This window comes from Ipomoea nil, unplaced genomic scaffold (genome assembly GCF_001879475.1).
Source record: "Ipomoea nil cultivar Tokyo-kokei standard unplaced genomic scaffold, Asagao_1.1 scaffold3069, whole genome shotgun sequence".
In the NCBI taxonomy this organism is placed as follows: Eukaryota; Viridiplantae; Streptophyta; class Magnoliopsida; order Solanales; family Convolvulaceae; genus Ipomoea; species Ipomoea nil.
This window is the reverse complement of record NW_017619497.1, coordinates 2,264,171-2,527,500: the sequence shown is the minus strand read 5'-3', so window position 1 is coordinate 2,527,500 and position 263,330 is coordinate 2,264,171. Positions and strand designations below refer to the sequence as shown.

General features: G+C 33.4%; 10 protein-coding genes and 1 long non-coding RNA gene across 15 annotated transcripts; all 11 read left to right on the top strand.

Annotated features, from left to right (window-relative positions):
• The first annotated feature begins 37,498 nt into the window (after nucleotides 1-37,498).
• Nucleotides 37,499-45,972, top strand: LOC109165337 (sister chromatid cohesion protein PDS5 homolog B-A-like). The gene is made up of 10 exons (XM_019314056.1): nucleotides 37,499-38,113; nucleotides 38,442-38,645; nucleotides 38,796-38,974; nucleotides 39,092-39,218; nucleotides 39,301-39,468; nucleotides 40,361-40,777; nucleotides 44,345-44,430; nucleotides 45,043-45,094; nucleotides 45,723-45,806; nucleotides 45,908-45,972. The coding sequence occupies exons 1-10, from the start codon at nucleotides 37,985-37,987 to the stop codon at nucleotides 45,923-45,925; spliced, it is 1,464 nt and encodes a 487-aa protein (XP_019169601.1). The 5' UTR covers nucleotides 37,499-37,984; the 3' UTR covers nucleotides 45,926-45,972.
• Nucleotides 45,973-46,965: 993 nt separating this feature from the next.
• LOC109165344 (sister chromatid cohesion protein pds5-like) lies at nucleotides 46,966-49,316 on the top strand. The gene is made up of 6 exons (XM_019314062.1): nucleotides 46,966-47,272; nucleotides 47,627-47,830; nucleotides 47,980-48,158; nucleotides 48,316-48,442; nucleotides 48,523-48,690; nucleotides 49,237-49,316. Exons 1-5 carry the CDS (start codon nucleotides 47,153-47,155, stop codon nucleotides 48,682-48,684), a joined length of 792 nt encoding a protein of 263 aa, XP_019169607.1. The 5' UTR covers nucleotides 46,966-47,152; the 3' UTR covers nucleotides 48,685-48,690; nucleotides 49,237-49,316.
• Nucleotides 49,317-59,011: 9,695 nt separating this feature from the next.
• Nucleotides 59,012-145,329, top strand: LOC109164750. Its single transcript, XM_019313299.1, has 9 exons — nucleotides 59,012-59,314; nucleotides 59,574-59,752; nucleotides 59,897-59,996; nucleotides 60,080-60,247; nucleotides 61,142-61,558; nucleotides 65,930-66,015; nucleotides 66,555-66,606; nucleotides 144,831-144,914; nucleotides 145,092-145,329. The coding sequence occupies exons 1-9, from the start codon at nucleotides 59,012-59,014 to the stop codon at nucleotides 145,107-145,109; spliced, it is 1,407 nt and encodes a 468-aa protein (XP_019168844.1). The 3' UTR covers nucleotides 145,110-145,329.
• Nucleotides 82,961-84,365, top strand: LOC109165345. Its single transcript, XM_019314064.1, has 2 exons — nucleotides 82,961-83,585; nucleotides 83,914-84,365. Exons 1-2 carry the CDS (start codon nucleotides 83,457-83,459, stop codon nucleotides 84,301-84,303), a joined length of 519 nt encoding a protein of 172 aa, XP_019169609.1. The 5' UTR covers nucleotides 82,961-83,456; the 3' UTR covers nucleotides 84,304-84,365.
• LOC109165347 lies at nucleotides 86,149-91,455 on the top strand. Its single transcript, XR_002051536.1, has 4 exons — nucleotides 86,149-86,251; nucleotides 89,833-89,918; nucleotides 91,126-91,209; nucleotides 91,387-91,455. It is a non-coding gene; the product is annotated as an uncharacterized LOC109165347 (long non-coding RNA).
• On the top strand, nucleotides 103,301-111,957 carry LOC109165339 (sister chromatid cohesion protein PDS5 homolog B-A-like). Its single transcript, XM_019314058.1, has 8 exons — nucleotides 103,301-103,587; nucleotides 103,923-104,122; nucleotides 104,277-104,455; nucleotides 104,573-104,699; nucleotides 104,782-104,949; nucleotides 106,394-106,810; nucleotides 111,485-111,536; nucleotides 111,857-111,957. Exons 2-7 carry the CDS (start codon nucleotides 103,967-103,969, stop codon nucleotides 111,491-111,493), a joined length of 1,056 nt encoding a protein of 351 aa, XP_019169603.1. The 5' UTR covers nucleotides 103,301-103,587; nucleotides 103,923-103,966; the 3' UTR covers nucleotides 111,494-111,536; nucleotides 111,857-111,957.
• LOC109165346 (sister chromatid cohesion protein pds5-like) lies at nucleotides 136,653-137,862 on the top strand. The gene is made up of 2 exons (XM_019314065.1): nucleotides 136,653-137,221; nucleotides 137,555-137,862. Exons 1-2 carry the CDS (start codon nucleotides 137,093-137,095, stop codon nucleotides 137,789-137,791), a joined length of 366 nt encoding a protein of 121 aa, XP_019169610.1. The 5' UTR covers nucleotides 136,653-137,092; the 3' UTR covers nucleotides 137,792-137,862.
• Nucleotides 145,330-156,243: 10,914 nt separating the features above from the next.
• LOC109165342 (sister chromatid cohesion protein PDS5-like) lies at nucleotides 156,244-159,333 on the top strand. Its single transcript, XM_019314060.1, has 7 exons — nucleotides 156,244-156,802; nucleotides 157,129-157,332; nucleotides 157,487-157,665; nucleotides 157,783-157,909; nucleotides 157,992-158,159; nucleotides 158,999-159,116; nucleotides 159,199-159,333. Exons 1-7 carry the CDS (start codon nucleotides 156,674-156,676, stop codon nucleotides 159,243-159,245), a joined length of 972 nt encoding a protein of 323 aa, XP_019169605.1. The 5' UTR covers nucleotides 156,244-156,673; the 3' UTR covers nucleotides 159,246-159,333.
• Nucleotides 159,334-190,593: 31,260 nt separating this feature from the next.
• On the top strand, nucleotides 190,594-222,110 carry LOC109165340 (sister chromatid cohesion protein PDS5-like). Its single transcript, XM_019314059.1, has 12 exons — nucleotides 190,594-191,074; nucleotides 208,213-208,416; nucleotides 208,575-208,753; nucleotides 208,871-208,997; nucleotides 209,080-209,178; nucleotides 214,169-214,237; nucleotides 215,127-215,244; nucleotides 215,327-215,543; nucleotides 220,272-220,357; nucleotides 220,903-220,954; nucleotides 221,583-221,739; nucleotides 221,848-222,110. Exons 1-8 carry the CDS (start codon nucleotides 190,946-190,948, stop codon nucleotides 215,371-215,373), a joined length of 972 nt encoding a protein of 323 aa, XP_019169604.1. The 5' UTR covers nucleotides 190,594-190,945; the 3' UTR covers nucleotides 215,374-215,543; nucleotides 220,272-220,357; nucleotides 220,903-220,954; nucleotides 221,583-221,739; nucleotides 221,848-222,110.
• LOC109165343 (DNA mismatch repair protein MSH6-like) lies at nucleotides 193,234-199,542 on the top strand. The gene is made up of 5 exons (XM_019314061.1): nucleotides 193,234-193,921; nucleotides 197,579-197,664; nucleotides 198,420-198,471; nucleotides 199,100-199,182; nucleotides 199,360-199,542. The coding sequence occupies exons 1-5, from the start codon at nucleotides 193,322-193,324 to the stop codon at nucleotides 199,367-199,369; spliced, it is 831 nt and encodes a 276-aa protein (XP_019169606.1). The 5' UTR covers nucleotides 193,234-193,321; the 3' UTR covers nucleotides 199,370-199,542.
• A 16,535-nt stretch (nucleotides 222,111-238,645) lies between the features above and the next one.
• LOC109165338 lies at nucleotides 238,646-248,394 on the top strand. 5 transcript variants are annotated; one of them, XR_002051532.1, is made up of 10 exons: nucleotides 238,646-239,220; nucleotides 239,647-239,850; nucleotides 239,994-240,172; nucleotides 240,331-240,457; nucleotides 240,540-240,707; nucleotides 241,598-242,044; nucleotides 246,335-246,420; nucleotides 247,357-247,408; nucleotides 248,044-248,127; nucleotides 248,303-248,394. XR_002051532.1 is itself a non-coding variant. In XM_019314057.1 (9 exons), exons 1-9 carry the CDS (start codon nucleotides 239,092-239,094, stop codon nucleotides 248,068-248,070), a joined length of 1,419 nt encoding a protein of 472 aa, XP_019169602.1. In that variant the 5' UTR covers nucleotides 238,646-239,091; the 3' UTR covers nucleotides 248,071-248,288. The 5 variants fall into 5 exon arrangements, 1 of the variants encoding a protein (XP_019169602.1); XR_002051533.1 differs by having other exon boundaries at nucleotides 248,044-248,201; nucleotides 248,303-248,375; XR_002051534.1 differs by lacking the exon at nucleotides 247,357-247,408.
• The last annotated feature ends 14,936 nt before the right edge of the window (nucleotides 248,395-263,330 follow it).

The following is a 263,330-nucleotide window of genomic DNA, read 5'->3' as shown; positions in this document are numbered from 1 at the left end:
GATAAATTCGCCAAAATTATAATAAATTCGTTATTTTAACATTTTAACTTTAATCAAAATACCAAAATATATTATATAATAACACAATAATTTGCTCCAAACTGCTAAAAACTAATACAACACATACATTTTGGGTTAATCTTCCATAGCCCCAATTATGTTTATAAGAGTCTCATTGCTCCTCTTATATAGAGGAGCTCTCTCTTTTCAAACATTGTAAATGTGGGATCAAAATGATCCCACATCATTTACAAAGGGAGCCGGTGGCTCGCCTTTGTCTTTTTTTTTTTTTTTTTTTTTTTTTTTGGTTAATTTTAATTTTATTTTGTATATAGTTTTTTTTGGATTATTATTATTATTATTGTTGTTGTTGTTGTTGTAATTTGATTATTTGGCAAATTCGTCAAAATTTTAACAAATTCGTCTGTTTAACATTTTATATTTAATCAAAACACCAAAAATATTATTTAATAACTTAGCAATTTGTTCCAAACTGCTAAAAACTAAAACAACTCATATACATTTTGGGTTAATCTTTATCAAACCCCCCTAATAAATTAAAAAAAAAAATTTTAAAAAAAAAAAACTAAAATAAGAAGCCATTAAGATAAGGTTTCTTAAATAAGAGCCTTTTGATACGTAGGGCTTCAATAAGTTGAGAAAGTTTACATGTTACAGGGTCAATCAAATAGTTATGTTTTGGAACCGTGTCCACCTTGCAAGGTGGACACAGTTCTATGTTTATAATTACTAAACTATATGTTCATTATTATAAAACTATATATTCATAATTTTTGAACTTCATATTCATAAGTACGTATTTAACTCTATATTTATAATTACAGAACTCTATGTTCATAGTTACTGAACTATATGTTCATAATTATAAAGATATATATGCATAATTTTTAACTTCATATTCACAATTATTGAATCTCTATATTCATAATTACATAACTATATGTTCATAATTATGTTCACAACACTATGTTCATAATTATAGAACTATATGTTCATAATTTTTGAACTATATATTAATAATTATGAACAATTTTTGAAATGTGTCTACATTGCAAGGTGGACACATATCCACAACATAATTTGTCAGGTTAATAGTACTAAAATAAAAAAAAAAAAAAAAAAAAATCTTTGGACTTCTCAATACTTGCCCATATTGATGGGCAAGCAATTTATGTTTGTAAATGCCCCTCTTATATAGAGGATTTTAAGAGCTCATCTTTCCAAACGTTTTCAATGTGGAATCAAAATGATCCCACATCATTTACAAAGGGGAGCCACCTTTGTCTTCTTCCTATTTTTTTTTTTAATTTTAAATTTATTTTGTATATAGTTTTGTTTGGATTATTACATTTGTTGTTGTTGTTATTATTATTATTGTTATGTTATTGTTATTGTTATTGTTATTATTTTAATTTTAATTTTATTTTATTATTATTACATTATTAGATAGGATTTTTATTATACTTGAACAATAATATTATCAATTATATTATTATATTAAAGAATATAATACCATACATAATGTTAACAATTATGCAATATTACCAATTAATAGATTTTATTTAATTTCTATTTGACATTTACTTACCAAATAAGCTTTACTACAAAAGTTTGGGCGGGAAAATGAAATAGGATGATTTTGTTTTTATATAATAATAATAATAATAATAATAATAATAATAATAATAACAATATAATATATATATATATATATATATATATATATATATATATATATATATATATATATATAGATTAATTATTACCCTAATACTTAATTTATAATTCTGATTTTAAAATTCTTATTATTATTATTGACATTAACATTTGATTAGTTTTATAAAAAAAATGTAAATTCTAAATTTTGTATGAATAAATTTAAACTCTAATCCGACGCATTTTCTTATATGATTGTATAATTCATTGTATATACACATAATATTTATTAATATGTATATAGAAAAGTTCTATAATATAATTTCATTAACTATAATTTATATTGATATATTTATAATTAAAAATTACATTTAAAAATTTAAAAAATTGCATTTAAATTTTGCATGATTATTATAGTGCATAAGTGTATGTATGATTAGAAATATTCATGTTTTGTTAATTTAATAATTTCATTTCTTTAATTATATTTCATATTTTATTAATTGTAATTTAATGAAATTGTCACAAATATTTCTAGGGAATAAATCTTATATTTCTCAATTTCTTTAATTATATTAATTATAATTACCAAATATTATGGCCATTACCATAATAATTTCATTAATTATATTACTTATATTAATTATAATATTTGTAATAATCTCTTCCAAAATTTAAATACATTACCATAATAATCACACAAAATAATGAAAGAAAAATTATCAGAATAATTACCTTTAATAAAAATAAGGTAATTATATTAAAAATTAATTATATATTAAGGTAAGTATAATTTATTTCATGCCAATAATATTATACATTAAGTATAAAAATATATATGTATATAAATTACCATAATAATTACACCAAAAAAGGTAACAATATATAATTATTAGGTAATAATATTAATAATTAATTATTAAGGTAAGTATAATTTATTAAAGAGGGGATATAATTTAAAAAGTAAATTATTTATTAGATTACCTAATATAATTATTTTACTAATTGATTCCATGCTACTATGTATAATTCATATATTTGAAATCTTTTTAAATCGAAATATCTATTAATTTCCTTAATAATTAAAATAATTGTTAGTCAATCAATATTCAATAGTACTAAAAGTATTATTTGAATTTTTATACATAAGATATAATATTATTAAATCGAAATAATTAAAAATAATGTGTCCATATTACAAAAGATTTATAATTGTAATTTTTATTGCATAATAGAATTTGGCAATTATTAAACATTGTTTATGGTAATTATTGTATGACATTTAATACTAAAATTATTAGGTAGAATTCTTATAATTAAGTATAATATTCTTAAGGTACAATATTGCTTATATATGGTTTACCCATATTAACCATCACTATATTAAATTAATATATAATTCTTTTAATATAATATATTATTAAATCTAAACATATGATTAATATTTATTCAATATTATTACGGAAGTATTACAATTATAAATTTTACTCCGTATTAAATTTTAAATGGCTTAGCATATCGAAGCAAACATGGTAACTCAATAACATTATTTTACATTAGTAAAGTGATTTTATATCAAGGAATGTCAGATGAAGAATAAAATCAAAATAATACTCTATTGAAAAAAAGCCACAGTACTTAATCATTTTTTTCCTTAAAAAAAAAAAAAATTAAATGGCAAGAAAAACGTCTTGAAGGGAGAGACAAACTACTCTCTTATTACAAAAAATGTACACTTTAAAATGGAGAAATTGAATTGAAACAAACTCCAACGCTTTGATATATTGACAACTAAAAAATGCTTTTAATTTCATTTTGGTTTTTATTGTATTCTTAGTATGCTTCCCTCTGTAAGTCTATACCTATTTACATATACACATAATTAGTTCCTCGATCACAAAACTTTATCATCTTGATGAGCAAGGAACTCTATTGCTTCCCGATCAATCTTTCTAGATCCGTATCTTCTTCACAAAAATAGACAAACAAACAAAAAAAATATCAACATTTTTTCTTATGAACCACTTTTGTTGTTTAAAAACCATAAAATACAAAAAAAAAAAAAAAAAAAAAAAACAAAACAAAACCCAAAAAGAAGAAAAAATAAAAGAAACTAAGATGATGAAAACCTCACCAATGCAAATCACGTATCAACCTCAACTGTGGAAGATCACAGGATGATTAGAAGTCTATTGCTTCCCGATCAATCTTTCTAGATCCGTATCTTCTCAACAAAAATAGACCCAAAAAAAAAAGAATATATCAACATGTTTTCTTACGAACCACTTTTGTTGTTTAAAAATCAGAAAATACAAAAAAAAACAAAAACAAAAAACAAAAAAAAAAAAACAAAAAAACAAAAAAACAAAAAACAAAAAACAAAACAAAACCCAAAAAGAAGAAAAAATAAAAGAAACTAAGATAATGAAAACCTCACCCGTGCAAATCACATATCAACCTCAACTGTGGAAGATCACAGGATGATTAGCAAAAATTAATGAAATAATTAACCTTAGTTGGGGTTGTGTATGGTCATATAAGGTGTATTTATACACAATGGATGAGATCAAAAGGGTTTAGTATTGAAATTATAATATGGTAAGAGATCTCAAGAAAGGTAAAATCTTTAATATTATTGAAATGCCATATTTGTCTAAATATTTGATATTACAAAAATGCCACTAAGTTTTGGGGGGAAAACTGCTAGGAGGATTTTACTTTTATATATATATATATAGATATATAGATATAGATATATAGATAGATATAGATAGATATAGATATAGATATAGATATAGATATAGATATAGATTTTACCTTTCACATTTTCAAACTTTGAATTTAAACATAATTAATGTAGGAATAAATTTTTATATAGTAGCAAATCATGTCAAAATCATTTTCAAAAGTTAGATGATGTAGAAAAATATTTTTGATTTTTTTGGCAAGTAAAGTAGGCTAGCACTTTCCGTCATCAACTCGCTTTTATAGTACTAACTAGTTTTTTTACGCGCTTTGCGCGAATGAGATAATGTCAAATGATTATTTTTAAATAAGTATTTCAAATATATCAATGCAATATTATATAGGAGATGTTTATGCATAGGTAAATAAATGTTGAATTTGTTTATTTAAATCGGTAAATTGTATATAAATTCAAGATAATATGTGAGAGATTGATTATAATTGTCACTAAAATAAATGTTTGCAACTTTGTAATAACGCTAGTCTAAATATTTAGTTTTAAAGTGATAGTCTAAATAAATACTACTTTTGGTTTAAATTTCTATAATTCTTCTTAATTCTCTGTCATTGTTTTCATCTTCAGTACATGTCTTCTCTTTTTTATTTTTTTTATTGGTAGTGTGTCATGTGCAATTAGGTTATTGGTGATAGCATAGAGGGATTCATCATGCAATGAGATTATGGTGTAGGAAGCTTTAGATTTGTATTTCTGTGTAAATGACTGAGATTTTAGTTGTAATATGAATTTTTTATCTTACAAACACCTATTGATATTTAGTAATGGTAGTTTTTCCCCTACATGTTTCATGTGTTGTGAGATGTGTGTCGTAGGTTATCATGTGAAAGTAATAAAGTATTGAACAAAATATCAATATTTATTATATTTGTATAAAATACTTAGTAAATAATCAAAAGAAGATTAATTAAAAAAAAACTTAACCTAAATTTGTGTTTTTAAAAAAAAAAAAATCAAGAAAATCAAATGATTTTTAAAGTTCCGGATTTAAAATCTTTGATGCTCAACTTTGAATGCTATGTATTTAGTCGGGCTAATTATTTGACCAAAGTTTATGTTAAATGTTATAGGAATAAGGGTCAAATAGGCCACTGAACTGCACACCAAAGTGCAATTAGGCCATCGAACTCAAAAACAATGCAATTGAGTCCCTGAACAACACAAAATCATGCAATTAGGTCTAAAATGACATGTTGACCTAAAATTGTGCTGACGTGGCAGTTACAAATTTTAAATATAATTTTAAATAAAATAATTAATTAAAATATTTTTAAAAAACTAAAAACTAAAAACTAAAACTGCCGGAGACGAATCGTATTCGTCTCCGGCAGATCTAGTTTATTTTATTTTTTTTTTTAATTTTTAATTTTAATTTAATTAATTTATTTATTTAAAATTATTTTTAAAATTGGTAACCGGCATTTCAGGCAAACAGATCATTTTGGACCTAATTGCATGATTTTATGTTGTTTAGGGACCCAATTGCATTGTTTTTGAGTTCAATGGCCTAATTGCACTTTGGTGTGTAGTTCAGTGGCCTATTTGACCCTTATTCCAATTTTATATTATATATTTTTAATACATTTTAACATATTCATAATATATGTTTAACAATTATGCCAATTCTAATTGGGTTGGGGTTCAAACCTAAGACCTTTATTATATAAATTAATGAGTATGTTAAGAATAATAAATAGTTAACGGAATATTCCGTTACTAAAGTTTATACTAATGAAATTTAGGGTTATTTAAGGGAAGAAAATAATATAATAGATGGTAAATAAGGAAAATTATTAAAATAAAAATAATATGAACTATTCATTTTAAGAAACAACTACTACCGACATTTTTTTGTTCCAATTAAGGGCCTAACATTATTGACTCTTATTAGATTTGTAGATGTAGATGTAGATTAACAAGGTATAAAATTAACAAGGGGAGGGAAGAAAACATTTTCCACCTTTTATACATATACATATGTATATATAGCTAGTATTTTTTATTTTTTGAAAACCATATGGCTAGTATTTTTTTCTTAGAATAACACCAATCTCATATCTACTCTAACATAAGCTAAACTAGTTCTAAAATTAAGTAGGAAATGAAAAGAAATTAAAATGGAGGAAGGGTCAAGAGTTCAACCCAAAACTAGGTAAAATATAATACTTAGGGGATGTTTGGTAAATAGTTGTTAGCTGATTGACCGATTGAGTTTGTGGATTTAATTATTTGATAGCATTAACTGATTGTAGAAAGATACTTGGTAAATTAGTTGTTAGCTGATAACTGATTACATGCAAAATGACATTCTTAAAAAGTTGATCGAAAAAGTTGCTTTGAGCAATTTTTTTTTTTTTTTTAATTTTAGCATTTTGAATCAATCAACTATTACAAAAAGTTAATTAATTAAACACTTATATTTTAACTGTTTAATCAAGTTAAACAACTAATAATGGTCAAATAAACTAAAATTGAGTGATAAGCTATTTATGTTACCAAACATAGCCTTAAAAACAAGTTAAGGGTGTAGACACGGTCAAACCTGTGGCCGAAAAAAATAGCTGGCACAAAATGCCCTGAGTCGTAGGAACATTTTACGAATCACATTTTAATTATGACACATTTTATATTTTATTTTAAAAAATTAATTCACACACAATTTTAAATTTATAAAAGAAAAATACATATATCCCCTCTCAATTTTTACCTCCAAACTTTTCCTGGTTTCATTTATTGGGTGAATGAATTGATAAATTCACCACACCCCCGAGATTTCATCTCATTTTGATTTTGATTCTTCTTTTATGTTATTTTAATTTGACTTATTTTATTTTATTTTATGTTATTTTAATTTAAATGATTTTATGTTATTTTAATTTGACTTATTTTTTATATTGGGTTGACACCGTAGACAAGGGTCCCTCTTAAGCAATCGTTATGCTGTGCATCCGTATGCACCATGCACGGTGCATACGGATGTCAAAACGACGTCGTTTTATTAAAAAACGTGTCTCCCCTTTAAAAAAAATTCAGGTTCGATTCCCCTTTAAACGACGTCGTTTTATTAAGCTGATACAATCTAACTGCCAAAATGGCCAAAGCGACGTCGCTGGACCTTTCTGTTTCAACCGCTTCTGAAACTTGTCAAACGCTGCGTTTTGGTCCCTTATAACTGCCTTCTCTAACCGTCCTTTCTTACGACGACGTTTTGCCCCAACTTTTGTCACTTGATCTCTGGGCCGTTACAAGAGAGACCGGTTTCAGTGATTCCGTCAAGGGGATGGCTTTGCTGTTAGTAAGGTACGGAGGTCGGTTCTATCGGTTAAGATGGCAAGCAAATCTGAAATTTTTTTTTGTCTCAATTAAAAATCGATGATCAAATTTGAAAAATTGCAATAATCGGAGGATCATTGATGGGATTTGATAAAGAAAATTTTGTAAAGAAAATATACAAAGGATGTTTACAAAATATTTTGTTTATTATTTTCAAAAAATATAAAATATCAGAGAAATTAAGAACGCGCCAACAAGGTCATCTCCAACGCCCTTCTCCTCAAAAGACAAAAATACAAAACCGCTCTAAATAGCTTTGGCGACAATAGGCAGTAGATTCTTAAGAGCGCGACTTAAAAGCGCATATGGAATTCGTTTGGTTTGGAATGGAATTAATCACACAAAGAGCAGAAGAATCCAGACAGGATTACAAACTCAGCATTGTACAACCGCGCATAAATCCGCATATAAACCGATCGTTCTCTGTCAACTCCAATTCAGCATTTCTCTATCCGGATTTACATTTGCTGTATTTTGGGTGTCTAGGGGTCCTCTTTCCGAGTGAAGTACAATTTGGTTTCTCTAGTTCTAGGGGCTTTCAGTCTTGAACTCTTGATTCAGGGGAGGGCTCTGTTCGCTGAGAATGATGGCTTCTGCTTCTGCTGCTGCACCTCTTCCTTCACAAAAGGAGCTTGAGGAAATGCTCATTCAGTCTGGAATTCAGCTCTCTACACCTCCTTCATTCACTGCCGAGCTTCTCAGCCTCCTTGAAGTAAAATTCTTCTCTTTTCTTTTGCATATAAAGGTTCAATTATGTTTGGATTGGTTTTCATTGATGGGATTTCTTCACCAGGCAAATGATTATAAAATTTTAGGGTCTCTTTTCCTTTTTTTTTTTTTGGCTGAAAGGATCAATTCTTATGTTGTTATTCTGTCTACGTTTTATTTAGAAATGTTTATGCTTTCATCTCTAGTTTATTCATATCTGATTTTAGGAACTGACATGTTTGAATTACACAAACACACAAAACTACAGTCCTCATAGGTATCTCATATATATATATCTGATGTCCCTTCCTTGAGCATGGGCCATAAATTTATTTTGATGAAATTATCAAATTGCCTGGACATTATTTGTTTACTAGTGTTGTTTTAACTCTTCTGTTGTGTTGCATTTTCTTTTAGAAAGTTGAATCAGAACTGAAGAGCATAGGGAAAGACCCTCCAGTGTCGACGTTAAATGCACTTGAACCAATTAAAAAAGCACTGATTGAAAAGAAGCTTATGAGACATTCTGATAAAATCATTGAGGTTTCTGTTGCATCTTGTATCTGTGAAATTATGAGAATATCTGCACCCGGTCTACCCTATGATAATACAGAAATGGAGGTATTTAATACTTTATTTGTTCAAAACTTAGGCCAGGTTGCAAACAATTTCAGTATTTATTTATTATTTCTTTCTACCTGAGCATTCTAACATATACTGTATCATATATGTGCATCTATGTTTAAAAAGTATCATCTTTTGATTCTCAGGTCGTTTTCCATCAGATTATAGCATCGCTTGAAAAGTTATATTACATTGATAGCAACTACTATAGTAAGGCTCTGAGAGTTCTTGAAGCCGTTGCTAAGTACAGGTTGTGTGTGATGCTATTGGATTTTGACTATGTGTTAGCTGTTAACGTTTTCCAACTGTTTCTCAAAATCATCAGGTATTTTCTAGTTCATATCATATAGCGTATAATTTTGATATTTTCACCAAATCAGTTTCCTTGGAAGCTTACACACTATAGTATAATGTTCTGCTACATTGTACATTTGTACTCTTTAATGAGTCTATAGAATTGACCCTTCACTTTTTATCAAGCTTCAACCATACCAATGCTGTATTAAGATACATGGTAGATATCATGTCTCAACTCATAGAAGAAAGAGATGAAGTCTCACTAGATTTTCAAGTGTCCATTCTTGATAGCCTCAGAAAGGAAACTCTGGTAATAATCACTATGCAAATATTGATGCTATCTCCAAACATTGCTTTCAATTATTTGATTAACTAGGTATGTTTTTATCTAGGCTACTGCACCTTGTTCAGCGCTATTGGGAAAAGAAGTCTTGGAAAAGTGTGCTACCAGACTGAAGCCTTGTCTTTTAGAATTAATGACAGATATGAACATGAATTTGGATGATTATTGCAAAGTACTTGGCTCAATATTGCATGAAGTTCCTGAGGGATAAAACACGGTATCTATGATAAAACTTGCTGACTTCCTCCTGTGGCATTTCCTTTGAAGATGTTTATAGATTAAGATAATTTGGGCGTATTCAGCATGCATATGCTCGACTATGGATAGAATGAGCAGTTGGAAGTTTTAGAAGTTAGGTGAAGGGAGTAGACATTAAGAAAGACATACTATTGCAAGAAGTTATGACTGATGTAGCATCAACTTCAGTTTGCAATTGGTTTGCATCTCTTTATTGAATTCTATTAAAACTTAAAATTTGCAGTGAAAATTTGAGCTAGCATATCTTTTTTTTTTTTTTTCTTTTCTTTTAATGAATTCCGTCTAAGTTTCCTTCTACAGTTCTACCTCTTTCTTTTCTATCTCTAATTTTTACTGTATTAGTGGTATAGGATATCTTACTGGTAAATCCTGTCCTCAATTAATGTACCCCAAGAAAATAAAAAATTAGAAACTTAGTATCATATTCTCCTTCTTGCAACCAGTGCATCCCTAGACATATGTTGAACTAGGGGTATCTCAGCAGTAAATCCTATCCACCATAAGTGTACCCAAAAAAACTGCATAAAAGGTTGATTTTGAGGGATTGAAAAGCCTAGTGGGTGTGACTAAGCAGAAGCAAAATATGTGAGAAAACAAAGAAAGAGAGAATATATGATTATGTTAATAATAATAGATTGTCTCTTTGTTTTTCTTGAACTATAGGAACATTGGGTTAAACCACTCCTAGTTTGGAAATGAGAATTGCTTAATGCTTCATTTCTCTAATATATCTTTTGGAAGACTTTACTATATTCATCCTACCAAAATCTGTATATAGAGAATGCGGCTTTTAAACCTTTCTTTTTACACTTCTGCTCAATATATTGCCTGAAATCCTTTTATATGAAGTCTTTACAGAGGCAATCATGTTGGTGATAGGTGATAGGGAGAATGTTTGATGCATTTCATAGGAGATAAGTAAAGCCTTTCATCTAAATCCAACTTCCTTTATGACTTTGGAAGAACTTGGCATTTATCAAGTGAAACTTTTCACTGAAAATATAATTTTTTTTTTCCACAAGTCATGTTTATGAAATGCAATTTTCTTAACATTACATTTTTTTTTTTTGAGGAAATTAACATTACATTTCTAAGATGTGACTTCTTGTAATTTTCTTATCAACTACAAATGTTATATAATATTATTATTTTGCTACTGAGAATTGCATAATACAAAATTAGTCTTCATTAAAACTTGCTTATTTTTGACATTTTGTATAAAGTAAATAAAATATTTATAATTTATGAACTTCCCAGTATAGCCATTTCATGGATATTTTGCATCTAAGTATGGCATCTTACCCTATTTGTTTTATATGTCATTACTGTCTTTTGGACAAAATAACCAAATGTATACACTTATTGATTTTATTCATATTAAGGATTCTGAAAAACTTCATACTATTAAAGATTACAGAAAAGAGTTGATAGGGGCTAAAGTCAGAGTTTGGTGGCCCCCGGATAAAATTAAAGGCAAGTACTTAAGATGGGTAAATGTAATGACTGCCTTAGTACTCATTGAAATAGAAAGCTTATCACTTGTCCCATTGATTACAACATTTGACAATTTCCATTAGTTATCACATTTACATTATTTTAATCCTATCGTAAATATACAAATTGTTGCATTTAGTTTGTAAACATGTAGCTTATGCACTTATGATTTATTCTTCTAATGTGTTTTTAATTTTTTGCTTTTAAAGTCTAAGGGGGTGTATTTTTTTTTTTTTTTTGTTATTATTATAAGGAAGTGGATACCCTATATAGGCACTACTTGCCTCAATTGAGGTTCGAACCTTTCACCTCCCACTTACAGGAGCAACCCGATATCAATGGACCACAAGCTACTAGTTCTAAGGGGGTGTATTCAATCATGACTTTTGTAGAGTTTTAAAGACGTTTAAAATGATAGATTTTAATAAACTTTGATTGACTTTTATAAAGTCGTTCAAAACTTTTTAAAACTTTATAAGACTCTATAAAAGTCTATAGAAAAAATATTTATAGACTTTTATCAACTTTTTATTTTTAAAAGTCTACAAAAGTCATTGAAATTCTAAATTGAATGCAACCTTACAAAACTTCAATGATTTTGATTCGAGTCAGCAATGGTCCTCCGACTATTGTGATTTTCCAAAATTGGTCCTTGTCTTTTAATTTGGACAGAATAGACCCTTGACTATCAGATCTGTTCCAGCATTAGTCCTTCTGTCAACCTTCAGTTAGTTAGGCCTTAGTTCAAGGGCTAAAATGGTCATTTCATTAGCTTGATTTCTTCTTTCTCTTTTCATTAGCGTCCATTACCGGCGAATGTGCAGGAAATTAAAGAAGAAGACTGCGAGTGTCAAAATGGAAAACAAAGCAATGCAATATGGCGACAAAATACTACACTCTCAATGATTGTCCTAGTTTACGCCTCCTCTCTCTGCCTTTCATCCACCAAAGCCCACGTCTGTGCCGTTTTCACACAAAGCACCTCTACTCAAATATCTCCTCTCTCGCCGGAAACAATATGGAGACTACTTCACTCTCCAAAACCTGCCAAGAATACCCTGAAATTAGGAATTCCACTGCAAAAGATTTCCAAAAAATAAAAACTGAAAAAGTCCCAAACTGATAATAGAGAAACCCCAGATCTCCAGAAGCAGAGAGAGTGGGGGGGGGGGGGGGGGGGATTTAATCATTTGATTTTTTCAACGATGTCGGAGACAACCTTATCCATGTCGAGAGCCTTCATGAGTGCAAATGGCCTCTTCATATCCAGAAGGCTGATGAACTTCTCCCCATTCTCTCCGCGGATTTAGAAGCATCCCCGCCGGGGTTTTCCGGGTTGACCACCACGTTTACGCCGGCAACGCCTTTCTCCAACCCCTCCTTCACCGTCAAAGCCCGAGTCTTGAACGTGTTGCACTACTCTATCGCGACGGTCTTCCCATCCCCCGATCGGCAATGAACTGAGAACCAGACCGGCGATGGTATAGGGGAAGATGGCAAGTAATTGCCACGCCTGAGCAGAAACTTCGACAGGTTTTGGGACGACAAATAGAACCAGAAGCTCAACAGAAACAGAAATAATAAAAGGAATAATCTTTGCGCCTTGCGGCTCCCGCTTCGGCTTAGTGGCGGTGGAGATGTTATCCCCGGCAAATTATGCCCTGGACCCGTGTCCACATTGAATTGTGGACACGGGCCCAAAACGACGTCGTTTTTAAAAAAAAACGCGTCATTTAGTTATAAAAAAAAAATTCGCGCGTGTTTTGCCGTTAACGGTGTTATTATTTTTTTTTTTTTATTATGAATGTACAGTTATGTCGTTATGAATGTACAGTTATGCCGTTATGAATATACAGTTATGCAATTATGAAATTATGAACATAGAGCTCTAACATTATGAACTTACAATTATGAACATATATAGTAATAAAATTATGACCATGGAGCTTTAAAATTGTGAATATAGAGCTTCAAAGATTATGAATGTACAGTTATGGAGTTATGAATGTACAGTTATAGAGTTATGAATCTACAGTTATGGAGTTATGAATCTACAGTTATGAGATTATGAATCTACAGTATGGAATTATGAATGTACAGTTATTGATCGAATTATGAACAAAGAGCTCTAACATTATGAACTTACAATTATGAACATATAGTGATAAAATTATGAACATAGAGCTCTAAAATTGTGAACATAGAGCTTCGAAAATTATGAATGTACAATTATGGAGTTATGAATGTACAGTTATGGAGTTATGAATGTACAGTTATAGAGTTATGAACGTACAGTTATGGAGTTATGAATGTATAGTTATTAACATATAGTAATAAAATTATGAACATATACTCTTGCAATGAAGCGGTCTGAAATTTAAAAAAAAAAAAAAAAAAAAAAAAAAAAAAAAACGAGATAACAGTGCCTAACGGCACTGTTACCCGTGTCCAGCAAGCATGCTGGACACGGGTCCAACGCATAACGATTGGTTATCCCCGGAGGATGAGAAACACGTGACAAGTGATAATGGGCCTTTCGATTATTATTACAAACTATCGTTAGATTTGAACAAATATTTGACATGAGAGACTAAAAAGGCTATAAAAAAACAACAACAAGGGACTAAAGAGGGTTACCATTATTTAGACTAAGTTGTCCATTATGCAACAATTCACAGATTAAAAAAATACTATTTCCATTACTTATATATATAGTACAAAATAAGGCTTTGTAATATTTAATGAAATTAATTTAGAAAAAGTGTAATGCTCCGAAAGTAGTGGCCGAGTGAAATTAGCATGATTCTGCTACTTTCTGGGTTAAGCTGTTGAGCCTATTATACATATTTTTCTTAGTATGATTTATCTCTCATGCGTGATTTGCCACCTATTACATAAAAATAAATTTACCCAATATATATTCTCGAATAGTAATTACGATTTCCTTCTTACCCAATTTAAAAAAAAAATACAAATAATACTCAAAAGTTAAAGACCTTGTGGTCAAATGGCATAGAGTTACTCTTCTAATGGGAGGTCATGGGTTCAAGTTTCAGTGGAGGTGGTATTTGATTCGTTAGATTATGAATAGATACTACATGTAACAAGACAAAATTTATATTTTATTTTAAAAATTATTTCACACGTTAGATTATGAATAGATACTACAGTATTTTAATATAATGTACAACTTGAAAAGCATAACAGATAGACATAATTCAGTAATATAACTTTCATTGGCTCTTATAAGATAGTTATTATATTATATTTGGGAGACGATAGAAAGATGGACATAATTCAGTAATATAACTTTCATCGGCTCTTATAAGATAGTTATTATATTATATTTGGGAGAAGATAGTTATTATATTATTTCACAAATAATTTAATATGGAGAAAATGCTTTTTATACCTCATAAATTCTTTCATAATATGACTTATAATTGATGGGTAGAGAAAAAAAATAAGTGTGTGAGACCATTTCATTTTGAGACGTGAAAAGTGAAACACTTTATTGGAAGGAGAAAAGTTTGAATGTGAATAACACAACTCTTAATTTTTCTCAGCCTTAATGTTAATGACAATATAAAATCTATGATAAGCAACATTATAGAGATTGGAGAGATAGGGAATTCTATAAATTATCTCGGCTTACCCGTCACTTGTAGTAGGATGAAACACAAAGGAGATTTTGGGATTCCTTAAGAATTAAGTTCTCAGCAGAATCAGTGGCTGGAGTCACAAATTCTTATCAAGAGCCAGAAAAGAAGTTCTTATACAAAGTGTGATACAAGCACTACCTTCTTATGCTGTGAGCATATTTCAAATACCAAAGGAGATTGTGAGAGAGATTGAATGTTCTATGAATGCTTTCTGGTGGGGAGCAAAATATTGCAACCGTAACGATATTCAATGGAAATCTTGGTCACACCTTTGTATTCCCAAAGATTGGGGTGGTATTGGCTTTCGAAAACTGGACATCTTTAACGTCGCACTGTTATGCAAGCCAGCTTGAAGACTCATTCAATTCCCCTCATCCCTTGTTGCAAGAGTCTTCCAAGCAAAATACTACCCAGGCTCCTCATTCTTAGATGTTAGGAGTTGCAGCAACCCATCCTTTGTTTGGAACAATCTCTTAACCACCAAGGAGATCATCAGAAATCATAAATGTTGGAGGATTGGTAATGGTAACTCCATTAATATTTGGAGAGACATATGACTTCGTGATCCCTCAAATTCATAGATCACCACGCCTCCTTTCCCTTTTTGAAAAATGTTGTTGTTTCCTCCCTCATCCAAAACGAGGATCAAAGTTAGGAATTGGACACAATTCATAATATATTTAACCATTGTAACACCACTCTCATCACCAACATTCCCATGCCCATGTTCAAAAGAGATGATAAACTAATTTGGATGAGGGAAGGCTGAGGTCACTCTACACTTAAAAGTTGTTACAAGGCTCTTGGAGCGTTATGCTGTGGACCCGTGTCCACCATGCGTACATTCATAATTTCTATACTGTAAATTCATAATTTCTATACTGTAGATTCATAAAATTTATAATGTAGATTCATAATTTCTATACTGCACATTCATAATTTATGTACTGTAGATTCATAATTTCTATACTGTACATTCATAATTTCTATACTGTAGATTCATAAAATTTATAATGTAGATTCATACAGTACAGAAATTATGAATGTGCATTATAGAAATTATGAATCTACAGTATAGATTTTATAAATCTACAGTATAGAAATTATGAATCTACAGTATAAAAATTATGAATCTACAACGTGTCCACCTTGCACATGGTGGACACGGGTCCATAGCATAATTTGCCAAGTCTCTTGTGGGTGAGAAGAATACTGAAAACAGGAAAGATTGGGCCTCAATATGAAAAAGTAACGTCCCTCCCTAAGTGAAAACTGGCTTATATATGAGAATAAAAATAAATGCAAAAATAAGCACCACCTACTCCATAATTATAATTTTAACATAATGCTAACAACCGAATAAAGACTTAAACACATATAATTTATTATTATTAAATTTGTATTCAAAAATTAATTTTATTACTAGCATAATTTAAAATTATAATATAATATTTGTAAATAGTGTCTTTTACTTATTTTACTATTATTTTTAACTAGTATTGTCCCGTGCGATGCACGGACTAAATATTAAAGGTTTGTTTGTAATGTTAGAATAGGTAAAAATGTTTTTAATGATGGTATTTGAAGTACAGAAGAAGAAAATATGAACCACAATTTAATTGTTTAAAATTACATTTTTATTAAGTATATGACAAAATAATTATGATAATTGTATTTATAATTATAATTATTATAATATGAATCTACAGTATAGAAATTATGAATCTACAACGTGTCCACCTTGCACATGGTGGACACGGGTCCATAGCATAATTTGCCAAGTCTCTTGTGGGTGAGAAGAATACTGAAAACAAGAAAGATTGGGCCTCAATATGAAAAAGTAACGTCCCTCCCTAAGTGAAAACTGGCTTATATATGAGAATAAAAATAAATGCAAAAATAAGCACCACCTACTCCATAATTATAATTTTAACATAATGCTAACAACCGAATTAAGACTTAAACACATATAATTTATTATTATTAAATTTGTATTCGAACATTAATTTTATTACTAGCATAATTTAAAATTATAATATAATATTTGTAAATAGTGTCTTTTACTTATTTTACTATTATTTTTAACTAGTATTGTCCCGTGCGATGCACGGACTAAATATTAAAGGTTTGTTTGTAATGTTAGAATAGGTAAAAATGTTTTTAATGATGGTATTTGAAGTACAGAAGAAGAAAATATGAACCACAATTTAATTGTTTAAAATTACATTTTTATTAAGTATATGACAAAATAATTATGATATTGTATTTATAATTATAATTATTATAATTATTTTGTCATATACTTAATTATAATTATTATAATTATAATTATAATAATTATGATATTGTATTTCTAGTTTAATTTAAATAATTACAAGATTAAATTTTCTCTCCCTGCGACCTAGGGTTTCCTCCGTCTCCCCCTGCGATCTAGGGTTTCCTCTTACGTGCATGAGACGAGAGTGCCATTGAAGTTGCTTGGCCTATCTTCGATGGACGTCCAGGAGATAATAGCACACACTGCAGACATCACGCTAGACGATGAAGAGCAAGGTGTCCGGTTCGAGGATGAAGAGCTCGGCGTCCAAACCCTGCCGGCGTCGAAGCAAACGTGGACCATTGTTGGCCGTTTTTTAACGGATCAAATTCTCAAGACCGAGGTGATGAAGCGTGTTATGGCTTCGGCTTGGAAGCCACTCATGGGTATTGAGATAACGGATGTGCAGCCTAATTTGTTTTTGTTCACCTTCTTTGATGAACCGGACATGAGGCGTGTTATGGATGAGGGTCCTTGGGCGTTTGAGAATGCGACGCTGCTATGCCAAGTCCTGAACGATGGTGAGGATCCGCTACAGGTTAGTCTAAATTCTGTGGACTTATGGGTTCAAGTTCGGACATCCCCCAGGGATACCGCACGGTGAAGGTTTTGGAAAGAATTGGGGACTATGTTGGGGTTTTCTTGCGTTATGATGAACGAAATTTTGAGAGGTAATGGACTTCCTTCTATAGAGTTAGAATCACCCATGATGTCTCAAACCCCTTAAAGCGGCGGATGAAGATGATTCTGAGGGATGGATCGTCGACATGGATTAATTTTAAATATAAACGCCTCCACATGTTTTGCTTTTTTTTGTGGAAGGATGGGTCACACGGATAAATTTTGCTTGCAAGCTCGCATTTCGTTGTTGAGGCCGGAATAGTATCCGTTTGGTGTGTCGATGAGGGCGGGGGGTTCGAGTCCGGCGAAAGTGTTGGGGGGAAAATGGTTACAACTGGGCCAAGAGAGGAGACGTGAGATTGGCTATGGGGGTGAGGGCAGGAGATTGGCAGTGGGAGTTGGGGTTGGAGGGGTTGGGCAGTCTCGGGTGGAGGTTGACAAGGCTACGGATGGGGTGGATTCGGGAATTAGGACTGTGGATGGGATGGGCGGTGAGGGTGTTGGTGGTGAGGGGGAGGGAGTTCGGGTGGATCCGAAAAGACGGAGGACGGATGGCGGGGAGGTGAGTGCTTTGAATGGGAATATGGTTGTTGATTCTGATGCTTTGTTTATGGCGGGACCTGTGGATCAGGTCCACCGGTCCCAATGAGTACCTTAAGTTGGAACTGTCGTGGCTTGGGTAATCCACAGACAGTTCGCGAGATTGAGGACATGGTGTCCTCTAAGAAACCCGACTTTGTATTTCTCATAGAAACCAAAGTTGACCGTGATCATGCGGAGCGTCTTTGGGTTAAACTTGATTTTGATGGGCTTTTTTGTATTGACAGTTCTGGTTTGAGTGGTGGATTGGCTCTGTTGTGGAGTGCGAATAATACAGCGAGATTGATAAGTTATTCCACAAACTATGTGGATGTTGAAGTGACTATACCGGGGTTTGAAAAGTGGAGAATGACCGGCTTTTATGGCTTTTCACAGAGGGGTCAAAGGAGAGACTCTTGGGACCTTATTCGTACTTTAGCTGGCAGATCAGATCTACCGTGGATGATGATTGGAGACTTTAATGACTTACTATTTCAATCTGAGAAGCGAGGTGGAAACCCTCATCCTGTGAGTTTATTGCATGGGTTTGGTGAGACTATAGAGGAGTGTGGCTTAGCGCAGATGCCCATGATGGGATATCCGTTTACTTGGGAAAAAGGAAAAGGCACACCAAATTGGATAGAGGAAAGGTTAGACAAAGTTTTGGCTAGCCAGAGTTGGCATGAGAACGTGCCGGATGCTAGTGTGCAGAATATACTAACCCGAAAGTCCGATCATTCTGCTCTTTTCCTTGGGATTCTGAATCTTCGGGAAAGGACGGGTGGTTTGAGAAGAGGGTTTCATTTTGAGATGGCATGGCTGCACGATGAAGGATGTAGAGGTGTGGTGGAGAAAGCATGGAGTGAAGGCGCAGGAAGGGGGTTGCAGGAGTGTATCTCTCTCTGTGGAAATCGTTTGACGCGTTGGGGAGGATAACGTTTTCATAAGTTTGGTGAACGGATTAGGAACCTACGGAAAGAGCAACTGCGTCTGAGGGGGTGTAATGACCCGGTCTCATTAGCTGAGTTCCAACGTTTAGAGGAGTGCCTGTGTCGTATTGAAGCCTAGGAGGATACATACTAGAGGCAGAGGGCCAAACAGCATTGGCTTAAGAACGCGGATGCTAACACGAAATATTACCACAGGTATGCATCTCATCACAAGAAAAAGAATACTATTTTAAAAGTTATGAATGATAGTGGGGATTGGGTTGAGGGTGAAGCTATGAGGAATGTTATCCACAACTATTATAAGACTATCTTTACCTCCGGCTCTCCAAGTGATAATGGGGAATTCTTTGGAAATATAGCCTCTCGTGTAACACAGGTGCAGAATGAGTCGCTTTTGCGGCCCTTTGATGCTAGTGAGGTTAGGAGTGCGCTATTTTCCATGTTTCCTGACAAAGCACCAGGACCGGATGGAATGAATCCGGGGTTCTACCAGCATTTTTGGGATGTAGTGGGTGGTGATGTATCGGCCCATATTGTGAATTGTCTTAATACTCGCTCGTTTCCTGCTTGCCTGAATGATACGAATATAATATTAATCCCCAAGAAGAAGTCCCCTGAGGTGGTCTCGGATTATAGACCGATAGCGCTGAGTAATGTGGTATACAGGATTATGGCTAAGGTTATAGCTGCCAGAATGAAACCACTTATGGGGGATATTATATCTGACACCCAAAGTGCTTTTATATCTGATAGATTAATAACAGATAATATTTTGATTGCTGCCGAAGTTGGACATTTTTTGAACAGAAAACAATGTGGAATCACAGGATGGGGGGGCTTTGAAACTGGATATGGCGAAAGCCTATGATCGGGTGGAGTGGCCCTTCTTGCGTAGTATGATGCTGGCATTGGGCTTTGATGAAGGGTGGGTGGAATTGATAATGCTATGTGTAACCTCAGTTTCGTATAGTATACAGGTTGGTGGAGCACGAAGTGAGTAGATCACGCCGACTCGTGGATTGAGGCAGAGTGATCCATTGTCACCTTATCTCTTTATTATTTGTGCTGAGGGACTTTCATTGCTGCTACAGCAGGCACAGTTGAGGGGAGATCTACATGGGTGCAGAGTAGCTAGGGGAGCCCCCCCTATATCCCATTTATTTTTTGCAGATGACAGTTTACTCTTTTTTAGAGCAACTGCGCAGGAGGCCAGTGTGGTTAAACAATATTTATCGATGTATGAGGAAATGTCTGGGCAAGCAGTGAATTACTATAAATCAAGCATTTGCTATAGTAAGAACACGCGGGATGAACACAGAGAGGAGATTGCCAGTATCTTGGGAGTGGTTCAGGCTCCGAATTTGGGAAGTATTTAGGACTTCCATCATTTGTGGGCAGGAATAGGAGAGCAGTTTTCTCATATATTGATGACAAGATTAGACAGCGAATTGGGTCATGGAATAAGAAGTTGCTTTCACAGGCAGGTAAGGAGGTCTTATTGAAAAGTGTGACACAATCTATGCCCACCTTTTCTATGAGTGTCTTTTTATTACCTATGAATATTTGCACAGCTATTGAGAGAACTATGAATCGTTACTGGTGGAGATCTAAAGATGACCAGGGCATCCATTGGAAGGCATGGGATAAATTATGTATCACTAAGAAATATGGAGGATTGGGCTTTAATGAGTTGCATGCCTTTAATTTAGCTATGTTGGGGAAACAGGCCTGGCGTTTACTCACCAAACCTGAATCGTTGGTTTCCAGAATATTTAAAGCCAGATACTATCCTAAGGGGTCATTCTTTGATGTTTGTATAGGGAATAACCCAAGTTTCTGCTGGCGTAGTATTATGGCTGCACAGGAATTAATTTGTGGAGGAGTTAGACGCAGGATTGGGGATGGAAAGGCAACTCTTATATGGGATCATCCATGGCTTCAGGATGAAAATAATGCGAAAGTAATAACTGAGAAACCACCATACTTGGCGCAGGCAACTGTTATGGGGTTAATAGATTAGGAAACGGCGACATTGGATCATGATATTTTAACTGATATTTTCATTCCGGGGGATGTGACACGAATATTGAAAATACCTGTGGCACCGGATTATGAGGATATGTGGTATTGGTATGGTGATATAACAGGTGAATACTCGGTTAAAAGTGGTTACAGACAAATAGTGGGGAATTATGTTCAAACGACAGGGATGTTTGATAAATGGCCCAAATTATGGAAGCTCAAAGTACCCCCGAGATGGAAAACATTTTTATGGAGAGCCTTGAATGATATATTACCCACAACAAGGAACCTCATTATAAAGAGAGTGGAGATTAGCCCAACATGTGCTATGTGTGGGATTATGCATGAGGATGTTATGCACTCTTTGGTTAGATGTGATTATACAAGGAACATTTGGGCACAATCTCACCTTCCAATCCCCAATACTATCACATATATTTTCCATGTTTGGTTTAATGAGATATTAAATATTCTAGATGATGATGGAATTATTTTTGCAGTAAGCCTGTTATATTATATATGGCGGGCGAGGAATGGAGCTGTGTGGGATGCATGCTTGCCCAGACCACGAAAGATAATTGCAGTCGGAACCGCAGCGATCCGGGCATGGCAAATTGCACACCCGGACCGCACGCAGCAGCAACCGTCTCGGCATGGATTGGCCACGGCAACCTCCGAGCAGCGCCAAGGAGCGGAACTGCAGCCTGCTGCCGTGACTGCCGCAACACACACGGCCATCTCCCCACGGATAGCTCATGGAACCATACGGAACAAATGTTATTTTGATGCGGCGTATTTCCATGCCACAAATAAGGCCGCTGTTGGGGCAATTCTCCTAGACGAACAGGGTTCGTATATCTCAGCTTTACAGGCACCATTGATAGACTGCTTCTCCCCGCTTATGGCAGAAGCAATTGCATGTAAAGAAGTGTTATCTTGGTTATGGGATCGTGGAGAGAGATCGGTAGACATCCTAACGGATTGCCTGTCACTACAACAATATTTATCACTTGCGAAGGATACACCTCGTTCGTACCTCGGCTATGCCATTGACACCTGCAGAAACCGGATGGTTTCCTTTGATTATGTTTCAGTCAGTTTTGTTCCTAGATCAGATAATTGTTTAGCACATGTTTTAGCCACTTCGGCCTTTAATTATTCAGCAGCTATGTATTCGGACTCTGGTCCGCCAGACTCTATTTCAACGTATTTCCAATAAATGCCGCGCAGGCTCCTTTCAAAAAAAAAATTATGATATTGTATTTACAATATTTAATTTAATAATTGAAAATAATATGATACAAAAAGTTACTATTATTAATCGCAGCTAGCGGTATACATATTTGATCTTAAGTATATCTACTCTAGTATGCTACCCATGCGATGCATGGAATGAATATTGGACAACATTATAATAATATTATTTATTAAAAAATACATAATCTAATATCAACATAGTTGCAATTCATATTCATATATATATATATATATATATATATATATATATATATATATATATATATATATATATATATATATATATATATATATACAGCATATGGTCTTGTGAAAATTAAATGTTGTTAATAACAACATTTAACAATTAATATCGATATTTAATTTTCACAAGATCATATGGCTTTATTATGATTAAGATAATCTAAAAACATATTTAAAATTGAACAAAAAATGTCAATTTTAAAAGAATGGAAGGAACAAATATAAATGTATGAATAATTCAAGAGGAAAAATACTATAACATATTAAGGGAAAAGTGTAATTTTCACTATATTTTATCAGAGACATTCAAGGCCATCTCCAATAGGGATGTCAATCGGGCCAGTCCACTCGGTTTCGGGCAAGCCCTGTCGGGTTGTCGGGCTAATCGGTTTATTAATATTTTATTCTCGGATTCGGTTTGGCCTTAACCCTAAACTTCGGGTTGTCGAGCTAGTTGGGCGGGTTGAACCATCTGAACTAAAATTAGAAACTGAAAGTGAGTACCCATATTTGGAGTAGGGATGACAACGGGGCGGGTCGGGGCGGGCCGGGAAGTATACTCCCCGTCTCCGTCCTCAACGGAAAATTTAAAATAGTGCCTATTTACATTCCCGCGGAGAATTTGGCGAGGACAAAGAATCCCATCCTCATCAATTTTTAGTCAAAATATTAGATTAATGTTGTTTTAAATTTTAAAAAACTAAAAACTTAAGTTTTAATTTAAATTATATATATATATATATATATATATATATATATATATATATATATATATATATATATATTATATATATATATATATATATATTTATTTATTTATTTATTTATTTATTTTTAATTATAATAATTATTCCATGTATGTTAGGTTTCACATCACTTCTATAATAAAGAATAGTTTTCAATAGTTCGAGTTGTCGGGCTAGCCCTTTTAATTTCGGGCTAGCCTTATCGGGCCATCGGGCTAATCGGTTTCGGACTTGTCGGGTTAATGTGTTTTATCGGACTAGCCCGTTCGAGCCATAGCCCTGTCGGTTTCGGTTTTATCGGGTTCGGGCTAAATTGACATCCCTAATCTCCAAGGCCCTTTGCCTCCAAAACAAAAATTCAAAAATCCTATAAAGAGCTTTGGCGACAATTGGTAGTTGATTCTTCAGAGCGCGACTTAGAAGCGCATATGGATTTTGTTTGGTATGGAATGGAATTAATCACGCAAAAAGCAGAAGAATCCAGGCAGGATTACACGGATTCCAAACTCAACATTGTACAACCACACAAAAATGAGCAGGAATCCACACACAAACCGTTAGTTACGTTCTTTATCAACTCCAATTCAACATTTCTTTATCTGCTTTGTCAACTCCAATTGATGGACATGCTCAACCACCTAGGGCTTTTGGATACTTATCTCACCATTAAAGGGGATACGTACCCCGAATTGGTGAAGAAGTTCTATCAACACTTGGTGGCCATCAAGCGAGGTGATAAACTAGAAATCACCACTAAGGTCCGAGGCAAGGAAATCATACTTTCCGAAGGCCGTTTGGCCAAGCTCTTAAGATTGACCACCACGGGTGTGTCAGACTATGACCGTAAAGGGTGGATTGGTACCCAAAATACGGGGTACAAGGATTACCTCGGGTACCTACTCGGAAAGGAGGAAGGTTTCACCTCGGCTACACGGCCAAATAGGAAGTGGCTAACCGCGGAGCAAAAGATATTGGTTATGATTGTAACTGACAGCCTCTTGCCCACAAATAATAAGAGCAAAGATGTGGGGAGCTTAGAGTGCACTTTTGCTTACCTCTTGAAACACAAAATCAAGTTCAACCTACCGGCCCTCATGCTAAAACACATGGAATTTTGCAAGACAAGCAACCGACTTAGCCTACCCTACGAGATGATCCTAAGTTGGATCATGGAGAAAAAAGGGGTGGATCTAAGCCACACTGAGGTCAAGACTGTAAATGGCATGATTTTTAATGCCCAGAACCTCCGACGCAATGATATCTACTACACCGAGGGAGGACAGTATGTCATCCTCGAGGAAATTTGCCTCAAACCCGAGGAGGAGCGTATAGAGTTGGTTGACCGATTGGACATCTCCAACAAAAAGCTTAAACGGGCAATGCAAGATTGTGGGGGACTAGAGGGAAGTGAGGATTAGGAAGGGGATAACGAGCCTAACCCACCGGCACACACACGATCGGGAGGAAACCCAAGGGGACAAAGCGAAGACTCGGTCAATGAGCGTATCCTAGCACAACTCACCCGGCAAAACCAAATCATGGAAGAAGGGTTCTCGTCCTTAATCCACACGACACGCGCATTAGATAAGAGGGTGGCAACAACCGAGGCCACCTTGGGCACTCGCAGAGCATCCAGCTCCGGAGCAAGAAACCAAGGTAGACCCAAACTTTCCTATCACCACGACACCAGAAGTCCAGTCTACCCCAACAAAGACAAAACGTGGGGCCGCGTTCCTAACTAGGAGGCCAAGATATGGATGTCTGGGGGTGAAAGAATGGATTAACACACAGGGCTTCGGGGACGAAGCCCCTTGTAAGGGGGGGAGAGTGTAACACCCCGTGTTACGACCCCTAAAACCAATTAATCATTTAACCAATTATCCAAAGAAAGAAATAAATTACAATAATTAATTAGGAAAAGGCCCACCATAGTCCGTGGGCCCTCACCCCTAAAACCCAACCCCTAGTCCTAAAAGGAATAGAGTTAGCAAGCCTATAGTAATTGGGCCCTAACTAGGACTCTTAGATATATAAATAGGGGACATAGGAGGCACCTAGAACCCACACCACAATAATCTCTCACCACACAAGGAGCTCCAAGAATTCCCCTAGGAGAAATCAAGAAAGAAGAAAGACTTAGAGAAAGATCCTTCATAGCCAAGGAAATTAATTAAGGCTAAGAGGTAACCCATGTCTCAACAAAACCTATTTTCCTTGCTATAATTATCTTCTTTGGCCTCCTCTCGATATTCGTATCTTGATGAATCGTTTATGATATTGATGATAGGTTCTTGATGATTGTGAGATAATTTTATGTGTAATCTTGATGATCTTGATGGTATTGAGAGGTTCTTGATGATTATGTGATATTCTTGATGAATCTTGATGTTTAGATGATTAAAAGATGAACTATGGTTTTATTGATTTGAATATGATTAGAGCCCTAGGATAAAATTGGGAATTTCGTATTGTGTTATTCTTGATATAATTGGGTGGGATTTCGCATGTTCGGGTATTGATTATGTTTAGAAGTCATGATAGGATATGTGCTATGTGATTCTTGCTTTTGATCCGTTAATTGTCTACGTGGTGTCATCAATTGCGTTTAAAAGTGTCTAAGCATGGTTTCGGGTTCCACAACGGATCCCGGGACGTTTATTTTGATAAAGAGTCAGTGGGGGGTAGGTGGGGGTAGGGGGACCCACCACCTACCCGCTGCCCGGAGACCTGACGCCGGCGGGTGGTCCACCACCCCACCGGCTACCCGCTGGAAATTATCCCAACTTGGGTCTCCGGCTTCCCCGACCCCCGTGGTGTCCCAACGGACTCCGTCTATCGTGCCTATGTCTAGTTTGATGTTCGGGTACCATTCGTAGGTCGAATGAGTCTTATATATTGCATGCTAGTTGAATTGGTATCCCATTGGCCTAGGTGTGAGAAGTATGAACGAACCCCTTAGGTGTATTCTTAGTATGTGGATGATCACGCATAGGTTTCGTTATACGATTTCTCCCCCTTCCCAATGTGTCAATGTGGGTTGCATGTGTTTGCTATGTGTTATGTGTGCATGATACCCTAATTTGGTTGTGATCAAATTGGTTATTCCTGAGCTGCGGTTCAGAAGCTGGCTGCGGTTAGATTTACACTCTCGGGTTGCGGTCCACCGTTTGGTTGCGATCAAACGTTTTACATGAGTTGCGGTTCATATTCCTGGCTGCGGTCAGATAACTACTCTTGGGCTGCGGTCCACTGTTTGGTTGCGATCAAACATTATGATGAGCTGCGGTTCATCGATCAGTTGCGATCGATCCCTCCGTGTTGCGATACGGGGCAGGGTGCTGCAGGGCCGTGTCAGAGCTATATGTGCTGACCCTCATGTATGGGCATGCGATTGGTCCTGTGGTGCCATCAAAGTGTGCTATGTGATGAGATATGGATGGTTTGACGTTACGAAGGTTATGAAAACATGACCATAGGATACATGCTAGTAAACCGTATATGCTTGGTTATGACTATTGGCTATGCTTATCTCTATCTGTCGAGTCTGTCTCTCTATGCTTGTGAATTGTATAACTGTTGACTGTGCTTATCTCTATCTGTCGAATATGCCTCTCTATGCTTGTGAATTGTATAACTGTTGCCTGCGCTTATCCCTATCTGTCGAGTCTATTCCTCGTTTTAAAAGATAGAGTCTCTTAGGATATATCTTCATGCTTCGAAATGGATTTTCTTATATCTATATATATGCCTATATGTATTGTATTTCAACGCGTTGGAGTGGGTTTCCAGCATCTCTCGCTGAAAAGATATATTTGGCTTTAAGGCACAGATGATTAGACACTGGAGCGGGCTAGAGATTCGGAGCATAGAGTAGATAGTTTCTCTTTCGGCCTGCGTGCCATGTTTATGTATTAATACTATTTGAGGATTCTAGAAGTAAGCCTGTGCACCTGAGTTCTCTAGCTCAGGTGTGGCATAGCACCCCGTACTCTTGTATTATGTCTTGGGATTTAATGAGAATTCACCTTTATTATATAAGTTTCGAAAGTTAAAAATTTCGGGGTGTTACAATAATATTATGCTACATTGTACATTTGTACTCTTTACTGAGTCTATAGAATTGACCCTTCACTTTTTATCAAGCCTCAAGCATACCAATGTTGTATTAAGATACATGGTGGACATCATGTCTCAGCTCATAGAAGAAAGAGATGAAGTCTCACTAGATTTTCAAGTGTCCAATCTTGATAGCCTCAGAAAGGAAACTCTGGTAATAATCACTATGCAAATATTGATGCTATCTCCAAACATTGTTTTCAATTATTTGATTAACTAGGTATGTTTTTATTAGGATACTGCACCTTGTTCAACGGTATTGGGAAAAGAAGTCTTGGAAAAGTGTGCTACCAGACTGAAGCCTTGTCTTTTAGAATTAATGACAAATATGAACATGAATTTGGATGATTATTGCAAAGTACTTGGCTCAATATTGCATGAAGTTCCTGAGGGATAAAACACGGTATCTATGTGTTTGTGTATTTTTCATAAAACTTGCTGACTTCCTCCTGTGGCGTTTCCTTTGAAGATGTTTATAGATTAAGATAATTTGGGCGTATTCAGCATGCATATGCTCGACCATGGATAGAATGAGCAATTGGAAGTTGTAGAAGTTAGGTGAAGGGAGTAGACATTAAGAAAGACATACTATTGCAAGAAGTTATGACTGATGTAGCATTAATGAGAATGAAATGGAGAAACAGAATCCATATAACTGAACTTAACTAGGTTAGGATTGGTTGAGTTTAGTTGAGTTGATGTTCTCAAGCTTCAAAACGTTGTTATCTATTATCTGCTGTCAGCCGAAGGTTTGGTAGTAAATAGATGCAATAATTTTAAAATCATAGAAGCATTTGTCCATAAAGAAGTCTTTAATACTCTGTCTAGATTTGAGTAGTGTGCATAAGTCATGGGCATCTGCTTGTTTTATGTTGTTACTTGCCATTATACATTGAGATATGATGAATATTCTTCTTTGTCTGTGTGTTTGTGGGAGGGGGTTTCCTTCTAATGGATAACAGTCTAATTTTTAATGAATGATCAGATGGAAAATGCTGGTTATGTACTATCTGTAGTAGGACCATCTACGCTTCAACTTCCTCAGGCACCACATAAACTACACAACCCTTGGAATGAAGATGAAAGATTCAAGGATGGATTCGAACATGAACAACATCAAGATAACACAGTGACACAAACACTCTAGAACAAATGTCAAAAAACCTTCATCAAGAGTAGTAAAGGTGAAATGGAACAGGAACAACAAATGGGTGCATATGAATTATGATCCATAGCAATGAAGATAGCCAAAGCGATAAAGAGAAGCCCATAGCGATGAAAGAACAAAACATGGATGGTTGTTGATGGCAATACTCCCCTAGTCCCCCTTTCTTGAAACTTGAGGGGAGTGTTGGAAATAGTCAGCCATATTTACTCTACTCTAGGAAGTTGTAGCCTTGAGAAGAGGAGTAGTTTTTAGCATTTATTATGCCCTTTCAAAAGCTTTCTTTATGCCTATATATATGGTTGTAATATGGAGAACCAAGAATATGAAACATGAAATAAAATATCATTTCTACCTCTTCCCTTTACTGTTTTAAACAGTGATCATCTCTTATGTCCAATAGAGCAGAATACTTTAAAATGAGGCAAGTACAATTTCTTATGTAGTTTATTGAATATAGTTTTTTTATTTTCAAAATTCAATTTATTGGTATAAAAAACATAAGCTTGGTTAAAATGTTAAATTGACTCTGAGAATTGTAAATGGGGCACAAATGGGATGGAGAGTAATTCTTTTTGGATTATTAATAGAAAGAAAAAAAATTGTCTGAAGCCACACATTTTGGAAATGAGAATTCATTAACGCTTCATTTATCTAATGTATCTTTTGGAAGACTTTACTATATTTGTCCTATCAAAATCCGTATATAGAGAATTCAGCTTTTAACCCTTTCTTTTTACACTTCTGCTCAATTTCCTGAAATCCTTCTATATGAAGTCTTTACGGAGGCAATCACGTTGGTGACAGGTGATAGGGAGAATGTCTGATGCATTTCATAGGAGATAAGAAGTAAAGCTTTTCATCTAAATCCAGCTTCCTTTATGACTTTGGAAGAACTTAGCATTTATCAAGTGAAGAAACTTTTCACTGAAAATATAAATTTTTTACCCACAAGTCATGTTTATGAAATGTATATTTCTTAACATTACAATTCTAAGATGTGACTTCTTGTAATTTTCTTATCAACTACAAATGTTAAATACTCCGTAATATTATTATTTTGCTACTGGAAATTGCATAATACATAATTAGTCTTCATTAAAACTTTGCTTATTTTGACATTTTGTATAAAGTAAATAAAATATTTATAATTCGTGAACTTCCCAGTATAGCCATTTCATGGATATTTTGCATCTAAGTATGGCATTTTACCCTATTTGTTTTATATGTCATTACTGTCTTTTGGACAAAATAACCAAATGTCCAAATGTATACACTTATGGATTTTATTCATATTCAGGATTCTGAAAAGCTTTCATACTATTAAAGATTACAGAAAAGAGTTGGTAGGGGCAAAAGTCAGAGTTTTGGTGGCCCCTGGATAAAAGGCAAGTACTTAAGATGGGTAAATGTAATGACTGTCTTAGTACCCATTGAAATAGAAAGCTTCACTTGTTCCATTAGTACCTATTGAAATGGAAAGCATCACTTATTCCATTGATTACAACATTAGACAATTTCCATCAGTTGTTATCAGCTTGTGTTTTTGAACTTCAAATGCAATTTTATAAATTTGACACTTAAGGTTATAGGTCTCAAAGATGAATCCTTTTGAGATATCACATTTACATTATTTTAATCCTATGGTAAATATACAAATTGTTGCATTTAGTTTGTAAACATGTAGCTTATGCACTTTAAGATGTACTATTTAAGTTGTCTTGTAAATTGTGCAAGCGATTCTTGTTATATTTTCTGTTCTTTTCTCTTTACAGGTTTTATGAGGGAGTGATTTCTTCTTTTGACCCTAACACGAAAAAGCACAAGGTGCATAAGCCCAACGTGCAGATATTTCAATAGTTTATGTGTTGCATAAAATTCCCTCTATTGCCCCATGAATATCTTACTTTCTATCTTCTAAAATAGGATTTTCCAAGATGAAGGGCAAGGGTCATTCCTTAACAATTTGCTTTTCAAGGATACTGATATTTACGCTTACTTTGACCCATTTTGACTACTCTCATGCTCCATTATGTTGGCAATTATAAACCCAGTGTCTAAGGGAGTTTTGGGTCTCAACTCTCAAGCAAATCTAATGTTTTCTTCTTTTCCTTTTTCAACTATTATACTTTGTCCATTTATCCTTATGTTGTCTTGCCCGTGACGGGAGAACATAACATCTTGCATCTGTGAAATTATGAATTTATCTGCACCCGTTCTACCCTATAATAATACAAAAATGGAGGTATTTAATACTTTATTTGTTCAAAACTTAGGCCAGGTTGCAAACAATTTCAGTATTTATTTATTATTTCTTTCTACGTGAGCATTCTAACATATATCATATGTGTGCATCTATGTTGAAAAAGTATTGTCTTTTGGTGCTCAGGTCATTTTCCCTCAGGTTATAGCATCGCTTGAAAAGTTATATTACATTGATAGTAACTGCTATAGTAAGGCTCTGAGAGTTCTTGAAGCCGTTGCGAAGTACAGGTTGTGTGTGATGCTAATGGATTTTGACTACGCGTTAGCTGTTAACGTTTTCCAACTGTTTCTCAAAATCATCAGTTATCTCTCCACAGGAAACCTTTAACTATAATATATATTGCATAATAAGTGTTTGTTCTTATTGTTGTTTCAATGTTAATCATATTAGCTCCTAGTAAGGGTTAAGTATGTCCATAAGCTTTTATGTAATATGGCATATTGTTGTCCAACTATAGTTTTCTTCAAATTTTGGTCCTGTTTGGTAAATAACAGTTTGCTGTTAGCTGATTGGGTTAATTAGAAGATATAACTAGTTGATAACATGAGCTGATTGTAGGGAGGTGTTTAGTAAATTAGCTGTTAGCTAATAGCTATTTGGTATAATTTCTTTTCTCAAAAAGTTAATTGAAAAAACTGTTTTGAGCAACTTTTTGAATTTTAGCATTTTGGAGTTGATTTTTTAACCAAGCCAAACAATTAATAGTGGCCAAATAAGCCAAAATTGGCTGATAGGCCAATATTTTATCAAACATGGCCTTTATAGATCTTTCAAAACACTTATTATTAATTGTAGTTAACTTTTCTGATTCTAGAGTGGTAGTTACCCAGTCGTTCATATTATATACTCCGTAGCATATAATTTTGATGTTTTCACCAAGTTAGTTTCCTTCTTTGGATGTTTACAAACTAATATAATATTTTGCTACATTGTACATTTGTACGCTTTAATGAGTCTAGAATTGACCCTTCATTTTTGGTCAAGCCTCAAGCATACCAATGCTGTATTAAGATACATGATAGTCATCATGTCTCTGCTCATAGAAGAAAGAGATGAGGTCTCAATAGATTTTCAAGTGTCCATTCTTGATAGCCTCACCTGAAAATCTAGTGAGACTTCATCACTTTTTTTTATGAGATGAGACATGATGTCTACAATGTATCTTAATACAACATTTGTATGTTAGGGGCTTGATCAAAAGTAAAGGGTTAATTCTATTGACTCATTAAAGAGTAAAAATGTACACTTGGTAAAAATATCAAAAGATCACCAAAATTATGTGCTATATAAACAAGTATATGAAAACTATATGTTTAGCATACTTGCCTCATGAACAACTAGAAACGTGATACCATTTCATTTTGAGACGTGAAACGTGAAACACTTTATTGGAAGGAGAAAAGTTTGAATGTGAATATACACAACTCTTAATTTTTCTCACCCTTAATGTTAATGACAATCGTCTGAGATCTATGATACGCATCACTATGGAGATTGGAGAGATATGGAATTCTATAAATTATCCCGGCTTACCATCACTTGTAGTAGAATGAAACAAAAAGGATATTTTGGGATTCCTTAAGAATAAAGTTCTCAGCAGAATCAGCAGCTGGAATCACAAATTCTTATCAAGAGCCAGAAAATAAGTTCTTATACAAAGTGTGATACAAGTAGGGGTGGGCACTTCGGTTCTGTTTATCCGAACCGAACTAGTAATAGAAAACTGAATGGTTCGGGATTTTGTAACCCGAATGATTTATTACCAAACCGAACCGAAACCGAATGGTTTGGCAAAAACCGAACCGAACGCTATATAATTTTTTTTAATAAATAATAATAATAATAATAATAATAATAATAATAATAATAATAATAAATTAGTTAATTATTAATAATAATAATAATAATAATAAATTAATAATAATAATAATAATAATAATAATAATAATAATAATAATAAAAAGAAGTAAATCCAAGTTCCTTGATGCTTGCTCCGTCGTTTAGTTCTCATTCTTACTGGTACCGAGCCTTAAATTTTTTATTTGATTTCTTTATAGCTTGTTTTCTACATTGCACTTTTGTTGTTTGTCGCAATTGTTCTTTACCTCACAATTATATCTAACTTGAGTTATATTTACAATATTCAGTATTTTCCTTAGTTTCATGTTTTTCTTTAAATTTAATGTGCTTTACCGTCATTCTAATTTTGATTTCCAGTGCATTATAATTATTTTCTAGTACTGGAATATATTTTGAGTGCACTAGCAATGACAGATTGTGTCCAAAAATTAACTATATAGTAATTGACACTTGTTCTTTTAATATCAACTATACAGATAGATGATTATTCATCATATCAATAAAAATATTCCAACTGAATGTTTTTATTTGATGTTTCATGTTTGTACTCTTTAAACATTAGATTTGAAGTTTGAACTACGTGATTCATGTTTGTAATGTTTGAACTTTGAACTTTGGATTCTAATTTCTAAGTATGTGATGTTTTGGTAATTAGATTGATATTAGTATTTGATGTTAGTATTTACTATTTATTAGTATGTTTAAACTTTGAATTATTATTGTGTTATATAACGTTTATATTTTAGATGTGGATTATGTGAATAGGTATTGTTTGGTAGTATGTTTGGAAAATTATGAAATGTTGAAATTTGATGATCGTAATTCTCGTAAAGTCTTAAACCGAATCGAAGTCCGAACCAAAACCAAACCGATTGAAACCGAACTGAAGCCGAACCGAACTATAATGTTAAACCGAATGGTTCAACTTTTCTAAAACCAAAAAAACCGAAACCGAAACCGAAACAAAAAAAGAAAAAAAAATGAACCAAAGACCAAAGTGCCCAGCCCTAGATACAAGCACTACCTTCCTATGCTATGAGTGTATTTCAAATACCAAAAGAAAATGTGAGAGAGATTGAATGTGCTATGAATGCTTTTTGGTGGGGAGCAAATATTGCAACCGTAACGATATTCAATGGAAATCTTGGTCACACCTTTGTATTCCCAAAGATTGGGGTGGTATTAGCTTTCGGAAATTGGACCTCTTTAACGCTGCACTGTTATGCAAGCAAGCTTGGAGACTCATTCAATTCCCCTTGTCCCTTGTTGCAAGAGTCTTCCAAGCAAAATACTACCCAGGCTCCTCATTCTTAGATGTTAGAAGTAGCAGCAATCCATCCTTTATTTGGAACAATCTCTTAACCACCAAGGAGATCATTAGAAATCATAACTATTGGAGGATGGGTAATGGTAACTGCATTAATATTTGGAGAGACATATGACTTCGTGATCCCTCAAATCCACAGATCACCACCGCCACCTTTCCCTTTCTGGAAAATGTTGTTGTTTCCTCTCTCCTCAACAACCAATTAGATCAAAGTTCGGACATGGACACAATTCAAAATATATATTTAACCATCGTGACGTCACTCTCATCACAAACATTCCCATGTCCATGTTCAAAAGAGATGATAAACTAATTTGGATGAGGGAAGACTGAGGTCACTTTACAGTTAAACGTTGTTACAAGGCTCTTGTGGGTGAGCAGAATATTGATAACAAGAAAGATTGGGTCTCAATACGAAAAAGTATATGAGAATCAAAATAAATGCAAAAACAAGCACCATTTACACATATTATACTCTGTAATTATAATTTTAACATAATGCTAGCAACAGAATTAAGACTTAAACACATATAATTTATTATTACTAAATTTGTATTCAAGTATTGATTTTGTTACTAACATAATTTAAAATTATAATTATAATATTTGTAAATAGTTTTTTTTACTTATTTTACTATTATTTTTAATAATCAAAAAACATATTTAAAATTGAACAAAAAATGTCAATTTTTAAAAAATTGAGAGAACAAATATGAATGTATGAATAATTCAAAAGGAAAAATACTATAACAAGGGGGAAAAGTGTAATTTTTCCTATATTTTATAGAGACATTCAAGGCCATCTCCAAGGCCCTTCGCCTCCAATTAAAGACAAAAATTCAAAAACCCTCTGAAGAGCTTTGGCGACAATTGGCAGTTGATTCTTGAGAGCGCGACTTAGAAGCGCATATGGATTTTGTTTGGTATGGAATGGAATTAATCACGCAAAAAGCAGAAGAATCCAGGCAGGATTACACGGATTCCAAACTCAACATTGTACAACCACGCAAAAATGAGCAGGAATCCACACACAAACCGTTCGTTACGTTCTTTATCAACTCCAATTCAGCATTTCTTTATCCGCTTTGTCAACTCCAATTCAGAATTTCTTTATCGGCTTTGTCAACTCCAATTCAGCATTTCTTTATCCGCTTTGTCAACTCCAATTCAGAATTTCTTTATCCGGATTTACATTTGCTGGTTTGGGTGTCAGAAATCATAACTGTTGGAGGATTGATAATGGTAACTCCATTAATATTTGGAGAGACACATGACTTCGTGATCCCTCAAATCCACAGACCACCAGGCCACCTTTTCCTTTCTGGAAAATGTTGTTGTTTCCTCCCTCCTCAACAAACAAGATCAAAGTTCGGACGTGGACATAATTCGGAATATATTTATCCATCGTGACGCCACTCTCATCACAAACATTCCCATGCCCATGTTCAAAAGAGATGATAAACTAATTTGGATGAGGGAAGGCTGATGTCACTTTATAGTTAAAAGTTGTTACAAGGCTCTTGTGGGTGAGCAGAATATTGATAACAAGAAAGATTGGGTCTCAATATGAAAAAGTAATGTTCCTCCCAAGATGAAAATTGGCTTATATATGAGAATCAAAATAAATGCAAAAACAAGCACCATTTACACATATTATACTATGTAATTATAATTTTAACATAATGCTAGCTACAGAATAAAGACTTAAACACATATAATTTATTATTACTAAATTTGTATTTAAGTATTAATTTTGTTACTAACATAATTTAAAATTATAATTATAATTAACTGTAAATAGTGTTTTTTTACTTATTTTACTATTATTTTTAACTAGTATTTTTACCCGTGCGATGCACGAAATGGAATTGTTGTAATATATTAAGAATATTTAAATCGATATATAATTATTTAAGAGTTAATTTCACCAGAGGTCGCTTATCTTTCATGACAATTCCAAATTTAATCCTAGACTGTAGTTATTAATTATTACAATTTATTCTATGTTATAATTCTTACGTTAATATTCTTACTATTATTATTAACACTTAATTACTTTTAGATAATATTTTTACCACTTATATTATTATTATATTATAATTATTATTAATAGTTTCTTTTCAAGTTTTGTTAGTATATAATGACCGTGAGGCACACAATAATAATATAACCATAATTAAATATTCTTGTATTGTATTCCGTGAGTCACAATAAAAATATAACAATAATTAAATATTCTTCAATTCTATATTCTTTTAGGATTTCTATTACCATCATTAATTATTTCCTAATTTACCATAATTAAATAATTTGACCAATTATAAAGAGAGATTATTAAATAATGCACGGGACAATTTTCTAATTAAAAAATTTAAAAATTCATTAATAAAACATAAGGTTCTCATAGTTTTTTCTTAGAAACTATTTAACAAAGCATTTTTTTTAGAAATTGGTGGTCCACACCGCCTACGGCAGTTTGCGGTGGATAGATCTCGAAAAAATACGCGATTTCAAAAAAACATTTGTCCAAAACGGACAACCGAGTCAAAAGTTATGCCTTGCCGAACTTATGACGCTTCACAACTTTAACCCAGAATTATTGTACGAATGAGAAAGTAGAAATCAATATATTTTAAACGGAAGAAAGATTTTTTAGGAATTGGGCGGGAATTTAAAATTTAAGTATTTTGTTTATATATATATATATATATAGTATAGATAGTATAGATAATCCAAAAACATATTTAAAATTGAACAAAAAATGTCAAATTTTAAAAAAATTGAGAGAACAATTATGATCGTATGAGTAATTCAAGGGGAAAAGTGTAATTTTCACTATATTTTATCATAGACATTCAAGGCCATCTCCAAGGCCCTTCGCCTCCAAAACAAAAACTCAAAAATCCTCTGAAGAGCTTTGGCGACAATTGGCAGTTGATTCTTGAGAGCGCGACTTAGAAGTGCATATGGATTTTGTTTGGTATGGAATGGAATTAATCACGCAAAAAGCAGAAGAATCCAGGCAGGATTACACGGATTCCAAACTCAACATTGTACAACCACGCAAAAATGAGCAGGAATCACACACAAACCGTTCGTTACGTTCTTTATCAACTCCAATTCAGCATTTCTTTATCCGCTTTGTCAACTCCAATTCAGAATTTCTTTATCGGCTTTGTCAACTCCAATTCAGCATTTCTTTATCCGCTTTGTCAACTCCAATTCAGAATTTCTTTATCCGGATTTACATTTGCTGGATTGGGTGTCTGTGGGTCCTCTTTTCGAGTGAAGTACAATTTGGGTTCTTTAGTTCTAGGGTTTTCAGTCTTGATTGAGGGGAGAACTCTGTTTGCTGAGAATGATGGCTTCTCCTGCTGCTGCTGCACCTCTTCCATCACAAAAGGAGCTTGAGGAGATGCTCATTGAGTCTGGAATTGAGCTCTCTACACCTCCTCCATCCACTGGCGAGCTTCTCAGCCTCCTTGAAGTAAAATTCTTTCCCTTTTCTTTTGCATATAAAGGTTCAATTATGCTTGGATTGGTTTTCATTGATGGGATTTGTTCACCAGGCAAATGATTATAAAATTTTAGGGTCTCTTTTCCTGGCTGAAAGGATCAATTCTTATGTTGTTGTTGTTCTGTCTACGTTTTATTTAGAAATGTTTATGCTTTCATCTCTAGTTTATTCATATACGTTTTTAGGAACTGACATGTTGAATTACACACACACATACTCAAAACTATAGTCCTCATCTGGACATTATATGTTTGCTACTGTTGTTTTAACTCTTGTGTTGCATTGCATTTTCTTTTAGAAAGTTGAATCAGAACTGAAGAGCATAGGGCAAGACCCTTCAATGTCGACGAGAAATCTACTTGAGCCAATTAAAAAAGCGTTGATTGAAACGAAACTTCTGAGACATTCTGAAAAAATCATTGAGGTTTCTGTTGCATCTTGTATCTGTGAAATTATGAGAATATCTGCACCCGTTCTACCCTATGATAATACAGAAATGGAGGTATTTAATACTTTTTATATGTTCAAAACTAAGGCCAGGTTGCAAACAATTTTAGTATTTATTTATTTATTATTTCTTTCTACTTGAGCAGTCTAACATATATCATATATGTGCATCTATGTTTAAAAAATATCATCTTTTGGTTCTCAGGTCGTTTTCCATCAGATTATAGCATCCCTTGAAAAGTTATATTTCATTGATAGTAACTACTATAGTAAGGCTCTGAGAGTTCTTGAAGCGGTTGCGAAGTACAGGTTGTGTGTGATGCTATTGGATTTTGACTATGTGTTAGCTGTTAACGTTTTCCAACTGTTTCTCAAAATCATCAGGTATTTTCTAGTTGTTCATATCATATAGCGTTACACACTATAGTATAATATTCTGCTACATTGTACATTTGTACTCTTTAATGAGTCTATAGAATTGACCCTTCACTTTTTATCAAGCTTCAACCATACCAATGCTGTGTTAAGATACATGGTAGACATTATGTCTCAGCTCATAGAAGAAAGAGATGAAGTTTCACTAGATTTTCAAGTTTCCATTCTTGATAGTCTCAGAAAGGAAACTCTGGTAATAATCACTATGCAAATATTGATGCTATCTCGAAACATTGTTTTCAATTTTTTGATTAACTAGGTATGTTTTTATCTAGGCTACCGCACCTTGTTCAACGATATTGGGAAGCGAAGTCTTGGAAAAGTGTGCTGCCAAATTGAAGCCTTGTCTTTTAGAATTAATGACAAATATGAACATGAATTTGGATGATTATTCTAAAGTACTTGGCTCAATATTGCATGAAGTTCCTGAGGGAGAAAACATGGTATCTATGTGTTTGCGTATTTTTCATTAAACTTGTTGTCTTTCTACTGTTGTATTTCTTTGAAGATCAGAAGATATGTTTATAGATTAAGATAATTTGGGTGTGTTCAGCGTATGCTCTTGGATAGAATGAGCAGTTGGAATCTGTAGAAGGCTAGAGGCTAGGTGAAGGGAGTAGACATTAAGAAAGACGTACTATTGCAAGAAGCTGATGTAGGCATGTAGCATTAATGAGAATGAAATGGAGAAACAGAATCCATATAACTGAATTTAACTAGGCTAGGATTGGTTGAGTTGGGTTGAGGTTATGCCCTCAAGCTTCAAAACTTTGTTATCTATTATCTGCTGTCAGCGTAAAGTTTGGTAGTCAAGAGATGCATTAATTTTAGGGAAAATTGCAATTTTGGTCCTTCAGTTATAAAAATGGTACAAACTTAGTCTCTGAGTTATATGCGTGACCATCTTTAACCTCTAAGTTATGCACGAAGTGGCGATTTTAGTCCCTCAGGGACTTTCTACCACCAATCTGTCACTTACTAAAGTGGCTGATTTGGTCCTTCAAGGACTCAAATTGCCACTCTATGCATCACTTAGGGGTTAAAGATGGCCACGCATATAACTCAGGGACTATGTCTGTACCACAAGTATAACTGGAGGACCAAAAATGCAATTTTCCCTTAATTTTAAAATCATAGAACCATTTATCCTTAAAGAAGAAGTCTTTAATACTGTCTAGATTTAAGTCATGGGCATCTGATCTGCTTGTTTTATGCTGTCACTTGCCATTCTACATTGAGATATGATGAATATGATATTCTTCCGTGTTTGTGGGAGGAGGGGGTTTCCTTCTAATGGATAACAATCTAATTTTTCATTTTTTCGTGAATGATCAGGTGGAAAATGCTGGTTCTGTACCACCTGTAGAAGGAACATCTGCTCTTCAACTTCCTCAGGTACCACTACTGGATGCCACTCAAACAATGAATAACAATAACAATAACCTAGAACTTGATGGGTCATTGAGGGCATCTTTTGGGATGAATGAAAGCAAACGCTCTGATGAAGAACCTACTATCAAGAAGGAACAAGAGAAGAAATCTTGGAGTTCATTGGACATTAATGCAACTTCAAATGTGTTAGCTTTGCCAGCTATAACTGGAAAGGAGTCTGTGACTAAGCCTGATGTGTTAGCCCCCAGCAGCACAAAAAGTCCTTGCAAAAGGGGCCAACGAAAGAAGAATCAGACAGATCTCACCGTGCAAAAGAGATATGAAGGGACTAGGTCTGCCCAGAGAAAACTTAAAGAAAAGGTACTACTGTAATGGTGCTTGCAGATTCTCTTGATTTCTGGGTAGAGTAATCTTTGTGATTCTAACTATTCAGTTTGCTAATCATTATATTTCTGCATTGCCTTAACCCATAACTAATTGGTTTGCATCTCTTTATTGAGTTCTATTAAAACTTAAATTTCCATCTGCCTCTTTCTCTTCTATCTCTAATTAGTACCATATTAGTGGTTTAGGATATCTTACTGCTAAATTCTTTCCTCTATTTAATGTATTCCAAGAAAATAAAAAAATTAGGAACTTAGTATCATATTCTCCTTCTTGCAACCAGTGCACCCCTAGACATATGTTGAACTTGGGGTATCTCAACAGTAAATCCTCTCCACCGTAAGTGTACCAAAAAAGAATGCATAAAAGGTAATACTATATTATTGCACTTTCCAACGAGTGTGTTGATTGTGAGGGATTGAAAAGCCTAGTGGGTGGTGACTAAGCGGAAGCAAAATATGTGAGAATACTTGGAATAGAGAGAATATATGATTATGTTAATAATAATAATAGATTGTCTCTCTATGTTTCTTGAACGGTATAGAGTGTATAGAGATTCTATATTTATAGAAACATTGGGTTAAACCACTCCTACCTTGAATAGGAAATCAAGATTACTCCTAATAGGAATAGGACTAAGGCTTCCTATTATTCAACACTCCCCTCAAGCTGGAATATCTTGAAGTTCCACGCTTGAATTAAAACAAACACTCCACCTAACTCAAAATTACAAATGAAGATGAAATGCCGCTAGAGGATAATAGTGTTGAATGTCGTCGGAAGACATATCACTATACACAACCCTTGGAAATGAAGTTGAAAGTGTCAAGGATGGATTTGAACATGAACAAGCTCAAGGTAACAAAGTGACACAAACACTCTTGAGCAAATGTAAAAAAGCCTTCATCAAGAGAAGTAGAGGTGAAATGGAGCAGGAGCAATAAATTGGTACATATGGTCCATAGCAATGAAGATAGCGAAAGCGATAAAGAGAAGCCCCATAGCAATGAAAGAACAAAACATATGGTCCATAGCAATGAACATAGCCAAAGCGATAAAGAGAAGCCCCATAGCAATAAAAGAACAAAACATGCGTGGTTCATGGTAATACTCCCCTACCCCCCCTTTCTTGAAACTTGAGAAATAATAAATGGCCTTTGGACATAAAATATTATAGTGCCGAAATTAAACACCCTCAGGGAACAAATAAGGCACACTGAAAATGAAGAAGCAAATACGGTAATACCAAAATTGAACACCCTCAGGAAAGAAACTTGACAACGGATCCAAAAATCCTTTAAATTTCATAAAAGACCAAAATTTAGCGAAAAAGGGACAATGGAACACCATTGGCGATTCTTAGAACAAGAACCTATGCAAGACAGTTGGAAAAGTTGATTTCACATATCTCACTATGAGAAAGAGTTTTGAAGCAACTAGGCTTTCCAAGGGAAATCGTGGGAGGAGTTCATGCAAGAGTGAGGCATCTCCTAGTTTGACTGTACGTATAAAGAAGGAAAAAGAAATAGCCAATGATGCAGACTTGCAGAGAAGTCATCTGTTCAACGAAATCATCACCATTATATAAGAACAAGAACTAAACACTTGAGGAAGCAAGCTTTAAACAAAGGAATGGTACCATTGTAATGTTTTATATGAAGAGTCATATTTTTTGAGTTTAGGTTTCTTACTTGTATATATACTCTGTTGTACCAACCATTTGTATCTATCAAATCCAAGTATCTTTCTTCACACGGTAACAAACTAGACTCCTTTCACCAACAAACCGTTCTTGTCCCGATGCATCTCTGGCTGTTGTTTGAAAAACTAACACCACAATCTTACTCAGAAGTCAGGACGACGTCACCGTGAAGGGCTATCGCAACAAACTCAACTTTGCCTTAACCCGTATTGAATTGATTGCATTTCATTATGGTCCTATAATTATTGGGGTGTTGTCAATTTTAGTCCACAACTTTCAAAACTAGCAATTTAGTACCCTAACTATTTAAATTTTTATCAATTTTCGTCAGTACGGCCAAATTGCTAGCCAATTATTGCCAATTTTTATCCACATCTCACCTGCCTCTATATTAATTCAAACAATGGTTTACAAATTATCTTTCATTTTAACACTGAATTAAAAGATTTCGGCGACAATTGGCCGACAATTTGACGGGGATGACTAAAATTGATAAAAATTGAAAATTTAGGGTATTAAATTATTAGTTTTGAAAGTTGTGGACTCAAATTGACAACACCCCAATAGTCATATGATCAAAAGTGAAATTTGCTCTTGAACTTTATTATAACTTACAATTTGCAGTGAAAATTTGGGATTTAATTAGTACCATATTAGAGGTTTAGAATTTCTTACTGGTAAACACTGTCCCCCGTGGCCCCATTGATGTACCCAAAAAAATAAAAAATTAAAAACTTAGTATCATGTTATCCTTCTTGCAACCAGTGACTCCTAGACATATGTTGAACTTGAGGTAACTCAACGGTAAATCCTATCCACCACAAGTGTACCCAAAATGGATGCATAAAAGATTATACCATATTATTGCACTTTCCGATGAGTGCAACCCTAGATGTGTGTTGAACTTATTGAAACAATATTAGTTGATTCTCTTTGTCCGCCTTGAGAAGGGTCACATTCTACTTTGTTTAAAAAAAAGTTGTTTTTAATATGATCATTTCTTATGTTCCAATATAGCATAATTCTTTAAAAATTAGGCAAGTACCATTTCTTATGTATTTGATTGAATATATACTTATTAGTTATTACTCCAGAATATAAATTTTTATTTTCAAAATTCAATTTATTAGTATAAAAACATAAGCTTGGTTAAATTGGCTGAGAGAATTGTAAAAGGGGCACAAATGGGATGGTGAGTAATTCATTTTGGATTACTAATAGAAAGAAAAAAAAATGTCCGGAGACACATTTTGGAAATGAGAATTCTTAAAGCTTCATTTCTCTAATGTGTCTTTTGGAAGACTTTACTATATTCATCCTATCAAAATCCGCATTAGAGAATGTGGCTTTTAACCCAATTTTTAAACACTTATGCTCAATTGCCTGAAATCTTTCTATATGAAGTCTTTACGGAGGCAATCATGTTTGTGACACGTGAGGATTAGGGAGAATGTCTGATGCATTTCATAGGAGATAAGAAGTAAAGCTTTTCATCTAAATCCAACTTCCTTTATGACTATGCAAGAACTTGGCATTTATCAAGTGAAACTTTTTCACTGAAAATATATGTTTTTTTTTTTTTCCCCCACAAGTCATATTTATGAAATGCAGTTTTCTTAAGATTACATTTCTAAGATGCGACATCTTTTAAAATTTGCTTATTTTTGACATTTTGTATAAATTAAATAAAATATGTATAATTTATGAACTTCCCAGTATAGCCATTTCATTGATATTTTGCATCTAACTATGACATTTTACCCTATTTGTTTTATATGTCATTACTCTCTTTTGGGCAAAATAACCAAATGGGTACACTTATGGTTTTTATTCATATTTAGGATTCTAAAAAGCTTCATACTATTAAAGATTACGGAAAAGAGTTGGTAGGGGCTAAAGTCAAAGTCTGGTGGCCCCGGGATAGAAGGTAAGTACTTAAGAAGGGCAAATTGAATGACGGTCTTAGTACCCATTGAAATAGAACGCTTCACTTGTTCCATTATTACCTATTGAGATGGAAAGCATCACTTGTTCCATTGATTACAACATTTTACAATTTCCCTCAGTTGTTAACAGCTTGTGTTTTTGAACTTCAAATTCAATTTTATAAATTTGACCCCTAAGGTTATAGGTCTGAAAGATGAATCGTTTTGAGATATTGCATTTACATTATTTGAATCCTATGGTAAATATATACAAATTGTTGCATTTAATTTGTAAACATGTAGCTTATGCACTTTTGATTTATTCTTTTAATATGTATTTTTAAATTTGCTTTTTTAAGTCTAAGAAGCGTTGCCAAGGACCTTGTGGTCCAATGGCACCAAGTTGCTCCCTTATATGGGAGGTTGTGGGTTGGAGCCTCAGTGGAGGCGATGTTGGCTCGAAAAAGTAGCTATGAACACATACTACATTGTAATAGAGTCAGTAACATTCAAAAAAAAAAAAAGTCTAAGAAAAGTCTAAGAAGTGCTATTAAGTTGTCTTGTAAATTATGCAAGCAATTCTTGTCATATTTTCTGTTCTTTTCTCTTTACAGGTTTTATGAGGGGGTGATTTCTTCTTTTAACCCTAAGACGGAAAAACACAAGGTACATAAGCCCAACGAGCAGATATTTCTGTATTTTATGTGTTGCATATAATTGCCCTTTGGATATACTATTTTCTATCTTCAAAAATAGGATTTTCCAAGATAAAGGGCAAATGCTCTTCCCTAACAATTTGCTTTTCTAGGATAGTGATATTTAGGCTGAGTTTGACGCATCTTGACTACTCATGATCCATTATGTTGACAATTATAAACCAATTCCCATTATTCTAATTTCTGCCCAATCCATTTCGAGATATTTCTCCTGTATTTGTTTGTCAATAACGCACTAATCTTTTTACTTAGAGGCCAAATGTTGAACTACACAAAGCCAAGCCCAGGAGAGTAGGTTTTAAGTAGAGGGCATAGCCTTCTTGTACCTAGATTAACAAGAGCTAGGGAAAAGCCCCAAAGGTCTATAATTATAGTTTAAAGCCTTAAAGCACATTAAAAATGTGGTGGAATCATGTCTTTGTTTCCTCTATTTCAAGAGAGCAAGCAGAGCATGCATTGATTCTTCATCACATTCATGGAAAGATTTTAAACATCTGTATCATGATGTATTGGCTTTATCTCGTATCTTCCTTAAATTTTAATGTGCTAAGTTGCTTTCTGTTACTGTACTGTTGTAGGTCATATACACTGATGATGATGTAGAAATCTTGAATCTCAGATGTGAACGCTGGGAATTGCTTGAAGAGGTTCCAGTCAAAGAAGTGAGTTAAATTCCCACATTGTATATTATCTAGTTAAGAAGCTATGATTTTATTGGTTAGCCAACTGCCTCTTTGTAACATAACATGGATGCAATTTACAGGGGCGTGTAACTGACTGACTTTGCTTTCTGATGGAGTAAAGAGGAAGAGGAAGGGAGATGAGGACGGCGTCGTTTTACTTTTTAAAAAAAATCATTTTCAATTACCGTTAGTTACCTAAATATATGTTCGTAATTTTATAATTTCACATTCTGAATGTATAGTTATGAAGTTATGGATGTGTAGTTATGCAATTCTGAATGTATAGTTATGAAGTTATACAATTCTGAATGTATAGTTATGAAGTTAATGGATGTGTAGTTATGCAATTCTGAATGTATAGTTATGAAGTTATGAATGTGTAGTTATACAATTCTGAATGTATATTTATGAAGTTATGGATGTGTAATAAAAAAAAATGATTGGTGGAGTTAAACGGTGTTAATAACGGCAGCGTTACTCCACAATAGTGAAACGACGTCGTTTGCAACCGTGTGCACCATGCACAGCATAACAATTGTTCTTCGGCAAATTATACCATGCACCAAGGTGCATCTTAAAAGTTTATGTGTATTATGTTAAGAGTTTATGTGTATTATGTTAGAAGTTTATGTGTATTTTACTATACAATTATGTACATACTAAACAAGGGTTTGTTAAGGTGCACAATGTATTGTGCATTGTGCGCCCTGGTGCACGATATACCAATTATATTTCTTCTACCAAAGAACCTTTTACATGAAATTGAAGTCATCTTAAATTCATATTGGTGGGATGGGGGAGGTAGAACAAATAGAGGAATCCATTGGGCTAGCTAGAGCAGGTTACTAGAAACTGAAGAGCTTATTAGGAAGCACAGCAAATGGAGATCAAATAAGAATATGAGGAGAGCAAAGATACTGTGAACCCAAAGGTGAGGATTTTTTTCAATGCATGGCTCATCAAGGCCATCTCCACCGCCTTTCTCCTCAAAATACAAAAATACAAAACCGATCTTTGGCAGTTGATTCTTCAGAGCGCGACTTAAAAGCGCATATGGAATTTGTTTGGTATGGAATGGAATTAATAGCAGAAGAATCCAGACAGAATTACAAACTCAGCATTGTACAACCGCGCATAAATCCGCATATAAACTGATCGTTCTCTGTCAACTCCAATTCAGCATTTCTTTATCCGGATTTACATTTGCTGTATTTTGGGTGTCTAGGGGTCCTCTTTTCGAGTGAAGTACAATTAATTTGGGTTCTCTAGTTCTAGGGCTTTCAGTCTTGAACTCTTGATTAAGGGGAGGGCTCTGTTCACTGAGAATGATGGCCTCTGCTGCACCTCTTCCTTCACAAAAGGAGCTTGAGGAAATGCTCATTCAGTCTGGAATTCAGCTCTCTACACCTCCTTCATCCACTGCCGAGCTTCTCAGCCTCCTTGAAGTAAAATTCTTTCCCTTTTCTTTTGCATATAAAGGTTCAATTATGCTTGGATTGGTTTTCATTGATGGGATGTCTTCACCAGTCAAATGATTATAAAATTTTAGGGTCTCTTTTCCTTCTTTTATTTTTGGCTGAAAGGATCAATTCTTATGTTGTTATTCTGTCTACGTTTTATTTAGAAATGTTTATGCTTTCGAGTTTATTCATATGTGATTTTAGGAACTGACATGTTTGAATTACACAAACACACAAAACTATAGTCCTCAATTTATTTTGATAAATTATCAAATTGCCTGGACATTATTTGTTTACTAGTGTTGTTTTAACTCTTCTGTTGTGTTGCATTTCTTTTAGAAAGTTGAATCAGAACTGAAGAGCATAGGGAAAGACTCTCCAGTGTCGACGTTAAATGCACTTGAACCAATTAAAAAAGCACTGATTGAAAGGAAGCTTCTGAGACATTCTGATAAAATCATTGAGGTTTCTGTTGCATCTTGTATCTGTGAAATTATGAGAATATCTGCACCCGTTCTACCCTATGATAATATAGAAATGGAGGTATTTAATACTTTATTTGTTCAAAACTTAGGCCAGGTTGCAAACAATTTCAGTATTTATTTATTATTTCTTTCTACCTGAGCATTCTAACATATACTGTATCATATATGTGCATCTATGTTTAAAAAGTATCATCTTTTGATTCTCAGGTCGTTTTCCATCAGATTATAGCATCGCTTGAAAAGTTATATTACATTGATAGCAACTACTATAGTAAGGCACTGAGAGTTCTTGAAGCCGTTGCTAAGTACAGGTTGTGTGTGATGCTATTGGATTTTGACTATGTGTTAGCTGTTAACGTTTTCCAACTGTTTCTCAAAATCATCAGGTATTTTCTAGTTGTTCATATCATATAGCATATAATTTTGATATTTTCACCAAGTCAGTTTCCTTGGAAGCTTACACACTATAGTATAATATTTTGCTACATTGTACATTTGTACTCTTTATAAGTCTATAGAATTGACCCTTCACTTTTTATCAAGCCACAAGCATAGCAATGCTGTATTAAGATATATGGTAGACATCATGTCTCAGCTCATAGAAGAAAGAGATGAAGTCTCACTAGATTTTCAAGTGTCCATTCTTGATAGCCTCAGAAAGGAAACTCTGGTAATAATCACTATGCAAATATTGATGCTATCTCCAAGCATTGTTTTCAATTATTTGATTAACTAGGTATGTTTTTATAGGCTACTGCACCTTGTTCAACGCTATTGGGAAAAGAAGTCTTGGAAAAGTGTGCTGCCAGACTGAAGCCTTGTCTTTTAGAATTAATGACAAATATGAACATGAATTTGGATGATTATTGCAAAGTACTTGGCTCAATATTGCATGAAGTTCCTGAGGGATAAAACACGGTATCTATGTGTTTGTGTATTTTTCATAAAGCTTGCTGACTTCCTCCTGTGGTGTTTCCTTTGAAGATGTTTATAGATTAAGATAATTTGGGCGTATTCAGCATGCATATGCTCGACCATGGATAGAATGAGCAGTTGGAAGTTGTAGAAGTTAGGTGAAGGGAGTAGACATTAAGAAAGACGTACTATTGCAAGAAGTTATGACTGATGTAGCATTAATGAGAATGAAATGGAAAAATAGAATCCATATAACTGAACTTAACTAGGTTAGGATTGGTTGAGTTTAGTTGAGTTGATGTTCTCAAGCTTCAAAACTTTGTTATCTATTATCTGCAGTCAGCCGAAGGTTTGGTAGTAATAGATGCAATAATTTTAAAATCATAGAAGCATTTGTCCTTAAAGAAGTATACTCTGTCTAGATTTGAGTAGTGTGCATAAGTCGTGGGCATCTGCTTGTTTTATGATGAATATTATTCTTTCTCTGTGTGTTTGTGGGAGGGGGTTTTCTTCTAATGGATAACAGTCTAATTTTTCATGAATGATCAGGTGGAAAATGCTGGTTCTGTACCATCTGTAGAAGGACCATCTGCGCTTCAACTTCCTCAGGTACCACTACTGGATGCCACTCCAACAACAATGACCTGAAACCTGATGGATTGTGATTCTATTTGTTCAGTTTGCTAAGCATTTCAACTTCAGTTTGCATGTCTTTATTGAATTCTATTAAAACTTAAAATTTTGAAAATTTGAGCTAGCATATCTTCTTTCTTTCTTTTTCTTTTTAAAAATAAATTCTGTCCAAGTTTCCTTCTACCTCTTTCTCTTCTATCTCTCTAAGTGAGGGGGCTCCTTGTGCGCAATAAACAAAGGTCTAGCCTCTATATTCAGCTGAGTTACCATGATTTACATCCTTCCAAATGCTCTGTCGGGCCAGGGTGTGCGGGACCATTGGGGTTGGGGATTCAACCTTTTGGAAAGAATAATTACCCTATTAGTGGTATAGGATATCTTACTGGTAAATCCTTTCCTCAATTAATGTACCCCAAGAAAATAAAAAATTAGAAACTTAGTATCATATTCTCCTTCTCGCAACCAGTGCATCCCTAGACATATGTTAAACTTGGGGTATCTCAGCAGTAAATCCTATCCACCATAAGTGTACCCAAAAACACTACATAAGGTTAATACTATATTATTGCACTTTCCAACTAGTGTGTTGATTTTGAGGGATTGAAAAGCCTAGTGGGTGTGACTAAGCAGATGCAAAATATGTGAGAAAACAAAGAAAGAGAGAATATATGATTATGTTAATAATAATAGATTGTCTCTTTGCGTTTCTTGAACTATGGGAACATTGGGTTAAACCACTCCTCCTTGGAATAGGAAATCAAGCCCACTCTTAATAGTAATAGGACTAAGGTTTCCTATTATTCAACATTCCTCTCAAACTGGAACATCTAGAAGTTCAATGCTTGAATTAAAACAAACATTCCACCAAACTCAAAATTACAAATGAAGATTAAATTCGGCTAGAGGATAATAGTGCTATAGTGCTATACACATAAACTATACAACCCTTGGGAATGAAGATGAAAGATTCAAGGATGGATTCGAACATGAACAACATCCAGATAACACAGTGACACAAACACTCTAGAACAAATGTCAAAAAACCTTCATCAAGAGTAGTAAAGGTGAAATGGAACAGGAACAACAAATGGGTGCATATGAATTATGATCCATAGCAATGAAGATAGCCAAAGCGATAAAGAGAAGCCCATAGCGATGAAAGAACAAAACATGGATGGTTGTTGATGCCTTGATGGCAATACTCCCCTAGTCCCCCTTTCTTGAAACTTGAGGGGGAGTGTTGGAAATAGGCAACCATATTTACTCTACTCTAGGAAGTTGTAGCCTTGAGAAGAGGAGTAATTTTTAGCATTTATTATGCCCTTTCAAAAGCTTTCTTTATGCCTATATATATATGGTTGTAATATGGAGAACCAAGAATATGAAACATGAAATAAAATATCATTTCTACCTCTTCCCTTTACTGTTTTAAACAGTGATAATCTCTTATGTCCAATAGAGCAGAATACTTTAAAATGAGGCAAGTACAATTTCTTATGTAGTTAATTGAATATAGTTTTTTATTTTCAAAATTCAATTTATTGGTATAAAAAACATAAGCTTGGTTAAAATGTTAAATTGACTCTGAGAATTGTAAATGGGGCACAAATGGGATGGAGAGTAATTCTTTTTAGATTATTAATAGAAAGAAAAAAAAAATGTCTGAAGCCACACATTTTGGAAATGAGAATTCATTAACACTTCATTTCTCTAATGTATCTTTAGGAAGACTTTACTATATTTGTCCTACCAAAATCCGTATATAGAGAATTCAGCTTTTAACCCTTTCCTTTTACACTTCTGCTCAATTTCCTGAAATCCCTCTATATGAAGTCTTTACGGAGGCAATCACGTTGGTGACAGGTGATAGGGAGAATGTCTGATGCATTTCAAAGGAGATAAGAAGTAAAGCTTTTCATCTAAATCCAGTTTTCTTTATGACTTTGGAAGAACTTGGCATTTATAAAGTGAAACTTTTCACTGAAAATATAAATTTTTTTTCCACAAGTCATGTTTATGAAATGCGGGTTTCTTACATTTCTAAGATGTGACTTCTTGTAATTTTCTTATCAACTACAAATGTTAAATACTCCGTAATATTATTATTTTGCTACTGAAAATTGCATAATACATAATTAGTCTTCATTAAAACTTTGCTTATTTTTGACATTTTGTATAAAGTAAATAAAATATTTATAATTTGTGAACTTCTCAGTATAGCCATTTCAGGGATATTTTCCATCTAAGTATGGCATTTTACCCTATTTGTTTTATATGTCATTACTGTCTTTTGGACAAAATAACCAAATGTATACACTTATGGATTTTATTCATATTCAGGATTCTGAAAAGCTTCATACTATTAAAGATTACAGAAAAGAGTTGGTAAGGGCTAAAGTCAGAGTTTTGGTGGCCCCTGGATAAAAGGCAAGTACTTAAGATGGGTAAATGTAATGACTGTCTTAGTACCCATTGAAATAGAAAGCTTCACTTGTTTCATTAGTACCTATTGAAATGGAAAGCATCACTTGTTCCATTGATTACAACATTTGACAATTTCCATCCGTTGTTATCAGCTTTGTTTTTGAACTTCAAATGCAATTTTATAAATTTGACACTTAAGGTTATAGGTCTCAAAGATGAATCCTTTTGAGATATCACATTTATATTATTTTAATCCTATGGTAAATATACAAATTGTTGCATTCACTTTTGGTCATGCCTCAAGCATATCAATACTGTATTAAGATACATGGTAGACATCATGTCTCAGCTCATCAATAAATATATAAATTATGGCATATTGTTGTCCAACTATAGTTTTCTTCAAATTTTGGTCCTGTTTGGTAAATAACAGTTTGCTGTTAGCTGATTGGGTTAATTAGAGGATATAACTAGTTGATAACATCAGCTGATTGTAGGGAGGTGTTTAGTAAATTAGCTATTAGCTAATAGCTATTTGGTATAATTTCTTTTCTCAAAAAGTTAATTGAAAAAACTGTTTTGAGCAACTTTTTGAATTTTAGCATTTTGGAGTTAATTTTTTAACCAAGCCAAACAATTAATAGTGGCCAAATAAGCCAAAATTGGCTGATAGGCAAATATTTTATCAAACATGGCCTTTATAGATCTTTCAAAACACTTATTATTAATTATAGTTAACTTTTCTGAATCTAGAGTGGTAGTTACCCAGTCGTTCATATTATATACTCCGTAGCATATAATTTTGATGTTTTCACCAAGTTAGTTTCCTTCTATGGATGTTTACAAACTAATATAATATTTTGCTACATTGTACATTTGTACGCTTTAATGAGTCTAGAATTGACCCTTCATTTTTGGTCAAGCCTCAAGCATACCAATGCTGTACTAAGATACATGATAGTCATCATGTCTCAGCTCATAGAAGAAAGAGATGAGGTCTCAATAGATTTTCAAGTGTCCATTCTTGATAGCCTCACCTGAAAATCTAGTGAGACTTCATCACTTTTTTTTATGAGATGAGACATGATGTCTACAATGTATCTTAATACAACATTTGTATGTTTGGGGCTTGATCAAAAGTAAAGGGTTAATTCTATTGACTCATTAAAGAGTAAAAATGTACACTTGGTAAAAATATCAAAAGATCACCAAAATTATGTGCTATATAAACAAGTATATGAAAACTATATGTTTAGAATACTTGCCTCATGAACAACTAGAAAAAATTGTGTAGCAACCACTCTAGATTACATCAGAAAATTTAACTACAAGTAATAAATGTTTTGAATGATCAGTATAAAATTAAATATGAAGAAAACCATAATTGGACAACAATGTGCCATATTACATAAAAACTTATGTGCATATATAACCCTTACCAAGAGCTAATATGGCCAACATTGAAACAACAATAAAAACAAACACTTATTATGCAATATACATATACATACATACATACATACATACATATATATATATATATATATATATATATATATATATATATATATATATATATATATATATATACATATTATTATTATTATTATATTTAAAAAATTTTGGGAACATGGAGGGGTATCCCCACTCCTGTCTCCGTCTCCCACAGGAAATTGAAAACATTCTCAATCCACACTTCCGTTCAAAAAAATTTTCAATCGCCGTCCTCGTGGGGGCAAGGATTGGGATCCCCATTGAGGACGGCAGAATTGAAATCCCTAATCTGGAGAGCTCTTAGGAACATCTTGTGTACTACTGTTAATCTAAGGAGGCGAAGGGTAGAGATTCCATCAGAATGTCCTTTATGTTGAGTAGGGGAGGAAGACACAATGCATGCTTAGCTTTGTGTGAATGTTCATATGCTTAGCGTGTTTGTGCGGTTCCTTCCTTAGCTGTGCCAATTGTTTCTGGGGAAGCTTTTTCACAGTGGTTCAGAAACATTAGCGATGAAGGAGGTGCTAGGATGATCAATGTTCGAGTTGAAACGGATTTCTTGATTTTTTTTTTTCTAATCTAGTAGACTCTAAAGAGGACCGAATGTACATTGGTTCCATTGCCTATGATTGTCATAGTCTTATTAGTAACATAGTTGGTTGTAATGTTCGTTTTATTCATACGAGTGTCAACCATGTTGCTCACACTCTTGCTAAGGTCGGGGGTGCCTGGTTGACTCACTCAGGTTGGAAGGTTGTTTCACCTAATTTCGTTCTTTTTTTTTCCTCCCAATTTGCAAAAATAAATTTATAGGTATATATAAATTCACTACTATTAGTTTCATTTTTATGTACCTACTGTATTATTTTTACATACACACAATATTATTTTTATGTATCTAGGTCTGCCATGCAAGGTGAATATTAGTCCACGATATAATTTGAATTAATTTGGTCTAATTCACTTTTTCGTGGACTAGTCTAAACGGATTAAGACTCAATTCAATTAGTTTTTAATATTACGTTATAGCGAAAATGATTATTTTTGTCTCTTTTTTTTTTTTTTTTTTTTTGAAGGTCAACCTGGAGGTTGTATTTATAGAAGTGGTAAAATAGAGTCTGGAGGGACATTGTCCCAGTACATAGCAGTATCAAACGTGAAAGCTGTAGAAGCTAGAGTATGAGCTAATGAATTCTGTAATCTAGGAATGTAAATAATTGAGCAATACGAAAAAGTAGATATATGAGCTCTGCAGTTGTCGATAGCATAGCCCAGGTATGACCGTGGTGTTATTATTTTTGTCTCTTAATTGTAATATAATGGACAACTCAGTTCCATAATTATATTTGTAGTGCCATTTAATTATTGAATTGTCTATTTGGAGGCCCTTGTACACCAATCGTTATGCTATGGACGCGTGTCCAGCATGCATTGTGGACACGATAACGGTGCTGTTAGTGGCATCGTTATCTTCCACTATTTTAAAAAAAAAAAAAAATTCAGACCGCTTTGTTATAGGAGTATATGTTTATAATTTTATTACTATATGTTCATAATTGTAAGTTCATAATATCAGAGCTCTGTGTTCATAATACAATAACTATACATTCATAATTACATAACTATACATTCATAATTCTGTAACTATACATTCATAATTCAATAATTATAAATTCATATTTTGAAGCGCTATGTTCACAATTTTAGAGCTCTATTTTCATAATTTTATCACTATATGTTTCATAATTGTAAGTCCATAATGTGAGAGCTCTGTGTTCATAATTCCATAACTTACATTCATAATTCCAGTACATTCATAATTCCATAACTGTATATTCATAATTCTATAACTGTACATTCATAATTTCATAACTGTACATTCATAATGCCACAAACGAATAACGCCGTTAACGGCGAGACAAAATCAATTTTTTATTTTAACTGGAATGCTGCATATTACCTTAAAACGACGTCTTTTTGAACTCGTGTCCACAATGCATTGTGAACACGAGTCCACAACATAATTTGCGCTTGTACACATGATTGAGCTTTTTTTTTTCTTTTTTTTTTTTTTTTTTGGTAAATTTACCAATTAGACTTGCTACAAATTTCCTCAACACAATTTCTTTTCTTTTTTTTTTTTTCAATTTCATGTTTTAACATGTCATTCTTATTCTCCTTTTTATCAAGAATCTTCACTAACGCTTGGATTATCTTCAGAACACACTCATAAACATTTATATCAATCCACCTAAACATCCCACAATACTCTTTCATTAACAAATACAAAATTTGGAGAAATTTGTATTAACCACTTCTCAAAAATTTGAATAATGCAAAATATAAGGTAACAGAAGTACTCACATTAGATAAAATAAACACTTGCTTTTTGTGAAAATGCTCGAAAACATTTACCTAAAATGACATAATTTTAAGACATCCTAATTGAACTTCGAACATATACTTGTAACTTTCCTGAAAGATGAATGTTCGAATTTTCAGAATAAAAATTACCTCAATAATGGTAGATAAAGGAATACAATATATGACTTTGTAATATTTAATGAAATTAATTTAGAAAAAATATAATGCTCCGAAAGTAGTGCCCGAGTGGAATTTGTTGGTTAATGAACTACATCTAACATGCGAATGACCCAATATATATTCTCGAATAGTAATAACTTGTTGGATTATGAACGAATACTACATGTAACATGCAAATACCTCCATTAAGGCTTGAACCTATCACCTCCCACATAAGGGAACAACAAGGTACCATTGAACAAGGCCCTTGGTTAACAAGGTACTTTTACTCAAAGTATAACTACAACTTTTAATTATGACAAAATTTATATTTTATTTTAAAAATAATGTACAACTTGAAAAGCATAAAAAAATGGATATAATTGAGTAATATAACTTTCATTGGCTCTTATAAGATAGTTATTATATTTGGGAGAAGATAATTATTATATTATTTCACAAATAATTTAATATGGAGAAAATGCTTTTTATATCTCATAAATTCTTTCATAATATGACTTATAATTGATGGGTAGAGAAAAAAAATAAGTGTGTGAGACCATTTCATTTTGAGACGTGAAACATGAAACACTTTATTGGAAGGAGAAAAGTTTGAATGTGAATAACACAACTCTTAATTTTCCCCAGCCTTAATGTTAATGACAATATGAGATCTATGATAAGCAACATTATAGAGATTGGAGAGATAGGGAATTCTATAAATTATCTTGGCTTACCCATCACTTGTAGTAGGATGAAACAAAAAGCAGATTTTGGGATTCTTTAAGAATAAAGTTCCCAGCCGAATCAGCGGCTGGAGTCACAAATTCTTATCAAGAGCCAGAAAAGAAGTTCTTATACAAAGTGTGATACAAGCACTACCTTCCTATGCTATGAGCATATTTCAAATACCAAAGGAGTTTGTGAGAGAGATTGAATGTGCTATGAATGCTTTCTGGTGGGGAGCAAACTATTGCAACCGTAACGATATTCAATGGAAATCTTGGTCACACCTTTGTATTCCCAAAGATTGGGGTGGTATTGGCTTTCAGAAACTGGACCTCTTTAACGTCGCACTGTTATGCAAGCAAGCTTGAAGACTCATTCAATTCCCCTCATCCTTTGTTGCAAGAGTCTTCCAAGCAAAATACTACCCAGGCTCCTCATTCTTAGATGTTAGGAGTTGCAGCAACCCATCCTTTGTTTGGAACAATCTCTTAACCATCAAGGAAATCATCAGAAATCATAAATGTTGGAGGATTCGTAATGGTAACTCCATTAATATTTGGAGAGACATATAACTTCGTGATCCCTCAAATCCACAGATCACCACGCCTCCTTTCCCTTTTTGGAAAATGTTGTTATTTCCTCCCTCCTCAAAAACCAGGATCAAAGTTGGGACTTGGACACAATTCATAATTTATTTAACCATTGTGACGCCACTCTCATCACCAACATTCCCATGCCCATGCTCAAAAGAGATGATAAACTAATTTGGATGAGGGAAGGCTGAGGTCACTTTACACTTAAAAGTTGTTACAAGGCTCTTGGAGCGTTATGCTGTGGACCCGTGTCCATCATGTATACATTCATAATTTCTATACTGTAAATTCATAATTTCTATACTGTAGATTCATAAAATTTATAATGTAGATTCCTAATTTCTATACTGCACATTCATAATTTATGTACTGTAGATTCATAATTCCTATACTGTACATTCATAATTTCTATACTGTAGATTCATAAAATTTATAATGTAGATTCATACAGTACAGAAATTATGAATGTGTAGTATAGAAATTATGAATCTACAGTATAAATTTTATAAATCTATAGTATAGAAATTATGAATCTACAATATAGAAATTATGAATCTACAACGTGTCCACCTTGCACATGGTGGACACGGGTCCATAGCATAATTTGTCAAGACTCTTGTGGGTGAGAAGAATACTGATAACAAGAAAGATTGGGTCTCAATATGAAAAAGTAATGTCCCTCCCTAAGTGAAAACTAGGGATGGCAATTTCAATCCAACCCGTGGATATCCACCCGAATTCACCCCGCATGGATCGGGTTTTTTTTGGGTGATGGTGGGTGGTGGATCGGGGGTGGGTTTCGAAAAAGCAAACCTGCGGTGGGTCGGGTTGGATTCGGGTTCTATGTACAAGACCCGCTTAGAACCCCACCCGACCCACCATGCATGTCCGTTACGGGAGGGGCTATATGTGCACCATTTTGATAATTGAGGGGCAATATTTACACCACTTATAATTCAGGGGTGACATTGATAATTGGCATATTATAGAGGGGCATTTTTTACATTTTTCCCTATATATATATATAAAATAGTAAAATAAGTACTAGTATGTAGCTATTTATAAAAGTTTATATAACTATGTGTATCTTTTTACTATTTTTTATATCAAAACTACTAAGTTTATTTTTAAAAATTAACAATTTAGTTATTATATTTAAATATTTCCACTATTTATGTTTTAGTATCACTAATAGATTTTATTTTTTTAATTATGTGTAAATAATTTAAATATTATTTTTTGAAAAAACATAATAAGATGATAAGTGGTGGGTGCCCGTAGTGGGCACCCGCACCCGGTGGGGGTGGGGGTGGGTTCTGAAAAAGTCCACGCGATGCGGGTTGGATGTGGGGGTGGGTGAAGAAAATATAAGGTGGGTCGGGTGATGGATGTAGCCCTCTCCGACCCACACCCGACCCATTGCCATCCCTACTGAAAACTGGCTTATATATGAGAATAAAAATAAATGCAAAAATAAGCACCATTTACACATATTATACTCCATAATTATAATTTTAACATAATGCTAACAACCGAATTAAGACTTAAACACATATAATTTATTATTACTAAATTTGTATTCAAGTATTAATTTTGTTACTAGCATAATTTAAAATTATAATTATAATATTTGTAAATAGTGTCTTTTACTTATTTTACTATTATTTTTAATAATCTAAAAACATATTTAAAATTGAACAAAAAATGTCAATTTTAGAAGAATTGAAGGAACAAATATAAATGTATGAATAATTCAAGAGGAAAAATACTATAACATATTAAGGGGAAAAATGTAATTTTCACTATATTTTATCAGAGACATTCAAGGCCATCTCCAAGGCCCTTCGCCTCCAAAACAAAAATTCAAAAACAGAGAGCTTTGGCGACAATTGGCAGTTGATTCTTGAGAGCGCGACTTAGAAGCGCATATGGATTTTGTTTGGTATGGAATGGAATTAATCACGCAAAAAGCAGAAGAATCCAGGCAGGATTACACGGATTCCAAACTCAACATTGTACAACCACGCAAAAATGAGCAGGAATCCACACACAAACCGTTCGTTACGTTCTTTATCAACTCCAATTCAGCATTTCTTTATCCGCTTTGTCAACTCCAATTCAGAATTTCTTTATCGGCTTTGTCAACTCCAATTCAGCATTTCTTTATCCGCTTTGTCAACTCCAATTCAGAATTTCTTTACCCGGATTTACATTTGCTGGATTGGGTGTCTGTGGGTCCTCTTTTCGAGTGAAGTACAATTTGGGTTCTTTAGTTCTAGGGTTTTCAGTCTTGATTGAAGGGGAGAACTCTGTTTGCTGAGAATGATGGCTTCTCCTGCTGCTGCTGCACCTCTTCCATCACAAAAGGAGCTTGAGGAGATGCTCATTGAGTCTGGAATTTATTTATTTATTATTTCTTTCTACTTGAGCAGTCTAACATATATCATATATGTGCATCTATGTTTAAAAATATCATCTTTTGGTTCTCAGGTCGTTTTCCATCGGATTATAGCATCCCTTGAAAAGTTATATTTCATTGATAGTAACTACTATAGTAAGGCTCTGAGAGTTCTTGAAGCGGTTGCGAAGTACAGGTTGTGTGTGGTGCTATTGGATTTTGACTATGTGTTAGCTGTTAATGTTTTCCAACTGTTTCTCAAAATCATCAGGTATTTTCTAGTTGTCCATATCATATAGCGTTACACACTATAGTATAATATTCTGCTACATTGTACATTTGTACTCTTTAATGAGTCTATAGAATTGACCCTTCACTTTTTATCAAGCTTCAACCATACCAATGCTGTGTTAAGATACATGGTAGACATTATGTCTCAGCTCATAGAAGAAAGAGATGAAGTCTCACTAGATTTTCAAGTTTCCATTCTTGATAGCCTCAGAAAGGAAACTCTGGTAATAATCACTATGCAAATATTGATGCTATCTCAAAACATTGTTTTCAATTTTTTGATTAACTTGGTATGTTTTTTATCTAGGCTACCGCACCTTGTTCAACGATATTGGGAAGCGAAGTCTTGGAAAAGTGTGCTGCCAAATTGAAGCCTTGTCTTTTAGAATTAATGACAAATATGAACATGAATTTGGATGATTATTCTAAAGTACTTGGCTCAATATTGCATGAAGTTCCTGAGGGAGAAAACATGGTATCTATGTGTTTGCGTATTTTTCATTAAACTTGTTGTCTTTCTACTGTTGTATTTCCTTTGAAGATCAGAAGATATGTTTATAGATTAAGATAATTTGGGTGTGTTCAGCGTATGCTCTTGGATAGAATGAGCAGTTGGAATCTGTAGAAGGCTAGAGGCTAGGTGAAGGGAGTAGACATTAAGAAAGACGTACTATTGCAAGAAGCTGATGTAGGCATGTAGCATTAATGAGAATGAAATGGAGAAACAGAATCCATATAACTGAATTTAACTAGGCTAGGATTGGTTGAGTTGGGTTGAGGTTATGCCCTCAAGCTTCAAAACTTTGTTATCTATTATCTGCTGTCAGCGTAAGGTTTGGTAGTCAAGAGATGCATTAATTTTAGGGAAAATTGCAATTTTGGTCCTTCAGTTATAAAAATGGTACAAACTTAGTCTCTGAGTTATATGCGTGACCATCTTTAACCTCTAAGTTATGCACGAAGTGGCGATTTTAGTCCCTCAGGGACTTTCTACCACCAATTTGTTACTTACTAAAGTGGCTGATTTGGTCCTTCAAGGACTCAAATTGCCACTCTATGCATCACTTAGGGGTTAAAGATGGCCACGCATATAACTCAGGGACTATGTCTGTACCACAAGTATAACTGGAGGACCAAAAATGCAATTTTCCCTTAATTTTAAAATCATAGAACCATTTATCCTTAAAGAAGAAGTCTTTAATACTGTCTAGATTTAAGTCATGGGAATCTGATCTGCTTGTTTTATGCTGTCACTTGCCATTCTACATTGAGATATGATGAATATGATATTCTTCCGTGTTTGTGGGAGGAGGGGGTTTCCTTCTAATGGATAACAATCTAATTTTTCATTTTTTTCGTGAATGATCAGGTGGAAAATGCTGGTTCTGTACCACCTGTAGAAGGAACATCTGCTCTTCAACTTCCTCAGGTACCACTACTGGATGCCACTCAAACAATGAATAACAATAACAATAACCTAGAACTTGATGGGTCATTGAAGGCATCTTTTGGGATGAACGAAAGCAAACGCTCTGATGAAGAACCTACTATCAAGAAGGAACAAGAGAAGAAATCTTGGAGTTCATTGGACATTAATGCAACTTCAATTGTGTTAGCTTTGCCAGCTGTAACTGGAAAGGAGTCTGCGACTAAGCCTGATGTGTTAGCCCCCAGCAGCACAAAAAGTCCTTGCAAAAGGGGCCAACGAAAGAAGAATCAGACAGATCTCACCGTGCAAAAGAGATATGAAGGGACTAGGTCTGCCCAGAGAAAACTTAAAGAAAAGGTACTACTGTAATGGTGCTTGCAGATTCTCTAGATTTCTGGTTAGAGTAATCTTTGTGATTCTATCTATTCAGTTTGCTAATCATTATATTTCTGCATTGCCTTAACCCATAACTAATTGGTTTGCATCTCTTTATTGAGTTCTATTAAAACATAAATTTCCATTTGCCACTTTCTCTTCTATCTCTAATTAGTACCATATTAGTGGTTTAGGATATCTTACTGCTAAATTCTGTCCTCTATTAGGCTCCGTTTGGAAAGCAGGAAAATAACTTCTAGAAAATGAGTCATTTTCCAGAAAATATTTTCTTTTCCGGTGTTTGGCTACACAACAGAAAATTGTCTTTATGTGTTTGGTTCATTTTCCAGAGAATTAGCATGAAAACATACAATAGATGTGACTTGATATATAAACCCAAAAAAAAATATTAATTTTTTTTTAATAACATTGATCTGGTTTCCTTGTCGGAAACCAGACCAGAGAATGGTTTGATTTCCGGCAAGGAAACCAATTGCCGGAAACCAGATTGGTCAAGGAAACCAATCTGGTTTCCGGGTATCTGGTTTTCCAAGTCGGAAACCAAACTTGTTTCCGACTAGGAAACCCAGATTTTGGATTTCCATGTCGGAAACCAATGGTTTCCAACTTGGAAAACCATATTCTGGATTTCCAAGTCTGAAACCAAATTGGTTTCAGACTTGGAAATCCAAAATCTGGGTTTCCAAGTCGGAAACCAGTTTGGTTTCCGACTTGGAAATCCAGAACTAGATGATTCCATGTCGGAAAATAGTTTCCGATGTTGAGAAGTGATGTGGTGTCGAGAAGCGAAGCGAAGAAGCGGAGAAGAAGCCTGAAGCGGAAAATGACTTCCCCTAAAAAAAAAAGGGGGAAGTCCTTTTCCATAAAAATGACTCTATTTTCCATTGACCCAACTTCATTTTCCATTGACTTTAGTGTTTTCCTACTTACCAAACACTAGACATATGTTGAACTTGGGGTATCATATTCCTTTGACTTTAGTGTTTTCCTACACCCTTAATGTATTCCAAGAAAATTAAAAAAATTAGGAACTTAGTATCATATTCTCCTTCTTGCAACCAGTGCACCCCTAGACATATGTTGAACTTGGGGTATCTCAACAGTAAATCCTTTCCACCGTAAGTGTACCAAAAAAGAATGCATAAAAGGTAATACTATATTATTGCACTTTCCAACGAGTGTGTTGATTGTGAGGGATTGAAAAGCCTAGTGGGTGGTGACTAAGCGGAAGCAAAATATGTGAGAATACTTGGAATAGAGAGAATATATGATTATGTTAATAATAATAGATTGTCTCTCTATGTTTCTTAAACGGTATATAGTGTATAGAGATTCTATATTTATAGAAACATTGGGTTAAACCACTCCTACCTTGAATAGGAAATCAAGATTACTCCTAATAGGAATAGGACTAAGGCTTCCTATTATTCAACACTCCCCTCAAGCTGGAATATCTAGAAGTTCCACGCTTGAATTAAAACAAACACTCCACCTAACTCAAAATTACAAATGAAGATTAAATGCCGCTAGAGGATAATAGTGTTGAATGTCGTCGGAAGACATGGCACTATACACAACCCTTGGAAATGAAGTTGAAAGCATCAAGGATGGATTTGAACATGAACAAGCTCAAGGTAACAAAGTGACACAAACACTCTTGAGCAAATGTAAAAAAGCCTTCATCAAGAGCAGTAGAGGTGAAATGGAGCAGGAGCAATAAATGGGTACATATGGTCCATAGCAATGAAGATAGCCAAAGCGATAAAGAGAAGCCCCATAGCAATGAAAGAACAAAACATGCGTGGTTCATGGTAATACTCCCCTAGCCCTCCTTTCTTGAAATTTGAGAAATAATAAATGGCCTTTGGACATAAAATATTATAGTGCCGATTGCCGAAATTCAACACCCTCAGGGAACAAATAAGGCACACTGAAAATGAAGAAGCAAATACGGTAATACCAAAATTGAACTCCCTCAGGAAAGAAACTTGACAACGGATCCAAAAATCCTTTAAATTTCATAAAAGACCAAAATTTATCGAAAAAAGGGACAATGGAACACCATTGGCGATTCTTAGAACAAGAACCTATGCAAGACAGTTGGAAAAGTTGATTTCACATATCTCACTATGAGAAAGAGATTTGAAGCATCTAGGCCTTCCAAGGGTAATCGTTGGAGGAGTTCATGCAAGAGTGAGGCATCTCATCCTAGTTTGACTGTACGTATAAAGACGATGGAAAAAGAAATAGCCAATGATGCAGACTTGCAGAGAAGTCATCTCTTCAACGAAATCAGCACCAAAATATAAGCACAAGAACTAAACACTTGAGGAAGCAAGCTTTAAACAAAGGAATGGTACCATTGTAATGTTTTATATGAAGAGTCATATTTTTAAAGTTTAGGTTTCTTACTTGTATATATACTCTGTTGTACCAACCATTTGAATCTATCAAATCCAAGTATCTTTCTTCACATGGTAACAAACTAGGCTCCTTTCACCAACAAAATTCCCTTTTTTTTTTCCTTCTTACCAAATCAATATTGTTTTCCTCTTGCACGATAACTGCTCTTGTCCCGATGCATCTCTGGCTGTTGTTTGAAAAACTAACACCACAATCTTACTCAGAAGTCAGGACGACGTCACCGTGAAGGGCTATCGCAAAAAACTCAACTTTGCCTTATCCCGTATTGAATTGATTGCATTTCATTATGATCCTATGATTATTGGGGTGTTGTCAATTTCAGTCCACAACTTTCAAAACTAGCAATTTAGTACCGTAACTATTTAATTTTTTATCAATTTTAGTCAGTACGGCCAAATTGCTAGCCAATTATCGCCAATTTTTATCCACATCTCACCTGCCTCTATATTAATTCAAATAATGCTTTACAAATTATCTTTCATTTTAACACTGAATTAAATGATTTCGGCGACAATTTGACGGGGCTGACTAAAATTGTTGAAAAGTTAGGGTATTAAATTGTTAGTTTTGAAAGTTGTGGTCTCAAATTGACAACACCCCAATAGTCATATGACCAAAAGTGAAATTTACACTTGAACTTTATTATAACTTACAATTTGTAGTGAAAAATTGGGATTTAATTAGTACCATATTAGGGGTTTAGAATTTCTTACTGGTAAACACTGTCCCCCATGTACCCAAAAAAATAAAAAATTAAAAACTTAGTATCATGTTATCCTTCTTGCAACCAGTGACTCCTAGACATATGTTGAACTTGAGGTATCTCAACGGTAAATCCTATCCACCACAAGTGTACCCAAAATGGATGCATAAAAGATTATACCATATTATTGCACTTCCCGATGAGTGCAACCCTAGATGTGTGTTGAACTTATTGAAACAATATTAGTTGATTCTCTTTGTCCGCCTTGAGAAGGGTCACATTCTACTTTGTTTCAAAAAAAGTTGTTTTTAATATGATCATTTCTTATGTTCCAATATAGCATAATTCTTTAAAAATTAGGCAAGTACCATTTCTTATGTATTTGATTGAATATATACTTATTAGTTATTACTCCAGAATATAAATTTTTATTTTCAAAATTCAATTTATTAGTATAAAAACATAAGCTTGGTTAAATTGGCTGAGAGAATTGTAAAAGGGGCTCAAATGGGATGGTGAGTAATTCATTTTGGATTACTAATAGAAAGAAAAAAAAATGTCCGGAGACACATTTTGGAAATGAGAATTCTTAAAGCTTCATTTCTCTAATGTGTCTTTTGGAAGACTTTACTATATTCATCCTATCAAAATCCGCATTAGAGAATGTGGCTTTTAACCCAATTTTTAAACACTTCTGCTCAATTGCCTGAAATCTTTCTATATGAAGTCCTTACGGAGGCAATCATGTTTGTGACAGGTGAGGATTAGGGAGAATGTCTGATGCATTTCGTAGGAGATAAGAAGTAAAGCTTTTCATCTAAATCCAACTTCCTCTATGACTATGGAAGAGCTTGGCATTTTTTTTTTTCCACAAGTCATATTTATGAAATGCAGTTTTCTTAAGATTACATTTCTAAGATGCGACATCTTTTAATTTTCTTAGCAACTACAAATGTTATATAGTACTATTATTTTGCTAATGAAAATTGGGTAATACATAATTAGTCTTCATTAAAATTTGCTTATTTTTGACATTTTGTATAAAGTAAATAAAATATGTATAATTTATGAACTTCCCAGTATAGCCATTTCATTGATATTTTGCATCTAACTATGACATTTTACTCTATTTGTTTTATATGTCATTACTCTCTTTTGGGCAAAATAACCAAATGTGTACACTTATGGTTTTTATTCATATTCAGGATTCTAAAAAGCTTCATACTATTAAAGATTATGGAAAAGAGTTGGTAGGGACTAAAGTCAAAGTCTGGTGGCCCCGGGATAGAAGGTAAGTACTTAAGAAGGGCAAATTGAATGACTGTCTTAGTACCCATTGAAATAGAACGCTTCACTTGTTCCATTATTACCTTTTGAGATGGAAAGCATCACTTGTTCCATTGATTACAACATTTGACAATTTCCCTCAGTTGTTAACAGCTTGTGTTTTTTAACTTCAAATTCAATTTTATAAATTTGACACCTAAGGTTATAGGTCTGAAAGATGAATCCTTTTGAGATATCGCATTTACATTATTTGAATCCTATGGTAAATATATACAAATTGTTGCATTTAATTTGTAAACATGTAGCTTATGCACTTTTGATTTATTCTTTTAATATGTATTTTTAAAGTTTTGCTCTTTTAAGTCTAAGAAGCACTGCCATGGACCTTGTGGTCCAATGGAACCAAGTTGCTCCCTTATATGGGAGGTTGTGGGTTTGAACCTCAGTGGAAGCGATATTAGCTCTCTGTGCTTCATTAGGTTGAAAAAGCGCATTGTATTAGAGTCAATTCTTGTCATATTTTCTGTTCTTTTCTCTTTACAGGTTTTATGAGGGGGTGATTTCTTCTTTTAACCCTAAGACGGAAAAGCACAAGGTACATAAGCCCAACGGGCAGATATTTCTGTATTTTATGTGTTGCATATAATTGCCCTTGGGATATACTATTTTCTATCTTCAAAAATAGGATTTTCCAAGATAAAGGGCAAATGCTCTTCCCTAACAATTTGCTTTTCTAGGATAGTGATATTTAGGCTGAGTTTGACGCATCTTCACTACTCATGCTCCATTATGTTGGCAATTATAAACCAACTCCCATTATTCTAATTTCTGCCCAATCCATTTCGAGATATTTCTCCTGTATTTGTTTGTCAATAACACACTAATCTTTTTACTTAGAGGCCAAATGTTGTACTACACAAAGCCAAGCCCAGGAGAGCAGATTTTAAGTAGAGGGCATAGCCTTCTTGTACCTAGATTAACAAGAGCTAGGGAAAAGCCCCAAAGGTCTATAATTATAGTTTAAAGCCTTAAAGCACATTAAAAATGTGGTGGAATCATGTCTTTGTTTCCTCTATTTCAAGAGAGCAATCAGAGCATGCATTGATTCTTCATCACATTCATGGAAAGATTTTAAACATCTGTATCATGATGTATTGGCTTAATCTCGTATCTTCCTTAAATTTTAATGTGCTAAGTTGCTTTCTGTTACTGTACTGTTGTAGGTCATATACACTGATGATGATGTAGAAATCTTGAATCTCAGATGTGAGCGCTGGGAATTGCTTGAAAAGGTTCCAGTCAAAGAAGTGAGTTAAGTTCCTACGTTGTACATTATCTAGTTAGCAAGCTATGATTTGTTGAAGAGGTTCCAGTCATAGAAGTGAGTTAAATTCCCACATTGTATATTATCTAGTTAGCAAGCTATGATTTTATTGGTTAGCCAACTGCCTCTTTGTAACATAACATGGATGCAATTTACAGGGGCGTGTAACTGACTGACTTTGCTTCCTGATGGAGTAAAGAGGAAGAGGAAGGGAGATGAGGACGGCGTCGTTTTACTTTTAAAAAAAAAAAATCATTTTCAATTGTCGTTAGTAACTAACATATGTTCATAATTTTATAATTTCACATTCTGAATGTATAGTTATGAAGTTATGAATGTGTAGTTATGCAATTCTGAATGTATAGTTATGAAGTTATGGATGTGTAGTTATGAAATTCTGAATTTATAGTTATGAAGTTAATGGATGTGTAGTTATGCAATTCTGAATGTATAGTTATGAAGTTATGAATATGTAGTTATGCAATTCTGAATTTATATTTATGAAGTTATGGATGTGTAATAAAAAAAAGGGAAAAGGGTCAAATAGGCCCTCAAACTATTGCTCAAAATTCAATTAGCCCTTCAACTTTTTTAAGAGGCAATTATACCCCTGAACTATGTATTTTGATGCAATGAAGCCCAAATACAGGTAAATGACATGTTATCCCAGGTCATTACAAATCCGGTGACATTCCGACATATTTTCAGGCAAAAAAATGACCGGCGACGTCGCTGGTCACGAAGACCCCTCCCGGAGAAGGCCACCCGCCGGAGAAGGCAACCCAAATCTCGGTTGCCTTCTCCGGTTGAGAAGGCCACCACAGTGGTGGCCTTCTCGCCGGAGAAGGCACCCAGATTTGGGTTGCCGGAGAAGGCCACCACTGTGGTGGCCTTCTCCGGCGCGTGGCCTTCTCCGGGAGGGGTCTCCGTGAACAGCGACCGGTCGGCGGTCACTTTTTTACCTGAAAATATGCCAGAATGTCGCCGGATTTGTAATGACCTGGGATAGCAGGTCATTACCTGTATTTGGGCTTCATTGCATCAAAATACATTGTTTAGGGGTGTAATTGCATCTTTAAAAAGTTGGAGGGCCTAATTGACTTTTGAGCAATAGTTTGAGGGTCTATTTGACCCTTTTCCCTAAAAAAATGATTGGTGGAGTTAAATGGTGTCACTAACGGCACCGTTACTCCACAATAGTGAAACGACGTCGTTTGCAACCGTGTGCACCATGCGTGCACAGCATAACAATTTTTTTGTGAACCCAAAGGTGAGGATTTTTTTTCTGGCAATTGTGCGTGAACTGTCTCCCAACGAAGGATCTCCTCAAGGCAAGGAGAGTCAACTGTGATGTGATGAACTAGCTGCAATTGCAGAATGAACAAACCTATTTCAATGCATGGCTCATCAAGGCCATCTCCAACGCCCTTCTCCTCAAAATACAAAAAACAAAAATACAAATCCGCTCTTTGGCAATTGATTCTTCAGAGCGCGACTTAAAAGCACATATGGAATTTGTTTGGTATGGAATGGAATTAATCACACAAAGAGCATAAGAATCCAGACAGGATTACAAACACAGCATTGTACAACCGCGCATAAATGAGCATATAAATCGATCATTCTCTGTCAACTCCAATTCAGCATTTCTTTATCATCAGGTATTTTCTAATTCATATCATATAGCGTATAATTTTGATATTTTCACCAAGTCAGTTTCCTTGGAAGCATACACACTATAGTATAATGTTCTGCTATATTGTACATTTGTACTCTTTAATGAGTCTATAGAATTGACCCTTAACTTTTTATTAAGCTTCAACCATACCAATGTTGTATTAAGATACATGGTAGACATCATGTCTCAGCTCATAGAAGAAAGAGATGAAGTCTCACTAGATTTTCAAGTGTCCATTCTTGATAGCCTCAGAAAGAGAACTCTGGTAATAATCACTATGCAAATATTGATGCTATCTCCAAACATTGTTTTCAATTATTTGATTAACTAGGTATGTTTTTATCTAGGCTACTGCACCTTGTTCAACGCTATTGGGAAAAGAAGTCTTGGAAAAGTGTGCTGCCAAACTGAAGCCTTGTCTTTTAGAATTAATGACAAATATGAACATGAATTTGGATGATTATTGCAAAGTACTTGGCTCAATATTGCATGAAGTTCCTGAGGGATAAAACACGGTATCTATGTGTTTGTGTATTTTTCAAAACTTGCTGACTTCCTCCTGTGGCGTTTCCTTTGAAGATGTTTATAGATTAAGATAATGTGGGCGTATTCAGCATGCATATGCTTGACCATGGATAGAATGAGCAGTTGGAAGTTGTAGAAGTTAGGTGAAGGGAGTAGACATTAAGAAAGACATACTATTGCAAGAAGTTATGACTGATGTAGCATTAATGAGAATGAAATAGAGAAACAGAATCCATATAACTGAACTTAACTAGGTTAGGATTGGTTGAGTTTAGTTGAGTTGATGTTCTCAAGCTTCAAAACGCTGTTATCTATTATCTGCTGTCAGCTGAAGGTTTGGTAGTAAATAGATGCAATAATTTTAAAATCATAGAAGCATTTGTCCTTAAAGAAGTCTTTAATACTCTGTCTAGATTTGAGCAGTGTGCATAACTCTTGGGCATCTGCTTGTTTTATGTTGTCACTTGCCATTATACATTGAGATATGATGAATATTCTTCTTTGTCTGTGTGTTTGTGGGAGGGGGTTTCCTTCTAATGGATAACAGTCTAATTTTTCATGAATGATCAGGTGGAAAATGCTGGTTCTGTACCATCTGTAGTAGGACCATCTGCGCTTCAACTTCCTCAGGTACCACTACTGGATGCCACTCCAACAACAATAACCTGAAACCTGATGGATTGTGATTCTATTTGTTCAGTTTGCTAAGCATTTCAACTTCAGTTTGCAATTGGTTTGCATGTCTTTATTGAATTCTATTAAAACTTAAAATTTTGAAAATTTGAGTTAGCATATCTTCTTTCTTTCTTTCTTTCTTTTTTTAAAAAAATAAATTCTGTCCAAGTTTCCTTCTATCTCTTTCTCTTCTATCTCTCAAAGTGAGGGGGACTCCTTGTGCACAGTAAGCAAAGGTCTAGCCTCTATGTTCAGCTGAGTTACCATAATTTACATCCTTCCAGATGCTCTGTCGGGCCAGGTTGTGGGGTCTTTGGGGTTGGGGATCAATCTTTTGGGAAGAATAATTACCGTATTAGTGGTATAGGATATCTTACTGGTAAATCCTTTCCTCAATTAATGTACCCCAAGAAAATAAAAAATTAGAAACTTAGTATCATATTCTCCTTCACGCAACCAGTGCATCCCTAGACATATGTTGAACTTGGGGTATCTCAGCAGTAAATCCTATCCACCATAAGTGTACCCAAAAACACTGCATAAAAGGTTAATACTACATTATTGCACTTTCCAACTAGTGTGTTGATTTTGAGGGGGATTGAAAAGCCTAGTGGGTGTGACTAAACAGAAGAAAAATATGTGAGAAAACAAAGAAAGAGAGAATATATGATTATGCTAATAATAATAGATTGTCTCTTTGCGTTTCTTGAACTATGGGAACATTGGGTTAAACTACGCACTCCTATTTGGAATAGGAAATCAAGCCCACTCCTAATAGTAATAGGACTAAGGTTTCCTATTATTCAACACTCCCCTCAAGCTGGAACATCTAGAAGTTCCATGCTTGAATTAAAACAAACACTTCACCTAACTCAAAATTACAGATGAAGATTAAATTCGGCTAGAGGATAATAGTGCTATAGTGCTATACACAAAAACTACACAACCCTTGGAATGAAGATGAAAGATTCAAGGATGGATTCGAACATGAACAACATCAAGATAACACAGTGACACAAACACTCTAAAACAAATGTCAAAAAACCTTCATCAAGAGTAGTAAAGGTGAAATGGAACAGGAACAACAAATGGGTGCATATGAATTATGATCCATAGCAATGAAGATAGCCAAAGCGATAAAAGAGAAGCCCATGAAGATAGCCAAAGCGATAAAAGAGAAGCCCATAGCGATGAAAGAACAAAACATGGATGGTTGTTGATGGCAATACTCCCCTAGTCCCCCTTTCTTGAAACTTGAGGGGAGTGTTGGAAATAGTCAGCCATATTTACTCTACTCTAGGAAGTTGTAGCCTTGAGAAGAGGAGTAGTTTTTAGCATTTATTATGCCCTTTCAAAAGCTTTCTTTATGCCTATATATATGGTTGTAATATGGAGAACCAAGAATATGAAACATGAAATAAAATATCATTTCTACCTCTTCCCTTTACTGTTTTAAACAGTGATCATTTCTTATGTCCAATAGAGCAGAATACTTTAAAATGAGGCAAGTACAATTTCTTATGTAGTTTATTGAATATAGTTTTTTTATTTTCAAAATGTTATAATAATATTATTATTATAATGTTAAACCAATTCAATGAAGGCATATAGGCAATAAGCATTAGTGGGTACGTGTGTGTTAAAGGTGGAAATGTTGCAATACATGCGCAGTACATGGAGTATGGATGAAGGCATGATTGCATTAGTCCTAATGTTTAACTTAAGTAGTTAATTATTATTTAGTATAAATAGATTGTTATTCTTCATTCATTATTCATCAATCAAGTGAAGAAACATTTATTCATTCCTCTCTCTCTTCTCTCAATTATATATATATATATATATATATATATATATATATATATATATATATATATATATATATATATATATATATATATATAATATTTATTTATATATATAATATAGATATATTATATTTAATATATCTAACATTTGGTATCAAAGCCAGTCAATCTTTCAACCCCGAGATATTTTCTGTAGTGAAATATGGCTGCAAATTTCAATATTGTATGGACGGGTCCCAAATTGGACGTGAAACTCGATTACAATTATTGGCAAATTATGATGTCCACACATTTGCAAGCTCAAAATCTTTGGAGCTTTGTTGATCACGGTCTACCCGAAGGAGCTGATGCAGGCACTATACGGCGAGATAAATTGGCCTTGGGTCAGATTCACCAAGGTGTTCATTATTCCATTTTTGGGAAATTAGCTCGTGCTCAAACAGCAAAACAAGCTTGGGACATCTTAAATGTGTCACACAAAGGAGTTGATCAGGCACAGAAGTCTAAGTTGCAGTCGTTGAGAAGGTTGTACGATAATTGTGAGACGACCTCTACAGAAACAGTAGATGCGTATTTCACTCGTCTTATTGATATGGTGAATAAGATGAGGTTATACGGAGATACAATTGAAGATGGTGCAGTGGTTGAGAAAGTTCTTCGAACTATGCCGATGAAGTATGACCATGTGGTGGCTTCGATCACAGAGTCACACAAAACCGAGCTCTTATCAATTGCAGAGCTGAAATGTATGGTAGAAAGTCATATTGACAGGATTGCGTCAAAATCGGAACCACTAGCAGAAGAAGCTTTGAAGAGCCAAGTCACCCTTAATGTGACTGGCACTAATCAAAGAGGTGGAGGATCTGGTAGAAGTCGTGGAAGAAGAAGAGGAGGTTCTAGTGGAAGAGGTCATGGTAACTTCAACCAAGGAGGAGGACGTGGTAACTCCAACCAAGGAAGAGGTGGAGGTAATACCAAAGAATGTAAATTTCCATTTCATTGCTACAATTGTGGCAAGTATGGACACAAGATTGCAGATTGTTGGTATAATGAGGACAATCGTGGAAATCAAGCAAACATTGCTGAAAACACTGTTGAAAAGTCTGGTGAGAGTTCTGAAACTTTACTTTTAGCCAGCAATAATTTTTCTGCAGATAAAAACATATGGTTCTTGGATACTGGGTGTAGTAACCATATGTGTGGGAATAAAGAATTGTTTTCTGAACTGAAGTGACATTTGGCAATAAGTCAAAAGTGCCAATTTTGGGAAAAGGTAAAATCTCTATTCAGTTGAAGGATGGTACTCACAATTTTATATCCGATGTGTTCTATGTTCCTGAACTACACCAAAATTTGTTGAGTATGGGTCAGTTGTCAGAAAAAGGATATAAGATACATATTGCTCAGGGGTGTTGTACCATTGAAGATGCTAAAGGAGTTTTGATTGCAAAGGTAAATATGTCCCAAAATCAACTATTTCCTTTGAAAATTAAGCATACTCTCCTTGCTTGCTTTAATTCTGAAGTTTGTGATGATAATTGGTTATGGCATATGCGATTTGGGCATTTCCATTTCTCTGGATTAAACTATCTTGCGAGAAAGGAACTTGTTTCTGATTTACCTGTTGTGGATGTCTCTGATCGTATCTGTGAGATTTGTGTGATTGGGAAGAAGCATAGAGATCCCTTTCCCGTGGGCAAGGCAAGGAGAGCTACAAAACAGTTGGAGGTTATTCACTCAGACCTATGTTCGTTGGAGGTTCCCTCACATGGAGGTTGTAAGTACTTTATTACTTTCATTGATGATTTCAGTAGGAAAACATGGGTTTACTTTCTGAAGCAAAAGTCTGAAACATGTGATATTTTCAAACAATTTAAGACTTTTATTGAAAAGCAAAGTGGTTATGAAGTTAAAACAGAGAGAAGAGATCTCTATTTTCAGAATATAATATTCTGATACCAATTTATAAAATTCAATTTATTGGTATAAAAAACATAAGCTTGGTTAAAATGTTAAATTGACTCTGAGAATTGTAAATGGGGCACAAATGGGATGGAGAGTAATTCTTTTTGGATTATTAATAGAAAGAAAAAAAAATTGTCTGAAGCCACACATTTTGGAAATGAGAATTCATTAACGCTTCATTTCTCTAATGTATCTTTTGGAAGACTTTACTATATTTGTCCTACCAAAATCCGTATATAGAGAATTCAGCTTTTAACCCTTTCTTTTTACACTTCTGCTCAATTTCCTGAAATCCTTCTATATGAAGTCTTTACGGAGGCAATCACGTTGGTGACAGGTGATAGGGAGAATGTCTGATGCATTTCATAGGAGATAAGAAGTAAAACTTTTCATCTAAATCCAGCTTCCTTTATGACTTTGGAAGAACTTGGCATTTATCAAGTGAAGAAACTTTTCACTGGAAATATAATTTTTTTTTTCCACAAGTCATGTTTATGAAATGCAGGTTTCTTACATTTCTAAGATGTGACTTCTTGTAATTTTCTTATCAACTACAAATGTTAAATACTCCATAATATTATTATTTTGCTACTGAAAATTGCATAATACATAATTAGTCTTCATTAAAACTTTGCTTATTTTTGACATTTTGTATAAAGTAAATAAAATATTTATAATTTGTGAACTTCCCAGTATAGCCATTTCATGGATATTTTGCATCTAAGTATGGCATTTTACCCTATTTGTTTTATATGTCATTACTGTCATTTGGACAAAATAACCAAATGTATACACTTATGGATTTTATTCATATTCAGGATTCGGAAAAGCTTCATACTATTAAAGATTACAGAAAAGAGTTGGTAAGGGCTAAAGTCAGAGTTTTGGTGGCCCCTGGATAAAAGGCAAGTACTTAAGATGGGTAAATGTAATGACTGTCTTAGTACCCATTGAAATAGAAAGCTTCACTTGTTCCATTAGTACCTATTGAAATGGAAAGCATCACTTATTCCATTGATTACAACATTTGACAATTTCCATCAGTTGTTATCAGCTTGTGTTTTTGAACTTCAAATGCAATTTTATAAATTTGACACTTAAGGTTATAGGTCTCAAAGATGAATCCTTTTGAGATATCACATTTACATTATTTTAATCCTATGGTAAATATACAAATTGTTGCATTTAGTTTGTAAACATGTAGCTTATGCACTTTAAGATGTACTATTTAAGTTGTCTTGTAAATTGTGCAAGCGATTCTTGTTATATTTTCTGTTCTTTTCTCTTTACAGGTTTTATGAGGGAGTGATTTCTTCTTTTGACCCTAACACGAAAAAGCACAAGGTGCATAAGCCCAACGTGCAGATATTTCAATAGTTTATGTGTTGCATAAAATTCCCTCTATTGCCCCATGAATATCTTACTTTCTATCTTCTAAAATAGGATTTTCCAAGATGAAGGGCAAGGGTCATTCCTTAACAATTTGCTTTTCAAGGATACTGATATTTACGCTTACTTTGACCCATTTTGACTACTCTCATGCTCCATTATGTTGGCAATTATAAACCCAGTGTCTAAGGGAGTTTTGGGTCTCAACTCTCAAGCAAATCTAATGTTTTCTTCTTTTCCTTTTTCAACTATTATACTTTGTCCATTTATCCTTATGTTGTCTTGCCCGTGACGGGAAAACATAACATCTTGCATCTGTGAAATTATGAATTTATCTGCACCCGTTCTACCCTATAATAATACAAAAATGGAGGTATTTAATACTTTATTTGTTCAAAACTTAGGCCAGGTTGCAAACAATTTCAGTATTTATTTATTATTTCTTTCTACGTGAGCATTCTAACATATATCATATGTGTGCATCTATGTTGAAAAAGTATTGTCTTTTGGTGCTCAGGTCATTTTCCCTCAGGTTATAGCATCGCTTGAAAAGTTATATTACATTGATAGTAACTGCTATAGTAAGGCTCTGAGAGTTCTTGAAGCCGTTGCGAAGTACAGGTTGTGTGTGATGCTATTGGATTTTGACTATGCGTTAGCTGTTAACGTTTTCCAACTGTTTCTCAAAATCATCAGGTATCTCTCCACAGGAAATCTTTAACTATAATATATATATTGCATAATAAGTGTTTGTTCTTATTGTTGTTTCAATGTTGGTCATATTAGCTCCTAGTATGGGTTATGTATGCCCATAAGCTTTTATGTAATATGGCATATTGTTGTCCAACTATAGTTTTCTTCAAATTTTTGTCCTGTTTGGTAAATAACAGTTTGCTGTTAGCTGATTGGGTTAATTAGAGGATATAACTAGTTGATAACATCAGCTGATTGTAGGGAAGTGTTTAGTAAATTAGATGTTAGCTAATAGCTATTTGGTATAATTTCTTTGCTCAAAAAGTTAATTGAAAAAACTGTTTTGAGCAACTTTTTGAATTTTAGCATTTTGGAGTTGATTTTTTAACCAAGCCAAACAATTAATAGTGGCCAAATAAGCCAAAATTGGCTGATAGGCCAATATTTTATCAAACATGGCCTTTATACTGTTCTTTCAAAACACTTATTATTAATTGTAGTTAACTTTTCTGATTCTAGAGTAGTAGTTACCCAGTCGTTCATATTATATACTCCGTAGCATATAATTTTGATGTTTTCACCAAGTTAGTTTCCTTCTTTGGATGCTTACAAACTAATATAATATTCTGCTACATTGTACATTTGTACGCTTTAATGAGTCTAGAATTGACCCTTCATTTTTGGTCAAGCCTCAAGCATACCAATGTTGTATTAAGATACATGGTAGACATCATGTCTCAGCTCATAGAAGAAAGAGATGAGGTCTCAATAGATTTTAAAGTGTCCATTCTTGATAGCCTAACCTGAAAATGTAGTGAGACTTCATCTCTTTCTTTTATGAGCTGACACATGATGTCTACAATGTATCTTAATACAACATTTGTATGTTTGGGGCCTGATCAAAAGTAAATGGTTAATTCTATTGACTCATTAAAGAGTACAAATTTACACTTGGTAAAAATATCAAAAGATCACCAAAATTATGTGCTAATGTGCTATATAAACAAGTATATGAAAACTATATGTTTAGCACACTTGCCTCGTGAACAACTAGAAAAAATTGTATAGCAACCACTCTAGATTACATCAGAAAATTTAACTATAAGTAATAAGTGTTTTGAATGATCAGTATAAAATGTGAAGAAAATCATAATTGGACAACAATGTGCCATATTACATAAAAGCTTATGTGCATATATAACCCTTACCAAGAGCTAATATGGCCAACATTGAAACAACAATAAAAACAAACACTTATTTTGCAATATATATATATATATATATATATATATATATATATATATATATATATATATATATATATATATATATATATATATATATATATATGTATATATATATATAGTAGTATTATTATTATTATATTTAAAAAAATTTGGGAACATGGATGGGTATCCCCACTCTCGTCTCCGTCTCCCACGGGAAATTGAAAACATTCTCAATCCACACTTCCGTTCAAAAATTGTTTCAATCGCCGTCCTCGTGGGGGCAAGGATTGGGATCCCCATTGAGGACGGCAGAATTGAAATCCCTAATCTGGAGAGCTCTTAGGAACATCTTGTGTACTACTGTTAATCTAAGGAGGCGAAGGGTAGAGATTCCATCAGAATGTCCTTTATGTTGAGTAGGGGAGGAAGACACAATGCATGCTTAGCTTTGTGTGAATGTTCATATGCTTAGCGTGTTTGTGCGCTTTCTTCCTTAGCTGTGCCAGTTGTTTCTGGGGAAGCTTTTTCACAGTGGTTCAGAAACATTAGCGATGAAGGAGGTGCTAGGATGATCAATGTTCGAGTTGAAACGGATTTCTTGATTTTTTTTTTCTAATCTAGTAGACTCTAAAGAGGACCGTATGTACATTGGTTCCATTGCCTATGATTGTCATAGTCTTATTAGTAACATAGTTGGTTGTAATGTTCGTTTTATTCATACGAGCGTCAACCATGTTGCTCACACTCTTGCTAAGGTCGGGGGTGCCTGGTTGACTCACTCAGGTTGGAAGGTTGTTTCACCTAATTTCGTTCTTTTTTTTTTTTCTCCCAATTTGCAAAAATACCCAAAATCGTCCTCGACTATAGTGGTTTTTCTCAATTTCGTCCTAAACGACTTTGGTGACCTAATATCGTCCCAGACTTTTGTGTTTCGCTCAATTTCGTCCTCCATTTGTTATTCCGTCAAATTGGTGTTAAATAAAGGGACAATTCAGTAATGTCAATATTGATCTCTCTTTACTTTCAACTTGTGAAGTGCGAAATTTCTCTTTCTTGTACGAATTACACCCAGAATTACTCCCAGACCTGCAAATCAAATTTTATATTCGCAGTTTTAGGAGTAATTCTGTGAGTAATTCGTAAAAAAAAAAAAAAAAAAAAGGATTTCGCAGTTCACATGTCTATGAGTAAAGAGATGCCAATATTAAAATTACTTAATTGTCTATTTATTTAACACCAAATGGACAGAATAACAAATGATGGACTAAATTGAGCAAAAGCTCAAAAGTCTGGGACTAAATTGCGCGAAACACAAAAGTCTGGGACGATATTAGGTCACCAAAGTCGTTTAAAACGAAATTAAGAAAAACCACTATAGTCAATGACGATTTTGGGTATTAACTCAATAAATTTATAGGTATATATAAATTCACTACTATTAGTTTCATTTTTATGTACCTACTGTATTATTTTTACATACACACAATATTATTTTTATGTATCTAGGTCTGCCATGCAAGGTGAATATTAGTCCACGATATAATTTGAATTAATTTGGTCTAATTCACTTTTTCGTGGACTAGTCTAAACGGATTAAGACTCAATTCAATTAGTTTTTAATATTACGTTATAGCGAAAATGATTATTTTAGTCTCTTAATTGTAATATAATGGACAACTCAGTTCCATAATTATATTTGTAGTGCCATTTAATTATTGAATTGTCTATTTGGAGGCCCTTGTACACCAATCGTTATGCTATGGACGCGTGTCCAGCATGCATTGTGGACACGATAACGGTGCTGTTAGTGGCACCGTTATCTTCCACTATTTTTTTTTTAAAAAAAAAAAAATTCAGACCGCTTTGTTATAGGAGTATATGTTTATAATTTTATTACTATATGTTCATAATTGTAAGTTCATAATATCAGAGCTCTGTGTTCATAATTACATAACTGTACATTCATAATTTCGTAACTGTACATTCATAATTCAATAATTGTAAATTCAATAATTGTAAATTCATAATTTTTGAAGCTCTATGTTCATAATTTTATCACTATATGTTCATAATTGTAAGTTCATAATGTCAGAGCTCTGTGTTCATAATTCCATAACTGTACATTCATAATTCCATAACAGTATATTCATAATTCCATAACTGTACATTCATAATTCCATAACTGTACATTCATAATTCCACAAACGAATAACGGCGAGACAAAATCAACTTTTTTTTACTGAAATGCCGCATTTTCTCTTAAAACGATGTTATTTTGGACTCGTGTCCACAATGCATTGTGAACACGAGTCTACAACATAATTTGCGCTTGTACACATGATTGAGCTTCTTTTTTTTTTTTTTTGATAAATTTACCAATTAGACTTGCTACAAATTTCCTCAACACAATTTCCATTTCTTTTATTTATTTTTTTTTTCCAATTTCATGTTTTAACATGTCATTCTCATTCTCCTTTTTATCAAGAATCTTCACTAACGCTCGGATTATCTTCACAACACACATAAACATTTATATCAATCCACCTAAACATCCCACAACACTCTTTCATTAACAAATACAAAATTTGGAGAAATTTGTATTAACCACTTCTCAAAATTTTGAATAATGCAAAATATAAGGTAACAGAAGTACTCACATTAGATAAAATAAACACTTGCTTTTTGTGGAAATGCTTGGAAACATTTACCTAAAATGACATAATTTTAAGACATCCTAATTGATAGTTGCACATCCTTACATCTATACTGAAATTCTTAATACTTTTCAAAAGACATACAATTTGAAACTTGTGACATCTTTTAATCAATTAAACTTCGAACATATACTTGTAACTTTCCTGAAAGATGAATGTTTGAATTTTCAGAATAAAAATTACCTCAATAATGGTAGATAAAGGAATACAATATATGACTTTGTAACATTTATAAGATAGTTATTATATTTTGGAGAAGATAGTTATTATATTATTTCACAAATAATTTAACATGGAGAAAATGCTTTTTATATCTCATAAATTCTTTCATAATATGACTTACAATTGATGGGTAGAGAAAAAAATAAGTGTGTGATACCACTTCATTTTGAGACGTGAAACGTGAAACACTTTATTGGAAGGAGAAAAGTTTGAATGTGAATATACACAACTCTTAATTTTTCCCACCCTTAATGTTAATGACAATCTGAGATCTATGATACGCATCACTATGGAGATTGGAGAGATATGAAATTCTATAAATTATCTCGGCTTACCATCACTTGTAGTAGAATGAAACAAAAAGGATATTTTGGGACTCCTTAAGAATAAAGTTCTCAGCAGAATCAGCAGCTGGAATCACAAATTCTTATCAAGAGCCAGAAAATAAGTTCTTATACAAAGTTTGATACAAGTTGGGGTGGGCACTTCGGTTCGGTTTATCCGAACCGATCCGAATTGAACTAGTAATAGAAAATCGAATGGTTCGGGATTTTGTAACCCGAATGATTTAGTACCAAACCGAACCGAAACCGAATGGTTTGGCAAAAACCGAACCGAACGCTATATAATTTTTTTTAATAAATAATAATAATAATAAATTAATAATGATAATAGTAATAATAACAAATTAATAATAATAATAATAATAATAATAATAATAATAATAAAAGAAGTAAATCCAAGTTCCTTGATGCTTGCTCCGCCGTTCAGTTCTCATTCTTACTGGTATCGAACCTTAAATTTTTTATTTGATTTCTTTATAGCTTGTTTTCTACATTGCACTTTTGTTTTTTGTCGCAATTGTTCTTTACCTCACAATTATATCTAACTTGAGTTATATTTACAATATTCAGTATTTTCCTTAGTTTCATGTTTTTCTATAAATTTAATGTGCTTTACAGTCATTCTAATTTTGATTTCCAGTGCATTATAATTATTTTCTAGTACTGGAATATATTTTGAGTGCACTAGCAATGACAGATTGTGTCCAACAATTAACTATATAGTAATTGACACTTGTTCTTTTAATATCAACTATACAGATAGATGATTATTCATCATATCAATAAAAATATTCCAACTGAATATTTTTATTTGATGTTTCATGTTTGTACTCTTTAAACATTAGATTTGAAGTTTGAACTACGTGATTCATGTTTGTAATGTTTGAACTTTGAACTTTGGATTCTAATTTCTAAGTATGTGATGTTTTGGTAATTAGATTGCTATTAGTATGTGATGTTAGTATTTACTATTTAGTAGTATGTTTAAACTTTGAATTATTATTGTATTATATAACGTTTATATTTTAGATGTGGATTATGTGAATAGGAATTGTTTGGTAGTATGTTTGGAAAATTATGAAATGTTGAAATTTGATGATCGTAATTCTCGTAAAGTCTTAAACCGAACCGAAGTCCGAACCGAAACCAAACCGATTGAAACCGAACTGAAGCCGAACTGAACTATAATGTTAAACTGAATGGTTCAACTTTTCTAAAATCGAAAAACCGAAACCGAAACAAAAAAAAAAAAAAAAAAAAAAAAAACAAACAGAAGACCAAGTGCCTAGCCCTAGATACAAGCACTACCTTCCTATGCTATGAGTGTATTTCAAATACCAAAGGAAAATGTGAGAGAGATTGAATGTGCTATGAATGCTTTGTGGTGGGGAGCAAATATTGCAACCGTAACGATATTCAATGGAAATCTTGGTCACACCTTTGTATTCCCAAAGATTGGGGTGGTATTAGCTTTCGGAAACTGGACCTCTTTAACGCTGCACTGTTATGCAAGCAAGCTTGGAGACTCATTCAATTCCCCTTGTCCCTTGTTGCAAGAGTCTTTCAAGCAAAATACTACCCAGGCTCCTCATTCTTAGATGTTAGAAGTAGCAGCAACCCATCCTTTATTTGGAACAATCTCTTAACCACCAAGGAGATCATCAGAAATCATAACTGTTGGAGGATGGGTAATGGTAATTGCATTAATATTTGGAGAGACATATGACTTCGTGATCCCTCAAATCCACAAATCACCACGCTACCTTTCCCTTTCTGGAAAATGTTGTTGTTTCCCCTCTCCTCAACAACCAATTAGATCAAAGTTCGGACATGGACACAATTCAAAATATATATTTAACCATCGTGACGCCACTCTCATCACAAACATTCCCATGTCCATGTTCAAAAGAGATGATAAACTAATTTGGATGAGGGAAGACTGAGGTCACTTTACAGTTAAACGTTGTTACAAGGCTCTTGTGGGTGAGCAGAATATTGATAACAAGAAAGATTGGGTCTCAATACGAAAAAGTATATGAGAATCAAAATAAATGCAAAAACAAGCACATTATACTCTGTAATTATAATTTTAACATAATGCTAGCAACAGAATTAAGACTTAAACACATATAATTTATTATTACTAAATTTGTATTCAAGTATTAATTTTGTTACTAACATAATTTAAAATTATAATTATAATATTTGTAAATAGTGTGTTTTATTTATTTTACTATTATTTTTAATAATCCAAAAACATATTTAAAATTGAACAAAAATTGAGAGAACAAATATGAATGTATGAATAATTCAAGAGAAAAAATACTATAACAAGGTGGAAAAGTGTAGTTTTTCCTACATTTTATAGAGATATTCCAGGCCATCTCCAAGGCCCTTCTCCTCCAAAGACAAAAATTCAAAAACCCTCTGAAGAGCTTTGGCGACAATTGGCAGTTGATTCTTGAGAGCGCGACTTAGAAGCGCATATGGATTTTGTTTGGTATGGAATGGAATTAATCACGCAAAAAGCAGATGAATCCAGGCAGGATTACACGGATTCCAAACTCAACATTGTACAACCACGCAAAAATGAGCAGGAATCCACACACAAACCGTTCGTTACGTTCTTTATCAACTCCAATTCAGCATTTCTTTATCCGCTTTGTCAACTCCAATTCAGAATTTCTTTATCCGCTTTGTCAACTCCAATTCAGCATTTCTTTATCCGCTTTGTCAACTCCAATTCAGAATTTCTTTATCCGGATTTACATTTGCTGGATTGGGTGTCTGTGGGTCCTCTTTTCGAGTGAAGTACAATTTGGGTTCTTTAGTTCTAGGGTTTTCAGTCTTGATTGAGGGGAGAACTCTGTTTGCTGAGAATGATGGCTTCTCCTGCTGCTGCTGCACCTCTTCCATCACAAAAGGAGCTTGAGGAAATGCTCATTGAGTCTGGAATTGAGCTCTCTACACCTCCTTCATCCACTGGCGAGCTTCTCAGCCTCCTTGAAGTAAAATTCTTTCCCTTTTCTTTTGCATATAAAGGTTCAATTATGCTTGGATTGGTTTTCATTGATGGGATTTCTTCACCAGGCAAATGATTATAAAATTTTAGGGTCTCTTTTCCTGGCTGAAAGGATCAATTCTTATGTTGTTGTTGTTCTGTCTACGTTTTATTTAGAAATGTTTATGCTTTCATCTCTAGTTTATTCATATACGTTTTTAGGAACTGACATGTTGAATTACACACACACATACTCAAAACTATAGTCCTCATCTGGACATTATATGTTTGCTACTGTTGTTTTAACTCTTGTGTTGCATTGCATTTTCTTTTAGAAAGTTGAATCAGAACTGAAGAGCATAGGGCAAGACCCTTCAATGTCGACGAGAAATCTACTTGAGCCAATTAAAAAAGCGTTGATTGAAACGAAACTTCTGAGACATTCTGAAAAAATCATTGATTGTTCTGTTGCATCTTGTATCTGTGAAATTATAAGAATATCTGCACCCGTTCTACCCTATGATAATACAGAAATGGAGGTATTTAATACTTTTTATATGTTCAAAACTAAGGCCAGGTTGCAAACAATTTTAGTATTTATTTATTTATTTATTATTTCTTTCTACTTGAGCAGTCTAACATATATCATATATGTGCATCTATGTTTAAAAAATATCATCTTTTGGTTCTCAGGTCGTTTTCCATCAGATTATAGCATCCCTTGAAAAGTTATATTTCATTGATAGTAACTACTATAGTAAGGCTCTGAGAGTTCTTGAAGCGGTTGCGAAGTACAGGTTGTGTGTGATGCTATTGGATTTTGACTATGTGTTAGCTGTTAACGTTTTCCAACTGTTTCTCAAAATCATCAGGTATTTTCTAGTTGTTCTCATATAGCGTTACACACTATAGTATAATATTCTGCTACATTGTACATTTGTACTCTTTAATGAGTCTATAGAATTGACCCTTCACTTTTTATCAAGCTTCAACCATACCAATGCTGTGTTAAGATACATGGTAGACATCATGTCTCAGCTCATAGAAGAAAGAGATGAAGTCTCACTAGATTTTCAAGTTTCCATTCTTGATAGCCTCAGAAAGGAAACTCTGGTAATAATCACTATGCAAATATTGATGCTATCTCCAAACATTGTTTTCAATTTTTTGATTAACTAGGTATGTTTTTATCTAGGCTACTGCACCTTGTTCATCGATATTGGGAAGTGAAGTCTTGGAAAAGTGTGCTACCAAATTGAAGCCTTGTCTTTTAGAATTAATGACAAATATGAACATGAATTTGGATGATTATTCTAAAGTACTTGGCTCAATATTGCATGAAGTTCCTGAGGGAGAAAACATGGTATCTATGTGTTTGCGTATTTTTCATTAAACTTGTTAACTTTCTACTGTTGTATTTCCTTTGAAGATCAGAAGATGTTTATAGATTAAGATAATTTGGGTGTGTTCAGCGTATGCTCTTGGATAGAATGAGCAGTTGGAATCTGTAGAAGGCTAGAGGCTAGGTAGAAGGGAGTAGACATTAAGAAAGACGTACTATTGCAAGAAGCTGATGTAGGCATGTAGCATTAATGAGAATGAAATGGAGAAACAGAATCCATATAACTGAACTTAACTAGGCTAGGATTTGTTGAGTTGGGTTGAGGTTATGTCCTCAAGCTTCAAAACTTTGTTATCTATTATCTGCTGTCAGCGTAAGGTTTGGTAGTCAAGAGATGCATTAATTTTAGGGAAAATTGCAATTTTGGTCCTTCAGTTATAACAACGGTACAAACTTAGTCCCTGAGTTACATGCGTGACCATCTTTAACCCCTAAGTTATGCACGAAGTGGCGATTTTAGTCCATCAGGGACTTTCTACCACCAATTTGTCACTTACTAAAGTGGCTGACTTGGTCCTTCAAGGACTCAAATTGCCACTCCATGCATCACTTAGGGGTTAAAGATGGTCACGCGTATAACTCAGGGACTATGTCTGTACCACAAGTATAACTGGAGGACCAAAAATGCAATTTTCCCTTAATTTTAAAATCATAGAACCATTTATCCTTAAAGAAGAAGTCTTTATTACTGTCTAGATTTAAGTCATAGGCATCTGATCTGCTTGTTTTATGCTTTCACTTGCCATTCTACATTGTGATATGATGAATATGATATTCTTCCGTGTTTGTGGGAGGGAGGGGGTTTCCTTCTAATGGATAACAATCTAATTTTTCATTTTTTCGTGAATGATCAGGTGGAAAATGCTGGTTCTGTACCACCTGTAAAAGGAACATCTGCTCTTCAACTTCCTCAGGTACCACTACTGGATGCCACTCAAACAATGAATAACAATAACAATAACCTGGAACTCGATGGGTCATTGAAGGCATCTTTTGGGATGAACGAAAGCAAACGCTCTGATGAAGAACCTACTATCAAGAAGGAACAAGAGAAGAAATCTTGGAGCTCATTGGACATTAATGCAACTTCAATTGTGTTAACTTTGCCAGCTGTAACTGGAAAGGAGTCTGTGACTAACCCTATTGTGTTAGCCCCCAGCAACACAAAAAGTCCTTGCAAAAGGGGCCAACCAAAGAAGAATCAGACAGATCTCACCGTGCAAAAGAGATATGAAGGGACTAGGTCTGCCCAGAGAAAACTTAAAGAAAAGGTACTACTGTAATGGTGCTTGCAGATTCTCTAGATTTCTGGTTAGAGTAATCTTTGTGATTCTATCTATTCAGTTTGCTAATCATTATATTTCTGCATTGCCTTAACCCATAACTAATTGGTTTGCATCTCTTTATTGAGTTCTATTAAAACTTAAATTTCCATCAGCCTCTTTCTGTTCTATCTCTAATTAGTACCATATTAGTGGTTTAGGATATCTTACTGCTAAATTCTGTCCTCTAATTAGTACCATATTAGTGGTGTTTGGCTGCACAATGGAAAACTATCTTTATGTATTTGGTTCATTTTCCAGAGAATGAGCAAGAAAACATACAATAGATGTGACTTCATGTATAAACTCAAAAAAAAATATTAATTTTTTAAATAACATTGAACTGGTTTCCTTGCCGGAAACTAGACCAGAGACTGGTTTGATTTCCGGCAAGGAAACCAATCGCCGGAAACCAGATTAGTCAAGGAAACCAATCTGGTTTCCGGTATCTGGTTTTCCAAGTCGGGAACCAAACTGGTTTCCGACTTGGAAACCCAGAATTTGGATTTCCATGTCAGAAACCAATCCAAATTGGTTTCCGACTTGGATATCCAGAACTAGATGATTCCAAGTCGGAAAATAGTTTCCGATGTCGAGAAGCGAAGCGATGAAGAAGCCTGAAGCGGAAAATGACTTCCCCTAAAAAAAAGGGGAAGTCATTTTCCATAAAAATGACTCTATTTTCCATTGACCCAATTTCATTTTCCTTTGACTTTAGTGTTTTCCTACTTACCAAACACTAGAAATCATTTTCCGGGTTTCCAAACACACCCTTAATGTATTCCAAGAAAATAAAAAAATTAGGAACTTAGTATCATATTCTCCTTCTTGCAACCAGTGCACCCCTAGACATATGTTGAACTTGGGGTATCTCAGCATTAAATCCTTTCCACCGTAAGTGTACCAAAAAAGAATGCATAATTGGTAATACTATATTATTGCACTTTCCAATAAGTGTGTTGATTGTGAGGGATTGAAAAGCCTAGTGGGTGGTGACTAAGCGGAAGCAAAATATGTGAGAATACTTGGAATAGAGAGAATATATGATTATGTTAATAATAATAGATTGTCTCTCTATGTTTCTTGAACAGTATAGAGTGTATAGAGATTCTATATTTATAGAAACATTGGGTTAAACCACTCCTACCTTGAATAGGAAATCAAGATTACTCCTAATAGGAATAGGACTAAGGCTTCCTATTATTCAATACTCCCCTCAAGCTGGAATATCTAGAAGTTCCACGCTTGAATTAAAACAAACACTCCACCTAACTCAAAATTACAAATGAATATTAAATGCCGCTAGAGGATAATAGTGTTGAATGTCGTCGGAAGACATGGCACTATACACAACCCTTGGAAATGAAGTTGAAAGCATCAAGGATGGATTTGAACATCAACAAGCTCAAGCTAACAAAGTGACACAAACACTCTTGAACAAATGTAAAAAAGCCTTCATCAAGACTCAAGAGTAGAGGTGAAATGGAGCAGGAGCAATAAATGGGTACATATGGTCCCTAGCAATGAAGATAGCCAAAGCGATAAAGAGAAGCCCCATAGCAATGAAAGAACAAAACATGCGTGGTTCATGGTAATACTCCCCTAGCCACCCTTTCTTGAAACTTGAGAAATAATAAATGGCCTTTGGACATAAAATATTATAGTGCCGATTGCCGAAATTAAACACCCTCAGGGAACAAATAAGGCACACTGAAAATGAAGAAGCAAATACGGTAATACCAAAATTGAACTCCCTTAGGAAAGAAACTTGACAACGGATCCAAAAATCCTTTAAATTTCATAAAAGACCAAAATTTATCGAAAAAAGGGACAATGCAACACCAATGGCGATTCTTAGAACAAGAACCTATGCAAGACAGTTGGAAAAGTTGATTTGACATATCTCACTATGAGAAAGAGATTTGAAGCAACTTGGCCTTCCAAGGGAAATCGTGGGAGGAGTTCATGCAAGAGTGAGGTATCTCCTAGTTTGACTGTACGTATAAAGAAGAAGGAAAAAGAAATAGCCAATGATGCAGACTTGCAGAGAAGTCATCTCTTCAACGAAATCAGCACCAAAATATAAGCACAAGAACTAAACACTTGAGGAAGCAAGCTTTAAACAAAGGAATGGTACCATTGTAATGTTTTATATGAAGAGTCATATTTTTAAAGTTTAGGTTTCTTACTTGTATATATACTCTGTTGTACCAACCATTTGAGTCTATCAAATCCAAGTATCTTTCTTCACATGGTAACAAACTAGGCTCCTTTCACCAACAAAATTCCCCTTTTTTTTCTTCTTACCAAATCAATTTTGTTTTCCTCTTGCACGATAACCGTTCTTGTCCCGATGCATCTCTAGCTGTTGTTTGAAAAACTAACACCACAATCTTACTCAGAAGTCAGGACGACGTCACCGAGAAGGGCTATCGCAAAAAACTCAACTTTGCCTTATCCCGTATTGAATTGATTGCATTTCATTATGATCCTATGATTATTAGGGTGTTGTCAATTTCAGTCCACAACTTTCAAAACTAGCAATTTAGTACCGTAACTATTTAATTTTTATCAATTTTAGTCAGTACGGCCAAATTTCTAGCCAATTATCGCCAATTTTTATCCACATCTCACCTGCCTCTATATTAATTCAAACAATGGTTTACAAATTATCTTTCATTTTAACACTGAATTAAAAGATTTCGGCGACAATTGGCCGACAATTTGACGGGGCTGACTAAAATTGATAAAAAATTGAAAAGTTAGGGTATTAAATTGTTAGTTTTGAAAGTTGTGGACTCAAATTGACAACACCCCAATAGTCATATGACCAAAAGTGAAATTTACTCTTGAACTTTATTATAACTTACAATTTGCAGTGAAAATTTGGGATATAATTAGTACCATGGTAATTACGGTCCCCCATGGCCCCATTAATGTACCCAAAAAAATAAAAAATTAAAAACTTAGTATCATGTTATCCTTCTTGCAACCAATGACTCCTAGACATATGTTGAACTTGAGGTAACTCAACGGTAAGAATTAGGGAGAATGTCTGATGCATTTCATAGGAGATAAGAAGTAAAGCTTTTCATCTAAATCCAACTTCCTTTATGACTATGGAAGAACTTGGCATTTATCAAGTGAACCTTTTTCACTGAAAATATAAGTTTTTTTTTTTTTTTTTTTTTTCCCACAACTCATATTTATGAAATGCAGTTTTCTTAAGATTACATTTCTAAGATGCGACATCTTTTAATTTTCTTAGCAACTACAAATGTTATATAGTACTATTATTTTGCTACTGAAAATTGGGTAATACATAATTAGTCTTCATTAAAATTTGCTTATTTTTGACATTTTGTATAAAGTAAATAAAATGTGTATAATTTATGAACTTCCCAGTATAGCCATTTCATTGATATTTTGCATCTAACTATGACATTTTACCCTATTTGTTTTATATGTCATTACTCTCTTTTGGGCAAAATAACCAAATGTGTACACTTATGGTGTTTATTCATATTCAGGATTCTAAAAAGCTTCATACTATTAAAGATTACGGAAAAGAGTTGGTAGGGGCTAAAGTCAAAGTCTGGTGGCCCCGGGATAGAAGGTAAGTACTTAAGAAGGGCAAATTGAATGACTGTCTTAGTACCCATTGAAATAGAACGCTTCACTTGTTCCATTATTACCTATTGAGATGGAAAGCATCACTTGTTCCATTGATTACAACATTTGACAATTTCCCTCAGTTGTTAACAGCTTGTGCTTTTGAACTTCAAATTCAATTTTATAAATTTGACACCTAAGGTTATAGGTCTGAAAGATGAATCCTTTTGAGATATCGCATTTACATTATTTGAAACCCATGGTAAATATATACAAATTGTTGCATTTAATTTGTAAACATGTAGCTTATGCACTTTTGATTTATTCTTTTAATATGTATTTTTAAAGTTTTGCTTTTTTAAGTCTAAGAAGCGCTGCCAAGGACCTTGTGGTCCAATGGCACCAAGTTGCTCCCTTATATGGGAGGTTGTGGGTTCGAGCCTCAGTGGAGGCGATATTGGCTCTTTGTGTTAGGTTGAAAAAGTAGCTATGAACAGATGCTACATTGTAAAAGAAGTCTAAGAATAGCTATGAACAGATGCTACATTGTAAAAGAAGTCTAAGAAGCGATATTGGCTCTTTGTGTTAGGTTGAAAAAGTAGCTATGAACAGCTACATTGTAAAAGAAGTAGCTATTAAGTTGTCTTGCAAATTATGCAAGCAATTCTTGTAGGATTTTCCAAGATGAAAGGCAAATGCTCTTCCCTAACAATTTGCTTTTCTAGGATAGTGATATTTAGGCTGAGTTTGACGCATCTTCACTACTCATGCTCCATTATGTTGGCAATTATAAACCAACTCCCATTATTCTAATTTCTGCCCAATCCATTTCGAGATATTTCTCCTGTATTTGTTTGTCAATAACGCACTAATCTTTTTACTTAGAGGCCAAAGGTTGAACTACACAAAGCCAAGCCCAGGAGAGCAGGTTTTAAGTAGAGGGCATAGCCTTCTTGTACCTAGATTAACAAGAGCTATGGAAAAGCCCCACAGGTCTATAATTATAGTTTAAAGCCTTAAAGCACATTAAGAATGTGGTGGAATCATGTCTTTGTTTCCTCTATTTCAAGAGAGCAATCAGAGCATGCATTGATTTTTCGTCACATTCATGGAAAGATTTTAAACATCTGTGTCATGATGTATTGGCTTTATCTCGTATCTTCCTTTAATTTTAATGTGCTAAGTTGCTTTCTGTTACTGTACTATTGTAGGTTATATACACTGATGATGATGTAGAAATCTTGAATCTCAGATGTGAGCGCTGGGAATTGCTTGAAGAGGTTCCAGTCAAAGAAGTGAGTTAAATTCCCATGTTGTACATTATCTAGTTAGCAAGCTATGATTTCTTGAAGAGGTTCCAGTCAAAGAAGTGAGTTAAATTCCCACATTGTATATTGTCTAGTTAGCAAGCTATGATTTTATTGGTTAGGTCAACTGCCTCTTTGTAAACATAACATGGATGCAATTTACAGGGGCTTGTAACTGACTGACTTTGCTTTCTGATGGAGTAAAGAGGAAGAGGAAGGGAGATGAGCACAAAATAAAAGGAAAGGACTGAATGCAATACAACAATACTATTTGGCAACTTCAGTTTTGAAAGTGAGACAGAATTTTAGGATGGGATAATGAATATTGAATAGTAAGCATGTCAGATAATTGAATAACTATTGTATCCTTGATGTTATGGTAATTGATAATTGAGTAATTCTAGGTATTCTTTCTAAAAGTTTTCCTCCTAATTTTTCCTCTTGATGTGGCAACATTTAATTGAATTATTTAGTACTTAATTAAATTTGTGTAGAGTGAGTGGTTTGCATCATTGCAGCTGCCCATTAGTATTGTTCGCTCCAAAAGGCCAGAGGATTATGCAAATTTGAAATGCCAACTGAAGTCAACTCACATCATCTTTGGACTTTCCTTCCAAGTGAAAGTCCCCAGATTAAACATGTAGCTTATGCACTTTTGATTTATTCTTTTAATATGTATTTTTAAAGTTTTGCTTTTTTAAGTCTAAGAAGTGATATTAAGTTGTCTTGTAAATTATGCAAGCAATTCTTGTCATATTTTCTATTCACTGTTCTTTTCTCTTTACAGGTTTAATGAGCAAGTGATTTCTTCTTTTGACCCTAACACGAAAAAGCACAAGGTGCATAACCCCAACGTGCAGATATTTCAGTAGTTTATGTGTTGCATAAAATTCCCTCTATTGCCATCTGAATATCCTACTTTCTATCTTCTAAAATAGGATTTTCCAAGATGAAGGGCAAGGGCCATTCCCTAACAATTTGCTTTTCAAGAATACTGATATTTAGGCTGACTTTGACCCATGTTGACTACTCTCATGCTCCATTATGTTGGCAATTATAAACCCAGTATCTAAGGGAGTTTTGGGTTTCAAGCAAACCCAATGTTTTCTTCTTTTCCTTTTCCAACTATTATTCTTTGTCCATTTATCCTTATGTTGTCTTGCCCGTGACGGGAGAACATAACATCTTGTATATGTGAAATTATGAATTTATCTGCACCCGTTCTACCCTAGCTATAATAATACAAGAATGGAAGTATTTAATACTTTATTTGTTCAAAACTCAGTCCAGGTTGCAAACAATTTCAGTATTTATTTATTTATTTATTCTATCTACCTGAGCATTCTAACATATATCATATATGTGCATCTATGTTGAAAAAGTATTGTCTTTTGGTGCTCAGGTCATTTTCCATCATATTATAGCATTGCTTGAAAAGTTATATTACATTGATAGTAACTGCTATAGTAAAGCTCCGAGAGTTATTTAAGCCGTTGCGAAGTGCAGGTTGTGTGTGATGGCGTGATGCTATTGGCTTTTTACTGGGTTAGCTGTTAACGTTTTCCAACTGTTCCTCAAAATCATCAGTTATCTCTCCACAGGAAACCTTTAACTGTAATATATATTGCATAATAATTGTTTGTTCTTATTGTTGTTTCAACGTTGGCCATATTAGCTCTTGGTAAGGGTTATATATGCACATAAGCTTTTACGTAATATGACACATTGTTGTCCAACTATGATTTTAATTTCTTCAGATTTTATACTGATCTTTTAAAACACTTATTATTACTTGTAGTTACCTTTTTTGATGTAATATAGAGCGGTAGCTACACAGTTGTTCGTATTATATACTCCGTAGCATATAATTTTGATATTTTCACCAAGTCAGTTTCCTTCCTTGGATGCTTACACACTAATAGAATATTCTGCTACATTGTACATTCAAATTTCAAAACACTTATTATTACTTGTAGTTAAATTTTCTAATGTAATCTAAAGTGGTTGCTACACAATTTTTTCTAGTTGTTCATGAGGAAGTATGCTAAACATATAGGTTTCATATACTTGTTTATATAGCATATAAATTTGGTGATCTTTTGATATTTTTGCCAAGTGTACATTTTTACTCTTTAATGAGTCAATAGAATTAACCATTTATTTTTTATCAAGCCCCAAACATACAAATGTTGTATTAAGATACATGGTAGACATCATGTCTCAGCTCATTGAAGAAAGAGATGCTATACTATAGTAGTTACTATAAATGTAATATAACTTTTCAAGAGATGCTATAATCTTATAGAAAACGACCTGAGAACCAAAAGATGATATTTTTTAAACATAGATGCACATATATGATATATGTTAGACTGCTCAAGTAGAAAGAAATAATAAATAAATAAATACTAAAATTGTTTGCAACCTGGTCTAGTTTTGAACATATAAAAAGTATTAAATACCTCCATTTATGTATTATCATAGGGTAGAACAGGTGCAGATAAATTCATAATTTCACATATACAAGATGTTATGTTCTCCCGTCACGAGCAAGACTACATAAGGATAATAATAATAATAATATTGCATAATAAGTGTTTGTTTTATTGTTGTTTCAATGCTGGCCATATTAACTCCTGGTAAGGGTTATATATGCACATAAGCTTTTATGTAATATGACACATTATTGTCCAATTATGATTTTCTTCACATTTTATACTAATCATTCAAATTTCAAAACACTTATTATTACTTGTAGTTAAATTTTCTAATGTAATCTAAAGTGGTTGCCACACAATTTTTTCTAGTTGTTCATGAGGCAAGTATGCTAAACATATAGGTTTCATATACTTGTTTATATAGCATATAAATTTGGTGATCTTTTGATATTTTTGCCAAGTGTACATTTTTACTCTTTAATGAGTCAATAGAATTAACCATTTATTTTTTATCAAGCCGCAAACATACAAATGTTGTATTAAGATACATGGTAGACATAATGTCTCAGCTTATAAAAGAAAGAGATGAAGTCTCACTAGATTTTCAGGTGAGGCTATCAAGAATGGACACTTAAAAATCTAGTGTGTCCAACTATGATTTTCTTCAGATTTTATACTAATTTTTCGAAACACTTATTATTATTTGTAGTAAACTTTTCTGATGTAATCTAGAGTGGTAGCTACACAGTTGTTCATATTATATACTCCGTAGCATATAATTTTGCTATTTTCACCGTGTCAGTTTCCTTCCTTGGATGCTTACACACTAATATAAGATTCTGCTACATGGTACATTTGTGCTCTTTAATGAGTCTAGAATTGACCCTTCACTTTTGATTAAGCCTCAAGCATACCAATGCGATATTAAGATACATGGTAGATATCATGTCTTAGCTCACAGAAGAAACAGATGAGGTCTCACTAGATTTTCAAGTGTCCATTCTTGATACCCTCACCTGAAAATCTAGTGAGACTTCATCTCTTTCTTTTATGAGCTGAGACATGATGTTTACCATGTATCTTAATACAACATTTGTATGTTTGGGACTTGATCAAAAGGAAAGGGTTAATTCTATTGACTCATTAAAGAGTAAAAATGTACACTTGGTAAAAATATCAAAAGATCACCAAAATTATATGCTATATAAACAAGTATATGAAACATATATGTTTAGCATACTTGCCTCATTAACAACTAGAAAAAATTGTGTAGCAACCAATCTAGATTACATCAGAAAATTTAATTACAAGTAATAAATGTTTTGAATGATCAGTATAAAATGTGAAGAAAACCGTAGTTGGACAACAATGTGCCATATTACATAAAAGCTTATATGCATATATAACCCTTACCAAGAGCTAATATGGCCAACATTGAAACAAACACTATATATATATATATATATATATATATATATATATATATATATATATATATATATATATATTGGATCCAATGAGACCTATAATTTGATGAGACGGTGAGACGTCATCTGGTTCGTTTATTTTTAGTTTTTAACGGTTTTGATTTATTGTTTTTAGATCTCATGTGTTGAAGATTTGTAAAGGAGCTAGGGGCATTGTGGTCTTTTGTTTTTGTATTTATTTCGGATCCTTAATTTTGGGGCGCGTGTGTATGATGTTGCAGCATTATTTTTGGGATCAAATCAATATTAATTTTTAGAATCCTCACCAGCGACTCTTCACATCGCCTTTGTCGCTTCACTTCCTCTTCTGTCACTTCTCTCCATCCTGCGACTCAAGGTTTCACTCCGATTCCGACGCAAGCTCTGAGTCATCTGTGTTTGGCGAGCGAGATCTTTTCAGGTTTTGTTTTACCGTTCGATTTTCTGAGTGTCCTTTTTTTCTTGGGTTCTATATTGGTTTGTTCTTGTGCTATGGGGGGAGGGTGGTTGTGTCGGAGGTTTTGGGGTGTTTATTTAGGTTTCCGGCGGGTTTTGGGGTTTGGGGTAGTGGCGTATTTTTTTTTGGGTGGTGTTGAGGGGGTTTTGTCGGCTTTGATAGTTTTTAGTGTTTTTTGTTTAGTTTTTGGGGGTTTTCCGGCGAAGGTGGGGTTTCTGGTGATGGGGTTTTGTTTTTGTTTTTTGTTTTTTGGTTTATTTATTTATTTATTTATTTTTGGGTCATTTATCCTAGCTTTGTGAGACTGACTCATCCTATAGCCTGTAGGATTTGAATAATTTTTTGACTTGAAAGGTGAAAGTAAACCTCTTAGGGGTCGTTTGGTTCACGGAATGTCAGATTACCTTAGGGAATGTTAGATTGCTGGGAATATTAGATTACTGGGAATGTTAGATTCCTGTGTTTGGTTAAAATTGATGTATGTAATATAATCATGTTTGGTTTAGGGTTATCTTTTATTCACACACACATATTTTCATATATTTTAATAAATTTTAAAATTAAAATAAATAAATAAATAAAATAACGGTATCATATATAATTACATGATTTTAAAATATTAACTAAAATATTGAACTTGAGAAACAAAATTATTTTATATGCTAACCTAACATAATAAAAATAACAATATATATAATTACAAAAATAATTTTTTTATATATGTGTGTGTGTGTGTGTGTGTAATAAACTAACATAACCAAGGTTATCTTATATAACCTTAGAAATTGAAGGGAATCACATTCCCTTCAAAATCCTACGTGGAGGGAATGTGACATTCCTGGGGAATGTTAGATTCCCTGAGATAACGTGAACCAAACATAGGAATGTGAGCTTTGGAATGTCACATTCCCTTGGTTATGTTATATAACTTGAACCAAACGCCCCCTTAATGGATGAATAACTTTTCAGAGCCAGTATTATGAGGTAAAACAATTTAAGCCTAATAAAATATACTCCCTAGATAATAATTTTAACAATTACGTATTCAATTTCTAAGTTCTCAATTTATGATTTTGGCTCTAAATCTGATTAGAATAGTGTCCAAATTTTGACTGAATATCAATATTTTGGCTTGTCTCATCTGCTACACATTTTTGTTAATCTTTGTTTATTAAGGAATATGCGTGTTAGTAATGAAGCATGTGCGTTTCAACTGCACATTTTTGTTAGTCTTTGTTTATTAAGGGATATGCGTGTTAGTAATGAAGTATGTGCGTTTCAATGCTACAATTCTGCTTCCAGTCTTTGTGTATTAAGCTCTGAGCGAAGAGGTGATGCGTGTGTGCACATTCATGTCTTGGTTGGTGCGTTATAAGTAATAAGCTAGTACGTACTATTGGGATGCTGGGAGGGGGATTCTGGTCTGTGCGTTGGGGGAAAAGTTGGTGCTCACGAGTATAATAATGTTTTTTACTATTTTGTGGTAATTTTTTGTTGATAATAAGCATTAATTTTGGTATGTTTATGTGTCACGACTGTACATTTGATGTCGTCCGAGAATGTTGAAGGTATTTCTTTTTATGAGATATTTGAAATTTTGGTGATATTTTTTTGAATTCTTGAATTCATATATTATATTTTATTTTGTTTTTATAAACTTAATATACCCATCTAATTCGTATCCCATTCATCAAATCCATCTTAGCTTATATTGCTTTACATATGTGTATTTCACATTAAATATTGTGTAGCATATGAGAGTATATATTAGAATGTGCGTTGTTGGTATGAGGTTTGTGCGTAATATTGTATTTTTAGGATCTACATTTACGTGTGTACGGTGGTGTGGGGAAGTGTGTGCGCTTGTTGGACATATTTGGAGTTGGGGTTCATTAATGTTGGTTTTGTTAGAAGTATCTGGATTTTTTTTTTTTTTTTTTTTTTTTGTGTATATAAGGTAGCTTTAATCGTGATTGGCTTGTCATGTTCTCGTTTATTATAATATATATTGTAGAGCATATTGTACTGGCAATTAGTGTGTGCGTTCTTGGGGTGAGGTTTGTGCGTAATATTGTCATTGCTAATTGGTTGGTGCGTTCTAAGTAATAAGCTAGTGCGTAATATTGGGCTGCTGGTTTCCTGATTCTGGTCTGTGCGTGGGGGGGGGGGCGGGGGGGGGGGGAAGTGAGTGCTCAGGAGTATGATAATTTTTTTTTTTTTTACTGTTTTGTGGTATCTTTTGTTGCTAATAGTGCATCAGTTTTGGTATGTCTAGGAGTCACGGCTGTAGAGACGGTAGATGCGGTAGAGGCTGCACATTTGATGTCGTCCGAGGATGTTGAAGCACCCCCTGTTCCGTAACCAGACACGAATTCGGATGAGGAGGATGATGGGCTAGACGCGAATGACTTGAAACTATTTCCGCTTTTGAAGATTCGTGCTTCTCCCAAGCATTTGGTCGCACCGATGAGGCAGTTTAATGCTTGTCAGAAGAGAGCTGTGGTCGAGTTGGGGTTAGGAGAGTTGTTGAATCTTCAAATCCACGAAGGTTTATAGCTTGTGTGTAATCTTGTATTTTTATGAGGGACAATAGGTGCGTTCTAGGCCAATATTTAAGTCCCTAAATTAGTCACAAGCGTAACAAAATTGATGATTACATAATTGTAATTCTTTTTGACTCCTTGAATATATATATTTTATTTTATTGTATTTTTATAAACTTAGTATTCACCTTCTAATTCGTATCCCATTCATCAAATCCACCTTAGCTTATATTGAATTACATTTGTATATTCCACATTACATATTGTGTAGCATATGTGCGTTCTTGGGGTGAAGTGTGTGCGTTTACTGTAATTCCTTGCTTGTTGATGCGTCCTACGTATTATGCTTGTACGTAATGTTGTCCATTGTGCAATTGGCTAACAAACGCACAAACCAATACAGTAGTCCATAAGATGTTATGAATAATATAATATTATCTTCCATAAATAATCACAACCATTACATTAGATCATTGTAATACACAGAATATTTTATTTGTCATCACGCACAGACAACAAATAATACACACACACACACAGGCCGACGTGAATTCATGCACTAACCAAATACCACCCATACCGTCTAATTCATACCAAATGAGCACACTATTTCATTCCACTCACATCCATTATATCAATCATTTTCGGCTTCACAATGAATGTCACACCGCACAGGCCGACGTGAACAAACGCACACACAAAACTACTATGGCCCATGACGCACACTCCGTCGTAAACAAGAAAACAGTCATACCGTCTAATTCATTCAAAATGAACATACAAATTCCTTTCACGCACACCCATTGTAATAATAATTTTCGGCTCCACGATGAATGTCACACTGCATCAAAACCCTCATAATGCACGTCATGTCAACGCTAGCTGAAAAAATGCACCCACCGCCTGTCCCCCAACTACCTACCTGCGTAAACATTCTTCTATTTACTAAAAAACACACACACAAAAACGTCCCAATTGTTTCGTGTTCCCCTTGCATATTAATTTAAATACAGCCACCAACAAAAAATAATGACAACAGTGTAAAATTTTACTACGCACACGCCGTCGGACCTGGATGTACAGACCAACGTACAAAGTTAATTACATACTTAAGTCAGCAACTCTCATACCTGCGCTATTCGCCATCTTCAACCTCTGAAAATTCGTCCCAATCACAAATCAAAAGCTCATGGTTAAACTCCTACAGACATTGTCTAGAATTGACTACAACTTATTTCCATAATATTTGTAATCTTTGATTATGGCAAAGATTCCAATCTAATTCTAACCAAAATTAACACATTAATACAATTACTTTTAAACCCCCTATTTAAAATATGTCCTTATTTACATTATATTTCTCATTCAATCTCATCCATCCATTACAAATTTATAAATGGATGAGATCTCATCTCACCATCTCATTTAATAAGGGGGTCTCATGGGATCTGCACCCTATATATATATATATATATATATATATATATATATATATATATATATATATATATATATATATATATATATATATATATGAGAACATGTGTTTAGGTGATAACACATCATGTGCTTCCATCTAATATTTTTTAATGGTCTAGATTAGATTAAGTGTGTGCGAACGCGCATTAAATGTGTGCAAACGCGATTTAGTGTGTTTGCACACAATTTGAATTAATTTGATCTAATCCACTTTTTCAGACTAGTCTAAACGGATTAAGGCTCTCAATTCAATAGATTATTAATATTACTTTATAGCGAAAATGATTATTTTAGTCTCTTAATTGTAATATAATAGACAACTCAGTTACATAATTATATTTGTAGTGCCATTTAATTATAGAATTGTCCATTTGGAGGCCCTTGTACACATGATTGAGCTTTTTTGTTTTTTTGTAAATTTACCAATTAGACTTACTACAAATTTCCTCAACACAATTTTCTTTTTTTTTTTTCTTTTTTCAATTTCAAGTTTTAACATGTCATTCTCATTCTTTTTTTTTTTTTTTATCAAGAATCTTCAATAACGCTCGGATTATCTTCACAACACACTCAAACATTTATATCAATCCACCTAAACATCCCACAATACTCTTTCATTAACAAATACAAAATTTGGAGAAATTTGTATTAATAACTTCTCAAAAATTTGAATAATGCAAAAGATAGGGTAACAGAGGTACTCACATTAGATAAAATAAACACTTGCTTTTTGTGGAAATGCTCGAAAACATTTACCTAAAGTGACATAATTTTAAGACATCCTAATTGATAGCTGCACATCCTTACATCTATACCGAAATTCTTAATACATTTCAAAAGACATACAATTTGAAACTTGGGACATCTTTTAATCAATTAAACTTCGAACATATACTTGTAACTTTCCTAAAAGATGAATGTTCGAATTTTCAGAATAAAAATTACCCCAATAATGGTAGATAAAGGAATACAATATATGACTATTGGGATAATGATGGAAGAAAAAAATAATATAAAAAATGTACATCATTGTCCTTTTAATGTGTCGATTATTATTACAAACTATCGTTAGGTTTGAACAAATATTTGACATGAGAGACTAAAAATGCTATAAAAAAAAAAAAAAAAAAAAAAAAACAATAAGGGACTAAAGAGGGTTACCATTATAAATAAGGGACTAAGTTGTCCATTATGCAACAATTTACAGATTAAAAAAATACTATTTCCATTACTTATATATATATATATATATATAGTACAAAATAAGGCTTTGTAATATTTAATGAAATTAATTTAGAAAAAATATAATGCTCCAAAAGTTGTGACTGAGTGGAATTAGCATGATTCTGCTACTCTTTGGGTTGAGCTGTTGAGCCTATTATACATACTTTTCTTAGTATGATTTATCTCTCATATGTAATTTGTCACTTATTACATAAAAAATAAATTTACTCAATATATATTCTCGAATAGTAATTACGATTTCCTTCTTACCTAATTTAAAAAACATACAAATAATACTCAAAAGTCAAAGACCTTGTGGTCAAGTGGTATTGACTTGTTGGATTATGAACAAATATTACATGTAACATGCAAATGCCTCCACTAAGACTTGAACCTATCACATTCCACATAGGGGAGCAACATGGTACTATTGAATTACAAGATCCTTGGTTAACAAGGTACTTTTACTCAAAGTATAACTACAACTTTTAATTATGACAAAATTTATATTTTATTTAAAAAATAATGTACAACTTGAAAAGCATAAAAAAAAAATAGACATAATTGAGTAATATAACTTTCATTGGCTCTTATAAGATAATTATTATATTTGGGAGAAGATAGTTATTATATTATCTCACAAATAATTTAATATGGAGAAAATGCTTTTTACATCTCATTAATTCTTTCACAATATGACTTATAATTGATGGGTAGAGAAAAAAAAAATAAGTGTGTGAGACCATTTCATTTTGAGACGTGAAACACTTTATTGGAAGGAGAAAAGTTTGAATGTGAATAACACAACTCTTAATTTTTTCTCAGCTTTATTGTTAATAACAATCTGAGATCTATGATAAGCAGCATTATGGAGATTGGAGAGATAGTGAATTCTATAAATTATCTCGCCTTATCGTCACTTGTAGTAGGATGAAACAAAAAGGAGATTTTGGGATTCCTTAAGAATAAAGTTCTCAGCAAGTATATGTGGTCTAATGGTACCCGGGTTGGACTTCCATTTGGAAGGTTGTGAAAGTATATAAACAGATACTACATTGTAATAGAGCCAATAGCATTCAAAAAAAAGTTCTCAGCAAAATCAGCAGCTGGAATCACAAATTCTTATCAAGACCCAGAAAATAAGTTCGTATACAAAGTGTGATACAAGCACTACCTTCCTATGCTATGAGTGTATTTCAAATACCAAAGGAGATTGTGAGAGAAATTGAATGTGCTATGAATGCTTTTTGGTGGGGAGTAAAATATTGCAACCGTAATGATATTCAATGGAAATCTTGGTCACACCTTAGCTTTGTATTCCCAAAGATTGGAGTGGTATTAGGTTTCGAAAACTGGACCTCTTTAACAGTGCACTGTTATGCAAGCAAGCTTGGAGACTCATTCAATTCCCCCTCGTCCCTTCTTGCAAGAGTATTCCAAGCAAAATACTACCCAGGCTCCTCATTCTTAGATGTTAGAATTAGCAGTAACCCATCCTTTATTTGGAACAATCTCTTAAGCACCAAGGAGATCATTAGAAATCATAACTGTTGGAGGATGGGTAATGGTAACTGCATTAATATTTGGAGAGACATATGACTTCGTGATCCCTCAAATCCACAGATCACCACGCCACCTTTCCCTTTCTGGAAAATGTTGTTGTTTCCTCTCTCCTCAACAACCAATTAGATCAAAGTTCGGACATGGACACAATTCAAAATATATATTTAACCATCGTGACGCCACTCTAATCACAAACATTCCCATGTCCATGTTCAAAAGAGATGATAAACTAATTTGGATGAGAGAAGACTGATGTCACTTTACAGTTAAACGTTGTTACAAGGCTCTTGTGGGTGAGCAGAATATTGATAACAAGAAAGATTGGGTCTCAATACGAAAAAGTATATGAGAATCAAAATAAATGCAAAAACAAGCACCATTTACGCATATTATACTCTGTAATTATAATTTTAACATAATGCTAGCAACAGAATTAAGACTTAAACACATATAATTTATTATTACTAAATTTGTATTCAAGTATTAATTTTGTTACTAACATAATTTAAAATTATAATTATAATATTTGTAAATAGTGTTTTTTACTTATTTTACTATTATTTTTAATAATCCAAAAACATATTTAAAATTGAACAAAAAATGTCAATTTTAAAAAAATTGAGAGAACAAATATGAATGTATGAATAATTCAAGAGGAAAAATACTATAACAAGGTGGAAAAGTGTAATTTTTCCTACATTTTATAGAGACATTCCAGGCCATCTCCAAGGCCCTTCCCCTCCAAAGACAAAAATTCAAAAACCCTCTGAAGAGCTTTGGCGACAATTGGCAGTTGATTCTTGAGAGCGGAAGCGCATATGGATTTTGTTCGGTATGGAATTTCTTTATCGGCTTTGTCAACTCCAATTCAGCATTTCTTTATCCGCTTTGTCAACTCCAACCATTTCTTTATCCGCTTTGTCAACTCCAATTCAGAATTTCTTTATCCGGATTTACATTTGCTGGATTGGGTGTCTGTGGGTCCTCTTTTCGAGTGAAGTACAATTTGGGTTCTTTAGTTCTAGGGTTTTCAGTCTTGATTGAGGGGAGAACTCTGTTTGCTGAGAATGATGGCTTCTCCTGCTGCTGCTGCACCTCTTCCATCACAAAAGGAGCTTGAGGAAATGCTCATTGAGTCTGGAATTGAGCTCTCTACACCTCCTTCATCCACTGGCGAGCTTCTCAGCCTCCTTGAAGTAAAATTCTTTCCCTTTTCTTTTGCATATAAAGGTTCAATTATGCTTGGATTGGTTTTCATTGATGGGATTTCTTCACCAGGCAAATGATTATAAAATTTTAGGGTCTCTTTTCCTGCCTGAAAGGATCAATTCTTATGTTGTTGTTGTTGTTCTGTCTACGTTTTATTTAGAAATGTTTATGCTTTCATCTCTAGTTTATTCATATACGTTTTTAGGAACTGACATGTTGAATTACACACACACACACTCAAAACTACAGTCCTCATCTGGACATTATATGTTTACTACTGTTGTTTTAACTCTTCTCTTGCATTGCATTTTCTTTTCGAAAGCTGAATCAGAACTGAAGAGCATAGGGCAAGACCCTTCAGTGTCGATGAGAAATGTACTTGAGCCAATTAAAAAAGCGCTGATTGAAACAAAACTTCTGAGACATTCTGATAAAATCATTGAGGTTTCTGTTGCATCTTGTATCTGTGAAATTATGAGAATATCTGCACCCGTTCTACCCTATGATAATACAGAAATGGAGGTATTTAATACTTTTTATATGTTCAAAACTTAGGCCGGGTTGCAAACAATTTTAGTATTTATTTATTTATTTATTATTTCTTTCTACTTGAGCAGTCTAACATATATCATATATGTGCATCTATGTTTAAAAAATATCATCTTTTGGTTCTCAGGTCGTTTTCCATCAGATTATAGCATCCCTTGAAAAGTTATATTTCATTGATAGTAACTACTATAGTAAGGCTCTGAGAGTTCTTGAAGCGGTTGCGAAGTACAGGTTGTGTGTGATGCTATTGGATTTTGACTATGTGTTAGCTGTTAACGTTTTCCAACTGTTTCTCAAAATCATCAGGTATTTTCTAGTTGTTCATATCATATAGCGTTACACACTATAGTATAATATTCTCCTATATTGTACATTTGTACTCTTTAATGTGTCTATAGAATTGACCCTTCACTTTTTATCAAGCTTCAACCATACCAATGCTGTGTTAAGATACATGGTAGACATCATGTCTCAGCTCATAGAAGAAAGAGATGAAGTCTCACTAGATTTTCAAGTTTCCATTCTTGATAGCCTCAGAAAGGAAACTCTGGTAATAATCACTATGCAAATATTGATGCTATCTCCAAACATTGTTTTCAATTTTTTGATTAACTAGGTATGTTTTTATCTAGGCTACTGCACCTTGTTCATCGATATTGGGAAGCGAAGTCTTGGAAAAGTGTGCTGCCAAATTGAAGCCTTGTCTTTTAGAATTAATGACAAATATGAACATGAATTTGGATGATTATTCTAAAATACTTGGCTCAATATTGCATGAAGTTCCTGAGGGAGAAAACATGGTATCTATGTGTTTGCGTATTTTTCATTAAACTTGTTGACTTTCTACTGTTGTATTTCCTTTGAAGATCAGAAGATGTTTATAGATTAAGATAATTTGGGTGTGTTCAGCATATGCTTTTGGATAGAATGAGTAGTTGGAATCTGTAGAAGGCTAGAGGCTAGGTGAAGGGAGTGGACATTAAAAATGACGTACTATTGCTAGAAGCTGATGTAGGCATGTAGCATTAATGAGAATGAAATGGAGAAACAGAATCCATATAACTGAAAATTGTAAAAAATGTAAAAAATGTCCCTCTATAATATGCCAATTATCAATGTCACCCCTGAATTATGAGTGGTGTAAATGTTGCCCCTCAATTATCAAAACGGTGCACATATAGCCCTCCCGTAACGGACATGTGGTTCCCCGTTAGTGTACGACACCGTTAAGTCAAAGTAAATATGTAATTTAGTTGTTTTTTCCCTCCTTCAATTCGAAGTACCAGCGATGGACATCGGTGGGGAACCACGGGTCCGTTACGGGAGGGGCTATATGTGCACCATTTTGATAATTGAGGGGCAACATTTACACCACTCATAATTCAGGGGTGACATTGATAATCGGCATATTGTAGAGGGGCATTTTTTACAATTTTTCCTTAAGATAATTTGGGTGTGTTCAGCGTATGCTCTTGGATAGAATGAGCAGTTGGAATCTGTAGAAGGCTAGAGGCTAGGTGAAGGGAGTAGACATTAAGAAAGACGTACTATTGCAAGAAGCTGATGTAGGCATGTAGCATTAATGAGAATGAAATGGAGAAACAGAATCCATATAACTGAACTTAACTAGGCTAGGATTGGTTGAGTTGGGTTGAGGTTATGTCCTCAAGCTTCAAAACTTTGTTATCTATTATCTGCTGTCAGCGTAAGGTTTGGTAGTCAAGAGATGCATTAATTTTAGGGAAAATTGCAATTTTGGTCCTTCAGTTATAACAACAGTACAAACTTAGTCCCTGAGTTACATGCGTGACCATCTTTAACCCCTAAGTTATGCACGAAGTGGCGATTTTAGTCCATCTAGGACTTTCTACCACCAATTTGTCACTTACTAAAGTGGCTGATTTGGTCCTTCAAGGACTCAAATTGCCACTCCATGCATCACTTAGGGGTTAAAGATGGTCACGCATATGACTCAGGGACTAAGTCTGTACCACAAGTATAACTGGAGGACCAAAAATGCAATTTTCCCTTAATTTTAAAATCATAGAACCATTTATCCTTAAAGAAGAAGTCTTTAATACTGTCTAGATTTAAGTCATGGGCATCTGATCTGCTTGTTTTATGCTGTCACTTGCCATTCTACATTGAGATATGATGAATATGATATTCTTCCGTGTTTGTGGGAGGGGGGGTTTCCTTCTTATGGATAACAATCTAATTTTTCATTTTTTCGTGAATGATCAGGTGGAAAATGCTGGTTCTGTACCACCTGTAGAAGGAACATTTGCTCTTCAACTTCCTCAGGTACCACTACTGGATGCCACTCAAACAATGAATAACAATAACAATAACCTGGAACTTGATGGGTCATTGAAGGCATCTTTTGGGATGAACGAAAGCAAACGCTCTGATGAAGAACCTACTATCAAGAAGGAACAAGAGAAGAAATCTTGGAGCTCATTGGACATTAATGCAACTTCAATTGCGTTAACTTTGCCAGCTGTAACTGGAAAGGAGTCTGTGACTAAGCCTGATGTGTTAGCCCCCAGCAGCACAAAAAGTCCTTGCAAAAGGGGCCAACCAAAGAAGAATCAGACAGATCTCACCGTGCAAAAGAGATATGAAGGGACTAGGTCTGCCCAGAGAAAACTTAAAGAAAAGGTACTACTGTAATGGTGCTTGCAGATTCTCTAGATTTCTGGTTAGAGTAATCTTTGTGATTCTATCTATTCAGTTTCCTAATCATTATATTTCTGCATTGCCTTAACCCATAACTAATTGGTTTGCATCTCTTTATTGAGTTCTATTAAAACTTAAATTTCCATCTGCCTCTTTCTGTTCTATCTCTAATTAGTACCATATTAGTGGTTTAGGATGTGACTTCATGTATAAACCCCCAAAAAAAAAATATTAATTTTTTTAATAACATTGAACTGGTTTCCTTGTCGGAAACTAGACCAGAGACTGGTTTGATTTCCGAAAAGGAAACCAATCGCCGGAAACCAGATTAGTCAAGGAAACCAATCTGGTTTCCGGTATCTGGTTTTCCAAGTCGGGAACCAATCTGGTTTCCGACTTGGAAACCCAGATTTTGGATTTCCATGTCAGAAACCAATCCAAATTGGTTTCCGACTTGGAAATCCAGAACTAGATGATTCCAAGTCGGAAAATAGTTTCCGATGTTGAGAAGTGATGCGATGTCGAGAAGCGAAGCGATGAAGAAGCCTGAAGTGGAAAATGACTTCCCCTAAAAAAAGGGGAAGTCATTTTCCATAAAAATGACTCTATTTTCCATTGACCCAATTTCATTTTCCTTTGACTTTAGTGTTTTCCTACTTACCAAACACTAGAAATCATTTTCCGGGTTTCCAAACACACCCTTAACGTATTCCAAGAAAATAAAAAAATTAGGAACTTAGTATCATATTCTCCTTCTTGCAACCAGTGCACCCCTAGACATATGTTGAACTTGCGGTATCTCAGCATTAAATCCTTTCCACCGTAAGTGTACCAAAAAAGAATGCATAATTGGTAATACTATATTATTGCACTTTCCAACGAGTGTGTTGATTGTGAGGGATTGAAAAGCCTAGTGGGTGGTGACTAAGCAGAAGCAAAATATGTGAGAATACTTGTAATAGAGAGAATACATGATTATGTTAATAATAATAGATTGTCTCTCTATGTTTCTTGAACGGTACAGAGTGTATAGAGATTCTATATTTATAGAAACATTGGGTTAAACCACTCCTACCTTGAATAGGAAATCAAGATTACTCCTAATAGGAATAGGACTAAGGCTTCCTATTATTCAACACTCCCCTCAAGCTGGAATATCTAGAAGTTCCACGCTTGAATTAAAACAAACACTCCACCTAAGTCAAAATTACAAATGAAGATTAAATGCCGCTAGAGGATAATAGTGTTGAATGTCGTCGGAAGACATGTCACTATACACAACCCTTGGAAATGAAGTTGAAAGCATCAAGGATGGATTTGAACATGAACAAGCTCAAGCTAACAAAGTGACACAAACACTCTTGAACAAATGTAAAAAAGCCTTCATCAAGACTCAAGAGTAGAGGTGAAATGGAGCAGGGGCAATAAATGGGTACATATGGTCCCTAACAATGAAGATAGCCAAAGCGATAAAGAGAAGCCCCATAGCAATGAAAGAACAAAACATGCGTGGTTCATGGTAATACTCCCCTAGCCACCCTTTCTTGAAACTTGAGAAATAATAAATGGCCTTTGGACATAAAATATTATAGTGCCGATTGCCGAAATTAAACACCCTCAGGGAACAATAAGGCACACTGAAAATGAAGAAGCAAATAAGGTAATACCAAAATTGAACTCCCTTAGGAAAGAAACTTGACAACGGATCCAAAAATCCTTTAAATTTCAAAAAAGACCAAAATTTATCGATAAAAGGGACAATGCAACACCAATGGCGATTCTTAGAATAGGAACCTATGCAAGACAGTTGGAAAAGTTGATTTCACATATCTCACTATGAGAAAGAGATTTGAAGCAACTAGGCCTTCCAAGGGAAATCGTGGGAGGAGTTCATGCAAGAGTGAGGTAACTCCTAGTTTGACTGTACGTATAAAGAAGAAGGAAAAAGAAATAGCCAATGATGCAGACTTGCAGAGAAGTCATCTCTTCAACGAAATCAGCACCAAAATATAAGCACAAGAACTAAACACTTGAGGAAGCAAGCTTTAAACAAAGGAATGGTACCATTGTAATGTTTTATATGAAGAGTCATATTTTTAAAGTTTAGGTTTCTTACTTGTATATATACTCTGTTGTACCAACCATTTAAGTCTATCAAATCCAAGTATCTTTCTTCACATGGTAACAAACTAGGCTCCTTTCACCAACAAAATTCCCTTTTTTTTTCTTCTTACCAAATCAATTTTGTTTTCCTCTTGCACGATAACTGTTCTTGTCCCGATGCATCTTTGGCTGTTGTTTGAAAAACTAACACCACAATCTTACTCAGAAGTCAGGACGACGTCACCGTGAAAGGCTATCGCAAAAAACTCAACTTTGCCTTATCCCGTATTGAATTGATTGCATTTCATTATGATCCTATGATTATTAGGGTGTTGTCAATTTCAGTCCACAACTTTCAAAACTAGCAATTTAGTACCGTAACTATTTAATTTTTATCAATTTTAGTCAGTACGGCCAAATTTCTAGCCAATTATCGCCAATTTTTATCCACATCTCACCTGCCTCTATATTAATTCAAACAATGGTTTACAAATTATCTTTCATTTTAACACTGAATTAAAAGATTTCGGCGACAATTTGACGGGGCTGACTAAAATTGTTGAAAAGTTAGGGTATTAAATTGTTAGTTTTGAAAGTTGTGGTCTCAAATTGACAACACCCCAATAGTCATATGACCAAAAGTGAAATTTACACTTGAACTTTATTATAACTTACAATTTGCAGTGAAAAATTGGGATTTAATTAGTACCATATTAGGGGTTTAGAATTTCTTACTGGTAAACACTGTCCCCCATGTACCCAAAAAAATAAAAAATTAAAAACTTAGTATCATGTTATCCTTCTTGCAACCAGTGACTCCTAGACATATGTTGAACTTGAGGTAACTCAACGGTAAATCCTATCCACCACAAGTGTACCCAAAATGGATGCATAAAAGATTATACCATATTATTGCACTTCCCGATGAGTGCAACCCTAGATGTGTGTTGAACTTATTGAAACAATATTAGTTGATTCTCTTTGTCCGCCTTGAGAAGGGTCACATTCTACTTTGTTTCAAAAAAAGTTGTTTTTAATATGATCATTTCTTATGTTCCAATATAGCATAATTCTTTAAAAATTAGGCAAGTACCATTTCTTATGTATTTGATTGAATATATACTTATTAGTTATTACTCCAGAATATAAATTTTTATTTTCAAAATTCAATTTATTAGTATAAAAACATAAGCTTGGTTAAATTGGCTGAGAGAATTGTAAAAGGGGCTCAAATGGGATGGTGAGTAATTCATTTTGGATTACTCATAGAAAGAAAAAAAAAATGTCCGGAGACACATTTTGGAAATGAGAATTCTTAAAGCTTCATTTCTCTAATGTGTCTTTTGGAAGACTTTACTATATTCATCCTATCAAAATCCGCATTAGAGAATGTGGCTTTTAACCCAATTTTTAAACACTTCTGCTCAATTGCCTGAAATCTTTCTATATGAAGTCCTTACGGAGGCAATCATGTTTGTGACAGGTGAGGATTAGGGAGAATGTCTGATGCATTTCATAGGAGATAAGAAGTAAAGCTTTTCATCTAAATCCAACTTCCTCTATGACTATGGAAGAGCTTGGCATTTTTTTTTTCCACAAGTCATATTTATGAAATGCAGTTTTCTTAAGATTACATTTCTAAGATGCGACATCTTTTAATTTTCTTAGCAACTACAAATGTTATATAGTACTATTATTTTGCTAATGAAAATTGGGTAATACATAATTAGTCTTCATTAAAATTTGCTTATTTTTGACATTTTGTATAAAGTAAATAAAATATGTATAATTTATGAACTTCCCAGTATAGCCATTTCATTGATATTTTGCATCTAACTATGACATTTTACTCTATTTGTTTTATATGTCATTACTCTCTTTTGGGCAAAATAACCAAATGTGTACACTTATGGTTTTTATTCATATTCAGGATTCTAAAAAGCTTCATACTATTAAAGATTATGGAAAAGAGTTGGTAGGGACTAAAATCAAAGTCTGGTGGCCCCGGGATAGAAGGTAAGTACTTAAGAAGGGCAAATTGAATGACTGTCTTAGTACCCATTGAAATAGAACGCTTCACTTGTTCCATTATTACCTTTTGAGATGGAAAGCATCACTTGTTCCATTGATTGCAACATTTGACAATTTCCCTCAGTTGTTAACAGCTTGTGTTTTTTAACTTCAAATTCAATTTTATAAATTTGACACCTAAGGTTATAGGTCTGAAAGATGAATCCTTTTGAGATATCGCATTTACATTATTTGAATCCTATGGTAAATATATACAAATTGTTGCATTTAATTTGTAAACATGTAGCTTATGCACTTTTGATTTATTCTTTTAATATGTATTTTTAAAGTTTTGCTCTTTTAAGTCTAAGAAGCGCTGCCAAGGACCTTGTGGTCCAATGGCACCAAGTTGCTCCCTTATATGGGAGGTTGTGGGTTTGAACCTCAGTGGAAGCGATATTAGCTCTCTGTGCTTCATTAGGTTGAAAAAGCATTGTATTAGAGTCAATTCTTGTCATATTTTCTGTTCTTTTCTCTTTACAGGTTTTATGAGGGGGTGATTTCTTCTTTTAACCCTAAGACAGAAAAGCACAAGGTACATAAGCCCAACGGGCAGATATTTCTGTATTTTATGTGTTGCATATAATTGCCCTTGGGATATACTATTTTCTATCTTCAAAAATAGGATTTTCCAAGATAAAGGGCAAATGCTCTTCCCTAACAATTTGCTTTTCTAGGATAGTGATATTTAGGCTGAGTTTGACGCATCTTCACTACTCATGCTCCATTATGTTGGCAATTATAAACCAACTCCCATTATTCTAATTTCTGCCCAATCCATTTCGAGATAACGTGGATGCAATTTCTAGGTTAGCCAACTGCCTCGTTGTAACATAACGTGGATGCAATTTACAGGGGCGTGTAACTGACTGACTTTGCTTTCTGATTGAGTAAAGAGGAAGAGGAAGGGAGATAAGGACGCCGTCGTTTTACTTTTTTTAAAAAATCATTTTTAATTGCCGTTAGTTACGTAAACATATGTTCATAATTTTATAATTTCACATTCTGAATGTATAGTTATGAAGTTATGGATGTGTAGTTATGCAATTCTGAATGTATAATTATGAAGTTATGGATGTGTAGTTATGCAATTCTGAATGTATAGTTATGAAGTTATGCAATTCTGAATGTATAGTTATGAAGTTAATGGATGTGTAGTTATGCAATTCTGAATGTATAGTTATGAAGTTATGAATTATAGTTATGCAATTTTGAATGTATAGTTATGAAGTTATGGATGTGTAATAAAAAAACTGATTGGTGGAGTTAAACGGTGTCACAAACGGCACTGTTACTCCAAAATAGTGAAACGACGTCGTTTGCAACCGTGTGCGCCATGCATGGTGCACACGGTTGCACAGCATAACAATTGTTCTTCGGCAAATTATATCGTGCACCAAGGTGCACATTAAAAGTTTATGTGTATTATTATATATTATGTTAGATCAGATTATGTGTATTATGTTAGAAGTTTATGTGTATTTTACTATACAAATATGTACATACGAAACATGAGATTTTTAGGGCGCACAATGCATTGTGCGCCCTGGTGCACGATATACCAATTATATTTCTTTTACATGAAATAGTTGTTAGCTGATAGCTGTTAGTTGATTGACCGATTGAGTTTGTGGGTTTGACTATTTGATAGCATTAACTGATTGTAGAAAGATGTTTGGTAAATTAGCTGTTAGTTGATAACTGATTACATGCAAAATGACATTCTTAAAATGTTGATCGAAAAAGTTGATTTGAATAGTTTTTTTTAATTTTAGCATTTTGAATCAATCAACTATTACAAAAAGTTAATTAATCAAACACTTATATTTTGACTGTTTAATCAAGTTAAACAGCTAATAGTGGTCAAATAAACTAAAATTGACTAATAAGCTATTTATGTTACCAAACATAGCCTCAAAACAAGTTAAGGGTGTATACACGACGGTTATAGTCAAACCTGTGGCCGAAAAAAATAGCTGGCACAAAATGCCCTCAGTCGTAGGTACATTTTACGAATCACATTTTAATTATGACGCATTTTATATTTTATTTAAAAAATTAATTCACACACAATTTTAAATTTATAAAAGAAAATACATATATCCCCTCTCAATTTTTACCTCCAAACTTTTCCTGGTTTATTCATTGGGTGAATGAATTGATAAATTCACCACACCCCCGAGATTTCATCTCATTTTGATTTTGATTCTTCTTTTATGTTATTTTAATTTGACTTATTTTTATTTTATGTTATTTTAATTTAAATGATTTTATGTTATTTTAATTTGACTTATTTTTTATATTGGGTTGGCACCGTGGACAAGGGTTAAGGGCAAATTATGCTGTGCATCCGTATGCACCATGCATGGTGCATACGGATGCAAAAACGATGTCGTTTTATTAAAAATGCGTGTCTCCCCTTAAAAAAAAACCAGGTTCGATTCCCAGCAACAACATATGAACTAAAATTTCAGAATCGATGAACTATAATTCCATAATCGATGAACTAAAATTCCAGAATCTAATCTATGAACTAAAAATTCCAAAATGAATGAACTAAAATTCCAGAATCTATGAACTAAAATTTCAGAATCGGTGAACTACAATTCCAGAATCGATGAACTATAATTCCAGAATCAATGAAATAAAATTCCATAATCTATGAACTAAAATTCCAGAATGAATGAACAACATAATGTTGTTGCTGGGAATCGAACCTGAATTTTTTTTTTAAAGGGAAGACGCGCGTTTTTAATAAAACGACGTTGTTTTTGCATCCGTATGCACCATGCATGGTGCATACGGATGCATAGCATAACTACCCAGGGTTAAGCATCAATGGCTGAGTGGTGAAAATTAATACATAAATTTAATTAACAATCGTGATGAGTTAATTCCAGTAATGGTCCTCTGACTATTGCGATTTTTCAAAATTAGTCATCGACTTTTAATTTGGAAAAAAAAAGACACTTGACTTTCATATTTGTTTCAACAATGGTCCTTCCGTCAAATATCAGTTAAAGTGGCGGGTAGTGTAGTCACTTCTTTAATTGCTTTCTTCTTCCTCTTGCAAATACGTATCCAAACCTATAATATATGCCTACCACACCATCAGTACACCCATTCTTCTTCCTCTTGCCTATCCTTGTTGTTTTAACACTCTTCAAATTGTCAGGGTCACTTTCACCAGTACACCCATCAGAAACCCCAGCTTCCATATCTGGCACTATAGATGCAATCCCATCATCATCCTCAAAAAAACAAGACCTCCTTCAGTCCTTCTTGTTGTTCCAATTGCAGAGGAGTCCATATTAATAACTTTTAATTGTATCTCTCTTATTGAGATAGATAGGGGGAGAGAGAGAAATAAGAATGAGCCTGTGGAGGTGTGGAGCTAGAAATGGGGGAGGTTATAAAGAAGGTTTATGATACGATTCCACATCGGCTCCACAAGAGATTGTGGAGTGGTACTTAAGTTGGGGTCAAACCTCCACTCATGAGCTAGCTTTTGTGGCGGAATTAGGGTATTTGCTTTAGTACCGTATCAGGTTGGTAGAGATGTGATGAAGGAAGATTTAGAGAGAGAGAGACCGGTTTCAGGGATTCTGTATGAAGGAAGATTTAGAGAGAGAGAGAGACCGGTTTCAGGGATTCTGTCAAGGAGATGGCTTTGTTGTTAGTAAGGTACGGAGGGAGGGAAGCGAGCCGAGGAGGAGTCGCCGGCGTCTGATGATGTGATACCAGAGTAAGAGGGTGAGTGACCCTGGCAAGAGGAAGAAGAAACCAATTAAGGACTACACTATCCCTCTACTTAAGGCCACGTCCTTGTGACCCTGGCAAGAGGAAGAAGAAACCAATTAAGGACTACACTATCCCTCTACTTAAGGCCACGGCCTTGTGACCCTGGCAAGAGGAAGAAGAAACCAATTAAGGAAATGACTACACTATCCCTCTACTTAAGGCCACGACCTTAACTAATGTTTGTGTGTCAACCCGTTTAACTCGTTAACAAAATGTGTTCGTGTTAAAAATTTGAACATGTTAACATTAACGTGTCGTGTCCGTGTTTAGCCCTATCGTGTTCGTGTCATTATCATGTCAACCCATTAACAAACCCGTATACACGAATTGTCAAGTTACACCATCAGGCTACGCCGCTACGCGACGTCGCTAGACTATATATGGCGGGACCAAGGGACCTGCGGTAGTCGCAGGCTTGTGTGGCGGAACCGAATGGTCCACCACACTGGCCTGTGGCCTTCTTGCGGAGCTAGCCGACGAGTCAGTTGAACCCGCGGGTAGTCCTGTAAGAACAACAATGGATAACAGAGCCTTCTCCTCCTACAAACATAACACAAAAATACATCTTCAAACTCCATTTTCAGACATCGATCCAAGCTCCTCCTCAACAGCATATATCACATAAACAAGACTATAACAAGATTTTAGTACAAAATATATACACAAAAACACCATATGCTAACATTTATAAAACCAAAAGCATGGTATACACACATAGCAGATACTATTGGAATTTTTAGCATAAAATAGCAATTTTGAGTGGCTATTTTGTGGTACAAATATATGTGGGGTCCACTTCTAATTTGGGTCGAGTCAAATTTAATTCGCACTTTTCGTAGTGAGACGAAGAATTTGATATAATGTACACTCAAAATGGATAATAGCTGAATGAGAAATTGATTCTCAAAGTGAACCTATTTGAGAGAAGTCAAAAAATTCGAATTAATGCTAATTTGTTAGCATTCTCACGAATGGAAAATTAAGCATTCGTTTGTTGCTTAATTAAGCACTCTTGGTGCTTTTAAATATGAAAGGTGCTGATGATTTAAAGCACAATTCGTGCTTCTTTGCTAAGCACGGGTTCGTGGGCAAATTATGTTGTGCAATCGTGTGCACCATGCAAAAACGGTGTCGTTTTACTTTTTTTAAAAAATCATTTTTGATTGCCGTTAGTTACGTAAACATATGTTCATAATTTTATAATTTCACATTCTAAATGTATAGTTATGAAGTTATGGATATGTAATTATGCAATTTTGAATGTATAGTTATGAAGTTATGGATGTGTAGTTATGCATGCAATTCTGAATGTATAGTTATAAAGTTATAATTTCACATTCTGAATGTATAGTTATGAAGTTATGGATGTGTAGTTATGCAATTCTAAATGTATAGTTATGAAGTTATGGATCTGTAGTTATGCATTCAATTCTGAATGTATAGTTATGAAGTTATGGATGTGTAGTTATGCAATTCTAAATGTATAGTTATGAAGATATGGATGTGTAGTTATGAAATTCTGAATGTATAGTTATGAAATTATGGATGTATAGTTATGCAATTCTGAATGTATAGTTATGAAGTTATGAATTTGTAGTTATGCAATTATGAATGTATAGTTATGAAGTTATGGATGTATAGTTCAAATTATGCACAACATAATGCCGTTAACGACAATCGAAACTGATTTTTTTTTTTCGTTTAAGTTGGGCGTCAAAACGACGTCGTTTTTGAAACCATGTGCACCAGGCATGGTGCACACGGTTGCACAGCATAACGCTGCTTTAATTCGTGAAGCACGAACTGTTGGTGCTTTGATGCCCCGAATCGATTAGCACGAGTTGGTGCTTATTTAAGCACCGTTTCGTGCTTTTATTCTGGATGTCTCGGTCATTTCCGAATCGTTAACCTTTCGTATGTACGGACTTCTCAGTCACTCAGATATTTTTTAAATGGGTCGTTTTGGTCGGTACAAATTAATTTCGTGATCGTTGATATTATTGCGATAATAAATATGATTGTTTCAAAAGTTATTATCCAATTATTAAATTGAGGGGCCGGCGTCTGATGATGTGATACCAGAGTAAGAGGGTGAGTGACCCTGGCAAGAGGAAGAAGAAACCAATTAAGGACTACACTATCCCTCTACTTAAGGCCACGTCCTTGTGACCCTGTCAAGAGGAAGAAGAAACCAATTAAGGACTACACTATCCCTCTACTTAAGGCCACGGCCTTGTGACCCTGGCAAGAGGAAGAAGAAACCAATTAAGGAAATGACTGCACTATCCCTCTACTTAAGGCCACGACCTTAACTAATGGTTGACAGAAGGACTATTGCTGGAACAAATCAAGTATCATTTTTGTTTATATACAGAAGGACTATTGCAATAGTCGGAGGACCATTGTTGGGATTTATAAAGAAAATTTTGTAAAGAAAATATAGAAAGGATGTTTATGTTATAAATAAAACTTATGGTGGACATTAATATAGTAGCTTTGTAACGTCTGTAACGGATGTAATTATCCTTCATTATTGTATGCCTTTAGTGTATCTTGTATATATATGATTGTACTATGATGGATGATGATGAATTGATCTATCCTCCTTTTCTCCCTCATCTTTCTACTCTTATTCTCGTTCTTACTGTTCTTCACGAGCTAAAGGCCTGCAAAATAACTTGCAATACAACACGTTATCAGCATGCTCAATCCCGGTGAACGGTAACTTTTATGAGTTTTTTATGCCTTATTATTTTTCGGATGCCTCAAAATTATATGTGTTTATGCTTTATGCATTTTTGAATTTATGAAAACTTGATCATATGATTATATATTGTTGATAATATACTTCTACATCCGTAAGTATATATTTACTGTGAATATGTATATCATGAATGAATAAGTTTACTGGGCAAATACATATATTTCGTAGCAATGAACCAAAAATATTGATGTTGATGAATATTTGATGAGGAACCAAAATTTTTTGGCCTATGCTTATATGTGACTTCATATCAAATATGCGTACAATTTTTCTTGCAATATCTAAAATTCTAGTTGCTAGATGTACTAAGTCTGGATTTTTGCATATGATATATATTTTTTTCCGGAAAAATTGTATTGCTTTCAATATATACACTATTTTTTTACATACTGGCATGAAAAATTTGATTGATTAATTATTTTTGGTATGATAATTAGTTTAGTACAATGAGAAATTGTCTAGAATGAGTTTTTTTTCATACCTTTCTTCCCCCTCCATCGCCGTCGCGCCTGTCATCTGAGCCACGTCGGAGGTGTTGCAGCGGCGGCATGGGGCGGCTATTTTTTTTGCGGCGTCTGTCCAGCAGTCCAGCCCCTATTTTTAGAAGTGATCGGAGAGGGACAAAAATAGATCCCGTTTTTTCGGCCGATCGTCCCCCATTTTTTTCTGATCTGTACCATCATCGCATGGTGGGCTGTGAGGATGGCCCTATGGGTGGCCGCGGTAGAGGCGAGCGGCGGCTATTACGAAGATCGTGGCCGCGTTACTGACGACCGGTGGTGGTCTGCGGCAAGGGCGGCGATCAATAATGGCGGTTGGCGGAGGTCTCTTCATTTTATCGAAACCGTTTGCGTAAATACAAGCCCCATAACGCCAGAAGCGTTATTAATTTCGCGTTGTTTACGGATGATTTTTGCTTTTATTCACAAAAAAAAAAAAAAAACGCCAGAAGCGTTAATTCCTACTTAGGATTTGGATTGGACCACCTTTAAAATAAATGGACCATCTTTATATTTGAACCATTCTTACATAAAAATCCTAAGTCCCATATTTTTTTATAAAATATGTTTTTTTTTCTTGGTCCTCATTAAAACTATTTCCGGTAGAAAATAGTTGCTCTTGAAAAAAGAGAATTCACTGAGCTCGCACTCAATGGAAGAAATTTCTTTATTTGGGTGTTTGATGTCGGAATATATCTTGCATCTATAAAACTGCCAAACACCATCAAAGAGGCATCTACGAGTATTGAGGCCCAGAAGGCAATACCGCTCATTTTTCTTCGTCACCACCTTAACCATGACCTCATACAATGAATATTCAATCTCTATTCCATGCCTTCGAGCATGCTTCTGCTTGAACGATTCTTTCATATCTGAATGCAAATATACCATATAGTGGATTGTTCTTAAGCATTATCTTGATACCTATTTTTTTCTCTCAATTATATTGTGGGCTGTTTTTGGAATAATAAAATATTCCTAATAATTCTTGTAGCTTATGCCATATGCTTTTGCATCCCGTCGATGCGCATGCATAGAATTAGAGAGCTTAATTAAAATACATAATATTGTGACACTTTCTAGATGTGACCACCAAATACATTGTATGGTCGGTGCACTTGTTGTCAAGTGTCAAATTTTTGTTGTGTCACAAATTGCTATCTCATGCCTTACAGGGATGTGAATCATCACAAAAGAGCATTTACTGATTTGCTCTTGATGGTAGCAATTGTTTGCTATACGCCATATATTTTAAGATTTATTATAAATCTTACTAGAAGCTTTGCCCGGATGGCAAATCAAAGCCACTGTTTATTATGGGACAATCCCTGAAGGATCGTTTTAATCAACAAGTGGTCATAGTCTGAATTCTAAATATAGTTTTGCCTAGAAGGTAAATCAAGAGCACTATTTTTATTTGTCACCCGTTATCTTGCCCCAACCCTCGATTATAGATATTTGATCTAAAAGGATTTATAGACCCTAAGTCAATCCCTGAAAGATATTTGGTGTATGCGGGTCTTATTGTCAATGGTCGTATTGTACTCCAGTAGTAGTACATGACAAAATTATGCTAAGTGTTTGGTCATTGAGCTATTTTTTTTAATAAGGTCTGGAAGACCCTGAATGTGGATTGATCTTTAAGGTGACTAATGACTCATGAATGAAGTTTGCAACTTCTATTTCTAATGTTATGCTACTCTCCAAAAGTCAATATTGACTCACATCATGTTGGTTTGCCTGAAGCAAACAAGTTGTGATTTTTTTTACACATAGTAATCACTGCCTAAAAAATTCTGACCGGCGCAGTTTGAAAATTAAATTCGTGAAAAATACTTGTTGAACTCCTTTTGGCATGAAATTTTTTTCTGGAGAACCTAGACTCGTGATATTTGATGTCTGTAAAAATATTTTGTTAAAAATATGCTTTGGTTATTCCAGAAAAATTTGTAAAGTTTTGGCAGTGTGCTGCCAATTATTTTTCTGCCTGGAGCAATGTTGTGAAAAATTTCAGAAAAAATACTTTCACACCTTGGATTGACATGAAAATTTTTATGTACGTTCTAGACTTACTGAACTGCATATCTGCCAAATTTTGTGTCAAAATGTGTTACCTTTTTCCCCCAGAAAATTCTGCAATCCAGGTCAAAATTATGAAAATTATATCTTGCTATTTTGTGATGTTTTCATGCTGAGATATGAAACTATGAAATAAAATGAGAGTTTGCTTGGAAAAGTGCTGTTTTTGACGCCCCGAAATAGGAATGAATGGGCCCGGCAGCGAACATGTGTTCATTATTATTCGGCGAACGGTACTTCTCTCATTTTTCTAATTTATGAATTAATAAACAATATCTCTTGTCATGTCATGCCTTGTGTGTACCAAACATGATATTCTTTATTTAATTGATATGCATGACTCAATTGAGTGTTTGGTGTCCAAGACATAAGGGACAATTATATCACATGTTGCATGTGCTTCTCTTTAATTGACAACATTTAGCATATAATCTCTTGATTATGTTCACATAAGAGATTTTGTTATTTATCTTGTTGGCAATTTATGATTTGCTATAGGCCATAGCTATTGAGATTTATCACCCAACTTATAAGTGGGAAAATAGCATGAATTCTCAATATGGTTAGGTTGCACCTGTCGTTGCTAAACCTTAGCTTGCATGTGATAATAGTTAAAGGCTATGACATGTTTACAGTGCTAGTTTCTGCTATAGAAACTTTTTGACATGAGATTTGGGCATATGATATTTAAATTTATAGCCCTCATTATTTTGTATATTTATTTGCCCAGAAGGTAGATTAAGGATTTTAATTCTCTAAGTCATCCTTTTAGGATGAATCTTGACAATGAATTCTTGACCAAAAATGGTCAACCTATCCCATCAATCCCCGAAGGATTGTTTGACGTTACTATGAGTCAAATTCTTTTTATCCAAGTCTAACTCAATGCATATCACAAATCAATCCCTCAAGGATTGCTATACCCCCTTTTTTTTCACCTAGTACGTGGTTTCAGAAGTAACATTTCCCTATCTGTGTTATTTTATTTGCGCAGTCTATTTTATATCACCACCACAAAGTACCTCTAAAAGGGCTATCAAAGAAACAAAAAGCCCATGATAGGGGATCAATACATATAATTGGGTACGTTGACTGCATTCCAAATGAAGATTGTTTCTCGGCATTAGGGGGAGATAATATACTACTCTGTAGCTTTTTGGAATGCCAAGAAATTTCATAAGGATAAAAACATCTTCATTATTTAAATCCATGTACTAGTTAGATTGAACTGGAAGTTCAAAAGATAATCTATTTGCGATTTTAGCAAATAATCTGCCGAATACATCTATTGATCATAATGATCATAAAAGAAGTGACTAGGTCCTATATCCTTGGACCAAACATATCTATCGATACTCCTTGACACCAGAAGTGTAGGAGACCTATCGGCGAAAGAGATATGAATCATAATACTAGATCTAGTAAAGAAATATTGTCACTCTTGAAATAGTTTGAATAATTATGTCCTGCAGACGTTCGTCCAGATGACGAAAAACCCTGGTAAGACTTATAGGTGCACCAAACAAACGTAATACTAGGGATGCGGAACGACCAGATCAAAATATCTTTGGGAAATGTTTAGAATCTGGTTGTTTTAGAAATTGCCATTACTTTTACAAATATGGGAGTTTTACAAAAAAGGTTATAGTTGTCGACAACACAATTGCCATTACAAATTGCTCGTTATATAATCTGGATCCAGAGTTAAGCACCAGAAGTGCCATGACTATTTAATATATAAAGGAGCAATTAAGGCATAGCTCGACTCGCTAAAATGAATAAATTCTCTTTATAACAATACACCATTTGAGTGTTAACCCTGAAGGTTACAAATGGGTGTGTGCATGAAAGAGAAATAAGAATAATGAGGTGATAAAGCGAGTTTGTAGCCTATGGGTTCACGCAGAGACCCTTAATTGATTTTAATCAAATATAATCTCCCACGGTAAATGGCATTAAGTTCCGCTACATAATACAATTGGCAGAATAATAAATTTAGATATGCAGTTAAATTTATCTTGAGAAATCCCTGATGGATTCATAATTCTCATTTTTAAGTATTATTATGTGTCATTATCTACTCTTTAAAGGGTTGCGAATGGAGTTAATATCCTCATTGAAGGAATAATATGTACCATTGTGTGCTCGATAAAGGGTTGATAATGAACTTATTTATTATTTATTATCTCAGTCAAGATTGATGGTGTAAACATCAATGAAAGATATAAAGAGCTTGATGATGTCAGTTCATGTTTAAAGACTGAGACTTTTGAAACAAAAAGCTTGTGAAAGCTATAAGTATTATCTCGACTTGAAGATCGAGTTTTTCTTTACAGTTTTTTTTTATATACACCAGTCAGCCTACATCTAAAAATGCTTTTTCATATGTCTATATGCATATAAGTGTCATGTTTTTATCAAACTAAAGGTTGTCTAATAATCTCTTGAAGTAGATAAGGAACCTTTTTGGACTCGAAGTCCCTTACTTCATTATCATTGGAGCACCATTATAGAACCAGAAGTTCCATAACCGCAACATATTTGCGATAAAATTGCTAGCAAAATCTAGTGCTCCCCCTACAAATGAAGTACTTGAATAATGATTAACATATCCTCCGGTATCTTCGAGATACAAAGACATGACATTTATGTAAGAAACCATGATACGGTTTTAATAGGCTACTCGGGTACTGGCTGTTTTGTTTGATCCCCGCAATGCCAAGTCCAAACTGGTTATACAATGAATTTCCCTAAATGTTCAAAATGAGGACAATAACACTTGTGTTGCACAAATGTTATATTAGCTCTAGAAGAGCCATAAGATTATTGTACACTACTCTAAGTGACAATCCAGAAGATTTGTCCAATCCATCTCTTCAAAATTTGAAATATATGTAGAACTTGAAGATTGTTATCTTCAGGGGGAGACTGGAAGTACATTTACTCGAATCAATCCGGAAGATTGAACATTGAACGTAAAATCCTGAAGATTAAGTCATAAAAGACTAACAATTGCGCACTATTTGCAACACATAAATACATAATTATCATGTACTCTTTTCCTCACTAGTTTTCTCCCATTGGGTTTTCTAGTGTGGTTTTTAACGAGGCATGAGTATGATATAGTAATGACAATGAGGAAAAGTTGCAAAATAATTGCTTAAATGGACAAACCCCAAAATCCTGAAGATTATGCGGTTTGCGCCCTGAAGGCTTATGGTTGTACTCTTTTTCCCTTAACTAAGTTTTTCCCACAGGGTTTTCTTAAGTTAAGGTTTTTAATGAGGCGACCAAATACAATATATGTTTTATATATATCATGTACTCTTTTCTTCAACTAGGTTTTTCCCACGTGGTTTTCCTAGTGAAGTTTTTAATGAGGCATGAATATATTTTCTATTGTACTCTTTTCTTGTCTAGGTTTTTCCCACAGGGTTTTCCTAGAAAGTTTTTAATGAGGCAAGATCATGATCAAATAATGTCCAAGGGGGAGTGTTATAAATAAAACTTATGGTGGACATTAATATAGTAGCTTTGTAACGTCTGTAACGGATGTAATTATCCTTCATTATTGTATGCCTTTAGTGTATCTTGTATATATATGATTGTACTATGATGGATGATGATGAATTGATCTATCCTCCTTTTCTCCCTCATCTTTCTACTCTTATTCTCGTTCTTACTGTTCTTCAGGAGCTAAAGGCCTGCAAAATAACTTGCAATACAACAGTTTACAAAATATTGTGTTTATTATTTTCAAAAAATATAAAATATCAGAGAAATTAAGAACGCGCCAACAAGGTCATCTCCAACGCCCTTCTCCTCAAAAGACAAATACAAAACCGCTCTAAAGAGCTTTGGCGACAATAGGCAGTTGATTCTTAAGAGTGTGACTTAAAAGCGCATATGGAATTTTTTTGGTATGGAATGGAATTAATCACACAAAGAATCCAGACAGGATTACAAACTCAGCATTGTACAACCGCGCATAAATGAGCATATAAACCGATCCTTCTCTGTCAACTCCAATTCAGCATTTCTTTATCCCGATTTACATTTTCTGTATTTTGGGTGTCTAGGGGTCCTCTTTCCGAGTGAAGTACAATTTGGTTTCTCTAGTTCTAGGGCTTTCAGTCTTGAACTCTTGATTGAGGGGAGGGCTCTGTTCGCTGAGAATGATGGCTTCTGCTGCTGCTGCTGCACCTCTTCCTTCAGAAAAGGAGCTTGAGGAAATGCTCATTCAGTTTGGAATTCAGCTCTCTACACCTCCTTCATCCACTGCCGAGCTTCTCAGCCTCCTTGAAGTAATTTTTTTTTTCCATTTTCTTTTGCATACATCAATTATGCTTGGATTGGTTTTCATTGATGGGATTTCTTCGCCAGGCAAATGATTATAAAATTTTAGGGTCTCTTTTCCTTTTTTTTTTTTTTTTTTTTTTTTTTGGCTGAAAGGATCAATTCTTATGCTGTTATTCTGTCTACGTTTTATTTAGAAATGTTTATGCTTTCTAGTTTATTCATATCTGATTTTAGGAACTGACATGTTTGAATTACACAAACACACAAAACTACAGTCCTCAATTTATTTTGATGAAATTATCAAATTGCCTGGACATTATTTGTTTACTAGTGTTGTTTTAACTCTTCTGTTGTGTTGTATTTTCTTTTAGAAAGTTGAATCAGAACTGATGAGCATAGGGCAAGACCCTCCAGTGTCGACGAGAAATGCACTTGAACCAATTAAAAAAACACTGATTGAAAGGAAGCTTCTGAGACATTCTGATAAAATCATTGAGGTTTCTGTTGCATCTTGTATCTGTGAAATTATGAGAATATCTTCACCCGTTCTACCCTATGATAATACAGAAATGGAGGTATTTAATACTTTATTTGTTAAAAACTTAGGCCAGGTTGCAAACAATTTCAGTATTTTTTTTTTATTATTTCTTTCTACCTGAGCATTCTAACATATATCATATACGTGCATCTATGTTTAAAACGTATCATCTTTTGGTTCTCAGGTCATTTTCCATCAGATTATAGTATCGCTTGAAAAGTTATATTACATTGATAGCAACTACTATAGTAAGGCTCTGAGAGTTCTTGAAGCCGTTGCGAAGTACAGGTTGTGTGTGATGCTATTGGATTTTGACTATGTGTTAGCTGTTAACGTTTTCCAACTGTTTCTCAAAATCATCAGGTATTTTCTAGTTGTTCATATCATATAGCGTATAATTTTGATATTTTCACCAAGTCAGTTTCCTTGGAAGCTTACACACTATAGTATAATGTTCTGCTATATTGTACATTTGTACTCTTTAATGAGTCTATAGAATTGACCCTTCACTTTTTATCAAGCTTCAACCATACCAATGTTGTATTAAGATACATGGTAGACATTATTTCTCAGCTCATAGAAGAAAGAGATGAAGTCTCACTAGATTTTCAAGTGTCCATTCTTGATAGCCTCAGAAAGAGAACTTTGGTGATAATCACTATGCAAATATTGATGGTATCTCCAAACATTGTTTTCAATTATTTGATTAACTAGGTATGTTTTTATATAGGCTACTGCACCTTGTTCAACGATATTGGGAAAAGAAGTCTTGGAAAAGTGTGCTGCCAGACTAAAGCCTTGTCTTTTAGAATTAATGACAGATATGAACATGAATTTGGATGATTATTGCAAAGTACTTGGCTCAATATTGCATGAAGTTCCTGAGGGATAAAACACGGTATCTATGTGTTTGTGTATTTTTCATAAAACTTGCTGACTTCCTCTTGTGGCGTTTCCTTTGAAGATGTTTATTGATTAAGATAATTTGGGCGTATTCAGCATGCATATGCTCGTCCATGGATAGACTGAGCAGTTGGAAGTTGTAGAAGTTAGGTGAAGGGAGTAGACATTAAGAAAGACATACTATTGCAAGAAGTTATGACTGATGTAGCATTAATGAGAATGAAATGGAGAAACAGAATCCATATAACTGAACTTAACGGTGATGTTAGCCGAAGGTTTGGTAGTAAATAGATGCAATAATTTTAAAATCATAGAAGCATTTGTCCTTAAAGAAGTCTTTAATACTCTGTCTAGATTTGAGCAGTGTGCATAAGTCATGGGCATCTGCTTGTTTTGTGCTGTCACTTGCCATTATACATTGAGATATGATGAATATTCTTCTTTGTCTGTGTGTTTGTGGGAGGGGGTTTCCTTCTAATGGATAACAGTCTAATTTTTCATGAATGATCAGGTGGAAAATGCTGGTTCTGTACCATCTGTAGTAGGACCATCTGCGCTTCAACTTCCTCAGGTACCACTACTGGATGCCACTCCAACAACAATAACCTGAAACCTGATGGATTGTGATTCTATTTGTTCAGTTTGCTAAGCATTTCAACTTCAGTTTGCAATTGGTTTGCATGTCTTTATTGAATTCTATTAAAACTTAAAATTTTGAAAATTTGAGCTAGCATATCTTCTTTCTTTCATTCTTTTTTTAAAAAAAAATAAATTCAGTCCAAGTTTCCTTCTACCTCTTTCTCTTCTATCTCTCAAAGTGAGGGGGGCTCCTTGTGCGCAGTAAGCAAAGGTCTAGCCTCTATGTTCAGCTGAGTTACCATAATTTACATCCTTCCAGATGCTCTGTCGGGCCAGGTTGTGGGGTCCTTGGGGTTGGGGATCAACCTTTTGTGAAGAATAATTACCCTATTAGTGGTATAGGATATCTTATTGGTAAATCCTTTCCTCAATTAATGTACCCCAAGAAAATAAAAAATTAGAAACTTAGTATCATATTCTCCTTCACGCAACCAGTGCATCCCTTGACATATGTTGAACTTGGGGTATCTCAGCAGTAAATCCTATCCACCATAAGTGTACTCAAAAACACTGCATAAAAGGTTAATACTTCATTATTGCACTTTCCAACTAGTGTGTTGATTTTGAGGGGGATTGAAAAGCCTAGTGGGTGTGACTAAACAGAAGCAAAATATGTGAGAAAACAAAGAAAGAGGGAATATATGATTATGCTAATAATAATAGATTGTCTCTTTGCGTTTCTTGAACTATGGGAACATTGGGTTAAACCACGCACTCCTATTTGGAATAGGAAATCAAGCCCACTCCTAATAGTAATAGGACTAAGGTTTCCTATTATTCAACACTCCCCTCAAGCTGGAACATCTAGAAGTTCCATGCTTGAATTAAGGGTGTGTTTGGAAACTTGGAAAATGAGTTCTGGAAATCATTTTCCAAGTTTTCACTGTTTGGATGTGCCTGGAAAATCAAGTCAACGGAAATCATTTTCTGTTGACTTTGGAAAATAAGCTTGTTTTGGAGGAAAATGACTTCCCCTTTTTTGGGGGGGAAGTTATTTTCCAACTTTTACACCAACATCACACCACCACCAACATCATCAACACCATACCACCACCACCTCACTACCACCATCACCACCACTACTGCCGCTGCCGCCACCATTATACCACCGCCACCACACCACCACCACTACCACCACCAACACCATACCACCGCAACCACTACCACCACCAACACCATCAACACCATACCACCACCACCACCACCATACCACCGCAACCATCGTCGTCGCCACCACCACCACCACCGCAAATATCATTTCAACCTCTTCCCTTTACTGTTTTAAACAGTGATCATCTCTTATGTCCAATAGAGCAGAATACTTTAAAATGAGGCAAGTACAATTTCTTATGTAGTTTATTGAATATAGTTTTTTTATTTTCAAAATTCAATTTATTGGTATAAAAAACATAAGCTTGGTTAAAATGTTAAATTGACTCTGAGAATTGTAAATGGGGCACAAATGGGATGGAGAGTAATTCTTTTTGGATTATTAATAGAAAGAAAAAAAAATTGTCTGAAGCCACACATTTTGGAAATGAGAATTCATTAACGCTTCATTTCTCTAATGTATCTTTTGGAAGACTTTACTATATTTGTCCTACCAAAATCCGTATATAGAGAATTCAGCTTTTAACCCTTTCTTTTTACACTTCTGCTCAATTTCCTGAAATCCTTCTATATGAAGTCTTTACGGAGGCAATCACGTTGGTGACAGGTGATAGGGAGAATGTCTGATGCATTTCATAGGAGATAAGAAGTAAAGCTTTTCATCTAAATCCAGCTTCCTTTATGACTTTGGAAGAACTTGGCATTTATCAAGTGAAGAAACTTTTCACTGAAAATATAAATTTTTTTTCCACAAGTCATGTTTATGAAATGCAGTTTTCTTAACATTACATTTCTAAGATGTGACTTCTTGTAATTTTCTTATCAACTACAAATGTTAAATACTCCGTAATATTATTATTTTGCTACTGAAAATTGCATAATACATAATTAGTCTTCATTAAAACTTTGCTTATTTTTGACATTTTGTATAAAGTAAATAAAATATTTATAATTTGTGAACTTCCCAGTATAGCCATTTCATGGATATTTTGCATCTAAGTATGGCATTTTACCCTATTTGTTTTATATGTCATTACTGTCTTTTGGACAAAATAACCAAATGTATACACTTATGGATTTTATTCATATTCAGGATTCGGAAAAGCTTCATACTATTAAAGATTACAGAAAAGAGTTGGTAGGGGCTAAAGTCAGAGTTTTGGTGGCCCCTAGATAAAAGGCAAGTACTTAAGATGGGTAAATGTAATGACTGTCTTAGTACCCATTGAAATAGAAAGCTTCACTTGTTCCATTAGTACCTATTGAAATGGAAAGCATCACTTATTCCATTGATTACAACATTTGACAATTTCCATCAGTTGTTATCAGCTTGTGTTTTTGAACTTCAAATGCAATTTTATAAATTTGACACTTAAGGTTATAGGTCTCAAAGATGAATCCTTTTGAGATATCACATTTACATTATTTTAATCCTATGGTAAATATACAAATTGTTGCATTTAGTTTGTAAACATGTAGCTTATGCACTTTAAGATGTACTATTTAAGTTGTCTTGTAAATTGTGCAAGCGATTCTTGTTATATTTTCTGTTCTTTTCTCTTTACAGGTTTTATGAGGGAGTGATTTCTTCTTTTGACCCTAACACGAAAAAGCACAAGGTGCATAAGCCCAACATGCAGATATTTCAGTAGTTTATGTGTTGCATAAAATTCCCTCTATTGCCCCATGAATATCTTACTTTCTATCTTCTAAAATAGGATTTTCCAAGATGAAGGGCAAGGGTCATTCCTTAACAATTTGCTTTTCAAGGATACTGATATTTAGGCTGACTTTGACCCATTTTGACTACTCTCATGCTCCATTATGTTGGCAATTATAAACCCAGTGTCTAAGAGAGTTTTGGGTCTCAACTCTCAAGCAAATCTAATGTTTTCTTCTTTTCCTTTTTCAACTATTATACTTTGTCCATTTATCCTTATGTTGTCTTGCCCGTGACAGGAGAACATAACATCTTGCATCTGTGAAATTATGAATTTATCTGCACCTGTTCTACCCTATAATAATACAAAAATGGAGGTATTTAATACTTTATTTGTTCAAAACTTAGGCCAGGTTGCAAACAATTTCAGTATTTATTTATTATTTCTTTCTACGTGAGCATTCTAACATATATCATATGTGTGCATCTATGTTGAAAAAGTATTGTCTTTTGGTGCTCAGGTCATTTTTCCTCAGGTTATAGCATCGCTTGAAAAGTTATATTACATTGATAGTAACTGCTATAGTAAGGCTCTGAGAGTTCTTGAAGCCGTTGCGAAGTACAGGTTGTGTGTGATGCTATTGGATTTTGACTATGCGTTAGCTGTTAACGTTTTCCAACTGTTTTCTCAAAATCATCAGGTATCTCTCCACAGGAAATCTTTAACTATAATATATATTGCATAATAAGTGTTTGTTCTTATTGTTGTTTCAATGTTGTTCATATAGCTCCTAGTAAGGGTTATGTATGCCCATAAGCTTTTATGTAATATGGCATATTGTTGTCCAACTATAGTTTTCTTCAAATTTTGGTCCTGTTTGGTAAATAACAGTTTGCTGTTAGCTGATTGGGTTAATTAGAGGATATAACTAGTTGATAACATCAGTTGATTGTAGGGAAGTGTTTAGTAAATTAGATGTTAGCTAATAGCTATTTGGTATAATTTCTTTTCTCAAAAAGTTAATTGAAAAAACTGTTTTGAGCAACTTTTTGAATTTTAGCATTTTGAAGTTGATTTTTTAACCAAGCCAAACAATTAATAGTGGCCAAATAAGCCAAAATTGGCTGATAGGCCAATATTTTATCAAACATGGCCTTTATACTGTTCTTTCAAAACACTTATTATTAATTATAGTTAACTTTTTTGATTCTAGAGTGGTAGTTACCCAGTCGTTCATATTATATACTCCGTAGCATATAATTTTGATGTTTTCACCAAGTTAGTTTCTTTCTTTGGATGCTTACAAACTAATATAATATTCTGCTACATTGTACATTTGTACGCTTTAATGAGTCTAGAATTGACCCTTCATTTTTGGTCAAGCCTCAAGCATACCAATGTTGTATTAAGATACATGGTAGACATCATGTCTCAGCTCATAGAAGAAAGAGATGAGGTCTCAATAGATTTTCAAGTGTCCATTCTTGATAGTCTCACCTGAAAATCTAGTGAGACTTCATCTCTTTCTTTTATGAGCTGACACATGATGTCTACAATGTATCTTAATACAACATTTGTATGTTTGGGGCCTGATCAAAAGTAAATGGTTAATTCTATTGACTCATTAAAGAGTACAAATTTACACTTGGTAAAAATATCAAAAGATCACAAAAATTATGTGCTATATAAACAAGTATATGAAAACTATATGTTTAGCACACTTGCCTCATGAACAACTAGAAAAAATTGTGTAGCAACCACTCTAGATTATATCAGAAAATTTAACTATAAGTAATAAGTGTTTTGAATGATCAGTATAAAATGTGAAGAAAACCATAATTGGACAACAATGTGCCATATTACATAAAAGCTTATGTGCATATATAACCCTTACCAAGAGCTAATATGGCCAACATTGAAACAACAATAAAAACAAACACTTATTTTGCAATATATATATATATATATATATATATATATATATATATATATATATATATATATATATATATATATATATATAGTATTATTATTATTATATTTTAAAAAATTTGGGAACATGGAGGGGTATCCCCACTCCCGTCTCCGTCTCCCACGGGAAATTGAAAACATTCTCTATCCACACTTCCGTTCAAAAATTGTTTCAATAGCCGTCCTCGTGGGGGCAGGGATTGGGGATCCCCATTGAGGACGGGAGAATTGACATCCCTAATCTGGAGAGCTCTTAGGAACATCTTGTGTACTACTGTTAATCTAAGTAGGCAAAGAGTAGAGATTCCACCAGAATGTCCTTTATGTGGAGAAGGGGAGGAAGACACAATGCATGCTTATTAGCTTTGTGTGAATGTTCATATGCTTAGCGTGTTTGTGCAGTTTCTTCCTTAGCTGTGCCAGCTGTTTCTGGGGAAGCTTTTTCACATTGGTTCAGAAACATTAGCGATGAAGGAGGTGCAAGGATGATTAATGTTCGAGTTGAAACGGATTTCTTGGTTTTTTTTTTCCTAATCTAGTAAACTCTAAAGAGGACCGTATGTACATTGGTTCCATTGCCTATGATTGTCATACTCTTATTAGTAACATAGTTGGTTGTAATGTTCGTTTTATTCATACGAGCGTCAACCATGTTGCCCACACTCTTGCTAAGGTCGGGGGTGCCTGGTTGACTCACTCAGGTTGGAAGGGTGTTTCACCTAATTTCTTCTTCTTCTTTTTTCTCCCAATTTGCAAAAATAAATTTATAGGTATATATAAATTCACTACTATTAGTTTCATTTTTATGTACCTACTGTATTATTTTTACATACACACAATATTATTTTTATGTATCTAGGTCTGCCATGCAAGGTGAATATTAGTCCACGATATAATTTGAATTAATTTGTTCTAATTCACTTTTTCCCGGACTAGTCTAAACGGATTAAGACTTTCAATTCAATTGATTATTAATATTACGTTATAGCGAAAATGACTATTTTAGTCTCTTAATTGTAATATAATGGACAACTTAGTTCCATAATTATATTTGTAGTGTCATTTAATTATTGAATTGTCCATTTGGAGACCCTTGTACACCAATCGTTATGCTATGGACCCGTGTCCAGCATACATTGTGGACACGGCAACGGTGCCGTTAGTGGCACCGTTATCTTCCACCATATTTTTATATATAAAAAAAAAAAGTTCGGATCACTTTGTTATTGGAGTATAAGTTCATAATTTTATTACTATATGTTCATAATTGTAAGTTCATAATATCAGAGCTCTGTGTTCATAATTACATAACTGTACATTCATAATTTCGTAACTGTACATTCATAATTCAATAATTGTAAATTCAATAATTGTAAATTCATAATTTTTGAAGCTCTATGTTCATAATTTTATCACTATATGTTCATAATTGTAAGTTCATAATGTCAGAGCTCTGTGTTCATAATTCCATAACTGTACATTCATAATTCCATAACTGTATATTCATAATTCCATAACTGTACATTCATAATTCCATAATTGTACATTCATAATTCCACAAACGAATAACGGCAAGACAAAATCAACTTTTTTTTTACTGGAATGCCGCATTTTCTCTTAAAACGATGTTATTTTGGACTCGTGTCCACAATGCATTGTGAACACGAGTCCACAACATAATTTGCGCTTGTACACATGATTGAGCTTTTTTTTTTTTTTTTTTTTTTTTTGGTAAATTTACCAATTAGACTTGCTACAAATTTCCTCAACACAATTTCCTCTTCTTTTATTTATTTATTTTATTTTTTTTCCAATTTCATGTTTTAACATGTCATTCTCATTCTCCTTTTTATCAAGAATCTTCACTAACACTCGGATTATCTTCACAACACACTCATAAACATTTATATCAATCCACCTAAACATCCCACAACCACTCTTTCATTAACAAATACAAAATTTGGAGAAATTTGTATTAACCACTTCTCAAAAATTTGAATAATGCAAAATATAAGGTAACAGAAGTACTCACATCAGATAAAATAAACACTTGCTTTTTGTGGAAATGCTTGAAACATTTACCTAAAATGACATAATTTTAAGACATCCTAATTGATAGTTGCACATCCTTACATCTATACTGAAATTCTTAATACTTTTCAAAAGACATACAATTTGAAACTTGTGACATCTTTTAATCAATTAAACTTCGAACATATACTTGTAACTTTCCTAAAAGATGAATATTTGAATTTTCAGAATAAAAATTACCTCAATAATGGTAGATAAAGGAATACAATATATGACTTTGTAATATTTAATGAAATTAATTTAGAAAAAATATAATGCTCCAAAAGTAGTGGATGTATTCTCGAATAGTAATAACTTGTTGAATTATGAACAAATACTACATGTAACATGCAAATGCCTCTACTAAGACTCAAACCTATCACCTCCCCCATAGGGTAACAACATGGTACCATTGAACTACAAGGCCCTCAATTAACAAGGTATTTTTGCTCAAAGTATAACTACAACTTTTAATTATGACAAAATTTATATTTTATTTTAAAAATAATGTACAACTTGAAAAGCATAAAAAAAATAGACATAATTGAGTAATATAACTTTCATTGGCTCTTATAAGATAGTTATTATATTTGGGAGAAGATAGTTATTATATTACTTCACAAATAATTTAATATGGAGAAAATGCTTTTTATATCTCATAAATTCTTTCATAATATGACTTACAATTGATGGGTAGAGAAAAAAAAAAAGTGTGTGATACCATTTCATTTTGAGACGTGAAACGTGAAACACTTTATTGGAAGGAGAAAAGTTTGAATGTGAATATACACAACTCTTAATTTTTCTCACCCTTAATGTTAATGACAATTTGAGATCTATGATACGCATCACTATGGAGATTGGAGAGATATGGAATTCTATAAATTATCTCGGCTTACCATCACTTGTAGTAGAATGAAACAAAAAGGATATTTTGGGATTCCTTAAGAATAAAGTTCTCAGCAGAATCAGCAGCTGGAATCACAAATTCTTATCAAGAGCCAGAAAATAAGTTCTTATACAAAGTTTGATACAAGTAGGGGTGGGCACTTCGGTTCGATTTATCCGAACCGATCCGAACTGAACTAGTAATAGAAAACCGAATGGTTCGGGATTTTGTAACCCGAATGATTTAGTACCAAACCGATGGTTTGGCAAAAACCGAACCGAACGCTATATAATTTTGTTAATAAATAATAATAATAATAATAATAATAATAATAATAATAATAATAATAATAATAATAATAAATTAATAATAATAATAATAAAAGAAGTAAATCCAAGTTCCTTGATGCTTGCTCCGCCGTTCAGTTCTCATTCTTACTAGTATCGAACCTTAAATTTTTTATTTGATTTCTTTATAGCTTGTTTTCTACATTGCACTTTTGTTGTTTGTCACAATTGTTCTTTACATCACAATTATATCTAACTTGAGTTATATTTACAATATTCAGTATTTTCCTTAGTTTCATGTTTTTCTATAATTTTAATGTGCTTTACAGTCATTCTAATTTTGATTTCCAGTGCATTATAATTATTTTCTAGTACTGGAATATATTTTGAGTGCACTAGCAATGACAGATTGTGTCCAAAAATTAACTATATAGTAATTGACACTTGTTCTTTTAATATCAACTATACAGATAGATGATTATTCATCATATCAATAAAAATATTCCAACTGAATATTTTTATTTGATGTTTCATGTTTGTACTCTTTAAACATTAGATTTGAAGTTTGAACTACGTGATTCATGTTTGTAATGTTTGAACTTTGAACTTTGGGTTCTAATTTCTAAGTATGTGATGTTTCGGTAATTAGATTGCTATTAGTATGTGATGTTAGTATTTACTATTTAGTAGTATGTTTAAACTTTGAATTATTATTGTATTATATAACGTTTATATTTTAGATGTGGATTATGTGAATAGGTATTGTTTGGTAGTATGTTTGGAAAATTATGAAATGTTGAAATTTGATGATCGTAATTCTCGTAAAGTCTTAAACCGAACCGAAGTCCGAACCGAATTAAATCCGAACCGAAACCAAACCGATTGAAACCGAACCGAAGCCGAACTGAACTATAATCTTAAACCGAATGGTTCAACTTTTCTAAAACCGAAAAACCGAAACCGAAACAAAAAAAAAAAAAAAAAAAAAAAAAAAAAAAAAAAAACGAACCGAAGACCGAAGTGCCCAGCCCTAGATACAAGCACTACCTTCCTATGCTATGAGTGTATTTCAAATACCAAAGGAAAATGTGAGAGAGATTGAATGTGCTATGAATGCTTTTTGGTGGGGGAGCAAATATTGCAACCGTAACGATATTCAATGGAAATCTTGGTCACACCTTTGTATTCCCAAAGATTGGGGTGGTATTGGGTTTCGAAAACTGGACCTCTTTAACAGTGCACTGTTATGCAAGCAAGCTTGGAGACTCATTCAATTCCCCTTGTCCCTTGTTGCAAGAGTCTTTCAAGCAAAATACTACCCAGGCTCCTCATTCTTAGATGTTAGAAGTAGCATCAACCCATCCTTTATTTGGAACAATCTCTTAACCACCAAGGAGATCATCAGAAATCATAACTGTTGGAGGATGGGTAATGGTAACTGCATTAATATTTGGAGAGACATATGACTTCGTGATCCCTCAAATCCACAGATCACCACGCCACCTTTCCCTTTCTGGAAAATGTTGTTGTTTCCTCTCTCCTCAACAACCAATTAGATCAAAGTTCGGACATGGACACAATTCAAAATATATATTTAACCATCGTGACGCCACTCTCATCACAAACATTCCAATGTCCATGTTCAAAAGAGATGATAAACTAATTTGGATGAGGGAAGACTGAGGTCACTTTACAGTTAAACGTTGTTACAAGGCTCTTGTGGGTGAGCAGAATATTGATAACAAGAAAGATTGGGTCTCAATACGAAAAAGTATATGAGAATCAAAATAAATGCAAAAACAAGCACCATTTACACATATTATACTCTGTAATTATAATTTTAACATAATGCTAGCAACAGAATTAAGACTTAAATACATATAATTTATTATTACTAAATTTGTATTCAAGTATTAATTTTTTTACTAACATAATTTAAAATTAAAATTATAATATTTGTAAATAGTGTTTTTTACTTATTTTACTATTATTTTTAATAATCCAAAAACATATTTAAAATTGAACAAAAAATGTCAATTTTAAAAAAATTGAGAGAACAAATATGAATGTATGAATAATTCAAGAGAAAAAAATACTATAACAACGTAATTTTTCCTATATTTTATAGAGACATTCCAGGCCATCTCCAAGGCCCTTCGCCTCCAAAGACAAAAATTCAAAAACCCTCTGAAGAGCTTTGGCGACAATTGGCAGTTGATTCTTGAGAGCGCGACTTAGAAGCGCATATGGATTTTGTTTGGTATGGAATGGAACTAATCACGCAAAAAGCAGAAGAATCCAGGCAGGATTACAACAACGCAAAAATGAGCAGGAATCCACACACAAACCGTTCGTTACGTTCTTTATCAACTCCAATTCAGAATTTCTTTATCCGCTTTGTCAACTCCAATTCAGCATTTCTTTATCCGCTCTGTCAACTCCAATTCAGAATTTCTTTATCCGGATTTACATTTGCTGGATTGGGTGTCTGTGGGTCCTCTTTTCGAGTGAAGTACAATTTGGGTTCTTTAGTTCTAGGGTTTTCAGTCTTGATTGAGGGGAGAACTCTGTTTGCTGAGAATGATGGCTTCTGCTGCTGCTGCTGCACCTCTTCCATCACAAAAGGAGCTTGAGGAGATGCTCATTGAGTCTGGAATTGAGCTCTCTACACCTCCTTCATCCACTGGCGAGCTTCTCAGCCTCCTTGAAGTAAAATTCTTTCCCTTTTCTTTTGCATATAAAGGTTCAATTATGCTTGGATTGGTTTTCATTGATGGGATTTGTTCACCAGGCAAATGATTATAAAATTTTAGGGTCTCTTTCCCTGGCTGAAAGGATCAATTCTTATGTTGTTGTTGTTGTTGTTGTTCTGTCTACGTTTTATTTAGAAATGTTTATGCTTTCATCTCTAGTTTATTCATATATGTTTTTAGGAACTGACATGTTGAATTACACACACACTCAAAACTACAGTCCTCATCTGGACATTATATGTTTACTACTGTTGTTTTAACTATTCTGTTGCATTGCATTTTCTTTTAGAAAGCTGAATCAGAACTGAAGAGCATAGGGCAAGACCCTTCAGTGTCGATGAGAAATGTACTTGAGCCAATTAAAAAAGCGCTGATTGAAACGAAACTTCTGAGACATTCTGATAAAATCATTGAGGTTTCTGTTGCATCTTGTATCTGTGAAATTATGAGAATATCTGCACCCGTTCTACCCTATGATAATACAGAAATGGAGGTATTTAATACTTTTTATATGTTCAAAACTTAGGCCGGGTTGCAAACAATTTTAGTATTTATTTATTTATTTATTATTTCTTTCTACTTGAGCAGTCTAACATATATCATATATGTGCATCTATGTTTAAAAAATATCATCTTTTGGTTCTCAGGTCGTTTTCCATCAGATTATAGCATCCCTTGAAAAGTTATATTTCATTGATAGTAACTACTATAGTAAGGCTCTGAGAGTTCTTGAAGCGGTTGCGAAGTACAGGTTGTGTGTGATGCTATTGGATTTTGACTATGTGTTAGCTGTTAACGTTTTCCAACTGTTTCTCAAAATCATCAGGTATTTTCTAGTTGTTCATATCATATAGCATTACACACTATAGTATAATATTTTGCTACATTGTACATGTGTACTCTTTAATGAGTCTATAGAATTGACCCTTCACTTTTTATCAAGCGTCGAGCATACCGATTCTGTATTAAGATACATGGTGGACATCATGTCTCAGCTCATAGAAGAAAGAGATGAAGTCTCACTAGATTTTCAAGTGTCCATTCTTGATAGCCTAAGAAAGGAAACTCTGGTAATAATCACTATGCAAATATTGATGCTATCTCCAAACATTGTTTTCAATTATTTGATTAACTAGGTATGTTTTTATCTAGGCTACTGCACCTTGTTCATCGATATTGGGAAGCGAAGTCTTGGAAAAGTGTGCTGCCAAATTGAAGCCTTGTCTTTTAGAATTAATGACAAATATGAACATGAATTTGGATGATTATTCTAAAGTACTTGGCTCAATATTGCATGAAGTTCCTGAGGGAGAAAACATGGTATCTATGTGTTTGCGTATTTTTCATTAAACTTGTTGACTTTCTACTGTTGTATTCCCTTTGAAGATCAGAAGATGTTTATAGATTAAGATAATTTGGGTGTGTTCAGCGTATGCTCTTGGATAGAATGAGCAGTTGGAATCTGTAGAAGGCTAGAAGCTAGGTGAAGGGAGTAGACATTAAGAAAGACGTACTATTGCAAGAAGTTATGACTGATGTAGCATTAATAAGAATGAAATGGAGAAACAGAATCCATATAACTGAACTTAACTAGGCTAGGATTGGTCGAGTTGGGTTGAGGTTATGCTCTCAAGCTTCAAAACTTTGTTATCTATTATCTGCTGTCAGCGTAAGGTTTGGTAGTCAAGAGATGCATTAATTTTAGGAAAAATTGTAATTTTGGTCCTTCAGTTATAGCCACGGTACAAACTTAGTCCCTGTGTTATATGCGTGACCATCTTTAACCCCTAAGTTATGCACGAAGTGGAGATTATAGTCCCTCAGGGACTTTCTACCACCAATTTGTCACTTACTAAAGTGGCTGATTTTGTCCTTCAAGGACTCAAATTGCCACTCCATGCATCACTTAGGGGTTAAAGATGGTCACGCATATAACTCAGGGACTAAGTCTGTACCACAAGTATAACTGGAGAACCAAAAATGCAATTTTCCCTTAATTTTAAAATCATAGAACCATTTATCCTTAAAGAAGAAGTCTTTAATACTGTCTAGATTGAAGCCATGGTCATCTGATCTGCTTGTTTTATGCTGTCACTTGCCATTCTACATTGAGATATGATGAATATGATATTCTTCTGTGTTTGTGGGAGGAGGGCGTTTCCTTCTAATGGATAACAATCTAATTTTTCAGTTTTTCGTGAATGATCAGGTGGAAAATGCTGGTTCTGTACCATATGTAGAAGGAACATCTGCTCTTCAACTTCCTCAGGTATCACTACTGGATGCCACTCCAACAATGAATTACAATAACATTAACCTGGAACCTGATGGGTCATTGAAGGCATTAAACAATCGCAATCAGGCTGAACAACTAAAAGATACTGATGCTGTAACTGGAAAGGAGTCTGTGACTAAGCTTGATGTGTTAGCCCCCAGCAGCACAATAAGTCCTTGCAAAAGGGGCCAACGAAAGAAGAATCAGACAGATCTCACCATGCAAAAGAGATATGAAGGGACTAGGTCTGCCCAGAGAAAACTTAAAGAAAAGGTACTACTGTAATGGCGCTTGCAGATTCTCTAGATTTCTGGTTAGAGTAATCTTTGTGATTCTATCTATTCAGTTTGCTAATCATTGTATTTCTGCATTGCCTTAACCCATAACTAATTGGTTTGCATCTCTTTACTGTTTTCTATTAAAACTTAAATTTCCATCTGCCTCTTTCTCTTCTATCTCTAATTAGTACCATATCAGTGGTTTAGGATATCTTACTGCTAAATTCTGTCCTCTATTATGTATTCCAAGAAAATAAAAAAATTAGGAACTTAGTATCATATTCTCCTTCTTGCAACCAGTGCACCCCTAGACATATGTTAAACTTGGGGTATCTCAACTGTAAATCCTTTCCACCGTAAGTGTACCAAAAAAGAATGCATAAAAGGTAATACTATATTATTGCACTTTCCAACGAGTGTGTTGATTGTGAGGGATTGAAAAGCCTAGTGGGTGGTGACTAAGCGGAAGCAAAAATGTGAGAATACTTGGAATAGAGAGAATATATGAATATGTTAATAATAATAATAGATTGTCTCTCTATGTTTCTTGAACGGTATAGAGTGTATAGAGATTCTATATTTATAGAAACATTGGGTTAAACCACTCTTACCTTGAATAGGAAATCAAGATTACTCCTAATAGGAATAGGACTAAGGCTTCCTATTATTCAACACTCCCCTCAAGCTGGAATATCTAGAAGTTCCACGCTTGAATTAAAACAAACACTCCACCTGACTCAAAATTACAAATGAAGATTAAATGCCGCTAGAGGATTATAGCGTTGAATGTTGTCGGAAGACATAGCACTATACACAACCCTTGGAAATGAAGTTGAAAGTATCAAGGATGGATTTGAACATGAACAAGCTCAAGGTAACAAAGTGACACAAACACTCTTGAACAAATGTATAAAAGCCTTCATCAAGAGAAGTAGAGGTGAAATGGAGCAGGAGCAATAAATTGGTACATATGGTCCATAGCAATGAAGATAGCGAAAGCGATAAAGAGAAGCTCCATAGCAATGGAAGAACAAAACATGCGTGGTTCATGGTAATACTCCCCTAGCCCCCATTTCTTGAAACTTTAGAAATAATAAATGGCCTTTGGACATAAAATATTATAGTGCCGATTGCCGAAATTAAACACCCTCAGGGAACAAATAAGGCACACTGAAAATGAAGAAGCAAATACGGTAATACCAAAATTGAACTCCCTCAGGAAAGAAACTTGACAACGGATCCAAAAATCCTTTAAATTTCATAAAAGACCAAAATTTAGCGAAAAAGGGACAATGGAACACCATTGGCGATTCTTAGAACAAGAACCTATGCAAGACAGTTGGAAAAGTTGATTTCACATATCTCACTATGAGAAAGAGTTTTGAAGCAACTAGGCCATCCAAGGAAAATTTTGGGAGGAGTCATCTCTTCAACGAAATCATCACCAAAATATAAGCACAAGAACTAAACACTTGAGGAAGCAAGCTTTAAACAAAGGAATGGTACCATTGTAATGTTTAGTTCATGCAAGAGTGAGGCATCTCCTAGTTTGACTGTACGTATAAAGAAGAAGGAAAAAGAAATAGCCAATGATGCAGACTTGCAGAGAAGTCATCTCTTCAACAAAATCATCACCAAAATATAAGCACAAGAACTAAACACTTGAGGAAGCAAGCTTTAAACAAAGGAATGGTACCATTGTAATGTTTTATATGAAGAGTCATATTTTTAAAGTTTAGGTTTCTTGTATATATACTCTGTTGTACCAACCGTTTGAATCTATCAAATCCAAGTATCTTTCTTCACATGGTAACAAACTAGGCTCCTTTCACCAACAAACCGTTCTTGTGCCGATGCATCTCTGGCTGTTGTTTGAAAAACTAACGCCACAATCTTACTCAGAAGTCAGGACGACGTCACCGTGAAGGGCTATCGCAACAAACTCAACTTTGCCTTAACCCGTATTGAATTGATTGCATTTCATTATGGTGCTATGATTATTAGGGTGTTGTCAATTTCAGTCCACAACTTTCAAAACTAGCAATTTAGTACCGTAACTATTTAATTTTTATCAATTTTAGTCAGTACGGCCAAATTGCTAGCCAATTATTGCCAATTTTTATCCACATCTCACCTGCCTCTATATTAATTCAAACAATGGTTTACAAATTATCTTTCATTTTAACACTGAATTAAAAGATTTCGGCGACAATTGGCCGACAATTTGACGGGGCTGACTAAAATTGATAAAAATTGAAAAGTTAGGGTATTAAATTGTTAGTTTTGAAAGTTGTGGACTCAAATTGACAACACCCCAATAGTCATATGACCAAAAGTGAAATTTACTCTTGAACTTTATTATAACTTACAATTTGCAGTGAAAAATTGGGATATAATTAGTACCATGGTAAACACTGTCCCCATGGCCCCATTAATGTACCCAAAAAAATAAAAAATTAAAAACTTAGTATCATGTTATCCTTCTTGCAACCAGTGATTCCTAGACATATGTTGAACTTGAGGTAACTCAACGGTAAATCCTATCCACCACAAGTGTACCCAAAATGGATGCATAAAAGATTATACCATATTATTGCACTTTCCGATGAGTGCAACCCTAGATGTGTGTTGACCTTATTGAAACAATATTAGTTGATTCTCTTTGTCCGCCTTGAGAAGGGTCACATTCTACTTTGTTTCAAAAAAAGTTGTTTTTAATATGATCATCTCTTACGTTCCAATATAGCAGAATTCTTTAAAAATTAGGCAAGTACCATTTCTTATGTATTTTATTGAATATATACTTATTAGTTATTACTCCAGAATATAAATTTTTATTTTCAAAATTCAATTTGTTAGTATAAAAACATAAGCTTTGTTAAATTGGCTGAGAGAATTGTAAAAGGGGCACAAATGGGATGGTGAGTAATTCATTTTGGATTATTAATAGAAAGAAAAAAAATGTCCGGAGACACATTTTGGAAATGAGAATTCTTAAAGCTTCATTTCCCTAATGTGTTTTTTGGAAGACTTTACTATATTCATCCTATCAAAATCCGCATTAGAGAATGCAGCTTTTAACCCAATTTTTAAACACTTCTGCTCAATTGCCTGAAACCTTTCTATATGAAGTCTTTACGGAGGCAATCATGTTTGTGACAGGTGAGGATTAGGGAGAATGTGTGATGCATTTCATAGGAGATAAGAAGTAAAGCTTTTCATCTAAATCCAACTTCCTTTATGACTATGGAAGAACTTGGCATTTATCAAGTGAACCTTTTTCACTGAAAATATAAGTTTTTTTTTTTTTTTTTCCCACAAGTCATATTTATGAAATGCAGTTTTCTTAAGATTACATTTCTAAGATGCGACATCTTTTAATTTTCTTAGCAACTACAAATGTTATATAGTACTATTATTTTGCTACTGAAAATTGGGTAATACATAATTAGTCTTCATTAAAATTTGCTTATTTTTGACATTTTGTATAAAGTAAATAAAATATGTATAATTTATGAACTTCCCAGTATAGCCATTTCATTGATATTTTGCATCTAACTATGACATTTTACCCTATTTGTTTTATATGTCATTACTCTCTTTTGGGCAAAATAACCAAATGTGTACACTTATGGTTTTTATTCATATTCAGGATTCTAAAAAGCTTCATACTATTAAAGATTACGGAAAAGAGTTGGTAGGGGCTAAAGTCAAAGTCTGGTGGCCCCGGGATAGAAGGTAAGTACTTAAGAAGGGCAAATTGAATGACTGTCTTAGTACCCATTGAAATAGAACGCTTCACTTGTTCCATTATTACCTATTGAGATGGAAAGCATCACTTGTTCCATTGATTACAACATTTGACAATTTCCCTCAGTTGTTAACAACTTGTGCTTTTGAACTTCAAATTCAATTTTATAAATTTGACACCTAAGGTTATAGGTCTGAAAGATGAATCCTTTTGAGATATCGCATTTACATTATTTGAATCCTATGGTAAATATATACAAATTGTTGCATTTAATTTGTAAACATGTAGCTTATGCACTTTTGATTTATTCTTTTAATATGTATTTTTAAAGTTTTGCTTTTTTAAGTCTAAGAAGCGCTGCCAAGGACCTTGTGGTCCAATGGCACCAAGTTGCTCCCTTATATGGGAGGTTGTGGGTTCAAGCCTCAGTGGAGGCGATATTGGCTCTTTGTGCTTCATTAGGTTGAAAAAGTAGCTATGAACAAAAAAAAAAAAAAAGAAGTCTAAGAAGCGCTATTAAGTTGTCTTGTAAATTATGCAAGCAATTCTTGTCATATTTTCTGTTCTTTTCTCTTTACAGGTTTTATGAGGGGGTGATTTCTTCTTTTAACCCTTAGACGGAAAAGCACAAGGTACATTAGCCCAACGGGCAGATATTTCTGTATTTTATGTGTTGCGTATAATTGCCCTTGGGATATACTATTTTCTATCTTCAAAAATAGGATTTTCCAAGATGAAAGGCAAATGCTCTTCCCTAACAATTTGCTTTTCTAGGATAGTGATATTTAGGCTGAGTTTGACGCATCTTGACTACTCATGCTCCATTATGTTGGCAATTATAAACCAACTCCCATTATTCTAATTTCTGCCCAATCCATTTCAAGATATTTCTCCTGTATTTGTTTGTCAATAACGCACTAATCTTTTTACTTAAGAGGCCAAATGTTGAACTACACAAAGCCAAGCCCAGGAGAGCAGGTTTTAAGTAGAGGGCATAGCCTTCTTGTACCTAGATTAACAAGAGCTAGGGAAAAGCCCCAAAGGTCTATAATTATAGTTTAAAGCCTTAAAGCACATTAAGAATGTGGTGGAATCATGTCTTTGTTTCCTCTATTTCAAGAGAGCAATCAGAGCATGCATTGATTTTTCGTCACATTCATGGAAAGATTTTAAACATCTGTATCATGATGTATTGGCTTTATCTCGTATCTTCCTTTAATTTTAATGTGCTAAGTTGCTTTCTGTTACTGTACTATTGTAGGTCATATACACTGATGATGATGTAGAAATCTTGAATCTCAGATGTGAGCGCTGGGAATTGCTTGAAGAGGTTCCAGTCAAAGAAGTGAGTTAAATTCCCATGTTGTACATTATCTAGTTAGCAAGCTATGATTTCTTGAAGAGGTTCCAGTCAAAGAAGTGAGTTAAATTCCCACATTGTATATTGTCTAGTTAGCAAGCTATGATTTTATTGGTTAGGTCAACTGCCTCTTTGTAAACATAACATGGATGCAATTTACAGGGGCTTGTAACTGACTGACTTTGCTTTCTGATGGAGTAAAGAGGAAGAGGAAGGGAGATGAGCACAAAATAAAAGGAAAGGACTGAATGCAATACAACAATACTATTTGGCAACTTCAGTTTTGAAAGTGAGACAGAATTGCAGGATGGGATAATGAATAGTAAGCATGTCAGATAATTGAATCAACTATTGTATCCTTGATGTTATGGTAATTGATAATTGAGTAATTCTAGGTATTCTTTCTAAAAGTTATCCTCCTAATTTTTCCTCTTGATGTGGCAACATTTAATTGAATTATTTAGTACTTAATTAAATTTGTGTAGAGTGAGTGGTTTGTATCATTGCAGCTGCCCATTAGTATTGTTCGCTCCAAAAGGCCAGAGGATTATGCAAATTTGAAATGCCAACTGAAGTCAACTCACATCATCTTTGGACTTTCCTTCCCAGTGAAAGTCCCCAGATTAAACATGTAGCTTATGCACTTTTGATTTATTCTTTTAATATGTATTTTTAAAGTTTTGCTTTTTTAAGTCTAAGAAGTGATATTAAGTTGTCTTGTAAATTATGCAAGCAATTCTTGTCATATTTTCTGTTCACTGTTCTTTTCTTTACAGGTTTAATGAGCGAGTGATTTCTTCTTTTGACCCTAACACGAAAAAGCATAAGGTGCATAACCCCAACGTGCAGATATTTCAGTAGTTTATGTGTTGCATAAAATTCCCTCTATTGCCCTCTGAATATCCTACTTTCTATCTTCTTAAACAGGATTTTCCAAGATGAAAGGCAAGGGCCATTCCCTAACAATTTGCTTTTCAAGAATACTGATATTTAGGCTGACTTTGACCCATGTTGACTACTCTCATGCTCCATTATGTTGGCAATTATAAACCCAGTATCTAAGGGAGTTTTGGGTTTCAAGCAAACCCAATGTTTTCTTCTTTTCCTTTTCCAACTATTATTCTTTGTCCATTTATCCTTATGTTGTCTTGTCCGTGACGGGAGAACATAACATCTTGTATATTTGAAATTATGAATTTATCTGCACCCGTTCTACCCTATAATAATACAAAAATAGAAGTATTTAATACTTTATTTGTTCAAAACTTAGGCCAGGTTGCAAACAATTTCAGTATTTATTTATTTATTTATTTATTCTATCTACCTGAGCATTCTAACATATATCATATATGTGCATCTATGTTGAAAAAGTATTGTCTTTTGGTGCTCAGGTCATTTTCCATCATATTATAGCATTGCTTGAAAAGTTATATTACATTGATAGTAACTGCTATAGTAAAGCTCCGAGAGTTATTTAAGCCGTTGCGAAGTGCAGGTTGTGTGTGATGGCGTGATGCTATTGGATTTTTACTGGGTTAGCTGTTAACGTTTTCCAACTATTCCTCAAAATCATCAGGTATCTCTCCACGGGAAACCTTTAATTGTAATATATATTGCATAATAATTGTTTGTTCTTATTGTTGTTTCAACGTTGGCCATATTAGCTCTTGGTAAGGGTTATATATGCACATAAGCTTTTACGTAATATGACACATTGTTGTCCAACTATGATTTTCTTCAGATTTTATACTGATCTTTTAAAACACTTTTTATTACTTGTAGTTAACTTTTTTAATGTAATATAGAGCGGTAGCTACACAGTTGTTCGTATTATATACTCCGTAGCATATAATTTTGATATTTTCACCAAGTCAGTTTCATTCCTTGGATACTTACAGACTAATAGAATATTCTGCTACATTGTACATTTGTGCTCATCAGTATAGAATTGGCCCTTCACTTTTGATTAAGCCTCAAACATACTAATGCGGTATTAAGATACATGGTAGACATCATGTCTCAGCTCATTGAAGAAAGAGATGAGGTCTTACTAGATTTTTAAGTGTCCATTCTTGATAGCCTCACCTGAAAATCTAGTGAAGACTTCATCTCTTTCTTTTATGAGCTGAGACATGATGTCTTCCATGTATCTTAATACAACATTTGTATGTTTGGGGCTTGATCAAAAGTAAAGTGTTAATTCTATTGACTCATTAAAGAGTAAAAATGTACACTTGGTAAAAATATCAAAAGATCACCAAAATTATATGCTATATAAACAAGTATATGAAACCTATATGTTTAGCATACTTGCCTCATTAACAACTAGAAAAAATTGTGTAGCAACCACTCTAGATTACATCAGAAAATTTAATTACAAGTAATAAATGTTTTGAATGATCAGTATAAAATGTGAAGAAAACTATAGTTGGACAACAATGTGTCATATTACATAAAAGCTTATGTGCATATATAACGCTTACCAGGAGCTAATATGGCCAACATTGAAACAAACACTATATATATATATATATATATATATATATATATATATATATATATATATATATATATATATATATATATATGAGAACATGTGTTTAGGTGAGAACATATCATGTGCATCCATCTAATATTTTTTAATGGTCTAGATTAGATTAAGTGTGTGTGATGAACAAATCCATCTAATATTTTTTAATGGTCTAGATTAGATTAAGTGTGTGTGATGAACAATTTTAAATAGTCCTCGCAAGTGCACCGAGTCATTGTAGAGATAGTGTGCTTTAGCAAGGATCGATCCCACGGGAAATTGATACAAAGCAATTTAACAGCTTGAAATTAAATTAACTTAACAATTTTAAAGTGTTCAAATAACGATCAAATTAAATACAAAATGATTGAATCACAACTCAAGAAAGTAACAACGGATTGCAATACAAAATTATGGGATAAAGGATAAAACATACGGATTAGTTGATGAAATTAAAGGAAATATGTAGGGGAATAAAGGAGGGAAGAAAGCTAATCACAAAGAGAAAATGAGACTTGCAGCAAGGAATTATAAAGTCTTAATCTTTAACATTCTGGAATGCCTCACAAAAGTAATAAAGCCAAATGAAATTCACGACTGCAACAAGCATAGAATAAAGAATAATAAGATGAGAGGTAGCACTCTGAATTGTAGACTATTGCAATTTTGCCGCTGTTGAGAAACCTGCTATGCCGGAATTAATTGGCTGCGCCTAAAATTCTGCCGACATCGGGATTCTCCATAGCCGCCACCGGAACCTGCGAACGCCTCCGGAATTGCTCCGGGGTGAATTGATATCAAGCCTCCTTCCATTGCCCTCTATTTATATTGCCTCAGACTCAACCTCTGTTCCGCACTTCCGCTACTCATTCGGATCGCCGGAGAAATTGATATGCGAAATATGATTCTGCGCCTTTTATCTCGTAGGAATTTGACTAGCTAACAAAATCTATTAAATAATAATAATAATAATAATAATAATAATAATAATAATAAACTTATTAAATTGGGTTAGGAAATTATTGGACTAACAAATTTATTAACAAAATCAACTTAATAACAAAAACAACTCTAAAAATTAACAATATTTATGAAAACTACTTATAGCAATAATAAATAAAATTAGATATAAAATTAATTAACTTTTGCAAATTAATTATAAAAAGATTATTAAAAACTACAATAAAAATAATGTTTATCAGTGTACGAATGCGCATTAAATGTGTGCAAACGCGATTTAGTGTGTTTGCACACAATTTGAATTAATTTGGTCTAATCCACTTTTTCAAACTAGTCTAAACGGATTAAGGCTCTCAATTCAATAGATTATTAATATTATTTTATAGCGAAAATGATTATTTTAGTCTCAATTAGGGGAGGGAAATTAAAATACTTTAATAATTATATATGGATAAAAGTCATAAAACAAATTAGTTTAAATTTTAAATTAAACAGGTCAAATTCGAGATCAAAATTGAGCTCAAATTCGAGCCTGAAGTCGAGCTCGAGTTCAGGCTCGAATTCGAGCTCGAGCTCGAGCAGCTCGACAATTGCCGAGCTCGAGCTCGAGCATCAGTTCACGAGCTCGAGCAGTGGTATCATTAATGAGCACGAGCATGAGCCTACCCAGGCTCGGGCTCGGCTCGACTCGTTTACACCCCTACTCTTAATTGTAATATAATAGACAACTCAGTTACATAATTATATTTGTAGTGCTATTTAATTATTGAATTGTCCATTTGGAGGCCCTTGTACACATGATTGAGCTTTTTTTTTTTTTTTTTGTAAATTTACCAATTAGACTTACTACAAATTTCCTCAACACAATTTTCTTTTTTTTTTTTTCTTTTTTCAATTTCAAGTTTTAACATGTCAAAAGTCATTGGCAAGTTTGTTAAGCATGATGATCGATTTGTTGGGGCTCCATGGTTAACTTTTTATCATATTCAGGTCTCGATTGCGGTAGACAAGCCATTGAGGAGGGGTATGAAGCTACTTAAAAGAGACAAAACTACATGTTGGGTTTCTTTTAAATATGAATGACTCCACAAATTTTGTTTCTTTTGTGGACTCATGGGGCATGTCCATACTTTTTGCTTGAAGGCCCGGGAAAGTCGAGTGCCGGCGGACAATTTCCCGTATGGAGCTGAGTTGAGGGCGGGGGGTAGTCGGGGTGCTGCAAGAGGGGTGGGCGAGAGTTGGCTTATACCGGTTGGGGGGAGACCGTTGCCGATGCCGGTGTCTGAGCCGGAAGGTGACGAGGGTGTTGGAGGGAAGATGGCGGAATGCCGTAGGGGTGGTAGGGGTTCGGGTAGTGTCACGCCGGGGGGTGGTGTTGTGGTGGCAACCGGGAAGCGCCGCAGGCAGGGGCAACAAGAGTGTGTTGAATCGGAGGATGGGGATGTGGCAATGAACGATGTTTCAAAAAACTTGTGTATGGCGGGAGCTGCTGTTCAGCCCCGCCCGTCCTCATGAGTACGCTGAGTTGGAACTGTCGTGGCTTGGGCAATCCACGAACAGTTCGACAGGTGGTGGACATTGTGTCCCGTAAGAAGCCTGAGTTTGTATTTCTAATGGAGACTATGGTGGTACGGATACATGCAGAAAGGCTCCGTGTCACACTTGGATATGAGGGGTTGTTTTATGTGGATAATGACGGGTTGAGTGGTGGTATGGCTCTGTTTTGGAGGAAGAATAATTCGGCATCATTGTTGAGTTATTCTACGAATCATGTAGATGTGGAGGTAAGGGCTCAGAACGGGAAACAATGGCGAATGACTTGCTTTTATGGACATTCTGATCGTGGTAGGATATGAGAGTCCTGGGATTTGTTACAGAGTTTAAAGGCTAGATCCTTGTTGCCCTGGGTGGTTATAGGGGATCTTAATAATCTCCTGTTCCAGCACGAGAAGAGAGGGGGGAATCCATACCCGAATCATCTCTTACGAGGCTTTGGAGAGACCCTAGATGGTTGTGGTTTAATGCAGTTACCTATGAGGGGCCATCAGTTTACTTGGGAAAAAAGTAAAGGGACGGAGAATTGGATTGAGGAAAGACTCGATAAGGTTTTTGCAACAACTGATTGGTGTGGGCTAAACGACAATGCGGAAGTGGAAAATATTATAGCCCGGCCCTCGGATCACTCGGCTCTCTTCCTTAGTATAGACGCGCCATGCGTACGTGGGGGAAGGGTTGCGAGGGGCTTTAGGTTTGAGATGGCATGGCTTCAGGATGAGGGGTGTAGGGAGGTGGTGGCAGAGGCATGGGGAGGGGGAGGGTTGAGGGGTTGCTGAATTGTCAGCAGCGGTGTGGGGAGAGGCTTATGAAGTGGGGTGGTGAGAGCTTTCATAAGTTTGGGGAGCGTATAGGGCGGTTGAAGAAGAGACAGGGAATTATCAGGAATATGAGGGACCCGGCTGCACTAGCCGAGTTTCACCAGATTGATGTGCTCTTAGCCCAGCTGGAGGCGCAGGAGGATGTGTTCTGGAGACAGAGAGCGAAGCAACATTGGCTTCGTGGTGCGGATGCGAATACGAGATTCTATCACAGGTATGCTTCTGCTCGTAAAAAAAAATACTGTGAATAGAATTTTGAATAATGATGGCATATGGGTGGAGGGGAATGATATGTGCTCGGTTATACTTGACTATTTTCGACAAATTTATACAACTGAAAGTACTGTCTATGATGATGCTTTGTTTGATAATTTTGTGCCGCGAGTAACTGATGCTCAGAATGAATATTTATTGCGTCCATTTGGACCAGAAGATGTGAAAGAGGCAATAGATTCCATGTATCCGGACAAGGCTCCTGGCCCGGATGGGATGAATCCAGGTTTCTATCAGCACTTTTGGGATGTAGTAGGGGGGATGTGTCTGAGTTTATAATTACCTGCTTGAATACAGGCAATCTCCCTGAAGGTGTTAATGATACTAATATTGTTTTAATCCCCAAGAAGAATGTACCGGAAAGGGTGGCTGATATGAGGCTGATTGCTCTCAGTAATGTTATATACAGGGTAATGGCCAAGATGATAACGAATAGAATGAAACCATTTATGGGGGATCTAATATCGGAGTCCCAGAGTGCGTTTATTCCAGGGCGCCTGATCACGGATAATATCCTAGTTGCAGCGGAGGTGGGTCATTATTTGAATAGGAAACAGTCTGGTCTAACAGGATGGAGTGCCCTAAAGCTTGACATGTCGAAGGCGTACGACAGGATAGAATGGTCGTTCTTACAAAGAATGCTGTGTGCTATTGGATTTAATCAACAGTGGGTGAATCTAATTATGCATTGTGTCACAACTGTGAGGTATACGATTATGGTCAATGGAGTCGCTGGTGGACAGATAACACCAACCCGCGAGCTCAGACAAGGGGATCCTCTATCTCCCTATTTGTTTATCATATGTGCAGAGGGTTTTTCCATGCTATTACAGAGAGCACAAATGAATGGAGCAATACATGGTTGTAGGGTGGCGAGAGGTGCACCCCCGTTTCCCATCTATTTTTCGCAGATGATAGCCTGCTGTTTTTCAAAGCTAATATGGAGGAGGCAGGTGTAATCAAACAATGCTTGCGCCAGTATGAAAAGTTGTCTGGTCAGAAATTCAATTATGACAAATCTAATATATGTTTTAGCAGGAATACTCAAGAAGGAATAAGGAGGGAGGTGGCGGCGTGTTTAGGGGTCAACCAGGCGGAGAATTTTGGAAAATATTTGGGTCTCCCATCATTCGTAGGCAGAAATAAGAGAGCTGTTTTTTCCTATGTAGAGGACAAGATCAGACAAAGAATTGGTTCGTGGAGTAAAAAGTTGCTTACTCGGGCTGGTAAGGAAGTACTCTTAAAAAGTGTGGCTCAATCTATGCCAACCTTTTCTATGAGTGTTTTTTTGTTACCTGAGACAGTGTGCACATCTATTGAGAGAACCATGAATAGATATTGGTGGGGGTCAGGGCCGGATAGGAAAATACATTGGAAAAGCTTGGGATAAGTTATGTATCCCCAAGAAGTATGGGGATTGGGATTTAAAGATTTACGAGCTTTTAATTTGGCTATGTTGGGAAAACAGGTATGGCGTTCTCTCATAAATCCCAATACTTTAGCAACAAAAATATACAAGGCCAGGTATTATCTGAATACTTCCTTCGTTGATGCTACTATAGGGAATTGCCCAAGTTTTTGCTGGAGGAGTATAATGGCTGCGCATGGAATGGTTTGTTCAGGGGTGAGAAGGCGAATATGGAATGGTGAAAAAACATTAATATGGGGTCATCCCTGGTTACCAGATAATCCCAGTCCGTTGGTCCAGACAGTAATGCCTCAGGAGTTGCGACACGCCCATGTGGCAGGATTGGTTGACCAGCAAACTAATACCTGGGACCCTCATATTCTGGCTGATTTATTTATTCCTGAGGATGTGGCACGGATTTCTATGATTCCTGTTAGCCCTGACTATGAGGATACATGGTATTGAAAGGGAGAGATGAATGGAATATATTCGGTTAAAAATGCCTATAGACAGATTAAAGGGGATTATGAGCATAACACAGGTGATTTTGATAAATGGGTTACTTTGTGGAAACTAAAGATACCACCCAAATGGAAAACCTTTTTGTGGAGAGCAGTTTGTGATATCCTCCCTACTACTGATAATCTAATATGGAGGAGGGGTTGAGATTGAGCCGAATTGCCCAATGTGTCGTGGGACGCAAGAAAACGCCATGCATGCGTTAATATTGTGTGATTATTCTAGATTAGTATGGGAATTGTCGGGATTGCCTGTTACCAATATATTTTCTGATTCATTGTCAACATGGCTTATGGGGGTTTTTAATGTCTTGACAGAGGAACAGTGTGGTCTAGCTGCAGCTATTCTATACAATATTTGGAGTGCCCGAAATATTGCGGTATGGGAACATGCCCTCCCAGGACCGAGTCACACATGGCGCCGGGCGGTGGCAGCCATGCAGGCCTATCGCCGGTCATGCCCCACGGCGCCCGTACCACTGCCCACCGCGGCAACCGTAGCCGGTCCCAGCAGCGTCCCACGTTGTTACGTCGATGCGGGGTACAGACCACATACTGGGGAGGCGACTTATGGAGCAGTACTCATCTCACACCATGGCGGTTTTATTGCAGCAACAAGTGGAAAGCTCTCCGGGGTTCTCTCGGCTACTATGGCCGAAGCGCTCGCTTGCAAGGAGGCACTATCTTGGCTTTAAAATCGGGATATTACGGAGGTGGACATCTTAACAGATTGCTTGGAATTTCGGAATTATCTTCACTCAGGCCGTGCGGCTAACTACTCCTACCTTGGGATCATTATCGACCAATGTAGGACAGCTATATCGCTATTTGCAAAATGTCACTAGTACAAAATTGCAGATAGACAACCATTGTAAAAGACAATCATTTTTATTAGGAATAGTTGCCTATTACAAAACAAGTCCTATTTTAAGGCAACCATTCTATTAGAAATGGTTGCCTATTATAAATCAATTGTTTTTTAAATAAATACAAAATACAATGGGCAATCATTACAGCTAACAATGGTGGCGGATTATTGATCACTTATTTACAAAATTGCCACCGTGAATTTTTGGGCTAAGATTAGGCAACCATTCTTTCAACAATGGTGGCCTATGGTCAATCTTCTATGTTCAATTTTGTACTAGTGTGTTCTTTAAGTTATGTTTCTAGAAATTTAAATTTACATGCCCATACTTTAGCTTCGTTAGCTTTCGATCAGGAGCAATCTATGTACTGGGACTCTGTCCCTCCTGACTCTATCATTCAGTTCATTCATTAATATACAACATTATAAACCTTCAAAAAAAAAAAGTTTTAACATGTCATTCTTATTCTTTTTTTTTTTTTTTTTTTTTTTAATATCAAGAATCTTCAATAACGCTCGGATTATCTTCACAACACACAAACATTTATATCAATCCACCTAAACATCTCACAATACTCTTTCATTAACAAATACAAAATTTGGAGAAATTTGTATTAATCACTTCTCAAAATTTGAATAATGCAAAAGATAGGGTAACAGAGGTACTCACATTAGATAAAATAAACACTTTCTTTTTGTGGAAATGCTCGGAAACATTTACCTAAAGTGACATAATTTTAAGACATCCTAATTGATAGCTGCACATCCTTACATCTATACCGAAATTCTTAATACATTTCAAAAGACATACAATTTGAAACTTGGGACATCTTTTAATCAATTAAACTTTGAACATATACTTGTAACTTTCCTAAAAGATGAATGTTCGAATTTTCAGAATAAAAATTACCTCAATAATGGTAGATAAAGGAATACAATATATGACTATTGGGATAGTGATGGAAGAAAAAAATAATCTAAAAAATTTACATCATTGTCCTTTTAATGTGTCGATTATTATTACAAACTATCGTTAGGTTTGAACAAATATTTGACATGAGAGACTAAAAATGCTATAAAAAAAACAATAAGGGACTAAAGAGGGTTACCATTATAAATAAGGGACTAAGTTGTCCATTATGCAACAATTTACAGATTAAAAAAATACTATTTCCATTATTTCTTTGTAATATTTAATGAAATTAATTTAGAAAAAATATAATGCTCCGAAAGTTGTGTCTGAGTGGAATTAGCATGATTCTGCTACTCTTTGGCTTGAGCTGTTGAGCCTATTATACATACTTTTCTTAGTATGATTTATCTCTCACGTGTGATTTGTCACTTATTACATAAAAAATAAATTTACTCAATATATATTCTCGAATAGTAATTATGATTTCCTTCTTAATTACCTAATTTAAAAAACATACAAATAATACTCAAAAGTCAAAGACCTTGTGGTCAAGTGGTATTGACTTGTTGGATTATGAACAAATATTACATGTAACATGCAAATGCCTCCACTAAGACTTGAACATATCACATTTCACATAGGGAGAAACATGGTACTATTGAAGGGAGAAACATGGTACTATTGAATTACAAGGTCCTTGGTTAACAAGGTACTTTTACTTAAAGTATAATTACAACTTTTAATTATGACAAAATTTATATTTTATTTAAAAATAATGTACAACTTGAAAAGCATAAAAAAAAATAGACATAATTGAGTAATATAACTTTCATCGGCTCTTATAAGATAGTTATTATATTTGGGAGAAGATAGTTATTATATTATTTCACAAATAATTTAATATGGAGAAAATGCTTTTTACCTCTCATAAATTCTTTCATAATATGACTTATAATTGATGATAGAGAAAAAAATAAGTGTGTGAGACCATTTCGTTATGAGACGTGAAACACTTTATTGGAAGGAGAAAAGTTTGAATGTGAATAACACAACTCTTAATTTTTTCTCAGCTTTATTGTTAATGACAATCTGAGATATATGATAAGCAACATTATGGAGATTGGAGAGATAGTGAATTCTATAAATTATCTCAGCTTATCGTCACTTGTAGTAGGATGAAACAAAAAGGAGATTTTGGGATTCCTTAAGAACAAAGTTCTCATCAAGTATATGTGGTCTAATGGTACCCGGGTTGGACTTCCATTTGGACTATTATTTTTAATAATCCAAAAACATATTTAAAATTGAACAAAAAATGTCAATTTTAAAAAAATTGAGAGAACAAATATGATTGTATGAATAATTCAAGAGGAAAAATACTATAACAAGGTGGAAAAGTGTAATTTTTCCTATATTTTATAGAGACATTCCAGGCCATCTCCAAGGCCCTTCGCCTCCAAAGACAAAAATTCAAAAACCCTCTGAAGAGATTTGGCGACAATTGGCAGTTGATTCTTCAGAGCGCGACTTAGAAGCGCATATGGATTTTGTTTGGTATGGAATGGAATTAATCACGCAAAAAGCAGAAGAATCCAGACAGGATTACACGGATTCCAAACTCAACATTGTACAACCACGCAAAAATGAGCAGGAATCCATACACAAACCGTTCGTTACGTTCTTTATCAACTCCAATTCAGCATTTCTTTATCGGCTTTGTCAACTCCAATTCAGCATTTCTTTATCCGCTTTGTCAACTCCAATTCAGAATTTCTTTATCCGGATTTACATTTGCTGGATTGGGTGTCTGTGGGTCCTCTTTTCGAGTGAAGTACAATTTGGGTTCTTTAGTTCTAGGGTTTTCAGTCTTGATTGAGGGGAGAACTCTGTTTGCTGAGAATGATGGCTTCTCCTGCTGCTGCTGCACCTCTTCCATCACAAAAGGAGCTTGAGGAGATGCTCATTGAGTCTGGAATTGAGCTCTCTACACCTCCTCCATCCACTGGCGAGCTTCTCAGCCTCCTTGAAGTAAAATTCTTTCCCTTTTCTTTTGCATATAAAGGTTCAATTATGCTTGGATTGGTTTTCATTGATGGGATTTGTTCACCAGGCAAATGATTATAAAATTTTAGGGTCTCTTTTCCTGGCTGAAAGGATCAATTCTTATGTTGTTGTTGTTCTGTCTACGTTTTATTTAGAAATGTTTATGCTTTCATCTCTAGTTTATTCATATATGTTTTTAGGAACTGACATGTTGAATTACACACACACACTCAAAACTACAGTCCTCATCTGGACATTATATGTTTACTACTGTTGTTTTAACTCTTCTGTTGCATTGCATTTTCTTTTAGAAAGCTGAATCAGAACTGAAGAGCATAGGGCAAGACCCTTCAGTGTCGATGAGAAATGTACTTGAGCCAATTAAAAAAGCGCTGATTGAAACGAAACTTCTGAGACATTCTGATAAAATCATTGAGGTTTCTGTTGCATCTTGGATCTGTGAAATTATGAGAATATCTGCACCCGTTCTACCCTATGATAATACAGAAATGGAGGTATTTAATACTTTTTATATGTTCAAAACTTAGGCCGGGTTGCAAACAATTTTAGTATTTATTTATTTATTTATTATTTCTTTCTACTTGAGCAGTCTAACATATATCATATATGTGCATCTATGTTTAAAAAATATCATCTTTTGGTTCTCAGGTCGTTTTCCATCAGATTATAGCATCCCTTGAAAAGTTATATTTCATTGATAGTAACTACTATAGTAAGGCTCTGAGAGTTCTTGAAGCGGTTGCGAAGTACAGGTTGTGTGTGATGCTATTGGATTTTGACTATGTGTTAGCTGTTAACGTTTTCCAACTGTTTCTCAAAATCATCAGGTATTTTCTAGTTGTTCATATCATATAGCGTTACACACTATAGTATAATATTCTCCTATATTGTACATTTGTACTCTTTAATGAGTCTATGGAATTGACCCTTCACTTTCTATCAAGCTTCAACCATACCAATGCTGTGTTAAGATACATGGTAGACATCATGTCTCAGCTCATAGAAGAAAGAGATGAAGTCTCACTAGATTTTCAAGTTTCCATTCTTGATAGCCTCAGAAAGGAAACTCTGGTAATAATCACTATGCAAATATTGATGCTATCTCCAAACATTGTTTTCAATTATTTGATTAACTAGGTATGTTTTTATCTAGGCTACTGCACCTTGTTCATCGATATTGGGAAGCGAAGTCTTGGAAAAGTGTGCTGCCAAATTGAAGCCTTGTCTTTTAGAATTAATGACAAATATGAACATGAATTTGGATGATTATTCTAAAGTACTTGGATCAATATTGCATGAAGTTCCTGAGGGAGAAAACATGGTATCTATGTGTTTGCGTATTTTTCATTAAACTTGTTGACTTTCTACTGTTGTATTTCCTTTGAAGATCAGAAGATGTTTATAGATTAAGATAGTTTGGGTGTGTTCAGCGTATGCTCTTGGATAGAATGAGCAGTTGGAATCTGTAGAAGGCTAGAGGCTTGGTGAAGGGTGTAGACATTAAGAAAGACGTACTATTGCAAGAAGCTGATGTAGGCATGTAGCATTAATGACAATGAAATGGAGAAACAGAATCCATATAACTGAACTTAACTGGGCTAGGATTGGTTGAGTTGGTAGTGAAGGTTTGGTAGTGAAGAGATGCATTAATTTTAGGGAAAATTGCAATTTTGGTCCTTCAGTTATAACAACGGTACAAACTTAGTCCCTGAGTTACATGCGTGACCATCTTTAACCCCTAAGTTATGCACGAAGTGGCGATTTTAGTCCCTAAGGGACTTTCTACCACCAATTTGTCACTTACTAAAGTGGCTGATTTGGTCCTTCAAGGACTCAAATTGCCACTCCATGCATCACTTAGGGGTTAAAGATGGTCACGCATCTAACTCAGGGACTAAGTCTGTACCACAAGTATAACTGGAGGACCAAAAATGCAATTTTCCCTTAATTTTAAAATCATAGAACCATTTATCCTTAAAGAAGAAGTCTTTAATACTGTCTAGATTTAAGTCATGGGCATCTGATCTGCTTGTTTTATGCTGTCACTTGCCATTCTACATTGAGATATGATGAATATGATATTCTTCCGTGTTTGTGGGAGGAGGGGGTTTCCTTCTAATGGATAACAATCTAATTTTTCATTTTTTCGTGAATGATCAGGTGGAAAATGCTGGTTCTGTACCACCTGTAGAAGGAACATCTGCTCTTCAACTTCCTCAGGTACCACTACTGGATGCCACTCAAACAATGAATAACAATAACAATAACCTGGAACTTGATGGGTCATTGAAGGCATCTTTTGGGATGAACGAAAGCAAACGCTCTGATGAAGAACCTACTATCAAGAAGGAACAAGAGAAGAAATCTTGGAGCTCATTGGACATTAATGCAACTTCAATTGTGTTAACTTTGCCAGCTGTAACTGGAAAGGAGTCTGTGACTAAGCCTGATGTGTTAGCCCCCAGCAGCACAAAAAGTCCTTGCAAAAGGGGCCAACCAAAGAAGAATCAGACAGATCTCACCGTGCAAAAGAGATATGAAGGGACTAGGTCTGCCCAGAGAAAACTTAAAGAAAAGGTACTACTGTAATGGTGCTTGCAGATTCTCTAGATTTCTGGTTAGAGTAATCTTTGTGATTCTATCTATTCAGTTTGCTAATCATTATATTTCTACATTGCCTTAACCCATAACTAATTGGTTTGCATCTCTTTATTGAGTTCTATTAAAACATAAATTTCCATCTGCCTCTTTCTGTTCTATCTCTAATTAGTACCATATTAGTGGTTTAGGATATCTTACTGCTAAATTCTGTCCTCTAATTAGTACCATATTAGTGGTGTTTGGCTGCACAATGGAAAACTGTCTTTATGTATTTGGTTCATTTTCCAGAGAATGAGCAAGAAAACATACAATAGATGTGACTTCATGTATAAACCCAAAAAAAAAAAAAAATTAATTTTTTTAATAACATTGAACTGGTTTCCTTGCCGGAAACTAGACCAGAGACTGGTTTGATTTCCGGCAAGGAAACCAATCGCCGGAAACCAGATTAGTCAAGGAAACCAATCTGGTTTCCGGTATCTGGTTTTCCAAGTCGGGAACCAAACTGGTTTCCGACTTGGAAACCCAGAATTTGGATTTCCATGTCAGAAACCAATCCAAATTGGTTTCCGACTTGGAAATCCAGAACTAGATGATTCCAATTCGGAAAATAGTTTCCGATGTCGAGAAGTGATGCGATGAAGAAGCCTGAAGCGGAAAATGACTTCCCCTAAAAAAAAGGAGAAGTCATTTTCCATAAAAATGACTCTATTTTCCATTGACCCAATTTCATTTTCCTTTGACTTTAGTGTTTTCCTACTTACCAAACACTAGAAATCATTTTCCGGGTTTCCAAACACACCCTTAATGTATTCCAAGAAAATAAAAAAATTAGGAACTTAGTATCATATTCTCCTTCTTGCAACCAGTGCACCCCTAGACATATGTTGAACTTGGGGTATCTCAGCATTAAATCCTTTCCACCGTAAGTGTACCAAAAAAGAATGCATAATTGGTAATACTATATTATTGCACTTTCTAACGAGTGTGTTGATTGTGAGGGATTGAAAAGCCTAGTGGGTGGTGTCTAAGCGGAAACAAAATATGTGAGAATACTTGGAATAGAGAGAATATATGATTATGTTAATAATAATAGATTGTCTCTCTATGTTTCTTGAACGGTATAGAGTGTATAGAGATTCTATATTTATAGAAACATTGGGTTAAACCACTCCTACCTTGAATAGGAAATCAAGATTACTCCTAATAGGAATAGGACTAAGGCTTCCTATTATTCAACACTCCCCTCAAGCTGGAATATCTAGAAGTTCCACGCTTGAATTAAAACAAACACTCCACCTAACTCAAAATTACAAATGAAGATTAAATGCTGCTAGAGGATAATAGTGTTGAATGTCGTCGGAAGACATGGCACTATACACAACCCTTGGAAATGAAGTTGAAAGCATCAAGGATGGATTTGAACATGAACAAGCTCAAGCTAACAAAGTGACACAAACACTCTTGAACAAATGTAAAAAAGCCTTCATCAAGAGTAGAGGTGAAATGGAGCAGGAGCAATAAATGGGTACATATGGTCCCTAGCAATGAAGATAGCAAAAGCGATAAAGAGACGCCCCATAGCAATGAAAGAACAAAACATGCGTGGTTCATGGTAATACTCCCCTAGCCACCCTTTCTTGAAACTTGAGAAATAATAAATGGCCTTTGGACATAAAATATTATAGTGCCGATTGCCGAAATTAAACACCCTCAGGGAACAAATAAGGCACACTGAAAATGAAGAAGCAAATACGGTAATACCAAAATTGAACTCCCTTAGGAAAGAAACTTGACAACGGATCCAAAAATCCTTTAAATTTCATAAAAGACCAAAATTTAGAGAAAAAGGGACAATGGAACACCATTGGCGATTCTTAGAACAAGAACCTATGCAAGATAGTTGGAAAAGTTGATTTCACATATCTCACTATGAGAAAGAGATTTGAAGCAACTAGGCCTTCCAAGGGAAATCATGGGAGGAGTTCATGCAAGAGTGAGGTATCTCCTAGTTTGACTGTACGTATAAAGAAGAAGGAAAAAGAAATAGCCAATGATGCAGACTTGCAGAGAAGTCATCTCTTCAACGAAATCATCACCAAAATATAAGCACAAGAACTAAACACTTGAGGAAGCAAGCTTTAAACAAAGGAATGGTACCATTGTAATGTTTTATATGAAGAGTCATATTTTTAAAGTTTAGGTTTCTTACTTGTATATATACTCTGTTGTACCAACCATTTGAATCTATCAAATCCAAGTATCTTTCTTCACATGGTAACAAACTAGGCTCCTTTCACCAACAAACCGTTCTTGTCTCGATGCATCTCTGGCTGTTGTTTGAAAAACTAACGCCACAATCTTACTCAGAAGTCAGGACGACGTTACCATGAAGGGCTATCGCAACAAACTCAACTTTGCCTTAACCCGTATTGAATTGATTGCATTTCATTATGGTCCTATGATTATTAGGGTGTTGTCAATTTCAGTCCACAACTTTCAAAACTAGCAATTTAGTACCGTAACTATTTAATTTTTATCAATTTTAGTCAGTACGGCCAAATTGCTAGCCAATTATCGCCAATTTTTATCCACATCTCACCTGCCTCTATATTAATTCAAACAATGGTTTACAAATTATCTTTCATTTTAACACTGAATTAAAAGATTTCGGCGACAATTGGCCGACAATTTGACAGGGCTGACTAAAATTGATAAAAATTGAAAAGTTAGGGTATTAAATTGTTAGTTTTGAAAGTTGTGGACTCAAATTGACAACACCCCAATAGTCATATGACCAAAAGTGAAATTTACTCTTGAACTTTATTATAACTTACAATTTGCAGTGAAAAATTGGGATATAATTAGTACCATGGTAAACACTGTCCCCCATGGCCCCATTAATGTACCCAAAAAAATTAAAAATTAAAAACTTAGTATCATGTTATCCTTCTTGCAACCAGTGACTCCTAGACATATGTTGAACTTGAGGTAACTCAACGGTAAATCCTATCCACCACAAGTGTACCCAAAATGGATGCATAAAAGATTATACCATATTATTGCACTTTCCGATGAGTGCAACCCTAGATGTGTGTTGACCTTATTGAAACAATATTAGTTGATTCTCTTTGTCCGCCTTGAGAAGGGTCACATTCTACTTTGTTTCAAAAAAAGTTTTTTTTAATATGATCATCTCTTATGTTCCAATATAGCATAGTTCTTTAAAAATTAGGCAAGTACCATTTCTTATGTATTTTATTGAATATATACATATTAGTTATTACTCCAGAATATAAATTTTTATTTTCAAAATTCAATTTATTAGTATAAAAACATAAGCTTGGTTAAATTGGCTGATAGAATTGTAAAAGGGGCACAAATGGGATGGTGAGTAATTCATTTTAGATTATTAATAGAAAGAAAAAAAATGTCCGGAGACACATTTTGGAAATGAGAATTCTTAAAGCTTCATTTCCCTAATGTGTCTTTTGGAAGACTTTACTATATTCATCCTATCAAAATCCGCATTAGAGAATGCATCTTTTAACCCCATTTTTAAACACTTCTGCTCAATTGCCTGAAATCTTTCTATATGAAGTCTTTACGGAGGCAATCATGCTTGTGACGGTGAGGATTAGGGAGAATGTCTGATGCATTTCATAGGAGATAAGAAGTAAAGTTTTTCATCTAAATCCAACTTCCTTTATGACTATGGAAGAACTTGGCATTTATCAAGTGAACCTTTTTCACTGAAAATATAAGTTTTTTTTTTTTTTTTTTTTCCCACAAGTCATACTTATGAAATGCAGTTTTCTTAAAATTACATTTCTAAGATGCGACATCTTTTAATTTTCTTAGCAACTACAAATGTTATATAGTACTATTATTTTGCTATTGAAAATTGGGTAATACATAATTAGTCTTCATTAAAATTTGCTTATTTTTGACATTTTGTATAAAGTAAATAAAATATGTATAATTTATGAACTTCCCAGTATAGCCATTTCATTGATATTTTACATCTAACTATGACATTTTACCCTATTTGTTTTATATGTCATTACTCTCTTTTGGGCAAAATAACCAAATGTGTACACTTATGGTTTTTATTCATATTCAGGATTCTAAAAAGCTTCATACTATTAAAGATTACGGAAAAGAGTTGGTAGGGGCTAAAGTCAAAGTCTGGTGGCCCCGGGATAGAAGGTAAGTACTTAAGAAGGGCAAATTGAATGACTGTCTTAGTACCCATTGAAATAGAACGCTTCACTTGTTCCATTATTACCTATTGAGATGGAAAGCATCACTTGTTCCATTGATTACAACATTTGACAATTTCCCTTGGTTGTTAACAGCTTGTGCTTTTGAACTTCAAATTCAATTTTATAAATTTGACACTTAAGGTTATAGGTCTGAAAGATGAATCCTTTTGAGATATCGCATTTACATTATTTGAATCCTATGGTAAATATATACAAATTGTTGCATTTAATTTGTAAACATGTAGCTTATGCACTTTTGATTTATTCTTTTAATATGTATTTTTAAAGTTTTGCTTTTTTAAGTCTAAGAAGCGCTGCCAAGGACCTTGTGGTCCAATGGCACCAAGTTGCTCCCTTATATGGGAGGTTGTGGGTTCGACCTTCAGTGGAGGCGATTAGGTTGAAAAAGTAGCTATGAACAGAATAAAAAAAAAAAGTCTAAGAAGTGCTATTAAGTTGTTTAGTAAATTATGCTTCTCTTTACAGGTTTTATGAGGGGGTGATTTCTTCTTTTAACCCTAAGACGGAAAAGCACAAGGTACATAAGCCCAACGGGCAGATATTTCTGTATTTTATGTATTGCATATAATTGCCCGGGCAGATATTTCTGTATTTTATGTATTGCATATAATTGCCCTTTGGATATACTATTTTCTATCTTCAAAAATAGGATTTTCCAAGATAAAGGGCAAATGCTCTTCCCTAACAATTTGCTTTTCTAGGATAGTGATATTTAGGCTGAGTTTGACTCATCTTGACTACTCATGCTCCATTATGTTGGCAATTATAAACCAACTCCCATTATTCTAATTTCTGCCCAATCCATTTTGAGATATTTCTCCTGTATTTGTTTGTCAATAACGCACTAATCTTTTTACTTAGAGCCCAAATGTTGAACTACACAAAGCCAAGCCCAGGAGAGCAGGTTTTAAGTAGAGGGCATAGCCTTCTTGTACCTAGATTAACAAGAGCTAGGGAAAAGCCCCAAAGGTCTATAATTATAGTTTAAAGCCTTAAAGCACATTAAAAATGTGGTGGAATCATGTCTTTGTTTCCTCTATTTCAAGAGAGCAATCAGAGCATGCATTGATTCTTCATTACATTGATGGAAAGATTTTAAACATCTGTATCATGATGTATTGGCTTTATCTCGTATCTTCCTTTAATTTTAATGTGCTAAGTTGCTTTCTGTTACTGTACTGTTGTAGGTCATATACACTGATGATGATGTAGAAATCTTGAATCTCAGATGTGAGCGCTGGGAATTGCTTGAAGAGGTTCCAGTCAAAGAAGTGAGTTAAATTCCTACGATGTACATTATCTAGTTAGCAAGCTATGATTTGTTGAAGAGGTTCCAGTCAAAGAAGTGTGTTAAATTCCCACATTGTATATTATCTAGTTAGCAAGCTATGATTTTATTGGTTAGCCAACTGCCTCTTTGTAACATAACATGGATGCAATTTACAGGGGCGTGTAACTGGCTGACTTTGCTTTCTGATGGAGTAAAGAGGAAGAGGAAGGGAGATGAGGACGAAGTCATTTTACTTTAAAAAAAAAAATCATTTTCAATTGCCGTTAGTTACGTAAATATATGTTCATAATTTTATAATTTCACATTCTGAATGTATAGTTATGAAGTTATGGATGTGTAGTTATGCAATTCTGAATGTATAGTTATGTAGTTATGGATGTGTAGTTATGCAATTCTGAATGTATAGTTATGAAGTTATGCAATTCTGAACAGTTATGAAGTTAATGGATGTAGTTATGCAATTCTGAATGTATATTTATGAAGTTATGGATGTGTAATAAAAAAAATAATTGGTGGAGTTAAACGGTGTCACTAACGGCACCGTTACTCCACAATAGTGAAACCACGTCGTTTGCAACCGTGTGCACCATGCATGGTGCACACGGTTGCACAGCATAACAATTGTTCTTCAGCAAATTATACCGTGCACCAAGGTGCACCTTAAAAGTTTATGTGTATTATGTTAAAAGTTTATGTGTATTATTATATACTAGTATTTGCGCCCGTGCGATGCACGGAATGGATTTGTAATATATTAAAAATATTTGGATCGATATATAATTATTTAAATTAGAACATCAAATATTATATAATGCAATTGAAGGAATTGTTTGGATCATTTATGTGTTTTTATGTTATCATTGCTTGAATTTGAGCAAATAATTGCTCAAATTAGTAGTTAATGTGTAGATGTACACATGCGGTGTTGTAACTTATGAGATTTTATTTATCATTGTTCAGTATTTTTATAAATTAGGCAAATGTGCTCGCTATATAGCAACTCAGTTATAAGAATGAATTGATATCCTAATTCATTTGCATGAAAAATATATTTTTTGTCTAGATATATAGCAATTTTGCCATTTAAAAAATATAATATCACCGATTATGTTTACACATTATTGAAACCTCTTTGTAGACAATATTGGTGGTTGCAACACAATATTGTCCATTTTCGCCTAGAGATAACACCTTCAGCCCATCAGGATGGGTGACTCGGGTGAAAATATATAATGGTAGAATATCAGTAATTAGTGATCCTTTCATATTTTCAGTCAATTAGTAATATCATATTCATTTTCAGCTAATTATTCTTTTTTTTTTTCAATCAAGTAGTCAATTACAATATTAGATTCAGTGATATTTTTACCTAATTTTCATTCCATTTTTAATTGATGATGTAGAATATTTTTATTGAAATATTTCCGTTCTATTTTTTATTTACCTTTACTATTGTTTAAAATATGCATTTACTATTGACGATGTAGAATATTATTATTGAAATATTTTCGTCGAATTTTTAATTAAAATGCAATGATCTGAGATTTTTTTTTCATTTTAGTCAATTATGGATCATTTTTTATTTGCAGTCAATTATTAATATTCATTTTCTTTTATATTTTTAGTCAATTAGTAATATTAGATTCATTTTTAGGCAATTACTTCTTTTATTTTCAGCCAATTACTATTTTTTTTTTTATTTTCAGTCAATTAGTCAATTATAATATGAGATGTAGTGATATTTTTACCTAAATTTTGAACCATTTTTAATTGATGATGTAGAATATTTTTATTGAAATATTTCCGTTCCATTTTAATTTTCATTCCATTTTTAGTTTACCTTTACTATTGTTTAAAATATGTCTTTTCTAATTTTTTTTTTCATTTTTAATTTTCAGTCGATTAATAATATTCATATATTTTTCCAATTTACATAATTTTTGTTCCATTTTAAATTGATCATGATGTAGAGTATTATTGTGAAATATTTATGTTCCTTTTTTTAATTTACATTTACTATTTACTATTGTTTGGACGGGAAAGCAAGTAAATAGAATTTTGTTTTTAATTATAGTATAGGTATATAGATATAAATTTATTAAATTATCTTATTATAAGTAGCGGAAAATTAGTTACATAAATTAGTGAATTAGTTATAAGTTATATAAATTAAAATTGACAAAATCAGAACTATATTCATGTGCTGCCTCTATAAGAGATGTTAATTATGTTCCCATGGCCTCAATGACTCCAAACTCAGCTGATCATTCATCTCTACCAAGACAATAATCTTCGTATTAATATGAATAATGTCCATTTTTTTCCATTTAGCAGGAAAATTTCTAGAAGTTACTCAGGGTATGCTTTCTATGCTATAACAAATATTTATCATGGCCCTGTTTGGTAAAAAATTGGATTATAGGCCAATTTTGGCTTATTTAACCACTATTAATTATTTATTTAGTTAAAATATCAATATAAATGTTTGGTTAATTAGTTTTTTTGCAACTCCAAAAGGCTAAAATTTAAAAAGCTATCCCAAACAACTTTTTCAATTAGCTTTTTTCATAAAAGAAATTATACCAAACACCTATCAATTAACAGCTAATTTACCAAACACTTTTCTACAATCAGCTAATATTATCAACTTTTATACCCTCCAATTAACACAATCAGCTAACAGCTAACAACCATTTACCAAACAGGTCCATATCTTTTTTTTTAGTGAACTATATTTATCATATCTTAATAGGTTGTGTTCATTTTCCTTTTATTTGTCATCTTGTTGGTCAGTAATTGCATTTATTTTGTGTGAATTTTCGTTTTTGTAAAAGCACAAGTGCTAATGTTGTGGCTATTTGAAGCTTGGAGAGAAATGAGACATCTTTCTAAAGAAATGAATAACTGGAGAAATAGAAAAACTGAAAAAATACCAGGACTATGTGGTCTAATGGTATCCGGGTTGGACTTCCAATTGGAAGATTATGAGTTCAAGCCTCAGTGGAGGCGTTATTGGTTCTTTGTGTTTCAGTAGGTTGAGAAAGTATATGAACAGATACTACAATGTAATAGAGCCAGTAACTCTCAAAAACTGAAAAAATGAAATATTTGTAATAGAAAAACTAAAAAAATAGAAAATTATTTGAAAAGAGGTATAAGTACCTAGATTTTAAATATCATTAAATTATTAGAATAGTAAGTATGAGAAATTTACCTGGGAGTCGTGGAATAAACACTCGAGTGTCTGCTGGTTGACCGTGGAGTGTTGATATTTCTCGGACAAATAACGCATCAAGCGGAGCCATGGAATAAGCACTCGAGTGTCTGTTGGTTGACCGCGGAGTGTTGATATTCTTTGAGAAATTTACCTGGGAGTCGTGGAATAAACACTCGAGTGTCTGCTGGTTGACCGTGGAGTGTTGATATTTCTCGGACAAATAACGCATCAAGCGGAGCCATGGAATAAGCACTCGAGTGTCTGTTGGTTGACCGCGGAGTGTTGATATTCTTTGGACAAACAAAAACGCATCAAGGAAAGTATATGTACTGTAATTTTAATTTGAATTATTAATAATTGATTCTATTTCATTTTTTTAAGCAAAATCATCCTTAAAGATTAATAGTAAAATAAAGCTAACTTATTAATAACCGATTCTATTACATTATTTTAAGCAGAATTTTTCTTAAAGATTAATAATAAAATAAGGCTAAATTATTAATAACCAATTCTATTCTATTTTTTTTTATGCAAAATCTTCCTTAAAAGTTTAATAGTAAATATCTTAATGATTATTTTCATTATACTGCTTATTGATTCTTTTTCATTTTTTCAGAGTATAGAAACATTCACATGGCTAACATTTCCTTCCATTATTTTCCATATTTTCATATTATTATTAATTTTCTTCCCAATTTTATTATTAATTGTTTGGGCATACCACTTCCTTCCATTCTTTTTCATTTTTTCATATTATTATTAACTGTTTAGGTGAGAACTTGTAAAGGATGATTTGTTTTTATTAATTAATATAGAATATAGACATCTATATATATATATATATATATATATATATATATATATATATATATATATATATATATATAAAACTAAAATCCTCCTTCCCAAATTTTCCCCCCAAAACTTAGGAACATTTATGTAATTTTTAATTTTTTAATTTAATTAATTATCAAAATATTTTATATTTTATATATTATTCATTTACCTAAATTAGGTAAATATATTCTTCAAATATAAATTAGGTATCTATATATAATTTTTTGGTAAGCAATTTTTTTTTTAAAAGAAACCTAAAAGAATGATGGCAATTACTCATGTAGGGCAGGCAACATCTACGTATATACTGCATTTCTGTTCAATCATAATAAATACTTGATGTTAAGAATTAGCAGAAAATAAATTAGGAAAAAAAAATTAGCAGCCAAAGTTGGTCTCAAAAGCGCTTTACCAAATGTAATTGGTAATTGGTATTGGTAATTGGTAATAAAATAAAAATCATAATTGTTACCCTTAATCATATCTAAACACCTATATATACATCACATTCTCTTCAATACAAACAGTATCGAGTTACAAAGAACGAAAGGGAATATTCTATAGCAATAGTGTAGAAAACAGGGAGCTTCGAGAATAGGAGGAATAAGACTCATATTCTCCGCGTGAGGTATGGCCGTCGAAGCTTCCATATCCAAAAGAGTTGTTACACTACACTTGCACATTTGGTAAATCTCTGTATCCTTTTTTAATTGTTTTTTTTATAAAGAATAGAAAATCATACCATTGGTGAAATTTAAAATCTATCTACATATATTATATAAACTATGAATATATTGATCATATATATAAGCTAATCCAGGGGGTATATCTGCAGGTTCATTTGCATGAGAGGGGACATCATTGAATGAGTTTGAATTATTAATATTTCTTTTTTCTGATGTGATGGCTCTTCCAGCACCAATAGAAGTAACACAAGGATTTGGAGCCATGGCAATGTGTTGAGGACAGGAGTAGTGCTCTTTGACAAAAGCCTAAAGCAGCAGCATATGAATATGATAGAGATTTAATTATTTTTTATTTGATAAAGATTATTCTCTAACCAAACAATTGGTAATATTTACGATATTGAACCAACCTTCATATTTTTGGTCAAATGAGTACACATGATGGAATATATGTTCATTGCATGGAATCTTAATATTAATTGAGTTGCCAAATCGTATATTGCATAAGAATTATTTTACCATAATATGAATTGTAACCAATTTAATAAATCTAAATATTAAAAAGTAGGTATGGTAATCTTATGTATGTTAATATTATTTCATATGGACGTAATACCATAATATGATTTATAACCAATTTAAGAAATCTATATTGATAACCAATTCAAGTATGTATGTATGGTAATCGTATGCATGGTATTAAAAATAATAATTACATATGGTATTATGTATATTAATATTAGATATGGTATTCTACATAATCAGTTAAAAATGGAATATAATGAAAATTAGGTATACTGAAAAAATAATTGAATATTAATAATTGACTGAAAATGAAAAATGAAAAAAGAACATAAATTAGGTTAGTTGAAAAAGGAAATGAATATTTATAATTGACTAGAAATAAAAAATGATCCATAATTGACTAAAATGGAAAACGAAAATGGTCATATTATTGTATTTTAATTTTGCACAATAATATTACACAATATAATACATACAATCATAATTATGTTATAAATCTTTCACAATTTTAAAAATGGAACGAAAATATTTCAATAATAATATTTTACATAATCAAGTAAACGTAAATTAAAAATGAAAATGAAATATTTAAATAATAATATTCTACATCATCAATAGTAAAGGCATATTTTAAACAATAATAAAGTTAAATTAAAAATGCAACAAAAATTAAAAATGGAACGAAAATATTTCAATAATAATATTCTACATTATCAATTAAAAATGGAACAAAAATTGGGTAAAAATATTACTACATCTGATATTCTAATTGACTAATTAACTAATTGACTGAAAATAAAAAAGAATAATTGACTGAAAATGAAAATGATATTACTAATTAACTGAAAATATAAAATGAAATGAATATTAATAGTTGACTGCAAATAAAAAAAATGATCTATAATTAACTAATATGAAAATAAATAAATGGTTAGATCATTGCATTTTAATTAAAAATTGATAGAAACTAAAATTGGACGGAAATATTTCAATAATAATATTCTACATCATAAATAATAAAGGTATTTTTTTTTTGAATGCTACTGACTCTATTATATTGTAGTATCTGTTTAAATATACATTCTCAACCTAATGAAGCACTGAGAGTCAACAACGCCTCCAATAAGGCTTGATCTCATGACCTCCCACATGGAAGAGGTCACTAATTGTCATCTGAGCACAATGTGCTTATTTCAACCTAATAAAGATATATTTTAAACAATAATAAAGTTAAATTAAAATTGCAACGGAAATATTTCAATAATTATATTATACATAATCAATTAAAACTCCGGGTTGGACTTCCATTTGGAAGATTGTAAGTTCGAGCCTCAGTAGAGGCGTTATTAGCTCTTTGTGTTTCAGTAGGTTGAGAAAGTATATGAACAGATACTACAATGTAATAGAGCTAGTAGCATTCAAAAAAAAAATTAAAACTCGAATGAAAATTAGGTAAAAATATCATTGCATATGATATTTTAATTGACTAATTGATTAAAAATAAAAATGAATAATTAACTGAAAATGAATATGATATTACTAACTAGCTTAAAATATAAAAGAATCCCTAATTGACTAACATTCTACCATTATATATTTTCACCCGAGTCACCCATCATGATGGACTGAAGGTGTTAGCTATAGACGATGATGGACAAGATTGTATTGCTACTACCAATGTCGTCTACAAAGAGGTTTCAATAATGTGTACATACAATCGTTGATATTTTTTTTAATGACAAATTTGCTATATATCTAGACAAAAAAAAAAAAATCTTCCATACAAATGAATTAAGATAGTAATTCATTCCTATAACTGAGTTGCTTGAGAATCAACACATTTGCCTAATTTATAAAAAAATATATATATATTAAACAATGATAAATAAAATCTCTAAAATTACAACACCGCATGCGTACATCTACACATTAGCTATTAATTTGAGCAATCATTTGCTCAAATTTAAGCAATGATAACATCAAAACACATAAATAATCCAAACCATATGTTCAATTGCACTATATAATATTTGATGTTCTAATTTAAATAATTATATATTGATCCAAATATTCTTAATATATTACAACAAATCCATTTTGTGTATCGTACGAGTGAAAATACTATTATTCTAATAATTTTTCTTTCCTTCTTTCGTGTAATTACTATGCTAATGTATTTAAATATTGAAAGAGAATTCTATAAAAAGGATCCTTAATTCACTAAAATTCTATATTCTATATTATTATTTTAAAAAATTCTCATTTCTTACTTTCCCGCCCAAACAAAAAAAAAAATAAAAAAAATAAAATTACCAATTAATAATACTAATAATAATTAGTAAAAAAGTTAGTAGTAAAATAGAAAAAAAAAATCCTTAATTTACAAAAAATATAAAAGAAAACGGAATTCACTAATTAATTAATACTAACAATAATCAGTAAAAAAAAAGATCCTTAATTCACTAAAAAAAAATATATAAACAGAATTTACTGATTATGACTAATAATAATTGGTAAAATAAGAAAATAAAAAATGAGTCTTAATTCAATGAAAATGGAAAAAAGAAACGGAAGGGTATGAAAAAAAGGGTTATAATAAGGATAACAGTATAAAAAATTAAAAAAAAAAACTACCAAAAATTAAAATAATAAAAAAAGTTTCTTAATTCACGAGAAATAGAAAAGGAAACGGAATTCACTGATTAATTAATACTAATAATAATCGTTAAAAATTAGCAATAAAATATGAGAAAAAAAGGATTTTATTAACGGAATTCACTGATTAATACTAATAATAATCAGTAAAATTAAAAATAAAAAAAAAAGATTCTTAATTCATTGAAAATGAAAAAAAAAAAAAGAAATGAAAGATTGTTAAAAAAAATGGGGGGGGGGGGGGGGGGGTCATAATAAGAATAACAGTAAAAAAAAAAAAAAAAATCCTACCAAACAATTTGAAAAAAAAAAGATCCATAATTTACGAACAATAGAAAAGGAAATAAAATTCACTGAATAATTAATATTAATAATAAGTAAAATTAAAAGTTAGCATTAAAATAGAAAAATATAAAAGGATTCTTAATTCACTAAAAATAGAAAAAGAAACTGATTAATACTAATAATAATCAATTAAATAGGGAAAAAAAAAACTTATTTTCTCAACCTAATGAAACACCCAAAGTCAACAACACCTTCACTGAGGCTCAATCTCATGACTTCGCACATGAGAGAGATCACTACATGCCATCCGAGCACAAAAGTGCTTGGCAACAAACATTAGGTTAATTGAAAAAGGAAATGAATATTAATAATTGTTTGAAAATAAAAAAGATTCATAATTGACTAAAATAGAAAAAAATGGTTAGATCATTGCATTTTTATTTTTCACAATAATATTACACAGTATAATAGATCAAATCACAAGTATGTCATAAATCTTCACAATTTTAAACAATAGAATGAAAATATTTCAATAATAATATTCTACACCATCAAGTAAAGGTAAATTAAAAATGAAAAGCAAATACTTCAATAATAATATTCTACATCATCAATAATAAAGACATATTTTAAACAATAGTAAAAGTAAATTAAAAATGTAACAAAAATTTAAAATGAAATGAAAATATTTCAATAATAATATTCTAAATCATCAATTAAAAATGAAACGAAAATTGGGTAAAAATATCATTGCATTTGATATTTTAGTTCGCTAATTGATTAATTGACTAAAAATAAAAAAGAAATAATTGGCTGAAAATGAATATGATATTACTAATGGACTAAAAATATAAAAGGAAATGAATATTAATAATTAACTGCAAATAAAATATTATCCATAATTTACTAATATGAAAAAAAAAATGGTTAGATCATTGCATTTTAATTAAAAATAGAAGGGAAACTAAAATTGAATGCCAATATTTCAATAATAATATTCTACATCATAAATAGTAAATGCATATTTTAAACAATAGTTAAAGTAAATTACAAATGGAACATGAATATTTCAATAATAATATTATACATCATCAATTAAAAATGGAACAAAAATTAGGTAAATATATCACTGCATATGATATTCTAATTGACTAAAAATAAAAAAGAATAATTGGCTGAAAATGAATCTGATATTACTAATTCATTTAAAATATAAAAGGATCGCTAATTGACTAATATTATACCATTATATATTTTCACCGAGTCACCCATCCTGATCGATTGAAGGTGTTAGCCCTAGACGATGATGGACAAGATTGTGTTGCTACTACCAATGCCGTCTACAAAGAGGTTTCAATAATGTGTAAATAAAATCGTTGATATTATGTTTTTTTAAATGACAAAATTTCTATATATATAGACAAAAAATATCCTCCATACAAATGAATTAAGATAGTAATTCATTCATATAACTGAGTTGCTAGAGAACGAACACATTTGTGTAATTTATAAAAAAAATAGTAAATAATGATAAATAAAATCTCCAAAGTTTCAACACTGCATGCATATATCTACACATTAGCTATTAATTTGAGCAATTATTTGCTTAAATTCAAACAATGATAATATAAAAACACATAAATGATCCAACCTGTATATTTAATTGCACTATATAATATTTGATGTTCTAATTTAAATAATTATATATCGTTCTAAATAATCTTAATATATTACAACAAATTTATTCCGTGCATCGCACAGGCGCAAATACTAGTAGATTAATATAGAATATAGATTACCAATTAAAATTAGGTTTTTTTTTATTATATTTGAACAATAATATTACCAATTATATTATTATTATTATTATTATTATTATTATTATTATTATTATTATTATTATTGATCCCATAATTACGAAAAAAAAAATACACTTTCGGCCTATACAGTGAGGAATTATTTTATGGTCTTCATAAATGTCAAAACCGGCAACATGAGAAGAAAATAACTTAACAAATCAAAACTCATAAGTCTGATTAATTCAATAATCAACGCAAAGAACTAAGAAGAAATATAATAATAGTCAATTGGTGTATTAAAGGCGGTTTCGGCAATATCTTGTCATGTATATCACGACAAAAACTTAATCACTCCTCATTCTCCAATCACCCGTGAGTCACACATTATATTGTGTGGCATTTTAAATTCTTGACCAATGACAGTATAGCAAAAAAATGAAGAGAGAGATTAGAGGAGTCAGCATCCCTTTAAACGGGCAGAAGTAGGCACCACTCAAAGCGAGATTCACATGAGGCTGCCTTTCATCAATGATAATGAAACTTCAATAGAAGCAAAAAATGAGTATATAAAATTGGACTTGGAGTAGCCGTAGAGATATTCAGAATAAATTGTAATCTACTCATATGAAATGAATAACTTTTCGTTGAAAAAAATATTAAGTTTGGACAATACAACACAGAAAAACGTATTGTATCTAATCCAATGAAACTACTTGGATCCTCCATCGCTGAAGTAGTGAAAGCCGCGAACTCCTCCATATCGATGAATCTGTCGCCGTCTGTATCAACCTCCAACATTATGCCTCCAACATTATGCGCTTAACATTTATAGAGGATTTAGATTTGTAACTTTATTTGATTGAGAATAGGCTGATTTTATGAAAATATGTATATGGATAATTTTTAATTATTACTATATTTAATTATTTAATTATTTTTTGACTACCACACTAAGGAAATAATGTAATTGAATGTAATTAAATAAGGTTAGATTTTAACTAGAAGGGTGAAAGAGTAATTGTAATATGGTGTTTAATTTTGGTTATAATTAAAATACAATCTTACCATAATATTAGGGATCATATCAATAGTAAGAATTAATTATATTTTGTGTTCAAAGATTCAAACATAGTATCAGTGCTGTAATCTAAATTCTATAGATCTTGAGAATGGCGTCTAAAATCGCAGGTAAGTGCGTCTTTAATTTTAATTTAGGTAAATACTACGTAGGTGTGTGCATTTTTGTGTAACGGCGTGTGCAAATTCGTAGACGATACGTTGTTTTAGAGTAGGGTTTGTGCATTTATGGTGTTAGGCGTGTGTTTTTTGAAAAAAAAATATTTTGGTTCTAAAAAATTTCGTAGGTTCTTGTGTGTGCAATTGTGGTGAACGCGTGTGCAATTTGCTGGCAAGGGGACTCTTCCACATGTTTTTTTTTTTTTTACGATGGTGTGTGCAGTTATGTGGTAAGGTGTTTGCAAATTGTTTATAATGGTATGACCCATAACATTGAAACAGAATGTTATCAGATCACTGGATATGCATACAACAATTTATGTAGAGATCTCTATCTTAGCAGTAAACGAATGTGGTAAACATATGAATTGACATTTGCTAATCATGTTCCTCATATGCCTATGTCGTGATTAGGGTGTGTGCATTTATGGTGATTGGCGTGTTTTTTTTTTTTAAATAAATTTATTTTGGTTCTACAAAATTTCGTATGTTCTTGTATGTGCAATTGTGGCGAACGGCATGTGCAATTTGCTGACAAGGGGACTCTTCCTCATGGTGTTGTTTTATTTTTTTGTTTATTGAGGGTGGTGTGTGCAGTTATGTGGAAAGAAGTTTGCAAATTGTTTGTAATGGTACTTTGTAACATGTAGGCAACGATTTATTTTACAAGTGAGTTGTTCATTTATGGGGAATGGCGTGTCCTCTTTTTTCAATGGAACATTGTATCATATCGACTGACAAGAATATAAAATGGTGGTGTAAGCATGTATGACATATGACGTGTGCATTTTTACGTTGGTGTGTTTTTTTATTTTTTTTAAATTTAGTATGTAGTGGGTTTGCAATTGGTAGGTCTTTGTGTGTGCTATTTGGGGGGTTTTGCGTGTGTAAGTGTTTTTTTTTTTTTTTGGAAGTGGTTGGTGTGTCCAGTTATGTGGTATGGCGTGTGTGTTAGAACAACATTAGGCATGTGCGTTAGAATAGTTGGGCTTGTGCATTACACTGTACCGTCATTTGTAAACAGTAAACAAAAGGAAAAATATTACATTTACTATATATCAACATTTTTGAGTTTACATCGGTGTGGGTGTGTGCGTTTGTCTTACATGGCGTGTGCATATTCCGTTGTATGGCATGTGCTAGTTAATGAGCCGCGGATTTTAGCATGCCGTTGTTATTTTATTTTTTTTATTTGTCTTTAATGAAATAAAAAATTGTTATTTGGTGTGGGCGTGTATTCATGCAGCTGTGGACACACCCAACAACTTCAGCGCATTTTTTAAAACAGATAGAATGTGCATTTGACAGTGCTATAATTGGTGCTATACCGCCTTCTTGTCCAATAGCAATACTATTACAAGAACAACATTGCATAAAACATTAATTCTGAACGTACACAAGATAAACTGTACCAGAAGGCATTAACGACTAAAAGCTATACCGAAGTGATCTTCTCAAACTTCCACAAGAACATTAACAATTGATTTGTGTTTTCCGTTTGAAAAACATGAAAAGCAATAATAAAAAAAAATTCCAGCCACATACAAGGGTTTGTGCGAACTGTGCAAAACCTACATTCTGTTCACTGACTACATTCATTTTTTTAAAAAAAAAATTAACGGAATTCACACTTTGAAATTTATTAATTAAAAAACAGAAATTAAGACCAAAGGGTCACCCTAAATACAAAGTCAGCAACCCAACAGTTCAAAATGAGTTACTCTTAACATTATAGTATTACTTGATCACCAACCCAAAAATGCATAATGAATGCAAAATGAGTTACTGTAACATTATAGTATTACTCCAGAAACATGTCATATCAATAATAGCAAGCCACATAACTTCATACCTCCATAGTCCTTATTTTCAACATCCAAATAAGAATCTAGGAGCACCCACCGAACTCCTTTTAATTCTGGAAAGAAAAAGGAAAAAAATTTAGAGAATCCAAGAACAATAAGATGCAAGAGAGTATGTCCTCAAACAGTACCTTTCAATTTGTAAGAGAGTTCCTCTAACACAAGAGCCCCGAATGCACAATAATGTTATCAAATTATCAACTCAAACACTGAATTCGATTATCAAATTAAGAAGCTACAAACATTCTAAAGCAAGCAAATTAAGATATGCAGGCAAATCAAATGTTAATTAACAAATGCAATTTAGTATGTGAACATGAAAAATACTAAGAGTTTGATATTACTATTTCTTTGAACTCCTTCAGAAGAAGAAAAAACAAACTACCAATCCCGAAACTGAACTTCGCACTACACACCCCCCCCCCCCTCCCCGAAAAACAAAACAAGCTAACCCCCTGTGCCCAACCAAAACAACACCGCACCACACAAACCCGACAACCCCCCTACACCGCCGGTAACCCAATGTGAACAATCCCCGTCCCCGCCACACCGAAAACCCCAACCCCAACAAACCACACCGAAAACCCCAACCCCAACCCCAACAAACCACACCTACCCCGTCGGAAAACCATACCAAAAAACAAGAACCCCCAACCCTAACAAACACACCTAAAATGGCAAAAAACAACACCGCACAAAAAAAAAAAAAAAAAAAAAAAAAAATCACCCCTAAGATTATCTAGCCGAAAAACGCAAATCAAAACCATTAAAAAAAAAGGGAGGAAAAACTTACCTTGCACACCATCAGAAGACGATGGCTTCCGCCTCTATGGCCACCGGAGCGAAGAGTCTGCCATGGAACATTCGAATCGCATGTACACACCGTAGGGAGAGAGAGATCGGCTGCTATGTCTTATGTGGAGTGAAGGAGTAGAAAACTAAATTAATGGAAGGTAGCGTGAAGATACCAAGAATATCTCAGTATTCAATGGAAATTAATTAATAAATAAACAAAATTACTAAACAGTCCCACCACTATTTTTTTCCAGCGGAAATCACTTTAAAAAAACCTCAAATCTGACCCGTTAAAATAAAACAATGGATGATTAAGATCTAACCTCACGATCTCACCTAATTAGTGTGACCTCACTGGATTCAAAATCTATATATATATATATATATATATATATATATATATATATATATATATATATATATATATATATATATATATATATTAAAGTAATTCTAATAATGCTATATTTATTTGTAACTATATATTAATTATATTTAAATACATTACCATAATAATTACACAAAAGAAGGAAAGAAAAATTATGAGAATAATTACCTTTAATAAAAATTAGAAAATTATATTAAAAATAATCTATATATTAAGTTAAGTATAACTTATTTTGTGCCAATAATATTATACATTAAGTATAAAAATATATATGTATATAAATTACAATAATAATTACACCGAAAAATGTGACAATACATAATTATTAGAAAATAATATTAATAATTAATAATTAATTATTAAGGCAATCATTATTGATTTTGTACTAATAATATTTTACATTAAGTATATATATACACCACACAATGAGTAGTAATTAGCCCAAGTGAACATACTCACTTTACTGAACACCACACAATATATTGTTTTCTCAAAATTTCATTATTTCTCCACAAATAAATACTCTCTCCACAAAAATACAATTTTCTCCAGAATGTATAATTTTCTTCAAATACATTTTTCTCAAAAATACAATTTCCTTCAAAATACAATTTTCTCCACATGATTTGTCCAAAATATAATTATAATCCATGATCCAGTAGTAATACAAATTTCACCATACATCACACCAAAAATTTACCAAGCCAGGTTTTCACACAGGGCTCTACGTCAAAGCCCATTCTCGATAGCTCGAGAATCACTACTCACAACATTCCCATTTATCGATAAATGTACATGTGTTCACATGAATAGCATATATCACATATAATATCAATACATATAATATCCATACATACAATACTCCGTGAAAAATGATAGTTTTAATGAACATGAAATCTTGCCATCGAAGTCAAAACTTTATCAACACTTGATAGCATCTTAGTCACCATAAAAGAGATCCTGTTAATCAAACAATTCTAATATAATTACTAACACTAATATTATTATAATTATTCAATAATTTGGAATCATTATCATCTACTAATCACCTCCTGACCATCCAAGAATTACCTCTGCCTCAACATAATCATAATATATATCATCATCGCTTCAACAACACCATTTCGCCATTTCCATCATCAACTCATTATTGTTATAAAATCATCATCATCATCATCAGTAAGCCATTATGATCATGTTAACCAACATATTATATTATTAACCATTATCCTAAGCTTACCATAATCATCTTCAATTTTCAGTCAGCAACCCCATCTCTACGCCATTTCTTTCTTCATTCTTACGCCAAAACCAACAACACCGCCGGCCACCAATCACTACCGGAAAAGCTCGGCCGCGAGAGAGAAGTTCTGGAAGTTATATATATATATATATATATATATATATATATATATATATATATATAGAGGTACGTATAACAATAGAGAGGTGAAAATTGGTGGTGGTGGCTGACTGGGTTTCGTCTGGTATTTATAGCTATAAAGAGAGACGTGAGAGGTGGAGAGACACAAGAGATATAATAGCTAATGATGAGAGTATTGTAAAATTAGGTAATTAGGAATATGGAAATAAATATGAGTGTATGGTATGATTAGAAAAATGTAACAAAACATTAACGGATACCTAAAATAAAAAAATAAAAACGTGTAGAGATATTAGGATTATTGTTACGCGTGTACATACATATATTTGATTTGGAATTGTGTGTACCAAGGCTCAATATAATAAAATGGGTTAGGAAGATATTGTCAAACTTGTAGCTTAAAGAATATAATATAAATTAGGCAAAATAATTTATTTATTTAAGTAGAAAATATTAATTTGTATTTATAGGTAGAAAATACTAATTCAAAAGAAAGAATAATAATTTATTTATTTAAGGTAATAACATTATTATTATTATTATTATTATTATTATTATTATTATTATTATTATTATTATTATAGAAATACCCCTAAGTTTTGGGGGGAAAACTTGGCTAGGAGGATTTTACTTTTATATATATAGATATAGATATAGATATAGATTATGTTAGATCAGATTATGTGTATTATGTTAGAAGTTTATGTGTATTCTACTATACAATTATGTACATACGAAACAGAATAACCTGAAACCAGATGGGTTGTTTGTGTCTTTTTCATAAAACACGGTATCTATGTGTTTGTGTATTTTTCATAAAACTTGCTGACTTCCTCCTGTGGCGTTTCCTTTTAAGATGTTTATAGATTAAGATCATTTGGGCGTGTTCAGCATGCATATGCTCGGCCACGGATAGAATGAGCAGTTGGAAGTTATAGAAGTTAGGTGATGGGAGTAGACATTAAGAAAGACATACTATTGCAAGAAGTTATGACTGATGTAGCATTAATGGGAATTAAATGGAAAAACAGAATCCATATAACTGAACTTAACTAGGTTAGGATTGGTTGAGTTTAGTTGAGTAGATGTTCTCAAAATTTCTTATGTAGTTTATTGAATATAGTTTTTTTATTTGAAAAATTCAATTTATTGGTATAAAAAACATAAGCTTGGTTAAAATGTTAAATTGACTCTGAGAATTGTAAATGGGGCACAAATGGGATGGAGAGTAATTCTTTTTGGATTATTAATAGAAAGAAAAAAAAAATGTCTGAAGCCACACATTTTGGAAATGAGAATTCATTAACGATTCATTTCTCTAATGTATCTTTTGGAAGACTTTACTATATTTGTCCTACCAAAATCCGTATATAGAGAATTCAGCTTTTAACCCTTTCTTTTTACACTTCTGCTCAATTTCCTGATATCCTTCTATATGAAGTCTTTACGGAGGCAATCACGTTGGTGACAGGTGATAATGAGAATGTCTGATGCATTTCATAGGAGATAAGAAGTAAAGCTTTTCATCTAAATCCAGCTTCCTTTATGACTTTGGAAGAACTTGGCATTTATCAAGTGAAGAAACTTTTCACTGAAAATATAAAATTTTTTTCCACAAGTCATGTTTATGAAATGCGGGTTTCTTACATTTCTAAGATGTGACTTCTTGTAATTTTCTTATCAACTACAAATGTTAAATACTCCGTAATATTATTATTTTGCTACTGAAAATTGGGTAATACATAATTAGTCTTCATTAAAACTTTGCTTATTTTTGACATTTTGAATAAAGTAAATAAAATATTTATAATTTGTGAACTTCCCAGTACAGCCATTTCATGGATATTTTGCATCTAAGTATGGCATTTTACCCTATTTGTTTTATTTGCCATTGTTGAGATTAACAAGAACAAGAAACAATAATAATGGCAGAAAGGGTAAAGAAGGCAAGATTTACGTGGTTCGGCAAAGTGCCTACATCCACGGGAGCGAAACAATACACTTATTCATAGTGATGGTGATAGTGGTGACACAACCCTTGGGGATACAACCAATATATTTATAGGCATCTAATCCCTGTACAAAGGGTCTATCCGTTTCACTCCTACTCCTAGTATGAGACAAACACTTATTCCTAATCCATATATGAGACAAACTCAACAATCTCCACCTTGGCGAATATGTTCTTTAGGAGAAAAGATAACTCAACAAATCTCCACCTTAGCAAATATGTCCCTTAGGAGAAAAGACTTATCTCACCATCTCCACCTTCACAATTATGCCCCTTAGGAGAAAAAGACTTATCTCACATATACACATGGGTAGAAACAACCATGTTCATCCCAACTAGCCAGCCATATGCACCACGCAGCATCAAACGTTTTCCAGTGCATGTACACGAACCGCTTTGTCCCAAGCCATTCGTCCCTCAGTCATCGACTTGTTATACCAGCCGCGGCTCATGCTAACTGCCCCGTTCAGCTGACTTCCTGCATCCGGCCCATACCAGGTCCATATCCCCTCCTGGTATCCACGCTGCCCCAACACAACAGCGCCCTGCAAAGTCACACTAAACCCGTGTGCCTTGCCCAATGCTCCACTAACCAGCAATTACCACTGGCCAGCAACACGCACAACGCAGCATCAAACGTTTCCCAGTGCATGTTCACGAACTTCTTCGTCGTCCCGAGAAGTCCTCCCATACCAGCCGTGACTCATGCCAAGCCCGGCCCATACCAGGTCCATGTCTCATGACAAGCCCAACCCATACCAGCCATGACTCATGCCAAGCCCGACCTATACCAGTGCCATACTGGTCCATACCACTATACCAGTGTCATACTGGCCCATACCGATACCAGGTCCACGACCCCTCCTGGTATCCGCGCTGCCCCTAACACTATAGCGCTCCTCACCACTTTCTCATCTAGTATCTAGAAACATCCAACAAGTCCAAACAATATTCGAACTTGTTCCTTGTAATTGCTAGAACATCACCTTCACTATAATAAGAGTCATCAGCATGTACCACATCTGTAGCTTCCTGCTTCTTCAAATCTTTCCAATCAACCTCTTCCAAATTTGCTGGTTTTTCCGCCTTCAAGATTTTCAGAATGCCCCGATATGACAACAAATCCTTTACCCTAGATCGCCATAACCCAAAATTCTCTATACCATCAAACTTTGATACCTCAAATTTTGTACTTGAACTAGCCATCTCAACTATGCTCTGATACTAATTTGTTGAGATTAATAAGAACAAGAAAAATAATAATGGCAGTAAAGGATAAAGAAGACAAGATTTACGTGGTTCGGCAATGTGCCTACATCCACGGGAGTGAAAGTATTCTCTTATTATTTGTGATGGTGATAGTGGTGACACAACCCTTGGGGATACAACCAATATATTTATAGGCATCTAATCCCTGTACAAAGGGTCTATCCGTTTCACTCCTACTCCTAGTATGAGACAAACACTTATTCCTAATCCATATATGAGACAAACTCAACAGCCATTACTGTCTTTTGGACAAAATTTATAACCAATTGTATACACTTATAGATTTTATTCATATTCAGGATTCTGAAAAGCTTCATACTATTAAAGATTACAGAAAAGAATTGGTAGAGGCTAAAGTCAGAGTTTGGTGGCCCTTGAATAAAAGGCAAGTACTTAAGATGGTAAATGTAATGACTGTCTTAGTACCCATTGAAATAGAAAGCTTCACTTGTTCCATTAGTACCTATTGAAATGGAAAGCATCACTTGTTCCATTGATTACAACATTTGACAATTTCCATCAGTTGTTATCAGCTTGTGTTTTTGAACTTCAAATGCAATCTTATAAATTTGACACTTAAGGTTATAGGTCTCAAAGATGAATCCTTTTGAGATATCACATTTACATTATTTTAATCCTATGATAAATATACAAATTGTTGCATTTAGTTTGTAAACATGTAGCTTATGCACTTTAAGATGTACAATTTAAGTTGTCTTGAAAATTGTGCAAGCGATTCTCGTTATATCTTCTGTTCTTTTCTCTTTACAGGTTTTATGAGGGAGTGAATTCTTCTTTTGATCCTAACACGAAAAAGCACAAGGTGCATATGCCCAATGTGCAGATATTTCAGTAGTTTATGGGGTTGCATAAAATTCCCTCTATTGCCCTCTGAATATCCTACTTTCTATCTTCTAAAAAATTGGGAACGGGGCGGGGCAGGGAGGGGTATCCCCACTCCCGTCCCCCACGGGAAATTGAAAACATTCTCAATCCCCACTCACGTTCTTCAATTTTTTTTCCCAATCGCCATCCTCGTGGGGGCAGGGATTGAGGACGGGAGAATTGACATCCCTAATCTGGAGAGCTCTTAGGAACATCATGTGTACTACTATTAATCTAAGGAGTAGAAGGGTACGGTAGAGATTCCACCAGAATGTCCTTTATGTGGAGAAGGGGATGAAGACACCATGCATGCTTAGCTTTGTGTGAATGTTCATATGCTTAGCGTGTTTGGGCGGTTTCTTCCTTAGCTGTGCCAGCTGTTTCTGGGGAAACTTTTTCACAATGGTTCAGAAACATTAGCGATGAAGGAGGTGCTAGGATGATCAATGTTCGAGTTGAAACGGATTTCTTGGTTTTTTATTTTTTTTTTTATTTTTAAATCTAGTAGACTTTAAAGAAGACCGTATATACGTTGGTTCCATTGCCTGTGATTGTCGTAGTCTTATTACTAACATAGTTGGTTGTAATGTTCGTTTTTTTCATATGGGCGTCAACCATGTTGCCCACACTCTTGTTAAGGCGGTGGGTGCTTGTGTGTTTCACCCAGTTTCTTTTTCTTTTCTTTCTTTCTCCCAATTTTCAAAAATAAATCTATAGGTATATATAAATTTACTACTGTTGGTTCCATTTTTATATACTTACTGTATTATTTTCACATACACACAATATTATTTTTATGTACCTATAGTCCTCGATATAATTTTAATTAATTTGGTCTAACCTACTTTCTCTTGGCTGGCCAAGGACTAGTCTAAACAGATTAAGACTCTCAATTCAATTGATTATTAATATTACTTTATAGAAAAAATGATTATTTTAGTCCCTTAATTATGATATAATGGACAACTTAGTTCCATATTATATTTGTAGTGCCATTTAGTTACTGAATTGTCCATTTGGAGGTCCTTTTACACATGATTGAGCTTGCTTCTTCTTCCTTTTTTAAAAATAATAAAATAAAAAATTAACCAATTAGACTTACTACAAATTTTCCTTTCAAAAAAAGAAAAAAAAAAAGACTTACTACAAATTTCCAAAACACAATTTCCTTTTTTTTTTTTTTCTTTTTTCCAATTTCAAGTTTTAACATGTCATTCTCATTCTCCTTTTTATCAAGCATCTTCAATAACGCTCTGATAATCTTCACAACACACTCATAAACATTTATATTAATCCGGAAAATTATGATGTGCATCCGTATGCACCATGCATGGTGCATACGAATGCAAAAACGACGTCGTTTTATTAAAAACGTGTCTCACTTAAAAAAAAAAAAAAATCAGTTTCGATTCCCAGCAACAACATATGAACTAAAATTCCAGAATTGATGAACTAAAATTCCAGAATCGATGAACTAAAATTCCAGAATCTAATCCATGAACTAAAAATTCCAGAATGAATGAACTAAAATTCCAGAATCTATGAACTAAAATTTCAGAATCGATGAACTAAAATTTCAGAATCTATGAACTAAAATTCCAGAATGAATGAATAACATAATGCTGTTGATGGGAATCGAAACTGATTTTTTTTTTAAGTGGAATGCGCGTTTTTAATAAAACGACGTCGTTTTTGCATCCGTATGCACCATCATACGGATGTACATCATAACTATCCACCTAAACATCCCATAATACTCTTTCATTAACAAATACAAAATTTGGATAAATTTGTATTAACCACTTCTCAAAATTTTGAACAATGCAAAAGGTAACTGAAGTACTCACATTAGATAAAATAAACACTTACTTTTTGTGGAATGCTCGGAAACATTTACTTGAAGTGATATAATTTCAAGACATCCTAATTGGTAAGTGCATCCTTACATCTACACCGAAATTCTTAATACCTTTCAAAAGACATACAATTTGAAACTTGGGACATCTTTTAATCAATTAAACTTCAAACATATACCTGTAACTTTCTTGGAAGATGGATGTTTGAATTTTCAGAGTAAAATTACCTCAATAATGGTAGATAATGGAATACAATATATGACTGTTGTGGTAGTGATTGAAGAAAAGAAATATCTAAAAAATGTACATTATTGTCCTTTTAATGTATCGATTATTACAAACTATCGTTAGGTTTGAACAAATATTTGACATGAGAGACTAATTAAAAGGCTCAAAAAAATGAGGGACTAAGTTGTCCATTATGCCACAATTCACGGATTAAAAAAAAAACTATTTCCATTACTTTTATATATATATATATATATATATATATATATATATATATATATATATTACAAAATAAGGCTTTGTAATATTTAATAAAATTAATTTAGAAAAAATATTATGCTCCGAAAGTAGTGGCTGAGTGGAATTAGCATAATTCTCCTACTCTTTGGGTTGAGCTGTGGAGCCTATTATATATACTTTTTTAAGTGTAATTTATCTTTCATATGTGATTTGCCACCTATTACATAAAAATAAATTTATCCAATATATATTATCGAATAGTAATTACGATTTTCTTCTCTCCCAATTTAAAAAACATACAAATAATACTCAAAAGTATAACTCCAACTTTTAATTATGATAAAATTTATATTTTATTTTAAAAATTATTTCACACACAATTTTAAAGTTTGGTAAGTAATGTATTACAATTTACAAATATAATTAATTAGACAATTGATTAATTATACTTACATTATGAAATATTTAATGGTGTAAGGACAATTTGATATGAAAATATTAAAATATAACATTTTAAATATAATGTACAACTTAAAAAGCATAAAAATAAGGTACAAGTGTCAAATAGGTCCATGTACAACTGCGAAGTGCTCAATTCCCACCCTGAACTTAATTAAATGTCAAATAGGTCTATCTACTAGTTAAATTTGTTCAATTACCCTTTTTTACAGGTTATTTGGCCTTTTTTACAGGTAACCAACATGTTGCATATTTAATTATTAAAATAAATAAATAAAATAAAATAATTTAAATTAAAAAAAAAAAAAACAGCCACGGTTCCTCGGGCCCAAGAGGATCGTCGAGGTCCATCAAGACATCATCGGAGTCTGGGGTGGATGTGAGGGCGGACGGCGACTCATAATCCAGTGACTCATAGCACCAATACGTGAGGATTCTGAAAGGGCTGTCGGGGGGATTGGACAGGGTTCGATCGAGATGTTTCTTCACAAAATTTCTACTGGAGATTAAATCGTGCCAGGATTTAGAAACGCATTTGCATCTTCCTAGTGGTTTGGGTGGCAACCTCGAGAGGATCTCTTCAATGGCGTCTTGCGGCAGCTTTCTCATATCCATTATCTATCTATCTTTTGTTGTTCGTTGCTGATATGATGTTATCCATTAAGAAGCTAAGCTTGAGATTTTAATGGCGAATTTGTTGACTTCTTCGCCTGCGCTAGCTTACTCGAGAAGAAGTGATGTTTTCTCATATCCGGACAGCCATGACCTCATATTAGACAACCGTGGCTGTCCGGCTGTCCTCGCCGGACAGCCACGGCTGTCTTTGAAAGGGCAGCCACCGGCTGTCCGGCGAGGACAGCCGGTGGCTGTTATTACTTTTTTTTTTTAATTTTTTTAATTCTTTTATTTTATTTTATATATTTATTTATTTTAATAATTAAACAGGCAACCTGTAAAAAAAAGTCAATTGAACAAATTTAGCTGGTAAATAGACCTATTTGACACTTAATTTAGTTCAGGGTGGGAATTGAGCACTTCGCAGTAGTGGATGAGCCTATTTGACACTTGTGCCTAAAAATAATTAATACTTTCATAATGAAATATTTAGTGGTGTAAGGGAAATTTGGTTGAAAATATTAAAATACATTTTTAATATAATGTACAACTTGAAAAGCATAAAAGAAGTAGACATAATTCATTATTATATTTGGGAGAAGATAGTTATTATTGTATTATTTCACACATAATTTAATATGGAGATATCTCATAAATTCTTTCATAATATGACTTATAATTGATGGGTAGAGAAAAAAAAAATAAGTGTGTGAGACCATTTCATTTTGAGACGTGAAACGTGAAACACTTTATTGGGGAAGAGAAAAGTTTGAATGTTGAATAACATAACTCTTAATTTTTCTAAGCCCTAATGTTAATGACAATTTGAGATCTATGATAAGCAACATTCTAGAGATTGGAGGGATAGGGAATTCTAGAAATTATATCGGCTTACCGTCACTAGTAGGATGAAACACAAAGGAGATTTTAGGGTTCTTTAATAATAACGTTCTTAGCAGAATCAGTAGCTGGAATCACAAATTCTTATAAGTGCCGGAAAAGAAGTTCTTATAAAAAGTGTGATACAAGCACTACCTTCATATGCTATGCGCGTATTTCAAATACCAAAGGAGATTGCGAGAGAAATCGAATGTGCTATGAATGCTTTTTGGTAGGGGTAAAATATGGCAACCGCAAGGATATTCGATGGAAATCTTGAGCACACCTTTGTATTCCCAAAGATTGGGGTGGTATTGGCTTTCAGAAACTCGACCTCTTTAACATCGCACTATTATGCAAGCAAGCTTGGAGACTCATTCAATTCTCCTCGTCCCTTGTTGCAAGAGTCTTCCCAGCAAAATACTACCCAGGCTCCTCATTTTTAGATGTTAGGAGTAACAACAACCCATCATTTATTTGGAACAATCTCTTAACCACTAAGGAAATCATCATAAATCATAGCCAGTGGATGATTGGTAATGGTAACTCCATTAATATTTGGAGAGACATATGGCTTCATGATCCCTCAAATCCACATATCACCACACCACCTTTCCCTTTTTGGAAAATGATGTTATTTCCTCCCCTCTCAACAACCAGGAGCAAAGTTGGGACGTGGACACAATTTAGAATATATGTAACCATCGCGACACCAATCTCATCACCAACATTCCCATGCCCATGTTCAAAAGAGATGATAAACTAATTTGGATGAGGGAAGGCTGAAGTCACTTTGCAGTTAAAAGTTGTTACAACTTATAAGGCTCTACTTTCAAAAAAACTTACAAGGCTCTTGTGGATGAGCAGAATACTGATAACAAGAAAGATTGGGGCTCAATATGAAAAAGTAATGTCCCTTCCAAGGTAAAAACTGGTTTATATATGAGAATAAAAATAAATGCAAAAGCAAGCACCATTTACACATATTATACTCTGTAATTACAATTTTAACATAATACTAACAACAGAATTAAGACTTAAACACATATAATTTATTATTACTAAATTTATATTCAAGTATTAATTTTGTTACTAGCATAATTTAAAATTATAATATAATATTTGTAAATAGTGTCTTTTACTTATTTTACTATTATTTTTAATAATCTAAAAACATATTTAAAATTGAACAAAAAATGTCAATTTTAAAAGAATGGAAGGAACAAATATAAATGTATGAATAATTCAAGAGGAAAAATACTATAACATATTAAGGGGAAAAGTGTAATTTTCACTATATTTGATCAGAGACATTAAGGCCATCTCCAAGGCCCTTCGCCTCCAAAACAAAAATTCAAAAATCCTATGAAGAGCTTTGGCGACAATTGGCAGTTGATTCTTCAGAGCGCGACTTAGAAGCGCATATGGATTTTGTTTGGTATGGAATGGAATTAATCACGCAAAAAGCAGAAGAATCCAGGCCGGATTACACGGATTCCAAACTCAACATTGTACAACCACGCAAAAATGAGCAGGAATCCACACACAAACCGTTCGTTACGTTCTTTATCAACTCCAATTCAGCATTTCTTTATCCGCTTTGTCAACTCCAATTCAGAATTTCTTTATCGGCTTTGTCAACTCCAATTCAGCATTTCTTTATCCGCTTTGTCAACTCCAATTCAGAATTTCTTTATCCGGATTTACATTTGCTGGATTGGGTGTCTGTGGGTCCTCTTTTCGAGTGAAGTACAATTTGGGTTCTTTAGTTCTAGGGTTTTCAGTCTTGATTGAAGGGGAGAACTCTGTTTGCTGAGAATGATGGCTTCTCCTGCTGCTGCTGCACCTCTTCCATCACAAAAGGAGCTTGAGGAGATGCTCATTGAGTCTGGAATTGAGCTCTCTACACCTCCTTCATCCACTGGCGAGCTTCTCAGCCTCCTTGAAGTAAAATTCTTTCCCGTTTCTTTTGCATATAAAGGTTCAATTATGCTTGGATTGGTTTTCATTGATGGGATTTGTTCACCAGGCAAATGATTATAAAATTTTAGGGTCTCTTTTCCTGGCTGAAAGGATCAATTCTTATGTTGTTGTTGTTCTGTCTACGTTTTATTTAGAAATGTTTATGCTTTCATCTCTAGTTTATTCATATACGTTTTTAGGAACTGACATGTTGAATTACACACACACATCCTCAAAACTATAGTCCTCATGAGGACATTATATATTTACTACTGTTGTTTTAACTCTTGTGTTGCATTGCATTTTCTTTTAGAAAGTTGAATCAGAACTGAAGAGCATAGGGCAAGACCCTTCAGTGTCGACGAGAAATGTACTTGAGCCAATTAAAAAAGCGCTGATTGAAACGAAACTTCTGAGACATTCTGGAAAAATCATTGAGGTTTCTGTTGCATCTTGTATCTGTGAAATTATGAGAATATCTGCACCCGTTCTACCCTATGATAATACAGAAATGGAGGTATTTAATACTTTTTATATGTTCAAAACTAAGGCCAGGTTGCAAACAATTTTAGTATTTATTTATTTATTTATTATTTCTTTCTACTTGAGCAGTCTAACATATATCATATATGTGCATCTATGTTTAAAAAATATCATCTTTTGGTTCTCAGGTCGTTTTCCATCAGATTATAGCATCCCTTGAAAAGTTATATTACATTGATAGTAACTACTATAGTAAGGCCCTGAGAGTTCTTGAAGCGGTTGCGAAGTACAGGTTGTGTGTGATGCTATTGGATTTTGACTATGTGTTAGCTGTTAACGTTTTCCAACTGTTTCTCAAAATCATCAGGTATTTTCTAGTTGTTCATATCATATAGCGTATAATTTTGATATTTTCACCAAGTCAGTTTCCTTGGAAGCTTACACACTATAGTATAATATTCTGCTACATTGTACATTTGTACTCTTTAATGAGTCTATAGAATTGACCCTTCACTTTTTATCAAGCGTCGAGCATACCGATTCTGTATTAAGATACATGGTGGACATCATGTCTCAGCTCATAGAAGAAAGAGATGAAGTCTCACTAGATTTTCAAGTGTCCATTCTTGATAGCCTAAGAAAGGAAACTCTGGTAATAATCACTATGCAAATATTGATGCTATCTCCAAACATTGTTTTCAATTATTTGATTAACTAGGTATGTTTTTATCTAGGATACTGCACCTTGTTCAACGGTATTGGGAAAAGAAGTCTTGGAAAAGTGTGCTGCCAGACTGAAGCCTTGTCTTTTTGAATTAATGACAAATATGAACATGAATTTGGATGATTATTGCAAAGTACTTGGCTGAATATTGCATGAAGTTCCTGAGGGAGAAAACATGGTATCTATGTGTTTGCGTATTTTTTATTAAACATGTTGACTTCCTACTGTAGTATTTCCTTTGAAGATCAGAAGATGTTTATAGATTAAGATAATTTGGGTGTGTTCAGCGTATGCTCTTGGATAGAATGAGCAGTTGGAATCTGTAGAAGGCTAGAAGCTAGGTGAAGGGAGTAGACATTAAGAAAGACGTACTATTGCAAGAAGTTATGACTGATGTAGCATTAATAAGAATGAAATGGAGAAACAGAATCCATATAACTGAACTTAACTAGGCTAGGATTGGTCGAGTTGGGTTGAGGTTATGCTCTCAATCTTCAAAACTTTGTTATCTATTATTTGCTGTCAGCGTAAGGTTTGGTAGTCAAGAGATGCATTAATTTTGGGGAAAATTGTAATTTTGGTCCTTCAGTTATAGCCACGGTACAAACTTAGTCCCTGTGTTATATGCGTGACCATCTTTAACCCCTAAGTTATGCACGAAGTGGAGATTATAGTCCCTCAGGGACTTTCTACCACCAATTTGTCACTTACTAAAATGGCTGATTTTGTCCTTCAAGGACTCAAATTGCCACTCTATGCATCACTTAGGGGTTAAAGATGGTCACGCATATAACTCAGGGACTAAGTCTGTACCACAAGTATAACTGGAGAACCAAAAATGCAATTTTCCCTTAATTTTAAAATCATAGAACCATTTATCCTTAAAGAAGAAGTCTTTAATACTGTCTAGATTGAAGCCATGGTCATCTGATCTGCTTGTTTTATGCTGTCACTTGCCATTCTACATTGAGATATGATGAATATGATATTCTTCTGTGTTTGTGGGAGGAGGGGATTTCCTTCTAATGGATAACAATCTAATTTTTCATTTTTTCGTGAATGATCAGGTGGAAAATGCTGGTTCTGTACCATATGTAGAAGGAACATCTGCTCTTCAACTTCCTCAGGTACCACTACTGGATGCCACTCCGACAATGAATAACAATAACATTAACCTGGAACCTGATGGGTCATTGAAGGCATTAAACAATCGCAATCAGGCTGAACAGCTAAAAGATACTGATGCACCGTCTGATCCCATGCATAAAAATACAAAAGAGTTGCAACAACAAATGGATTTGAGTGCACTGTCAGAGAAGATAAGACCTGATAAGGGACATGATTCTTTTGGGATGAACGAAAGCAAACGCTCTGGTGAAGAACCTACTATCAAGAAGGAACAAGAGAATAAATCTTGGAGTTCATTGGACATTAATGCAACTTCAATTGTGTTAGCATTGCCAGCTGTAACTGGAAAGGAGTCTGTGACTAAGCCTGATGTGTTAGCCCCCAGCAGCACAAAAAGTCCTTGCAAAAGGGGCCAACGAAAGAAGAATCAGACAGATCTCACCGTGCAAAAGAGATATGAAGGGACTAGGTCTGCCCAGAGAAAACTTAAAGAAAAGGTACTACTGTAATGGTGCTTGCAGATTCTCTAGATTTCTGGTTAGAGTAATCTTTGTGATTCTATCTATTCAGTTTGCTAATCATTGTATTTCTGCATTGCCTTAACCCATAACTAATTGGTTTGCATCTCTTTACTGTTTTCTATTAAAACTTAAATTTCCATCTGCCTCTTTCTCTTCTATCTCTAATTAGTACCATATTAGTGGTTTAGGATATCTTACTGCTAAATTCTGTCCTCTATTATGTATTCCAAGAAAATAAAAAAAAAATTAGGAACTTAGTATCATATTCTCCTTCTTGCAACCAGTGCACCCCTAGACATATGTTAAACTTGGGGTATCTCAACAGTAAATCCTTTCCACCGTAAGTGTACCAAAAAGAATGCATAAAAGGTAATACTATATTATTGCACTTTCCAACGAGTGTGTTGATTGTGAGGGATTGAAAAGCCTAGTGGGTGGTGACTAAGCGGAAGCAAAAATGTGAGAATACTTGGAATAGAGAGAATATATGATTATGTTAATAATAATAATAAATTGTCTCTCTATGTTTCTTGAACGGTATAGAGTGTATAGAGATTCTATATTTATAGAAACATTGGGTTAAACCACTCCTACCTTGAATAGGAAATCAAGATTACTCCTAATAGGAATAGGACTAAGGCTTCCTATTATTCAACACTCCCCTCAAGCTGGAATATCTAGAAGTTCCACGCTTGAATTAAAACAAACACTCCACCTAACTCAAAATTACAAATGAAGATTAAATGCCGCAAGAGGATAATAGCGTTGAATGTTGTCGGAAGTCATAGCACTATACACAACCCTTGGAAATGAAGTTGAAAGTATCAAGGATGGATTTGAACATGAACAAGCTCAAGGTAACAAAGTGACACAAACACTCTTGAACAAATGTAAAAAAGCCTTCATCAAGAGAAGTAGAGGTGAAATGGAGCAGGAGCAATAAATTGGTACATATGGTCCATAGCAATGAAGATAGCGAAAGCGATAAAGAGAAGCTCCATAGCAATGGAAGAACAAAACATGCGTGGTTCATGGTAATACTCCCTATGCCCCCCTTTCTTGAAACTTTAGAAATAATAAATGGCCTTTGGACATAAAATATTATAGTGCCGATTGCCGAAATTAAACACCCTCAGGGAACAAATAAGGCACACTGAAAATGAAGAAGCAAATACGGTAATACCAAAATTGAACTCCCTCAGGAAAGAAACTTGACAACGGATCCAAAAATCCTTTAAATTTCATAAAAGACCAAAATTTAGCGAAAAATGGACAATGGAACACCATTGGCGATTCTTAGAACAAGAACCTATGCAAGACAGTTGGAAAAGTTGATTTCACATATCTCACTATGAGAAAGAGTTTTGAAGCAACTAGGCCTTCCAAGGAAAATTGTGGGAGGAGTCATCTCTTCAACGAAATCATCACCAAAATATAAGCACAAGAACTAAACACTTGAGGAAGCAAGCTTTAAACAAAGGAATGGTACCATTGTAATGTTTAGTTCATGCAAGAGTGAGGCATCTCCTAGTTTGACTGTACGTATAAAGAAGAAGGAAAAAGAAATAGCCAATGATGCAGACTTGCAGAGAAGTCATCTCTTCAACGAAATCATCACCAAAATATAAGCACAAGAACTAAACACTTGAGGAAGCAAGCTTTAAACAAAGGAATGGTACCATTGTAATGTTTTATATGAAGGGTCATATTTTTAAAGTTTAGGTTTCTTACTTGTATATATACTCTGTTGTACCAACCATTTGAATATATCAAATCCAAGTATCTTTCTTCACATGGTAACAAACTAGGCTCCTTTCACCAACAAACCGTTCTTGTCTCGATGCATCTCTGGCTGTTGTTTGAAAAACTAACGCCACAATCTTACTCAGAAGTCAGGACGACGTTACCGTGAAGGGCTATCGCAACAAACTCAACTTTGCCTTAACCCGTATTGAATTGATTGCATTTCATTATGGTCCTATGATTATTAGGGTGTTGTCAATTTCAGTCCACAACTTTCAAAACTAGCAATTTAGTACCGTAACTATTTAATTTTTATCAATTTTAGTCAGTACGGCCAAATTGCTAGCCAATTATCGCCAATTTTTATCCACATCTCACCTGCCTCTATATTAATTCAAACAATGGTTTACAAATTATCTTTCATTTTAACACTGAATTAAAAGATTTCGGCGACAATTGGCCGACAATTTGACAGGGCTGACTAAAATTGATAAAAATTGAAAAGTTAGGGTATTAAATTGTTAGTTTTGAAAGTTGTGGACTCAAATTAACAACACCCCAATAGTCATATGACCAAAAGTGAAATTTACTCTTGAACTTTATTATAACTTACAATTTGCAGTGAAAAATTGGGATATAATTAGTACCATGGTAAACACTGTCCCCCATGGCCCCATTAATGTACCCAAAAAAATAAAAAATTAAAAACTTAGTATCATGTTATCCTTCTTGCAACCAGTGACTCCTAGACATATGTTGAACTTGAGGTAACTCAACGGTAAATCCTATCCACCACAAGTGTACCCAAAATGGATGCATAAAAGATTATACCATATTATTGCATTTTCCGATGAGTGCAACCCTAGATGTGTGTTGACCTTATTGAACAATATTAGTTGATTCTCTTTGTCCGCCTTGAGAAGGGTCACATTCTACTTTGTTTCAAAAAAAGTTGTTTTTAATATGATCATCTCTTATGTTCCAATATAGCAGAATTCTTTAAAAATTAGGCAAGTACCATTTCTTATGTATTTTATTGAATATATACTTATTAGTTATTACTCCAGAATATAAATTTTTATTTTCAAAATTCAATTTATTAGTATAAAAACATAAGCTTGGTTAAATTGGCTGAGAGAATTGTAAAAGGGGCACAAATGGGATGGTGAGTAATTCATTTTGGATTATTAATAGAAAGAAAAAAAATGTCCGGAGACACATTTTGGAAATGAGAATTCTTAAAGCTTCATTTCCCTAATGTGTCTTTTGGAAGACTTTACTATATTCATCCCATCAAAATCCGCATTAGAGAATGCAGCTTTTAACCCCATTTTTAAACACTTCTGCTCAATTGCCTGAAATCTTTCTATATGAAGTCTTTACGGAGGCAATCATGTTTGTGACAGGTGAGGATTAGGGAGAATGTGTGATGCATTTCATAGGAGATAAGAAGTAAAGCTTTTCATCTAAATCCAACTTCCTTTATGACTATGGAAGAACTTGGCATTTATCAAGTGAACCTTTTTCACTGAAAATATAAGATTTTTTTTTTCCCAAAAGTCATATTTATGAAATGCAGTTTTCTTAAGATTACATTTCTAAGATGCGACATCTTTTAATTTTCTTAGCAACTACAAATGTTATATAGTACTATTATTTTGCTACTGAAAATTGGGTAATACATAATTAGTCTTCATTAAAATTTGCTTATTTTTGACATTTTGTATAAAGTAAATAAAATATGTATAATTTATGAACTTCCCAGTATAGCCATTTCATTGATATTTTGCATCTAACTATGACATTTTACCCTATTTGTTTTATATGCCATTACTCTCTTTTGGGCAAAATAACCAAATGTGTACACTTATGGTTTTTATTCATATTCAGGATTCTAAAAAGCTTCATACTATTAAAGATTACGGAAAAGAGTTGGTAGGGGCTAAAGTCAAAGTCTGGTGGCCCCGAGATAGAAGGTAAGTACTTAAGAAGGGCAAATTGAATGACTGTCTTAGTACCCATTGAAATAGAACGCTTCACTTGTTCCATTATTACCTATTGAGATGGAAAGCATCACTTGTTCCATTGATTACAACATTTGACAATTTCCCTCAGTTGTTAACAGCTTGTGCTTTTGAACTTCAAATTCAATTTTATAAATTTGACACCTAAGGTTATAGGTCTGAAAGATGAATCCTTTTGAGATATCGCATTTACATTATTTGAATCCTATGGTAAATATATACAAATTGTTGCATTTAATTTGTAAACATGTAGCTTATGCACTTTTGATTTATTCTTTTAATATGTATTTTTAAAGTTTTGCTTTTTTAAGTCTAAGAAGCGCTGCCAAGGACCTTGTGGTCCAATGGCACCAAGTTGCTCCCTTATATGGGAGGTTGTGGGTTCGAGCCTTAGTGGAGGCGATATTGGCTCTTTGTGCTTCATTAGGTTGAAAAAGTAGCTAAGAAGCGCTATTAAGTTGTCTTGTAAATTATGCAAGCAATTCTTATCATATTTTCTGTTCTTTTCTCTTTACAGGTTTTATGAGGGGGTGATTTCTTCTTTTAACCCTAAGATGGAAAAACACAAGGTACATAAGCCCAACGGGCAGATATTTCTGTATTATGAGCATTCAAAAAAAAGAAAGAAGTCTAAGAAGCGCTATTAAGTTGTCTGGTAAATTATGCAAGAAATTCTTATCATATTTTCTGTTCTTTTCTCTTTACAGGTTTTATGAGGGGGTGATTTCTTCTTTTAACCCTAAGATGGAAAAGCACAAGGTACATAAGCCCAACGGGCAGATATTTCTGTATTTTATGTGTTGCGTATAATTGCCCTTTGGATATACTATTTTCTATCTTCAAAAATAGGATTTTCCAAGATGAAAGGCAAATGCTCTTCCCTAACAATTTGCTTTTCTAGGATAGTGATATTTAGGCTGAGTTTGACGCATCTTGACTACTCATGCTCCATTATGTTGGCAATTATAAACCAACTCCCATTATTCTAATTTCTGCCCAATCCATTTTGAGATATTTCTCCTGTATTTGTTTGTCAATAACGCACTAATCTTTTTACTTAGAGGCCAAATGTTGAACTACACAAAGCCAAGCCCAGGAGAGCAGGTTTTAAGTAGAGGGCATAGCCTTCTTGTACCTAGATTAACAAGAGCCAGGGAAAAGCCCCACAGGTCTATAATTATAGTTTAAAGCCTTAAAGCACATTAAGAATGTGGTGGAATCATGTCTTTGTTTCCTCTATTTCAAGAGAGCAATCAGAGCATGCATTGATTTTTCGTCACATTCATGGAAAGATTTTAAACATCTGTATCATGATGTATTGGCTTTATCTCGTATCTTCCTTTAATTTTAATGTGCTAAGTTGCTTTCTGTTACTGTACTGTTGTAGGTCATATACACTGATGATGATGTAGAAATCTTGAATCTCAGATGTGAGCGCTGGGAATTGCTTGATAGGTTCCAGTCAAAGAAGTGAGTTAAATTCCCATGTTGTACATTATCTAGTTAGTAAGCTATGATTTCTTGAAGAGGTTCCAGTCAAAGAAGTGAGTTAAATTCCCACATTGTATATTGTCTTGTTAGCAAGCTATGATTTTATTGGTTAGGTCAACTGCCTCTTTGTAAACATAACATGGATGCAATTTACAGGGGCTTGTAACTGACTGACTTTGCTTTCTGATGGAGTAAAGAGGAAGAGGAAGGGAGATGAGCACAAAATAAAAGGAAAGGACTGAATGCAATACAACAATACTATTTGGCAACTTCAGTTTTGAAAGTGAGACAGAATTGCAGGATGGGATAATGAATAGTAAGCATGTCAGATAATTGAATCAACTAATGTATCCTTGATGTTATGGTAATTGATAATTGAGTAATTCTAGGTATTCTTTCTAAAAGTTTTCCTCCTAATTTTTCCTCTTGATGTGGCAACATTTAATTGAATTATTTAGTACTTAATTAAATTTGTGTGGAGTGAGTGGTTTGTTTCATTGCAGCTGCCCATTAGTATTGTTCGCTCCAAAAGGCCAGAGGATTATGCAAATTTGAAATGCCAACTGAAGTCAACTCACATCATCTTTGGACTTTCCTTCCCAGTGAAAGTCCCCAGATTAAACATGTAGCTTATGCACTTTTGATTTATTCTTTTAATATGTATTTTTAAAGTTTTGCTTTTTTAAGTCTAAGAAGTGATATTAAGTTGTCTTGTAAATTATGCAAGCAATTCTTGTCATATTTTCTGTTCACTGTTCTTTTCTCTTTACAGGATTAATGAGCGAGTGATTTCTTCTTTTGACCCTAACACGAAAAAGCACAAGGTGCATAACCCCAACGTGCAGATATTTCAGTAGTTTATGTGTTGCATAAAATTCCCTCTATTGCCCTCTGAATATCCTACTTTCTATCTTCTTAAATAGGATTTTCCAAGATGAAGGGCAAGGGCCATTCCCTAACAATTTGCTTTTCAAGAATACTGATATTTAGGCTGACTTTGACCCATGTTGACTACTCTCATGCTCCATTATGTTGGCAATTATAAACCCAGTATCTAAGGGAGTTTTGGATTTCAAGCAAACCCAATGTTTTCTTCTTTTCCTTTTCCAACTATTATTCTTTGTCCATTTATCCTTATGTTGTCTTGTAACATCTTGTATATGTGAAATTATGAATTTATCTGCACCCGTTCTACCCTATAATAATACAAAAATGGTAGTATTTAATACTTTATTTGTTCTAAACTTAGGCCAGGTTGCAAACAATTTCAGTATTTATTTATTTATTTATTTATTCTATCTACCTGAGCATTCTAACATATATCATATATGTGCATCTATGTTGAAAAAGTATTGTCTTTTGGTGCTCAGGTCATTTTCCATCATATTATAGCATTGCTTGAAAAGTTATATTACATTGATAGTAACTGCTATAGTAAAGCTCCGAGAGTTATTTAAGCCGTTGCGAAGTGCAGGTTGTGTGTGATGGTGTGATGCTATTGGCTTTTTACTGGGTTAGCTGTTAACGTTTTCCAACTGTTCCTCAAAATCATCAGGTATCTCTCCACAGGAAACCTTTAACTGTAATATATATTGCATAATAATTGTTTGTTCTTATTGTTGTTTCAACGTTGGCCATATTAGCTCTTGGTAAGGGTTATATATGCACATAAGCTTTTACGTAATATGACACATTGTTGTCCAACTATGATTTTCTTCAGATTTTATATTGATCTTTTAAAACACTTATTATTACTTGTAGTTAACTTTTTTGATGTAATATAGAGCGGTAGCTACACAGTTGTTCGTATTATATACTCCGTAGCATATAATTTTGATATTTTCACCAAGTCAGTTTCCTTCCTTCGATGCTTACACACTAATAGAATATTCTGCTACATTGTACATTTGTGCTCATGAGTATAGAATTTGTGCTCATGAGTACAATGCGGTATTAAGATACATGGTAGACATCATGTCTCAGCTCATTGAAGAAAGAGATGAGGTCTTACTAGATTTTAAGTGTCCATTCTTGATAGTCTCACCTGAAAATCTAGTGAGACTTCATCTCTTTCTTTTATGAGCTGATGAGCTGAGACATGATGTCTACCATGTATCTTAATACAACATTTGTATGTTTGGGGCTTGATAAAAAGTAAATGGTTAATTCTATTGACTCATTAAAGAGTAAAAATGTACACTTGGCAAAAATATCAAAAGATCACCAAATTTATATGCTATATAAACAAGTATATGAAACCTATATGTTTAGCATACTTGCCTCATGAACAACTAGAAAAAATTGTGTAGCAACCACTTTAGATTACATTAGAAAATTTAACTACAAGTAATAATAAGTGTTTTGAATTTTGAATGATAAGTATAAAATGTGAAGAAAACCATAATTGGACAATAATGTGTCATATTACATAAAAGCTTATGTGCATATATAACCCTTACCAGTAGTTAATATGGCCAGCATTTAAACAACAATAAAACAAACACTTATTATGCAATATTATTATTATTATCCTTATGTTGTCTTGCCCGTGACGGGAGAACATAACATCTTGTATATGTGAAATTATGAATTTATCTGCACCTGTTCTACCCTATGATAATACATAAATAGAGGTATTTAATACTTTTTATATGTTCAAAACTAGACCAGGTTGCAAACAATTTTAGTATTTATTTATTTATTATTTCTTTCTACTTGAGCAGTCTAACATATATCATATATGTGCATCTATGTTTAAAAAATATCATCTTTTGGTTCTCAGGTCGTTTTCCATCAGATTATAGCATCTCTTGAAAAGTTATATTACATTGACAGTAACTATTATAGTAAGGCCCTGAGGGTTCTTGAAGCCGTTGCGAAGTACAGGTTGTGTGTGATGCTATTGGATTTTGACTATGTGCTAGCTGTTAACGTTTTCCAACTGTTTCTCAAAATCATCAGGTATCTCTCCACGGAAACCTACTATAATATATATTGCATAATAAGTGTTTGTTCTTATTGTTGTTTCAATGTTGGCCATATTAGCTCTTAGTAAGGGTAATATATTCACATAAGCTTTTATGTAATATGACACATTGTTGTTCAACTATGATTTTCTTCAGATTTTATACTAATTTTTCGAAACACTTATTATTATTTGTAGTAAACTTTTCTGATGTAATCTAGAGTGGTAGCTACACAGTTGTTCATATTATATACTCCGTAGCATATAATTTTGCTATTTTCACCGTGTCAGTTTCCTTCCTTGGATGCTTACACACTAATATAAGATTCTGCTACATTGTACATTTGTGCTCTTTAATGAGTCTAGAATTGACCCTTCACTTTTGATTAAGCCTCAAGCATACCAATGCGATATTAAGATACATGGTAGATATCATGTCTTAGCTCATAGAAGAAAGAGATGAGGTCTCACTAGATTTTCAAGTGTCCATTCTTGATACCCTCACCTGAAAATCTAGTGAGACTTCATCTCTTTCTTTTATGAGCTGAGACATGATGTTTACCATGTATCTTAATACAACATTTGTATGTTTGGGGCTTGATCAAAAGTAAAGGGTTAATTCTATTGACTCATTAAAGAGTAAAAATGTACACTTGGTAAAAATATCAAAAGATCACCAAAATTATATGCTATATAAACAAGTATATGAAACCTATATGTTTAGCATACTTGCCTCATTAACAACTAGAAAAAATTGTGTAGCAACCACTCTAGATTACATCAGAAAATTTAATTACAAGTAATAAATGTTTTGAATTATCAGTATAAAATGTGAAGAAAAGCATAGTTGGACCACAATGTGCTATATTACATAAAACTTATGTGCATATATAACCCTTACCAGGAGCTAATATGGCCAACATTGAAACAAACACTATATATATATATATATATATATATATATATATATATATATATATATATATATATATATATGAGAACATGTGTTTAGGTGATAACACATCATGTGCATCCATCTAATATTTTTAAATGGTCTAGATTAGATTAAGTGTGTGCGAACGCGCATTAAATGTGTGCAAACGCGATTTAGTGTGTTTGCACACAATTTGAATTAATTTGGTCTAATCCACTTTTTCAGACTAGTCTAAACGGATTAAGGCTCTCAATTCAATAGATTATTAATATTACTTTATAGCGAAAATGATTATTTTAGTCTCTTAATTGTAATATAATAGACAACTCAGTTACATAATTATATTTGTAGTGCCATTTAATTATTGAATTGTCCATTTGGAGGCCCTTATACACATGATTGAGCTTTTTTGTTTTTTGTAAATTTACCAATTAGACTTACTACAAATTTCATCAACACAATTTTCTTTTTTTTTTTTTCTTTTTTCAATTTCAAGTTTTAACATGTCATTCTGATTCTGTTTTTTTTTTTTTTTTTTTTTTTTTTTTTTTTTATCAAGAATCTTCAATAACGCTCGGATTATCTTCATAACACACTCAAACATTTATATCAATCCACCTAAACATCCCACAATACTCTTTCATTAACAAATACAAAATTTGGAGAAATTTGTATTAATCACTTCTCAAAAATTTGAATAATGCAAAAGATAGGGTAACAGAGGTACTCACATTAGATAAAATAAACACTTGCTTTTTGTGGAAATGCTCGAAAACATTTACCTAAAGTGACATAATTTTAAGACATCCTAATTGATAGCTGCACATCCTTACATCTATACCGAAATTCTTAATACATTTCAAAAGACATACAATTTGAAACTTGGGACATCTTTTAATCAATTAAACTTCGAACATATACTTGTAACTTTCCTAAAAGATGAACGTTCGAATTTTTAGAATAAAAATTACCTCAATAATGGTAGATAAAGGAATGCAATATATGACTATTGGGATAGTGATGGAAGAAAAAAATAATCTAAAAAATGTACATCATTGTCCTTTTAATGTGTCGATTATTATTACAAACTATCGTTAGGTTTGAACAAATATTTGACATCAGAGACTAAAAATGCTATATATATATATAAAAAAAAAAAAAAAAAAAAAAAAACAGTAAGGGACTAAAGAGGGTTACCATTATAAATAAGGGACTAAGTTGTCCATTATGCAACAATTTACAGATTAAAAAAATACTATTTCCATTACTTATATATAGTACAAAATAAGGCTTTGTAATATTTAATGAAATTAATTTAGAAAAAATATAATGCTCCGAAAGTTGTGTCTAAGTGGAATTAGCATGATTCTGCTACTCTTTGGGTTGAGCTGTTGAGCCTATTATACATACTTTTTTTAGTATGATTTATCTCTCATGTGTGATTTGTCACTTATTACATAAAAAATAAATTTACTCAATATATATTCTCGAATAGTAATTACGATTTCCTTCTTACCTAATTTAAAAAACATACAAATAATACTCAAAAGTCAAAGACCTTGTGGTCAAGTGGTATTGACTTGTTGGATTATGAACAAATACTACATGTAACATGCAAATGCCTCCACTAAGACTTAAACGTATCACATTCCACATAGGGGAGCAACATGGTACTATTGAATTACAAGGTCCTTGGTTAACAAGGTACTTTTACTTAAAAGTATAACTACAACTTTTAATTATGACAAAATTTATATTTTATTTAAAAAATAATGTACAACTTGAAAAGCATAAAAAAAAATAGACATAATTGAGTAATATAACTTTCATTGGCTCTTATAAGATAGTTATTATTATATTTGGGAGAAGATAGTTATTATATTATTTCACAAATAATTTAATATGGAGAAAATTCTTTTTACGTCTCATAAATTCTTTCATAATATGACTTATAATTGATGGGTAGAGAAAAAAAAATAAGTGTGTGAGACCATTTCATTTTGAGACGTGAAACACTTTATTGGAAGGAGAAAAGTTTGAATGTGAATAACACAACTCTTAATTTTTTCTCAGCTTTATTGTTAATGATGACAATCTGAGATCTATGATAAGCAACATTATGGAGATTGGAGAGATAGTGAATTCTATAAATTATCTCGGCTTATCGTCACTTGTAGTAGGATGAAACAAAAAGGAGATTTTGGGATTCCTTAAGAATAAAGTTCTCAGCAAGTATATGTGGTCTAATGGTACCCGGGTTGGACTTCCATTTGGAAGGTTGTGAAAGTATATGAACAGATATTACATTGTAATAGAGCCACTAGCATTCAAAAAAAAGTTCTCAGCAAAATCAGCAGCTGGAATCACATATTCTTATCAAGACCCAGAAAATAAGTTCTTATACAAAGTGTGATACAAGCACTACCTTCCTATGCTATGAGTATATTTCAAATACCAAAGGAGATTGTGAGAGAAATTGAATGTGCTATGAATGTTTTTTGGTGGGGAGTAAAATATTGCAACCGTAACGATATTCAATGGAAATCTTGGTCACACCTTAGCTTTGTATTCCCAAAGATTGGAGTGGTATTGGGTTTCGAAAACTGGACCCCTTTAACAGTGCACTGTTATGCAAGCAAGCTTGGAGACTCATTCAATTCCCCCTCGTCCCTTCTTGCAAGAGTATTCCAAGCAAAATACTACCTAGGCTCCTCATTCTTAGATGTTAGAATTAGCAGCAACCCATCCTTTATTTGGAACAATCTCTTAACCACCAAGGAGATCATCAGAAATCATAACTGTTGGAGGATGGGTAATGGTAACTGCATTAATATTTGGAGAGACATATGACTTCGTGATCCCTCAAATCCACAGATCACCACGCCACATTTCCCTTTCTGGAAAATGTTGTTGTTTCCTCTCTCCTCAACAACCAATTAGATCAAAGTTCGGACATGGACACAATTCAAAATATATATTTAACCATCGTGACGCCACTCTCATCACAAACATTCCCATGTCCATGTTCAAAAGAGATGATAAACTAATTTGGATGAGAGAAGACTGATGTCACTTTACAGTTAATAACGTTGTTACAAGGCTCTTGTGAGTGAGCAGAATATTGATAACAAGAAAGATTGGGTCTCAATACGAAAAAGTATATGAGAATCAAAATAAATGCAAAAACAAGCACCATTTACACATATTATACTCTGTAATTATAATTTTAACATAGTGCTAGCAACAGAATTAAGACTTAAACACATATAATTTATTATTACTAAATTTGTATTCAAGTATTAATTTTGTTACTTAAATAATTTAAAATTATAATTATAATATTTGTAAATAGTGTTTTTTACTTATTTTACTATTATTTTTAATAAGCCAAAAACATATTTAAAATTGAACAAAAAATGTCAATTTTTAAAAAAATTGAGAGAACAAATATGAATGTATGAATAATTTAAGAGGAAAAATACTATAACAAGGGGGAAAGTGTAATTTTTCCTATATTTTATAGAGACATTCAAGCTATCAATCGTTATGCTGTGCATCCGTATGCACCATGCATGGTGCATACGGATGCCAAAACGACGTCGTTTTATTAAAAAACACCCCTTTAAAGAAAATTCAGGTTCGATTCCCATCAACAACATTATATTGTTCATTCATTCTGAAATTTTAGTTCATAGATTATGGAATTATAGTTCATTGATTATGGAATTATAGTTCATCGATTATGGAATTGTTGTTCATCGATTTTGAAATTTTAGTTTATAGATTATGGAATTTTAGTTCATTCATTATGGAATTTTTAGTTCATAGATTAGATTATAGAATTATAGTTCATCGACTATAGAATTATAGTTCATCGATTATGGAATTTTAGTTCATATGTTGTTGCTGCGAATCGAACCTGATTTTTTTTATACGGGGAGACGCATGGAATTTTAGTTCATATGTTGTTGCTGGGAATCGAACCTGATTTTTTTTTACGGGGAGACGCACGTTTTATTAAAACGACGTCGTTTTTGCATCCGTATACACCTCCTTCATCCACAGCATAATTTGCCACATTCAAGGCCATCTCCAAGGCCCTTCGCCTCCAAAGACAAAAATTCAAAAACCCTCTGAAGAGATTTGGCGACAATTGGCAGTTGATTCTTCAGAGCGTGACTTAGAAGCGCATATGGACTTTGTTTGGTATGGAATGGAATTAATCACGCAAAAAGCAGAAGAATCCAGGCAGGATTACACGGATTCCAAACTCAACATTGTACAACCACGCAAAAATGAGCAGGAATCCACACACAAACCGTTCGTTACGTTCTTTATCAACTCCAATTCAGCATTTCTTTATCCGCTTTGTCAACTCCAATTCAGAATTTCTTTATCGGCTTTGTCAACTCCAATTCAGCATTTCTTTATCCGCTTTGTCAACTCCAATTCAGAATTTCTTTATCCGGATTTACATTTGCTGGATTGGGTGTCTGTGGGTCCTCTTTTCGAGTGAAGTACAATTTGGGTTCTTTAGTTCTAGGGTTTTCAGTCTTGATTGAGGGTAGAACTCTGTTTGCTGAGAATGATGGCTTTTCTAGGGTTTTCAGTCTTGATTGAGGGTAGAACTCTGTTTGCTGAGAATGATGGCTTCTCCTGCTGCTGCTGCACCTCTTCCATCACAAAAGGAGCTTGAGGAGATGCTCATTGAGTCTGGAATTGAGCTCTCTACACCTCCTTCATCCACTGGCGAGCTTCTCAACCTCCTTGAAGTAAAATTCTTTCCCTTTTCTTTTGCATATAAAGGTTCAATTATGCTTGGATTGGTTTTCATTGATGGGATTTGTTCACCAGGCAAATGATTATAAAATTTTAGGGTCTCTTTTCCTGCCTGAAAGGATCAATTCTTATGTTGTTGTTGTTGTTGTTGTTGTTCTGTCTACGTTTTATTTAGAAATGTTTATGCTTTCATCTATAGTTTATTCATATATGTTTTTAGAAACTGACATATTGAATTACACACACACACTCAAAACTACTGTCCTCATCTGGACATTATATGTTTACTACTGTTGTTTTAACTCTTCTGTTGCATTGCATTTTCTTTTAGAAAGCTGAATCAGAACTGAAGAGCATAGGGCAAGACCCTTCAGTGTCGATGAGAAATGTACTTGAGCCAATTAAAAAAGCGCTGATTGAAACGAAACTTCTGAGACATTCTGATAAAATCATTGAGGTTTCTGTTGCATCTTGTATCTGTGAAATTATAAGAATATCTGCACCCGTTCTACCCTATGATAATATAGAAATGGAGGTATTTAATACTTTTTATATGTTCAAAACTTAGGCCGGGTTGCAAACAATTTTAGTATTTATTTATTTATTTATTTATTATTTCTTTCTACTTGAGCAGTCTAACATATATCATATATGTGCATCTATGTTTAAAAAATATCATCTTTTGGTTCTCAGGTCGTTTTCCATCAGATTATAGCATCCCTTGAAAAGTTATATTTCATTGATAGTAACTACTATAGTAAGGCCCTGAGAGTTCTTGAAGCGGTTGCGAAGTACAGGTTGTGTGTGATGCTATTGGATTTTGACTATGTGTTAGCTGTTAACGTTTTCCAACTGTTTCTCAAAATCATCAGGTATTTTCTAGTTGTTCATATCATATAGCGTTACACACTATAGTATAATATTCTCCTATATTGTACATTTGTACTCTTTAATGAGTCTATAGAATTGACCCTTCACTTTTTATCAAGCTTCAACCATACCAATGCTGTGTTAAGATACATGGTAGACATCATGTCTCAGCTCATAGAAGAAAGAGATGAAGTCTCACTAGATTTTCAAGTTTCCATTCTTGATAGCCTCAGAAAGGAAACTCTGGTAATAATCACTATGCAAATATTGATGCTATCTCCAAACATTGTTTTCAATTTTTTGATTAACTAGGTATGTTTTTATCTAGGCTACTGCACCTTGTTCATCGATATTGGGAAGCGAAGTCTTGGAAAAGTGTGCTGCCAAATTGAAGCCTTGTCTTTTAGAATTAATGACAAATATGAACATTGTTGAAGGAGTTTGGAGAATAAAGTATTGTCTTGTTATTTACACTCTGTCTACAAGCAACTACACAGCACCATATATATAGGTAGAAGATGGAATACTAATAGGGCCCTAGGGATACTAACAGACATAGAAACTGAACAGTCATAGGAAATAATAAAAGCATAATAATGAGTCTTAATGAGTCTCAACATCCCCCCTCAAGCTGGAGCATGAATATCAAAAGCTCCAAGCTTGGTACACAAATATTCAACTCTGGGACCTCTTAAAGCTTTGGTGAAGATATCAGCCAACTGATCATTTGTACCCACGAATGAGGTAACGATTTCCCCGGATGTAATCTTTTCGCGAATAAAATGACAATCGACTTCGATGTGTTTTGTTCTCTCATGAAAGACAGGATTGGATGCAATATGCAAGGCTGCTTGATTGTCGCACATTAGTTTAATAGGCCCTTTCATGCAAAGATTTAATTCAGTCAAGAGATGCTTTAACCAGATTAGTTCACATGTTCCCAAGGCTATTGACCGATATTCTGCCTCTGCACTCGATCGAGCCACCACATTTTGCTTCTTACTTTTCCAAGATACTAGATTGCCACCAAGGAAAACGCAGTACCCTGATGTTGACTTTCTATCCCAAGAGCACCCAGCCCAATCTGCATCAGTATAACCAACAATCTCTGTATTTCCACGATCCTTGTATAAAACACCGTTCCCGGGAGACTTCTTGATGTATCGTAGGATCCTAATGACAGCTTCCCAATGGCTATCACACGGAGAAGCCAAAAATTGACTCACAACGCTAACTGCAAAAGAGATGTCAGGGCGAGTGACGGTTAAGTACAACAATTTTCCAACCAATCTTCGATATCTTCCTGGATTTGAAAAGGGCTTCCCTTGTTCCGGTACAAGCTTAATGTTAGGATCCATGGGAGTATCAATAGGTCTGCAATCACTCATACCTGTTTCCTCTAATATGTCTAAAGCATATTTTCGTTGAGATATACAAATCCCTTGCTTTGACTGGGCAACTTCTATCCCTAAGAAGTATTTTAATTTTCCAAGGTCTTTTGTCTCAAAATGTTGGAAAAGATGTTGCTTTAGCTGGAGTATTCCTTCTGCATCATCTCCTGTGATAACAATATCATCGACATAAACAACAAGATAAACGCTCTTACCATGTCGATGCCGGTAGAATACAGAATGATCCACTTTGCTTTGGACTAACCCAAACTCTTGCAGAACTGTACTAAAACGTCCGAACCAGGCACGTGGAGACTGTTTCAATCCATAAAGAGAACGTTTTAATTTGCAAACCAAATCAGTCTCCCCCCCTTGAGCAACAAAACCCGGAGGTTGCTCCATATACACCTCTTCTTTTAGATCCCCATGTAAAAAGGCATTCTTGATGTCAAGTTGGTATAGAGGCCAATGATGGATGGCAGCAATAGACAGAAAGATTCTGATAGAAGAGATCTTGGCTACGGGTGAGAACGTATCAGTGTAATCAACGCCAAACACTTGAGTATACCCCTTGGCTACAAGGCGAGCTTTGAGTCTATCTATCTGTCCATCAGGCCCAACTTTGACATTATAAACCCAACGACAACCAACAACTGTTTTGCCAGGAAGTAATGGAACCAAGTCCCAAGTTCCCGAGGATTGCAAAGCAACCATTTCATCTACCATAGCTTGCTGCCAACCAGGATGGGAAAGTGCTTCCCTAACCGAATTAGGAACAGAAACAGATGATAAACTGGAGATGAAAGCATTGTAAACAGGGGAAAACCGGTGATAAGAGACAAAATTATATATAGGGTAGGGATTGCGAGTAGACCGGTTACCTACCCGACTAGCAATGGGCGGACTGGAGATTGGAGCAGGACCCGAATCCGAGGGAAGGGACCGCTCAGGAGATGAATCAGCAGGTTCAATGTTTGCAGCAGTAGTGGTTGGTGGTAATTTTGACCGACGATGATAGGTGAACTGGAAAGGAGAAACAGTGTGGGTTTGTGATGGATTGGGAGGTAGGACAACAGGAGATATTGGTATTTCTGTCCCTCCTTCAAATGAGGGAACTGGTAGGACATCAGGAAAAGGATCCACCACCCTTATAGAGTCAGATGAAAAGAACGGAGTGTACTCAAAGAAGGTAACATTTGGTGATACATAGAATCGCTGTGTCTCAGGACAATAACACCTGAACCCTTTTTGAACCCTAGAGTACCCCACAAAAATACATTTCAAGGACTTGGGTGACAGTTTATCACGACCAGGAGTAATATCCCGAACAAAGCAAGTGCAACCAAAAACCCTCAGCGGAAGCTTGTGTAATGACTCTTGAGGAAACAATATGTTATAAGGTATTTTGCCATGTAGAACAGACGATGGCATACGGTTAATAAGGTAACATGAGTGGAGGATAGCATCTCCCCAGAAATAAGAGGGAACCTTATAGTGAAGGAGCATAGTCCGAGCGGTTTCCACTAGATGCCTATTCTTTCGTTCAGACACACCATTCTGTTGTGGAGTATCTGGACAAGAAGACTCATGGAGAATACCTTCAGAGTCAAGGAGGGTAGACAAAGGAGTATTGAAATATTCCCTGGCATTATCACTTCGAAGAACTTTAATAGAGACTCCAAATTGATTCTTGATTTCATTATGAAATTTCTGAAAGATGTTGAATAGATCAGAACGTCGTTGCATTAGGAAAACCCAAGTACAACGCGAAAAGTCATCAATAAAAGTAACAAAATATTTAAAACCTAACACAGAAGTGACACGACAAGGGCCCCAAATATCACTGTGAACTAAGGAAAAAGGGGATGAGGACACTTTATTAACCCGTTCAGGAAAGGAGGTTCTTGAATGTTTCCCAAATTGACAAGATTCACACTCTAGTGAAGACAGCTTTGAGAGACTCGGTTCAAGTTGTTGTAGTTTCTTCAAACTTGGATGACCTAGACGACAATGAGTAAGGGAAGGAGAAATAGTAGCACTACAGACAGCGGAAGCAGGAGTGGATAGACGGTATAACCCTTTTGATTCATACCCCGAGCCAATCGTCTTCCCCGAACGACGGTCCTGTATAACAACCGAATCAGGAGAAAAAGTGACAAGACAATCAAGAGAACGAGTAAGTTGACGAATGGAAATCAAATTAAAAGGACAAGTAGGTATATGCAAGACTGATGACAAGGGTAAATCAGGAAGAGGTCTTGCTTTACCAACTCCTTTAGCAGAACATATGGATCCATTACCAAACACAATGGACGGAAGAGACTTAGAGTTTGTGAGATGGGTCAATAAGGAAGAATTACCACATATATGTTCGGAGGCACCTGAATCAAGGACCCAGGGTCCGAGAGGTCCAGATTGAGAAACAAGGGCAGCATGAGTCTCTCCCGTATGAGCCAAAGGAGTGAAAACAGTAGCTTGGGCATTAGCCTTAAACCGTGCAAACTCTTCATATTCTGCAAGAGAGACATTTTTAGAACCTGATTCTTCTAGTTTGAGTTGAGCCACATTTGTAGGAGCAGTCAACGGTTTCCCATGCAGTTTCCAACATCGGTCCCGTGTGTGTCCAGATCTATTGCAGTAATCACAGTATCTAGCATTTTTCTGCCCACTACGATCTTTATTCCGATTGCCCAGATTATTACCACGACTTCCTTGAATCACAAGAGCAGATTGTTCTGTAGTGGATGCAGAAGTTTCACCAGGAAAAGAGGCCACTTGAAGAAGGCGTTTGAACAACTCTTGGACCCCTGGCACACCTTTATCCCCAAGAATCTGGTTTCGAGTATTCTCAAACTCGGGGCCTAATTTAGTCAAAACCAGAACAACAAAAAACTTTTCACGTTGGGCAATCTGTTCATCAGGTGTCCCTCCAACGGGTAAAAGCTTATTAAACTCAGTTAATAAACTTTGAGTTTTCCCAAGAAAGGCTTCCATACTCATACCATCCTTCTTTAAATTAACCAAATTATCAACAACTGTGTAACATTGTGAAATATCATTAGTGTACAAGGATTTGGCTTGACTCCATACCTCAACACATGTTTTAAAAACTCTAAATAGTTGAATTAACTCAGGTGAAAGGGATTGCCATAGAAGACTACAAAGTTGTGCATCCACCCTTTTCCAAATTGCCTTCTCATTTTCTGGTACCTCAGTTTCTACCCCATGTTCCAAGTGGTCAATAACACCCTGGCCCATAAACCACATTTCAACGGCATCCGACCAAGAGTGGTAGTTTTGTGACCCACATAATTTTTCAGAGGTAATAACTGGATTTCCAGATAAATTAGGCACAAACACTGAGCGAGAAATAGCATTTTCAACATTGGTAGAAGTAGCATTTTCAACATTGGTAGAAGTTTCCTTGGTTCCAGTTGAAGACATGGTTGATAAAAAGGAAGAATATTACCAGGAAAGCCAGAGGAGGGTCGAAAATGAAACTGGAAAATATCGCCGGAAAATATCGCCGGAGGAGGTCTCACGCGCCGGCGCGTGGAGGCGCGTGGCGGCGGAAGGCTGCGCGTGAGGTGGCGCGTGAGGGCGCGTGCGGCGGCGGTTTGAGACGGGACTTCGACGGCCGGGGTCGCCTGCACTTCCTGACCGGCGGTGGTTCTTCGGAATTTTATGAAAACTTGCGATGAGGAGTTTTCGAAGAAGAAGCGTAGACAGACCCTGCACTGCTACTGTTCATCCTCGAAATGCTCGGAAATAAAAAGGGGTTCAGGCCAATGGTGGCTCTGATACCATGTTGAAGGAGTTTGGAGAATAAAGTATTGTCTTGTTATTTACACTCTGTCTACAAGCAACTACACAGAAGATGGAATACTAATAGGGCCCTAGAGATACTAACAGACATAGAAACTGAACAGTCATAGGAAATAATAAAAGCATAATAATGAGTCTTAATGAGTCTTAATGAGTCTCAATAATGAGTCATTAATTTTAGAATTAATGACAAATATGAACATGAATTTGGATGATTATTCTAAAATACTTGGCTCAATATTGCATGAAGTTCCTGAGGGAGAAAAGATGGTATCTATGTGTTTGCGTATTTTTCATTAAACTTGTTGACTTTCTACTGTTGTATTTCCTTTGAAGATCAAAAGATGTTTATAGATTAAGATAATTTGGGTGTGTTCAGCGTATGCTCTTGGATAGAATGAGTAGTTGGAATCTGTAGAAGGCTAGAGGCTAGGTGAAGGGAGTAGACATTAAAAATGACGTACTATTGCTAGAAGCTGATGTAGGCATGTAGCATTAATGAGAATGAAATGGAGAAACAGAATCCATATAACTGAACTTAACTAGGCTAGGATTGGTTGAGTTGGGTTGAGGTTATGCCCTCAAGCTTCAAAACATTGTTATCTATTATCTGCTGTCAGCGTAAGGTTTGGTAGTCAAGAGATGCATTAATTTTTGGGAAAATTGCAATTTGGTCCTTCAGTTATAACAACGGTACAAACTTAGTCCCTGAGTTATATGCGTGACCATCTTTAACCCCTAAGTTATGCACGAAGTGGAGATTATAGTCCCTCAGGGACTTTCTACCACCAATTTGTCACTTACTAAAGTGGCTGATTTGGTCCTTCAAGGACTCAAATTGCCACTCCATGCATCACTTACGGGTTAAAGATGGTCACGCATATAACTCAGGGACTAAGTCTGTACCACAAGTATAACTGGAGGACCAAAAATGCAATTTTCCCTTAATTTTAAAATCATAGAACCATTTATCCTTAAAGAAGAAGTCTTTAATACTGTCTAGATTTAAGTCATGGGCATCTGATCTGCTTGTTTTATGCTGTCACTTGCCATTCTACATTGAGATATGATGAATATGATATTCTTCCGTGTTTGTGGGAGGAGGGGGTTTCCTTCTAATGGATAACAATCTATTTTTCATTTTTTCGTGAATGATCAGGTGGAAAATGCTGGTTCTGTACCACCTGTAGAAGGAACATCTGCTCTTCAACTTCCTCAGGTACCACTACTGGATGCCACTCAAACAATGAATAACAATAACAATAACCTGGAACTTGATGGGTCATTGAAGGCATCTTTTGGGATGAACGAAAGCAAACGCTCTGATGAAGAACCTACTATCAAGAAGGAACAAGATAAGAAATCTTGGAGCTCATTGGACATTAATGCAACTTCAATTGTGTTAACTTTGCCAGCTGTAACTGGAAAGGAGTCTGTGACTAAGCCTGATGTGTTAGCCCCCAGCAGCACAAAAAGTCCTTGCAAAAGGGGCCAACCAAAGAAGAATCAGACAGATCTCACCGTGCAAAAGAGATATGAAGGGACTAGGTCTGCCCAGAGAAAACTTAAAGAAAAGGTACTACTGTAATGGTGCTTGCAGATTCTCTAGATTTCTGGTTAGAGTAATCTTTGTGATTCTATCTATTCAGTTTGCTAATCATTATATTTCTGCATTGCCTTAACCCATAACTAATTGGTTTGCATCTCTTTATTGAGTTCTATTAAAACTTAAATTTCCATCTGCCTCTTTCTGTTCTATCTCTAATTAGTACCATATTAGTGGTTTAGGATATCTTACTGCTAAATTCTGTCCTCTAATTAGTACCATATTAGTGGTGTTTGGCTGCATAATGGAAAACTGTCTTTATGTATTTGGTTCATTTTCCAGAGAATGAGCAAGAAAACATACAATAGATGTGACTTCATGTACAAACCCCAAAAAAAAAAAAAAATTAATTTTTTTAATAACATTGAACTGGTTTCCTTGCCGGAAACTAGACCAGAGACTGGTTTGATTTCCGAAAAGGAAACCAATCGCCGGAAACCAGATTAGTCAAGGAAACCAATCTGGTTTCCGGTATCTGGTTTTCCAAGTCGGGAACCAAACTGGTTTCCGACTTGGAAACCCAGATTTTGGATTTCCATGTCAGAAACCAATCCAGATTGGTTTCTGACATGGAAATCCAGAACTAGATGATTCCAAGTCGGAAAATAGTTTCCGATGTCGAGAAGTGATGCGATGTCGAGAAGCGAAGCGATGAAGAAGCCTGAAGCGGAAAATGACTTCCCCTAAAAAAAAAAAAAAGGGGAAGTAATTTTCCATAAAAATGACTCTATTTTCCATTGACCCAATTTCATTTTCCTTTGACTTTAGTTTTTCTTACTTACCAAACACTAGAAATCATTTTCCGCGTTTCCAAACACACCCTTAATGTATTCCAAGAAAATAAAAAAATTAGGAACTTAGTATCATATTCTCCTTCTTGCAACCAGTGCACCCCTAGACATATGTTGAACTTGAGGTATCTCAGCATTAAATCATTTCCACCGTAAGTGTACCAAAAAAGAATGCATAATTGGTAATACTATATTATTGCACTTTCCAACGAGTGTGTTGATTGTGAGGGATTGAAAAGCCTAGTGGGTGGTGACTAAGTGGAAGCAAAATATGTGAGAATACTTGGAATAGAGAGAATATATGATTATGTTAATAATAATAGATTGTCTCTCTATGTTTCTTGAACGGTATAGAGTGTATAGAGATTCTATATTTATAGAAACATTGGGTTAAACCACTCCTACCTTGAATAGGAAATCAAGATTACTCCTAATAGGAATAGGACTAAGGCTTCCTATTATTCAACACTCCCCTCAAGCTGGAATATCTAGAAGTTCCACGCTTGAATTAAAACAAACACTCCACCTGACTCAAAATTACAAATGAAGATTAAATGCCGCTAGAGGATAATAGTGTTGAATGTCGTCGGAAGACATGGCACTATACAAAACCCTTGGAAATGAAGTTGAAAGCATCAAGGATGGATTTGAACATGAACAAGCTCAAGCTAACAAAGTGACACAAACACTCTTGAACAAATGTAAAAAAGCCTTCATCAAGAGTAGAGGTGAAATGGAGCAGGGGCAATAAATGGGTACATATGGTCCCTAGCAATGAAGATAGCCAAAGCGATAAAGAGAAGCCCCATAGCAATGAAAGAACAAAACATGCGTGGTTCATGGTAATACTCCCCTAGCCACCCTTTCTTGAAACTTGAGAAATAATAAATGGCCTTTGGACATAAAATATTATAGTGCCGATTGCCGAAATTAAACACCCTCAGGGAACAAATAAGGCACACTGAAAATGAAGAAGCAAATATGGTAATACCAAAATTGAACTCCCTCAGGAAAGAAACTTGACAACGGATCCAAAAATCCTTTAAATTTCATAAAAGACCAAAATTTAGCGAAAAAGGGACAATGGAACACCATTGGCGATTCTTCGAACAAGAACCTATGCAAGACAGTTGGAAAAGTTGATTTCACATATCTCACTATGAGAAAGAGATTTGAAGCAACTAGGCCTTCCAAGGGAAATCGTGGGAGGAGTTCATGCAAGAGTAAGGTATCTCCTAGTTTGACTGTACGTATAAAGAAGAAGGAAAAAGAAATAGCCAATGATGCAGACTTGCAGAGAAGTCATCTCTTCAACGAAATCAGCACCAAAATATAAGCACAAGAACTAAACACTTGAGGAAGCAAGCTTTAAACAAAGGAATGGTACCATTGTAATGTTTTATATGAAGAGTCATATTTTTAAAGTTTAGGTTTCTTACTTGTATATATACTCTGTTGTACCAACCATTTGAGTCTATCAAATCCAAGTATCTTTCTTCACATGGTAACAAACTAGGCTCCTTTCACCAACAAAATTCCCTTTTTTTTTTTTTCTTCTTACCAAATCAATTTTGTTTTCCTCTTGCACGATAACCGTTCTTGTCCCGATGCATCTCTGGCTGTTGTTTGAAAAACTAACACCACAATCTTACTCAGAAGTCAGGACGACGTCACCGTGAAGGGCTATCGCAAAAAACTCAACTTTGCCTTAACCCGTATTGAATTGATTGCATTTCATTATGATCCTATGATTATTAGGGTGTTGTCAATTTCAGTCCACAACTTTCAAAACTAGCAATTTAGTACCGTAACTATTTAATTTTTATCAATTTTAGTCAGTATGGCCAAATTTCTAGCCAATTATCGCCAATTTTTATCCACATCTCACCTGCCTCTATATTAATTCAAACAATGGTTTACAAATTATCTTTCATTTTAACACTGAATTAAAAGATTTCGGCGACAATTGGCCGACAATTTGACGGGGCTGACTAAAATTGATAAAAAATTGAAAAGTTAGGGTATTAAATTGTTAGTTTTGAAAGTTGTGGACTCAAATTGACAACACCCCAATAGTCATATGACCAAAAGTGAAATTTACTCTTGAACTTTATTATAACTTACAATTTGCAGTGAAAAATTGGGATATAATTAGTACCATGGTAAACACTGTCCCCCATGGCCCCATTAATGTACCCAAAAAAATAAAAAATTAAAAACTTAGTATCATGTTATCCTTCTTGCAACCAGTGACTCCTAGACATATGTTGAACTTGAGGTAACTCAACGGTAAATCCTATCCGCCACAAGTGTACCCAAAATGGATGCATAAAAGATTATACCATATTATTGCACTTTCCGATGAGTGCAACCAATGTTGCAAAAATCCCGCCTAGGCACCGATTAATCGACGCCTAGGTGCTGGCCGGCCGCCTAGCGTATCATCAGCATCGGTGGTCTAGGCGCCTGGCCGGCTAGCCGACCGACTAGGCCGCCTAGGCCTCCTAGGCGCCGACTAGGTCTCCTAGGCACCGACTAGATCGCCTAGGCACCAACTAGGTCGCCTAGTCGGTCAATTAACTATTGGTCCATTCTTTTTTAAATGAGTTATTTTACTCAAAACAACATCGTTTTGAGCGAAATAACCCTAAATTATTCAAACTCTAGATGTTTTTTAGGTTAATATTTAATATTTTAGTATTAACTATTAAAGTATTGAAAAGTCTTAAAAAATTTAAAAATTTTAAATTAATTTTTTAAAAATAAAAAATACACTGGCGCCTAGGCGCCGATTAATCCCGCCTAGGCGCCCTAGGCGCTAGGCGCTCCCCAAGCGCCCGATGGGCGCCTAGCGATTTTTTCAACCATGAGTGCAACCCTAGATGTGTGTTGACCTTATTGAAACAATATTAGTTGATTCTCTTTGTCTGCCTTGAGAAGGGTCACATTCTACTTTGTTTCAAAAAAAGTTGTTTTTAATATGATCATCTCTTATGTTCCAATATAGCAGAATTCTTTAAAAATTAGGCAAGTACCATTTCTTATGTATTTTATTGAATATATACTTATTAGTTATTACTCCAGAATATAAATTTTTATTTTCAAAATTCAATTTATTAGTATAAAAACATAAGCTTGGTTAAATTGGCTGAGAGAATTGTAAAAGGGGCACAAATGGGATGGTGAGTAATTCATTTTGGATTATTAATAGAAAGAAAAAAAAATGTCCGGAGACACATTTTGGAAATGAGAATTCTTAAAGCTTCATTTCCCTAATGTGTCTTTTGGAAGACTTTACTATATTCATCCTATCAAAATCCGCATTAGAGAATGCATCTTTTAACCCCATTTTTAAACACTTCTGCTCAATTGCCTGAAATCTTTCTATATGAAGTCTTTACGGAGGCAATCATGTTTGTGACGGTGAGGATTAGGGAGAATGTCTGATGCATTTCATAGGAGATAAGAAGTAAAGCTTTTCATCTAAATCCAACTTCCTTTATGACTATGGAAGAACTTGGCATTTATCAAGTGAACCTTTTTCACTGAAAATATAATTTTTTTTTTTTCCCACAAGTCATATTTATGAAATGCAGTTTTCTTAAGATTACATTTCTAAGATGCGACATCTTTTAATTTTCTTAGCAACTACAAATGTTATATAGTACTATTATTTTGCTACTGAAAATTGGGTAATACATAATTAGTCTTCATTAAAATTTGCTTATTTTTGACATTTTGTATAAAGTAAATAAAATATGTATAATTTATGAACTTCCCAGTATAGCCATTTCATTGATATTTTGCATCTAACTATGACATTTTACCCTATTTGTTTTATATCTCATTACTCTCTTTTGGGCAAAATAACTAAATGTGTACACTTATGGTTTTTATTCATATTCAGGATTCTAAAAAGCTTCATACTATTAAAGATTACGGAAAAGAGTTGGTAGGGGCTAAAGTCAAAGTCTGGTGGCCCCGGGATAGAAGGTAAGTACTTAAGAAGGGCAAATTGAATGACTGTCTTAGTACCATTGAAATAGAACGCTTCACTTGTTCCATTATTACCTATTGAGATGGAAAGCATCACTTGTTTCATTGATTACAACATTTGACAATTTCCCTCAGTTGTTAACAGCTTGTGTTTTTGAACTTCAAATTCAATTTTATAAATTTGACACCTAAGGTTATAGGTCTGAAAGATGAATCCTTTTGAGATATCGCATTTACATTATTTGAATCCTATGGTAAATATATACAAATTGTTGCATTTAATTTGTAAACATGTAGCTTATGCACTTTTGATTTATTCTTTTGATATGTATTTTTAAAGTTTTGCTTTTTTAAGTCTAAGAAGCGCTGTCAAGGACCCTGTGGTCCAATGACACCATGTTGCTCCCTTATATGGGAGGTTGTGGGTTTGAGCCTCAACAGATACTACATTGTAATAGAGTCAGTAGCATTCAAAAAAAAAAAAAGAAAAATAAATTATGCAAGCAATTCTTGTCATATTTTCTGTTCTTTTCTCTTTACAGGTTTTATGAGGGAGTGATTTCTTCTTTTAACCCTAAGACGGAAAAGCACAAGGTACATAAGCCCAACGGGCAGATATTTCTGTATTTTATGTGTTGCATATAATTGCCCTTTGGATATACTATTTTCTATCTTCAAAAATAGGATTTTCCAAGATAAAGGGCAAATGCTCTTCCCTAACAATTTGCTTTTCTAGGATAGTGATATTTAGGCTGAGTTTGACGCATCTTGACTACTCATGCTCCATTATGTTGGCAATTATAAACCAACTCCCATTATTCTAATTTCTGCCCAATCCATTTCGAGATATTTCTCCAGTATTTGTTTGTCAATAACGCACTAATCTTTTTACTTAGAGGCCAAATGTTGAACTACACAAAGCCAAGCCCAGGAGAGCAGGTTTTAAGTAGAGGGCATAGCCTTCTTGTACCTAGATTAACAAGAGCTAGGGAAAAGCCCCAAAGGTCTATAATTATAGTTTAAAGCCTTAAAGCACATTAAAAATGTGGTGGAATCATGTGTTTGTTTCCTCTATTTCAAGAGAGCAATCAGAGCATGCATTGATTCTTAATCACATTCATGGAAAGATTTTAAACATCTGTATCATGATGTATTGGCTTTATCTCGTATCTTCCTTTAATTTTAATGTGCTAAGTTGCTTTCTGTTACTGTACTGTTGTAGGTCATATACATTGATGATGATGTAGAAATCTTGAATCTCAGATGTGAGCGCTGGGAATTGCTTGAAGAGGTTCCAGTCAAAGAAGTGAGTTAAATCCTACGTTGTACATTATCTAGTTAGCAAGCTATGATTTCTTGAAGAGGTTCCAGTCAAAGAAGTGAGTTAAATTCCCACATTGTACATTGTATATTATCTAGTTAGCAAGCTATGATTTTATTGGTTAGCCAACTGCCTCGTTGTAACATAACGTGGATGCAATTTACAGGGGCGTGTAACTGACTGACTTTGCTTTCTGATTGAGTAAAGAGGAAGAGGAAGGGAGATAAGGACGCCGTCGTTTTACTTTTTTTAAAAAATCATTTTTAATTGCCGTTAGTTACGTAAACATATGTTCATAATTTTATAATTTCACATTCTGAATGTATAGTTATGAAGTTATGGATGTGTAGTTATGCAATTCTGAATGTATAGTTATGAAGTTATGGATGTGTAGTTATGCAATTCTGAATGTATAGTTATGAAGTTATGCAATTCTGAATGTATAGTTATGAAGTTAATGGATGTGTAGTTATGCAATTCTGAATGTATAGTTATGAAGTTATGAATGTATAGTTATGCAATTTTGAATGTATAGTTATGAAGTTATGGATGTGTAATAAAAAAAATGATTGGTGGAGTTAAACGGTGTCACAAACGGCACTGTTATTCCACAATAGTGAAACGACGTCGTTTGCAACTGTGTGCACCATGCATGGTGCACACGGTTGCACAGCATAACAATTGTTCTTCGGCAAATTATATCGTGCACCAAGGTGCACCTTAAAAGTTTATGTGTATTATTATATATTATGTTAGATCAGATTGTGTATTATGTTAGAAGTTTATGTGTATTTTACTATACAAATATGTACATATGAAACATGGGATTTTTAGGGTGCACAATGCATTGTGCGCCCTGGTGCACGATATACCAATTATATTTCTTTTACATGAAATAGTTGTTAGCTGATAGCTGTTAGTTGATTGACCGATTGAGTTTGTGGGTTTGACTATTTGATTGCATTAACTGATTGTAGAAAGATGTTTGGTAAATTAGCTGTTAGTTGATAACTGATTACATGCAAAATGACATTCTTAAAATGTTGATCGAAAAAGTTGCTTTGAATAGTTTTTTTAATTTTAGCATTTTGAATCAATCAACTATTACAAAAAGTTAATTAATCAAACACTTATATTTTGACTGTTTAATCAAGTTAAACAGCTAATAGTGGTCAAATAAACTAAAATTGACTAATAAGCTATTTATGTTACCAAACATAGCCTTAAAACAAGTTAAGGGTGTAGACACGACGGTTATAGTCAAACCTGTGGCCGAAAAAAATAGCTGGCACAAAATGCCCCGAGTCGTAGGTACATTTTACGAATCACATTTTAATTATGACGCATTTTATATTTTATTTAAAAAATTAATTCACACACAATTTTAAATTTATAAAAGAAAATACATATATCCCCTCTCAATTTTTACCTCCAAACTTTTCCTGGTTTCATTCATTGGGTGAATGAATTGATAAATTCACCACACCCCCGAGATTTCATCTCATTTTGATTTTGATTCTTCTTTTATGTTATTTTAATTTGATTTATTTTTATTTTATGTTATTTTAATTTAAATGATTTTATGTTATTTTAATTTAAATGATTTTATGTTATTTTAATTTGACTTATTTTTTATATTGGGTTGGCACCGTGGATAGGGGTGTTAGCGAACAGAGCTTTCGGCAAACTACTCGTGTTCGTGTTCGTGTTCGGTAAGCGTTCGTTTATGTTCGTTTGTTAAGGTAAACGAACATTAACAAACAAAATTTAGAGCTCGGTTAATAAACGAACAGAGCTTGAACAGTTGTAAGCTCGTTTGCTAATAGATCGTGAACAAGCTCGTTTGTGTTTGTTTACTAATGTTCGTGAACAAGCTCGTTTATGTTCGTTTAATAATGTTCGTGAACAAGCTCGTTTGTGTTCGTTTAATAATGTTCGCGAACATGTTTACAAACATATATATTATATTATATTAGTTATGTAGTTGTGTTATTTGTTTGATTATTGTTCGTGAACGTAGATTATTTATTGTTCACGAACAAATTGTGATCATGAACATGTGCATGTGTTTGTTTATTAAGTGTTCGTAAACGTAAATAAATATGTTCGTGAACGTGCTTGTTAATGAACATGTTTGTGAACGTGTTTGTTAATGTTAACGAACATGTTTGCAAACGTGTTCACGAACGTTAACAAACACGTTCGCGAACATGTTCGTTAATGTTAACAAACACGTTCGTGAACGTGTTCGCGAACGTTAACGAACACTAACAAACGCTTAACAAACGAACACGAACAGGATTTTCAAAAACCTTAACAAACGAACACGAACACGAACACTCCAAATTTCTTAACAAACGAACACGAACACTCCGTTCGTTTATGTTCGGTTCGTTAACAGCCCTAACCGTGGACAAGGGTTAAGGGCAAATTATGCTGTGCATCTGTATGCACCATGCATGGTGCATACGGATGCAAAACCGACGTCGTTTTATTAAAAACGCGCGTCTCCCCTTAAAAAAAAAAAACAGGTTCGATTCCCAGCAACAACATATGAACTAAAATTTCAGAATCGATGAACTATAATTCCATAATCGATGAACTAAAATTCCAGAATCTAATCTATGAACTAAAAATTCCAAAATGAATGAACTAAAATTCCAGAATCTATGAACTAAAATTTCAGAATCGATGAACTACAATTCCAGAGTCGATGAACTATAATTCCAGAATCAATGAACTAAAATTCCATAATCTATGAACTAAAATTCCAGAATGAATGAACAACATAATGTTGTTGCTGGGAATCGAACCTGAATTTTTTTTTAAAAGGGAAGACGCGCGTTTTTAATAAAACTACGTCGTTTTTGCATCCGTATGCACCATGCATGGTGCATACGGATGCATAGCATAACTACCCAGGGTTAAGCATCAATGGCTGAGTGGTGAAAATTAATAAATAAATTTAATTAACAATCGTGATGAGTTAATTCCAGCAATGGTCCTCCGACTATTGCGATTTTTCAAAATTAGTCATCGACTTTTAATTTAGAAAAAAAAAAAAAGACACTTGACTTTCATATTTGTTTCAACAATGGTCCTTCCGTCAAATATCAGTTAAAGTGGCGTTAAGTAAAGGGGTAGTGTAGTCACTTCTTTAATTGCTTTCTTCTTCCTCTTGCAAATACGTATCCAAACCTATAATATATGCCTACCACACCATCATACACCCATTCTTCTTCCTCTTGCCTATCCTTGTTGTTTTAACACTCTTCAAATTGCCAGGGTCACTTTCACCAGTACACCCATCAGAAACCCCAGCTTCCATATCTTGCACTATAGATGCAAGCCCATCATCATCCTCAAAAAAGCAAGACCTCCTTCAGTCCTTCTTGCTGTTCCTATTGCAGAGGAGTCCATATTAATAACTTTTAATTGTATCTCTCTTATTGAGAGAGATAGGGGGAGAGAGAGAAATAAGGATGAGCATGTGGAGGTGTGGAGCTAGAAATGGGGGAGGTTATAAAGAAGGTTTATGATACGATCCCACATCGGCTCCACAAGAGATTGTGGAATGGTACTTAAGTTGGGGTCAAACCTCCACTCATGAGCTAGCTTTTGTAGTGGAATTAGGGTATTTGCTTGAGTACCGTATCAGATTGGTAGAGGGATTCTGTATGAAGGAAGATTTAGAGAGAGAGAGAGACCGGTTTCAGGGATTCTGCCAAGGGGATGGCTTTGTTGTTAGTAAGGTACGGAGGGGGATTCTGTATGTGCCAAGGGGATGGCTTTGTTGTTAGTAAGGTACGGAGGGAGGGAAGCGAGCCGAGGAGAAGTCGCCGGCGTCTGATGATGTAGGACTACACTATCCCTGTACTTAAGGCCTTAAGGTCGGCGTCGGCCTTGTGACCCTGGCAAGATGAAGAAGAAACCAATTAAGGAAACGACTACATTATCCCTCTACTTAAGGCCACGACCTTAACTAATGTTTGAAAGAAGGACTATTGCTGGAACAAATCAAGTATCATTTTTGTTTAAATTAAAAGTCGATGATCAATTTTCTGGAAAATTGCAATAGTCGGGGGATCATTGCTGGGATTTGATAAAGAAAATTTTGTAAAGAAAATATAGAAAGGATGTTTACAAAATATTGTGTTTATTATTTTCAAAAAATATAAAATATCAGAGAAATTAAGAACGCGCCAACAAGGTCATCTCCAACGCCCTTCTCCTCAAAAGACAAAAATACAAAACCGCTCTAAAGAGCTTTGGCGACAATAGGCAGTTGATTCTTAAGAGTGTGACTTAAAAGCGCATATGGAATTTTTTTGGTATGGAATGGAATTAATCACACAAAGAGCAGAAGAAACCAGACAGGATTACAAACTCAGCATTGTACAACCGCGCATAAATGAGCATATAAACCGATCCTTCTCTGTCAACTCCAATTCAGCATTTCTTTATCCGGATTTACATTTGCTGTATTTTGGGTGTCTAGGGGGTCCTCTTTTCGAGTGAAGTACAATTAATTTGGGTTCTCTAGTTCTAGGGCTTTCAGTCTTGAACTCTTGATTGAGGGGAGGGCTCTGTTCGCTGAGAATGATGGCTTCGGCTGCTGCTGCTGCACCTCTTCCTTCACAAAAGGAGCTTGAGGAAATGCTCATTCAGTCTGGAATTCAGCTCTCTACACCTCCTTCATCCACTGCCGAGCTTCTCAGCCTCCTTGACGTAAAATTCTTTCTCTTTTCTTTTGCATACAAAGGTTCAATTATGCTTGGTTTGGTTTTCATTAATGGGATTTCTTCGCCAGGCAAATGATTATAAAATTTTAGGGTCTCTTTTCCTGGCTGAAAGGATCAATTCTTATGTTGTTGTTGTTCTGTCTACGTTTTATTTAGAAATGTTTATGCTACAAATGTTATATAATTAATATTATTATTTTGCTACTGAAAATTTCATAATGCATAATTAGTCTTCATTAAAACTTTGCTTATTTTTTGACATTTTGAATAAAGTAAATAAAATATTTATAATTTGTGAACTTCCCAGTATAGCCATTTCATGGATATTTTGCATCTAAGTATGGCATTTTACCCTATTTGTTTTATATGTCATTACTGTCTTTTGGACAAAATTTATAACCAAATGTATACACTTATGGATTTTATTCATATTCAGGATTCTGAAAAGCTTCATACTATTAAAGATTACAGAAAAGAGTTGGTAGGGGCTAAAGTCAGAGTTTTGGTGGCCCCTAGATAAAAGGCAAGTACTTAAGATGGGTAAATGTAATGACTGTCTTAGTACCCATTGAAATAGAAAGCTTCACTTGTTCCATTAGTACCTATTGAAATGGAAAGCATCACTTGTGCCATTGATTACAACATTTGACAATTTCCATCAATTGTTATCAGCTTGTGTTTTTGAACTTCAAAGGCAATTTTATAAATTTGACACTTAAGGTTATAGGTCTCAAAGATGAATCCTTTTGAGATATCACATTTACATTATTTTAATCCTATGGTAAATATACAAATTGTTGCATTTAGTTTGTAAACATGTAGCTTATGCACTTTAAGATGTACTATTTAAGTTGTCTTGTAAATTGTGCAAGCGATTCTTGTTATATTTTCTGTTCTTTTCTCTTTACAGGTTTTATGAGTGAGTGATTTCTTCTTTTGACCCTAACACGAAAAAGCACAAGGTGCATAACCCCAACGTGCCGATATTTCAGTAGTTTATGTGTTGCATATAATTCCCTCTACTGCCCAATGAATATCCTACTTTCTATCTTCTAAAATAGGATTTTCCAAGACGAAGGGCAAAGGCCATTCCTTAACAGTTCGCTTTTCAAGGATACTGATATTTAGGCTGACTTTGACCCATTTTGACTACTCTCATGCTCCATTATGTTGGCAATTATAAACCCAGTGTCTAAGGGAGTTTTGAGTCTCAACTCTCAAGCAAATCCAATGTTTTCTTCTTTTCCATTTTTAAACTATTATACTTTGTCCATTTATCCTTATGTTGTCTTGCCCGTGACGGGAGAACATAACATCTTGCATCTGTGAAATTATGAATTTATCTACACCCGTTCTACCCTATAATAATACAAAAATGGAGGTATTTAATACTTTATTTGTTCAAAACTTAGGCCAGGTTGCAAACAATTTCAGTATTTATTGATTTATTATTTCTTTCTACCTGAGCATTCTAACATATATCATATATGAGCATCTATGTTGAAAAAGTATTGTCTTTTGGTGCTCAGGTCATTTTCCCTCAGATTATAGTATCACTTGAAAAGTTATATTACATTGATAGTAACTGCTATAGTAAGGCTCTGAGAGTTCTTGAAGCCGTTGCGAAGTACAGGTTGTGTGTGATGCTATTGGATTTTGACTATGCGTTAGCTGTTAACGTTTTCCAACTGTTTCTCAAAAGCATCAGGTATCTCTCCATAGGAAACCTTTAACTATAATATATATTGCATAATAAGTGTTTATTCTTATTGTTGTTTCAATGTTGGTCATATTAGCTCCTAGTAAGGGTTATGTATGCACATAAGCTTTTATGTAATATGACATATTGTTGTCCAACTATAGTTTTCTTCAGATTTTGGTCCTGTTTGGTAAGTAACGGTTTGCAGTTAGCTGATTGGGTTAATTAGATGATATAACTAGTTGATAACATCAGCTGATTGCAGGGAGGTGTTTAGTAAATTAGCTGTTAGCTAATAGTTATTTAGTATAATTTCTTTTCTCAAAAAGTTAATTGAAAAAGCTGCTCAAAGCAGCTTTTTGAATTTTAGCATTTTGGAGTTGATTTTTTAACCAAGCCAAACAATTAATAGTGGTCAAATAAGCCATAATTGACTGATAGGCTAATATTTTATCAAACATGGCCTTTATACTGATCTTTCAAAACACTTATTATTAATTGTAGTTAACTTTTCTAATTCTAGAGTGGTAGTTACCCAGTCGTTCATATTATATACTCCGTAGCATATAATTTTGATGTTTTCACCAAGTCAGTTTCCTTCCTTGGATGCTTACAAACTAATATAATATTCTGCTACATTGTACATTTGTACGCTTTAATGAGTCTAGAATTGACCCTTCACTTTTGGTCAAGCCTCAAGCATACCAATGCTGTATTAAGATAAATGGTAGACATCATGTCTCAGCTCATAGAAGAAAGAGATAAGGTCTCACTAGATTTTCAAGTGTCCATTCTTGATAGCCTCACCTAAAAATCTAGTGAGACTTCATCTATTTCTTTTATGAGCTGAGACATGATGTCTACAATGTATCTTAAATTCTTAATACAACATTTGTATGTTTGGGACTTGATCAAAAGTAAAGGGTTAATTCTATTGACTCATTAAAGAGTAAAAATGTACACTTGGTAAAAATATCAAAAGTTCACCAAAATTATGTGCTATATAAACAAGTATATGAAAACTATATGTTTAGCATACTTGCCTCATGAACAACTAGAAAAAATTGTGTAGCAACCACTTTAGATTACATTAGAAAATTTAACTACAAGTAATAAGTGTTTTGAATGATCAGTATAAAATGTGAAGAAAATCATAATTGGACAACAATGTGTCATATTACATAAAAGTTTATATATAACCCTTACCAAGAGCTAATATGGCCAACATTGAAACAACAATAAAAACAAACACTTATTTTGCAACACACGCACACACACACGCACACACGCGCACACACACACACACGCACGCACGCACGCACGCACACACACGCGCACACACACACACACACACACACACACACATATATATATAGGGAAAATTTTAATTTATGCCCCTCAAAAATAGGTCAATTATCAATGTTACCCTTGAATTATTAGTGATGTAAATGCTGCCCCTCAATTTTCAAAATATGGCTTATATTGCCCCTCCCCTAATATGAAGGAGGAGAAAAATTGTTGTTGACGGAAGGAGAACAATCGAAGAAAGAAAAAATGAGTAAAAAAACGTGGTATTCGAACAAGAAAGACGACGTGTAACCATATTTACATCACTAATAATTCAGGGGAGGGGCAATATATGTCACATTTTGAAAATTGAGGGGTAACATTTACACCACTAATAATTCAGGGGTAACATTGATAATTGACCTATTTTTGAGGGCATAAATTAAAATTTTCCTTTTATATATATATATATATATATATATATATATATATATATATATATATATATATAGTATTATTATTATTATATTTAAAAAATTTTGGGAACATGGAGGGGTATCCCCACTCCCGTCTCGGTCTCCCACTTAAAATTGAAAACATTCTCAATCCACACTTCTGTTCAAAAAAAATTTCAATCGTCGTCCTCGTGGGGGCAGGGATTGGGGATCCCCATTGAGGATGGGATAATTGACATCCCTAATCTGGAGAGCTCTTAGGAAAATCTTGTGTACTACTGTTAATCTAAGGGGAACAACGTGGTACCATTGAACTACAAGGTCCTTAGTTAACAAGGTACTTTTACTCACACTATAACTACAACTTTTAATTATGACAAAATTTATATTTTATTTTAAAATTAATGTACAACTTGAAAAACATTTAAAAAAAAAAAAAAAGAAGACATAATTGAGTAATATAACTTTCATTGGCTCTTATAAGATAGTTATTATATTTGGGAGAAGATAGTTATTATATTATTTCACAAATAATTTAATATGGAGAAAATGTTTTTTATATCTCACAAATTCTTTCATAATATGACTTACAATTGATGGGTAGAGAAAAAAAAATAAGTGTGTGAGACCATTTCATTTTAAGACGTGAAACGTGAAACACTTTATTGGAAGAAGAAAAATTTGAATGTGAATAACACAACTCTTAATTTTTCTCAGCCTTAATGTTAATGACAATCTAAGATGTATGATACGCATAATTATGGAGATTGGAGAGATATGGAATTCTATAAATTATCTCGGCTTACCATCACTTGTAGTAGAATGAAACAAAAAGGATATTTTGAGATTCCTTAAGAATAAAGTTCTCAGCAGAATCATGGAATCACAAATTCTTATCAAGAGCTAGAAAAGAAGTTCTTATACAAAGTGTGATACAAGCACTATCTTCCTATGGTATGAGTGTATTTCAAATACCAACGGAGAATGTGAAAGAGATTGAATGTGCTATGAATGTTTTTTGATGGGGAGCAAATATTACAATCGTAACGATATTCAATGGAAATCTTGATCAAACCTTTGTATTCCCAAATATTGGGGTGGTATTGGCTTTCGGAAACTGGACATCTTTAACGCTGCTGCACTGTTATGCAAGCAAGCTTGGAGACTCATTCAATTCCCCTTGTCCCTTGTTGCAAGAGTCTTCCAAGCAAAATACTACCCATGTTCCTCATTCTTAGATGTTAGAAGTAGCAGCAACCCATCCTTTATTTGGAACAATCTCTTAACTACCAAGGAGATCATCAGAAATCATAACTGTTGGAGGATGGGTAATGGTAACTCCATTAATATTTGGAGAGACATATGACTTCGTGATACCTCAAATCCACAGATCACCACACCACCTTTCCCTTTCTGGAAAATGTTGTTGTTTCCTCCCTCCTCAACAACCAAGATCAAAGTTCGTACGTGGACACAATTCAAAATATATTTAACCATTGTGACGCCACTCTCATCACAAACATTCCCATGCCTATGTTCAAAGGAGATGATAAATTAATTTGGATGAGGGAAGACTGAGGTCACTTTACAGTTAAAAGTTGTTACAAGGCTCTTGTGGGTGAGCAGAATATTGATAACAAGAAAGATTAGGTCTCATGAAAAAGTAATGTTCCTCACAAGGTAAAAATTGGCTTATATATGAGAATCAAAATAAATGCAAAAACAAGCACCATTTACACATATTATACTCCGTAATTATAATTATAACATAATGCTAGCAACAGAATTAAGACTTAAACACATATAATTTATTATTACTAAATTTGTATTCAAGTATTAATTTTGTTACTAGCATAATTTAAAATTATAATTATAATATTTGTAAATAGTGTCTTTTACTTACTTTACTATTATTTTTAATAATCTAAAAACATATTTAAAATTGAACAAAAAATGTCAATTTTAAAAGAATGGAAGGAACAAATATAAATGTATGAATAATTCAAGAGGAAAAATACTATAACATATTAAGGGGAAAAGTGTAATTTTCACTATACTAGTATTTGCACCCGTGCGATGCACGGAATGGATTTGTTGTAATATATTGAGAATATATTAAGGGATATATAATTATTTAAATTAGGACATCAAATATTATATAGTACAATTAAAGATATGATTTGGATCGTTTATATATTTTAATGTTATCATTGCTTGAATTTGTGCACATAATTGCTCAAATGAATAGCTAATATCTAGATGTACGCATGCGGTGCTATAACTTTGAAGATTTTATTTATCATTTTTTAGTATTTTCATGAATTAGACAAATGTGCTCGTTCTCTAACAACTCAGTTATAGAAATGAATTGCTATCATTATTCATTTGTATGGAAGATATATATATATATATATATATATATATATTTGTCTAGATATATAACAATTTTTTCATTTAAAAAAAAATAATATCACTGATTATATTTACACATTATTGAAATCTTTTTGTAGACGACATTGGTAGTGACAACACAATCTTGTTCATCTTCGTCTAGAGCTAACACCTTCACTTCATCAAGACGGGTTACTTGGGTGAAAATATATAATGGTAAAATATCACTCAATTAGTTATCCTTTTATATTTTCAGACAATTAGTAATATTAGATTCATTTTCAGACAATTTTTTTTTAAAATTTTCAATCAATTAGTTAATTAGAATATCTAATTCAGTGATATTTTTACCTAATTTTCGTTCCATTTTTATTTGATGATGTAGATATTATTATTGAAATATTTCTATTCCATTTTTAATTTACCTTTATTATTGTTTAAAATATGCATTTAGTATTGATAATGTATAATATTATTATTAAAATATTTTTCTCTAATTTTTAATTTTCATTACATTTTTAATTAAAATGCAATGATCTGACCATTTTTTTTAGTCAATTATGGATCATTTTTTTTATTTGCAATCAATTATCAATATTCATTTCCTTTTATATTTTCAGTCAATTAGTAATATTAGATTCATTTTCAGTCAATTATTATTTTTTATTTTCAGTCAATTAGTCAATTAAAATATAGATGCAGTGATATTTTTACCTAATTTCAGTTCCATTTTAATTTGAAGATTTAGAATATTATTAATGAAATATTTTTGTTCCATTTTTAATTTACCATTACTATTTTTTTTTAAATATGTCTTTACTATTTGATTATGTAAAATATTATTATTGAAATATTTCTTTTCCATTTTTAATTTTTCTTTACTTCTCTCAAAACAAAAACAAAAACAAAGAAACCAAAAAAAAAAAAAAAGACTTTGGACTTCTCAATACTTGTCCACATTGATGAGCAAGCAATTATGTTTGAACGATGAGATCAAGAGCTCATTTTTTCAAACATTTTCAATGTGAGATCAAAATGATCCCACATCATTTACAAAGGGAGCCACGGGCTCCTTTTCGTCTTTTTTTTTTTTTTAATTTTAATTTTATTTTGTATATCGTTCTGTTTGGATTATTATTATTATTATTATTATTATTATTATTATTATTATTATTTGATTATTGGAAAATTCGTCATTTTAACAATTTATCTTTAATCAAAATACCAAAAATATTATTTAATAACTCAGTAATTTGCTCCAAACTGCTAAAAATTAAAACAATACATACATTTTGGGTTTATCTTTCCAAACCCCCACTAATAATAAATAAATAATACATAATAAATAATAAATAATAAATAAATAAATAAATAAACAATACATAATAAATAAAAAATAAAAAAAAAACTAAAATAAGAAGACAAAACTAAAGTTTCTTAAATAATAACATTTTGACTTCTCAATACTTGTCACATTGATGGGCAAACAATTATGTTTGTACCTCTTATATAGAGGAGCTCAAGAGCTCCTCTTTTCAAGCATTTTCACTATGTGCATAATTATAGAACTATATATTCATAATTTTTGAACTTTATATATTCATAATTATGAACAATTTTAGAACATTGTCTACCTTGTAAGGTGACCACTATTCCACAACATAATTTTTGTGCAATTATGTTTGTAAGAGCGGCAATGCTCCTCTTATATGGAGGAGCTCTCTCTTTTCAAACATTTTCAATGTGGGATCAAAATGATCACACATCATTTATAAAGGGAGCCCGTGACTCCACTTTGTCTTTTTTTTTTTTTAACTTAATTTTATTTTGTATATAGTTTTGTTTGGATTATTATTATTGTTGTTGTTGTTGGTGGTGGTGTGGTGGTTATTATTGTAATTTGATTATTTGGCAAATTCGTCAAAATTTTAAGAAATTTGTGTGTTTAACATTTTATATTTAATCAAAACACCAAAAATATTATTTAATAACTTAGCAATTTGCTCGAAATTGCTAAAAACTAAAACAACTCATATACATTTTGGACTTCTCAATATTTGCCCGCATTGATGGACAAACAATTATGTTTGTAAGAGGAGCTCAATAGCTCATTTTCCAAATATTTTCAATGTGGAATGAAAATGATCCAACATCATTTACACTTTTGTCTTCTTCTTTTTTTTTTTAAAAAAAAAAATTTAAAATTTTATTTTGTATATAGTTTTGTTTGCTATTTATAGCTTGTTGTTTGTGTTAATTAATTAAAAAAAAAAAAGCCTTTAGACTTCTCAATACTTGCCCACATTGATGGACAAACAATTATGTTTGTAAGAGGATCATTGCTCCTCTTATATAGAGAAACTCTCTCTTTTGAAACATTTTCAATGCGGGATCAAAATGATCCCACATCATTTACAAAAGGAGCCCGTGACTCCCCTCTGTCATTTTTTTTTTTAAATTTAATTTTATTTTGTATATAGTTTTGTTTGGATTATTATTATTATTATTATTATTATTATTATTATTATTATTATTATTATTATTATTATTTTTGTTGTTGTTGTTGTTATTATTATTGTTGCTGTTGTTGTAATTTGATTATTTGGCAAATTTGCCAAAATTTTAAGAAATTCGTCTGTTTAATATTTTATATTTAATCAAAACACTAAAAATATTATTTAATAACTTAGCAATTTGCTCGAAATTGCTAAAAACTAAAACAACTCATATACATTTTGGGTTAATCTTTCCCAAACCCCCTAATAAATTAAAAAAAAATAAAAAAAATAAAAAAACTAAAATAAGAAGCCATTAAGATAATGTTTCTTAAATAAGAGTCTTTTTGACACGTTGGGCTTCAATAGGTTGAGAAACTTTATATGAACGTATACTACATGTAACAGGGTCAATTGAATAGTTATGCTGTGGAACCGTGTCCACCTTGCAAGGTGGACACATTTTTATGTTAATAATTACTTAACTATATGTTCATAATTATAAAGCTAAATATTCATAATTATTGAATTACATATTCATAATTACAGAATTCTATGTTCATAGTTACTGAATTATATATTCATAATTATAAATATATATATACATAATTTTTGAACTTCATATTCACAATTATTGAATCTCTATATTCATAATTACAAAATTATATGTTCATAATTATGTTCACAACACTATGTTCATACTTATAAAACTATATATTCATAATTTTTGAACTATATATTTATAATTATGAACAATTTTAGAATCGTGTCCACCTAGCAAGGAGGACACGATTCCACAGCATAATTTGACGGGTCAATAGTACTTAAAAAAAAAAAAAAAAGTCTTTGAACTTCTCAATACTTGTCCACATTGATGGGCAAACAATTATATATGTTTGTAAGAGGAGCATTGCTCCTCTTATATAGAGGAGTTCAAGAGTTCCTCTTTTCAAACATTTTCAATGTGGGATCACAATGAACCCACATCATTTACAAAGGGGAGACACCTTTGTCTTCTTCTTATTTTCTTTTAAAAAAATTTTAATTTTATTTTGTATATAGTTCTGTTTGGATTATTATTATTATTATTATTAATTTAATTTAATTTTATTATTATTACATTATTACATAAGATTTTTATTATACTTGAACAATAATATTATCAATTATATTATATAATATAATACCATACATAATATTACCAATTAATAAATTTTATTTTATTTTCATTTGACATTTACTTACCAAATAATCTTTACTACAAAAGTTTGGACGAGAAAATGAAATAGGATGATTTTTTTTAATATATAAATAATAATAATAATATATAATAATATATATATATATATATATATATATATATATATATATATATATTAATTATTACCATAATACCTAATTTATAATTCAGACTTTAAAATTATTATTATGATTTATTATTGTTGTTGTTGTTATTATTATTATTAACATTAACATTAACATTAACGTTTTATAAATTCTGTGTAATTTATATATGCACTATGCATAAATTCCAAATTTTCTAGTATAATAATATCGTCTTCTCATATATATATGAAATATTATTAATTGTATAAAATATCTATATATATATATATATATATATATATATATATATATATATATATAATGGATGATATTACAGAAATGCCCTTAAATTTTGAGGGAGACAATTTGTCAAGAAAGATTTTAATTTTAATTATATATAGATATAGATATAGATTTCATTAATTATACTAATTATAATTACCAAATATTGTGGCAATTACCATAATAATTTCATTAATTATATTATATTAATATTAATTATAATATTTGTTCTCTTCCAATATTTAAGTACATAACCATAAAACTACTATAATAATTACACAAAAAGAAGGAAAGAAAAATTATGAGAATAATTACCTTTAATAAAAATTAGGAAATTATATTAAAAATTAATTATATATTAAGGTAAGTATAATTCATTTTGTGTCATTAATATTATACATTAAGTATAAAAATATATATGTATATAAATTACCATAATAATTACATCGAAAAAGATGACAATACATAATTATTAGGCAATAATATTAATAATTACATAGTAATTATTAAGGCAAGTATAATTGATTTTGTACTAATAATAATATACATTACGTATGTGTGTGTGTGTGTGTGTATATATATATATATATTATATATATATATATATATATATACTTTTAATTCTATTTTGATAAGCATTGTTTGTGTATATATTTTAATAAAATATTCATTATGAAGGGGATATAATTTAAAAAGTAAATTATTAATTAGATTACCTAATATAATTTTCCTACTAATTGATTCTATGCTACTATGTATAATTTATATATTTGAAAATTTTTTAAAGCTAAATACCTATGAATTGTCTTAATAATTAAGATAATGTTTAGTCAATCAATAGTTAATAGTACTATTATTTTAATTTTTTTAAATAAGATATAATATTATTAAATCAAAATAATTAAAAATAATGTGTACAATTTATTTTTTTTTGAAAACCAAAGCAATTTTCATTTCCTTCTTGAAAATAATGTGTACATATTACCAAAGATTTTATAATAGTAATTTTTATTGCCTAATAGAATTTGTCAATTATTAAACATTGTTTATGGTAATTATTGTATGACATTTGATACTAAAATTATTAGGTAGAATTTTTATAATTAAGGTATAATATTACTCTTGATAAAATTGCCACATTGGCAAAATCTATTACTGCATTATACACGTGAGATTTCAATCTTAAAATAAAACATATCATTAGAAAAGAAAGAACCACAATATTTGAGCACAAATCAGCACTTACTTAGTACATTAAATATGTAATTCGTTCCACAATTCCGTTTCTTTGTATGGTTTAGGTACTTTTTTTATTCATTATATTGAAATCAAATTTATTTAAAATAATGTGTCCTCAATATAAAATAAAGTATACTTGTCTGAATAATTATTTATTAATATAAATTTACAATTATAAATTTGTATAACAAAAAACATATAAACTTCTGGTTAAAAAAAACAAAAGTCTCTCAATTTCCTTTTTCTCTTTACTCACTATCACATTCTCACTCTCTCCAGAAAATGACTAAGTAGGATGAGAAAAGGCATTCATCTACAACGTCCTCACACCTCAATTCGATTTAGCTTTTGCTTGATTGCTCTTTTGCCCAGCGAACCACGTAAGTCCTTAACGCTGCTTGTTAAAAAAAACATAGAAACTTGAATGACATGTACAAATCTCGAAGTCAACATACTAACTCTAAACTTCAAAAAATATTACAAAATTATCAAAATTACCGTCTTTATCATCCTCGATCGCATCTCTACAATCTTCCATAAAAACTAAACCAATAGAGTTATGTTACAAATGCTCTTCCTCCTCAATTTCCTTTTGTTGAAGTAGAGCCTCCTTAAGTATCTTCAAACTCATACCAGACGATATAAACTGCAAAACATATTGAAGTACGTAAGAATATAGTTAGAAAAATGTAGAAAATTCATACAAAAAGAAAGCAGAGAGATGAGTCTGAGATTCTTTGATTAAAGAAGTCCTTGTATTTATAGGTAGGAAATACTAATTCAAAAGGAAAGTATAATAATTTATTTATTTAAGGGAAAGTATAATAATTTATTTATTTAAGGTAATAACATTATTATTATTATTAGTATTATTATTTATTTAATTTCCATTTGACATTTACTTACCAAATAAATTTTACTATAAAAGTTTTGGGGGGAAAATTTGTTAGGAGGATTATACTTTTATATATATATATATATATATATAGATATTGATATATAGATATATAGATATAGATATATAGATATATAGATTTTATCAGAGACATTCAAGGCATCTCCAAGGCCCTTCGCCTCCAAAGACAAAAATTCAAAAACCCTCTGAAGAGCTTTGGCGACAATTGGCAGTTGATTCTTGAGAGCGCGACTTAGAAGCGCATATGGATTTTGTTTGGTATGGAATGGAACTAATCACGCAAAAAGCAGAAGAATCCAGGCAGGATTACAACAACGCAAAAATGAGCAGGAATCCACACACAAACCGTTCGTTACGTTCTTTATCAACTCCAATTCAGAATTTCTTTATCCGCTTTGTCAACTCCAATTCAGCATTTCTTTATCCGCTCTGTCAACTCCAATTCAGAATTTCTTTATCCGGATTTACATTTGCTGGATTGGGTGTCTGTGGGTCCTCTTTTCGAGTGAAGTACAATTTGGGTTCTTTAGTTCTAGGGTTTTCAGTCTTGATTGAGGGGAGAACTCTGTTTGCTGAGAATGATGGCTTCTGCTGCTGCTGCTGCACCTCTTCCATCACAAAAGGAGCTTGAGGAGATGCTCATTGAGTCTGGAATTGAGCTCTCTACACCTCCTTCATCCACTGGCGAGCTTCTCAGCCTCCTTGAAGTAAAATTCTTTCCCTTTTCTTTTGCATATAAAGGTTCAATTATGCTTGGATTGGTTTTCATTGATGGGATTTGTTCACCAGGCAAATGATTATAAAATTTTAGGGTCTCTTTTCCTGGCTGAAAGGATCAATTCTTATGTTGTTGTTGTTGTTGTTCTATCTACGTTTTATTTAGAAATGTTTATGCTTTCATCTCTAGTTTATTCATATATGATTTTAGGAACTGACATGTTGAATTACACACACACACATACTCAAAACTACAGTCCTCATCTGGACATTATATGTTTACTACTGTTGTTTTAACTCTTCTGTTGCATTGCATTTTCTTTTAGAAAGCTGAATCAGAACTGTAGTCCTCATCTGGACATTATATGTTTACTACTGTTGTTTTAACTCTTCTGTTGCATTGCATTTTCTTTTAGAAAGCTGAATCAGAACTGAAGAGCATAGGGCAAGACCCTTCAGTGTCGATGAGAAATGTACTTGAGCCAATTAAAAAAGCGCTGATTGAAACGAAACTTCTGAGACATTCTGATAAAACCATTGAGGTTTCTGTTGCATCTTGTATCTGTGAAATTATGAGAATATCTGCACCCGTTCTACCCTATGATAATACAGAAATGGAGGTATTTAATACTTTTTCAAAACTCAGGCCGGGTTGCAAACAATTTTAGTATTTATTTATTTATTATTTCTTTCTACTTGAGCAGTCTAACATATATCATATATGTGCATCTATGTTTAAAAAATATCATCTTTTGGTTCTCAGGTCGTTTTCCATCAGATTATAGCATCCCTTGAAAAGTTATATGACATTGATAGTAACTACTACAGTAAGGCTCTGAGAGTTCTTGAAGCCGTTGCGAAGTACAGGTTGGGCGTGATGCTATTGGATTTTGACTATGTGTTAGCTGTTAACGTTTTCCAACTGTTTCTCAAAATCATCAGGTATTTTCTAGTTGTTCATATCATATAGCGTATAATTTTGATATTTTCACCAAGTCAGTTTCCTTGGAAGCTTACACACTATAGTATAATGTTCTGCTATATTGTACATTTGTACTCTTTAATGAGTCTATAGAATTGACCTATCATTTTTTATCAAGCTTCAACCATACCGATGCTGTATTAAGATACATGGTAGACATCATGTCTCAACTCATACAAGAAAGAGATGAAGTCTCACTAGATTTTCAAGTTTCCATTCTTGAAAGCCTCAGAAAGGAAACTCTGGTAATAATCACTATGCAAATATTGATGCTATCTCCAAACATTGTTTTCAATTATTTGATTAACTATGTATGTTTTTATCTAGGCTACTGCACCTTGTTCAATGGTATTGGGAAAAGAAGACTTGGAAAAGTGTGCTGCCAGATTGAAGCCTTGTCTTTTAGAATTAATGACAAATATGAACATGAATTTGGATGATTATTGCAAAGTACTTGGCTCAATATTGCATGAAGTTCCTGAGGGAGAAAACATGGTATCTATGTGTTTGCGTATTTTTCATTAAACTTGTTGACTTCCTACTGTAGTATTTCCTTTGAAGATCAGAAGATGTTTATAGATTAAGATAATTTGGGTGTGTTCAGCGTATGCTCTTGGATAGAATGAGCAGTTGGAATCTGTTGAAGGCTAGAAGCTAGGTGAAGGGAGTAGACATTAAGAAAGACGTACTATTGCAAGAAGTTATGACTGATGTAGCATTAATAAGAATGAATTGGAGAAACAGAATCCATATAACTGAACTTAACTAAGCTAGGATTGGTCGAGTTGGGTTGAGGTTATGCTCTCAAGCTTCAAAACTTTGTTATCTATTATCTGCTGTCAGCGTAAGGTTTGGTAGTCAAGAGATGCATTAGTTTTTGGGAAAATTGCAATTTTGGTCCTTTAGTTATAGCCACGGTACAAACTTAGTCCCTGAGTTATATGTGTGACCATCTTTAACCCCGAAGTTATGCACGAAGTGGCGATTTTAGTCCCTCAGGGACTTTCTACCGCCAATTTGTCACTTACTAAAGTGGCTGATTTGGTCCTTCAAGGACTCAAATTGCCACTCCATGCATCACTTTGGGGTTAAAAATGGTCACGCATATAACTCAGGGACTAAGTCTATACCACAAGTATAACTGGAGGATCAAAAATGCAATTTTTCCTTAATTTTAAAATCATAGAACCATTTATCCTTAAAGAAGAAGTCTTTAATACTGTCTAGATTTAAGTCATGGGCATCTGATCTGCTTGTTTTATGCTGTCACTTGCCATTCTACATTGAGATATGATGAATATGATATTCTTCTGTGTTTGTGGGAGGAGGGGGTTTCCTTCTAATGGATAACAATCTAATTTTTCATTTTTTTTGTGAATGATCAGGTGGAAAATGCTGGTTCTGTACCACCTATAGAAGGAACATCTGCACTTCAACTTCCTCAGGTACCACTACTGGATGCCACTCCAACAATGAATAACAATAACAATAACCTGGAACCTGATGGGTCATTGAAGGCATTAAACATTCGCAATCAGGCTGAACAGCTAAAAGATACTGATGCACCGTCTGATCCCATGCATAAAAATACAAAAGAGTTGCAACAACAAATGGATCTGAGTGCACTGTCAGAGAAGATAAGACCTGATAAGGGACATGATTCTTTTGGGATGAACAAAAGCAAATGCTCTGATGAAGAACCTACTATCAAGAAGGAACAAGAGAAGAAATGTCCTTGCAAAAGGGGCCGACCAAAGAAGAATCAGACAGGTCTCACCGTGCAAAAGAGATATGAAGGGACTAGGTCTGCCCAGAGAAAACTTAAAGAAAAGGTACTACTGTAATGGTGCTTGCAGATTCTCTAGATTTCTGGTTAGAGTAATCTTTGTGATTCTATCTATTCAGTTTGCTAATCATTATATTTCTGCATTGCCTTAACCCATAACTAATTGGTTTGCATCTCTTAATTGAGTTCTATTAAAACATAAATTTCCATCTGCCACTTTCTCTTCTATCTCTAATTAGTACCATATTAGTGGTTTAGGATATCTTACTGCTAAATTGTGTCCTCTATTAGGGTCCGTTTGGAAAGCAGGAAAATGACTTTTAGAAAATGAGTCATTTTCCAGAAAACATTTTCTTTTCCGGTGTTTGACTAAACAACGGAAAATTTCCTTTATGTGTTTGGTTCATTTTCCAGAGAATGAGCAAGAAAACATACAATAGATGTGACTTCATGTATAAACCAAAAAAAAAAAAATATTATTTTTTTTTAATAACATTGAACTTGTTTCCTTGCCGGAAACCAGACCAGAGACTGGTTTGATTTCCGGCAAGGAAACCAATTGCCGGAAACCAGATTGGTCAAGGAAACCAATCTGGATTCCGGTATCTGGTTTTCCAAGTCGGAAACCAAACTGGTTTCCGACTTGGAAACCCAGATTTTGGATTTCCATGTCGGAAGCCAAATTGGTTTCCGACTTGGAAAACCATATTCTGGATTTCCAAGTCAGACTTGGAAATCCAGAACTAGATGATTCCAAGTCGAAAAATAGTTTCCGATGTCGAGAAGCGAAGCTTGAAGCGGAGAAGAAGCTTGAAGCGGAAAATGACTTCCTCTAAAAAAAGGGGGAAGTCATTTTCCATAAAAATGACTCTATTTTCCATTGACCCAACTTCATTTTCCTTTGACTTTAGTGTTTTCTTACTTACCAAACACTAAAAACCCGCAGAAATCATTTTCCGCGTTTCCAAACACACCGTTAATGTATTCCAAGAAAATAAAAAAATTAGGAACTTAGTATCATATTCTCCTTCTTGCAACCAGTGCACCCCTAGACATATGTTGAACTTGAGGTATCTCAGCATTAAATCATTTCCACCGTAAGTGTACCAAAAAAGAATGCATAATTGGTAATACTATATTATTGCACTTTCCAACGAGTGTGTTGATTGTGAGGGATTGAAAAGCCTAGTGGGTGGTGACTAAGCGGAAGCAAAATATGTGAGAATACTTGGAATAGAGAGAATATATGATTATGTTAATAATAATAGATTGTCTCTCTATGTTTCTTGAACGGTATAGAGTGTATAGAGATTCTATATTTATAGAAACATTGGGTTAAACCATTCCTACCTTGAATAGGAAATCAAGATTACTCCTAATAGGAATAGGACTAAGGCTTCCTATTATTCAACACTCCCCTCAAGCTGGAATATCTAGAAGTTCCACGCTTGAATTAAAACAAACACTCCACCTGACTCAAAATTACAAATGAAGATTAAATGCCGCTAGAGGATAATAGTGTTAAATGTCGTCGAAAGACATGGCAGTATACACAACCCTTGGAAATGAAGTTGAAAGCATCAAGGATGGATTTGAACATGAACAAGCTCAAGGTAACAAAGTGACACAAACACTCTTGAACAAATGTAAAAAAGCCTTCATCAAGAGCAGTAGAGGTGAAATGGAGCAGGAGCAATAAATGGGTACATATGGTCTATAGCAATGAAGATAGCCAAAGCGATAAAGAGAAGCCCCATAGCAATGAAAGAACAAAACATGCGTGGTTCATGGTAATACTCCCCTAGCCCCCCTTTCTTGAAACTTGAGAAATAATAAATGGCCTTTGGACATAAAATGGAACAAATAAGGCACACTGAAAATGAAGAAGCAAATACGGTAATACCAAAATTGAACTCCCTCAGGAAAGAAACTTTGACAACGGATCCAAAAATCCTTTAAATTTCATAAAAGACCAAAATTTAGCGAAAAAGGGACAATGGAACACCATTGGCGATTCTTAGAACAAGAACCTATGCAAGACAGTTGGAAAAGTTGATTTCACATATCTCACTATGAGAAAGATATTTGAAGCAACTAGGCCTTCCAAGGGAAATCGTGGGAGGAATTCATGCAAGAGTGAGGTATCTCCTAGTTTGACTATACGTATAAAGAAGAAGGAAAAAGAAATAGCCAATGATGCAGACTTGCAGAGAAGTCATCTCTTCAACGAAATCATCACCAAAATATAAGCACAAGAACTAAACGCTCAAGCAAGCTTTAAACAAAGGAATGGTGCCATTGTAATGTTTTATATGAAGAGTCATATTTTTAAAGTTTAGGTTTCTTACTTGTATATATACTCTGTTGTACCAACCATTTGAGTCTATCAAATCCAAGTATCTTTCTTCACATGGTAACAAACTAGTCTCCTTTCACCAACAAAATTCTCTTCTTTTTTTTTTTCTTCTTACCAAATCAATTTTGTTTTCCTCTTGCACGATAACCGTTATTGTCCCGATGCATCTCTGGCTGTTGTTTGAAAAACTAACACCACAATCTTACTCAGAAGTCAGGACGACGTCACCGTGAAGGGCTATCGCAACAAACTCAACTTTGCCGTAACCCGTATTGAATTGATTGCATTTCATTATGGTCCTATGATTATTGGGGTGTTGTCAATTGTCGTCCACAACTTTCAAAACTAGCAATTTAGTACCCTAACTATTTAATTTTTATCAATTTTAGTCAATACGGCCAAATTGCTAGCCAATTATCGCCAATTTTTATCCACATCTCACCTGCCTCTATATTAATTCAAACAATGGTTTACAAATTATCTTTCATTTTAACACTGAATTAAAAGATTTCGGCGACAATTAGCCGACAATTTGACGGGGCTGACTAAAATTGATAAAAATTGAAAAGTTAGAGTATTAAATTGTTAGTTTTGAAAGTTGTGGACTCAAATTGACAACACCCTAATAGTCATATGACCATAAGTGAAATTTACTCTTGAACTTTATTATAACTTACAATTTGCAGTGAAAAATTGGTGGGATATAATTAGTACCATATTAGGGGTTTAGAATTTCTTACTGGTAAACACTGTCCCCCATGGCCCCCATTAATGTAACCAAAAAATTAAAAACTTAGTATCGTGTTATCCTTTTTGCAACCAGTGATTCCTAGACATATGTTGAACTTGAGGTAACTCAACGGTAAATCCTATCCACCACAAGGGTACCCAAAATGGATGCATAAAAGATTATACCATATTATTGCACTTTCTGATGAGTGCAACCCTAGATGTGTGTTGAACTTATTGAAACAATATTAGTTGATTCTCTTTGTCCGCCTTGAGAAGGGTCACATTCTACTTTGTTTCAAAAAAAGTTGTTTTTTATATGATCATCTCTTATGTTCCAATATAGCAGAATTCTTTAAAAATTAGGCAAGTACCATTTCTTATGTATTTTATTGAATATATACTTATTAGTTAATACTCCAAAATATAAATTTTTATTTTCAAAATTCAATTTATTAGTATAAAAACATAAGCTTGGTTAAATTGGCTGAGAGAATTGTAAAAGGGGCACAAATGGGATGGTGAGTAATTCATTTTGGATTATTAATAAAAAGAAAAAAAATGTCCGGAGACACATTTTGGAAATGAGAATTCTTAAAAGCTTCATTTCCCTAATGTGTCTTTTGGAAGACTTTACTATATTCATCCTATCAAAATCCGCATTAGAGAATGCAGCTTTTAACCCAATTTTTAAACACTTCTGCTCAATTGCCTGAAATCTTTCTATATGAAGTCTTTACGGAGGCAATCATGTTTGTGACAGGTGAGGATTAGGGAGAATGTCTGATGCATTTCATAGGAGATAAGAAGTAAAGCTTTTCATCTAAATCCAACTTCCTTTATGACTATGGAAGAACTTGGCATTTATCAAGTGAAACTTTTTCACTGAAAATATAAGTTTTTTTTTTTTTTTCCCAGAAGTCATGTTTATGAAATGCAGTTTTCTTAAGATTACATTTCTAAGATGCGACATCTTTTAATTTTCTTAGCAACTACAAATGTTATATAGTACTATTATTTTGCTACTGAAAATTGGGTAATACATAATTAGTCTTCATTAAAATTTGCTTATTTTTGACATTTTGTATAAAGTAAATAAAATATGTATAATTTATGAACTTTCCTGTATAGCCATTTCATTGATATTTTGCATCTAACTATGACATTTTACCCTATTTGTTTTATATGTCATTACTCTCTTTTGGGCAAAATAACCAAGTGTGTACACTTATGGTTTTTATTCATATTCAGGATTCTAAAAAGCTTCATACTATTAAAGATTACGGAAAAGAGTTGGTAGGAGCTAAAGTCAAAGTCTGGTGGCCCCGGGATAGAAGGTAAGTACTTAAGAAGAGCAAATTGAATGGCTGTTTTAGTACCCATTGAAATAGAACGCTTCACTTGTTCCATTATTACCTATGAGATGGAAAGCATCACTTGTTCCATTGATTACAACATTTGACAATTTCCCTCCGTTGTTAACAGCTTGTGTTTTTGAACTTCAAATTCAATTTTATAAATTTGACACGTAAGGTTATAGGTCTGAAAGATGAATCCTTTTGAGATATCGCATTTACATTATTTGAATCCTATGGTAAATATATACAAATTGTTGCATTTAATTTGTAAACATGTAGCTTATGCACTTTTGATTTATTCTTTTAATATGTATTTTTAATGTTTTGCTTTTTTAAGTCTAAGAAGCGCTGCCAAGGACCTTGTGGTCCAATGTGTTACAACCATAGTGTTGTTATTATTATTATTATTAACAACCATAGTGTTGTTATTATTATTATTATTATTATTATTATTATTATTATTATAGTGGGATAGCCACCTTCTTAGGTGGTGGGTAGTTTTATATTATTATGTATAAATACCTACCTATGTAATTGAAGAAGGGGGACTTTTGGAAATTCAGAATTTAAGCTTTCTATTAAGGAAAGATTGGGGAGAACAATCACTCCAGAAACGCTTCAATTCATTTGTGTTCTTAAGTTCCTAAGCCTGTGACGCGATCCTAATATCCCGGTTCCTAACACAATGGCACCAAGTTGCTCCCTTATATGGGAGGTTGTGGGTTCGAGCCTCAGTGGAGGCGATATTGGTTCTTTGTGCTTCATTAGGTTGAAAAAGTGGCTATGAACAGATACTACATTGTAATAGAGTCAGTAACATTCAAAAAAAAAAAGTCTAAGAAGAAGCGCTATTAAGTTGTCTAGTAAATTATGCAAGCAATTCTTGTCATATTTTCTGTTCTTTTCTCTTTACAGGTTTTATGAGGGGGTGATTTCTTCTTTTAACCCTAAGACAGAAAAGCACACGGTACATAAGCCCAACGGGCAGATATTTCTGTATTTTATGTGTTGCATATAATTGCCCTTTGGATATACTATTTTCTATCTTCAAAAATAGGATTTTCCAAGATAAAGGGCAAATGCTCTTCCCTAACAATTTGCTTTTCTAGGATAGTGATATTTAGGCTGAGTTTGACGCATCTTGACTACTCATGCTCCATTATATTGGCAATTATAAACCAACTCCCATTATTCTAATTTCTGCCCAATCCATTTCGAGATATTTCTCCAGTATTTGTTTGTCAATAACGCACTAATGTTTTTACTTAGAGGCCAAATGTTGAACTACACAAAGCCAAGCCCAGGAGAGCAGGTTTTAAGTAGAGGCCAGAGGGCATTGCCTTCTTGTACCTAGATTAACAAGAGCTAGGGAAAAGCCCCAAAGGTGTATAATTATAGTTTACAGCCTTAAAGCACATTAAAAATGTGGTGGAATCATGTCTTTGTTTCCTCTATTTCAAGAGAGCAATAAGAGCATGCATTGATTCTTCATCACATTCATGGAAAGATTTTAAACATCTGTATCATGATGTATTTGCTTTATCTTGTATCTTCCTTTAATTTTAACGTGCTAAGTAGCTTTCTGTTACTGTACTGTTGTAGGTCATATACACTGATGATGATGTATAAATCTTGAATCTCAGATGTGAGCGCTGGGAATTGCTTGAAGAGGTTCCAGTCAAAGAAGTGAGTTAAATTCCTACGTTGTACATTATCTAGTTAGCAAGCTATGATTTCTTGAAGAGGTTCTAGTCAAAGAAGTGAGTTAAATTCCCACATTGTATATTATCTAGTTAGCAAGCTATGATTTTATTGGTTAGCCAACTGCCTCTTTGTAACATAACATGGATGCAATTTACAGGGGCGTGTAACTGACTGAGTTTGCTTTCTGATGGAGTAAAGAGGAAGAGGAAGAGAGTTGAGGACGGCGTCGTTTTACTTTTTTAAAAAAATCATTTTCAGTTGCCGTTAGTTACGTAAATATATGATCATAATTTTATAATTTCACATTCTGAATGTATAGTTATGAAGTTATGGATGTGTAGTTATGCAATTCTGAATGTATAGTTATGTAGTTATGGATGTGTAATTATGCAATTCTGAATGTATAGTTATGAAGTTATGCAATTCTGAACAGTTATGAAGTTAATGTATGTGTAGTTATGCAATTCTGAATGTATAATTATGAAGTTATGAATGTGTAGTTATGTAATTCTGAATGTGTATTTATGAAGTTATGGATGTGTAATAAAAAAAATGATTGGTGGAGTTAACCAGTGTCACTAACGGCAACGTTACTCCACAATAGTGAAACGACGTCGTTTGCAATCGTGTGCACCATGCATAACAATTGTTCTTCGGCAAGTTATACCGTGCACCCTAAAAGTTTATGTGTATTATGTTAAGAGTTTATGTGTATTATGTTAAATAAAAGTTTATGTGTATTATTATATATTATGTTAGATCAGATTATGTGTATTATGTTAGATGGTTATGTGTATTCTACTATACAATTATGTATATACGAAACATGAGATTTTATTGTGCGCCCTGGTGCACGATATACCAATTATATTTCTTCTACCAAAGAACCCTTTACATGAAATTGAAGTCATCTTAAATTCATATTGGTGGGATGGGGGAGGTAGATCAAATAGAGGAATCCATTGGGCTAGCTGGAATAAACAATCTTGGAGACTTATACATTATATGGACTCTTTAGTAGTGGCTAGAATTTATAAGGCAAGATACTATCCTGGTTGCTCTTTTCCCTCATTTATATGGAGCAGGTTACTAGAAACTGAAGAGCTTATTACGAAGCACAGCAAATGGAGATCAAATAAGAATATGAGGAGAGCAAAGATATTGTGAACCCAAAGGTGAGGATTTTTTTTCTGGCAATTGTGCGTGAACTGTCTCCCAACGAAGGATCTCCTCAAGGCAAGGAGATTACACTGTGATGTGATGAACTATGCCCCTTATGTTGCAAAGCTAGTGAAATACAAAAATACAAAACCGCTCTTTGGCGAAAATTGGCAGTTGATTCTTCAGAGCGCGACTTAAAAGCACATATGGAATTTGTTTGGATGGAATGGAATTAATGACACAAAGAGCAGAAGAAACCAGACAGGATTACAAACTCAGCATTGTACAACCGCGCATAAATGAGCATATAAACCGATCCTTCTCTGTCAACTCCAATTCAGCATTTCTTTATCCGGATTTACATTTGCTGTATTTTGGGTATCTAGGGGGTCCTCTTTTCGAGTGAAGTACAATTAATTTGGGTTCTCTAGTTCTAGGGCTTTCAGTCTTGAACTCTTGATTGAGGGGAGGGCTCTGTTTGCTGAGAATGATGGCTTCTGCTGTTGCTGCACTTCTTCCTTTACAAAAGGAGCTTGAGGAAATGCTCATTCAGTCTGGAATTCAGCTCTCTACACCTCCTTCATCCACTGGCGAGCTTCTCAGCCTCCTTGAAGTAAATTTTTTTTTTTCCTTTTCTTTTGCATATAAAGGTTCAATTATGCATTTATGCTTGGATTTGTTTTCATTGATGGGATGTCTTCACCAGGCAAATGATTATAAAATTTTAGGGTCTCTTTTCCTTTCTTTTTTTTTGGCTGAAAGGATAAATTCTTATGTAGTTATGTTGTTATTCTGTCTACGTTTTATTTAGAAATGTTTATGCTTTCATCTCTAGTTTATTCATATCCGTTTTTAGGAACTGACATGTTTGAATTACACAAACACACAAAACTACAGTCCTCATATGTATCTCATATATATATATATATATATATATATATATATATATATATATATATATATATATATATATAATGTCCCTTCCTTGAGCATGGCCATAAATTTATTTTGATGAAATTATCAAATTGCCTGGACATTATTTGTTAAGGGTGGGCGTTTCGGGTTTCGATTAGATTTTTTCGTTTTCGGTTTCGGTTTTTCGATTTTAAAAAAGTTAAACCATTCGATTTAGCATTAGGGTTCGGTTCGGTTCGGTTTTGGTTTGGTTTGAAACGGTTCAATTTCAGTTCAGATTTAATTCGGTTCGGGGTTCGATTCGGTTCGATTTAAGATCCACAAATTTCAACATTTTTTAATTTTTCGAACATACTACCAAACAATACATATTCACATCATCCAAATTTAAACTCTAAACATTATATAACAAAATAGCAATCCAAAGTTCAAATACAATACTAAGTACTAATTACCAAACATCAGTTAACGTTTTTGCACAACCGACTCTTCAGTTGGAATATTTTTATTGATAAGATGAATAATCATCTATCTGTATAGTTGATATTAAAAGAACAAGTGTATACTTACATTCATATATAATTCAATAACTGTACATTCATAATTCCATAACTGTACATTCATAATGCCACAAACGAATAACGCCATTAACGACGAGACAAAATCAATTTCTTTTACTGGAATGCCGCGTTTTCCCTTAAAATGGCGTTGTTTTGGACTCGTGTCCACAATGCATTGTGGACACGAGTCCACAACATAATTTGCGCTTGTACACATGATTGAGCTTCTTTTTTTTTTTTGGTAAATTTACCAATTAGACTTGCTACAAATTTCCTCAACACAATTTTCTCTTTTTTTTTTTCTTTTTTTCTTTTTTTTTTTCCCAATTTTATGTTTTAACGTGTCATTCTCATTCTCCTTTTTTATCAAAAATCTTCAATAACGCTCGGATTATGTTCACAACACACTCATAAACATTTACAGGGCGTTTGGTTGGAGGGGGGAATTATGTGAGAAAGGAATTGTAATTCCATGGGAGTTGAATTACTGGGAATAAAGTGAGAATTTAAATTCCAGTGTTTGGTTGACAGGAATAGAATTACTGGGAATTTCAATTTCAATGTTTGGTATACATGGGAATTGAAAGAGAATAAGTAGTATAAAGTCAAAAATGTCCATTATTGTTGTTAGACATTAATTTTAGGTTAAAAAAGGAATGAGTAATTTTGACTCATCACTATCTTTTTTTCTCAGGAATTAAAATACCAGGGGGGGACATGGGATTTTAATTCCATGAAAATGGGGGAATTGCAATTCCATGGAATTGCAATTCCCTCCAACCAAACTACGGAATTTAATGGTCTTTGGAATTAGGTGGGAATTAAGTAGGAAGGGAATTTAAAATCCCTCCAACCAAACGCCGTGTTATATCAATCCACCTAAACATCCCACAATACTCTTTCATTAACAAATACAAAATTTGGAGAAATTTGTATTAATCACTTCTCAAAAATTTGAATAATGCAAAATATAAGGTAACAGAAGTACTCACATTAGATAAAATAAACACTTGCTTTTTGTGGAAATGCTCGGAAACATTTACCTAAAATAATATAATTTTAAGACATCCTAATTGATAGTTGCACATCCTTACATCTATACCGAAATTCTTAATACTTTTCAAAAGACATACAATTTGAAACTTGGGACATCTATTAATCAGTTAAACTTCGAACATATACTTGTAACTTTCCTGAAAGATGAATGTTTGAATTTTCAGAATAAAAATTACCTCAATAATGGTAGATAAAGGAATACAATATATGACTTTGCAATATTTAATGGTAGTGGCCAAGTGGAATTTGTTGGTTAATGAAGAAATACAACATATAACATGCAAATGCCTCCATTAAGGCTTGAACCTATCACCTCCCACATAGGGAAACAACATGGTATCATTAAACTATAAGGCCCTTGGTTAACAAGGTACTTTTACTCAAAATATAACTACAACTTTTAATTATGACAATTTATATTTTAATTTAAAAATAATGTACAACTTGAAAAGCATTAAAAAATAGACATAATTGAGTAATATAACTTTCATTGGCTCTTATAAGATAGTTATTATATTTGGGAGAAGATAGTTATTATATTATTTCACAAATAATTAAAAATGGAGAAAATGCTTTTTATATCTCATAAATTCTTTCATAATATGACTTACAATTGATGGGTAGAGGAAAAAAAAGTACGTGAGACCATTTCATTTTGAGACGTGAAACGTGAAACACTTTATTGGAAGGAGAAAAGTTTGAATATGAATAACACAACTCTTAATTTTTCTCAATCTTAATGTTAATGACAATCTGAGATCTATGATACGCATCATTATGGAGATTGGAGAGATATGAAATTCTATAAATTATCTCGGCTTATCATCACTTGTAGTAGAATGAAACAAAAAGGATATTTTGGGATTCCTTAAGAATAAAGTTCTTAGCAGAATCAGCAGCTGGAATCACAAATTCTTATCAAGAGCCAGAAAAGAAGTTCTTATACAAAGTGTGATACAATCACTACCTTCCTATGCTATGAGTGTATTTCAAATACCAAAGGAAAATGTGAGAGAGATTAAATGTGCTATGAATGCTTTTTGGTGGGGAGCAAATATTGCAACCGTAACGATATTCAATGGAAATCTTGGTCACACCTTTGTATTCCCAAAGATTGGGATGGTATTGGCTTTCAGAAACTGGACCTCTTTAACGATGCACTGTTATGCAAGCAAGCTTGGAGACTCATTCAATTCCCCTCGTCCCTTGTTGCAAGAGTCTTCCAAGCAAAATACTACTCATGCTCCTCATTCTTAGATGTTAGAAGTAGCAGCAACCCATCCTTTATTTGGAACAATCTCTTAACCACCAAGGAGATCATCAGAAATCATAACTGTTGGAGGATAGGTAATGGTAACTCCATTAATATTTGGAGAGATATATGACTCCGTGATCCCTCAAATCCACAGATCACCACGCCACCTTTCCCTTTCTGGAAAATGTTGTTGTTTCCTCCCTCTCAACAACCAAGATCAAAGTTCGGACGTGGACACAATTCAAAATATATTTTACCATCGTGACACCACTCTCATCACAAACATTCCCATGTCCATGTTCAAAAGAGATGATAAACTAATTTGGATGAGGGAAGACTGAGGTCACTTTACAGTTAAAAGTTGTTACAAGGCTCTTGTGGGTGAGCAGAATATTGATAACAAGAAAGATTGGGTCTCAATATGAAAAAGTAATGTTCCTCCCACGGTGAAAACTGGCTTATATATGAGAATCAAAATAAATGCAAAAACAAGCACTATTTACACATATTATACTCTGTAATTATAATTTTAACACAATGCTAGCAATAGAATTAAGACTTAAACACATATAATTTATTATTATTAAATTTGTATTCAAGTATTAATTTTGTTACTAACATAATTTAAAATTATAATTATAATATTTGTAAATAGTGTTTTTTTTACTTATTTTACTATTATTTTTAACTAGTATTTTCACCCGTGCGATGCACAGAATGGAATTGTTGTAATATATTAAGAATATTTAAATCGATATATAATTATTTAAGAGTTAATTTCACTAGAGGTCGTTTATCTTTTCTGACAATTCCAAATTTAATCCTAGACTATAGTTATTAATTATTACAATTTATTCTATGTTACAACTCTTACGTTAATATTCTTACTATTATTATTAACACTTAATTACTTTTAGATATTATTATTACCACTTATATTATTATTATTATTATTATTATTGTTATTATTATATTATTATTATTATTATTATTATTATTATTATTATTATTATTATTATTATTAGTTTCTTTTCAAGTACTGTTAGTATATAATGGTCGTGAGGCACAATAATAATATAACCATAATTAAATATTCTTGTATTGTATTCCGGAGTTAATGTCATTTTTGGTCCTAGACTTATTGAGGCATTGACACTTTTCATCCTCCATAATAAAAATTGCCACTTAGTAGACACTGTTATTGGTCGTTGGACAGTTTTGATCCTCCGTCAATGAAGTCGTTTGTTGACCGTGAATTAGAATGACTTTTCTGTCTTTTTATGTCTTATTCTTCTAATCTTGTTTAGACCAGCGCTGTTGTGACTCCTGTGAGGCGAGATGGCGAGACTTCGCGGCTAAGTAGTAACCGTCGGTAGTAGTAGGAGCGAGGTTCTTCTCCGGCGAGTTGTGGGTACGGCGGCGAGCGTATGAGGCAGTAACTCCTTCCGGCGACGGACCAGTAAGGCAGATCTGGCGGTGCAGCAATAGATCCGGCGAGGTTGGGGCCTTCACTGGTGGTTTTTGGTTCCGGCGAAGCAGAGAGGGCAGCAGGTCGGCGAACCCTCCTATGGTAAATAACAGTTGTAGTTGTAGATGGCGTGATGTAGAATTTTCACCTGTAAGTCCTCCCTTCCATATTGGCCACAAATATCCTTCCCATCTCTCTCTCTCTCTCTCTCTCTCTGACCACAACTACTTGGTGCACAACCTCAAAAACTCTGTTATTCTACCTGAAATTCATTGAAGTTTCAAGCTGAAAATGTGGAATCCGCCGCTCCCAAAAAATCGCATTGTCTGAGGTGTTGGAATGACCGGTGTTGACTTCCTGGCTGCTGTAGCTTCATTCCCCAACCCGGATGATAAAATTCGGAGCACCAGCTTTGAGGTTCAAGGAGGTGATAACACTGGCAATGCTTTGATAAAACCCGGATGATAAAATTCGTCTTGGTCTTAATCCAAGGATCATATCTAAGGTTGCTGATGACTCGCATGGCGAAAGGGATGGTGTTGATACATCTTTTATGGTGGTGTCCAAAGGAGGAAACTCACCATTCACATATGTCATTGTTGACAACCAAAAAAAAAAAAAAAAAAAAACTCGCACGTGCATTTTCACTCCAGGATATCCACCCATGATATCTGAGGGTCTACATACCCAAATCAAAATTGCCTTCAGCGCTTGGAGTAAATATTGTCTACTTTGATGGAAGGCTGCATGAGACTGCTTTGATTGTAGTGCAGGAGACAAAGAGTAGGGGCATACCTATTATAGTTGATGCAGAAAGGTTAAGGGAGGGGTTGGGTGATATTCCTGACTTTCTAGTTATGTTGTATGCTCGACAAAATTTCCACAGGCATGGACTAACGCCCTTTCTATTCCAACTGCACTTGTTTCCATTATCTTGAGATTAATGTCAAATGTAAAATTCGTGATTGTTAGTTGGGTGAAGATGGTTTCTTAATGTTAGAAAGGACTGAAGCGGATAACCCCAGTTTGAAGAAATAGATGTAGCAGTAACCAATGGATGGAGAAATACAAGGATTAGAACATAAAAAGACAGAAAAAATTCATTAATAAAACACAAGGTTCTCATAGTTTTTTCTTAGAAACTCTTTAATAAAGTATTTTTTTTAGAAATTGGTGGGCCAAACCGCCTACGGCAGTTTGCGGTAGATAGATCTCGAAAAAATACGCGATTTCAAAAAAACATTTGTCCAAAACGGACAACGGAGTCAAAAGTTATGCCTTGCCGAACTTTTGACACTTTACTTTAGGAACAGTAATACACAATTTTATAATATTACAATAAAATCTTAACCCAGAATTATTGTAGGAATGGGAAAGTAGAAATCAATATATTTGATTAGGAAGAGAGATTTCTTAGGAATTGGGCGGGAAGTTAAAATTTCAGAATTTTGTTTTATATATAGTATAGATTGTATTACACTATTTTATAATACTAGTATTTGCACCCGTGCGATGCACGGAATTGATTTGTTGTAATATATTAAAAATATATGAATCGATATATAATTATTTAAATTAGAACATCAAATATTATATAGTGCAATTAAATATATGGTTTGGATCGTTTATATATTTTGATGGTATCATTGCTTGAATTTGTGCAAATAATTGCTCAAATTAATAGCTAATGTCTAGATATACGCATACGGTGCTATAACTTTGAAGATTTTATTTATCATTGTTTAGAATTTTCATAAATTAGTAAAATGTGCTCGTTCTCTAACAACTCAGTTATAAAAATGAATTGGTATCCTTATTCATTTGTATGGAAGATATATATTTTTTGTCCAGATATATAACAATTTTTTCATTTAAAAAAACTTAATATCACCGATTATATTTACACATTATTGAAACCTCTTTGTAGACGACATTGGTAGTGACAACACAATCCTATTCATCTTCGTCTAGAGCTAACACCTTCAATCCATCAGGACGGATTACTTGGATTAAAATATATAACGGTATAATATTACTCGATTAGTTATCCTTTTATATTTTCAATCAATTAGTGATATCGGATTCATTTTCAGCCAATTATTCTTTTTTATTTTCAGTCAATTAATCAATTAGAATATCAAATGTAGTGATATTTTTACCTAATTTTCGTTCCATTTTTAATTGATGATGTAGAATTGTAGATATTATTATTAAAATATTTCCATTTCATTTTTAATTCACCTTTACTATTGTTTAAAATATGCATTTACTGTTGATAATGTAGAATATTATTATTGAAATATTTTTCTCCAATTTTTAATTTTCATTCCATTTTTAATTAAAATGCAATGATCTGGTCATTTTTTTAGTCAATTATGGAGCATTTTTTAATTGCAGTCAATTATTAATATTCATTTCCTTTTAAAATTTTCAGTCAATTAGTAATATTAGATTTATTTTCAGTCAATTTTTTTTTTATTTTCAGTCAATTAGTCAATTAGAATATAGATGTATTAATATTTTTACCTAATTTCCGTTACATTTAAATTTGATGAGGTAGAATATTATTAATGAAATATTTTCGTTCCATTTTTAATTTACATTTACTATTTTTAAAAATATGCATTTACTCCTTCATGATGGAAATATTATTATTGAAATATTTTCTTTCTATTTTTAATATTCATTTGCTTCTAAACAAAAAGGAAAAAAAAAAAAAAAACTTTGGACTTCTCACTCCTTGCCCACATTGATGACAAGCAATTATGTTTGTAAACATTTTCAAGAGCTCCTTTTTCCAAACATTTTCAATGTGAGATTAAAATGATCCCACATCATTCTTCTTTTTTTTTTTTCTAATTTTAATTTTATTTTGTATATCGTTTTGTTTGGATGATTATGATGATGATGATGATGATTATTATTATTATTATTATTATTATTATTATTATTATTATTATTATTATTATTATTATTATTATTGACAATTTTAAAAAATTGAGATTGAAAAATTCACCAAAATTTTAACAAATTCGTCATTTTAACAATTTATCTTTAATCAAAACACCAAAAATATTATTTAATAACTTAATAATTTGCTCTAAACTGCTAAAAACTAAAACAATACATACATTTTGGGTTAATCTTTCCCAACCCACTAATAATTAATAAATAATAAATAATAAATAATGAATAAATAAATAAAAACTAAAATAAGAAGACAAATCTAAGGTTTCTTAAATAAGAACCTTTTAACTTCTCGATACTTGCGACATTGATGGACAAACAATTATGTTTGTACCTCTTATATAGAGGAGTTCAAGAGCTTATCTTTTCAAACATTTTCAATGTGGGATCAAAATAATCTCATATCATTTACAAAGGGACGGGCTCCCCTTTGTCTTTTTTTTTTTTTTTTTTTTTTTTTTTTTTGTTAATTTTAATTTTATTTGGATTATTATTATTATTATTATTATTATTATTATTATTATTATTATTATTGTTGTTGTTGTTGTTGTTGTTGTTGTTGTTATTGTTGTTGTTGTTGTCGTCGTCGTCGTCGTCGTGTTGTTGTAATTTGATTATTTGGCAAATTCGACAAAATTTTAACAAATTCAAATGTTTAACATTTTATATTTAATCAAAACACCAAACATATTATTTAATAACTTAGCAATTTGCTCCAAACTGCTAAAAACTAAACCAATACATCTACATTTTGGGTTAATCTTTCCCAAACCCCCTAATAAATTTAAAAAAAAAAAAATAAAATAAGAAGCTACTAAGATAAGGTTTATTAAATAAGAGTCTTTTGACTCGTTGGGCTTCAATAGGTGAACATATATTATATGTAACAGGTCAATTGAATAGTTATGCTGTGGAACCGTGTCCACCTTGCAAGGTGGACACAATTCTATGTTAATAATTACTGAATTATATGTTCATAATTATAAAGCTATATATTCATAATCTTTGAACTTCATATTCATAATTATTGAACTCTATATTCACAATTACAAAACTATATGTTCATAATTACTTAATTATATGTTCATAATTATTATTATAAAGTTATATATTCATAATTTTTGAACTTCATATTCACAATTATTGAATCTCTATATTCATAATTACATAACTATATGTTCATAATTATAGAACTATATATTCATAATTATGAACAATTTTGGAACTGTGTCTACCATGCAAGGTGGACATAGTTTCACATCATAATTTGTCGGGTCAATAGTACTCAAAAATAAAACATGAGCATTTGGACTTCTCAATACTTGCCCACATTGATGGTCAAACAATTATGTTTGTAAGAGGAGCTCAAGAACTCCTCTTTCCAAACATTTTCAATGTGGGATCAAAATGATCTAGCATTATTTACAAATGGAGCCCGTGGATCCCTTTTGTCTTCTTCTTATTATTTTTAATTTTAAATTTAATTTTATTTTGTATATTGTTTTGTTTGCATTATTATTATTATTATTATTATTATTATTATTATTATTATTATTATTATTATTATTATTATTATTATTATTATTATTATTATTATTATTATTATTTGTAATTTGATTATTGATAAATTCGCCAAAATTATAATAAATTCATCATTTTAACATTTTAACTTTAATCAAAACATCAAAATATCAAAATCAAAATATATTATATAATAACTCAATAATTTGCTCCAAACAACTAAAAACTAATACAACACATACATTTTGGGTTAATCTTCCACAACCCCTACTAATAATAAATAAATAAAAACTAAAATAAGAAGACAAAGTTAAAGCTTCTTAAATAAGAACCTTTTGACTTCTCAATACTTGACCACATTGATGGGCAAGCAATTATGTTTATAAGAGTCTCATTGCTCCTCTTATATAGATGAGCTCTCTCTTTTCAAACATTTTAAATGTGGGATCAAAATGATCCCACATCATTTACAAAGGGTGCCGGTGGCTCGCCTTTGTCCTTTTTTTTTTTTGGTTAATTTTAATTTTATTTTGTATATAGTTTTTTTTTTGGATTATTATTATTATTATTGTTGTTGTTGTTGTTGTAATCTGATTATCTGATTATTTGGTAAATTAGTCAAAATTTTAATAAATTCGTCTGTTTAACATTTTATATTTAATCAAAACACCAAAAATATTATTCAATAACTTAGCAATTTGCTCCAAACTGCTAAAAACTAAAACAACTCATATACATTTTGGGTTAATCTTTCTCAAACCCCCTAATAAATTTAAAAAAAAAATTAAAAAAAAAAACTAAAATAAGAAGCCATTAAGATAAGGTTTCTTAAATAAGAGCCTTTTGACACGTTGGGTTTCAATAGGTTGAGAAAGTTTACATGTTACAGGGTCAATCGAATAGTTATGTTGTGGAACCGTGTCCACCTTGCAAGGTGGACACAGTTCTATGTTTATAATTACTAAACTATATGTTCATTATTATAAAGCTATATATTCATAATTTTCGAACTTCATATTCATAAGTACGTATTGAACTCTATATTTATAATTACAGAACTCTAAATTCATAGTTACTGAACTATATGTTCATAATTATAAAGATATATATGCATAATTTTTAACTTCATATTCACAATTATTGAATCTCTATATTCATGATTACATAACTATATGCTCATAATTATGTTCACAACACTATGTTCATAATTATAGAACTATATGTTCATAATTTTTTGGACTTCTCAATACTTGTCCATATTAAAAATAATTATAGAACTATATATTAAAAATAGAACTATATGTTCATAATTATAGAATTATATATTAAAAATAAAAAAGTCTTTGGACTTCTCAATACTTGTCCATATTGATGGGCAAGCAATTATATGTTTGTAAATGCCCCTCTTATATAGAGGAGTTTAAGAGCTCATCTTTCCAAACATTTTAAATGTGGAATCAAAATGATCCCACATCATTTACAAAGGGAAGCCACCTTTGTCTTCTTCCTTTTTTTTTTTTTTTAAATTTTAAATTTATTTTGTATATAGTTTTGTTTGGATTATTAAATTTATTGTTATTGTTATTATTATTATTATTGTTATTGTTATTGTTATTGTTATTATTTTAATTTATTTTTATTTTTTTATTATTACATTATTACATAGGATTTTTATTATACTTGAACAATAATATTATCAATTATATTATTATATTATAAAATATAATACCATACATAATGTTACCAATTATGCAATATTACCAATTAATAGATTTTTTTTTTTAATTTCCATTAGACATTTACTTACCAAATAAGCTTTACTACAAAAGTTTGGGCGGGAAAATGAAATTGGATGATTTTGTTTGTTTGTTTGTTTTTTTTGTTTTTTTTTTTTTTTTGAAAAGGGATGATTTTGTTTTTATATAATAATAATAATAATAATAATAATAATAATAATATATAATATATAATATATAATATATATATATATATAGATTAATTATTACCCTAATACTTAATTTATAATTCTGATTTTAAAATTCTTATTATTATTATTAACATTAACATTTGATTAGTTTTATAAAAAAAAATGCAAATTCTAAAATTTGTATGAATAAATTTAAACTCTAATCCGACGCATTTCCTTATATGATTGTATAATTCATTTTATATACACATAATATTTATTAAAATGAAAATAGGAAAATTCTATAATATAATTTCATTAATTATAATTTATATTGATAGATTTATAATTAAAAAATTACATCTAAAAATTTTAAAAGTTGCATTTAAATTTTGCATGATTATTATAGTGCATAAGTGTATGTATGATTAAAAATATTCATGTTTTGTTAATTTAATAATTTCATTTCTTTAATTATATTTCATATTTTATTAATTGTAATTTAACTAAATTGTCACAAATATTTCTAGGGAAGAAATCTTATATTTCTCAATTTCTTTAATTATAATTACCAAATATTGTGACAATTACCATAATAATTTCATTAATTATATTACTTATATTAATTATAATATTTGTAATAATCTCTTCCAAAATTTAAATACATTACCATAATAATCACACAAAATAATGAAAGAAAAATTATTAAAATAATTATCTTTAATAAAAATAAGGAAATTATATTAAAAATTAATTATATATTAAGATAAGTATAATCTTTTTCATGCCAATATATTATATATTAAGTATAAAAATATATATGTATATAAATTACCATAATAATTACACCAAAAAAGGTAACAATATATAATTATTAGGTAATAATATTAATAATTAATTATTAAGGTAAGTATATCTTATTTTGTACTAATAATATTATCCATTATATATATATATATATATATATATATATATATATATATATATATACTTTTAATTTTATATTGATAACCATAGTCTATGTATATACTTTAAGAAAATATTCATTATTAAAGATTAAAGATGAGATATAATATAAAAAGTAAGTTATTTATTAGATTACCTAATATAATTGTCTTACTAATTGATTCAATGCTACTATGTATAATTCATATATTTGAAAACTTTTTAAATCGAAATATCCATTAATTGCCTTAATAATTAAAATAATTGTTAGTCAATCAATATTCAATAGTACTAAAAGTATTATTTGAATTTTTATACATAAAATATAATATTATTAAATCGAAATAATTAAAAATAATGTGTCCATATTACAAAAAATTTTATAATAGTAATTTTTATTGCATAATAGAATTTGGCAATTATTAAACATTCTTTATGGTAATTATTGTATGACTTTTAATACTAAAATTATTAGGTAGAATTTTTATAATTAAAGTATAATATTCTTAAGGTAAAATATTGCTTATATATGGTTTACCCGTATTAACCATCACTATATTAAATTAATAAATAATTCTTTTAATATAATATATTATTAAATCTAAACATATGATTAATATTTATTCAATATTATTACGGAAGTATTACAATTATAAATTTTACTCCGTATTAAATTTTAAATGGCTTAGCATATCGAAGCAAACATGGTAAGTCAATAACATTATTTTACATTAGTAAAGTGATTTTATATCAAGGAATGTCAGATGAAGAATAAAATCAAAATAATACTCTATTGAAAAAAAAAGCTACGGTACTTAATCATTTTTTTCCTAAAAAAAAAAAAAATTAAATGGCAAGAAAAACGTCTTGAAGGGAAAGACAAACTACTCTCTTATTACAAAAAATGTACACTTTAAAAACGGAGAAATTGAATCGAAACAAAGTCCAATGCTTTGATATATTGACAACTAAAAAATGCTTTTAATTTCATTTTGATTTTTATTGTATTCTTAGTATGGTTCCCTCTATAAGTCTATATATATTTACATATACACATAATTCGTCCCTCGATCACAAAACTTTATCATCTTGATGAGCAAGGAACTCTTTTGCTTCCCGATCAATCTTTCTATATATGTATCTTCTCCAAAAAAAAAAAAGACAAAAAAAATATATATCAACATTTTTTCTTATGAACCACTTTTGTTGTTTAAAAACCATAAAATACAAAAAAATAAAAACAAAACAAAACCCAAAAAGAAGAAAAAAATAAAAGAAACTAAGATGATGAAAACCTCACCAATGTAAATCACGTATCAACCTCAACTGTGGAAGATCACATGATGATTAGAAGTCTATTGCTTCCCAGTCAATCTTTCTAGATCCGTATAGTATCTTCTCCACAAAAATAGACCAAAAAAAAAAGAATAT

What these genes read in the sequence shown, in the direction of transcription:
- LOC109165342 (XM_019314060.1), top strand. Translation starts at nt 156,674, where the DNA reads ATGATGGCTTCTCCTGCTGCTGCTGCACCTCTTCCATCACAAAAGGAG. An exon ending in AGCTTCTCAGCCTCCTTGAA is followed by an intron (nt 156,803 to 157,128) that starts GTAAAATTCTTT and finishes ATTTTCTTTTAG; the next exon opens with AAAGCTGAATCAGAACTGAA. An exon ending in TTCCTGAGGGAGAAAACATG is followed by an intron (nt 158,160 to 158,998) that starts GTATCTATGTGT and finishes GTGAATGATCAG; the next exon opens with GTGGAAAATGCTGGTTCTGT.
- LOC109165345 (XM_019314064.1), top strand. Translation starts at nt 83,457, where the DNA reads ATGATGGCTTCTCCTGCTGCTGCTGCACCTCTTCCATCACAAAAGGAG. An exon ending in AGCTTCTCAGCCTCCTTGAA is followed by an intron (nt 83,586 to 83,913) that starts GTAAAATTCTTT and finishes ATTTTCTTTTAG; the next exon opens with AAAGTTGAATCAGAACTGAA.
- LOC109165337 (XM_019314056.1), top strand. Translation starts at nt 37,985, where the DNA reads ATGATGGCTTCTCCTGCTGCTGCTGCACCTCTTCCATCACAAAAGGAG. An exon ending in GTCTCAGAAAGGAAACTCTG is followed by an intron (nt 39,219 to 39,300) that starts GTAATAATCACT and finishes GTTTTTATCTAG; the next exon opens with GCTACCGCACCTTGTTCAAC. An exon ending in AGAGAAAACTTAAAGAAAAG is followed by an intron (nt 40,778 to 44,344) that starts GTACTACTGTAA and finishes ATTCATATTTAG; the next exon opens with GATTCTAAAAAGCTTCATAC.
- LOC109165339 (XM_019314058.1), top strand. Translation starts at nt 103,967, where the DNA reads ATGAGAAATGTACTTGAGCCAATTAAAAAAGCGCTGATTGAAACAAAA. An exon ending in CTGTTTCTCAAAATCATCAG is followed by an intron (nt 104,456 to 104,572) that starts GTATTTTCTAGT and finishes CTTTTTATCAAG; the next exon opens with CTTCAACCATACCAATGCTG. An exon ending in GCCTCAGAAAGGAAACTCTG is followed by an intron (nt 104,700 to 104,781) that starts GTAATAATCACT and finishes GTTTTTATCTAG; the next exon opens with GCTACTGCACCTTGTTCATC.
- LOC109165344 (XM_019314062.1), top strand. Translation starts at nt 47,153, where the DNA reads ATGATGGCCTCTGCTGCACCTCTTCCTTCACAAAAGGAGCTTGAGGAA. An exon ending in AGCTTCTCAGCCTCCTTGAA is followed by an intron (nt 47,273 to 47,626) that starts GTAAAATTCTTT and finishes CATTTCTTTTAG; the next exon opens with AAAGTTGAATCAGAACTGAA. An exon ending in CTGTTTCTCAAAATCATCAG is followed by an intron (nt 48,159 to 48,315) that starts GTATTTTCTAGT and finishes CTTTTTATCAAG; the next exon opens with CCACAAGCATAGCAATGCTG.
- LOC109165346 (XM_019314065.1), top strand. Translation starts at nt 137,093, where the DNA reads ATGATGGCTTCTGCTGCTGCTGCTGCACCTCTTCCATCACAAAAGGAG. An exon ending in AGCTTCTCAGCCTCCTTGAA is followed by an intron (nt 137,222 to 137,554) that starts GTAAAATTCTTT and finishes ATTTTCTTTTAG; the next exon opens with AAAGCTGAATCAGAACTGAA.
- LOC109165338 (XM_019314057.1), top strand. Translation starts at nt 239,092, where the DNA reads ATGATGGCTTCTGCTGCTGCTGCTGCACCTCTTCCATCACAAAAGGAG. An exon ending in TTCCTGAGGGAGAAAACATG is followed by an intron (nt 240,708 to 241,597) that starts GTATCTATGTGT and finishes GTGAATGATCAG; the next exon opens with GTGGAAAATGCTGGTTCTGT. An exon ending in CTAAGACAGAAAAGCACACG is followed by an intron (nt 247,409 to 248,043) that starts GTACATAAGCCC and finishes GTACTGTTGTAG; the next exon opens with GTCATATACACTGATGATGA.
- LOC109165343 (XM_019314061.1), top strand. Translation starts at nt 193,322, where the DNA reads ATGGATAACAATCTAATTTTTCATTTTTTCGTGAATGATCAGGTGGAA. An exon ending in TGGTGGCCCCGAGATAGAAG is followed by an intron (nt 197,665 to 198,419) that starts GTAAGTACTTAA and finishes TTCTCTTTACAG; the next exon opens with GTTTTATGAGGGGGTGATTT. An exon ending in CTAAGATGGAAAAGCACAAG is followed by an intron (nt 198,472 to 199,099) that starts GTACATAAGCCC and finishes GTACTGTTGTAG; the next exon opens with GTCATATACACTGATGATGA.
- LOC109164750 (XM_019313299.1), top strand. Translation starts at nt 59,012, where the DNA reads ATGGATTTTGTTTGGTATGGAATGGAATTAATCACGCAAAAAGCAGAA. An exon ending in ATTTGCTGGATTGGGTGTCT is followed by an intron (nt 59,315 to 59,573) that starts GTGGGTCCTCTT and finishes TTTGGTTCTCAG; the next exon opens with GTCGTTTTCCATCGGATTAT. An exon ending in CTAAGACGGAAAAGCACAAG is followed by an intron (nt 66,607 to 144,830) that starts GTACATAAGCCC and finishes GTACTATTGTAG; the next exon opens with GTCATATACACTGATGATGA.
- LOC109165340 (XM_019314059.1), top strand. Translation starts at nt 190,946, where the DNA reads ATGATGGCTTCTCCTGCTGCTGCTGCACCTCTTCCATCACAAAAGGAG. An exon ending in GCCTCAGAAAGGAAACTCTG is followed by an intron (nt 208,998 to 209,079) that starts GTAATAATCACT and finishes GTTTTTATCTAG; the next exon opens with GCTACTGCACCTTGTTCATC. An exon ending in TTCCTGAGGGAGAAAAGATG is followed by an intron (nt 214,238 to 215,126) that starts GTATCTATGTGT and finishes GTGAATGATCAG; the next exon opens with GTGGAAAATGCTGGTTCTGT.